This window comes from Dendrobates tinctorius, unplaced genomic scaffold, assembly GCF_039654945.1.
Source record: "Dendrobates tinctorius isolate UK_male_01 unplaced genomic scaffold, ASM3965494v1 ptg000086l, whole genome shotgun sequence".
Lineage (NCBI taxonomy): Eukaryota > Metazoa > Chordata > Amphibia > Anura > Dendrobatidae > Dendrobates > Dendrobates tinctorius.
In genome coordinates this window covers 7,316,407-7,604,764 of record NW_027361754.1, presented here as the reverse complement: position 1 = coordinate 7,604,764, position 288,358 = coordinate 7,316,407, and the positions used below count along the sequence as shown (strand labels likewise).

The following is a 288,358-nucleotide window of genomic DNA, read 5'->3' as shown; positions in this document are numbered from 1 at the left end:
AACGGGTTATGGCGGAAGAACCCGATTTAGGGATGGGTCAGTCTGGAGTACCGACCAGTGTTTCTGCAAGATTTTACACATACAAAACCACTGGTCATTGAAGGTAGAAATAAATCTCAATGTAAAATCCTTTTTAAGACTTTTGCCAGTATGGCCAGATGCACCAAGAAGTTGATTGCGGGGAGTCCTCCGAGCCCGACAGAAGCCTTTCTTAATGCATCAATTACTGTAACCACGCTCGCGGAATCTGGAGCTCAGGTCACTGGCCTGGCTCTCAAAGGCTCCATTGGTTGAGCACACTCTCCTCATTCTCAGGAATTGTCCAATGGGTACTGCCTGCATGATGGAAGGGGTATGGGCAGATGTGGCCTGTAATAATGAGTTAACCGAAGTTTCCTTTCGGAAAACATCTGTCTGTATTCTACCATCCCCATCCACCAATACTTTGACATCCAAAAAGTCAATCTCCCTAGAACTGATCTTATACGTGAGTTTAATGTTTAAATTATTCCTATTCAGCTCACCGATGAAGTCCACGAAACCAGGCTCGCTTCCTTGCCAAATAATAAAAACATCATCGATAAATCTAAACCAGCACTGCACATGGGACGCGGCCTGCACGCCGCCCCCAAAAACATCCCTCTCCCAGTAACCCAGGAAGAGGTTTGCATAAGACGTCGCACAAGCCGCGCCCATCACAGTGCCACATTGCTGCAAAAAAAACGGTCTTTAAAAATAAAATAATTGTGTGTTAAAATAAATTCAAGGAGCTCCAGAATCAGTTAGCATAGTCCAGAATCATAACTGCTCGAGCTCAGAATAAACCCCACCGCCTCCAGGCCGTCCACATGCCCAATACTCGTGTATAATTCCACGTCTACTGTTGCCAAGTACATATCAGGATCAATTGATAGACCATCAATCTTCCTCAGGACGTCCGTAGTGTCTCTGCCATGGGAGGGCAAGGTCTCAACGAAAGGTTGCAAATAATGATCAATAAATTTACACAGTGTCACAAAGCCCCCCCGATGCCAGAGACAATCTGACGTCCCGGGGGTGTAGTTGGATTCTTATGTACTTTAGGCAACAAGTAGAACGTGGGAATAATCGGGTTCTCCACCAGAAGGCCCTTACAAATTTTCCTAGGGATAATCCCCTGTAGAACTGCCTCATCCAAGATTTGAAATAATTGCGCAGAGAATTTCTGGGTTGGGTTCTCAGACAACTGGATATATGCCTCCCTATCCCTCAGCTGATGGAATGCCTCCCTCTCATACATCACAGAAGGCCAAGGAACCATGTTCCCCCCCTTATCCGCCTGTTTAATTACCACATCCTTAAGGTCCCTTAATTCCCTGATAGCATCCCGCTGTATCTTAGTTAAGTTCCTATGATTCACTATATCAGGGAGTTTTTTAAAATCATCTAGGACCAATTTGTTAAAGATGTCAACTTGTGGAGGAAAGGGGGGGAAAAGTGGTTGACCTAGGCATTAAGGAGGTGGGGAAAGTACCTGCATTTGAGGGAAGCATTCCGGTTTCAAGTTCCTCCAGGATATCAATGGCTTCACGTTCCTGAGTGACATTGAGATCATCACTATCCTCTGGTTTCAAGTATATCTTGCGTAAAACAACCTTCCTCAGGAGGAGCTGAAGGTCCTTCATTGCTACAAAGAAGTTAAACCTGTTAGAGGCAGCGAAAGTATGGCTCTTTTCTCAAAACATCCATCTGGGGCTGCGTGAGACTGTAACTAGATAAATTAATTACCTCCAGTTGATTTTTCGATTTCTTTTCTCTAGTTTGGGGAGGAGTGGTTTTTCTCTTCACCTGTGCCTTGCCCTTCTTAGGGCCATATCTATTGGTTCCCAGTCTCTCCCCAAAAGAAGGCGGTAACGAAGAGCCAGAGGCCACATCCTCATCAACTGAGGAAGCAGAAGAGAATGAGTTACGATGGACTCTAGGGGTCGAATGTGATACCCCACGATTTCTCCTCCAACTGTAAACTCTCTTGTTAGCAAAATCAGCCACATCTCTCTGGTATTTTTTGGTCTTAGAGGCGACTATATCTTGCTCCCATTTAATAAAGTCCTCTTCCATCTCCTTATTAATTTTAGCTAGAGCCTGACTTGTTATCTTCTCACGCAGCTCCACCTGGATACGGCCGATTTCACCCTCCAGCTCCTTCAGGGTCGTCTCATTTGATTTTAGAGTTTCATGAACCCCTTAGAACAAATAGAAGAAACCTCCTCCCATTGACTCCTGAAGGTCTCATCACTGACAGTGAATGATGGAAACACTTGGACCTGTAAGCCTCTCGCAATAAGACCCTTGTCCACGTAGCGCTCTAGGAACGACTTGTTCCACCAAATTCTCGTTTTTCTATTACACAAACTTTTTAATTTTACTGTCAAATCCTCAGTTCCTCGTGGAAAAACAGCCACACCTTGTTCTGTCCCCACCAAATACCTCATTCAACTTATTAAGCCACGCTTTCTCGCGTGCTTATTGATCCATAGGGTCAGGCTGATGTGCTGTGAAAAGCCACAGATACAATATTAGTACAACATAGGGTATCAGACCTGCCATTATCAATACATCTTAAAGACTGGGCAACTCCCTATAATGATAAACCTACAAGAGACACTGGAGTCCAAATGCCCCAGAAATATATATACAAAGATCTCTCTCATGAAAATATAGTCCACACGTATCCCTCAGCAATAATATCTGGTTGCCTATACTTATAGGGTTACATATGTGACGTCTAGCAGCCTTTATTTGGGATATTTTGGATGGTCTGTCCAGTAATCTTTGATATATTCTGTAAAATCTACCATTTTGTAATAATGTAACTAATATCTGCTATACTTAAATTCCTGATGCATTCCTCCTGTGTCTTAGCACCTGGGATAATACTCATTTTTTATTGTGTTTGTACTATATTATATGTAATTTCTAATAAAATAGCATTTTCATGAGAAAGAGAGATCTTTGTATATATATTTCTGGGGCATTTGGACTCCAGTGTCTCTGGTAGGTTTTTATTATAGGGAGTTGCCCAGTCTTTAAGATGTATTGATAATGGCAGGTCTGATACCCTATGTTGTACTGAGACTCCATGGATGTAGCTTATGACTGTTATTCAGAAGAAGAGCGGCGATATCACTATATTGCTCAATGAAATTTATTTTTTTTAATCTCAGATATGTATTTTGTACAATTTGAGCTGATTCGTTCTTATTCCCACTATGACAAAAATAAACAATTGAGATTAAAAATTTACATTTTTAATTTAGTTGCATATTAATTGTACACACAGAAATGCATTATCCTAAAGAAACCTGAAATAGCCTTTTTAGTTTCTTAAATATTCAGGATTATTAACCTTTTGGACTGATAACAGCACTGGAGATGTTCAATAATAAAATTAATCTTCAAGTATAAAAAATTTCATAACAATTGTGCATGCAGTTTAGTAGTGGACAGCACCTTTAATTTTAGATTACCTTAGACTCCAACATTCAATAGAGTTGAAAAAAAAATACAATTAAAAAAAAAACACCACGTACTAAAGATAATATGCAGCAAGTAATGAACAGGCCAAGGCAATGACATCTGCTCTAAATATTTGCAAAAATCTAAAGGTGTTTAACGCCTATGATGTTGTTGCATGTGGAGAAGATCATGATAATATAAAATCTTCATCTCTGTTATATTAATATTCCGTGATGAATGGAAGATGACGTCCTCTACTTCCTGTCTGAAACCTGACACAGTCCTGGCAGGGGTGAGTTGTATATCAAAGTGGATGTTTCAGTGGGTTGCTGGAACGATAAAATTGAGTGCCATCTCTGTGGTATTACCGGATAGATATTTGTGTTGCATCCTAAATAAAGCTGTTGTATGCAGTGAACGAGCTCTTTAGAGACCACTGTGTACCCTAGACATTAAAAAGAGCATTATGTCTATACAGTACATGAACTTAAAAGTATTTGGATGCAGGTCTTAATCATTATTTTTTTTTCCTTCAAACTCAATGGCACAGGTATATAAAATTCAACCTTGTGGCTTGCCGCCTGCGTTTTACTAAAATATGTGAGAAAATGGCTTGAGTAAAAGAGCTCACTGAGCATGGTCCTGCAATATTACATCATCGGTGTAACAAAGCATTTCTTGATTCATAAACAGTCCATCATCCATGAGTGGTATGATTGTAAAGTGGACAAGTCTTGGTTTGGTGATTGCCAGGAGGACGTTACCCGTGTGAATACATTGTGCCCGCTGTACAGTTTGGTGGAGAAGGTGTAAGCAGGTGTGAGGATGCAGAAACGCAGGGATTGCAGAACAATGCTTAACAACAAAGTAATTTAATTTGTAACAGAGGTGATGAAACTGATCTCCTCGCAGGGAGTTATTAAACAGTAAAAGTGAAAATTAAGGGTTAGCATAATAGTCTGTTATTTCAACTTCACTTATCGTAATCTTCTCTGGTCCTCAGCCACATACAGTCTGATGGTGGTTGGAGTACTGGACAACGGCCTGCGCGGGGTCCTCAATGAACTCAACAAATCACGGTCCTTTTTCTGGCGGCAATGGGAGGTCACCGGTTCTGCCCGCTGAGCCCCTAGTCCATTAATCTGTGCAGCAGAAGCGGAGAGTGCTGCTGAAGTCTCTGTGCACAGCGTGCTTTGCTGCACGCTTGTCCAAGATGGGGAACGCACCTCAGGACCCTGCACCTGACACCCGCTCCTCAGCACAAGCACTGCACACTGTTTGGTTGTGCGTCCGACGCTCTGCGCGCTCAAGGGCTCCCGGGAGTGCTCACTGAAGTTCTGCTTGTGTACGACTCCGCACTGTCTCTCTCACTGCGGAGCGTGGCCCACACCTGCTTCCTCTCTCACTGCCGGCGTGAACTCTCTGCTCTTTTCTCGGGGTTCCTGCTCCCTTCCTGGCCAGCCACGCCCCCTCTTCACGGGTCATGGGACCTGCCGGTTCCTCATTCTTTCCCCCCGGCAACCTTGGGTGCAGCCTCAGCAGTTCCGGACCCGGCATGGTGCAGGTACCTGCAGCCCGGTCTTCCTCCTTACAAAGTGATAATGCTATGTGCTTGTTATTCATTAGTCGGCCCTTTAATATCAAAGAAGGGAAATGTTACTGCTTCAGCGTAAGACATTTTGGATGCTTTTCCGCCTCCAGCTTTGTGGGAACAGTTGGGCGAATGCACATGACTTTGGCAGGGCTGTAGAGAGGATCTCGAGTGGTTTGAGTCCTGAGGAAATACTGAACTCGTGTTGCTCCAGGGAGGCCAGCTTGCCCCAAGTGTATGAACTGTATTACAACATTTTTTAAATTTTTTTTGTGTTGTTTTACTTTTCCCTTCATGTTGGTTTTTGCCGTTATATAATAAACCAACAGAAGATTTAAAGAGACAGTTTTCCTGTTTTCAACCTCTGCGTACCACTGAGGGAGTTGAACTGCCGCAAGCAGTGTTTCAAATTTGGGCCACATTACAGGAACACTAGTAGCAGCTGTGGATAAAGGGTAAAGGCAGCCATAAGCCAGTAGACAACAAACAAGATGGAAGTCCTGATTAAGCATCTGGTGAATGCACACCAGCAGTAACAGCTGGCACATCAGGAGACGTGTAAGCTGCTTGTCCAGCAGATGCCACAACTGCAGCAATACCAACAGGACCAGTTCAGACAACAGCAGCAGCAGATTGAGTTGCTTACTGTGGGGGTTCGTGGATGACCGGAAACCCATTCCACAAGTCCAGGTGACGACACCTACGTCCGGAAGGCGGTAAGACGAGCGATGCAGAAAATGAAACCGGGTGGTGATGTAGAGGCATTTTTACTGTGTTCAAGCGGATTGCAGAGCAGAAGAAACTGCCACCAGAGCAGTGGGTGGAGGTGCTGACCCCTATTTGCCTGGTGAACCCCAGAAGGCTTATTATGACTTGGCCTGACAAGATACCTGGGAATATACCAAATTAGAGACCGAGATATTGGCACGCTTCAGGGGTCACTATTTCTGTCAGAGCCCGAAGGGTTCATAACTTGGCATATTATGGTGACAAATCCCCTCGCTCTCAGATGTTTGACCTACTGCATCTGGTACAGAAATGGTTGCAGCCAGAATCCTTCCCTCAAGCCCAGATGGTTGAGCCGGGTGGTCATGGACAGATTTATTCTTTCCCTCCCCAGTCCGATGCAGATCTGTGTTGCCCAGGGAAATTCACAGAATGTAGATGACCTGGTGGGCCTCGTAGAAAGGTACCAGGTGGTCGAGAAGTCCCTAAGGAAACCCGGGAGGTGGTGCATCTCCATACTGGGGTACCCAGCGGGAGCCTGAGTCCCAAAAGAGGGGTAGCCGAGCCACCACTGGGAGCAATCTGAGGTCACAAGGGCTGAAGTGTTGCCAAAGGCTGCTGGTAAAGACCTCATCTGCTGGGGGTGCCACGGTCCTGGACACATAGCAGTCTGGTGTCGTGTGCCTTCCGTGCAGATGGATTGTAGCCTAGGCAAGTGCTGCTCGTACTTTGATTATCCTGCTTGAAGTGTGGGCTATCAGCCCGGAGAGGAGCCGCAGACATATCCCTTGGCCATAAATGGGGTGCTGGTGTCAGGACTTTTGGACTCAGGGAGTTTGGTGACACTAACAAGGGCCACCCTCCCCCACCAGTTGATTCCCATTGACAGAGTGTCGATAAAAATGAGTCGGGGTGCTGAATTAGGTCGGGGTTGTTAAAGACTTACTACAGCCCGTGATAATGGTGAGGGACTTCAGCCTGTTTTGTGACTTGTGAGGAAATGCGTGGATAAGTGACTCAGACAGGATCCAGCTCAACCCTGATAAATCCCCATAGCAGTCGGATGTGAATGAGTCCATGACCAGTGGGGGTCTGGGGAAAATTTTGTGACTGCTCACATGTGGGATCTTACCCTAAAAGCCGCATTCGAAAGTGTCTCTGTGATAGATGTGGTTGCTCAAGTGCCGGAGGCTGACATCAGGTTCCCACACTTTGTAGTCAAAGGCGAGTTACTGTATCGGGTGACCACACTGAGATGAGGGGAGATCATGGAGCAGCTGTTGGTTCCAGGTCCCTACCGGTAGATGGTTTTGGACATGGCCCATTCACATGTTTTGGGGGGAAAATCTGGGGGTAGAGAAAACACAGGAGAGAATAATGCAGAGGTTCTATTTTGCCGAGATGTAACTGGGAGATCCTAAATTATTGTAAGTCCTGCCCCACTAACCAGATAACCGCTCCGTCTGCTCACTTCCGAAGACCCCTAGTGCAGTTACCTGTAATAGAGGTCCCATTTAAGAGCATTGCAATGGACCTAGTAGGACCGCTAATTAGGTCTGCACAAGGGCAGCAATACATCCTAGTGGTCATAGATTATGCGACCCTATAACCTGGTGCAGTACCACTAATGAACTCCCAAGAGTATCGTCTGGGAACTTGTCCATATTTTTGCTAGGATGGGCTTGCCAAATTAGATTTTGACAGACCAGGGAACCCATTTCATGAGCAAGGTGATGAGGGAGTTGTGTAAGGTTCTTCAGATTGCCCAGCTGCAAACCTCAGTCTACCATCTGCAGACAGACGGCCTAGTAGAGTTCTTCAATATGACCTTAAAAGCTATGCTCAAGAAAGTCATTGAGAAGTACAGTCGAGACTGGGACTATCTGCTTCCATTTCTGCTCTTCTCAGTCAGAGAAGTTCCTCAAGCCTCCACAGGTTTCTCGCCGTTCGATTTCTTGTATGGTCGACATCCACAATGGCTCCTGGACATCGCCAAGGAAGCCGAGGTTACGCCACACTATAGCGTCATAGAGCATGTCGCCCAGTTACTGTAGAGGATAGCGAAAGTAAGGCCTATCGTAAAGGCGCATCTTCTCCAGGCACAGGCATGGGTATATAACCGACCAGCAAAGCTGAGGCCGTTCCAGCCCGGGGACTGCGTGCTAGTGCTTATTCCCACAGTGGAGAGCAAGTTCCTAGCCAAGTGGCAAGGCTCATATGAGGTGGTGGAAAAACTGGGCGAAGTGAATTACAAGGTACTCAAGCCAGGTCAAAGAAAGTCACACCAAATATTTTGTGAAGTTGCTCAAGCCATGGCGAGATCTGGAATCGCTGGAAACCCCTTGGCTTGGAGCCATTCCCAAAGCATCAGTGGACAATGTCACCATTGCAGAGACTTTACAACTGTCCCAGAGGAAACTGTGTCTGAGCTGTTGCAGCGGAACCGTGACCGGTTCTCGAAGTTGTCAGGGCATACGCAGGTGGTGGAGAATGACCTGTTGACAGAACTGCATTTAAAGGTGAACCTCAAGCCCTATAGAATTCCCTCATTTGAGGTAATTTCAAATGAGGTGAAGAGAATGTTAGATCTCGGGGTGATTGAGGAGTCAAAAAGTGGATGATCGAGTTCCATCGTCCTCATGCCGAAGCCGGATGGTGAGTGGCAGTTTTGTAATGACTACCACAGGCTGAATAAGGTCTCCAAATGTGATGCGTATCCAATGCCCCGCATGGGCAAACTCATTGAGAGATTTGGAACCACGAGGTACAGTACATTACAACCCATGACCTGACGAAGTGCTACTGGTAGATCCCCATATCCCAGAGTGCCAAGGAGAAGACGGCTTTCTCAATGTCTGATGGGTGTTCCCAATACACCAGAATGCCCTTCGGACTGCAAGGGTCCCCAACAACCTTCCAGAGGGCTATGGATCGGATCCTAGGTCCATATAAGAAGTATGCTGCGGCCTACCTAGATGATATTGTGGTCTTCAGCCCTGACTGAGGTAGTCATCTGCCACAGGTACAGGCAATCCTGAATGTGTTGAGAAATGCGGGGTTCACCGTAAACCCCCACAAATGTGCCATGGGGAAGGAAGAGGCCAAGTACTTAGGCTATGTGTTGGGAGGGGCAAAATCAATCCACAAATAAACAAGATTGATGCAATTCAGATGTGACCTCAGCCGCTTTCCAAGAAGCAAGTGAGGGAGTTTCTGGGAATTGTGGGTTATTACCGGTGGTTTATCTCAAGTTTCGCCATAATTGCCACACTGTGGACGGATCTTCTTAAAGTCACAAAATCGATGTTGATTAAATAGTCTGCTGAGACTGAGATGGCTTTCCAGGAGTTGAAGCAGGCTCTGTGTAAACATTCGGTTCTTGTCGTATCAGACTCAGCAAAGAATTCGTGTTCAGACAGATGCGTCAGAAGTCGGCTTGGGAGCCGTGCTGTCTCAAGAAATAGGAAGAACATTCCATCCTGTATCTGAACCGGAAGCTCTTTATGCAAGATAAACTATGCCATCGTCAAGAAGGAGTACTAAGCCATAAAATGGGCCGTAGATACACTGAAATATTAGATGCTAGGTCGTAGGTTTAACCCCTTCCTGACATCCGACGTACTATCCCGTCCACGGTACCCGGGCCCGTATGACCGTGGACGGGATAGTACGTCTACCGCGATCAGCGGCGCCCACGTGGTGAGCGCCGCTGATCGCGGCCGGGTGTCAGCTGATTATCACAGCTGACACCCGGCACTATGTGTCAGGGGCGGTCACGGACTGCCCCCGACACGTTAACCCCTTGCACACCGCGATCAAACATGATCGCGGTGTACCGGGAGTTAAAGGGAAGCATCGGCAGGGAGGGGGCTCCCTCCGTGCTTCCCTGAGCCCCCCACGGCAGCGCAATGTGCAGCGCTGCTGCGGGGGGCTCCTATCCTCCAGGCCCCCGAATCCAAGATGGCGACGGGGGCCTTCGGGGACCTGAGGAAGCTGGCTTCCTCAGTGCCTGCAAAGCGCAGGCAAGAGGAAGTCTGCTTCAATGCCTGTGACAGATTGCTGATATGTCACAGTGATCTGTGATGTGACAGATCAGCGATCTGTCACAGGACAGTGATGTCCCACCTGGGACTATGTAATAAAGTAAAAAAAAAATAAAAAAAAAATGTAAAAATAAATTTAAAAAAATCGCCAAATAAATTAGTAAAAAAAAAAAAAAATATTCCCCAATAAATTCATTTTTTGAAAATAATAAAAAAAAAAAAAACAATAAAAGTACACATATTAGGTATCGCCGCGTCCGTAATGACCCGCCCTATAAAACTGTCCCATTAGTTAACCCTTTTAGCGAACCCCTTAAAAAATAAAAATAAAAAACGAAGCAAAAAATAATGATTTATTATCATACCGCCAAACAAAAAGTGTAATAACGCGCGATCAAAAAGACGCATATAAATATCCATGGTACCGCTGAAAACGTCATCTTGTCCCGCAAAAAACGAGCCACCACACAGCATCATCAGTGAAAAAATAAAAAAGTTATAGCTCACAGAATAAAGCGATGCAAAAATAATTATTTTTTATATAAAATAGTTTTCATTGCATAAAACCGACAAAAACATAAAAAAAGACCTAAATGAGGTATCGCTGTAACTGTACTGACCCGAAGAATAAAACCGCTTTATCAATTTTACCGCACGCGGAACGGTGTAAACGCACCCCCCCAAAAGAAATTCATGAAACGCTGGTTTTTGTTCATTCTGCGTCCCAAAAATAGGAATAAAAAGCGATCAAAAAATGTCACGTGCCCGAAAATGGTACCAATAAAAACGTCAACTCGTCCCGCAAAAAATAAGACCTCACATGACTCAGTGGGCCAAAATACGGAAAAATTATAGCTCTCAAAATGTGGTGATGCAAAAACTATTTTACAATAAAAAGCGTCTTTTAGCGTGTGACAGCTGCCAAAAATAAAAACCGCCATAAATAGTAAATCAAACCCCCCGTTATCACCCCCTTAGTTAGGGAAAAATAATAAAACTAAAAAAAAAGTATTTATCTCCATTTTCCCGTTAGGGTAAGGCTGTGTGCACACGCTGCGGATTAGGTGCGGATTCATCCGCGCGGATTTTGTAAAATCCGCAGGTGAAACCGCAGGTCAAAAGACCTGCGGTTTTACCTGCAGATTGCTCTGCGGTTTTGTCCTGCGGTTTTTCATCTCCTCAATAGAGGAGATGGCAAACCGCAGGAGAATCCACAGAAAGAATTGACATGTCAATTCTTTCTGCGGATTGAAAACCGCAGATAATCCGCGCGGAAAATTCCGCACCGTCTGCACTGCGGTTTTTGATTCCCATAGGGAATCATGGTACTGGGGTCCGCAGCAGCCAAAACCGCTGCGGAACCGCAGCAAAATCCGCAGCGTGTGCACACAGCCTTAGGGTTAGGGCTAGGGTTAGGGCTAGGGTTAGGGCTAGGGTTAGGGCTAGGGCTAGGGTTAGGGCTCAGATTAGGGTTAGGGGTGTGTTGGGGTTAGGGTTGGAGTTATAATTGGGGGTTTCCACTGTTTGGGCACATCAGGGGCTCTCCAAATGCAACATGGCGTCTGATCTCAATTCCAGCCAATTCTGAGTTGAAAAAGTCAAATGGTGCTCCTTCCCTTCCAAGCTCTGCCATGCGCCCAAACAGTGTTTTACCCCCACATGTAGGGTATCAGCCTACTCAGGGCAAATTGCAAAACAATTTTTGGGGTCCAATTTCTCTTGTTACCCTTAGGAAAATAAAAAATTGGGGGCAAAAATATCATTTTTGTGGAAAAAAATGATTTTTTTATTTTCACGTCCGAGTGTTATAAACTTCTGTGAAGCACTTGGGGGTTCAAAGTGCTCACCACACATCTAGATAAGTTCCGTGGGGGGTCTAGTGTCCAAAATGGGGTCACTTGTGGGGAGTTTCAATAGTTTAGGTACATCAGGGGCTCTCCAAACGCACATGACACCCGCAGACCATTCCATCAAAGTCTGCATTCCAAAACGTCACTGCTTCCCTTCCGAGCCCCGACGTGTGTCCATACAGTAGTTTTCTCCCACATATGGGGTGTCAGCGTACTCAGGCCAAATTGGACAACAACTTTTGGGGTCCAATTTCTCCTGTTACCCTTGGGAAAATGAAAAAAATGGGGACTAATTGATCATGTTTCTGGAAAAAATACGATTTTTTTATTTTCATGCCCTGGCATTATAAACTTCTGTGAAGCCCTTGGGGGTTCAAAGTGCTCACCTCACATCTAGATAAGTTCCTTAGTGGGTCTAGTTTTCAAAATGGGGTCATTTGTGGGGGGTTTCCACTGTTTAGGTACATTAGAGGCTCTCCAAAGGCAACATGACACCCGCAGACCATTCCATCAAAGTCTGCATACCAAAACGTCACTACTTCCCTTCCGAGCCCCGACGTGTTCCCATACAGTACTTTTCACCCACATATGGGGTATCAGCATACTCAGGACAAATTGGACAACAACTTTTGGGGTCCAATTTCTCCTTGTACCCTTGGGAAAATAAAAAAATGGTGACTAAAAGATCATGTTTGTGGAAAAAATACGAATTTTTTATTTTCACGCCCGGGCGTTATAAACTTCTGTGAAGCACTGGGGGGTTCAAAGTGCTCACCACACATCTAGATAAGTTCCTTGGGGGGTCTAGTTTACAAAATGGTGTCATTTGTGGGAAGTTTCCACTGTTTAGGTACATTAGGGGCTCTCCAAAGGCAACATGACACCCGCAGACCATTCCATCAAAGTCTGCATTCCAAAACGTCACTACTTCCCTTCCGAGCCCCGACGTGTGCCCATACAGTAGTTTTCTCCCACATATGGGGTATCAGCATACTCAGGACAAATTGGACAACAACTTTTGGGGTCCAATTTCTCCTGGTACCCTTGGGAAAATAAAAAAATGGTGACTAAAAGATCATGTTTGTGGAAAAAATACGAATTATTTATTTTCACGCCCGGGAATTATAAACTTCTGTGAAGCACTGGGGGGGGTCAAAGTGCTCACCACACATCTAGATAAGTTCCTTAGGGGGTCTAGTTTCCAAAATGGTGTCATTTGTGGGGGGTTTCCACTGTTTTGGTACATCAGGAGTTTTCCAAACGCGACATGCTGTCCGATCTCAATTCCAGCCAAAAACGTCAAATGGCGCTGCTTCCCTTCCGAGCTCTGCCATGCGCCCAAATAGTGGTTTACCCCCACATGTGGGGTATCAGCGTACTCAGATCAAATTTCACAATAACTTTTACGGTCCTGTTACCCTTGGAAAAATAAGAATTGAGGGTGAAAAGATCATTTTTGTGGAAAAAATATGATTTTTTAATTGTATGGCTTTATGTTATAAACTTCTGTGAAGCCCATGGGGGTTCAAAGTTCTCACCACACATCTAGATAAGTTCCTTAGGGGGTCTAGTTTCCAAAATGGTGTCATTTGTGGGGGGTTTCCACTGTTTTGGTACATCAGGGGTTTTCCAAACGCGACATGGTGTCCGATCTCAATTCCAGCCAAAAACGTCAAATGGCATTGCTTCCCTTCCGAGCTCTGCCATGCGCCCAAATAGTGGTTTACCCCCACATGTGGGGTATCAGCGCACTCAGGACAAATTGCACAATAACTTTTAGGGTCCTGTTACCCTTGGGAAAATAAAAATTGGGGTGAAAAGATCATTTTTATGGAAAAAATATGATTTTTTAATTGTACCGCTGTACGTTATAAACTTCTGTAAAGCCCTTGTGGGTTCAAAGTTCTCACCACATATCTAGATAAGTTCCTTGGGGGGTCTAGTTTCCAAAATGGGGTCACTTGTAGGGGGTTTCCACTGTTTAGGTACATCAGGGACTCTCCAAACGTGACATGGCGTCCGATCTGAATTCCAGCCAATTTTGCATTGAAAAAGTCAAACGGCGCTCCTTCCATTCTGAGCTCTGCCATGCGCCGAAACAGTCGTTCCCCCCCACAAATCAGGTATCAGCGTACTCAGGACAAATTGCACAATAACTTTTGCAGTCCAATTTCTCCTGTTACCCTTGGTAAAATAAAAAAAATTGAACCTGAAGTATTTTTTTTGTGAAAAAAAGTTAGATGTTCATTTCTTTTTAAATATTCAAAAAAATTCCTGTGACGCACCTAATGGGTTAATAAACTTCTTGAATGTGGTTTTGAGCACCTTAAGGGGTTCAGTTTTTAGAATGGTGTCACTTTTGGGTATTTTCTATCATATAGACCCCTCAAAGTGGCTTCAAATGTGATGTGGTCCTAAAAATAAAATGGTGTTGTAAAAATGAGAAATCGCTGGTCAACTTTTAACCCTTATAACTTCCTAACAAAAAAAAATTTTGGTTCCAAAATTGTGCTGATGTAAAGTAAACATGTGGGAAATGTTACTTATCAAGTTTTTTGTGTGCCGTATCTCTGTGATTTAAGGGCATAAAAATTCAAAGTTGGAAAATTGCGAAATTTTCAAAATTTTTGCCAAATTTCCATTTTTTTCACAAATAAATGCAAGTTATTTGAATGAAATTTTACCACTAACATGAAGTACAATATGTCACGAGAAAACAATGTCAGAATCACTGGGATCAATGGAAGCGTTCCAGAGTTATGACCTCATAAAGGTACAGTGGTCAGAATTGTAAAAATTGGCCCGGTCATGAACGTGCAAACCACCCTTGGGGGTGAAGGGGTTAAGCTAGTGTCAGACCATGCCCTTCTAAGATGGATGAGGGAAAAGAAGGGTAAGAATGCCCGTTTAACTAGATGGTTCTTATGCCTCCAAGATTTAAATTTTCACATGGAGCACATGCCCGGGAAGCTACATGGGAACGCAGATGCCCTGTCCAGACTCCCCTGCTTAGCGAATATATGACATAGTCAAAGTAAAGTGCTGGAGGGGAAATATGTTTTAGTACGCTTAATGGCGTCAGTGATATAAAACCCAAAGTTTTTCCTCCAGTACACTAAGTGCGGTGAGCGGTTAACCTAATTTGTTATAATGGGCTGGCTTTTATGTGGACATCCATAGAGTGGGTGGGAAGATGTCCATCTTATCTCCACCCCAGGATGTGGTCTGGGGCTTAAATAGCTGGACTCCAGAGGCAGTGTTGATTCAGCAGGGCTGGAGAGAGGATCTCCAGTGGTTAGTGTCCTGAGGAGGAAAGAATGAGTTGAAGGTGGGTTGTGGCTGGGTCTTCCAGCATCACAATGACCCGAAACAGAGCCAGGGAAACTAAGGAGTGGCTCCATAAAAAGCATTTCAAGGTCCTGGAGTGGCCTTGCCAGTCTCCAGACCTGAACCCAATAGAAAATCTTTGGAAGGAGCTGAAACTCAATGTCTCCCATTGACAGCCCCAAAACCTGAAAGATCGGGAGAAGATCTGAATGGAGGAGTGGGCCTAAATCACTACTGCAGTGGCTGCAAACTTGCTCAAAAACTACAGGAAACATCTGACCTCTGCAATTGCAAGCAAACTTTCTGTACAAAATATTATGTTGTGTTTTTCTATTGTATCAAATACTTTCTTGTAATAAAATGGAAATTAATTATGTAAAAATCATACAATGTGATTTTCTGGATTTTTTTTTGTTTCTTACACATGAAGTGTACCTACAATAAAGATTACAGACCTCTCCATTCTTTGTAGGTGGGAAAACTTGCACAATCTGCAGTGTAGCAAATACTTATTTTCCCCACTGTATATTAGAAACTTGTACATGATGGTAGGATTTTCCTCACTACCACTACAATGTGTTTCTTGATAAATTATTTAATAGTTCTTCTCCAGAAGCTATAAGGCAAGTGCTCGGAGATGTCATCTGTAATGACTAAGTTTCCATCTTTGATGATCACATCTTCCTGGATAACCAGTTTCCAAACAGCTGATCCCTTTCTCAGCCTCAGCTTGTGGCTAGCAGTATGCTAGAGTCTTTAACGCCATGGGCACCATGCATCCCTGAGTATAGTCTTCCATTTGATCTATAAATGTACTAAGTATATGTAAAAACATGGGAGTCGGGGGGTAGCCTCATCAGCCACTCCAGTACTCACTGTGCTGGAGGCTGCTTCATTCCTGGTACGTTGCTCACTCTTCCTGGTTTTCAAAGAATTGGAGTCAGAGGCCGGAATAAACTTAAACAGTTCAACTTTATTTTCCTCAGGACACAACACATCCACAAAGCCTTTAGGGCTCTCAACACGGTACCAACGATACATCTTCTACAGCTGCACACAACTTCTTCAGTTACACACGGGTGGACCACACAATGACAACGGAACCTGGAATCCAGTGAATACGGCACTTCAACCTCTCTTCCTGCAACCAACTTCAGCCCACGAAGGTACTCGTCTACTAGGTCGTTCACCCCCTTCTGGTAATCCTGTCCATACACTCTCTCCTGTGGCCCACTTGACTACTTGGTCAGCTCCCACACTCTGGCCGTCACTTCCACAGGGACTAACTCACTGACCTCCCTGGCTTGACCGCTTCCAGATACAGGCTGACTTCTTCCAACAGACTGGCTTAAGTGTCACCTCAGCTTCTTGATACAGGCTGACTTGACTCCAGAGGCTCTCCTACTGGCCCCACTAGCACGTTAGCTCCCAGTTTCTAGCTAACGGCTCCCCAGTGACTCTCTCACTGGCTGCTGCTGTAGGCAATACACTCCACTCACTTCTCAGGATGGCTGAGGGACTCTGCTTCACTACTTGTCTCTGTCAGCTAGTCTCATCAGGAATTCTGCATCTGTACAATGAGGCTCCAACCCCCCCCCCATTTGCCTGATCATATTTTTCTCCTTTTGAATCAGAACTCCGATGCAATACCAGAAACAGCCCATGGACAGGAGTGGTGCTGTCTCCAAACCCTTTTCTTATCACATACAACCACTTTAAATTCATCTGATTGTATCTGTGTTGTTTGACTCTTAGTCATCTGAGCTAAGTCACTGTAGGAAGTAATGAATGTTTCTTTTCCTATTCTCTGTAGTTGACATTAGTCATGATTCTGCTCATTGACCTGCTTTTAGAGTTCAGCTCCAATATATGTGGGTGTCCATTCCAGGTATTTTTGCAATTTTAGGATTAAATACTCTTGCTCAGCCTTTTGCTCTAATTGAAGGAAATTATCGGTAGTCTTGCACACTTTTTGTGAAACATGTTCATAGAGTAGGGGCTGCTTCTTGTCCCAAAATAATAAACTGCTTCAGACTGCGCCACCCTGAATTCCCCAGCAAATCCCTGTGCAGCGGTGTAATGTTCACTGTCACTGTGCAACAGAGCCCAAGCAGAGGGTGGCCAGGTGATGACCTCAATATCCCATCACAGGCAGCACAATGACATCATTACTTTGTGCCACCTGCACCAAGAGGGAAAGGAATTAGCTGCTCGTTGTGGAAGAGGGGACCGGGATTTTTTTTTTTTTTATTGCTATGTTAAGAACGCCAGAATGAGGGATATTAATACTAAATCGGGGGGGGGGGGGGGCAGAATGAGGGACATTATTACTAAATCATGGTGCCAAAATGGGGGACGTGATTTCTAAATTAGGAGCCATATTTACTAGTCAGGGGTGGTATATAAAATGGGGTATATTATTATTATTATATTGGGGCTAGAAAGGGAGGTATTATTACTCTATAAGCAGAAAGAGGCAGCACTGGGTGGGGAGTAGAGCTGGAGTGACAGAGGCTTTAGACCTAGCATAGCCCTTCAGCTTCATTTGAATATCATTAAAACACTGATTTCTCAGTAATGGAGCAATGGACTGGCCATGTAAAGTTATTGCTGGACTTGTCTTTGAAAGCGTCACCTGCATATTTAGTTTTGGGGGTGAAATCCTACTTTCTCTCTTTTATAAATACTTTAAAATGTAATCCCTCCCAGTCCTGTGACATACTACATTGCACAGTGAGAGAGATGCCCTTAATGCAAACGACCATAAGACTGTGGTGACCTGTAACCAAAACCCCACCGGCGCGCTCCCAAATCCCCACTCTATTATAACAAAATAAAACTCATAAACAAGGTTGATGGATGAAGGTCGGTCACAGCTTTATTAAATGCTTTAAAAACAACCATTTAAATGGCACTTAACTTTATTAAAACGTACTTGCCCTGCTGCCAATTCACAGGCAAGTCAACCAGCGAGCCGTAACTTTGTGCCTTTTTCTTCCTTTCACTGCTGTGACTTGAATTCTACAAAAAACAAACATATTGAAAAACAATGAACATACTTAACCAAATAAAAGGGAGAGAGGGTGGGACAAGCGCTTCCAGGACCTAGATATCTGGGGGAAAGAGGGCTGGCTGCCCGTGGACCTGTGTTTTATACATACAGGAAGGGGCTGGGATAACCCTTTGCTGGCCCTATTGGTTATTTGACGTGCCAGCAACATTTTAACCCCCGCCCGCAAATTAAGTAAGTGGGCAGGCAAAAGCACGCAGCCAATCATGGGGTAACCTGGGGGGAAGCACCACAGTCAGAGGCACTCTCCTTAACCAGTTCAGTGCCTGCCAGACTGTGGTGACCTGTTACCAAAACCCCACCGGCGCGCTCCCAAATCCCCACTCTATTATAACAAAATAAAACTCATAAACCAGGTTGATGGGTGAAGGTAGGTCACAGCTTTATTAAATGCTTTTAAAACAACCATTTAAATGGCACTTAACTTTATTAAAACGCTCTCGCCGCCTAATGCCCTGCTGCCAATTCACAGGCAAGTCAGCCAGCGAGCCGTAACTTTGTGTCTTTTTCTTCCTTTCACCGCCACGGAGGATCCTGTTTTTCAAACAGGACTCCGACCCCCACCCATCAACAACAACGCTTGCTCAACACCATCCTGAAGCCCAGATAGAAAGATATCGAGCCCAATATCATTCAAATGCACTCCATCTGGCCTTAAAAGACCCACATTATCACCCTCCAGCTGTCTGTGCCGGATGACTACACCAAACCTCTCCCTCACGAACTTCGAGATGCGAGCATTGATTGTCCTCCTGGTCCGTTTGACGGCCATTCCATCTCTGGCTCCTTGCCACACTGCTCTCGGGACAATTTTGGACCACACCAACAGCAACTCCGGAAAAAAGCTAGGAAAACGCTCAATATCTGCCCGCATCATGGTTATGAGTTCCGCCAACTTGTGAGAACAGAGGTCATTTCCCCCCGTATGTATGACCAATATTACGGGCCCAGTAGATCCTCTTGCAATGTTCACCACTTCTGGTAGGACTTGAGGCGACAGCAAACCCCTGATGCCCCGCCACATATCATTCACCTCACGAAATCCCAGGTGCTTCCCACCTGGGTGGCACTCAGCCCGCTGCGCTGCCCAAAAGATATACGAATGTCCTAACAACCAAACCGTTGGCCTAACAGCCTCTGTGGGTAAAACAAAGTGTTAATACAACAAGTCAGGCCAGATATAGCGAGCAAAGCATGCCGAGCGCCACCTCCCTATTCTCTGTACCTCAGCATCCGGCAAACCCGCCTTAGCGGCCTCAGTAGCGGCCCCAATGCGGAATGAGTGAGTACCATAATTCCCGGCCGCCACCCCCGCAGCCACTAAGCATTTAGAGAATACAGACTAAAATTGATACCTAGTTAACGGCGACAAATCTGCATGAGTTAAGAAGAAATTACCTCCTTTCCTGACGGCAGAATATGCCGACAACAAAGCCACCGGGCACGTCGGAGAATCCGCCGCGTGCAGAAGAACCCAAGAACCCCGGCCCAAGGGGTCAGTTTTTGATTTCCAAATCCGAACCCGAACCCCCGATTCCAGAAAAACCACATCTCCAACTAATAAACCACCCGTTACACTGGACTTCGACTGCGGGACCAATTCACTGATCCTTAAGGCCCCAAAAAATGCTAAACCAAAAGCTGCCGATAAAAGAGCAGATTCAAAAGCAGAGCTACAAACAAATTCAGTAACTGCTATGAGACGACCCAGTAGAACTAAAGAAATGGGATGCCTGCACTCATTGCTGGGCTGCAATCTCCTCCACCCTTTCATGGCCTGTCTAATAATAAAAGACTTGGTAACATCCGCCCAACCCAATAACTGAAACTGAAAAGCCAGACCCGACAAACGCTGCTGCGCCGACGTACCGACAGACCTTTAATATTAAGCTGATTAAGATATTCCATCGTGACTTGCAGTCTCACATGATCGCACACTTGAACCGGCCTGGAACCCACCAGGAGGCACCATTAGTCCCAAGCCTTACCGTATGCTTGGCAAGTCGATGAGGACACCGAAGAACAGACAAGGAGCATCAGCTGCTCGCGACCAAATCCCACAGAAGTGGAGGGCAAAGGGAACCCGCCGGGAGGGCATTGGGAAAAGTAACTCAGAAAACCTGCCAATCAGAAGGGATCAAAGGGTTAGATATTGAATTAACAAACTCAGGCACAAGTTGAGCCCGGAGCAAAATATTGAACTTCAAACACAGCAGCGCTAACCGCCGCAGAAGGCTCAACACCGGCAAGGATTTGGACGACATGTGGTTGATACAACGTGAAACACTAAGAGTGGTTGTTTGTAGATGAATTTCATGGTTGCTCAAAAATGCACACCAAAGTTCCGTGGTACTAGCAGGTATACAGGATGCAGTGACGAGTCGCGAGTCGGTTTGGTGCTTTTATAATAACGTTTATAGGCCTAAAGGGGACTTTCCTCAGTCTCAGCCTGTTCAACCAAAGGGGGTAACAAGGGTTGCCCTCGCAGGGGCTCAATACAGTTCACACAAACAGAGAAGAACACGACTACCTCCGGCGAGAGCCGGTCACTATAGGGCGGCGGTATGGCCGACTACGGGTCCTTAACTATATAGTCAACTTAGCCGTACTGATGTCCCTCGGTGTTCTGAACGGTGGTTCATTGGCGGAGCAACCGCTGGGCCCAGCTGCTGAAGAGTTGGCGAAGTCTTCGAGCGTTCCGCCGCTCCTGTGGCGCTGGGGCACCTCCAGCCCCGGAGGAGTCCTTGGACGAGTAGGCCGCAGCCCCTGGATGGGGGCAAACGGCAGTGATGCAGGGTGGTGGGTGACGCGACAGGAACTCCGCGGTGAGCAGAGGCTTGGCCCTGCGGGTGGTACGGTGTAGTCCGAGATTTATCGATACCATAGAGATGATGTAGCTCTTCCATGACTCTTCGTAGGAAGCACGCTCCTTGGTCCAAATGTATTCGTTGCAGACAGCCGTACGCTTGGATGAACTTTTTACAAATCGCAGAGGCGGCCGACTCCGCTGTTTGGTCTCAGGTGGGGGTAGCCCACGGCGAACTTGGTGAAATGGTCCACCATAACGAGACAATGTTCATACCCCTGGTTGGCAGGACCTATGGTCAGATAGTCCACCGTAAGGAGCTCCAGGGGGGCTGATGTTACAATAGTCTGCACCGGGGCTCGTTGCGCAGGGGGTTTAGCGAGCTCGCACAGGCGGCAGGTTCGGCAAACTTCTTCCACAGCAGCGTGCTAGCGTGGATGGTACACTATCTGCTGCAACCATTGTGAAGTCTTTTGAGCACCAAAGTGGGCCCCCTTCTCATGGGCTTCCCGGGCCAGTTGGTTGAGATGGGCTCCGGGCACGATCACCTGCCATATTGTAGCCGACGTTGTTCTTGACACGGCTTTTCGATATAAAAGTCCCTTTTTGATGATTAGCTTTTCCCACTGGCGCAACATCAGCAACATATCCTGGGTCAAAGTCTGCCTCTGTGAGCCAGTGGACAATTTACCGGTGGCCACTCATCGGCGCAGGAGTCCAACTTCTCTATCTTCCTGTTGCTGCTGAATTCATTTGTCGTGTGGTTGTCCCAGTATTCCTCCTAGGAGTCCCGGTTGAGGCACTTCTTGCTCATCGGCTGTAAGCGCGGCAGTGGTGAGGGCGAATGGCGTTTCTTCTGCTTCTAATTCGTCGTCTCGATTCCTCCCTGGGGTGGTGTGTCGGATTCTGGAGAGTGCGTCGGCGTGCATGTTTTCAGCTCCCCGTTTGTAGATCTTATAGTTGAATTTGGCCATCCGAGCCACCCACCGCTGCTCTAGGGCCCCCCCGTTTGGCATTCTCCAAGTGGGCTAACGGGCTGTTATCAGTCCGCACCACTACTTCGGAGCCCGCCAGGTACTCTGCAAATTGCTCCGTCATTGCCCACACTACCGCGAGGAGCTCGAGCTTAAAGGAGCTATAATTGTCTGGGTTGCGTTCTGGGTCGTGCAGCGACCGGCTACCATAGCCGATCACTTTCTCCCGGCCGTCCTGCACCTGTGACAACACAGCTCCTAGTCCCTGGAGGCTCCCGTCGGTATGCAAGATGAGCGGTTGCGAGAAATCCGCATACACCAATACCGGGGCTTCAGAGAGTGCAGCTTTGAGGTCTTGAAATGCATCCTCTTGCGCTAGCTGCCACTGGATCTTCCGTCCATTCGCCCCGGCGGGAGCCCCCTTCAGCAGGTCTTGCAGGGCTCGGCGTGCAAAATCCTTCACGAACCGACGGTAGTAGCCGGCCAACCCCAAGATGGCCGGCACGCCTTTCACCGTCTCGGGGGTAGGCCACCCCTGGATGGCAGCGACCTTTTCCAGGGATGGTCTGACACCTTCCGCCGAGACGGTATGCCCCAGATATTCGATCTGGGTGCGGAACAGGTGACATTTCTGGGGCTTTACCTTTAACCCGTACTTCTGCAGCTGGCTGAGCACCTGCCCCAACCTCCGCAGGTGGTCCTTGAACATGGCAGAATAGATGATAATATCGTCCAGGTATATCAACGTGGCTTCAAAGTTGAGGTCTCCTAGACACCGCTCCATCAACCGCTGGAAGGTTCCTGGGGCGCTGGCCAGCCCAAACGGCATCCGATTAAACTCGAACAATCCCATGAGGGAGGATAAATACCGTCTTGGCACTGTCTTCCTCCGACATCGGCACCTGCCAGTATCCACTGGCCAGGTCTAGAGTTGAAAAGTACGTTGCGTTCCCCAAGGCGGACAGAGACTCTTCTATGCGGGGCAGTGGATACGAATTCTTGATGGTGCAGGCGTTCAACTTCCGATAATCCATGCAAAAACGCAGAGTGCCATCTCTTTTACGAACCAGGACAATGGGGGCCACCCAAGGGCTCTGGCTTTCTCGTATGACCCCCTTCCGAAGCATTTGGGCTAATAGGGTTTTCACTTCCTGGTATAGCTGCGGTGGTATCTGCCGATATCACTCCCGGATGGGGGCCGCTCCCGCCGTGGGAATCCCATGCGTGATGGCCGTGGTACATCAGAAGTTGGTTCCACCTGCACCTCCACGCCCTCCAGTGGCATCGGGGCACGGATCAGCAGAGCCACCACCATCTGTCCTGGAGGAAGCACGAGCAGGGGGGCCGCGGTTGCGATGACCTTGCCCAGCGCCTCACCCTCTTGGCACTCCTGGAGCACTCGCGCCTCCTGCACCAACCGCTGGAAGACCTGCGCTTGGGCCGTGCGTGAACCCCAGTGACTTAGGGTCTCCTGCGTGGGATCGTTGAGGAGTAGATTGCTGAACTCCCGCAGTATGTTCATGCCCAAGATGATTGGATGATGGTCGTTAGTCTCTCCTTGGGTTAGGACCACTCCCCGGCGGCCGAGGGATTTACCACACAATGTCATCTGGAGCCATTCCACTCCGGCGACAGGTACCGGCAGTTGGTTTGCGGCCACTAGTCATATCATGGGCCCGCACTGTGGCCTCGCCGCTTCCGGGAAATGCTGCCAGAAGTAAGCTGCCGGCATGGTCGTTACTTGCGACCCCGTATCCACTAGGCACCGTACAGCACGACCCTCGTCTTTGGCCCATACTATCGGGCACTTAGCGACCAGTTCTTCGGGACTTCCACCACCCCTTATGGCTTCCGGCTCCGAGCGGCAGTCCCCATGCCCAGAGCCCTCTAGTATAATGTCCGCCGGGGTGGGTATCTCCCATGCCGCTGACACTCCCGTGCGAAGTGGCCCAGTTCACCACACTCATAACATCGGGGCGGTGAGGCTTGGCCATCCCGGGTATTGTGAGGCCCCCAGGGCCCTGGATTCTAGCCAGGCCGGCCAGGCATGGGCTCCATTATCTTCTTCACTACCGCCAGCTCGCCCCGGATACTCTTCAGTTCTTGTCTCATTTCCTCAATCCATTGAGGCTCTTCGACAACGCTTACGGAAGCCTCCATGCTCCGGGCCTTCCCCACGGGAGCCGTCATCCCCTGCTCTTGCTCTTGTACCCGGGCCTGGCTCCCCACTTTGGAGAAGGCTATATGTGGGTTCACTCGGACCTGTTCCCGCAGGTCTGATTTGGCCAGCCAAGCCCCTTCACCCGCCTCACGAATCAAAGCAACCGCCCTATCAAATGATGCGTAAGACACCGACGCATCCTCCGGCGAAATCCCATCGTTGACAGAAAACCCCATTGGATGTGATAAATGGTGAATCAGCCGAAATGAACCCGGATCTTTTTTTGGGACGACACCTAACGGTGACACCCTGAAATTTTGAAAAGGCGGACAAGAAAAGTGGCCGGCCATTCTGCCAAACGACACCTCCTTCTGAATTTTTGAAAGAAGAACCTCTGGGTGCTCATGCGCAGATTTCAAATTGCATGGAAAGCTAGGCGAGCTTTGCAATTTAAACGGAATAAAATAACCAAACGAAAAACCAAAACGCAGTTGACCTACTGCCTCTTTGTTAGGATACAGGTCGAGCCACGGTCCCATCGCGACCACGTTCACCGGTGTCCTTCCGATCAGTTTGTTGCGGCTTAACTGGTAGTTTTCCAGCAGGACGGGGACACCTAGCCACCGGGTGGGATCCCCCACACGCCGAGCATTCATGCTTCAATTTGCAGAGGCCGTAATATTGACTGTCCCTCATTAAACAACCAACAGGCACCAGGTCTTCGTACAACCGCTGAATTCGGGCCTGTTGAGCCTTGTCCAGTAGTCGCTGCTGGAAAGGGGTATTGTTCTTGCGTCATCATGAGACGCAACCAGACCGCCGTTGCTTTGACCCCCCCACCCTACAGTATTTCTGAGTGCAGAGCCAAACGCCTCCAGAATTCCTCATCATACAGCCAGCAGGCAGAACCACCATGCGCCTTGTAGGAATAGTAAATCATATCTTGATATATAAACAACTCCGAGCACCGCTCCAGGTGCCTCTGCGCCATGATGCAACCCAGTATGGCAAAAGCCCAGTTATTCATGTTTTTTGCCACCTTTTGCCGAACCCTATCCGAGAACCTCTCAACAGGTCTCTGTTCTTTGTCAACCGTGTGTTGATGTACCAAAATCAACGCCCAAATATCAATGTAATCATTGTTCCAGATCTTAGTCTTCGTATACTCATCTATGTGCGAACCCAGCGCACTAACTACACAAAACATGGCATCCTTATGTACCCCCGCTAGAGAGGAATCGACCCTATTAACTTCCTTCGCCTCGCCAGGTGGGGAGGGCAATTGCCCGATCAACGCCCTCAGTGCAGAAATAATTGCAACGTTATCCACATTCTTAACACCAGCCAATGAACACTCACCCAGATCCACCGGCGGAGGAGGGACTCCCATAGGCGGAGGAATTCCAGCTCCCGGATAAGCCGTGTGTAAATTAATGCCATGACTTGGAGCCTCAGGAGGTGCACTCGGCTCGACTAGGCTGGAAGTCCTTGAATGCGCCCTCGACTCCCTGCGGTCGGAAGGAGGACGATGCACACACTGCTCGGGGCTCTCAGACGCGCTTGACACCGAAGATGACGATGGAGAGCCGCGCCTCGAGGACCGAGATTTGTAACCCCTATGTGATGATGACCTACATCTTGCATGCCTAGATTTCTTCCGACGCCGATCTGGAGCGTGGTGCCTGCGGCGTGAATGGGGAGATGAAGAATACGAGGAAGAGGATCTCCGGCACCTACTTCCTCTCTGTCCTGCTTCCTCTTATGTGACTGCTCTACCTAGCCAGAGGCCACTGACACCTCCCTGCTTGTTCCCGGTCCCGCAGTAGCAGGAACCAAATTTTGGCCCACATGCCCTTGACTCTGGGTTACAGAGTATGGCTGGGGGGCTGAAGCAAACCCCGTATTACCTGGAGCCTGACTATCCAGCAGGGGCAGCGGGGGCTGATTGCCACCTGAAGATTGTGGCTGCCCCTGCGTGGGGCGCATGGGCCTATGTGCCCCATCCGGGGACAAAACTGCACCACCCCCCCAGGCTGTGATGTAACAAGCTTCTCTGCTGATCTGGCAGAGGAACTATTCTGCCTATTCCCCATAGCTAACGCCGCGGGACTGATAGGGTTAAGTACTGCGGAGCACTGCGGTTCAACCTGCCTCGCAAGATGTGCAGCCGCGTTGGGCACCTGCTGGGGCTGGGTGGAGGGGCTGTAACGTCGCCGAGACTGGCCGATGCACGCTGCTCCAGTGAGACGCTGCAGCCTCGTGTGTCTGACTGGCAGGCAGGAAGAAAGGGGGCGGGGACTTCCTTCTAGCTGCCCGCCGACGATAGCCACCAGTGGCCGCCGGTGAAAGCTCCCAGAGACGCGCAGGAGGGCAGGAACGCCGTGCGGACCGCCTACCTCCTTGCTGACCCACCGGCGCCGACTGTATCTCAAGCAGCGACGTGGCAGCGACCGGATCGGCAGGCGGGTGACCGGGGACAGGAACTGACAGCTGGGAGCTGGAAAGGTGAGCGCTGAGCCCCGCGACCAGAGTCTGTAGCCAGTGCTCACCCTCCTGCTCCACTCTCAAACACAGGGCCTCGACCAGAGGGTCTGCCATACCTCCCACCAGACAGCGCTAACAACAAGCGCTTCCAGGACCTAGATATCCGGGGGGAAGAGTGCTCGCTGCCCGTGGACCTGTGTTTTATACATACAGGAAGGGGCTGGGATAACCCCTTGCTGGCCCTATTGGTTATTTGACGTGCCAGCAACATTTTAACCCCGCCCGCCAATTAAGTGAGTGGGCAGGCAAAAGCGCGCAGCCAATCATGGGGGGAACGGGGGGGGGGGAAGCACCACAGTCAGAGGCACTCTCCTTAACCAATTCAGTGCCTGCCATTGTATGTCATGATAATGGTGTGGGCACAGTAGATGTGCTGGAGCCAATTGTATTTTACAGTCAGGGCTCCTCTATCATGGGGATAATTCGTACCATGAAGCTGTAGTGTGGGACCTTAGAGTCATTTCTACTGGTGGGCCCTAAGCACTCCAGCCCTGCACTGGTAATAGGGGCATATAGAGAGCAGTGTATTAGTCTGCAGCGTAATCATCTTCATTCATGTGAAATGATGGGTGATTGATGACATAGAAGACGCCATGATGATAAATGTTCACTCCACCTTTTCCTCGAGCAGCAGATGTTCAGTGTGAGCCTGCACCATTGTCACGAACCTGTAGAAAAGTGACCCTGGAGCTATGAGAAGTCACTGCAGATCCCACTATCGGCTGCAGTGCTGTTATCTGCATACGAGGCGAGTGAGACAGTGCTTTGTGGAGATCAGGAACGCCGCTCACGAATCCCCTCATTGCTGAGCATGCAGTTCCCGAAAGCCTATGATGTGAGCCCTGGATACAGGCGGACACTCATGTGCACAGATGACACCCGGCATTTTTATTTTTGGTACCAAGCGCCAATCATCCGGTTTTAGGTTGTCTCCTGGCATCTATTGATTTCAGTGTAACTAGGCCAGAGGCAGATCTGCATTCCCAGTGCTGGGGACATTGAGTATACAATGCTGAATGTGGCTGGATGAAGTCACAGAGATCATCCAATAGCCGTGCAGCTTTCAGCGAGGTTGAGCAGCTTCTGCAGATGAACTGAGCATCACACAGTGTCAGAATGGGAACAAATCCTTGACAGGCTGTAGTAATAAGTTCCTGGGTTTTGGAGTGAGGCATAAGGTGAGTGTGCTGGATGGGATTTGCATTATTCCAGACTCTGCTTTCTGCTTAAGAATGCATGCCCCCTCCTCTTCCTCTCTCTGCACTGTCCTGTCCAACACTGTAATCTCATTGCCATGATCTCTGCTCTTCTCATACCTCTGCACCAAAATACCCTCAACCAACACCCAGTATTATGCTGCACCTAGATTCTGCCTCCTACTTTATCCCAACACCCAACCACAAATTTTCAAAACCATCGCTGAGAGGCTACATTTATTAGGAGTGGGTCAGACTCCAGCCTCATATAATCCATATTATACCATCCTCAGCCAACCTGGATTTCACTGCCCTGACAGCATCGCTTAGCAATATTTCCTCTTACACATGGCCGACATCCTTGGGCATGTTGTGCTTCACTACTACCATGACATTCATATGGACCATTACCAAAATATTTTTGATAACATCATTTTACATTTATTGAATAACGTCTCATTCACTGTATGGACCGGTTAAGTGAAACTCATCTGTATACGCCAATATTGCCCATCATTGCCAGGTCAGATTCTTTTACAGCAAAAACTTTACTGGATGATGAAACTAGTAATATTCCACAATATAGTCGTTACAAGAAAAGAAACCCACCTAATATTTATAGAGCACCAAATCTCCTGCATAGACATAAAGTTAAAGGGGTGTCTACGACTTGCATATTCACCTATCTAGCTGTTTGCTTGACCCCGGCTGGATGCGTAGTGTTTAGACCTGAGAATACATAATCTGTGCAATATTTTGTGGCCATTATTGTGTATTGCAGCTCGGCTCCGGTAGAAGTAAATAGGAGCTGAACTGCAGTATCTTTGAATGGCCACTACACAGTGAGAGGCGCTGTGCTGTTTACATCCGCCTGTTGTGGGAGCTACACACAGCTGATTGGTGGGTGGTGCCGGGTGTTTGACCCCTACTAATCTGATATTGATTACCTGCCCTGAAGATAGGTCAGCAATATACATGTTCTGGACAATCCCTTTAACATATAACATCCTGCAGCCACTAAGGGGAGTTTAGTAATTTACTGTACAATGTTATATTTTCAGGTTCAATGTGTAACCAGCATGAAATGAACTCCCCCTATTTGTGGATGCAGGTAGGTAGGATTTTCTGTTTATAATCTGTCTGTACATGGGATTTGGAGCTTTGTATTGGAGAAACAGACCTATAGCCACTACATAGATATATTTTAAGAAATCTTCAAAAACTATTTGGACATATAAATGACGCTTTACAAGCTTGACATTTATTTTAAATAGAATGTGACATCAAAACATTATTAATTGTACAAATCAATTGCTACCTTATACATATTTTTGAAGAACTTTTGTTCTCCATGTCAGAATCTATATTAATAAAATACCCTGAAATCTTGCAGTTTTCACTCGGAGCCTCAGAATAAGCTGATACTTACGGTTCTGTATAGGTCACTTCTCCGCAGTTGTCTTCATATCAGCACAGACAAGATCACCATGATATCATCTACATATAGACAACATTCTCTATAGGGGATGGTCACAATTTTGCCCCCTGTACATTCTCCCATAGAAGATAATAGGTCACAGGGCCCACAACACTCCCATAAAAGTCGATGGACATCTGCCGACCAATGACCGTGTGGCCCCTATAAAGCTGCACACGTGGGATGGATGCCCCATAATCATGTACAGAAAATAGAATCTTAAAAAATCCTCTAAAAATTAGATTAGAAAAAGACATTTATTTTTACTTAAATGCATATAGTGTTGACAAAAATATCTTCACTGCTTTATTAAGGCCTGTTTCACACATCCGTCTGTTACCAACAGTCAAAATCCGCCGTTTTGCAAAAAAAAACGGATCCGCCATTTTGCTTGGCGGATCCGTTTTTTTCCCATTGAGTTGCATTACTGGCGGATCTTGACGGATGGTCATCCGTTGGATCCGTTTTTTTGCGGATCCGCCAAAATTTTTGCGTCCGCCGACATGCCTGGACGGACACTGCAATGTTTTTTAGGCCGGCCGGATCCGCATTTATTAACATTGCGCATGCCCGGAGAACTTGCCTCAGCCGCAAATTTAACCCTAAACTCTGTTCTGGCTGCTTAAAAATCTCTCTCTCTCTCTCTCTCCTTCACAGACAGCGGTTCCTTTAAATTTTGTCCTTCGCCGGATCCGTAAAAAAAAAAAAACGGTCCGTACGCAGGCGGATCCGTTTTCCGCCATTTTGGCAGATTACAACTGACAGAAAAAACTGATGTGTGAAACAGGCCTAAGACGGTTCTCCAATATTCAAACAACTCGTTCTTAAATACTATATTCGCAGCAAAAATAAAAATATCAGATACTCCCCTCCAGCAGCGCCACAACTACAGAGATGATGACACCAGGTTTCCCAAGGATCGCATGACATTTCTATGCTATTTGAGCGCTGCAGCCAATCAGCAGTTTCCCCTGACAATCTATAAAAGTGATAGTCTTCATTTTAGGGCAGGTGCAGGCAACCAACCGTGTGTGCTCCATCGGAGAAAAACAAAATACTGTCTGATTATGCTAGGCAGGTGCAGGCAACCAACCGTATGTGCTCCATCAGAGAAAAACAAAATGCTCTCTGATTATGCTAATCGCACTCTAATCAGAATGGGATCCGTTTTTCTTGGATATTCGAGAATTTTAAAAAATAAAATTTCTCCATTTTCTCCATTTAGCCTGTCCGTGAAAATTGAACCATACTCCGATATCATCTGAATAATGTTTTCCAGAGATGAATGGGTGGGTGTCATCTGATTATCCGAGGGAAATAGTGCATGCTTTTTTTTCCTCGGACTGCTTAGAATAACATTTGATCTTAGTGCTATCCCATGTTTTGATGGATCACACTCAGAACGGATCTACGGTCATCTGCATGAACCCAAAGAGATCAGACTAGTCAACCTCCCAGATCCCTACGAGCAAAAACTTTGTGCAAAAACTTCTGACGTATCGCTGTATGTATCACGTGAAAAGTTTATTTGAAAGTGAAGTTGCTCATGAAACTTTTAGACCCTCTCCCCCATCACCCTTCTAATTTATTAGCACAATGCCGCCTTTCATTTATGACAGCCTGTATTCTGCCTCTTGAGCAGCAGACGCCAGGTTCTACTGTACTAATGGGAAAGTTTCAGGAAATTCATTTAGTATCATAATTAAATAAAACAATATAGATTTTACATCAAAATGGGGTTAATTCTCTAATATTTGGATTTGGGTTCACCAAAGATGGGAAAGCAACAAAAGCCACTAAGGCCGAGACTGTAAGTAGATTCGGTTTTCCATATTATACTCGCTCCAATGCTCCTTGTACAGTGGGTACGGAAAGTATTCAGACCCCTTTAAATTTTTCACTCATTGTTTCATTGCAGCCATTTGGTAAATTCAAAAAAGTTCATTTTTTCTTATTAATGTACACTCTGCACCCCATCTTGACTGAAAAAAAAAAGAAATGTAGAATTCTTGCAAATTTATTAAAAAAGAAAAACTGAAATATCACATGGTCATAAGTATTCAGACCCTTTGCTCAGACACTCCTATTTAAGTCACATGCTAGCTATTTCCTTGTGATCCTTCAAATGGTTCTACTCCTTCATTGGAGTCCAGCTGTGTTTAATTAAACTGATAGGACTTGATTTCTAAAGGCATACACCTGTCTGTATAAGACCTCACAGCTCACAGTGCATGTCAGACCAAATGAGAATCATGAGGTCAAAGGAACTGGCCAAGGAGCTCAGAGACAGAATTGTGGCAAGACACAGATCTGACCATGGTTCCAAAAGAATTTCTGCAGTACTCAATGTTCCTAAGAGCAGAGTAGCCTCCATAATCCTTAAATTAAAAAAGTTTGGGACCATCAGAAGTCTTCCTAGACCTGGCAGCTCAGCCAAACTGAGCAATCGTTGGAGAAGAGCCTTGGTGAGAGAGGTAAAGAAGAACCCCAAGATCACTGTGGCTGAGCTCCACAGATGCAGTAGGGAGATGGGAGAAAGTTCCACAAAGTCAACTATCTCTGCAGCATTCCACCAGTCGGGCCTTTATGGCAGAGTGGCCCGACGGAAGCCTCTCCTCAGTGCCAGACATATGAAAGCCCTCATAGAGTTTACTAAAAAACACATGACGGACTCTCAGACTATGAGAAATAAGGTTCTCATGTCTGATGAGGCGAAGATAGAACTTTTTGGTGATAATTCTAAACACAATGTGTGGAGAAAACCAGGCATTGCTCATCACCTGCACAATACAATCCCAACAGTGAAATATGGTGGTGGCAGCATCATGCTATGGGGGGTGTTTTTCAGCTGACGGGACAGGACGACAGGTTGCAATTGAAGGAACCATGAATGCGGCCAAGTACAGAGATATCCTTGACTTGTCCAAAGGTTCACCTTCCAACAAGACACTGACCCTAAGCTCACAGCTAAAATAACAAATGATTGGCTTCAAAACAACTCTGTGACCATTCTTGACTTGCCCAGCCAGTGCCCTGACCTAAACCCAATTAAACATCTCTGGAGAGACCTGAAAATGGCTGTCCACCAACGTTCACCATCCAACCTGACGGAACTGGAGAGGATCTGCAAGGAAGAATGGCAGAGGATCTCCAAATCCAGGTGTGAAAAACTTGTTGCATCATTCCCAAGAAGACTCATGGCTGTACTAGCTCAAAGGGGTGCTTCTTCTCAATACTGAGCAAAGGGTCTGCATTGTTCTTTAATAAAATTTCAAAAATTTCTACATTTCTGTTTTTTTTTTTCATTCAAGATGGGATGCAGAGTGTGAATGAGAAAAAAATGAACTTTTTTGAATTTACCAAATGGCTGCAATGAAACAAAGAGTGAAAAACTTAAAGAGATCTGAATACTTTCCGTACCCACTGTATAGCAAAGCCTGCAGGTTTCTCCAGCATCATTTCTCTGCTCAACTCCACATCTGTGCTCTCTGTTGGCAAGATGCCCTCTAGTGGTAAAATATAAGGTACCTGAGCACATCATCTAATACAGTTTAAATTTGTATTTCTTGTCCTACAAGGCCAAATCAGTGAAGGCAATGTCCGCAGCAAATAATCAGATGACTGCTTAGTATAAACACAAATCATTGTATAATAATAATCTTTATTTTTATATGTTACTGTGTAACATAGTAACATAGTTAGCATGGCCGAAAAAAGACATTTGTCCATCCAGTTCAGCCTATATTCCATCAGTATAAATTCCCAGATCTACGTCCTTCTAAAGAATCTAATAACTGTAAGATACAATATTGTTACGCTCCAGGAAGACATCCAGGCCTCTCTTGAACCCCTCAACTGAGTTCGCCATCACTACTTCCTCAGGCAAGGAATTCCAGATTCTCACTTCCCTTAGGCTACTTTCACACATCCGTTTTTTTTAATCTGGCACGATGCGGCGAAAATTGTGAAAACCGGATCCGGAATTGGATCCGTTTTTTTTTCACATAGAATATAATGATCGCCGCATCGTGCCGGATGGACATGCGGCACCTCCGGGTTTTGCCGGATACGGCAAACATGCGCCGTCCAGCCTCTGCAAATAACGTTCTCGTCTATGTTTTTTTGCAGCGCCGGAACGGCTTTTCAAACAGCGCATGCCCGGGCACTGTGAGTTTTAACCCCACAAGTACCCGGCGCGCATCTCTCTCTCCCTCTCTCTCTCGCTCTCCCCCTCTCTCTCTCCATACGCTCCATACCTTTCTTTGGCTGGCTCTCTTGTCCCCCTCTCTGTCTGGCTGCTCTCTCGTCCCCCGCTCTCTCTCTCTGGCTGCTCTCTCGTCCCCCGCTCTCTCTCCGGCTGCTCTCTCGTCCCCCACTCTCTCTCCGGCTGCTCTCTCGTCCCCCGCTCTCTCTCCGGCTGGCTCTCTCGTCCCCCGGTGCTGCGGCTCCTTTAAATGTTATCCAAGCCGCATCAGGCGCCGCATCTACATCTGGTGTCACCGCTGCAGGCCGGATCCGGCGGCCCGGCTTTTCGTCGCACGCCGCCGGACCCCTGACACCGGATGTGTGAAAGAGGGCTAACAGTAAAGAATCCTCTTCTATGTTGGTGGAAAAACCTTCTCTCGTCCAGATGCAGCGAATGCCCCATAGTGACCGTCACCTTTCTTGGTATAAACAGATCCTCGGTGAGATATTTGTATTGTCCCCTTACATGTTTATTAGATGGCCCCTCAGTCATCTTTTTTCTAGACTAGATCCATTACTAATGATAACGTGGATACTCTCAATCAATGAGGAGCCAAAAAATGGACCTTCATTGGAAGAAATTCCAAGAAGATCAATGAGGTGTGATACAACTCCAATAAGTAAAATCATAAGTTTATTCAGAATAAGTTAAAAACATAGTCAGCAGAAAAAGTAAAAAAGCAACGATACCTCATGAATGTCAAAGCACAGTAGTGTCAGGATAGAATAGTATCCTTAAAAGCATGTACAAATAAACTTGTGTTGCAATGGGAAGTTTACATGTGAGGATAGTTTGTAAGGGACATGCAATAAATTATACTATGTATATACGCAAATTATATGCATACACACGTGGTCAAAATTGTTGGTACCCCTTGTTTAATCACAGAAAAACTTACAATGGTCACAGAAATAACTTGAATCTGACAAAAGTAATAATTAATCAAAAATCTATGGAAATGAATCTTTCACACAATTTTTTTTAAAAATAAACCTCACGAAATAGGCCTGCACAGAAATGATGGTACCCCATAAAATAATGTGACAAAAGGAACATGTTAAATCAAGGTGTGTCCACTAATTAGCATCACAGGTGTATACAATCTTGGAATCAGTGAGTGGGCCTGTATATATGGCTACAGATACTCACTGTGCTGCTTGGTGACAAGGTGTGTATCACACTCAATATGGACCAAAGGAAGAGAAGGAAAGAGTTGTCTCAGGAGATTAGAAAGAAAATTATAGACAAACATGTTAAAGGTAAAAGTTATAAGACCATCTCCAAGCAGCTTGATGTTCCTGTGACTACAGTTGCACATATTATTCAGAAATTTAAGATCCAAGGAACTGTTGCCAACCTCCCTGGCCGCGGGAGGAAAATTGATGACAAATCAAAGAGACGGATAATATGAATGGTAACAAAAGAGCCCAGAAAAACTTCTAAACAGATTAAAGGTGAACTTCAAGCTCAAGGAACATTAGTGTCAGATCTCACCATCCGTCGTTGTATAAGCCAAAGTGGACTTCATGGGAGACGACCAATGAGGACACCATTGTTCAAAAAAAAATGCATAAAAAAGCCAGACTGGAATTTGCCAAACAACATGTTGACAAGCCACAAAGCTTCTGGGAGAATGTCCTATGAACAGATGAGACAAAATGGAACTTTTTGGCAAGGCACATCAGCTCTATGTTCACAGACAGAAATATGAAGTATATCAAGAAAAGAACACTGTCCCTAGTGTAAAACATGGAGGCGGCTTTGTTATGTTCTGGGGCTGCTTTGCTGCATCTGGCACAGGATGTCTAGAATCTGTGCAAGGCACAATGAAATCTCAAGATTATCAATGAATTCTAGAGAGAAATGTTCTGCCCAGTGTCAGAAAGCTTGGTCTCAGTCGCAGGTCATGGGGCTTTCAACAGCATAATGATCCAAAACACACAGCTAAAAACACCCAAGAATGGCTAAGAGGAAAACATTGGACTATTCTGAAGTGGCCTTCTATGAGCCCTGACCTAAATCCTATTGAGCACCTTTGGAAAGAGCTGAAGCACGCCGTCTGGAAAAGGCAACCTTCAAACACAAGACAACTGGAGCAGTGTGCTCTTGAGGAGAGGGCCAAAATACCTGTCGAGAGGTGCAGAAGTCTCAGTGACAGTTACAGGAATCGTTTGATTGCAGCAATTGCCTCAAAAGGTTGTGCAACAAAATATTAAGGGTACCATCATTTCTGTCCAGGCCTATTTCATGAGGTTTATTTTTTTTAAAAAATTCTGGGGAAATATGGTTGGAAAGCAAAGTCTGACTTTCATTTGTTCATTTTCATAGATTTTTGATTTATTATTACTTTTGTCAGATTCAAGTTATTTCTGTGGACATTGTGGGTTTTTCTGTCAGTAAACAAGGGGTACCAACGATTTTTACCACGTGTGCATATGTGTAATAAATATCATATGTACACGTACATGATAGTAGTCAATATACAATTAATTGCCTCAAAATTGTCCCACATTTATCTCAGCATGTCTAAATACATCAATAAATTTGATTATGCATAAATCCTCTAAATACCAATGATACTAGTAATTTCAAAGTATTCTATTGATGAAAAAAATCACAAACTTCGGAAGAGAAAATAAAGCTTTATTAGACAACCTTACATCGCAGTATTGCTTACCCACGTGTGCCGAACCCCTACGCGCGTTTCACCTTCCTTCCTCATGGGGAGTGTGTGAAGGACATGTAAGAGGCTTGTGGTTTTTAGAGTCCCTGGACCATTGGAGCAACACAATGTATATTCCGCGTTGTGTTATGGCATGGGGACATAATGCTAAAAAAATCCAAGATTTGCAAGTTTTATATTTACTATACAAATAGGAACCCTATCCTTTTTTGGAACTAAATACTTCTTCTACACAAACCTAAAACCTTTAGAAACCCTTGAACGATCATAACATTTCTTCATTGTGCGCATTTCTGCCTTGCTTCTCTGTACTATCCTCCTCTTACACTAACCCTACACCGATGGCTGCCCTTACACAGGACTTTTCTCAACTTAAGATCATGACTTGCCCTCCTGATCCACATCTCTCTCAAACGGTTGTTTACTGATAGGCCGAGTACACAGCATGGAGGCGGCTGATGTGGTTACAGCAAAGGTAGGATGGAAATGCTGCTCAGCTCCCTGTGCGTAAGTGACTTCTTCCTCCAGAATGAATCCATGCTTCTGAATGCAAGGCGGAGAGCTGACCCCCTTTAATGTGGCAAATCTTGCTTTTTCTTTCGCCTTTTGCGCTTCTAAGGCAACATTGCATGAAATTAATGGAGCAACAAGCTAAAAAGTCTCTGATCAGACTGCATATGGTTGCATATTCTGCACACAGGTCCTAAACCGGCCATAGAGGTAAAGAATTCCCCCCAGTTCAAAAAATTATAAATAAGTTATGAACGATTAGACCTTTCCATAGTGACCAATTTTCTCCCGTCAGAACTGATTGCATTTACCGTGGATATAACAATTTTCAATAATAAATGTAAATTTGTTCAGATTTGCAACAAAATATGTTTATGGCTGTTGTTAGGCCCCGTGTGGACAGAGATCATCAAAGTTTTCCTTTAATATGTAATTTTGATAAACCCCAAATGATTGCTATAAGTTCCTGACGTTTCATTTTACAATATTCAGCATGTTTAGTTGGTAAAAATAAGTGTAACTCAAAAAGAGTAATTATTATCCACCCACCCAAGTGGGGTCAGGTAATCGAGCATCAAGGCTTATCGGAGAAATGCAGCATGCAGCTTTTCTAGGGATTTAAAGATGAAAGTGAATCGATCAGATGAAGACTGACGCAAATGTTGGGCTAGAATTGAAATGCAGTTATTAAAATAGACCTGTTACTACTTAACCTGCATGTTTTTTTGTGCAAATGTTTTGTCGGTTACATGGAATGTCAGTAACACTTTGCAAATTTGGAAACCGGTATTGGGTGCTTTATTTTGTGTGCCAACATTTTTTTTTCTTCTGTATTTGATTTTTGCAATAGCAATACCTTGTCAGTTATTGCAAAAATTGTTTAATTTCTTCTGGCATTGAATATTGTCTTTTATTTATAGTTTAAATTGTAAGATTACCAACATCTCTGTGCTAAAAAAAAAAAAAAAAAAAAAAAGAGTTCCCAGTAAATAAAGAAAAATCTCTCTCTCTATATATAGATTGTGGGAATAGATAGCTCAGCTGGGATCTTTGCTTTGGCACAAGCGTGTGGCTATGGAGTCACTACAGCAGACTAGCAAGTTCCACATGGATATGGACACGGCATATTTATTGTGCACACTTGTTATTCAATGTTACACATGCCAAACATGAAATAAAACATCTAAGGCCGTCTGGCCACTAACTATCAGTAGCAGGCTAACTACAAAATAAACCTATATAACAGCAAACAAGTCCATGTAATCTTACTGTGTCAGCTCCCAGCTCAGCAGACCAGAGATAGACTGAGAGATCCCAGATCCTCCTGATTATATCAGCTGGACCAGTCAGGAAACCAAAACCTGGATTGAATTAGTGGAGGGGGAACTACCAGTCCTTTCCATGCTGATCACTAAGGAAACCAGGACTGGATTACAGTGAAATAAACTGGCTTCATCATCAGTACAGGGAGACATATGAAATGAAACGGGGAGAAATATACCTGTTTTCTAGTACCTCTCCCCTTGGCACCTCACAAGATAGATAGATTTAGCAAGTTAGCTAATGTACAAGTAAAGTTCTCAAAACTTCCCTGATCTGAAGATCCAGTCACAGGTCTTGACAGGGGCAATTCCAGGTTGGGTTCCACATGGGAGAGCTCTCTGTGAAAGCGGCTGTCTGACCGCTTGTTTAAACTAGCCTCGTGTATTGCCAAGTTTTTAACACTAAGGTTTGGATACGGCTTTAAAGAAGGCTACTACCTGTGATATAACGCAATTTTATTTCAAGGTACAAAATTAAAGAAATAGTATGATTTGATTGTATGATTGCATACATTTTTGTATATTTTAAGATGCAAAGGTTAAGTACATATAAAGATTGAATACATATAATGATTAAGTATATATAAAGATTAAATATATACAGTATACTCACATCATCAATCACCAAGAAGCTTTTAAACATCATCCGTCTGGAATATCAGAGAAGCAACGCCAAGACAGAGAACCCCTGGAAGATTCACTACACTGCATGGGCATCCCCAATTATGCAGGTATCAACACTGTACATGTGTACAGCTATCCAGTTTTGCTTCTGTCTTAGTCATGTTTCTCTGGTCTTATATAGTAAATTACACTTATGTGTAACTTTAGCTTCACCCAGCCCTTCCAGTCGCAGGCTTTCAAGATTGGATGAAACTGAGATATCATGAATCATCAGACAATGGGTCATAAACCCTTAGAATATAAAAGCCACAATGGATTTAGATAATACTACCACAAACAAACCTTAATGTTTTACAATAACAAACATAAAAACTTAGAACTATTTGTGAAACAACAGTTCTCAAGATTGTGTCACTTGTGAGCATTGTCTCTCACATCAGATATGCAGCTGTCTAATGGTCTGATAAACCCACCACAGACAGAGGTTACGTAAACCTTAATGTTTTACAATGACAGACAACAAACATAGATAAACATAGAGCTGTTTGTAACTGTTAATGTCTGACCAGAAATGCAGCTATATAATATACAGAATGCATTCTATATATTTCAATATGGACTCAAAATAGCCATTTTTATATTCGCACTACACCGCACCACCATTCAGTATCTATGTATAGATTATTTTTATTACTAGTTAACAAAAAATACAGTATGGAACATAGTGGATATAGCTTCTGTAGTGAGGGACCTCAATTTAAAGAGAATATGTCATCATGTTTGAAATCTGAGAGCAGCATGATGTAAGGGCAGAGACAGTGATTCCAGAAATGTATCACTTGCCGTACGTTGCTTAGTACAGTTTTGATAAAAATCACTGTTTTAGCTGTTGCAGATCTAGCAGATCACTGAATGCTAAGCTCTGTATAACCCCGCCCCCCACAACTCATTGCAGACCTAGTAGAGCCCGGCATGCTGACCTGTGTATAACCCCACCACTGATTGGCAAATTTCTGTGTACACTATATATTGACAGCTGCCAATTCGTGAAAGGGGCAGAATTACACAAAGCAAGCTGACTAGGAGGCACAAGAAACCTAGTCCTGTCGTAATAATCTCCTGCTGATAAAATACTGATTATATTGAAACAATAATACTCAGCCCAGTAAGTGACACATCACTGGAATCAGGCTCTTAGTCTCTTCTTCATGCTTCTCAAAAGTAATGTACAAAACCTAAGACAGAAACAAAATCAACAAATACCCTGCTGTAATTAACTCCATAATGATCAAGCCAAATTTTACAGTTCTGACCACTATCACTTTATGAGATCTGGAACACTTCAAAGGATCCCACTGATTCTGAGATTTTTTTTAAATAAATATTGCACTTCATGATAGTGATAAAATTTATTCGATATAAGTTAAGTTTATTTGTAAAAAAACACCCGTAAATTTGGCGAAGAATTTGCAATTGTCAAACTTGTAATTCTTATGCCCTTAAAAGCGGAGAGACATGTCGCACAAAATAGTTAATAAATTTCACACATGTCTACTTTGCATCAGCACAATTTTTGAAACATATTTTTTGGAAGGAAGTTGGAAAGGTTAAAAGTTGGCCAGCGATTTCTTCTTTTTGAAACAAAATTTACAAAACCATTTTTTCAGGGACCACATCACATTTGAAGTGACTTTATGGGGCCTATATGACAGAAAGTACCCAAAAGTTACACCATTCTAAAAACTGCACCCCTCAAGGTGTTCAAAACCACATTCAAGAAGTTAATTGACCCTTTCAGGTGCTTCACAGGAACTGAAGAAAAAAATGAGCCTTTAATTTTTTTCACAAAAATTGCAATTTTTTTTATTTTGACAAGGGTAACAGAAGAAAATGGACCCTAAAATTTGTTGTGCTATGTCTCCATTTTGGAAACTAGACCTTTTAAGGAATGTATTTAGATATGTGGTGAGCACCTTGAACCCCCAGATGCTTCACAGAATTTCATAATGTAGAGCTGTGGAAAAAAAAAACATATTTTACCATACAAAAATGTAGGTTTATTCCCAATTTTTCTTATTTTCACAAGGATAGCATGAGATAATAAACCCCAAAATTTGTGATACATTTTCTAATCAGTACGTCGATACCACATATGTGGGGGAATATTACTATTTGGGCTGTGAGGCAGTGACCGGAGATATACGTGAGGGTTGCTATGTGTCCCCCAGCATGCGCTCAGAAGCGTATTAGATCCGCTGGATGCCTGTGAGTCACAAGGCAGAATAAAAGTAAGTTTGAACCTGGTCAAGTTATTTTTGACCAAGGAAAATCCAGTATGGGCTTTTATTTTTTAAATGGACTGCAGGAAGGTAGTGGGGTCCGGTCCGTTTCCTGCAGCCCAGATCTTATATGTGGCCTTTGGCCACAGAGTGGAGTGAAGGAAAAAAAAACCCTGCGGGAAGAGATCGGGTGTGGCAGTTTTGGTCTTGCAAGCAGACAGAGCAGTTGGTCTGCAGAGCACTCCCTGTATGAGGCAACACAGGGCCAAGCAGAGCCAAAGGGTCTGGCACCCTCTGCGTACACGGCAGTGTGGTCGCTCATGTCAATTGATCCCGAACTGTCTTTTGTTTTCCCGGCTGCGATCCAGAGGATACAGCATGCTGTGCACAGTGTGAGTTTTTGGACATTAAACATGTTTTGGTTTGAACTTCCTTGGGTCACTGCCTCATTACCGCACAGCGTGGACACCGCTGCTTTACAGGGCTCACTGCAGCGCTCTGAAGGGAAGGAGCACCATTTGACTTTTTGAACGCAAAAACGGCGCTAATCGAGAGCGGCCGCCACGTCTCGTTTGGAGATCCCTTGATGTGCCTAAACAGTGGAAACCCCCACAAGTAACACCATGTTGGAAACTAGACCCGTTGGGGAACTTATCTAGATGTGTCATGAGCACCTGGAACCTCCAGGTGCTTCACAGAAGTTTATGACATAGATCTGTGAAAATGAAAAAAATCACATTTTACCCACAAAAAATTTATTTTTAGAAAATACCCAAAAGTAACACCATTCTAAAAACTGCATCCCTCAGGGTGCTCAAAACCACATTCAATAAGTTTATTAACCCTTCAGGTGCTTCACAGGAATTTTTGGAATGTTTTAAAAAAATGAACATTTAACTTATTTTCACAAAAAATTTACTTCAGATCCAATTTTTTTTATTTTCGCAAGGGTAACAGGAGAAAATAGACCCCAAAAGTTGTGCAATTTGTCCTGAGTACGTTGATACCCCATATGTGGAGGAAAACCATTGTTTGGCTGCACAGCAGGGATCAGAAATTAAAGAGTGACGTTTTGGAGCGCAGACTTTGATAGAATAGTCTGTGGACGTCATGTCACGTTTGGAGAACCCCTGATGTGCCTAAACAGTGAAAACTCCCAACAAGTGACCCCATTTCGAAATTACTGCCTCAAGTATTTTATCCAGGGGTATAGTAAGTATTTTGAACCCAGAGGTACTACACAGAATTTGATAACATTAGGTCGTCATATTTAAAATTTTAATTTTTTTCCCCGAAAATGATGTTTTAGCTCTAAATTTGTAATTTCACAATGCATAATAAGAGAAAACTGACCCTATGATTTGTTTTGCAATTTGTCCCGAATGCGACTATACCACATATGTGTTAGAGCTAGGAAAGAGCACTATTTGCCTGGGATATATTGTGAATGCTATGTAGCATTTGAAGAGCCCCTGACATGTGAATACAGCAGTGACTCCTTTTTGGAAAAAAGACCCAAGAAATTCATCTACAGTAGAAGTGTATTGAGTATTTTGAACTGATAGGTGCCACAAAGAATTTTATAACATTGAGTAGTAGAAATGACATTTTAGTGGTAAAAATGTAATTTTTGTATTTGCTGCAAATTTGTCAGGTACACAAGGGTTAATAGGTGAAACTTGGCCCCACAATTTATTGCAAAATTTCTCCCGATCGCGGTGCTGCCCCATATGTTATCAGAAATTACTGTTAGGCCACAAGTCAGGGTTGAGAAGGAAGGAGCATATTTGGCATTTGGAGCACAGATTTTGCTAGAATAGTTTGCATTGCGGGCAACATTTGCGGAGCCCCGAAGGTGCCGGAATATCAGAAAACCTCCAAAGTGACCCCATTGTAGAAACTGCACCTCTCAATGAATTCATCTATGACTGCAGTGACTATTTTGTAACATCCACACCAGGCTTTGTTTACTTTATTTTTATGGAAAATTGCAAATCTGCCAGTCTAGTACCTATATATTGTGTCCCCATACAGTGTAGAGCCCCCATATACTTTAGCACCACGAGACATTGTGCCCAGCTTGTGCTTCTGGCAATACGCATCTTTAAATTTAAGTGCTTTCCCTCCATTACAATAATGTCAAATATGTGGCCGCTTACTGTGGTTTAGACACAATGGGGCTCAGAAGGAGAAGGGTAGTTGAATTTGGGAGCAAAAGATTCACTGGATTTTATTTGAGGGGGCGGGAGCCATGTCGCTTTTCCAGAGTCTTTGTTCTAGCAGTAATGTTGGAGCCCCCTATAATTCCACTGACAGATGATGGACCTGAGGGGGATTGGTTTTGTGCGGGATAAATTAGAGTTTTTATAAGTAACATTTTAGGGTACATAAAATGTTTCTATCGCTCCCAAAAAAAAGGTGGGGATCACATTCTTGTGTTCTAAACTGAGGAATTATGTTGGGTTTTTCTGTAAATCACACAAAAATGCAACTCAGACCCACCATAATGAGGCAGATGGAGACACTTCGTAATCCATTTGGTGTCTGCTCTATTGGTATTCATCTTTTTAGGCATGCACAGATCTGTGGTCACCCACATTTGTGTGTGTGTAAGGAGGAAGACCAGGCTGCGGAACTGTTGAGGCTGCGTCCCTTGTTTCCTGAGGTAAGGCAAAAAGGATCGGACTGGTGCTCTGACCCGGAAGCTGGGGGCATGGTTAAAAGTGAAAGTGCGTGCAGCGTCGGAGAGTTTCCCGCCAGCCATGAGAGGGGCAAAGTGCGTGCTCCGCGAGGTGCGCAGACTGGCCAGGACGAAATGCGGCCGACCTTACGCCAGGACGCTGACTGAGCCTGCCGCAGTAACAGTGAGAGAGCCAGGAGCCCTGTTCAGCTGAGCGCCGCACATAAGCTTAAGAGCCAGGGCAGGGTGCAGGACTGTTTGTTGCTGCCCACATTGCCGGACGTTGCTACACAGTTCGACCAGGATCCTGACAGTATTGCGGCCTTGCCTGACATGGCTGCAGCCACTTATGGACTAGGGGCCCACTGGAAGGTACTGGACACCGACCACTGCCACCAGAAGACAGACCACCGTTACCAAGAGGACCTTCTTGGACAAGCACCGCATGTTTCAAACAGTTGGAGGAACTTCTGACACGATAATTGTACAAAAGAACTGACGTTACCTTGTTCATTATCCCTGCATATCCTTTGCAATTGAACTGTGTATTTCTGCGTTTAACCATTCATCTCCCTGCGAGAAGTAAATCCCCTGTTGAATTAAAACTGTTAAAATTGTTAACCCTTGCTCTGCCTCCTGTCTGTTACTGCATCCCGCAACCTGCTCACATGTGCTAAAAAAGCCTACAATTACGAGACACTGCCGGAACACAGACCAGTCCAAAGTGACTACATCTGTAAGTGAGTGGTTCTGTCCAAGGTTTTGTCTGAATCGCGGTTTTGGGGAATTTACACTGAAGCCCCGAAGTAAGGTTCAGTGGAGAGCGCAGGATAAATGTTAACCTAGCCTTATTCTGGTTTTTGGAAGAACCACAACAAGAAAACACAAAATGACAAATTTGCAAAAAATGCTCTGCAGTAAAAACATGACAGTAATCAGCAAGTGCTGTATAACAAATACAGGGTATTTAGTCGATACGTTTTTTGCAAAAAATGTATACCAAGCCGCTTCACCACGTCACGGTAACCCTTCACGAAGCAGTCCCTATCTAATGTATTTAAAACCTGAACATGTGAACAGTGTCTAAATGAACAGGATACAGACAGGCGCCTCCTAGTGTATGGGCTTGTGGTGTAAGACAGCTCATTTATGTGCATGTCACACAAGAGAGGGGTGGGGTCTCCCAAACCATGCTGAGCAAGGAAAAAACGGATTAAAAACATATGTGACATGCACAAGTGTGTTTTTACTGCAGAGTATTTTTTGCAAATTTGTCATTTTGTGTTTTCTTGTGTTTCAGCCATTGGGTGGTGTGAGCATTGTCTGACCGACTTGTTCACACTTGTGCATGTTACATATGTTTTTAATTCGTTTTTTCCTTGCTCAGCATGGTTTGGGAGACCCCACCCCTCTCCTGTGTGACATGCACATAAATGAGCTGTCTTTCACCACAAGCCCATACACTAAGAGGTGCCTGTCTGTATCCTGTTCATTTAGACACTGTTCACATGTTCAGGTTTTAAATACATTAGATAGGGACTGCTTCGTGAACAGTTACCGTGACGTGGTGAAGCAGCTTGGTATACATTTTTTGCAAAAAACGTATCGACTAAATACCCTGTATTTGTTATACAGCACTTGCTGATTACAGTCATGTTTTTACTGCAGAGTATTTTTTGCAAATTTGTCATTTTGTGTTTTCTTGTTGTGTATCAGCCATTGGGTGGTGTGAGCATTGTCTGACCGACTTGTTCACACTTGTGCATGTCACATGTTCTTAATCTGATTTTTGGAAGGTAGAATGAACAGTAGACATCAGTACAAGAGTAGTTCTTATTTTTATTTTTGCATGGTTCAACGTGTGGTATAAGTGATGAGGCGGATTTATTCTTTGGATCGTTGCAATTAGTGATACCAGATTTATAGGTTTTTTTTCTTAAGTTTTGCTGTTATCACACAGTAAAAATGCGTTTTTATAAAAAATGTTTTGTTTTTTTTTGTCGCCACATTCTGAGAGCTATAACTTTTATTTTTTGTTAAACAGAGCTGAAGGAAGGCATTTTGCGGAACGAGTTGCAGATTTTTTTGGTACAATTTTGGGGTACATAACAGTTTGTGATCGCTTTTTATTCAGATTTTTCAGACACAGATTGAACAAAACCCAACAATTCAGTTATTGTTTTTATTTTATATTTTTTGCGCAATTCACAGTGCAGTAAAAGTAATAAGACTGATCTCTTTGTCGGGTCGGTACAATTACAGCAATACCAGATTTATATATTTTTTTATTTTTTTTTTATGCTTTGCTATTTTTACACACTAAAAACAAAGTTTTAGCAAGATGAATTTGTTTTTGCATAATCATATTCGGAGAGCTGTAACTTTTTTATTTTTTTGCCAAATAAGCCATAGTAGGGCTTGTTTTTTGTAGGACGGTTTGGTGTGTTCATTTGTATCATTTTTTTTTTTCTTTTTACATATGACTTTTTGATTCCTTTTCATTCACTGTATTGCGAGTCAGTATGATGAAAAAGTTACTATTTTTTTTTATATACAGTATATACATATTTTTTTTACGGTGTTCGCCAAATGGAATAAATAACATGTTTTAAATGTTTTATTTGACCTTTTTTTCACTTTTTACACTTTCTTTTTTACACTTTTTTTTTTTTTTACTGTGGTACATATCTAATTTTAACTTTGATCACTGGTCTTTTACTTCTGTACTCATGTACAGCAGTGTATGAGACTGTCAGTGTCTCACTGCTTGATCTCACAAGCTTCTGTACCTTGGGGTCATCACATGACCTCAGGGTACCATTGTAACTATTGGGACCCGCAATTCTTATCGTAGAGGTCCAATGGTTACCTTGGGAGTCTTGTGACCCCCTTGTAACAACCTAAATGCCACGATCGCGATTGACAGCGATATTTAAGGCATTAATCGACCCCGATCGATCGCAAAACCAGTCGGGTCCGATACTGCAGGGTGTCAGCTGTCATGTACAGCTGACACCCACGGAAATCGCCGGCCGTTATTTGCACAAAGATTATTTCCATAGGGATGAGCAGCTCTAACACACAATATGTCAGTCGATGTTCCTTTTATATGGACGGAAGTGAACTAGATATCAAAGCTTTATATGATCATCCAGCAGCTGCACCTCACACCCCAGGTGTTTCCAAAGAGAGACGTGCGCTTGGTGAAGCGGACCCTCATGTAACGTTTTGCTAATTACTTAGTGTCGCTCTGCTGGATATGCGTGACTTTAATAAGATGCACGTGCTCCATTTTGATCTGCACGTTAGTCAATTAATTATCCAATGTTTTCTCTGCATAAATAAAACCAGAAACATAATAATAGAAATGGTCATTTCTTTCACAGTAGAAATTATAGTCGTGGTCTGTGTGAGTTCAGGGTCTAATCAGAGCTGAAGTTGCCTGAGTGTAGAACTAATGTAAGTAGTCGTAGTCTGTCGACTTGTGGTGCAGGTATCTAATGAAAGTTGGCTAGCTAATACTGTGTCTGATATTATTGGGACTCCTCATGTAAGTCTATTTATTAATTAGGCAAGGGTTGGACGTCGATTTTGTTATGCAGTTTTAAAGGAAAAAGTGAAATGTGATCGCAATAATCTCCTTAAATTTGGAGATGAGTTGGCTGTAAGCCATAATCATCAACATTAACAGAAATAAACTCTTGAATTAGATCACTGTGTGTGTAATGACTCCATATAATATGAGTTTCACTTTTTGTATTGAAGAACTGAAATAAATTAACTTTTTGATGTTATTCTAATTTTGTGAGAAGCACCTGTATTTGTGTAGTGTAAGTAAGATGCTGATCACCTGGCAAACAGTAATTTGGTGAAATGATCTTATGACTGGAATCAAAAAATATCACAATTCTCGACAGCACATCGTCCTGTGTAAACCGCCTGTGCGGCAGAGAACAACGACAGCCTATGCACACAGCACAATCTTTTACTATTTGTTTGGTGCATATTGTAGCTGCAGTCTGTCTAAACAAACTGCTAACACGACCGCTAATCTGCAAACATGTAGTTCACCGTATACAGAAGTGTAATCCTACCCTTAGGTGTTAAGAGCCGACACGATGAGGATGTCATTAAGGAATATACAGTGGTTTGCGAAGGTATTCACCCCCCTTTGCTTTTACCTATTTTGTTACATGACAACCTGTGTTTAAATATTTTTGTAATCCGATTTGTCTGTGATACATCAGCTATAAATAGTCTAAGCTAGTGAAGTGAGAAAAATATAGGCGTAAATTAAATTTATGGGATGAAATAAGTAAAAATTGGCATGTTAATATGTATTCACCCCTTTTGCTATAAAGCCCCCCAAAATTTCCTAAGTGTCAAGTGTCTTTTAGTATTCTCATCTGGTCTGACATGCGCTGTGAGCTCTTATATAGACAGGTGTGCGCCTTTACAAATCAAGTCCGATCAATTTAATTAAACACAGCTGGACTCCAATGAAGGAGTAGAACCATCTCAAGGAGGATCACAAGGAAATGGACAGCATGTGACTTAAATGAGTGTCTGAGCAAAGGGTCTGAATACTTATGACCATGTGCCATCTGCTGCCCGACTAATCCACCTGTCCCCCCGCTATTCCCCAGCTTCTCCCCTCTGTCAATCCCTTCACTGGCTCCCCATTTCCCAGAGACTCCATTACACAATCCTAACCATGACATACAAAGCCATCCACAACCTATCTCCTCCATACATCTGTGACCTCGTCTCCCGGTACTTTCCCGCACGCAACCTCCGATCCTCACAAGATCTCCTTCTCTACTCCCCTCTTATCTCCTCTTCCCATAATCGCATACAAGATTTCTCTCGCGCATCCCCCCTACTCTGGAACTCTCTACCACAACATATCAGACTCTCACCTACAATCGAAACCTTCAAAAAGAGCCTGAAGACCCACCTCTTCCGACAAGCCTATAACCTGCAGTAACCACCGATCGACCAAACCGCTGCACGACCAGCTCTACCCTCGCCTACTGTATTATCACCCATCCCTTGTAGATTGTGAGCCCTCGCGGGCAGGGTCCTCTCTCCTCCTGTACCAGTTATGACTTGTATTGTTTAAGATTATTGTACTTGTTTTTATGTATACCCCTCCTTACATGTAAAGCGCCATGGAATAAATGGCGCTATAACAATAAATAATAATAATAATAATAATAATGTGATATTTCAGTTTTTCTTTTTTAATAAATTTGCAAGAATTCTACATTTCTGTTTTTTTTCAGTCAAGATGGGGTGCAGAGTGTACATTAATGAGAAAATGAACTTTTTTGAATTGGATGTAATGAAACAGAGTGAAAAATTTAAAGGGGTCTGTATACTTAACGTACCCACTGTAGGGAGGAAGGTGTTGTGGTCAGATGAGACCAAAATTGAACATTTTGGCCACCATGTTAAAGGCTATGTCTGGCACCAAACCAACACAGCTCATCACCCCAAGAACACTGTCCCCACAGTGAAATGTGGTGGCAGCATCATTTTTGGGGATGTTGTTCAGCAGCAGGGACGGTGAAAATGGTCCTAGTCGAGAGGAAGATAGCTGGTGCGAAATACAGGGATGCTCTTGAGCAAAACCTGTTTGTCAGTGATTTGAGACTGGGACAGAGGTTCACCTTCTCACAGGACAATGACCCAAAGCAAACTGCTAAAGCAACACTCAAGTGGTTAAAGGGGGAATGTGTAAATGTTTTAGCGTGGCCTAGTCAAAGCACAAACCTTAATCCAATTGAGAATCTGTGTGCGGAATTGAAAATTGCGGTTCACCAGAGGAAACCTAACCTGAAGGAGCTGGAGCAGTTTTGCTTTGAGGAATGGGTAAAAAATCCCAGTGGCAAGATGTGGAAAGCTCAGAGACATCCAAAATGTCTTGTAGCTGTAATTTTCACAAAAGGAGGCTCTACAAAGTACTGATTTTAGGGGATGTGAATAATTAAGCGCACTGAAGTTTTCAGTTATTTTGTCTTATTAGTTGTTTGCGTCACAAGAAAGCGAAAACCAAATGTTCACAGTTGTAGGCATGTTCTTTATATGAACTAATGCAAACCCTCAAAAGAAAACTGTGAAATTCCAGGTTGTGATGTAGCAAAACACGAAAAATGCCAAGGGGGTGAATACTATCGCAAGTCACTGTAGTTCATCAGCCTCCGGCTCCTTGCTGCTGCAGCCAAAAAAGTGCACTACAACAAAATGGCGCTGTGGCGGCACTTGCGCATTTGCATCTCTCGGTACGGCGGCTCCTTGTTGCTGCAGTAAAAAAAAAAATTACACAACTACAAAATGGCGCCAGAGGCGGTGCATGCGCAGTAGCATCTATCGCGTGCGAGGAGATGCTATGGCGCAAGCACCGCCGCCATTTTGTTGCAGTGTACATTTTTTTGTTGCAGCAACAAGGAGCCGGCGGTGGCGCTTGCAGAGTAGCATTGAAACACGATAGATGCTAATGCACAAGTGCACCCGACGGCGCCATATTGATGATTTTTTTTCTTTGAAACACAGGAAGATAACAGGTACTAACTGATAAGAGTAAGTGTGCAGGGGCCGCCATTTTGATTAAGTGGCTTGCTTTTTTTCAAATACACACATTGATATATTCATTATGCAAACTAGGGGGCGGGTCACTGAGGGATCAGTGACCTGTCTGCATTATGAATAGCTAATCAGAGCACCACATACATGAACCCCGCCTTAGGGCACGAGAATCTCATTAACACAAAACTGAAAATAAAGATTAAAGAACAACCATAAGACGAATTTCATCAACCATGGTATCATTTTTTTTTCAGTATAACGGCGCCGACCTGACACTGTCTGTAGGTTACTATGCATAATCATGCTGATAGGTTCCGTTTAAATCATTTTACCTGACTATCTCTGTTCATCACATATATGTGTTGCCCTGTCTGCTTATCCTTTAATTTGGCATATTGACTGTAAATCGTTTTTATTGCAGGAAATTATCTCCCAGTCACCTCATACCATGCACTGTCCTCCCTCCCCCACTGCATCTAGCTCACTCTCTGACTTTGAACCAGTCACAGAAGAAGTAAGCAGGCTCCTTGCATCTTCCCGCCCAACCACTTGCACCAGTGACCCATTTCCGTCACATCTACTCCAGACCCTTCCCCTGCTGTCACCCCTCACCTAACTAAAATATTTAACCTCTCTCTCTCTTCTGGTATCTTTCCCTCCTCATTTAAGCATGCCATCATACATCCACTACTTAAAAAACTATCCCTCGACCACAACTGTGCCGCTAACTACAGACCTGTCTCTAATCTTCCCTTCATCTCTAAACTCCTGGAACGCCAGGTCCACTCCCGTCTTATCCGCTATCTCTCAGAAAACTCTCTTCTCGACCCTCTCCAGTCCGGTTTCCGCTCTTTACACTCCACTGAAACTGCCCTCACTAAAGTCTCTAATGATCTACTATCAGCTAAATCAAATGGTCATTACTCCATGCTAATTCTCTTGGATCTCTCTGCAGCATTCGACACTGTGGATCATCAGCTCCTCCTCACTATGCTCCATTCCATTGGCCTCAAGGACACCGCTCTCTCCTGGTTCTCCTCCTATCTCTCTGACCACTCCTTTACTGTATCTTTTGCTGGCTCCTCCTCCTCTCATCTTCCCCTTACTGTTGGGGTTCCTCAAGGATCAGTCCTAGGCCCCCTCCTCTTCTCTTTGTATACTGCCCCTATTGGTCAAACAATCAGTAGATTTGGTTTCCAGTACCATCTCTATGCTGACGACACCCAATTATACGCTTCTTCTTCTGACATCACGCCAGCCTTTCTAGAAAACACCGGCAATTGTCTAAACGCTGTGTCTAACATCATGTCCTCACTATATCTGAAACTGAACCTGTCAAAGACTGAACTCCTTGTGTTTCCTCCCGCTACTAATGTACCTATACCCGACATTGCCATTTCCGTGTGTGGTTCTACTATTACTCCCCAGCAACATGCCCGCTGTCTTGGGGTCATACTTGACTCTGAGCTTTCCTTTGTCCCCCACATCCGATCACTGGCTCGCTCTTGTTATCTGCACCTCAAAAACATTTCTAGAAATCGACCTTTTCTTACTTTTGACTCTGCAAAAACTCTGACTGTTTCTCTTATTCATTCTCGTCTCAACTATTGTAACTTCCTTCTAATCTGTCTCCCTCTTACCAAACTCTCCCCCCTCCAATCTGTCTTGAATGCAGCTGCCAAGATCATATTCCTCGCCAATCGTTACACCGATGCCTCTACCTTGTGCCAGTCATTACACTGGCTACCCATCCACTCCAGAATCCAGTACAAACTTACTACCCTCACCCACAAAGCTCTTCATTGCTCAGCACCACCCTACATCTCCTCCCTTGTTTCAGTATACCATCCTACCCGCGCCCTCCGTTCTGCTGATGACCTGAGGTTAGCATCCTCAATAATCAGAACCTCCCACTCCCGTCATCAAGACTATACACGTGCTGCGCCAATTCTTTGGAATGCACTTCCCAGGTCAATACGATTAGTCCCCAATCCCCACAATTTTAAGCGTGCCCTGAAAACTCATTTATTCAGACTGGCCTACCGCCTCAACACATTAACCTAATCTATTCCTATGTGGCACAGCCAAAAGTTTTACCATAACCAGGTTCCCCGCATCATGTTCCCACATGCTTTATACATCCATTAGCCCTCTGCATCCGTACTGTTACACACTTAATATTATGGCTGGTCCATACAATCAGGGCAACTGTTACCACCCACCTTTCGTGTCTCCCCTTTTTTCCTCATAGATTGTAAGCTTGCGAGCAGGGCCCTCATTCCTCTTGGTATCTGTTATAATCTATGTGATTATTGTTATGCTGTAATGTATGTTATCTGTACAAGTCCCATCTGAAATGTAAAGTGCTGCGGAAAATGTCAGCGCTATAGAAATAAAATTTATTATTATTATATTGCTTTTTGCCATGTTGTCGTGTACATACAGTGGCATGTAAAAGTTTGGGCACCCCTATTTAAAATTACTGTTTTTGTGAACAGTTAAGCAAGTTATTGGCTTGCGGTTTTCCCCTGCGGTTTATCACCTCTACAATGGAGGAGATGGTAAACCGCAGCAGAATCCGCAGAAAAGAAGTGACATATCATTTCTTTGTGGGAATTCAAAACCGCAGCTTTTCCGCAGTTAAAAATCCGCAGCATGTGCACTGCACATTGTAACTCACATAGATTTACATGCTACTGTACATGACCGTACATGTACAAAACCGCAGCGGATCCGCAGCAAAAACCTCAGCGTGTGCACATAGCCTAAAGGGTATGTGCACACATATTTTTTGCAGCTGTGGATTTTCCCCCTGCGGATTTGTAAAAATCCGCAGGTAAATTTCAGGTCAAAAGACCTGCGGTTTACCTGCGGATTATCCTGCGGGTTTGCCCTGCGGTTTATCACCTCTACAATGGAGGAGATGATAAACTGCAGCAGAATCCGCAGAAAAGAAGTGACATGTCATTTCTTTCTGCGGATTTGAAACCGCACAAAACCGCGCGGAAAATTCCGCAGCATGTGCACAGCGGTTTCCATTTTACATAGGGTAAAATGGTACTGTACAATGCAGCAGATTCTGCTGCGGACCCGCAGGGCCAGAAACGCTGTGGATCCGCAGCAAATCCGCAACGTGTGCACATAATCAAAAGGCTTAAAGTTAAAGATGACACATTTCCTTTTATGTCTCTGAGCATCAGTCCGATTGGGTGGAACATCTGCCGTTAGCAGAGTTCGCCCTGAACAATCAGTGCCAGGAGTCCATCAAGACTACCCCTTTTTTCTGTAATCATGGGCTGCACCCACGCTTTGGTTCATTTTCTGCTAAGATGTCAGAGCTCCCTGGGGTAGAAAGATCTATACATCAGTTAAAAACAATTTGGGCAGAAGTGAACATAAACTTAAAAGGGGCTCATGCTAGACAAGCTTCGGCTGCTAATGGGTCGCCCTCTCACACCCAGGGCTATGGGGTACTCGGTACTGGGCCGGTGTCAAGGCGGGAATGTGTCACAGCAGCAGTGACCCGGTCCGTGGCCCTGGGCGCCCAATATCAATGGCTGTGATGTTAATGGTGTAATAGTTTATTTGGATAGTTCGTGACGCCACCCGTGGTGTTTGGCAAGTAAGATGTTGAGCCAACGCTGCATGCAGATCCGCTGGGACTGATGGTGTAGTGCAGCAAAGATGGTGTAGCTCCCCACAGGTGGAGCTGTAGTCCCAGGGCAGTGTAGGTGCAATTGATGAGGAGAGGCGCAGAATGGTATAGATGTTGTTACCCAGATGTAGCGATGCTGGAATAACTGGAGGACACCAGAGTATGCGGTTCCAAAGCTATACTCACTGTTTGCAGTTCACACACACGCCTGCCTCTGTACAGTGTTCTCTAGGTCAAGGCTCCAGCCAACCTCCAGGCCAGATAGGGTTCTCCCTTCCACACTCCGCCAACATGTACCTTCACTGAACGACTCCTCCAATGCGCCTTTAGGTGCGAAGCACTCCAGTACTTAGTTACCCTGGAATGCCTCTATCTAGGTGTTCCTAGTCTCTGCTTGTATGACAGACAGCTGTAGCTTGCTTCGGGGACTCCTCACTGCGTCCCGGCTCTCTATTCAGTTGCTGTTGTGTCCCAAGTCTATGATGGGAGCATTTTAGGCAAAAAAAATGTATGTGTGAGTTAGTGTGTGTGTGTGTGTATATATATATATATATATATATATATATATATATATTATACTACCGTTCAAAAGTTTAGGGTCACTTAGAAATTACCTTATTTTTGAAAGAAAAGCACAGTTTTTTTTCCAGTAAAGCTAACTCCATCACTCCAGTGTTCTTATGGTACTTTGTGTTTGCTAACTGTATAAGGCTACTTTCACACTAGCGTTTTTTTTTAGCTGTGTTTGGAGCGCACATGAAACGCATGTCAAAAGCGCATGCAAACGCTGGTAAACGCTGCGTTATTTTGTAGCATTATTGTGCGCATAACAACAAAAAATTGCAGCGTTTTTATGCGTTTGTAAGCGTTTTTCATGCGTTTGCATTTTTTATGCGCAATAAACTGGAGAAAAAATCCTTGAAAAATTCTTGCAACACACTCCACCAATGGGACACCAGTGGGCGTGTCTATGGAAATTCTTTATATAGCCCCTGTTTACACCTGAATTCTTCACATTTGCTTGCATTTGACTTGAGAAACATGGATCTGCGCTGGAAGAGCTTTTACTTTGACTTGGATCTGGACATGAGGACGGCTCAGGCTTATGCCGTTGCTTGCCATGAACAGAGGGAGAGAGAGGCAGCGAAGACGGCAGCAGCGGCGTATGTGGATACATCCCATTATGGAACTCCGGGAGAGCCGTGGAGCGTACCACACCCGCTACAGCGAGCTCCAGGCAAACCCAGAGAAATTTACGGATTATACCCGGATGACCCAAGAAACATTTCACTATTTGCTTGTTCGGGTAAAAGAAGTCATCCGGAGACAGGACACGCATCTCCGGCGTGCGATTACTCCTGAGGAAGGGATCCTGGTCACATTAAGGTATGTAGTTTTGCAAAACCAATGTCTGCTGAATTTTCTTGCTTGTGACATGTACTCTTCCAAATCTGGCAGAATTACAGTTCTGCCATGTCGGTAACTACAAGCTGCGTTAATTTTTTGATGGCATGTATTGAACCAAAGGCTGCAGAATTTTTTTTTTTTTTTAATGTAACGTGTGTAAAAAAATTACATAAATACAAATATTAATTCTTGTTTTCTTTCCTGGCTACTGGAGAGACCCTCTCCTCACTGCACTTCTAGTACTGGATTGGAATCTCCACGTTGTCTGGAATTGTAGCGGACACCTGCTCTCTGGAACGTTCTTTGTCCCGAATTCATGCCCATGCCAACCGCAGAAAAGTGGTTGGACATCGCTGAAAGATTCTGGACTGTATGCAATTTCCCTAACTGTTTGGGAGCGGTGGATGGGAAACATCCGGATTATCAAGCCCAAAAGAACAGGCTCTGAGTTCTTTAACTACAAAAAGTACTTTTTTCTGTACTGTTGGCCATTGCGGATGCAGACTGTACGTTTATTGCAGTGGACATTGGGGCATTTGGCCGTGGTAATGACTCCCAGGCTTTTAAGACATCGGACATGGGCAGGAGGTAGTATGGCAACAACTTCAATTTCCCTATGCCACGGCCTCTTCCCAACACCGAAGGTCCGCCACAGCCATTTGTAATGGTTGGTGATGAAGCGTTCCAGATGTGCCAACACCTCCTCAAACCCTACTCCAGCCGGGACTTGGACCTACGCATTCTTGACAGCTATTAATCTGAAACTGGAAACAGTGGATGAGGTGGTCAAGGCCTGTGTTGTTCTACATAACTTTGTACTTTCTTGAGAGCACCCGAACTTTGATCTTGATGATGTTGATCCTAATCCATTGCCTGAATTTACACAGCAGCCTCTCAGGTCATCTGTTGAAGTTGGCCAAATGAGGGACCAATTTGCGGCATACTTCAACTCAGATGTAGGACGGGTGGAGTGGCAAGAGCAAATGGTTTAAAAAATTTGTCTTGCATGTTGTTTGTATGTTAATAAAAAAAAACGTTTTGATACCTGTACTGAGTGCATTCTCTGTTTTTACACTCCCAATACCATTACCAAGTAGCCAGGTGTATCAGTGAATTTATGATGCTGTGTTTTGTGCATCATTATTTCACTAATACTCCTGAGTTGGTGACTATATAGATTATGTGGTTATTTACAAGGTATATCTATAGTTCCTTGCATTTTTTTAAATGAGAACAATGGATATACCTTGCACTCAACACCATCCTCTGTAGCAATGGTTTTAAAACTTTACTCCTAATGTCAACCAACATATCATGTTTAAAAAATGTTTTTAATTCCAATGTAATTACTAAAAACATGCTATGTTGGTTTGGTTTGAACACTGTAGTTAAGGAAACCAACTCTATTCAGTTTGCAATACACCAGATATCTCGATTACCGACGTTTCTTGTGTCAGTCTTGGAGATATGTTTTGTCAACGAAACCAATCTACATCTTTACTTACTCCACAAAGTTCAACAATAGATCATGTTGTAATGAAATCCATAGTTGCTAAAAAATTTTCAAACAGAGGATTCCATACAACATGATCTTTTGTTGGACCTTGAGGACTGGAGTTGGGGAACCCTGCTGGATGCACTCTGTATTATTCCTAGAATGTAGAGACTGTTCTGGAAAAGGAAAGTCATGTAGATTTGGTTTGTTGACAACACATATCTCCAAGACAGACACAAGAAACAAGTGTCACACAAGAAACAGTAATGGAGATATATGTTTTTGCTAAAACCCTAAGTGTATGGCGCAGTGTGTGTAGTCGGTGATAGACACAGTAAACCAATACCAATTTTTTGAAAGCACAAGTGCACATTTATTTTGAAACCAAAAAGAAACCAGAAAAATGTTATTATGAAAGACGTTTGGGGGAAGATTAGGATACTTGGGTGTGTGGAGAGACGAGGAACGACTGGAGGTAGAGGAAGGGGTTCTAGGAGAAGGGGTGACAAAAGTACTTGGGGAAGGGAGCTCTGGAATGGACATTGAGGCAGGTTGAGACACATTAGGAGGAGACGGTGGATGGACAAAGTTTTTTTTTCTTCTTTTTTGGCACAGGCATATCCTGCCCGACCTACTTGCAGCCTGTGACCGCCTTTCTTTTGTAGACCGCCTGGTGACTGTGGAGTGTGGCGTTGCCCTGTAAAATAGGGAATGCGGATCACCCCTTAGCTGCTCTGTGGTGGTGGTGGCGGTGCTGCTCAAAGTGGCAGTGGCGGTGCTCCTAGAAGGGGAGCATGTTGGGTCGGTGCTACGTGAAGGAGGCTGCGTATCACGTATCTCAGCCAAAGTTCTTGGGGGACTACGAGGAGGAGAATTGGTGGCGGTGCTCTGAAGATGAGGAGTGCTGGTGGTGCTCCTTTGATGAGGAGTGCTGGTGGTGCTCCTTTGATGAAGAGTGCTGGTGGTGCTTCTTTGATGAAGAGTGCTGGCGGTGCTCCTTTGATGAGGAGTGCTGGCGGTGCTCCTTTGAGGATTGCTGGCGGTGCTCTGTTGCTGAGGAGTGCTGGCGGTGCTCTGTTGCTGAGGAGTGCTGGCGGTGCTCCTTTGCTGTTGACTGCTGGTGTCGGTGGCCCAAGCAGGTACTGTGGTGGTTTGGCTCCAGCTTGTGGTGCTGTGGCGGTGGTGGTGCTCCATACAAGAGCAGCACTTGCCATAGTGGTGGTGGCGGAGGAGTGTCCAGCAGCACTAAGACTTGAGGTGGTGTAGTGATGTCTGGCTTCGCTGGTGGCCGTGCAGTGGTATGCAGCAGAAGTCGGTAGTGTGGTTAAGCGAGTCAGCGGTGGAACTGTTGGAAATGACACCACTGACTGCTGAACATACCGATTCTGCTGCATAGCCTGCAAGTAAGCAGTGTTGCAGGCCTGTAACACACTCAGCTGTTGCTCAGGACTAAGGTGTTCCGCCATGCCCTGTTCAATTCTACTGAAAAAATGGTGCACTGGTCTGTTGAGGTCGGCCTCCAGACGGTCAAGGCGCTGGTCGACAGAGTGGAAGCGGTGTTCCATGTGGTTAAAACCACGCTCCATCAGGGAAAAAACGCTTTCCGTTCTGGCGGCCAGCGCCATGAGGCTGGCCTTAAAGGCCTCGCTCAAGTGCATGAACTCGGGCATGACATTCCTGTCCAAGGCCCTCTGCCGCTGGCGGGTAGTGCCCGCATAACCAGTGACAGAGACCTGGGACAGGGGAACACCTGATGGACCAGCTTCCTGGTCAACAGCTGTCTGTGTTGCTGACCTGCAAGCTGCTTCCTGGCTGTCGGATGGCTGGGATGGTCGGAGGTCGATCGATGAAGAACCGCTCCCGGGACAGGGTCAGGTTGCAGGGTGCTGTTCCAAGTGCTGTGGAAAGAAAGGGAAAACATGAGTATCATGCATTTACAAGAAGCATCACCTGTGGAATAGAAAAGCACATAGTAATAACAAACCCCCCCCCCAAAAAAAAACACTTGCGCTCTGCTAGCAAGGACCGGTCTCAGGAAAGCCAACTCGCGATGGTAGTGGTACTTTCTTCTGCACCTTGCCGCAGAACCACTCCGAACCTGTCCCTCAGCACGAACATCAGTGTTGAAGCGGTCCTTCATCGAGCGCCAATGTGTGCAGATTTTTTGCACTGTTGGTAAAAAAAAAAAAAAAATTAAAAATGCACTACTTTAACGTCATTCTCACCACACACACCTGATTGAACTTTGAAAACAGTCACTGCTGCAGCACCAATAAAATTCTAGACACAATGCGTAACCGTTGATACGGAGGACACTGTTATGTTTCCTGCTACAATATATGTATCAGCGAAAACAACAGTATCATCAGGAGCAAGAGTGAAAACAGGATCAAGACAGCAGTTGAAAAATCAATCACAGTTCTCAACAAGGCATTGGTGCTTTTCATGCAAGAATATATCTTGCCAAAAAAACACCACCACCGTCAGGTCCACAAAACAATGCAGCAGTTGAAGACACAAATCAATCACAGTTTTCAACAAGGCATTGGTGCTTTTCATGCAAGAATATATCTTGCCAAAAAAACACCACCACCGTCAGGTCCACAAAACAATGCAGCAGTTGAAGACACAAATCAATCACAGTTTTTAACAATGCATTGGTGCTTTTTATGCAAGAATATATCTTGCCAAAAAAACACCACCACCGTCAGGTCCAAAAAACAATGCAGCAGTTGAAGACACAAATTAATCACCGTTTTCAACAAGGCATTGGTGCTTTTCATGCAAGAATATATCTTGCCAAAAAAACACCACCACCGTCAGGTCCACAAAAGAATGCAGCAGTTGAAGACACAAATCAATCACCTTTTTCTACAATGCATTGGTGCTTTTTATGCAAGAATATATCTTGCCAAAAAAACACCACCACCGTCAGGTCCAAAAAACAATGCAGCAGTTGAAGACACAAATCAATCACCGTTTTCAACAAGGCATTGGTGCTTTTCATGCAAGAATATATCTTGCCAAAAAAACACCACCACCGTCAGGTCCAAAAAACAATGCAGCAGTTGAAGACACAAATCAATCACCGTTTTCAACAAGGCATTGGTGCTTTTCATGCAAGAATATATCTTGCCAAAAAAACACCACCACCGTCAGGTCCACAAAAGAATGCAGCAGTTGAAGACACAAATCAATCACCGTTTTCAACAAGGCATTGGTGCTTTTCATGCAAGAATATATCTTGCCAAAAAAACACCACCACCGTCAGGTCCAGAAAACTATGCAGCAGTTGAAGACACAACTCAATCACAGTTTTCAACAAGGTATTGGTGCTTTTCATGCAATAATATATCTTGCCAAAAAAACACCATCACCATCAGGTCCACAAAACAATGCAGCAGTTGAAGACACAAATCAATCACAGTTTTCCACCAGGCATTGGTGTGTTTAATGCAAGAATATATCTTGCACAAAACACATCCGCACCATCAGGTCCAAAAATAAATGCTGTATCACAGAGCATCTTTATCCTTACTGAACGCCCTTTTTGAAGCTGCAGAGTCGCTGTCCCAGCCATCCATCATCGCTGCGGCCACCTCATTCCAGAGCTGCCGGGTCACCACTGTGTCTTTGTACTGCTGGTCACGGCTGTCCCACAACGGGATGCGCTCCTCAACGAGGTGGATGAGGTGCTCGTTGTCGATGTAGACTTCGTCATCCCGCTGTGGAACCAAGAAAAAAAATATAGAATGTTTAGAAGTATGGAAAAGATACAAAAAGAAACAGAAAAGAAGCAAAAGAAAGAAAGACAGAAAAAAATATATACAGTGGGGAAAAAAAGTATTTAGTCAGTCAGCAATAGTGCAAGTTCCACCACTTAAAAAGATGAGAGGCGTCTGTAATTTACATCATAAGTAGACCTCAACTATGGGAGACAAACTGAGAAAAAAAAATCCAGAAAATCACATTGTCTGTTTTGTTTTCATTTTATTTGCATATTATGGTGGAAAATAAGTATTTGGTCAGAAACAAGCAATCAAGATTTCTGGCTCTCGCAGACCTGTAACTTCTTCTTTAAGAGTCTCCTCTTTCCACCACTCATTACCTGTAGTAATGGCACCTGTTTAAACTTGTTATCAGTATAAAAAGACACCTGTGCACACCCTCAAACAGTCTGACTCCAAACTCCACTATGCTGAAGACCAAAGAGCTGTCAAAGGACACCAGAAACAAAATTGTAGCCCTGCACCAGGCTGGGAAGACTGAATCTGCAATAGCCAACCAGCTTGGAGTGAAGAAATCAACTGTGGGAGCAATAATTAGAAAATGGAAGACATACAAGACCACTGATAATCTCCCTCGATCTGGTGCTCCACGCAAAATCCCACCCCGTGGGGTCAGAATGATCACAAGAACGGTGAGCAAAAATCCCAGAACCACGCGGGGGGACCTAGTGAATGAACTGCAGAGAGCTGGGACCAATGTAACAAGGCCTACCATAAGTAACACACTACGCCACCATGGACTCAGATCCTGCAGTGCCAGACGTGTCCCACTGCTTAAGCCTGTACATGTCCGGGCCCGTCTGAAGTCTGCTAGAGAGCATTTGGATGATCCAGAGGAGTTTTGGGAGAATGTTCTATGGTCTGATGAAACCAAACTGGAACTGTTTGGTAGAAACACAACTTGTCGTGTTTGGAGGAAAAAGAATACTGAGTTGCATCCATCAAACACCATACCTACTGTAAAGCATGGTGGTGGAAACATCATGCTTTGGGGCTGTTTCTCTGCAAAGGGGCCAGGACGACTGATCCGGGTACATGAAAGAATGAATGGGGCCATGTATCGTGAGATTTTGAGTGCAAACCTCCTTCCATCAGCAAGGGCATTGAAGATGAAACGTGGCTGGGTCTTTCAACATGACAATGATCCAAAGCACACCGCCAGGGCAACGAAGGAGTGGCTTCGTAAGAAGCATTTCAAGGTCCTGGAGTGGCCTAGCCAGTCTCCAGATCTCAACCCTATAGAAAACCTTTGGAGGGAGTTGAAAGTCCGTGTTGCCAAGCGAAAAGCCAAAAACATCACTGCTCTAGAGGAGATCTGCATGGAGGAATGGGCCAACATACCAACAACAGTGTGTGGCAACCTTGTGAAGACTTACAGAAAACGTTTGACCTCTGTCATTGCCAACAAAGGATATATCACAAAGTATTGAGATGAAATTTTGTTTCTGACCAAATACTTATTTTCCACCATAATATGCAAATAAAATGAAAACAAAACAGACAATGTGATTTTCTGGATTTTTTTTTTCTCAGTTTGTCTCCCATAGTTGAGATCTACCTATGATGTAAATTACAGACGCCTCTCATCTTTTTAAGTGGTGGAACTTGCACTATTGCTGACTGACTAAATACTTTTTTTCCCCACTGTATATACTCACATTGCGTCTCCTCGCCACGACTTGACTACACTGCTCCCGCTCAGAATCCTCAGACGGCTCCTGCTCAGACTGCTCCCGCTCAGACCGCTGCCACTCAGACCGCTGCCGCACTCCATCTTCGCTGCCCGTGCGCGATGTCTGTAAAGAAAGAAAAAATTAAAACACATTTCTAGAGGAAGCTATACTTACCAAAAGGCAGCAAGATTCTCACCTCACGATCAGCTTGGGCCAGTTCTTGCCGAGATGGCGAATAGACCGATCCGGAAGAAGACATGCTGAAAAGAAAAGAAAAAATACATTAGTACATAATAAATTTTACAGGACACACAGACATTATTTTTAAGAATACTCACATTTTTGGCTCCTGAAGCCTGAATCCACAGGTAGAAGGCTCTTGTAGAATGCTTGTCTGGTCTCTGCAAGGCTGTATGTAGAGTAATTGTCTGACCCTGAAGACACCTTCTTTTATGTACACTCCTCCAAAACAATGTTGCTTGTTTAGGGGGATTTCTAGACAAGTGTCTAGACTTTGTTTACTCAAATCGCGTGCGCGCAAAAGGCGCTGACGTGCGCGGTGCCAAGCGCTCGTCAGCAACCACATAGACTGTAATGCTATTTTTGTGCGCACACCGAGCGAACACGTGCGCGCGCAATTTTTTTTAACGATGCCGCCGGAAAAAAATGCAACATGTAGCGTACGGCGCGTCTGGGTGCACACCTGTAAAATGCACAGCGCATGCTAAACGCTGAAGAGTGCGTACATTCGCAAGACCCTGCGATCGCCATGTTAAAGATAGGGGGACATTGCACGTGCGCCCGATCGCGCACGATGCGCTGCGCGATCGAACGCTAGTGTGAAACCAGCCTAAGAAGGCTAATTGATTGTAAGAATACCCTTGAAAACCCTTGTGCAAGTTTGTTAGCACGGCTGAAAACAGTTTGCCTGATTAGAATAGCTATAAACCTGACTTTCCTTTGAGTTAGTTGAGAATCTGGAGCATTACATTTGTTGGTTCCATTAAACTCTCAAAATGGCCAGAAAAAAAGAACTTTCACATGAAACTCGACAGTCTATTCTTGTTCTTAGAAATGAAGGCTATTCCATGTGAGAAATTGCCAAGAAACTAAAGATTTCCTACACTGGTGTGTACTATTCCCTTCAGAGGAGAGCACAAACAGGCTCTAACCAGAGTAGAAAGAGAAGTGGGAGGCCCCGCTACACAACTGAGATACAAGATACAAGACAAGTACATTATAGTCTGTAGTTTGAGAAATTGACGCCTCACAGGTCCTCAACTGGCAGCTTCATTAAATAGTACACGCAAAATGCCAGTGTCAACGTCTACAGTGAAGAGGCGACTCCAGGGTGCTGGCCTTCAAGGCAGAGTGGCAAAGAAAAAGCCATTTCTGAGACTGGATAATAAAAAGAAAAGATTAATATGGGCAAAAGAACACAGACATTGGACAGAGGAAGATTGGAAAAAAGTGTTATGGACAGACGAATCCAAGTTTGAGGTGTTTGGATCACACAGAAGAACATTTGTGAGACGCAGAACAACTGAAAAGATGCTGGAAGAGTGCCTGACGCCATTTGTCAAGCATGGTGGAGGTAATGTGGGAGATTTGTACAAGGTAAAAGGGATTTTGAATAAAGAAGGCTATCACTCCATTTTGCAACACCATGCCATACTGTGGACAGCGCTTGATTGGAACCAATTTCATCCTACAACAGGACAATGACCCAAAACACACCTCCAAACTATGCAAGAACTATTTAGGGAAGAAGCAGGCAGCTGGTATTCTATCTGTAATGGAGTGGCCAGCGCAGTCAGCAGATCTCAACCCCATTGAGCTGTTGTGGGAGCAGCTTGACCGTATGGTACGCAAAAAGTGCCCATCAAGCCAAACCAACTTGTGGGAGGGGCTTCTGGAAGCATGAGGTGAAATTTCTCCAGATTACCTCAGCAAATTTACTGCTAGAATGCCAAAGGTCTGCAATGCTGTAATTGCTGCAAAGGGAGCATTCTTTGACGAAAGCAAAGTTTGAAGGAGAAAATTATTATTTCAAATTAAAATCTTTTTCTCGAACCTTGTCAATGTCTGGACTAGATTTTAAATTCATTGGGCAACTCATTTGATTAATAAAAGTATGAGTTTTCATGGAAAACACAAAATTGTCTGGGTGACCCCAAACTTTTGAACAGTAGTGTATATATGTACACACGTGGACAAAATTGTTGGTACCCCTTGTTTAATGACAGAAAAGCCCACAATGGTCACAGAATTAACTTGAATCTGACAAAAGTAATAATAAATCAAGAATCTATGTAAATAAACAAATGAATGTCAGACATTTGCTTTTTAACCATGCTTCCACATAATTTTAAAAAAAATAAAACTCATGAAATAGGCCTGGACAGTAATGATGGTACCCCTGAAAATAATGTGACAAAAGGGACAAGGTGTGTCCACTAATTAGAATCACAGGTGTCTACAATCTTGGAATCAGTGAGTGGGCCTGTATAGAGGGCTATAGATACTTGCTGTGTTGTTTGGTGACATGGTGTATATCACACTCAACATGGACCAGAGGAAGTAAAGTACAGTTGTCTCAGAAGATTAGAAATAAAATTATAGACAAACATGTTAAAGGTAAAACTTATAAGACCATCTCCAAGCAGCTTGATGTTCCTGTGACTACAGTTGCATATATTATTCAGAAATTTAAACTCCATGGGACAGTAGCCAAACTCTCTAGACGTGGCCGCAGGGGGAACATTGATGACAAATTAAAGAGATGGATCATACGAATAGTAACAAAAGAGCCCAGAAAAACTTCTAAACAGATTAAATGTGAACTTCAAGCTCAAGGAACATCAGTGTCAGATCGCACCATCTGTCAGTGAATGAGCCAAAGTGGACTTCAATGGAAACAACCAAGGAGGACTCCATTGTTAAAAAAAATCATAAAAAAGCCAGACTGGAATTTGCCAAACTACATGTTGACACGCCACAAAGCTTCTGGGAGAAAGTCCTATGGACAGATGAGACAAAAATGGAACTTTTTGGCAAGGCACATCAGCTCTATGTTCACAGACGGAAAAATGAAGCATATCTAGAAAAGAACACTGTCCCTACTGTGAAACATGGAGGAGGCTCTGTTATGTTCTGGGGCTGCTTTTATGCATCTGGCACAGGGTGTCTAGAATCTGTGCAGGATACAATGACATCTCAAGACTATCAAGGGATTCTAGAGAGAAATGTGCTGCCCAGTGACAGAAGACGTGGTCTCAGATGCAGGTCATGGGTCTTGCAACAAGATAATGACCAAAACACACAGATAAAAACACCCAAGAATGGCTAAGAGGAAAACATTGGACTATTCTGAAGTGGCCTTCTATGAGCCCTGACCTAAATCCTATTGAGCATCTTTGGAAAGAGCTGAAACATGCCGTCTGGAAAAGGCAGCCTTCAAACACAAGACAACTGGAGCAGTTTGCTCTTGAGGAATGGGCCAAAATACCCGTCGAGAGGTGCAGAAGTCTCATTGACTGTTACAGGAATCGTTTCATTGCAGTGATTGCCTCAAAACGTTGTTCAACAAAATATTAAGTTTAGGGTACCATCATTTCTGTCCAGGCCTATTTCATGAGATTTATTTTTTTTTAAATTCTGTGGAAGCATGGTTGAAAAGCAATGTCTGACTTTAATTTGTTCATTTTTCATAGATTTTTTATTTATTATTACTTTTGTCACCATTGTGGGTTTTTCTGTCATTAAACGAGGGGTAGCAACAATTTTGATCACGTGTGTGTGTATATATCTAATATATAAAGCTCAAAGTGTGTGTGTGTGTGTATGTCCGGGATAGGCATCCGCACCGTCGCAGCTACAGCCACAAAATTTGGCACAGTCACACGTCTGGACCCCGAGAGCGTCCTAAGCTATGTTGTGAGGTGAAATTTTAACCCCGCGCGTTCCAATTCACCAAACAATTTTGCCCCTGTCTACATACTGGGGAAAAAGTGTGTGCGCATCAAGCCCCGCCCCTCATTATGATGTCATAATGTACATACTGGGGAAAAAGTGTGTGCGCGTCAAGCCCCGCCCCTCATTATGATGTCACAATGGTTGCCATGGCGACGCTGATGTTATCATAGGTTGCAAACCCCGCCAAAAGACAGCAGCCATGTGTTCTTCTAAGCAGCTGCCTAGCACTCTGAAAATGAAAATTGTCGAGGCCCACAAAGCAGGAGAAGGCTATAACAAGATAGGGCAACTTTAAAACACTTTGTTATCCTCAGTTCAAATTGTAATTAAGAAATGGAAGTTAGCAGGAACAGTGGAGGTCAAGATAAGGTTTGGAAGACCAAGCAAAATTTTATTGACAGCTGCTTGTAGGATTGCTAGATATGCAAATAAGAACCCCTGCTTGACTGCAAAAGACCTTCAGAAACATTTAGCAGACTGTGGAGTTGTGGTACATTGTACTTTTTTCTACTATTTAGAGATATCTGCACAAATGTGGGCTTCATGAAAGAGTCATCAGAAGAAGGAAACCTACAGTATCTTGCGTCCTAACTTTAAGATTCAACGTCCAAACTATGCAAAAGAAAATCTAGATAAGCCTGGTGCGTTTTGGAAACAAGTTCTGTGGACCGATGAGGTTAAAATAGAACTCTTTGGCCACAATGATCAAAGGCATGTGTGGAGAAAAAAGGGCACAGAATTTTAGGAAAATAACAGCTCCCCAACCATTTTGCATGGGTGTGGATCAATCATGCTTTGGGGTTGTATGCAGTCAATGGCACAGGGAGCATTTCACGGGTAGAGGGAAGAATGTATTCGATTAAAATTCAACAAATTCTTGATGCAAACATATCACCCCATCTGTAAAAAAAAGCTGAAGGTGAAAACAAGATGGCTTCTACAAATGGATAATGTTCCTAAACACATGTCAAAATCCACAATAGATTACTTCAAGAGGCGCAAGATGAAGGTTTTGCAATACCTCTCACAGTCCCCTGATCTTAACATCATTGAAAATCTGTGGCTACACCTCAAAATAGCAGGAGATGCAAGATGACCCAGGAATCTCACATAATTTTCCAAGGAAGAGTGGATGAAAATTCCTTAAGCAAGAATTGAAACATTCCTTGCTGCCATAAAAAAAAGTTTACGAGCTGTGATACAGGGTGGCAGAACTTTTGCATTGGCCCATTTTCCGTTTTATAATTTTTCACATGTACAGTTGTAGCCAAAAGTATTGACACCCCTGCAATTTTGTCAGATAATACTCAGTTTCTTCCTGAAAATGATTGCAAACACAAATTCTTTGGTATTATTGTGTTCATTTAATTTGTCTTAAATGAAAAAACACAAAAAGAATTGTCCTAAAGCCAAATTGGATATAATTCCACACCAAACATAAAAAAGAGGGAGGACAAAAGTATTGGCACTGTTCAAAAAATCATGTGATGCTTCTCTAATTTGTGTAATTAACAGCACCTGTAACTTACCTGTGGCACCTAACAGGTGCTGGCAATAACTAAATCACACTTGCAGCCAGTTGACATGGATTAAAGTTGACTCAACCTCTGTCCTGTGTCCTTGTGTGTACCACATTGAGCATGGAGAAAAGAAAGAGGACCAAAGAACTGTCTGAGGACTTGAGAAACCAAATTGTGAGGAAGCATGAGCAATCTCAAGGCTACAAGTCCATCTCCAAAGACCTGAATGTTCCTGTGTCTACCGTGCGCAGTGTCATCAAGAAGTTTAAAGCCCATGGCACTGTGGCTAACCTCCCTAGATGTGGACGGAAAAGAAAAATTGACAAGAGATTTCAACGCAAGATTGTGCGGATGTTGGATAAAGAACCTCGACAAACATCCAAACAAGTTCAAGCTGCCCTGCAGTCCGAGGGTACAACAGTGTCAACCCGTACTATCCGTCGGTGTTGTGAGTTCATTTTCCCCTTCACTACTGAGGCCCGAGGAACTCCCTCTTCTGGTAAAGAAAGGTAGTGAGCCTGATTATCAAACACCTGAGGCTGATGATGATGACTGGCTGAGTGGAGTTACTGACTGGATATAAGGCTGCCGACGCCCTTCTGCCCTGCGGGTGATTTCTCTGTGGGATCCTTGGAGACCAGTCTGAATTCCTGCTCCTCTAAAGCTAAGTTTGCTGCTCGGCTTCTTGCATTGGTGCTTTGACTTTGTTTTGCTTTGTTTTTCTGGATTCTGCCATTCCCTGCTGGGGTGTGCTGAATTCCTTTAGCTCTGTCTCCTGAAAATACCTGAGTGCTGATTTAGTTTTTGAAGCCTAGCTGCTTCAGGGCCTTTTTCATATCAGCTTGTTGGCTTATGTCTTTGATAGGGTTTTGGCAGATTGCAGTCAGCAGCATTCCTGTCCTTTCCTATCTAGGTAGTTTTGGGCCCCGTCTTTGCTCAGTCTATCTTTCTGTCTGTGTTAGTGTTTTCATCTTGCTTCACCGTCATTATATGTTGGGGGCTGCCTATTGCTTTGGGGTCTGCTCTGGGGCAGTTTAGATTTCCCCTTTCTTTCTTTAGGCCTATTTAATTCTCCGGCTGTGATCGAGGGGTCTAGGGCATCGTAGGACCCCCCCACAGCTACTGCTAGTTGTGTTGATAGGTTCAGGGGTCTGCAATCTGATAGTTGCCAACTTCTCTGGTTTTCTGGACTTAGCTTGTATTTCTGTTTTTGCCTCCTACGGTGACTCATTCATAACATGTCGGCGTCTGAATGAAAAGGGACTGTATGGTAGGAGACCCAGGAAGACCCCACTTCTTACCCCGAGACATAAAAAAGCCAGGCTGGAGATTGCCAAAACTTACCTGAAAAAGCCTAAACCATTTTGGAAGAATGTTCTCTGGTCAGATGAGACAAAAGTAGAGCTTTTTGGGCAAACGCATCAACATAGAGTTTACAGGAGAAAAAAAGAGGCATTCAAAGAAAAAAACACGGTCCCTACAGTCAAACATGGTGGAGGTTCCCTGATGTTTTGGGGTTGCTTTGCTGCCTCTGGCACTGGACTGCTTGACCGTGTGCATGGCATTATGAAGTCTGAAGACTACCAACAAATTTTGCAGCATAATGTAGGGCTCAGTGTGAGAAAGCTGGGTCTCCCTCAGAGGTCATGGGTCTTCCAGCAGGACAATGACCCAAAACACACTTCAAAAAGCACTAGAAAATGGTTTGAGAGAAAGCACTGCAGACTTCTAAGGTGGCCAGCAATGAGTCCAGACCTGAATCCCATAGAACACCTGTGGAGAGATCTAAAAATGGCAGTTTGGAGAAGGCACCCTTCTAATATCAGGGACCTGGAGCAGTTTTCCAAAGAAGAATGGTCTAAAATTCCAGCAGAGCATTGTAAGAAACTCATTGTTGGTTACCGGAAGCGGTTAGTCGCAGTTATTTTGGCTAAAGGTTGTGCAACCAAGTATTAGGCTGAGGGTGCCAATACTTTTGTCTGGCCCATTTTTGGAGTTTTGTGTGAAATGATCAATGTTTTGCTTTTTGCTTCATTCTCTTTTGTGTTTTTTTCATTTAAGACAAATTAAATGAAGATAATAATACCAAAGAATTTGCAATCATTTTCAGGAAGAAGCTGAGTATTATCTGACAAAATTGCAGGGGTGTCAATACTTTTGGCCACAACTGTAAAAGATTAAAATAAAAAAAAAAAAGGAAATGTGTAATCTGTAACTTTAGGCCTTTTAGAGAATATTTCATATTCAACTTGCTATTGTTCGCAATAACAGTAATTTTGACCTTTGACCAGGGGTGCCCAAAATTTTACTTGCCACTGTAGGCCATATATCTTATCCATTATTTTCATATTGCCATGGGTGTGGTTTAGTATGTATGGCTCAATACTTATCAATATCAAACAGGAAGCTATGTAGCTTGGGAGATTCAGGGTGCCGGCAGTGGGATTATTTTGTCAAGCCCGTCCCTTATTAATGCTCTGCTGATTGCGACAAAAACAAGCCTTGTTCTGCTAAAGCGGAGTAATGTGACTCTTTTCAATCTGCTAATGTCATCAGAGTTCCCCTCCTGTATACATGTACCGGACAAACAAAGCAATCATTCGCTCCCCATCCTCCTGTTTCTGCCACTAACAAGGGCATTATGACATATGTACCATCCTGAGTATTTGGTAATGTCTATTATGTAAAATAATGGGCTGACCACAAAGCGATTGTGTCACTTACAGGGTTGTGTTGCTCTCAACCACCCCTAGTTTACCCTTCACCTCTTTGGAAAAAAAGTGATCTACTTTAAGTATGCTTGTTTTAATTTTTCTCTCCGAGTGTTGTCTTCTTGTATGTCTATACCAATGCTCTTGCTTTTCCTCTGACTCAAGTACATGATCATATCTTAGATCTGTACTGTATATCTCCGTGATATGTAGTGTACATCTATGGGGCTTTGGTAGCATTTTTTATTTATTTATTTTTTTACAAAATTCCAAATAAAAAGTGTTAAGAACATTATGACGAGACATTGCAAGGTGCATTGTGTACAAGGGCAACATATAGTGGCATATGGAGTGCAACAGTTCTAGAATGCTTAAAATGGGGCTGAAAGGGTCGGTCTGCCCATTTGGCAAGTGCCAGATGATTGACCACAGAAGGACTTTTATGGTTTGCGGCCTGGATTGGAGCTGTGGAGACCGTGCCATGTCACTAAGTTGCAGGGACAGAGCAGGAAGCATTGTATTGTTCTAGTAAAGTTTTCCCATTGAAACAGAACTGAGGACTGTGGTGTTTTCCTGCGAGCTCATCCCCGGTGGCTGAAGTACATGTATGATGGAGGTAACTGACCATACTACAGGACTGGGGCTTCACTTGTCTGTTTGTGTGGAAGGGGCCGGTGTGCTCACTGGCTGTGTCTTAGTGAACTCGGCCATGACTACCACCCCGTGCCACCTTGTTACACATCTACACTGTATATCAAAGGCATGCAAGTTTTCTTTTTCTAATTTGTCAGTTGGTTGACACTCATAAACAAAAACGGCACAAAACAACATTTGTCAATTTGAAAAAAAATTAAAAAAATTAATATATGAAAACAAAAATATTCAGAATTGAGAGTCCTCAGTGGTTGATACCTTTTAATTTCTAACTGAAAAGATGGTAACACATTACAAGCTTTCGAGACTACTCAGGTCTCTTCATCAGGCTAGACTAATACAAAATCTGAAGAGTCACATATTTATGCACAATACAGCATAGAAAAAATGCAATAGATAAGTGACGTGAAGCAGAACTATCAATATGGGAGAGGGAGAAGCATAAATATTGGACCAGTACATAGATAAGGAGTCCGGATGTTTTATAGTCCTCTGATTGGGGTCTCCTAATGTGTTGTGATGCCCCCACAAGGTCTTACAAGCAAATTCCTTAATTGATGTGTAAAAAGACATAAATCCATGCGACACATTCATTCCAGCACTGAGAGTGTCAAAGGTCATCATAAATTTATACTCCCAAACTCTTCTCTCTCTCTGAGACTTGAAATTACCTTTCAATACCAGTAATTTCATATCCATGTTGCTGTGATCAGGGATACAAAAATGTTTTTCCACAGGTAGATCCATTCTTTTTTCTCTTATTGTGTGACGATGAGCATTCTTCCTTTTTCTAAGCTTTTGCCCGGTCTCCCCCACATACAGACCCACAGTTGGACATTTAGTATATGAAAACATGTTTTTCTTTCTCAAATGTTCTCTTAAAGTGAATGTGTCACCAGAAAAATTGTTTAAATCAGGTTTTATGTTAAATAAATTTATTATGTATACCCCCCTCACATGTAAAGCGCCATGGAATAAATGGCGCTATAATAATAATAATAATAAATAGTTTTTAAAATTTTCTTTAATAAATATGTAAAAAAAATACAGTTGTGCTCAAAAGTTTACATACCCCGGCAGAATTTTTGCTTTCTTGGCCTTTTTTCAGAGAATATGAATGATAACAAAAGAACTTTTTCTCCACTCATGGTTAGTGGTTGGGTGAAGCCATTTATTGTCAAACTACTGTGTTTTCTCTTTTTAAATCATAATGACATAATGCTGTGACGGACTGCAGCAGACAAACCCGATGGCCTAGAGAGAGACTTGGGAACAGACAGCGCGCAGCATGGACCAGTGAGTGCTCTGGCCCCGTAGCATCTGCATAGCGCAGGCCCGCACCCAAGCACCGCCACCACTGACAGAGACTGTGAGGAGAGACATGCAGTGTGCCCGTTGGTCACCACGGAGCGAGGTGTTGAACGTTCCAGGCTAGTGAGTACTGTGTGCGTGCTGCCAGAGAGATCGGCTTTAGGACTGCCATCTGTGCCCCGATTCACCAGGGTATATCTGCCGGGCCAGGTCGGCCTCACAATGCTGTGGCCCACGCTCCTCCAGCCACATCAGTATATGGACTAGGGGCCCAGTGGAAGGTACCGGACACCGACCACTGCCGCCAGAAGACAGACCACTGCCGCCAGAAGACAGACCACCGTTACCAGCACGTCCTTCTTGGAGAGGCACTGCGCCAGCTGTTGTCAGCGCTACTGACTTTCAAGGAGCATCTACAGTCGGAGAAACTTCTGACGCGATAAGTGTACAACAGAACTGCCATTACCTTGTTCATTATCTCTGCATATTATTTACACCTGAACTGTTTATTCCTGGGTTTAACCATTTATCTCCCTGTGAGGAGTAAATCCCCTGTTTAATTAAAACTGTTAAAATTGTTAAACCTTGCTCTGCCTCCTGTCTGTCACTGCATCCCGCAACCTGCTCACAAATATGTCACTGCCTTGGCGTCACACTGTGCATGTTCCAGAAGTCTGAGAAACTGAGCACATCCCTATGCGAGCTCTCAGCAGACCTGCTGTGCTACTGTGTAATAGTGCTGATACGGCAAGGTAGAGGAACATAGGTAGAAGTTTACTGCGCATCCCTGAAGTATATGCCACTACCATGCCGCTTCAACGCCATAACACAGAAGTGTGTCTGGTGTGAACTTTATGGCCTGTTTCACACATCAGTTTTTAGCATCAGTTGAAATCCGCCAAAATGGCGGAAAGCGGATCAGTTGCTGTACTGATGACAATGGACGGCACCGCACCGTTTTTTTTATGGATCCGATGAAGGAAGAACTTTAAAGGAACCATAGCCCGGGAAAGGAGAGAGAGAGAGAATTTTTGCGGCCACCAGAAATGATTTCAGGGTTAAATTTACGGCTGACTTCTTTCCCCCGGGCATGCGCACTATAAAATGCGGATCCTGCAGCACAAAAAAACGTTGCATGGTCCGTCCAGGCATGTCGGCGGACGCCAAAAATTTGCAGGATCCGCAAAAAAACGGATCCAATGGATGGCCATCCGTCAAGATCCGCCGGTAATGCAACTCAATGGGGAAATAAACGGATCCACCAAGCAAAATGGCGGATCCGTTTTTTTTGCAAAACGGCGGATTTTGACTGATGGTCACAGACGGATGTGTGAAACAGGCTTAAGAGGGAAGTGCTTGGTCAGGTGCATATGTGGCGCCCCTGAGGCTCAGTCGCCACAGAGGTACTGCACCTTCTCCTAAGGTGTAGTGCCCCTCCATCCAGGTAAGGTGGGAACTCCTTGCCACACTCCAACACCTGCATCCCACACACAGGATAGTTCAGCAGAGGACCAGATTGCAGCTCAATGCTTAAGGGGTAGCAGAGCACCTTTCGTGGATCCTTGCTTCGTAACATGAGATGTGCTGGGATGTGGGTGGAATTAGTATAAAAGAAGGGAAAAGACAGGATCTAGAGTTCAGTCAGTTCAGTCAGTCAGTATGACTGGAGAGTGAGAGAGAAGGCTGACAGGAGGTCAGCCTGCCGGGAGGTCAGGCGGAGGAAAGACAGTCAGTCAGGAGAGGCTGAGGACTGGTCTTAGTGGAGAGCTCCCGAGGAAAGGAATAGAAGAAGGAGTGCTGCAGCTGCCTCAGTGATCTGAGCCAGCTGGCATGGGAAAGGAATGAGAAGGAGAGAGACGAAGAACTGTAACCTGCATTTCCATAAGAGAGAGAGAGACAAGTACGGCACGAAGAAGGAGAGAGAACAGAGAGAAGGAGTGGGTTGGATAGGAACCCTGCCTATTGGTTCTCAGCGCAAGGCCGGGGCCCAGTCCCTGAGGTTGTATGGACACTTATGGTTCTGCAGCAGACACCGGTGGAGTAGTTGGCTGTAAATGCACTACTCCCATCCAAGACTTGGGACACAACAGCAAACGGATAGAGAGCCGGGATCCAGGAGGTCCCTGATCAGGCTACAGCTGTCTGTCATACAGGTGAGAGTTCTAGGAACATCTAGACAGGAGGCATTCCAGGGTAAGTAAGTACTGGAGTGCTTCACCATTAAAGGCGCATTGGCGGAGTCGTTCAGAAAGGCACATGTTGGCGGAGTGTTGGCAGGGAGAGTCCTGTCTTGCCTGGAGGTTGGCTGGGTCTCTGCCCCGGAGGACACGGTACTGAAGCAGGCACCTGTGTGCACTACGAACTGTGAGTAAAGCTTTGAAACTGCAAGCTCTGGTGTCCTCCATTCATTCTCACATCAGCACCGCTACATCTGGGTATCAGCATCCACACCATTCTGTACCTCTCCTCAGCCATTGCACCCACACTGCCCTGGGACTACAGCTCCACCTGTGGGGAGCTACACCATCTTTGCTGCATCACCCCATCAGTCCCAGGTGGCATCACGAACTATTACATTAACCACAAACCACCCTTGATTTGGGCGCCCAGGGCCACGGACCGGGTCACCGCCGCTGTGACACATCCCCTTGACACCACCGGCTTGACATATCAGCGCAGCCTGTTCCTCCTGGACAAGTGGTGTTTACCACGTCCAGGAGGAACAGGCTGCGCTGATATTTTCAACTATTAAGATTATCCTTTCCTTACAGCAGCTTTCTGACCATTTGATTACTGGCGTTAGCAGTGAATAACATAAAAAGCGCCCTCCTTCAAGCTACTTTCAAACATACTAGCACGTAACTGATGAAGGTCTATATCGACCGAAACATTTTCTGGTACTACAATAAACTGCCTCACCAAGCATTAAGTTGAGTGCCAGGTTTTCATTTTATCATTTATGGTTTGGGAACCTAACTTGGCACCACTACAGTAGTGCACACGGTGTTTTCTACTAACTGTAGGTGCGTGTAGAGCATCGCACTGCACTCGAATATCACCCCAGTGCCTGGCAATTCACACGGACGCCAGCACCTGCGCTCTGATTCTCTCATGCAAGAGAATCAGAGCACTGACACTTGGCTCATGTTTGCAGCACAGCTTGAGCCAACTGTTATTAGCATGTTGCATCCGATGCTATTGCATTGGATGCTATACGCTAATATGACTCCGGCCTTATTCACCAAACATCATGAAACGTAGGAACTTTCAACTTATGGCAGAATCTTTTCAAGTTCATGAAACAATATACATTTAGATATAAAGAATTCATAAAGACATAAACATAAGTGGTATTGGGATGTATAACCCTGCACCCACCACTGATTGGCATCTTTTGGTGTACACTGTACATTGACAACAGTAAAGCATCCAGACACCATTCATGTGTGGTCGCTTTTCATCCATGGATAGTGTAACATTTATGCCAGCGCCCCTGCATGGTTCCCCTTCCCCACTCCATATAGTGATGCCGACATACCGCGCCAGCCACGTGGCATGGTCCCCGTCATGTCTCCCTACTTCCTCTGTGCACTTCCCGGCAGCGCACACCTGTTATGATGTCCCCAGCGAATGCTAGGAAGCATCTTGCATAAAAAGCACCTTCCCAATAGAAGGGTCCCTAAGCGACACTGATTCACCAGTTAGTTTGGAACTAGTGAGTTATAGGTTCCTTGGTCCTGAATCCGAACCCCTGGTCAGCGTGTGGTCAGTGCCTGAGCCTGCTGCCCTGGTTTGTGTGTGGCCAGTGCCTCAACCTGCTCCCCTGATCCTTGTGTGGCCAGTACCTGGACCTGAACCCGAAACCCCTGGTCCTTGTGTTGCCAGTTCCTGAACCTGCTTCCCTGGTCTGTATGTGGCCAGTATCTGAATCCGGTGGTAACCAAACTGAAGTCTCACCTTCGAAACCTGAACCTGTTCCTGAAACCCATGTGTATCTATACTAGTACCTTGAGTTGTCTGGACTGTTATACCAGTCTCCAACTCCAGCCCTATCTGTGACTCCTCGAACGCACATGTAAGGGGGTGAGACAGAATAACCTTCTTGCTTCCCTTCTTCTATTTGTCTTTTATCTGTTGATGTTTACATATGTTAATGTTGATAATGTCTATGATAAATGCTTGTGGTACTGCTGCATAGAAATATGTATCATCGCTCATATTTTATGGTACTGCCACATTTATATATGTGTTACCATCCATTGGAGAACTGTATGATGTTGTGTTTCTTAGTGTCAAACTGTATATAATGTAATGTGACTGATGTTCATGTACAGTTTAGGGTCAGTAAAGTGCATCCTTTTGGGGACATTAGAGGATGGCACTTTAGTATATAGTTCTTATAGACCAGGGTAAGTGTAGTTCATTTGTGGACCACTAGATGGGGGCATACTAGTGTGCACTGTTAGGTATAATTGATAGGATGTTCATAGAGGGTTAAATTTAGGAGGGGCTGCCTGGTGGTAAGACAGGAATTTCTAGGAAGTTAGGTCAGACCAGGCCAGGGTGCCCAAGTGTTCACATGGGCTATAGACCCGGACAGCTCGGCAGCCACGTAACATTAAAGCGCTACAGCCAACGTTATCTACAGCCACTGTGCATCATAGCGGTGGGCCAGAACAGGGAAGGAAAGATGTGGTGACTCATTGCCTTTGTGGATGCCTCCAGGGCAGGAGTCGGCTGGAGTGAGGAGATGAAGGAAGTTGGAGCTCTGATGAGATCAGGACAGGCGGGCCGGATGCTTTACCGGAGGCAACCAAACCTGGTGACTGATGATTTCGAGTCTGGGGCGAAACAGGCAGAAGGAATTGTCATCATGGCGAGGTCAGGCCAGGTAGGAACTGGGGAGCAGTCTAGGACGTTCTGGTCCTGGCGTGTACTACACAGAAGCAACAATTAGAAAGGGAAAGATGATGAAACAAGTGAATTCCATGATGTACCAACTGTGGATGTAACGTGTGAAGTATTCATATTACCTTATATGCATAGGTACAAGTTTCTATTAGATGTGCGTTTGTGGACATTACTATTGCAAATATTATAACTTCTTATGTATATATGCAGGCTTGTCCCTGATGTGCAGTTGTGGATTTTGGTATGAGCAACCACTTATTTTATTTTTTGTATTTTATATATATCTATTGTCAAACGATAATATCGATCATTGTGATATCTTATGTATGGATGCAATTATACAATTGATGTGGTGTACAAATGCTCTTTGATTAATGGGATGTGAATCATCTGAATACCATTTGTATAGACAATGTGATATGCATAAAAAATATATGAGGACATTGTATGGAGTGTGAAGCTAATATATTAATTTGAGATAATTTGATCACTATGTAACACATGGTCTTCAAACACTCCACCCGTATGTATATTCGTTATGCATCATGTTATGAAATTATGGTCAAATATAGGAGTTCACAAACAGTGTATTGAGAGATAGCATTGTCCAGCCCCTGTCACCACTTTTTCATTAGTGATTACGTTTTGGAACCTTAATATTTCTTTTCTTTTTAATGAAATAAAATTTATTTTTTTATTGAGCTTTGACTCCTCTTTCTTTTGTTTTTGGAATTATGTGATGGAGTTGTTCAGCTAAATGCTATCAATATTCAAATCTGGCTCTATTTAAAGGCAATGGAGGCCATGTTGCAAGGGAAAAGTGATAAAGAAGTGGCTCGGTGAAAAAAAACACTGACATTTTGGGTTGATGGCAAAGAAAATCTCAATGCCTATGAAAACCTGCGGTAAATCCTCAAACAGCAACAAACAAAACCCAGAAATTGAGATAAACTTCAACCACTGATTAGATGACAATAGGCAGTCATAAGTCAGGATTTGGCCCAGAAGCAGATATCCAGCTGCCTGGGCGACAGGCAGAAGTTCTGAAAAAAATAGGGTCAGCACTGGAAATTGAGTCTTTACAGAAACTTTATGAATTTGTCAGTAGTTTAAAAACGTATGGAATGCTGATAATTTTACGTCAGTAACCATAGAAACAGCCAACTAAGAGATCCAGAAACACTGAAGCAACAAACTGTGAAAACCAACATTAGTGTAAGTTTCAAAACTTTTGGCCACAACTGTACATTTATATTTCAAATTGCTTATATATATTAATTTCTATTGAAAGAGACCAGTGATGATTAGATTTAGAAACGTATTAATATATTGGTTATATCTGTTGGTTACATCCTATAATGCGTAGTTTCCATATGTGTAATCCCTTCCAGACCATTACATTTTCTTTTATCCCTGCTCTTGAAAACCAATTTTTTTTTTTAACTTTTTTTTATTATGTGTCCATTCATTATTGTTAAAATTAAATTTTAACTTTGTTCTTCGGGTCAGTACAAATCTGAAAAACCTGCTTAGAATAAATCAACTTTTGCAAATTACGTGACCCATAACCTTTTTATTTTACCTCCAGTGGAAATGTGTTGGGGTTGTACAAAGTACTAGTTCCACATTACTAATGTACCCATACGTTTAGTGACTCATCTTAATATATTTAACAAAGAGAACTAGAGTCAAAATGTACTAAAAATGTCAGTTTTATTAATACATGAGATTACAGTAAAAAAATATGTAAATGATACATAATTACGGGTACAGATGTGAATTGATTCCTAAGTAAAAAGCAGGCCGGACAATAGGTCAGTACAACTGAATACGTACAAATGAGGATATTGTTTTCAAATCTTACAGCCAGGGCTGTGGAGTCCGACTCCTCAATTTCCATGACTCCGACTCCACCAAAATGGGCTCTGACTCCACGACTCCGACTCCACAGCCCTGCTTACAGCATCATATAAGACATGAGAATAGTCTGGTAACCATATACTAAGTTGATACTCTATATAGCCCAGTAGTGGGAAGGTAGTCTAATGATGGGACAATAGTCCAGTGCCTGTCAAACCGTAACAGCAGACTTGTATTTTACGTATTTACATATTATAAAGGTAACAAGTAAAGCGAGTATTCACCCATTGTATTTGACAGTCCTGCCTGAACTGCAGCCACGTTCAACAACACGCGTTTCGCGTTGAAGTCGCTTCCTAATGGGATATGTGTTGGGGCTTGTGTTTTTCAAGACGAGCTGTAGTTTTTATTATCTTTTTTGGCATTCATTTTGATTGTTTTTTTTTTTGTACATTTTTATGTAAGGTGTTTAAAAAAATGTTCATGCTTTTGAAGAGTGGAACAGCCTAATGTAATATTTTACTTGTTCTGACTTTTATGTACATGATACCTATAGTTTTTCTTTTTTCATATATTCTTTTTTTTTGACTAGTATTGCTTTTGCTATGTCGCTGCATACTATACAGAGAAAGCTGCACGTTTTTAGCAAAATTATGATTTCACTGCAGGTACTCATTAAATTGTAATGCTGCCATAATTATTGATAAACTACTTGCTGTTCTTTCCTACATGCCATGAACTGTGGTACAGCCAGGGGTGTTAGCTACAATAGGTGCAGGGGATGCAATCGCAACTGGGCCCTGGAGCCTAAGGGTGTGTGCACATGCTGCGGATTCTGCTGCGGTTCCGCAGCGGATTTGGCCGCTGCAGATCCGCAGCAGTTTTTGCTGCGGTGTACAGTACCATAATATCCTATGGATATTAAAAACCGCAGTGCAGACGGTGCGGATTTTCCGCGCGGTTTTCCTGCGGTTTCTAAACCGCAGAAAGAATTGACATGTCAATTCTTTCTGCGGATTCCGCTGCGGTTTATCATCTCCTCCATTGTGGAGATGAAAAACCGCAGGGCAAAACCGCAGGCTAATCCGCAGGTCTTTTGACTTTACAAAATCCGCGCGGCCAAATCCGCACTCCAATCCGCAGCGTGAGCACATACCCTAAGGGGCCCAGAAAGACTATTTGGCCTATATGAAAACAAAATTTCACTGTACCTAACACCTGTCATCCCCTGGTATAGGCTAGGACTTGTTACACTGTGGAAACCATACTGTAACAAACGAAATCATATCAGAGTCTGGGATAACCACTTTAAAGGTGTTATCTGATCTCATTATATAGGTAAAATTGTATAGTTGTTTTTTACAATATGCCTCTGAGTAAAAATTCTCTCTATTCTTAATAACAAAGTGCTCTTTCATTTAATTGTTTACTGCCTGCTGCCTTGGTTACTGACTACCACTGTAGTCTACCAGAGGCTTGTTTCCAAGGCAAGGAGTGCAAGGCTTGTAGCCAGCTTAAATTACCCTGCATATCTCCAATGGGAAATATCCAAAGCTTCATCGGAGAGTATACAGTTCAGGCCATTGGCTCAATTGTGCCAACTGCCCAACCTATTAATCAGGAGCCCATTGCCCTCCATCTTTAGGAAGCCAGCAGGCAGGGGAGCCGTGTGTTCCTGAAAATAGGATCCTGAGACAACTCCTTTTATTCCTCCTAGTTCATTAACTAGGCTTGGGGAATGAATATGTTGGCTGTCCTGTTCAGTCTATTTCCAACCTGATCTCCTGCCTATATACAAGTACTCTATACTTATTGGTGCCATGATGGAACCTTCCATCCCAGAAACCTGACAGTTATATGTGAACACAACCTAAGGTGCAGTTTCCACAAATCTGATTCCCGCAGAAAGAGCGTTTATAATGAAGATGCATAGAAAAGCACCATCTTCCTGGCACCTGCTCTGCCCAAATTCTCTGCACTTCCCTGGTGCTTGGAATGAGTCAGCTTTGCCCGAGGCACAGCTCTGTACGCCCAGTTGCGGAGTCTGTGAATAGCTGTGGTGACACATTGCTTCTGTGTTTCAGGCTAGTGTCACCTGTATACAGTTGTGGCCAAAAGTATTGACACCCCTGCAATTCTGTCAGATAATACTCAGTTTCTTCCTGAAAATGATTGCAAACACAAATTCTTTGGTATTATTATCTTCATTTAATTTGTCTTAAATGAAGAAACACAATAAGAATTGTCCTAAGGCCAAATTGGATATAATTCCACACCAAACATAAAAAAAGAGGGTGGACAAAAGTATTGGCACTGTTCGAAAAATCATGTGATGCTTCTCTAATTTGTGTAATTAACAGCACCTGTAACTTACCTGTGGCACCTAACAGGTGTTGGCAATAACTAAATCACACTTGCAGCCAGTTGACATGGATTAAAGTTGACTCAACCTCTGTCCTGTGTCCTTGTGTGTACCACATTGAGCATGGAGAAAAGAAAGAAGACCAAAGAACTGTCTGAGGACTTCAGAAACCAAATTGTGAGGAAGCATGGGCAATCTCAAGGCTACAAGTCCATCTCCAAAGACCTGAATGTTCCTGTGTTTACCGTGAGCAGTGTCATCAAGAAGTTTAAAGCCCATGGTACTGTGGCTAACCTCCCTAAGATGTGGACGGAAAAGAAAAATTGACAAGAGATTTCAACGCAAGATTGTGCGGATGTTGGATAAAGAACCTCGACTAACATCCAAACAAGTTCAAGCTGCCCTGCAGTCCGAGGGTACAACAGTGTCAACCCGTACTATCCGTCGGCATCTGAATGAAAAGGGACTGTATGGTAGGAGACCCAGGAAGACCCCACTTCTTACCCCGAGACATAAAAAAGCCAGGCTGGAGTTTGCCAAATCTTACCTGAAAAAGCTTAAAACGTTTTGGAAGAATGTTCTCTGGTCAGATGAGAGAAAAGTAGAGCTTTTTGGGCAAAGGCATCAACATAGAGTTTACAGGAGAAAAAAAGAGGCATTCAAAGAAAAGAACACGGTCCCTACAGTCAAACATGGTGGAGGTTCCCTGATGTTTTGGGGTTGCTTTGCTGCCTCTGGCACTGGACTGCTTGACCGTGTGCATGGCATTATGAAGTCAGAAGACTACCAACAAATTTTGCAGCATAATGTAGGGCCCAGTGTGAGAAAGCTGGGTCTCCCTCAGAGGTCATGGGTCTTCCAGCAGGACAATGACCCAAAACACACTTCAAAAAGCACTAGAAAATGGTTTGAGAGAAAGCACTGGAGACTTCTAAGGTGGCTAGCAATGAGTCCAGACCTGAATCCCATAGAACACCTGTGGAGAGATCTAAAAATAGCAGTTTGGAGAAGGCACGCTTCAAATATCTGGGACCTGGAGCAGTTTGCCAAAGAAGAATGGTCTAAAATTCCAGCAGAGCATTGTAAGAAACTCATTGATGGTTACCGGAAGCGGTTGGTCGCAGTTATTTTGGCTAAAGGTTGTGCAACCAAGTATTAGGCTGAGGGTGCCAATACTTTTGTCTGGCCCATTTTTGGAGTTTTGTGTGAAATGATCAACGTTTTGCTTTTGGCTGAATTCTCTTTTGTGTTTTTTCATTTAAGACAAATTAAATGAAGATAATAATACCAAAGAATTTGTGTTTGCAATCATTTTCAGGAAGAAACTGAGTATTATCTGACAGAATTGCAGGGGTGTCAATACTTTTGGTCACAACTGTAGATGCTGGCACAAAATGCTCAGAGCCTACAATGCTCAATGCCTATAATACAGATATTTGATTTTAACACACTGCCACCCTGACCCGGCCACTAAACTACATGACCACATAATGCCCCTGGTTCTGCTGTGCCAGGATGCCATCACACAGGTAGATAATATGATGCGTACTAGGAGTGACAGCAGAGCCGTGTCACCTGACTGCGATTGAACAGACTTGATTGGCTGTGATCAGTCATCTGACACAGGGAACACATGCTCAGATGCCCCACGTTCACAGCTCTTGTGTCCTAAATTTATCTTCTTCTCACATATTAGAGGCCAGGTAGCCACGCAGTCAGATACACAGTCATTAGCTTTTTTGGACGCTGCTCTGGGGCTTTTATACAGATGTAGCAGGGCTGATATTATCGTCATAAGACCACCATGGAAGTCACTCGCTGATGGGGGCAACAGATTGTGATGATTTAGAAATGTCCTTGGGTTGGAACTGGTCGTTATAATACATATAATAATGAAGATCTATTACTGATTTATATTCTCCCACACACTGTGCATTATTTATTGGTGTCTAATCTGGGTAACTTTCATGTTCATCTGGTTTGTGGCTGTAAATTGCCAATAATGGAACTAATGAGCATGAGTCTGCATAAATAAGTGAACTTTTTACACTAAAAAGAAAATGTTTTCTTTCCATATGTATTGAAACATAGTAGTCACTCAGTGGAGCTCCGCTCATCAGTCCCTAAAGTAAAGCAGTCGCAGATGTAGCTGTCTAGCTCTTCTCAGTGCACCGCTGAATCCAGAGAACTATTTGCAGAATTAAAAATATTAAAGCGACACGCCTGCAGTTACATTTTTTTAGTTCAGCATCGGTTGGTAGTAAGAATAATGTAGTAGCTTTTGTTAATGTCCAATTTTTCCTTTCCAATGACAATGTTTCCATAAAGCAAGCTACATTTCCTGTGATGTCTCTCACATTGTATTCGTAATGTATACAGCAGTCTCAGTATATCCTATGTTGTGTATACAGCAGTCTGTGTCTCCTATGTGATTTGTACAGCAGTTTTAGTGCATCCAGTGTGATGTATGCAGCCAAGTCTGTGTATCCCATTTGATTTGACAGGTCAGACTTTCTTCCCTGCCTCCTGTTATTACAAACAAGAGACAGGGATGGTAGTGTGAATTGGCATCTCCTAGGAATACAGTGGAGACTCTGTACATGGGACGTTATACCTACTAGAGCTAATCCTTGCATGAACTTTCCTACTACATTGCTGCCCTATTCTGTATGGAGCTCAAATAATCAGCTGTTAGGGAGCACCCATCAAAGCCACAAGTAGGGTGAAGTTAGGTGTTTCAGGGCTTGGGAAATGCTGTAGATAAGCCCTGAAAGGCAGTGGCTATATCTTATAGCGGCAAAAACAGCTGACAGGTTTCCTTTAAGAGTAACTATTATATCTATATATATATATATATATATATAAAGCTGTGTGTATGTGTGTCGACGATGACGTCATAATGGTTGCCATGGCGACGAAGATGTCATAATGTTGACAAGGTGACAATGATGTCATAATAAGTTGCCATTGCACGAGACTATGGGATGGAGGATATGTATGATGGGAATATGGGCAAGCGACTATGGGATGGAGGATATGTATGATGGGTGTATGGGCACGGGACTATGGGATGGATGGTGTGTGATGGGTATATGGGCACCGGACTATGGGATGGAGGATGTGTGATGGGTATATGGGCATGGGACTATGGGATGGAGGATATGTATGCTGGGTATATGGGTACGGGACTATGGGATGGAGGATGTGTGATGGGTATATGGGCACGGGACTATGAGATGGCGAATATGTATGATGGGTATATGGGCACCGGACTATGGGATGGAGGATATGTATGATGGGTATATGGGCACGGGACTATGGGATGGATGATGTTTGATGGGTATATGGGCACCGGACTATGGAATAGAGGATGTGTGATGGGTATATTGGCATGGGACTATGGGATGGCGGATATGTATGTTGGGTATATAGGCATGGGACTATGGGATGGTGGATATGTATGATGGGTATGTGGGCATTGGACTATGGGATGGAGGATAATTATAATTTGTTATAACTAACCACAGTTAGTTACTATGCCCGGGCAACGCCGGGCTCTTCAGCTAGTGTACAATAATTGCCAATTTGTTACTTTGAGGCCACTGTACTTTTAGTAATGGTTTAGCCAATTTGGTTTCGGATCGGTGCTATTTCTATTATGGAGGGGAAATGTCTATCCGTGTCCCTCTTCCATGATATAAACAACAGGAGGTATATCTGTAGATTTAAAGGGGCTCTCTGGGAAGTTTTTTATTTTTAACGCTCAGCTTAGGGAAAGCTTGCTGTGTATGGCACCACCATATTCTACAGTGTGTGTCTCTTAATCTACCCTCATTATACATGTACCATACCATAGGATGCAAATTGCCTCCCTAGATTTCCTACAAATGCCTGTACAATACAAAAAGACTCTTAGATAAGTACACCATGGCGTCAGTTCACACTCATCACTAAAGCCCCCGTCTCACATAGCGAGATCGCTAGTGAGATCGCTGAAGCGTACCGATTTTGTGATGCATCAGCGACCTTGCCAGCAATTTCGCTACATGTGACTCGCAGTGGTGACCGGCCCCCCCCCCCCCGCTGGATATCGCTGATCGTGCTTGAATGTCCCGCTGTCCAGCATGCATCGCTGTGTTTGACGCCGACGACCGACCTCATTGGCGGCGCAGAACTCGGGGATGCAGGCGGGAATCATCAGAAAAGCTGCTGTGTGACAAGGTACCAACGACCGCCAAGGTCGTTATACGGATCGCCGGATCGTTGCTGCGTCACTAAAGAGATCTGCCAGTTTGGCAGCTTACTATTGACCATGTAGCGACGCACCTGTGACCCTTACCAGGTCGTATCGTTGTCGGGATCGCTGGTGCGTCGCTATATGAAACGGGACCCTAAGGCTAGTTTCACACTAGCATTACCAGGCGCAGTGCTAAGCTCCGCCCCGGCTGCGCCCCCTCCGGTCAGCTCCTCCTATGGTCGCATGACGCGCACGACCAGCGTACCCAACGCTAAATATAGGGTACGCTGATCGCATGCAGCGTCATGCGACCATAGGAGGAGCTGACCGGAGGGGGCGCAGCCGGGGCGGAGCTTAGCACTGCGCCTGGTAACGCTATGTTTGAAACTAGCCTTAGGCTATGTGCACACGCTGCAGTTTTTGCTGCGGATCCGCTGCGGTTTTGGCTGCTGCGGATCTGCAGCAGTTCTGCAGTGTACAGTAGCATGTAAATCTATGTGATTTACAATCTGCAGTGCACATGCTGCGGATTTTTAACTGCGGAAAAGCTGCGGTTTTCAATCCGCAGAAAGAAATGACATGTCACTTCTTTTCTGCGGATTCTGCTGCGGTTTACCATCTCCTCCATTGTAGAGGTGATAAACCACAGGGGAAAACCGCAGGTAAAACTGCAGGTCATTTTACCTGCGGTTCTGCAGATACAAATCCGCAGACCAATCCGCAGCGTGTGCACATAGCCTAACACGTCTGATATTAACATGTTGTGTGACATCCTGCCATATAATTAGGTGATTGCTTCAACCCCTCCTCACTGCTCGAAATAAAAATCTTTGTATTGGGGACAATTTATTGGGATATAATTTTGGAGAAATTATTTGGATTTATCCATCCATTTGTTCGCTATCTTGTCCATTAAATATATTCAGAAAGAAGGGTGAAATCCCCTTTATACTTTTAATATAAAAGCCCCTGCAGAACAGGAAAGACCAAAACAGCAGCAGCTCGTTGATTATAGGAGAGAAGGCTAACTATAGGGAGCAGGATGTTATTTTGGAGATCACTCGCTGAACATGTGTCCCGGTCCTAGTAATTACTGCACAGGCGAGTGGTCCAGGGGGGTGCACCATAGAGGGAGCTGTCAGGAGGGGATCGCTCGCACTACTGATCGTCTTGCCCCTACTTTAGAGACCCCCCCTCTATTCTCCCCCCTCCCACTCAGAATCAGTGTGTCTGGCAGGAATGCCAATTCTCTCTGTACTTCCCACATCTTGCTCTATTCTGCACATGCTCAGGCGAGGCTGTCAGCTGCAGAGCTGTGTTCTCCAGCGCTGGTGGGAGAGAGAGGAGAGGACAAGAGGGGACATACACATAACAATCAGGCCCATCATCTCCAATATGTCCCGGAGCACAGACAGCACTGAGTGGGCAGGCTGCCATGTGCCCAAGGATCGCCACCTTCTGCACTCATGAAAGGGTTCCGGCTTGTCTGGTAAGACCCCGGTGCTGCTCCACACCTTCTAGCACTCCCTAGCACTCTTCCCCTGTCCCGACATGTGTTCCCCTATTTTTTTGTCTGGCTATGGTCTCAGGGAAGTTGGCTTGTGGTTGCTCGTTTTCTGCAGCACTTACTGCCAGACTGCAGCTGTCAGGAGCATCATCTCCATGGACTGAAGAGACGCACTGTGCCCAGCTCCTGGAGGACCGCAGGATGGCTTGCAGGTTTTCCATATGCTGCTAGAACTGTTCTGGAGTAGTCATAGTGGCCATAGACCTGATGATGACCTAGAAGCCCCAGTCTGTAGCTAAGCACAGTCTGTGAAACTATTGGATGTCTAGATCGCAGATTCTGTAAACTCCTCTGCGTGTGTCCTCTGTATGATGCAGTGCGTTGCGTTGCGTACCTCTATGTGCCAGTTGTCAGTGTCTTGTAGCCTTATACCTTGCTATTTTAGTAAGGTTGGGACCTCACGGTGCACTTTTTTTTGTCCAAAACTGTGATATCAGAATCGTAGTCTTATATATCTCCTCTAAGCAATATATATGCAAAAACTGCACCGAGACTGCCCGCCGTGTGCCCCTCTATCGCACACAACCCTTACGCACCTCTCCTCCCTTCAGGGGAAACGCTTAACTCCTCTAAAGTAAGGATAAAATCTTGATTTTTAGTATCCTCCTTCCCGCCTCCCCAGAGTATTCGGTTGTAGTTTCCTGTGCTATTCAAGTAAATGCAATGATTGGTTAACCCCTTTTTTTTTGCCACGCTGCTGCCTAAGTAGTTAGGAGTCCAGCTGCTTTTGCTGTGCACCATTTACCCTGGTCTTCACTTTTCACGTGTCTGCCTTGTCGCTTACATGTCTGTTATCACCACTTAATAAAACGCCGCACTCTATTAATACAAAAATGGACACTTGGGCATAAGGTGACGCTGTCCTTAGCTTACTATTTCATTCCGGATGGCCAGCAGCCCCTGTCATTGTGTAATCTGACCTTGAGGTAAGTATGAAGCATGCTAGCTCCTGGCTTTGTGTGAGTATTGTACTGTCACATCCCCTCCGTCACGCCCGTCAGGAGGTTTCTAGGTTGTAGACCCCCTGTGCATTGTGCTTATAGCACCATGATGCCATGTAAAATGTATGGCAAGAAGTGAGAGAGCTGGGAGACTGTCGGATGCCATCTGTAGACGGAGCCCATAATCCTCTTATCATTTATCCTGCTTCCTTTCCTCCCCTCCCTCAGACCTCCAGGATTAATATCTTCTCTCTGCCCCCTATTTTCCTGTTTTTTTTTCCAGTGTTAACTCTGCCTTGCCATTGCTACTGAAGTGACGGTACCCCCAGAACATCAGGTTACATAATTTTCCCTCACTATTAAGGCTTTTAACTCAAATTATTCCTTAGCCAAAAGCAACTTTTACCGAATGGACCGCACTTTATAGATGTTCCCCTTTTTATAACGTAATGTTTACTTCCTTCAACAAATTAGTGCAGGGATTATAGCATTAGTTTGTGTTGGAGATTATGTCCATAGTATCCCCCGGGCAATTAGCAAGCCAGTATTTAACAGTAACCAGGATTGGCACATGAGGTGACTAGTCTTGGTCGGACCTCGTTACGTCATCTCTCCCCATCCGGCGATCCTTTCTGAGCACAATCTGAGCCTGCAGATGCTCTCAGGCTCTTATATCACACGGTGCAGATAAACTGCAGCAAAGTCACATCACAGCTCCCAGAATATACAGGATTTAGGTCTGCCTTGTGTGCATCCATGGTCACACATGTGGCAGACTTAAATTCTTCTGTTAAGTAGTCAGCATTGTGAATCGGAGCTTATTTTATTCATTTCTGTAGCAGCAACATGAAGAGAAGGGAAGAGGGTCCTGAGAGCAACACCCCATCTGATGTGATACTGACGGCCTTTCCTGATAATAGGCCATCAGTGTTCTGATCCTGGAAAACCCCTTTAAGATAATGCAGCACATTACTCTCACCGTGACAATCGCAACTGCTTCATCAGGAATATGATTCGTAGTTTGCTATTTTCATTCTCCCTTATATATGGTCTCTATTAATGTAGCATTTTATTCCTGAGCCTGGTTTGCATGGAGGTTATATGGAAGAGTAATAATGTCAGTCAGTTGTCTTTTTTGCTGTTTTGTCTTGGCTTTGTCTTATAAGGGCTGAGTATCTCTGTAATTCAGCTTCTTGAGGTCAGCGTCATAGCACGGTTTTATATATGCAGTTTTATTCCTCCTTTTGGTGTTATTTTTTTCTCATTCAGCTTGGGTGATAAGTGTGTACAGGCCTCATCGTGTAGAGCCTGACCTGGGCCTGGCACTACTACTTACATTATAGAGCAGTATCTATACATGTGGTTGTCACCTTCAGGCGTTCCTCTGTCTTCTCAGTTTTGGTGGACATGTAGTAGCAAAACAAACTAATTTCATGATAATGTAACATGGGCTTATAATAAAATGTAATATTAACAGAGATTTGCAGATGAGGGAAAAAAGAGGTGGCAAATGTGGAGCGTTCTGCACCAATAAGAGCTGTGTGCCACAGACGCTCCTATGTATTGAAGCCATACTACCACACAATATATAGGTGACCAGAGGCTGATCAATTCCCCATACAAGTCCTGTCTGTGTACTCCTGAGACTTTTCATGCTTCATTTTCATAAAACCTGCAAAAGACAAAATGAGCAAAAACCCTGCTGTCACTTAAATAAGTAAAAGCAAAAGTGCATCTAAATAATAGAGTTTTTAGTAATACTGTTTTTGATCAAAAATAGCATAAAAGCCATTCCACCACGACACGGTAACTCTGTTCGGGATAGTCCTACACTGTCTAATATTAAAAACCTTACCTTGTGTCAAAGTTGACCTCAGTGTGTGAACAAGGGCAGACAAAAGGACTGGGTCCCAAACAGTAGACACCAGTCTGGGGAAGCCTTATATACAATTTCCAGCTCAGGAGAGGGAGGCCACTATCCCGAACAGAGTTACCGTGTCGTGGTGGGATGGTTTTTATGCTATTTTTGATCAAAAGCAGTATTACTAAAAACTCTGTATTATTTAGATGCACTTTTGCTTTTACTTATTTAGTTACAGCAGGGATTTTGCTCATTTTGTCTTTTGCCGGTTTTATGGTTTATGGCCAATGTCAACATGCATTTATACGCTGCATGTGTATCCACTCAAACCAAGCTCAATTTTTGTGTTATGCTTCATTTTCAGTCATTTATCATCACCACTGGGCCCAATGAATGATAAATGAATGATGCAGTGTACTGACGTGCATCACGTTGGCACTAGCAGTGAAGTCGAGGCGTATATAGGACTAATGTTGGGTGTTTGGTACTTGGCAGAGGTTGTCTACTACTGTTGGTGCAGAAATGCCTCCATCAGATTCAAAACGTCTAGCTGGAAGCAAAGCAACATTAGTACGTGAAGATAAGTCAGCGGAGCCATCTGATATGTTTAAGGGTCTCCTAACTCTCCCCAGACATTGTCATACGCATGGGGCAGTTGAAATGTAAACTCCTGTCCCTTTGGAGCCGAATCTTCATGTGTATGGGGAAGGCAGGATAATCAGAAGTCTGAATGATGGCTTTTGGTAAATGTGCAGTGTGGAGTTTCCTTGCTACTTTGCATGCAGGAAATATACAATATAATACCATACCAGTTAAGGTAATGAGCTCTAAAAGTTCTTATCTACATGTTGCATAGATTTTCCTTTTGTTAATTCTCACGCGTTGCACATTTTAAAATCCGCAGCGATTCAATCCATTGTCATCTTCAACCTCTGCATTGCATATGGTAAAATCCACATGTGACACCTGCAGATTTTGCTGCCAATAATCTACATCAACCTGTGCATTTACCTCCAGGAAACCAATGCAACTGTGTTAATCCGGCTGAATAGAGTTTGTTACATTTACAAGTTATCGGGCACCAATTCATACCTGCCCAAGCCTGCCCAGCAATTATTTTCTTATTAATCATTTTCAGTAGAAATGTTTTTTAGTTCGTGACTATATTATGGATCGGAGTTGTACCCAACCTAATGTGGCATCAATTATCTTCTTTCGAGTGTCTCATCTTTCAGGATGTTCACTTCATTATGCTGTGTATTATACTGTATACACTGTTTATCAGAGAACATGGTTTCTGTGTTTCATTGATCCTGGCGATTTATTTAGCAGTTTATTTATCGGAGGGTAGCAGTTGTGGTGAGGAGTCTGCAGTCCATTTGTTGTCCAGCTGGGGAGGTGGTAAGGCTGGAATGCAGATTCTGGGTGGAAATCCACCATCAGGATATGCTTTTAAGCTTCTGGTGTAATATAGGATAGGCCTTGTATGGGACAGATGGTCAGTATTTCACATTATACTGTAAACCTGCTATGTCCCTGTCCTGCACCCCAAGTGGCGGAATGTCCCTGTCCTGCACCCCAAGTGGCGGCATGTCCCTCTCCTGCACCCCAAGTGGTGGCATGTCCCTGTCCTGCACCCCAAGTGGCGGCATGTCCCTGTCCTGCACCCCAGGTGGCGGCATGTCCCTGTCCTGCCCCCCAACTGGCGGCATGTCCTTGTCCTGCACCTCAACTGGCGGCATATGACTGTCCTGCACCCCAACTGGCGGCATGTCCCTGTCCTGCACCCCATGTGGCATCATATCCCTGTTCTGCACCCCATGTGGTGGCATGTCCTTTCCTGTACTCCATGTGGCAGCGTGTCCTGTCCTGCACCCCATGTGGAAGCATGTCCTGTCCTGCACCCCATGTGGCGGTGTGTCCTTTCCTGCACCCCTTGTAGTGGCATGCCCTGTGCTGCCCCATGTGGCAGCGTGTCCTCTCCTGCCCCTTGTGGCGGCAGGCCCTGTCCTGCCCCATGTAGCGGCGTGTCCTGTCCTGTACCACTTGTGGCGGCGTTCCCTGTCTTGCCCCTTGTGGTTGCATGCCCTGTCCTGCCCCCATGTAGCAGTGTGCCCTGTCCTGCCCCATGTGGTGGCGTGTCCTGTCCTGTACCCCATGTGGCAGCGTTTCCTGTCCTGCCCCTTGTGGTGGCATGCCCTGTCCTTCCCTGTTGTGAGTTCATTTTCCCCTTCACTACTGAGGCCCGAGGAACTCCCTTTTCTGGTGAAGAAAGGTAGTGAGCCTGATTGTCAAACACCTGGGGCTGATGATGATGACTGGCTGAGTGGAGTTAATGACTGGATATAAGGCTGCCGACGCCCTTCTGGCCTGCAGGTGATTTCTCTGTGGACTTCTAGGAAACCAGTCTGATTCCTGCTCATCTAAAGCTAAGATTTCTGCTTTGCCTTTTTGCATTGGTGTTTTGTTTTCCTTGCTTTTTTGGATTCTGCCATTCCCTGCTGGGGTTAGCTGAATCTCCTTTTGCCTGTTGCTCTGTCTTCAGAATATTCCTGAGTACTGACATAGCTTTTTTGAAGCCTAGCGTCTTCAGGGCCTTTTTTACTGTCAGTTTGTTGGCTCTTATTTTCATAGGGTTTTTCACGGATTGCAGACAGCAGCCTTCCTGTCCTTTCCTATCTAAGCTAGCGTGGGCCCCATCTTTGCTCAGTCTATCTTTCTGTCTGTGTTTTGTTCTTTCTTCTTGCTTCACCGTCATTATATGTGGGGGGCTGCCTTTTACTTTGGGGTCTGCTCTGGGGCAGTTTAGATTTCCCTTTCTGTCTTTAGGCTATGTATTCCTCCGGCTGTGATCGAGGGGCCTAGGGCATCGTAGGAGCCCCCCACGGCTACTGCTAGTTGTGTTGATAGGTTCAGGGGTCTGCAATCCGATAGCTGCCAACTTCTCTAGTTTTCTGGACTTAGCTAGCATTTCTGTTTTTGCCTCCTACGGTGACTCAATCATAACACTTCCCCATGTAGTAGTGTGCCCTGTCCTGCCCCATGTGGTGGCTTTTCCTGTCTTGCCTCTTGTGGTTGCATGCCCTGTCCTGCCCCCATGTAGCAGTGTGCCCTGTCTTGCCCCCATGTGGTGGCGTGTCCTGTCCTGTACCCCATGTGGCGGCGTTTCCTGTCTTGCCCCTTGTGGTTGCATGCCCTGTCCTGCCCCCATGTAGCAATGTGCCCTGTCCTTCCCCATGTGGCGGGGTGTCCTGTCCTGTACCCCATGTGGCGGCGTTTCCTGTCCTGCCCCTTATGGTTCAATGCCCTGTCCTGCCCCCATGTAGCAGTGTGCCCTGTCTTGCCCCCATGTGGAGGCGTGTCCTGTCCTATACCCCATGTGGCAGCGTTTCTTGTCCTGCCCCTTGTGGTGGCATGCCCTGTCCTGCCCCCATGTAGCAGTGTGCCCTGTCTTGCCCCATGTGGTGGCGTGTTCTGTCCTATACCCCATGTGGCAGCGTTTTCTGTCCTGCCCTTTGTGGTGGCATGCCCTGTCCTGCCCCCATGTAGCAATGTGCCCTGTCTTGCCCCCATGTGGTGGCGTGTCCTGTCCTATACCCCATGTGGCAGCGTTTCCTGTCCTGCCCCTTGTGGTTGCATGCCCTGTCCTGCCCCCATGTAGCAGCGTGCCCTGTCTTGTCCCCATGTGGTGGCGTGTCCTGTCCTATACTCCATGTGGCAGCATTTTCTGTCCTGCCCCATGTGGTGGCGTGTCCTTTCCTGATCGGTACTGTGTCCCTGTCCTGTACTTCTAGGGTCAGCGTTATTGTCCCACATCCATGGGTCGGCATCATTTTCCCGCACCCCTCATGTCTTTAGTAGTTTGCGTTATATAGTGAATTTGTCTCTAGGAGTTTTGTTTGGGGTTCGGATAACATGGCTTATATATTTTCTTGGTGTTTTGGATAGTTGGTGTAATTTTCTTTTTTTTAGTTTTATGACCCAGCACATCTGTATCCATCTCTGACCATGTGTATATATAACACTACAAGTGAGGTCTCCGAACGTGAACATTGGATACATCTACTCACTTGGACCTTTATATGGACAGAAGACTCATTTTATTAAGGCAATGGAATAATGTTTTTCTTATTTTATTTTTTCTGCCAGAACATATTGTGCAGTAATTATGTAGGAATCTGATTGTTATCTTGCACTGAATGACTCTGTCATTATGGTGTCCCCGGTGTATGAGGGCCAGCCAAATGATTAGATGGTGCTGAATGCTGCATCCAGAGTCACTCCTACTCAGGCCGGGTATTATGTTGGTGCAGTTACGTGCACAGGTGTGATGGTCAGGTGACAGCCTGGCATCTCCACGGATGATGGCAGGATTGTGGCACTGCATCCAGGCTGCTGGGACAGGTCTACATCTTCCTGGTGAAGAACAAAATAAGCCAATGTAAAAGGGGGAAGAGTGTAAGTGACAGGCGAGAAGGCAGCGCAGGAGCAGCTGTGAGTCAGGGAGGAGGGGTGGTCCATGAATGACTGTTCCCTCCCACCGTTCAGACTCAGCTGCAGGAGGGTGACAGAGAAACAGCTGAAATAAAAGGCTTTCCCTTCCTTTATCTGAGGAGCCTGTTAAGACCCCCTTGTTTAGGTAAAGGGGGCACTGAGATGGATTTGGAGGTGAGTAGCCCTCCTGCCCGCTCGCTGTCTTCCCTGCCCCCTGCTGTTTTTTCTGCATGAATGAATGGATCAAGCAATGATGCTGGCTCATCCTCTCATGGCTGCCAGGTTAGTGCTGCTGATGCTTCTGTGTGTTTTATGTTGCCCACAGTTTTTGTGCCTGTGACCTTGCAGTGATGTGTATGCACAGTATGGATCTATGTCCTATACACCCCCTCCTTTCATGATGGGGGTGCATTGTGCAATGCTCTGTGCATGCTGTGGGACCATCTCTGCATTGTGACACATTTTTCTGCGGGCTTGATGCTGTCCCCTCTTCATGCTGTGCTAGAAACAGTGCTCTGACAAAAGGCTGCGGCTGCTCCCACCCTGAGAGATGCTTAAATTACCAGTGCGTCATCCCGGGTATCACTGCAGTGTGTATGGAAGTGAACAAGGTGCCCATGTCCAGCACATGTGCCGTGTACTGCAGGTGTGCAAACATGTCCTGTCGCCAGCTGGGACTGGTGAGGCTACGTGTGCCTCTTGCTGTACATTAGGCCGCACGCACAGGGTGTTGCCTCTTTTTGTGTCTAGTTTGCCAGTATGATTGTGAAGTTGTGCTGGCCGATGCTTTCACGCTGGGTAAGTTGCTTACTCCCTGGGGTACGAGCAGGTGGATGGAGCAGCCGGGGGCCTTGTCTCCTGCCCTTTTATTAAAATACCTCCTGAGAATTGGGCTAAAGCTCACCCAGAAGGTGGGTTACCAAACAAGACACCGCAATAGTACAGACAGCAACAGCAGACATCTCTGAAGTGCGTCTGATGCTAACCGAGAAGTCACAGCGATCAGTACTGATATATGGCATTTATGGGGTGCATACATATTTCCACATGAATACTCTCAAAATTGACCAGGAGGGCCTACAAGGAGCAGCGAGGTGTGGGACTGGATTTGTCATTGTCAAAAATGTTAGACAATTAAAAGACAGTCTATTATAATTCATCTCCGCAGTTCTTGGATAATACGGATCACACTGTACCAGACTTGCTGAAGTTTTAACGTCTGTCATTTTTTTCTCCATCCTTTTGGTGCATGTGACTAGCAGTTGTTGAAGTGTCCCATGTGCATGAGAAGCGGCTCTGCTATAGGAGTACGTGTGGACCAAGGAAGGGGGTGATGAACACTGGTGAGAAAACCCACGTTTCACAATATCTCTGTTGTGAAACGTGGATAACGACAGGTGCTTGTCCCATCACAGAAGGTCATTACTTACTTGTGGGCACCTGCCAAGAGGACTGGGTGCTGGATTTCTTTGTATCGCGGCTATAGCTTTGACATATATTAAGGGAGTTGCAGTTGTATCATAGCTGGAGAGCCACATGTTGTAGACCATTACATACATATATTCACATTCTTTTCCTTGACCTGTCTCATTTTCTTTCCTTCTTAGCCCACAATTAAGGAATTAGTATCTCCATGTTGGCACCCGCTGCCCGTGACCTGTGGCTTCCTTTTATCTTGCATGCTGCATCAAGGCCTCCTCCTAAACCCATGGCTTGCAGGATGCTGTGCAGTGTGCACTCCTCCATGCTTGCAGTTCCTTCTGTTTGCTGCTCTGTGGCTTTCTCTGTGTTCATCGTTGCTCATGATTCTTGTCTGTGCAGTGCCCGCTGCTCCCCTTTAGATCCCGCATCATCGGAAGATCTGTTCCTGCACCATTGATAGTCATTTGCCCTGTGATCTGCTCAGGACTCTGGATTCAGTGTCTCTGCTTCTGCTTTCCTACTCTGAGAACTAGAATTGCTCAGCTACTTCTGCACTTTTTAGACACCTTTAACTATAGCCTTTATTTTATAGTATTCTCTAGTTGGCAAAATTTTCAGCTGTATACTTTATGTAAACTTGAAAGAAGATTTGCCATTTTATCTAAGTTAAGCTTTTAATGTTGTATAATGAAGTTTTACAACTTTCTAAATGAATGATGTGTAAATTCCTCACCATTTCCAAGATCTTGCTGTCAGTGAATGGAAAAAATCGACATCCAGATGCTGAAATGTCTTGAGTCCTCTTCATTTGCTGAGAGCTGAGGGTTTTCTCTAACTCTAGTGAGGCAACCCTTATTGCACTACAATCCAGGAAAATATCTTTAAAAAAAATCTAAACTCCCCCAGGGATCCTCCTGCTTCTCTGTAGTTTGTAGTGGTTCCCCTGTCTGAATGATTCCTCTTCTACTGGAGAAAGTGCAGGACCACTGACGTGACCAAAGCATTTAGCAAATCGCTGCAGTGGTCTCGTCCCCATCAACAGATAAAGCAGGGAGGCCACTGGGCCACCTGAACAGTACCACCCAGATGGGTAGGTGAGCAGAGATTTTATCTTTAGTCCTAGGCCTGCTTTTTTTGTGGAAAAAAGGGATGGACAAGACTCTAACCCTTTAATTGTAGCAAACCCTGAATTTGACATTTTTTTTTCTAGATGTGTGTGGTCATAGTATAGTCAAGGCTGGATAAAATTGTAGTAAACCCTATGCTTTGAAGACAGGACTAGGACTTAAATATGGTGAGCTGTTGAAACAAAGTTTATTAGGAAGTTGCAGAACTTTTTATTTCCCATCACAAAGCCTCATATACATAAAACTAGGGAACTAGATGAGGCTGGATATGTTACAGATGAATCGGTTATTGCTGTTTTAACCATGTTTTCTTTTCACCTTAGCACGGCAAGTAACTCGAACCGAAGCTCGCCTGCCTGCTCCCCCATCCTGCGCAAGCGCTCCCGCTCTCCGACACCCCAACAGAGTGAAGGGGAAGTCATGGTGGAGAAAAGCTCAGACCCTTCGTCTGACAAATCACCTCCAACCCCAGAACCAGGAGTGCAGCGGAGTGGATCCTCTCAATCAGGTCGCAGCGGAGGCAAGAACTCCAAGGTACGTGCTGCCTCTGATGATGCCAAAAACACACAGACCAAAGGGTTTCTGGATCTAAGAATGTGCTGTTTGTTATATGGGAAGATCTTGTTGTAGAGAAAGGGTTAATAGTGCTACAGAGACAACAGATATATGTCTAATCCCCCGCCTTATTGGTGTGGTTAGTCGTTTGCTTGGTTTCATGTGAGCAGCACAGCAGAGCTCGGTTTACATCTTGCAATAACAGAATGTATTACTTTTTTAGATTTTTATTTCTTAATTTTTTTTTTTTACATAGGACCGCAAATAAATCTATTTTTGTTTTAGTTATTTAACCCCTTAATGTCCGTCGACACACCTTTTAACAGCAGCAGTTAAGGGTACCGTATATACTCGTGTATAAGCCGACCAGAGTATGAGCCAACCACCTTAAATTTTTCCACAAAAAACTGGGAAAACTTATTGACTCGCATATAAGCCTAGGGTGGAAAATGCAGTAGCTACTGGTAAATTTCAAAAATAAAAATAGATTCCAATAAAAGTAAAATTAATTGAAACATCAGTAGGTTAAATGTTTTTGAATATCCATATTGAATCAGGATCCCCATATAATGCTCCATACAGTTCATGATTGCCCCATAAGATGCTCCATAGAAAATACACCCCATATAATGCTGCACAAAGGTTAATAATGGCTCCATAAGATGCTCCATACAAAATACACCCCATATAATGCTGCACAAAGGTTAATAATGGTGCCATAAGATGCTCCATAGAATAATATGCCCCATATGCTGCTCTATAAAGGTTAATAATGGCCCCATAAGATGCTCCATAGAATAATATACCCCCTTTGCTGCTCCATAATGTATAGTATAAGAAATTCCCGGCACTCAAGATAAGTATATGCAAAAAAAAATTTTATTTGTACAACTGATTCTCCCCAAATCATGTGTGACGTTTCGGTCTACAACTCAGACATTCATCAGACTAGAGGTATGGAGATATGTGTGATCATGGAAAGTCCATGAAAGGCAGCCACAATAAGTAGCAATATTCTTCATTTAGGGGGATCAAGGTCTTGGGACAAAGGGAGAAAGTGCCTGTGGGTGCATAATCAGGTGCTCCGTGTTTAGCCTCTCTGCCAGTGCTGCGTACATGCCTGATTATTGCTACTTATCGTGGCCGTCTTCCATGGACTTGCCATGATCACACATATCTCCATACCTCTAGTCTGGTGAAGGTCTGAGTTGTAGACCGAAACGTCACACATGATTTTGGGAGAATCAGTTGTACAAATAAAAAAAATTTTTCTGCATATATTTCTTTTGAGTGACGTAATTTCTTATTCTATACGTTTTGAGGAGTGGTATCCTTTTCCGTGCACCTTGAAGACGGAGTGACGTGTATTCTATTCATATTTTGCTGCTCCATAAAGGTTATGGCCCCATAAGATGCTTCATAGAATATGCCTCAATAAGATGCTCCATAGAATATGCCACATATGCTGCTCCATAAAGGTTATGGCCCCATAATATGCTCCATAGATTATGCCCCATATGCTGCCCCATAAGATTCTCCAAAGATTATACCCCCATAAGATGCTTCATAGATTATGCCGCCATAAGATGCTCCATAGATTATGCCCCCATATGCTGCTCCATAGATTATACCCCATATGCTGCTGCTGCAAATAAAAAAAAGACATACTCACCTCTCCATCGCTGGCGGACAGGTGCCGGTGTCACCGCTGGCTCAGGACCCGGCACCTGAAATATTCACCTGTCCCCGGTCCATCGCTGCTCGCCGTTGTCTGACGCGTCCTCTGTCAGTGACTGTTCAGGCAGCAGAGGGCACGGCGTGCAATAACCATGTCATCACGCCCTCTGCTGCCTGAATGTCACTGACAGAGGATGCAGCAGACAGTGGCAAGCAGCGATGGATCGGGGAGAGGTGAATATTGCTTTTACTTGCCCCCTCCTGGCGCGGTCTCTGCAGCCCCGCTTCTCCCATGGTCTCCCTTCCTTCCTTCAGCGGTCACGTGGTACCACTCATTAAAGTCATGAATATGCGCATATTCATGACTTTAATGAGCCGTACCACGTGACCGCTGAAGGAAGGAGCCCGAGACCATGGGACAAGCAGGAGGGGTTGCAGAGACGTGCCAGGAGGGGGTAAGTATGATCTGACACCCCCGCTCCCCCTCCGCTGCCGACCCCCTGGCATATATGACTCGCGTATAAGCCGAGAGGGGGACTTTCAGCCCAAAAAATGGGCTGAAAATTTCAGCTTGTACACGAGTATATACGGTACTTATTCCTCAGCGCCGCTTTTTAGCGGTGCTGAAATATGTGTAAAGCACCCCCTAGCTTTGGAAAATCTCTGGGGTGTCGGTGACCTCCGAGTATTTTTGCGTGCTTGTAGATTTAGCTTTTGTCGAAGTTCTGCATGATTTACGGCTAATAGACACAAACTAAATCTCCGAGCCAAAATACTCGGAGGACACACGAGCATGCTCGGGAAAACCCGAGCAACGAGTATACTCGCTCATCACTACTGATCTAGCATATCGGTGAGGAGAGAATTGGGGTCCCCCAGCCGTACCACAGTACCTTAGGTACCGGATCAGTGGTCCTCCAGTCCCCTGGCCACTCTCCTTCCTCCAGCAGAAAGAAAATGGTGGGCGCTTGCCAAGATCTGCCTGCCTGCACCTGGCAACCGAGAATTTTCTCATTGGCTTCTGGCTTTTGATTACTGTGATAGACCCTATCACAGTGATCATAAGTCCCCAATATTAGTAAATATGGCAGCACTTGGGCTGTGCCTCTCTCTTCTCTCCTTGTAGTTGTTCTGGGAGAGAAGAGAGATGCACTATGTCCAAGTGCTGCCCTGTCAGAAGCAAAATAATAATTTCTGTGTCCACAAACCCCTTAAACCTCGAGACCCTGGAGAAAATGATTTGGGTCGGTTTTTACCATCCCCAGTCTCGTGATCACTGTTATTCACCAAATAACAGTGATCACATACAAAAGCTTTCTCATTCATTTCTCTCTCATCTGATATGATCTAGCATCCCAGAGGAGAGAGAAATGAGGTCCCCCGAGCCCCCCCCGGTAGTTCCCACGACCCTGCACGTCATCTTCCCGGAAGAAAATGGCAGGCGCATGCGCAGTGCGCCTGCCGAGATCTGCCGGCCAACACCCGACAACAATAGGAGATTTTTCTTATTGGTTCATTTTGGTCACTGTGATAGACCCTATCACAGTGATCAAAATATAAAATAGAAAATCAAACCCCCCTTTATCACCCCCTTGGTTACGTAAAAATAATAAAATAAAAAAAATGTATTTTTTCCATTCTTTGCAGTTAGGATTAGGGTTGGGGCTAGGGTTTGGGTTAGACCTAGGGGTTAGGGTTGGGGTTAGAGCTAGAGTTAGGGTTGGGCTAGGGTTTGGGTTGGGGTTAGGATTAGAGCTAGGGTTAGGGTTGGTCTAGGATTATGGTTGGGGCTAGGGTTGAGGTTAGAGTTAGAGTTAGGGTTGTTTAGGGTAGTGTTGAGGTTAGGGTGGTGTTGGGATTATGATGGTATTGAAGTTAGAGGTAGGTTGTGTTGGGGTTATGGTTGAGGTTAGGGTTGGGATTAGGGGTGTGTTGGGGATATGGCTGTGTTAGGGTTGGTGTTAGAATTGGGAGGTTTCCATTGTTTAGGTACATCAGGGGGTTCCCAAATGCGACATGGCTCCCGCCATTGATTCCAGCCAATTTTGCGTTCAAAAAGTCAAACGGTTCTCCCTCCCTTCTGAGCCCTGCCATGCGCACAAGCAGTGGCTTTTCCCCATGTACGGGTATGGGCATACTCAGCGGAAATTGCACAAGAAATTTTTTGGTCCATTTTTTTTCCTGATACCATTGTGAAAATAAAAAAATTTGGTTCCAATGTAATTTTTTTGTGAAAAAAGTAAAATGTTTATTTTTTCCTTTCACATTGCTTTAGCTCTCGTGAAGCACCTGAAGGGTCAATAAACTTCTTGAATGTGGTTTTGAGCACCTTAAGGGGTGCAGTTTTTAGAATGGTGTCACTTTTTGGTATTTTCTGTTATATTGATCCCCCAAACTTGCTTCAAATGTGAGGTGGTCCCTAAAAAAAAATCGTTTTGTAAATTTTGTTGTAAAAATGAGAAATCACTGGTCAACTTTTAACCCTTTTAACTTCCTAACAAAAAAAAAAAACTTTGTTTCAAAAATTCTGCTGAGGTAAATTAGATATATGGGAAATGTTATTTGTTAAGTATTTTGTGTGACGTCACTCTGATTTAAGGGCATAAAAATTAAAAGTTTGAAAATTGCAAAATTTTCACATTTTTTGCCAAATTTCCATTTTTTACACAAAAAAGCACAAGTCATATCAAAGAAATTTTACCACTGTCTTGAAGTAAAATGTGTCACTAAACTCAATCTCAGAATCAGTGGAATCCATTAAAACATTCCAGAATTATAACCACATAAAGTGACAGTGGTCAGAATAGTAAAACTTGGCCTGGTCATTAAGTACAAAATTGGCTCTGACGCTAAGGGGTTAATTGAAATTAAACCTTGCTGCATCTTGATTCTCACATATGTGCAAAGATCTGAGCCGGGATCTGAAAACACTTCACTAATTGTTACTAAATCTGACTGTGGACTTCGGTGGTGATAATTTGACGTTTCCACAATTAGTACTGGATTATAGAGGGTGTCGGGCTGTATCCATCTGTCCTGTGAGTTCGGTCTCCTCCATTCCCATTTGCATCAGTCAGCATTAATTCTTCCTATCAGATATTTAGCTTCATTTATGAGGATTTTGATCCCCTTAGTTTTTCTGGAGTAGGCCACGCAGATTCAGTTGGTTTTTTGGGGGGGGCTCTGTCAACACTTTTGTAATGTGTTGTCACCATGTATACTTGTTGACATGGACATGATGCTTTTTATTTGTGGACTTTTTTTAATTTCATGCATTATTACCTATTGGAAACAAAATCAAAGTAAAATGAACTTATTATTCTAATTTTGAAATGATTTTTATCTGTATTTTTTCTTCTCCTATTTCTAAAGCTAAATTTGGGTTTCTATTTTATCAGATTACTCTTTATTTGACCACAATCTGATAAACCACTTTTCTATTAATGTAAGTAGCAATACAAATCACAAGGATGAGCACGTCAGGGCAAAAATGGTCACTGGCCCTGTGCCTATAGACTCGGGATTTTTGCCCACCTGTGGCCAAGGTTGACTTGCTGTTAGTCAGGGTTTCCCTTGCTGTAAATTACATTTCTTTACTAATGGCCACTCGTTCCTTACTTTTAGCAGCATGCCTCTTTCTGTTAGTGCCGGGCACCTAACTTTGGGCCTCTGTGTTCATAAACTTACACATTTCATGCACTAGATGCAGGATAGGAAAAAAAGTGGTCAGACATTCCGCGCTGCGAATCACTATGAACAATTATTATTACAGTGGTCGTTATTCGACGCATTTCGAAGTTTCACAAAACTCCTTCCTCAGGTGGTTTTTTCGTCGGTTCCTCGTGGATCTGTGGTTTCTGCAGCAGCGAATCCTCCATGCTTATTACAAGCTCCATCTGATGAGTGTATTATTTTTAAATTGATATACTTACACTGGATAATGTACTATTGCGCTATTTCTCTTCAATAGTATCCCTAACATTTCATGCACTGTGACTGCTGAATCTGAATGAGAGTTTGGATAGCGACTTTTGAACTATATCTTCTGTCAGACCACCCATGTATGAGAACATATCCAGGAAGCAATATATAAGCAGAATGTGACTACGGACAGTGCTCCAGTGTCCCGTCTGCTCCTGTTTTCGGAGCACCCATCTGTTGAGCACTAGTCATAGCTTCTGTCTCTATAGGGGACGATAAACTTTGCAAATTATTATATTTACTGGAAATAGAGGAGTCAGATCCTCCAACAGTGTGTCTGCAGATAGGCATCACCTCTATTTTAGGGCGAGCTGTCTTTTTCTCAGCATCTATCAGTGAAGGATCTGTCCTCAGAAATATAACTTTTGTGGTCCTTATTTTTAGAGATGAGTGTATTCTCACACTTTACCCACCACCATTTCCTCTCTTGTCCCACAGCTACGGTATATGTTTTTTTTTTACAATTAGGGCTCATACTCAGTTGCGAGAAACTTGGATGAGTCTCACACGTCAATACTCGGCACTGCCGCCGGCAGTCAGGAGTGGAGCGTTCAACTTCATAGAAATACATGCAGCTGAACGTTCCGATCCAAGTGCGAGCTTCTTGCAAGTGAGTATGAGCCCTTAGAAATAGACTACTGTGCAAATTCTGCTGCCTAGTCTCCTGTATGGATAGGCTGTTCATCTATTGATTCACCCTCTATGAGTAGTGAAAGGTTAATGTCACTCCACATCATCATTGTACTGGACAGCAATGCAGCTATGCTGTGCAAAATTGTAAAATTTAGGAGACACAACATTGTGATCGCATGCATGATCATATACAATGCATTTCTGCTGGGGTGAACGGATGCCATGTGTTTGTGAAGCCTAAGCTTAAGAGGAGCAGGAGAGTACGCAATTCATATACATGGGGTTATACACGTATGCTGCAGAGGAACGCTTGGAAGCTCAAGGATTTTTATTTTTTAATTACGACTTTTTAAAGGGGTTGTTCTAAAAAAACAACATTCATCACCTTTCCACAGGTTATGTGGTAGTGGTCTGAGCATTTGGACCACTTCTGCTCAAGGAAACGGTTCTGAAAGTCCCGTGTGTGAGCGGAGCTGTTAGGAATGGCGACCAGTCTACTTGATGTCTATACGAGCAGTAGTCGCACATGTTCACTACTGCTCCATTCTTGGGATTGTCAGGAGCCTCAGTACCCAGATCCCGAGTGATCCTACATTTATCACCTATTCTATGGATAAGTAATAAATGCTGTTTATAGGAGAACCCTCTAAGGTGTTGCTTCCCATGCCACTGGTCATCAGGAGTCTTTTCTGAGCATGGAGGCAATAGACAGAAGCCATCTTTCTACGCAAGGACCACTAAAGTTAATCTCAGGACTGTGATCCCATGTTTCTTACGTTCAGCTTTCCATGATCATAGTAAAATGTCAGAACATGAAGATGCCGATCACAGAGCGCTTTATCCCTCACCGAGCTCTTTTGGATATTACAGAAATGTTTAGGTAGTAATGAAGGGTCCTAGTGTTTTGGTCAGGGCTCAGACTGCTGCCCACTATATAGAATACAGTGAGTCCCAAAAATTAGAGGAGTTAAATATAAATTGTAATTTTACAAATGCTCTTTAGTACCTGTGTTACACTGAATTCAGTTTATGTGAGGTTTTATTCTCCATTCACAAATAAAGCTAAATTCAAAATTCTGATATTTTCTTGTTATCTGAGGAAAGTGCATTGTGGGTGATAGGATGAGCATTGGATCAAAGATCTCCTGTCACATGAGGAGGCAGGAACGGTACAGACACGGTAAAGTGAGAGCGAGAGGAGTAACCACCAAAGCTACACAAGCAGTGGCCAACGTGTCACAAGTGACCAGTGTAGGGAAGCAGTATGGGTACACACAGGCACTTGGTTTTAGTGCAAAACAGTCTTATGTTTATTAACAACTTTAACATGAAAGCAAAATAACCTTTCCCCAGCTCCAAACAAATAACAACAAAGGAAAGGAAAAAAGTTCCTTTTTTGGGTTGGCAAGATATAACACGGACTCTCACCTGTAAGCAATCCACACACTGCTTCTAGCTCAGGTGAGAAAATGTAGCTTGCACGTGTTGCCCAAAACAGCTATTGTCCATAGCAATATTTGCAGTTGGTGCACATGGCCTGTGCAGTCTTTTCTCAGAGAGATTCTTGCCTGTCTCTCTGTAGCTCCAACACAAGCCACTCTGCTCAGCTCTCCCAGCTGACTGCTCAATAGCTGAACACAGGGCCTGGGTCTAGACATAGCTAGCCAGGTGCACATAAATGTGACCGCCATGACCCTGTACTTGGTTTTCCTACATCAACCAAGTGACCTGGGTCTGGTTAATCTGGACATGAACATTTAGTCCCCTCCTCCGCTAATGGACGGACCCTCAGCCATTTATCTGCAATGTTTGGCAATACAGTGGGTACGGAAAGTATTCAGACCCCTTTATATTTTTCACTCTTTGTTTCATTGCAGCCATTTGGTAAATTAAAAAAAGCTCATTTTTTCTCATTAATGTACACTCTGCACCCCATCTTGACTGAAAAAAAAAACCCCAAAAATGTAGAATTTTTTGCAAATTTATTAAAAAAGAAAAACTAAAATATCACATGGTCATAAGTATTCAGACCCTTTGCTCAGACACTCATATTTAAGTCACATGCTGCCCATTTCCTTGTGATCCTCCTTCAGATGGTTCTACTCCTTCATTGGAGTCCAGCTGTGTTTAACTAAACTGATAGGACTTGATTTGTAAAGGTACACACACACCTTTTCACTGAGGAGGTGTATGGGGTCTGTATTATTTCTGTGGCACCCCTTGTGACTATATCAGTAAGGGCACCGTCACACATAGCGACGCACCAGCGATCCCGACAACGATATTACCTTGTCAGGATCGCTGGTGTGTCGCTACATGATCGCTGGTGAGCTGCCAAACAGGCAGCTTCACCAGCGATCACCACCAGCGACACGTGGGTAACAAGCGACGCACGTCGCTTAGTTACCCACTGTGTACCTTAGTTACCAGCACGCTGGTGCAGGGAGCTGGTAACCAAGGTACACATCAGGTTTCTAAGCGGCACGCGGCACTTAGAAACCCTATGTGTACCTTGGTTACCAGCTCCCTGCACCAGCGCGCTGGTAACTAAGGTACACATCGGGTTTCTAAGTGCTGCGCGCCGCTTAGAAACCCGATGTTTACCTTAGTTACCAGCAGCAGCTCGCTGATCACTGGTCTCCCGCCTGTCACACGCAGTGATGCGTGCTGGCCAGCGGGAGACCAGCGATCAAAAAAATGTCCAGGCCATTCCAGGACGATCAGCGATACCCGGCAGGGGGGCCGGTCGCTGAGAAGTGTCACACACAGCGATCTCATTTGTGACTCAGCAGCGGTCTCGCTAGCAAGATCGCTATGTGTGACGGGGGCTTAACTTCTATTCATGATAACTTATTATCTGCACCTAAAAGAAGTAGTTATCACGGTGTACAATCTGTGCTCAATATTAGATAGTATCTGGGACGAGCCCCTAGTGGCCGGTCTGCTGAGAATATAAAGGAATAATTGTGCCCTGCATTAGATGGCGGCATAAAGCAAGCTGTAAAGAAGCCGTCCGGATCTCATATTCTCTGGCGTGTATTAGCCGTGTTCCAGGAAGCCTCACTTTATCTCACAACTACAAGTCAGTGAGCCGCAGTCAAGAGGTTGTCATCACCAGTTGCCACCGAATTACTGCCAATAAACCTGCAACCATCCCCGCGTCTTGTGTGTATGAGCAGAAGCCAGAGACCCGTGCCAAGACTCGACATCCTATCCTGGAACCAAACACTTGTCACATTGTGTCACCTCCCAAGTGGCATAACCGTGCAACGATCCCCAAGGTCACCGCCATTATAACGAAAGATCATCCCAGCCCTGATACCATGGATGAAGCCGAATTGCTGGAAGCTGTAGTTTACAATTTTGGGTTGTAGTTTTGGTCCAGATTTCTGTGCTGAAGCTTGTAGTTTACTGTGAAGAGCAATGTTGCTGAAAAAGCTGAGTGCACCGTGCAGCCGCCTAAGACCGTGTCATTAAAGAGCTTTCCCCTTTAAAATCTCCCAAATCTCCAGTAAATCGAAATCCTTGAGCTGTCCTCTTGTGTCAAGAGGATAAGTGTTATACTCTGCTGTCGCTCTTCTGCTCTTGTCTGAAGGCCAAGTGTATGACTCCTGCTGGGGATCTCACCCAGCTTTCACGTAACCCTGCACGGAAAAGTGGCTCAGTATCAATGCAAGGATAGGTCAATTTACTATATAGTATCCCCAGAAAGCTGAGTCACTCTCTATAGAGGGGAGGATCATGGGCAGAATTATGGTAACATTTAAGAGAAAACAGCACGCAAATATAAAAGTAGCTCAAGAGCTCAGATCTTGGCTCCAATCTCCAGAGATGAGACACAAAATGATCAGCTTTGGGAAAAAAAATATTGTTTGTTGAGCATTGTTTCTGCTATATGTTCTGTGAGCATGGTTCAAGTAAGGTTTGTAAGAAACAAAATTTGCTGAAAACTCGAGCAGGACTTTTATGCTCCCATCTGGGACTTCCTGTTCGGGTACCTTGTTAGTTGTCTTCTAAATTTAAAGCTGATCTGTCACCAGATTTCAGAATATCAACTGCATTCATTATTAAATAGATTTCTCAGACCTGAATTAGACCTAATGAAGCTAATGTACTGACTTTGAAATCTATGCCACAATGGCTGTATAATTATTTTTCAACGTCCCCCCTCCCCCTTCTTTATAGCATTTTAGGAGCCTTCCTCTAAATTCTTATCTCGGTATCAATTTTATATCTCCAGTCTGATATGGATTATCACATGAAAGTACATCAGCCTCATTAGGTCTAAAGCCCCCGTTACACACTGCGATATCGCTGTAATGTCACCGATTTTGTGACGTTGCAGCGATATTGCTAGCGATATCGCTGCATGTGATACTTACCTCCGACCGGCTCCCCCGCTGGTCGCGCGAGAAGCTCCTGGACCATTTCTCGTCGGTCACTTCCTGCGGCACTTCCTGCTGTGACGACGAGCGACGCGTGGAGCCGGGCGGGAGGACGTCAGGATCGCCGCGTCTGACAGGTAAGTAGCGATCCCCGTCCCCAGCGATGTCGCCGGTGAGATCTGCCTGTGTGGCAGCTCACTAGCGACCACTTAGCGATGCACCAGCGATCCTGACCGCGTCATATTGCTAGTCGGGATCGCTGGTGCATCGCTAGGTGTAAATGTGTAACGGTACCCTTAGAGACTGATCTGATAATTATGCAGTTTGTATTGGAAATACCCCTTTAAAGTGGCTTTGTCAGTAGATTTCACATCTCCAAGATCCTATCCCAAAATGTAGTAGGTGTAATTATAATAATATTAGAAAATACCTCCAATTAGAAATTTAATATATTTTTTTATTTGCCATGTTTCTTTCCTCATGTGCAAGCATTGCAGGCCCTTAGGTATGCATGTTTAAGATCACAAGCAACTAGCTGCCACTTCATCAGTGGAGGCAACCATGGATACCTAAGGTCCTGCATTGACTGCACATGAGGAAAGAGACATAGTGAATAAAAAAAAATATACTACATTTCTATTTGGAGTTATTTTCTGCTACCTACTACTACTGGCGATGGGAATACCCCTTTAAATCTAAAGAATTTGGATTCCTCCAACAACTCTGGGACAGAACCACCTGTTATGGCTCCAGCAATTTTTCTACCTAGCACCTAGTGCCTCATGGGACCTTAATAAATATATAATCATCAGGCACCTGGCTCAAAGTTAGACATTTGTGTTGGAGATATATTAATTGTTTTGGTGAACTGAAGTCGCAAATTTTGGTATATGTTGGTCTTTCACAAAAAAAACATTTTTTGCTACTTTTTTTTTCATTCTGATTCTTGTCCACCTTTTTTGGAAAAAAAAACACCTAAACTAACAATCCTGGAGGCTAATATGCATTATAATTAGCAAAAACTCCAAAATAAAGAAAACAATGCAAGCCATATAAAATCATACTGCAATTTATATTTTGTACATACAGACAACATAATTTAAAACCAAATTAAAAAATTAAAAAAATTAAAAAAGAATGGAACAACACAGGTAATGAAAAAGTGGGGGAACATTACTGGGCACATTAATTAGAGGTATAGCAAGAATAATTATTATGGTTTATCAGCATATTTAAAAAAGTATAAAAGGTCATATATATATAGACGTGCTCCAGTGTTATATAATAAGATAGGCAAGGACAATTAAATAGATTGATAAAATAAAACAATCAGTGATCAATTGTAAGTGCATAATATTTTTACAATGAGAAATATTAGTAAATACCGTAATAACAGATTAGTAAATAAGAATTGAAGAACACCAAATAAAATCAAAGGGGTAGTGTATAAATAAATAAGTGATCATCATCTTTTATATGTTATGGGCAAAACCATACTCATACACCCACACGGATATAAATAGTATAATATATATAGATATGCATATACACATATGCATACTGTATATAGATATATATATATATAGCTAGATATACACTCACTGGCCACTTTATTAGGTACACCATGCTAGTAACGGGTTGGACCCCCTTTTGCCTTCAGAACTGCCTCAATTCTTCGTGGCAGAGATTCAACAAGGTGCTGGAAGCATTCCTCAGAGATTTTGGACCATATTGACATGATGGCATCACACAGTTGGCGCAGATTTGTCGGCTGCACATCCCTGATGCGAATCTCCCGTTCCACCACATCCCAAAGATGCTCTATTGGATTGAGATCTGGTGACTGAGGAGGCCATTTGAGTACAGTGAACTCATTGTCATGTTCAAGAAACCAATCTGAGATGATTCGAGCTTTATGACATGGCGCATTATCCTGCTGAAAGTAGCCATCAGATGTTGGGTACATTGTGGTCATAAAGGGATGAACATGGTCAGCAACAATACTCAGGTAGGCTGTGGCGTTGCAACGATGCTCAATTGGTACCAAGGGGCCCAAAGAGTGCCAAGAAAAAATTCCCCACACCATGACACCACCACCACCAGTCTGAACCGTTGATACAAGGCTGGATGGATCCATGCTTTCATGTTGTTTACGCCAAATTCTGACCCTACCATCCGAATGTCGCAGCAGAAATCGAGACTCATCAGACCAGGCAACGTTTTTCCAATCTTCTACTGTCCAATTTCGATGAGCTTGTGCAAATTGTAGCCTCAGTTTCCTGTTCTTAGCTGAGAGGAGTGGTACCCAGTGTGGTCTTCTGCTGCTGTAGCCCATCTTCCTCAAAGTTCGACGCACTGTGCGTTCAGAGATGCTCTTCTGCCTACCTTGGTTGTAACGGGTGGCAATTTGAGTCACTGTTGCCTTTCTATCAGCTCGAACCAGTATGCCCATTCTCCTCTGACCTCTGGCATCAACAAGGCATTTCCGGCCACAGAACTGCCGCTCACTGGATTTTTTTTCTTTTTCGGACCATTCTCTGTAAACCCTAGAGATGGTTGTGCGTGAAAATCCCAGTAGATCAGCAGTTTCTGAAATACTCAGACCAGCCCTTCTGGCACCAACAATCATGCCACGTTCAAAGGCACTCAAATCACCTTTCTTCCCCATACTGATGCTCGGTTTGAACTGCAGGAGATTGTCTTGACCATGTCTACATGCCTAAATGCACTGAGTTGCCGCCATGTGATTGGCTGATTAGAAATTAAGTCTTAACACACAGTTGGACAGGTGTACCTAATAAAGTGGCCAGTGAGTGTATATATAGCTATACAAAAAAACCTGACCAGCATCTTCCAAGTGTGAATAGGTGCAAGCTGCAGTGACTGTAAAACATACCGTATATAAGAAAAGCACAGCAGCACCCTGTGAATGCCAAGACATATAATGTCAATGGAAATAAAAACTTCCAAATGCTCTGTCCCTCAGCAAGATGTACTTACAAAAGCGAAGGTTCTTAGTGCATGATTTGGCCAATTCATGTGTGCCCGTGAACCGCGGCAAGGTGACACTTCTCTGACAGGTCCTATCTGAACCCTACCATATCCTACTTTATATGCCACTTTCAGGTTAAAAAAAACCTATTATAATGAACAAACATGTGTCTCCTGGGCTGCAAGCCTACAAGTGAATGGGCTAGTAGAACTGGCTGAGAACACCTGCAGGTTAACGGGAGGAGTGCAAGGGTCAAGATGCTGGTTAGGTTTTTTGTATAGCTAAATATAGGGGGGTTTGACTCCCTCTGCTTGACCCTGTACGGCGGTCCCTCGGGGCTCCTCCTCCATGTCACGTTTGTGCTTGCGCCCTCCTGTCAGTGCTGTCTCTGGGTCGGTCCTCTCTATGGTAAAGGAGGACCTGACCCAGAAGCTGTAGTGGTCAGGTGCTTCTGGCTAGAGGACCTGACCCGGATCCAGTAGTAGTCATGTGCTATATCAGGCGACCTCCCCCTATGGGAGGTGCCTGATTATTGTTGTGCTTCCTGGCTGGGACATCTGTGTCTCTGCCAGGCTGTTCGCTGTACTCAGGTCCTCTGTTCCGCCTTGTGTTCTTGGTGCTCCAGGGCACCTTTTCTGAACTTCCATTTCGTTCTGTCTTTGCTCAGTCGTGCCCTCTGGCATCCACTCGGATCTTGTGCTCTGTCTCTTGCTCCGCTGTGCCTCCGGGCACTCTCTCTGTCCCTATACTCTAATACTCCTCCTGGCACGACTGCTGCTCCATTCTGTACTCTGTCGTGCTCCTTGCACTCGTCTTGCTTGGTTTACCTCCGGATGTATTACTCGCCACACGCCATACGTGCTCACGTGTACCTGTCTCGCACTTTCCTGTAGTTAGCGCACTTCCGTGTACACACCTGGTGTTCCTAGTATCCAGTACCATCCCTCAGTCATACCCACCCGTGTCTCCTGTGAGCCGCCCCTCTTGGTACCGGCTACCGTGGTACTCGAACCCCTGGGCCTGCTCCTAACGGTCCCTGTATAGGGGTCGGTTCCACCTGGCAGCTCTCCCGGGCCCCTCGGTGCCACAATCCAGAGGGTCCACTCCTGGAGTTCCGGCTCCAGACCATCCACGCTAACAGTATATTCAGGCCATGGACCCCGCTGGTACCACGGCTTCCGTCCAAAAGGAGCTGGCGTTCCTCCGGGAAAACCAGACTAGAATTATGTTATTTCTCAAGTCCATAGAGTCCTGTTTATCTGCCTTACAGTCCTCTGAGCCTGGGAATGCTGCTCAGTTGGTCAGTCTTCAGCAGGAACTTGCGCAGCAACGCGACTCCCAGGCCCAGATCCTCAACTATATGTCGTCGGTAGATAATCGGCTCCTATCTATACAATCCCTTTCTGCCCAGGCCATGGTTCCTCTCTCGCTACCGCGCTTATGTAAGCCACCTCGGTATGGTGGTGACCCTTTGTTGTGTCGTGGGTTTTTGAATCAGTGTCGTTTGCATTTTGAGTTTTTGCCGCAGCATTACCCCACCGATCGTGCTAAAATGGCATTTATAGTTTCTCGCTTAGAGGGGAAGGCCCTTGCTTGGGTTAATCCCCTTTGGGAGCGGGATGACCCACTCGTCTCTCAGCTTTCCGTCTTTTTGGACACTTTCCGTAGGGTGTTCGACGAACCGGGTCGCCTCGCTTCCACCACCGAGTCACTCTTTAATCTCCGTCAAGGTACTCTAACAGTTGGACAATACGCAATATGTTTTTCGCACCTTGTCCTCCGAACTTGGTTGGAATAAATGATGCCCTCGTAGGGTCCTTTTGGCGTGGTCTGTCCAGCCGGATCAAAGATGAACTGGCGGGCCGAGATACTCCTACCATTTTAGAGGACCTCATCTCTCTCGCGACACGCATTGATTTGCGCTACCAGGAGCGCACCCGCGAGTCAGCCAGAGAGAGAGGGGCCTCCCGCCTATTCTCCTCCACGCGCAGTTCTTCCCATCCGTTACCCGAGTTATCTGCAGTAGATCCGGTACCTGAGCCTATGCAGGTGGATCGTCTCCAGATAGCTCAATGGCATCGTGTGAAGAGGCAGGCACGAGGGCTCTGTTTCCATTGTGGGGATGCCTCCCACTTCCTACACTCATGTCCCAAGAGGCCGGGGAAGTTTCTCCACCTGGGACTGGTAAGTGAGCTCTCCTCTAGTGTATGTGATTCCTCTTTACCCCCTACGGTGCCTGTTTCCCTGAATTTTGGTTCCGAGAGTTGCACTGTGAAGGCTATTGTGGACTCTGGTGCAGTGGGTAACTTTATTAGTCTCGAGGCAGTTCAGAAGTTTTGGATTCCTGTCAGATCCCTGGAGACTCCTAGGTCGGTAGTTCCGGTCGACGGTAAGCCCTTGCAGGACACCGTTAACCAGGTCACTGAGGAAGTAGAGTTGCAGATTGGCACATGTCATCGGGAGTGAATCTCCATCCACATATTGCCGACTTCGGCTCATACCCTGCTTCTTGGTCTTCCTTGGTTACGAACTCACGGGCCGACCCTGGACTGGCAAACCGGTGATATACTCCGTTGGGGACCGTCCTGTCAAAAGAGTTGCCTGCTATCCGTTCATCTGAAGAACCCTGCTTGCTCGTCTTCGGTGGTTACAGGTCCGCCGTCCGCTAACCGGTCTGTGACATGTGACATTGTCGAGAAGGGGGCTGAGAGTCAGTCTCCACATCTGTCAAGCAACCGGTCTGTGACGTGTGACATTGTCGAGAAGGGGGCTGAGAGTCAGTCTCCACATCTGTCAAGCAACCGGTCTGTGAATTGTGACATTGTCGAGAAGGGGGCTGAAAGTCAGTCTCCACATCTGTCAAGTAACCGGTCCAAGGTAATTTCCGTGGCTTCCATCAAGTTGACATCCCAGCGTCCGGGGGAGACCTTTGTGGCTAAAGGTAACCGTAAAGGTGTGTTATCCTGGGGACATTCTTCTCCGTTTGCCGGCCATGTTGGTGTCAAGAGGACACTCTCCCGTTTATCCCACTACTACTGGTGGCCGTCTTTTGCTCAGGATGTCAAAGACTTTGTGGCTGCTTGTCCGTCCTGTGCCAAGAAGGAAGTTCCCAAGCAACCATCCTCCGACAGCTCGCCTCCTAAGGCTGAATTGACTTTCAGTAACCGCACCACCGCTTCGGTCTCCAAGCATGTCAGTGTGCCTCTGCCGGTTCGTCCTGTCTTGGGCGCACCTGCCTCCGACTCTCTGTCCGTGGAGTCCTCCAGGGTATGGTAGGAGACCAACTTTTCTTGTATTGAGACTCTGGATCTGATTGGTCCTCATTCAGTTAGGAAGTGTCTGGATCCTGCTCCTAATGTCAAGGTGCTATTTTCCAGTTCAAGAAAGAGGGGGCGTAAAGGAGGGGGTACTGTTATGCCGCACTCACCAGGAGGCGGGGCTTCGGTCCCGACGTCACTCCCTCCGGTACGGCGGTCCCTCAGGGGCTCCCGTCGGGTGCGCACGCGCAGCTCTCGTCCCCGGGGCTCCTCCTCCATTTCACGTTTGCGCTTGCCCCCTCCTGTCAGTGCTGTCTCTGGGTCGGTCCTCTCTATGGTAAAGGAGGACCTGACCCGGAAGCTGTAGTGGTCAGGTGCTTCTGGCTAGAGGACCTGACCCGGATCCAGTAGTAGTCATGTGCTATATCAGGCGACCTCCCCCTATGGGAGGTGCCTGATTATTATTGTGCTTCCTGGCTGGGACGTCTGTGTCTCTGCCAGGCTGTTCGCTGTACTCAGGTGCTCTGTTCCGCCTTGTGTTCTTGGTGCTCCAGGGCACCTTTCTGAACTTCCTATCGTTCTGTCTTTGCTCAGTCGTGCCCTCTGGCATCCACTCGGATCTTGTGCTCTGTCTCTTGCTCTGCTGTGCCTCCCGGCACTCTCTCTGTCCCTATACTCTAATACTCCTCCTGGCACGACTGCTGCTCCATTCTGTACTCTGTCGTGCTCCTTGCACTCATCTTGCTTGGTTTACTTCCGGACGTATTACTCACCACACGCCATACGAGCTCACGTGTACCTGTCTCGCACTTTCCTGTAGTTAGCACACTTCCGTGTACACACCTGGTTTTCCTAGTATCCAGTACCGTCCCTCAGTCATACCCACCCGTGTCTCCTGTGAGCCGCCTCTCTCGGTACCGGCTACCGTGGTACTCGAACCCCTGGGCCTGCTCCTAACGGTCCCTGTATAGGGGTCGGTTCCACCTGGCAGCTCGCCCGGGGCCCCTCGGTGCCACGGTCCAGAGGGTCCACTCCTGGAGTTCTGGCTCCAGACCATCCACTCTAACACCGTCAGAGAAGTGATACCTTGCCGCGGTTGACGGGCACACATGAATTGGCCAAATCATGCACTAAGAACCTTCGCTTTTGTAAGTACATCTTGCTGAGGGACAGAGCGTTTGGAAGTTTTGATTTCCATTGACATTATATGTCTTGGCATTCACAGGGTGCTGCTGTGCTTTTTTTATATATGTTTTGCAGTCACTGCAGCTTGCACCTATTCACACTTGGAACATGCTGGTCAGGTTTTTTTGTATAGCTAAATATAGGGGGGTGTGACTCCCTCTGCTTGACCCTTGCACTCCTCCCGTTAACCTGCAGGTGTTCTCAGCCAGTTCTACTAGCCCATTCACTTGTAGGCTTGCAGCCCAGGAGAGACATGTTTGTTCATTATAATACAGTAGGTCTTTTTTAACCTGAAAGTGGCATATATAGTATATGATAGGGTTCAGACAGGACCCGTCAGAGAAGTGTCACCTTGCCGCGGTTGACGGGCACACGTGAATTGGCCAAATCATCCGCCAAGAACCTTCGCTTATGTAAGTACCTCTTGCTGAGGGACAGAGCGTTTGGAAGTTTTTATTTCCATTGACATTATATGTCTTGGCATTCACAGGGTGCTGCTGTGCTTTTTATATATATATATATATATACACACCTATTCGAGTGTATATACAGGTGCTTCTCGCAGAATTAGAATGTCATCAAAAAGTGAATTTCAGTTCTTCAATACAAAAATGAATCTCATCTAATATATAAAGCTCAATGTGGGTGTGTATGTATGTGTATGTGTGTATGTCCGGGATTGGCATCCGCAGCGTCGCAGCTACAGCCACAAAATTTGGCACAGTCACACGTCTGGACCCCGAGAGCGTCATAGGCTATGTTGTGAGGCGAAATTTTAACCCCGTGCGTTCCAATTCACCAAACAATTTTGCCCCTATTTACATAATGGGGAAAAAGTGTGTGCGTATCAAGTCCCGCCCCTCATTATGATGTCATAATGGTTGCCGTGGCACGCTGATGTCATCATAGGTTGCAGGCCCCGCCCCTCATTATGATGTCATAATGGTTGCCACGGCGATGCTAATGTCATAATAGGTTGCAATGGCAAAGATGCTGTCACCATGGTTGCCATGGTGACAATGTCTTAACAGGTTGCAATGGTGACGGTTATGTCATAACGGTTGCCATGGTGATGATGATGTCATAATGGGTATATGGGGACTGGACTATGGGATGGAGGATATGTATGATGGGTATATGGGCATGGGACTATGGGATGGCAGATTGTTGTGAGTTCATTTTCCCCTCTGTCACTGAGGCCTGGTGAACTCCCTATTCTAGTGAAGGAAGGTAGTGAGCCTGATTATCAGACACCTGGGACTGATGAGGACGATTGGCTGAGTGGAGTAACTGACTGGATTTAAGGCAGCCTACGCCCTTTCTGCCCTGCGGGTGATTTCTCTGTGGACTCTTGGACTCCAGTCTGATTCCTGCTCTCCTAAAGCTAAGTTTTCTGTTTTGCCTTTGCATCTAAGATTTGTTTTTGTTTTTCTTGCTTTTTGGATTTTGCCACTCCCTGCTGGAGTGTGCAGTGTTCCGTGAGCTCTGTCTTCTGAATGTACCTGAGTGCTGATTTAGTTTTTGAAGCTTAGTTGCTTCAGGGCCATTTTTATATCAGCTTGTTGGCTTTTGTCTCTGATAGGGTTTTGGCAGATTGCAGACAGCAGCCTTCCTATCCGTTCCTATCTAGGTAGTTTTTGGGCCCCGTCTTTGCTCAGCCTGTCTTTCTGTCTGTGTAAGTGTTTTCATCTTGTTTCACCGTCATTATATGTGGGGGGCTGCCTATTGCTTTGGGGTCTGCTCTGGGGCAGTTAGATTTCCCCTTTCCTTCTTTAGGCCTATGTATCTCTCCGGCTGTGATCGAGGGGTCTAGGTCATCGTAGGAACCCCCCACGGCTACTGCTAGTTGTGTTGATAGGTTCAGGGGTCTGCAATCTGATAGTTGCCAACTTCTCTGGTTTTCAGGACTTAGCTGGCATTTCTGTTTTTGCCTCCTACGGTGACTCGATCATAATAGAATCACCCGCCCAACCGCAGATCCTGGGGTACTCAATAGCAGGAAAGAATTGTGTTTAAAAAAAAAAAAAAAAAAAGTGTATATTCTTTCCTCTATATCTCTGAGGCCGTAGGGGGAATTTTTTTTTCTCTCAATGGAGATAAAGCAAGTGTCTGATCGTGTGGAGCAGCTCGCTGCTGAAGTGCGAGGAATTTCCGCCTATCTTGCTCGTTCACATGCTGTTGAACCAACGATCCCCACACCTGATGTATTTTTTGGGGATCGATCTAAATTTTTGAGTTTCAAAAATAATTGTAAATTATTTTTTGCTTTGAAGCCTAACTCGTCAGGGAGCCCCGCGCAGCAGGTTAAAATTGTCATCTCTTTGCTGCGCGGCGATCCCCAGGATTGGGCATTTTCTTTGAAACCAGATGACCCTATTCTGACTAATGTGAACGCATTTTTTCAAGCCTTGGGGTTGCTGTACGACGAACCTAATGCTATTGATCAGGCTGAAAAGACCCTGTTAGCATTGAACTAGGGTCGAGAATCTGCAGAGTTGTACTGTCAAAAGTTCCGAAAGTGGGCGGTCCTTACTACCTGGAATGATAGTTCCTTGGCTGCTCTCTTTCGGAAGGGTTTGTCAGAAGCCGTAAAAGATACTATGGTGGGATTTCCTGTTCCCTCTGGTCTGGACGATTCTATGTCTTTAGCCATTCAGGTTGATCGGCGTTTAAGTGAACGCAGGATTACACGAGAGGTGTTGCCACCGGTTGAACAGACGTCTGAACCTATGCAATGTGATAGAGTTTTGTCTAAGGCGCAACGTCAGGAATTCAGAAGGCGTAATAAGCTGTGTTTTTTCTGTGGAGATGCCTCACATGTTATTTCTGTTTGTCCTAAACGTGAGAAACGCTTTGCACACACGTTTTCTGTTGGTGGGGTTCAGTCTAAGTTTCTTTTGGCGATTACTCTGATCTGTTCCCTGTCCACATTTTCCGCCAAGGCTTTTGTGGTTTCTCGAGCAGCGCTAAACCTAATGGACTTGGATTTTGCTAAACGTTGTGGATTTCCGTTGACACCTCTGCAGATGCCTATCCCTTTGAGGGGGATTGATGCTACCCCTCTGGCAAAAAATAAACCTCAGTTTTGGACCCAGTTAGTCATACGGGTCGCCCCAGACCACCAAGAAAATTGCAGATTTTTGGTGTTGCATGGTCTGCATGATGACGTAACTATGATGTGGGGAATCGGGAACTGTTGGCCATGAAATGGGCATTTGAGGAGAGGAGACATTGGTTGGAGGGAGCCAAACATCAAGTTGTAGTCCTCACTGACCACAAAAAATTGATTTACCTAGAGTCGGCTAAACGCTTGAACCCTAGACAGGCTAGGTGGGCCTTGTTTTTTACACGTTTTGATTTTGTGGTCTCTTTCCTTCCTGGAACTAAGAATGTCAAGGCAGACGCCCTCTCTAGGAGTTTCTTTGCTGATTCTCCTGTGGTGACCAAGCCTGCCACCATCTTAAGCGAAGGGGTAGTTCTTTGTGGCTGCTTGTCCGTCCTGTGCCAAGAAGGAAGTTCCCAAGCAACCATCCTCCGACAGCTCGCCTCCTAAGGCTGAATTGACTTTCAGTAACCGCACCACCGCTTCGGTCTCCAAGCATGTCAGTGTGCCTCTGCCGGTTCGTCTTGTCTTGGGCGCACCTGCCTCCGACTCTCTGTCCGTGGAGTCCTCCAGGGTATGGCAGGAGACCAACTTTTCTTGTATTGAGACTCTGGATCTGATTGGTCCTCATTCAGTTAGGAAGTGTCTGGATCCTGCTCCTAGTGTCAAGGTGCTATTTTCCAGTTCAAGAAAGAGGGGGCGTAAAGGAGGGGGTACTGTTATGCCGCACTCACCAGGAGGCGGGGCTTCGGTCCCGACGTCACTCCCTCCGGTACGGCGGTCCCTCAGGGGCTCCCGTCGGGTGCGCACGCGCAGCTCTCGTCCCCGGGGCTCCTCCTCCATTTCACGTTTGCGCTTGCCCCCTCCTGTCAGTGCTGTCTCTGGGTCGGTCCTCTCTATGGTAAAGGAGGACCTGACCCGGAAGCTGTAGTGGTCAGGTGCTTCTGGCTAGAGGACCTGACCCGGATCCAGTAGTAGTCATGTGCTATATCAGGCGACCTCCCCCTATGGGAGGTGCCTGATTATTGTTGTGCTTCCTGGCTGGGACGTCTGTGTCTCTGCCAGGCTGTTCGCTGTACTCAGGTCCTCTGTTCCGCCTTGTGTTCTTGGTGCTCCAGGGCACCTTTCTGAACTTCCTATCGTTCTGTCTTTGCTCAGTCGTGCCCTCTGGCATCCACTCGGATCTTGTGCTCTGTCTCTTGCTCTGCTGTGCCTCCCGGCACTCTCTCTGTCCCTATACTCTAATACTCCTCCTGGCACGACTGCTGCTCCATTCTGTACTCTGTCGTGCTCCTTGCACTCATCTTGCTTGGTTTACTTCCGGACGTATTACTCACCACACGCCATACGTGCTCATGTGTACCTGTCTCGCACTTTCCTGTAGTTAGCACACTTCCGTGTACACACCTGGTTTTCCTAGTATCCAGTACCGTCCCTCAGTCATACCCACCCGTGTCTCCTGTGAGCCGCCTCTCTCGGTACCGGCTACCGTGGTACTCGAACCCCTGGGCCTGCTCCTAACGGTCCCTGTATAGGGGTCGGTTCCACCTGGCAGCTCGCCCGGGGCCCCTCGGTGCCACGGTCCAGAGGGTCCACTCCTGGAGTTCTGGCTCCAGACCATCCACTCTAACACCGTCAGAGAAGTGTCACCTTGCCGCGGTTGACGGGCACACATGAATTGGCCAAATCATGCACTAAGAACCTTCGCTTTTGTAAGTACATCTTGCTGAGGGACAGAGCGTTTGGAAGTTTTGATTTCCATTGACATTATATGTCTTGGCATTCACAGGGTGTTGCTGTGCTTTTTTTATATATGTTTTGCAGTCACTGCAGCTTGCACCTATTCACACTTGGAACATGCTGGTCAGGTTTTTTTGTATAGCTAAATATAGGGGGGTGTGACTCCCTCTGCTTGACCCTTGCACTCCTCCCGTTAACCTGCAGGTGTTCTCAGCCAGTTCTACTAGCCCATTCACTTGTAGGCTTGCAGCCCAGGAGAGACATGTTTGTTCATTATAATACAGTAGGTCTTTTTTAACCTGAAAGTGGCATATATAGTATATGATAGGGTTCAGACAGGACCCGTCAGAGAAGTGTCACCTTGCCGCAGTTGACGGGCACACGTGAATTGGCCAAATCATCCGCTAAGAACCTTCGCTTATGTAAGTACCTCTTGCTGAGGGACAGAGCGTTTGGAAGTTTTTATTTCCATTGACATTATATGTCTTGGCATTCACAGGGTGCTGCTGTGCTTTTTATATATATATATATATATATATATATATATATATATACACACCTATTCGAGTGTATATACAGGTGCTTCTCGCAGAATTAGAATGTCATCAAAAAGTGAATTTCAGTTCTTCAATACAAAAATGAATCTCATCTAATATATAAAGCTCAATGTGGGTGTGTATGTATGTGTATGTGTGTATGTCCGGGATTGGCATCCGCAGCGTCGCAGCTACAGCCACAAAATTTGGCACAGTCACACGTCTGGACCCCGAGAGCGTCATAGGCTATGTTGTGAGGCGAAATTTTAACCCCGTGCGTTCCAATTCACCAAACAATTTTGCCCCTATTTACATAATGGGGAAAAAGTGTGTGCGTATCAAGTCCCGCCCCTCATTATGATGTCATAATGGTTGCCATGGCACGCTGATGTCATCATAGGTTGCAAGCCCCGCCCCTCATTATGATGTCATAATGGTTGCCACGGCGACGCTAATGTCATAATAGGTTGCAATGGCAAAGATGCTGTCACCATGGTTGCCATGGTGACAATGTCTTAATAGGTTGCAATGGTGATGGTTATGTCATAACGGTTGCCATGGTGATGATGATGTCATAATGGGTATATGGGGACTGGACTATGGGATGGAGGATATGTATGATGGGTATATGGGCATGGGACTATGGGATGGCAGATTGTTGTGAGTTCATTTTCCCCTCTGTCACTGAGGCCTGGTGAACTCCCTATTCTAGTGAAGGAAGGTAGTGAGCCTGATTATCAGACACCTGGGACTGATGAGGACGATTGGCTGAGTGGAGTAACTGACTGGATTTAAGGCAGCCTACGCCCTTTCTGCCCTGCGGGTGATTTCTCTGTGGACTCTTGGACTCCAGTCTGATTCCTGCTCTCCTAAAGCTAAGTTTTCTGTTTTGCCTTTGCATCTAAGATTTGTTTTTGTTTTTCTTGCTTTTTGGATTCTGCCACTCCCTGCTGGAGTGTGCAGTGTTCCGTGAGCTCTGTCTTCTGAATGTACCTGAGTGCTGATTTAGTTTTTGAAGCTTAGTTGCTTCAGGGCCATTTTTATATCAGCTTGTTGGCTTTTGTCTCTGATAGGGTTTTGACAGATTGCAGACAGCAGCCTTCCTATCCGTTCCTATCTAGGTAGTTTTTGGGCCCCGTCTTTGCTCAGCCTGTCTTTCTGTCTGTGTAAGTGTTTTCATCTTGTTTCACCGTCATTATATGTGGGGGGCTGCCTATTGCTTTGGGGTCTGCTCTGGGGCAGTTAGATTTCCCCTTTCCTTCTTTAGGCCTATGTATCTCTCCGGCTGTGATCGAGGGGTCTAGGTCATCGTAGGAACCCCCCACGGCTACTGCTAGTTGTGTTGATAGGTTCAGGGGTCTGCAATCTGATAGTTGCCAACTTCTCTGGTTTTCAGGACTTAGCTGGCATTTCTGTTTTTGCCTCCTACGGTGACTCGATCATAATAGAATCACCCGCCCAACCGCAGATCCTGGGGTACTCAATAGCAGGAAAGAATTGTGTTTAAAAAAAAAAAAAAAAAAAAAGTGTATATTCTTTCCTCTATATCTCTGAGGCCGTATGGGGAATTTTTTTTTCTCTCAGTGGAGATAAAGCAAGTGTCTGATCGTGTGGAGCAGCTCGCTGCTGAAGTGCGAGGAATTTCCGCCTATCTTGCTCGTTCACATGCTGTTGAACCAAAGATCCCCACACCTGATGTATTTTTTGGGGATCGATCTAAATTTTTGAGTTTCAAAAATAATTGTAAATTATTTTTTGCTTTGAAGCCTAACTCGTCAGGGAGCCCCGCGCAGCAGGTTAAAATTGTCATCTCTTTGCTGCGCGGCGATCCCCAGGATTGGGCGTTTTCTTTGAAACCAGATGACCCTATTCTGACTAATGTGAACGCATTTTTTCAAGCCTTGGGGTTGCTGTACGACGAACCTAATGCTATTGATCAGGCTGAAAAGACCCTGTTAGCATTGAACCAGGGTCGAGAATCTGCAGAGTTGTACTGTCAAAAGTTCCGAAAGTGGGCGGTCCTTACTACCTGGAATGATAGTTCCTTGGCTGCTCTCTTTCGGAAGGGTTTGTCAGAAGCCGTAAAAGATACTATGGTGGGATTTCCTGTTCCCTCTGGTCTGGACGATTCTATGTCTTTAGCCATTCAGGTTGATCGGCGTTTAAGTGAACGCAGGATTACACGAGAGGTGTTGCCACCGGTTGAACAGACGTCTGAACCTATGCAATGTGATAGAGTTTTGTCTAAGGCGCAACGTCAGGAATTCAGAAGGCGTAATAAGCTGTGTTTTTTCTGTGGAGATGCCTCACATGTTATTTCTGTTTGTCCTAAACGTGAGAAACGCTTTGCACACACGTTTTCTGTTGGTGGGGTTCAGTCTAAGTTTCTTTTGGCGATTACTCTGATCTGTTCCCTGTCCACATTTTCCGCCAAGGCTTTTGTGGTTTCTCGAGCAGCGCTAAACTTAATGGACTTGGATTTTGCTAAACGTTGTGGATTTCCGTTGACACCTCTGCAGATGCCTATCCCTTTGAGGGGGATTGATGCTACCCCTCTGGCAAAAAATAAACCTCAGTTTTGGACCCAGTTAGTCATGCGGGTCGCCCCAGACCACCAAGAAAATTGCAGATTTTTGGTGTTGCATGGTCTGCATGATGCCGTTGTTCTGGGGTTTCCCTGGTTGCAGATTCATAATCCAGTTTTGGATTGGAAGTCTGTGTCTGTGGTGAGTTGGGGTTGCCGGTGTACCTTTAGTGAGGCTCCGTTTTTTTCCACCTCTCCTCAGTCGCATGAGGTGCCTGACTATTTGGCGGACTACTATGATGTATTTAGTGAGAATGAGTCTGCGTCCTTGCCTCCTCATAGGAGTTATGACTGTGCAATTGAACTAAACCCGGGGTGTAAATTTCCTAAGGGTCGGCTCTTCAATTTATCTGTACCCGAGCACGAGGCTATGCGGTCCTATATTAAGGAGGCGTTGGAGAAGGGTCATATTAGACCATCCTCTTCACCCTTAGGTGCCTTTTTTTTTTGTGGCCAAGAAGGATGGTTCTTTAAGGCCTTGTATTGATTATCGTGCCCTCAATAAAATTACTATTAAATATCAGTATCCGTTACCCCTGATTTCGGATCTATTCTCTAGAGTCAGAGGTGCTTGCTGGTTTACCAAGCTTGACCTCAGGGGGGCGTATAATCTTATCCGCATTAAGCAGGGGGATGAATGGAAGACGGCGTTTAATACTCCGGAGGGACATTTTGAGTACCTGGTGATGCCTTTTGGGCTCACTAATGCCCCTTCTGTCTTCCAGTGCTTCATGAACGATATTTTCCGAGACCTTGTCGATAAATTTTTGATTATTTATCTGGATGATATTTTGATCTTCTCCAAGGATTGGGATTCTCATGTGGAACATGTTCGGACTGTGTTCCGGATCTTGAGAGAGAATTCTCTGTATGTCAAAGGATTAAAATGCCTTTTTGGAGTACAGAGAATTTCTTTTTTGGGATTTATTTTGTCTCCGTCAACTATTGAAATGGACCTGGCCAAGGTACAGGCCATTTATGATTGGGTTCAGCCCACTTCTTTGAAGGCCCTCCAGAAGTTTTTGGGTTTTGCTAATTTTTATCGGAAATTTATAGCAAAATTTTCTAGTATTGCCAAACCATTGACTGACTTGACCAGGAAGGCTGCGGATGTGTTGAATTGGTCTCCGGAGGCGGTTGCTTCCTTTCAGGAGCTGAAGCGTAGATTTACCTCCGCCCCGGTTCTGCGGCAACCTGATGTCTCACTCCCGTTCCAGGTAGAGGTGGATGCTTCTCAGATTGGTGCAGGAGCGGTGTTGTCCCAAAAGGATCCGGTAACATCTAAAATGAATCCCTGTGCTTTCTTTTCCCGTAAGTTCTCTTCATCTGAACGTAACTATGATGTGGGGAATCGGGAACTGTTGGCCATGAAATGGGCATTTGAGGAGAGGAGACATTGGTTGGAGGGGGCCAAACATCAAGTTGTAGTCCTCACTGACCACAAAAATTTGATTTACCTAGAGTCGGCTAAACGCTTGAACCCTAGACAGGCTAGGTGGGCCTTGTTTTTTACACGTTTTGATTTTGTGGTCTCTTTCCTTCCTGGAACTAAGAATGTCAAGGAAGACACCCTCTCTAGGAGTTTCTTTGCTGATTCTCCTGTGGTGACCAAGCCTGCCACCATCTTAGGCGAAGGGGTAGTTCTTTCTGCCATCTCGCCCGATTTGAGACTTGCTCTGCAAGAGTTCCAGGAGGACAAACCTGAGCTTTGCCCCAGTGGAAAGTTGTATGTTCCTGACCAGTGGAAGAAGAGAGTGATGTCTGAAGTTCATTGCTCTGCATTGGCTGGTCATCCAGGTATTTTTGGTACTAGAGATCTGGTGAGTCGCTCTTTTTGGTGGCCCGCCTTGTCTCAGGATGTCAGGAATTTTGTGCAGTCCTGTGGGACTTGCTCCCGGTCTAAATCTTGTTCTCGCTCTAGTGGGTTGTTGATGCCTTTGCCGGTCCCCAGGAGGCCATGGACCCATATTTCAATGGATTTCATCTCTGATATGCCGGTCTCTCAAAGAATGACTGTTATTTGGGTGATTTGTAATAGGTTCTCTAAGATAGTTCATCTTGTACCACTCCCTAAGTTGCCATCTTCCTCTGAGATGGTGCCTCTGTTTTTGCAACAGGTGGTTCGCTTGCACGGGATTCCTGAGAACACTGTATCTGACAGAGGAGTTCAATTTGTGTCTAAATTTTGGAGGACGTTCTTTTCCAAGTTGGGAATTCAGTTGTCCTTCTCCTCTGCTTTTCACCCTCAGACCAATGGGCAGACAGAGAGAACAAACCAGACCTTGGAGTCATATTTGAAATGTTTTATTTCCGCTGATCAGGATGATTGGGTTTCATTTTTGCCCTTGGCCGAATTTGCTTTAAATAATAGAGCTAGTTCTGCCACTTTGATGTCACCTTTTTTTTGTAACTTTGGTTTTCACCCTCGATTTTCTTCAGGGCAGGTGGAGCCTTCTGCCTGCCCAGGTGTTGACACTGTGGTGGAGAGAATGCACCAGATCTGGGACCAAGTGGTGGATAAGATATCTCTCTCCCAGGAAAAGGCCCAGCGGTTTTCCAATCGACATAGGACCATTGGTCCCCAGTTTAAGATTGGTGATATGGTGTGGTTATCATCAAAAAATATTGCTATGAAGGTGGCTTCTCCTAAGTTTAAGCCTAGATTTATTGGACCTTACAAGATTTTGGAGATTATTAATCCGGTCTCTTTTCGTTTGGCTCTTCCTGTCACATTTAAGATCCATAATGTGTTCCATAAGTCCTTGTTGAAGAGGTTTGTTGAGCCAGTTGTGCCTGAGGTGGCACCTCCGGACCCTGTATTGGTTGAAGGTAACTTGGAATATGAGGTAGAGAAAATTCTGGATTCCCGTCTGGCTAGACGGAGACTCCAGTATTTGGTTAAGTGGAAGGGTTATGGTCAGGAGGATAATTCCTGGGTCTCTGCCTCTGATATTCATGCCAAAATATTGGTGCGTGCCTTTCATCGGGCTCACCCTGATTGCCCTGGTAGCGTTGTTGAGGGTTCGGTGACCCCTCCTCAAGGGGGGGTACTGTTGTGAGTTCATTTTCCCCTCCGTCACTGAGGCCTGGTGAACTCCCTATTCTAGTGAAGGAAGGTAGTGAGCCTGATTATCAGACACCTGGGACTGATGAGGACGATTGGCTGAGTGGAGTCACTGACTCCACTCAGCCAATTTAAGGCAGCCTACGCCCTTTCTGCCCTGCGGGTGATTTCTCTGTGGACTCTTGGACTCCAGTCTGATTCCTGCTCTCCTAAAGCTAAGTTTTCTGTTTTGCCTTTGCATCTAAGATTTGTTTTTGTTTTTCTTGCTTTTTGGATTCTGCCACTCCCTGCTGGAGTGTGCAGTGTTCCGTGAGCTCTGTCTTCTGAATGTACCTGAGTGCTGATTTAGTTTTTGAAGCTTAGTTGCTTCAGGGCCATTTTTATATCAGCTTGTTGGCTTTTGTCTCTGATAGGGTTTTGACAGATTGCAGACAGCAGCCTTCCTGTCCGTTCCTATCTAGGTAGTTTTTGGGCCCCGTCTTTGCTCAGCCTGTCTTTCTGTCTGTGTAAGTGTTTTCATCTTGCTTCACCGTCATTATATGTGGGGGGCTGCCTATTGCTTTGGGGTCTGCTCTGGGGCAGTTAGATTCCCCTTTCCTTCTTTAGGTCTATGTATCTCTCCGGCTGTGATCAAGGGGTCTAGGTCATCGTAGGAACCCCCCACGGCTACTGCTAGTTGTGTTGATAGGTTCAGGGGTCTGCAATCTGATAGTTGCCAACTTCTCTGGTTTTCAGGACTTAGCTAGCATTTCTGTTTTTGCCTCCTACGGTGACTCGATCATAATAGCGGATATGTATGATGGGTGTATGGGCATGGGACTATGGGATGGAGGATATGTATGATGGGAATGGGACTATGAGATGAAGGATGTGTGATAGGTATATGGGCACTCGGCTATCGGATGGCGAATATGTATGATGGGTATATGGGCATGGGACTATGGCATGGAGAATATGTATGATGGGTATATGGGCATTGGACTATGGGATGGAGGATATGCGATGGGTATATGGGCACTGGACTATGGGATGGAGGATATGTATGATGGGTATATGGGCACGGGACTATGGTATGGAGGATAATTATAATTTGTTATAACTAACCACAGTTAGTTACTATGCCCGGGCAGCGCCGGGCTCTTCAGCTAGTTTTAAATACAGTTATAATAGTACTTTGTGAGTCTCTTGCCATCATCAGTATATGTTTCTGCCCAAAAAAGGCAACTTTGTTATTAAATTAGAGGGGGTCAGTTTGAAATAGCATTCTCTCCCACAGCCCCAGGAATGAGTTGGCATGTGAGGGCGCACAGAACATACCCATAGATGTGCCATGGAATTGTAGATCGAGCACCTCCTTAAACATAAAAAAATTATGGGATAGGACAAATCTTACTGCCTTTATAAAAAATCCATTCAACTTGATGTCGATACTACTGGAATTTAGAAGAAAATTCCAAAGCCCTAATGCAATCTTTATGTCTTATGGAGGTGTACAATGCCTTGACATCATGTTACCAACCACATGCCTGTTTCCAATTGTACACCATCAATATCACGCAGTATGTCGGTGGTATCTTTTAGGTACAACGGAAGTGCTTCCACCAGTGGTTTAAGATAGTGGTCAACTAATTTGCAAAGCAGCTCACACAAGTTGTTAATGCCTGATGTAATTAGCCTACCTGGTGGCGTGTCAAGGTCTTTGTGCATCTTGGGCAAAAGGTAGATTTTTGCCACTGTTCTGGAATCACCAGTCTATTCATCTGTTTTGAGTAAGAATGCCTTCATCGACAGCCTCGGTAAGTATGACCGACAGTTCCTGATTATATTTGGATAGAAGCTTAAATGATATTTTTCTATATCACCCTTATTGTCTTTAATATTTTTCAATTCTTTAAGGACGAATATTTCACTTCTAGTAAAGTTGTTGATAACTATGCATTTTATTGCATGAAATAAGTATTTGATCACCGACCAACCAGCAAGAATTCTGGCTCTCACAGACCTGTTAGTTTTTCTTTAAGAAGTCTCTTACTCTGCACTCATTACCTGGATTAATTGCACCTGTTTAAACTCTTCTGTATAAAAGACATCTGTCCACACAATCACACTCCAACCTCTCCACCATGGCCAAGAACAGAGATCTGTCTAAGGACACCAGGGACAAAATTGCTGACGTGCACAAGGCTCAGATGGGCTACAGCACAATAGGCAAGCAGCTTGGTGAGAACAAAACAACAACTATTCGTACAGTTATTAGAAAATGGAAGAAACACACGGTGACTGTCAATTTTCCTCTTTCGGGGGCTCCATGCAAGATCTTGCATCGTGGGGTAAGAATGATTCTTTGAAAGGTCAGGAATAAGCCCAGAACTGCACTGGAGAACCTGGTCAGTGACCTGAAGAGAGCTGGGACCACAGTCTCAAACATTGCCATTGGTAATACACTATGCTGTCATGGATTAAAATCCTACAGGGCACGAAAGGTCCCCTTGCTCACACCAGCACATGTCCAGGTCCGTTTGAAGTTCGCCAATGACCATCTGGATGAATAAGAGAAAGCATGGGAGAAGGTTATGTGATCAGATGAGACCAAAATAGAACTATTGGTATCAACTCCACTCGCCGTGTTTGGAGGAAGAAGAAGGATGAGTACAACTCCAAGAACACCGTCCCAACCGTGAAGCATGGTGGGGGAAATATCATACTTTGGGGGTGCTTTTCTCCAAAAGGGACAGGACTACTGCACCATATTGAAGGGAGGATGGATGGTGCCATATATCGTGGGATTTTGACCAACAACCTTGTTGACTCAGTAAGATCATTGAAGATGGGTTGTAGCTGGGTCTTCCAACATGACAATGACCTGAAACAGACAGCCAGGGCAACTAAGAAGTGGCTCTGTAAGAAGCATTTCAAGGTCCTGGAGTGGCCAAGCCAGACTCCAGACCTAAACCAAGTAGAAAATCTTTAAAGGAGCTGAAACTCAATGTTGCCCAGCGACAGCCCTGAAACCTGACAGACCTGGAGAAGATCTGTATGGAGGAGTAGGCCAAAACCCTGCTGCAGTATGTGCAAACCTTGTCAAGAACTACAGGAAATGTCTGACCTCTGTAATTGCAAACAAAGATTTCTGTACCAATTATTAAGTTCTGTTTTTCTATTGTATCAAATGCTTATTTAATGCAATAAAATGCAAATTAATTATGTAAAAATCATTCAATGTGATTTTCTGTTTTTAATTTTTAGATCCTGTCTCTCACAGGTGAAGCGATGTCTCTCACAGATGAAGTGTATCTGTGATAAAAATTGCAGACCTCTCCATTCTTTGTAGGAGGAAAGCTTGCAAAGTTGGCAGTGTATCAAATACTTACTTTCCCCACTGTGTATGTGCATATATATATATATATATATATATATATATATATATATATATGGTAATATTTGTTTATTTATTTCCGTGTGTGTATGAGTATGGTCTTGTCCATAGCACATATAGAATCATAGAATGGTAGAGTTGGAAGTTACTTCCTGGGCCATCTGGTCCAACCCCTGCTTAAAGCAGGATTCACTAAATCATCCCAAACAGTTGTCTGTCCAGCCTCTGTTTTGAAGACTTCTATTGAAGGAGAACTCACCACCTCTCGTGGCAGCCTGTTCCACTCATTGATCACCCTAACTGTCAAAAAGGTTTTTCTAATATCTAATCTGTGTCTCCTCCCATTCAGTTTAATCCCATTGCTTCTAGTCTTTCCTTGTGTAAATGAGAATAAAGATGATCCTTGTACAATGTGACAGCCCTTGAGATATTTGTAGACAGCTATTGTCTCCTCTCAGTCTTCTCTTTTGCAAGCTAAACATGCCCAAATTCTGCAACCATTCCTCATAGGACTTGGATTGCAGACTGGTCACCTTTCTGGTCACTCTTCTCTGAACCTGCTCCAGTTTGTTGATGTCTTTTTTAAAATGTGGTGCCCAAAACTGTACACAGTATTTCAGATGAGGTCTGACCAAAGAGGAGTAGAGGGCAATAATGACTTTACGTGATCTAGACTGTATGTTTCTGTTAATAGATCCTAGAATTGTATTTGCCTTTTTTTGCTGCTGCATCACACTGTTGACTCAAGTTCAGTCTGTGATCTATTAGTATACCAAAGTCTTTTTCACATGTGCTGTTGATTAGCCCTATTCCTCCCATTCTGTATATGCTTTTTTCATTTTTATTGCCCAGATATAGTACTTTGCATTTTTCTCTGTTAAAAACCATTCTGTTAGTTGATGCCCACTGCTCCAGTTTATTTATATCTTTTGAATCCTCTTTCTCTCTCTCCTCTAGTATTGGCTATCCCTCCTAGCTTTTTGTCGTCAGCAAATTTAATCAGTTTACCTTTATCTAAATTATTGATAAAGATGTTGAACAATACTGGGCCCAGGACAGAGCCCTGTGGTACCCCACTTGAGACATTCTTCCAACTGGATGTGCAGCCATTTGTGACCACTCTTTGGGTCTGATCACTAAGCTAGTTATGAATCCATCTAACAGTTGCCTTGTCCATTCCATACTTAGTCATTTTTTAATAAGGATTGTGTGAGATACTTTGTCAAATGCTTTGCTGAAGTCAAGATATACTATATCTACAGCATTTCCCTGATCCACCTAGTCAGTGATTCTGTCATAGAAGGAAATTAAGTTAGACTGACATGACTTATTAGTTACAAACTCATGGTGACTCTGTTTAATCACTTCATTCTTATCCAGGTACTTACATGCATGTTTAATAATTTGTTCATAGATATTTCCTGGTATAAAAGACAGACTCACCGGCCTATAGATCCCTGGGTCCACCTTGCCTTTTTTTGAAGATAAGAACAACATTTGCTCTTCTCCAGTCTTCTGGGACCTCTATTCTCCAAGACTTTTCAAATATTATGGAGAGTGGTTCAAAAATTTCTATGTCCTTCAGTAATCTGAGGTGTAATTTGTTGTGAGTTCATTTTCCCCATCACCATTGAGGTCTGATGAACTCCCTCTTCTGGTGAAGGAAGGTAGATAGGCTGATTACCAAGCATCTGGGCAGGATGATGATGACTGGGTGACGGGAATTGCTAACTGGATATAAGGCAGCCGACGCCCTTCTGCCTTGCTGGTGATCTCTCTGAGGGATTCGAGGAGACCAGTCTGATTCCTGCTCCTTAAAAGCTAAGTTTTCTGCTCTGTTTTTGCATTTGTGTTTTGTTTTTGTTTTTCCTTGTTTTTTCTGGATTTCTGCCATTCCCTGCTGGGGTGTGCTGAATTCCTTTTTGCTCTGTCTTCAGAAAATACCTGAGTACTGATATAGTCTTTTTGAAGCCTAGCGTCTTCAGGGCTTTTTTCCCTATCAGCTGTTGGCTCTTGTTTTGATAGGGTTTTGGCGGATTACAGACAGCAGCTTTTCTATCCTGTCCTTTGTAGTTAGCTTGGGCCCCATCGTTTGCTCAGCCTATCTTTATATCTGTGTGAGTGTTTTTTCATCTTGCTTCACCGTCATTATATGTTGGGGGCTGCCTATTGCTTTGGGGTCTGCTCTGGGGCAGTTTAGATTTCCCTTTCTGTCTTTAGGCTATGTAGTTCTCCGGCTGTGATCGAGGGGTCTAGGGCACCGTAGGAACCCCCCACGGCTACTGCTAGTTGTTAATAGGTTCAGGGGTTTGTAATCCGATAGCTGCCAACTTCTCTGGTTTTCTGGACTTAGCTAGTATTTCTGTTTTTGCCTCCTACGGTGACTCATTCATAACAGTAATTCATCTGGACCTGGAGACTCAAATTCATTTAGGTTAGCAAAGTGTGTTTCCTCACTATCTTTCTGTTTATAGATATCCTGGATTCTTCTATTCCCTTAATAGGACAGTGAAGATCATTTGATGCTACATTTCCTATCTGAGAGAAAACATGCAAAATAGGAATTTAAAAGTTCAGCCTTCTCAACATCCTGTCTTACCATTTCATCATTTTCATTCTGTAAAAATCCTATAGCATCTTTGACTTTTCTTTTACTTTTGACATATCCCCAAAATCCTTTTTTATTGCTTTTGACGTCTCTTGCAAGCCTTAATTCATTGTCAGCTTTAATAATCTGATTTGTGCCCTGCAGGTTCTGCAGACATCATTATGTTCTTCTTTAGATATGCCTCCCTCTTTCCATTTGATAAACATTTCTTTCTTCCTTTTTAGCATGTGTTTAAGTTCTGTGTTCATCCATCCTGGTTTTCTTAAATCTTTCCTATTCTTCCCTCTTTTTGGAATTGTTAACGATGTGCTTTGAGATTTTCATTTTTCAAGATTTCCCATCCTTCCTGGACATTTTTGTCCTTAAGGATATCCAGCCATTGGATGCCTCCAATTCTCTTTCCGAGTCCCTTAAAATCTGCCTTTCTGAAATCTAACCTTGACGTTCAAGTCTTCACAGGTCTTCCTCCTCTAGTTATCCAAAATTCTAAAATAGCATGGTCGCTACCTCCTAGGGTCCCAGCAACTCTCACCTCCTCAACCATTTCTTCCCTGTTTATAAGGATTAGATCCAAGGTAGCAGAATTTCCTTGACCTGTTAGTTTTGCCTGAGAGAGATTCCCAACAAATGTCTGGATAGTTGAAATCTTCCATGACCACTATGTCATATTTTTTGGAGAACTTGGCCATTTGATGCATAAAGAGTTCATCCATATCTTCTGCTTGCACAGGTGTCCTTTCCATTGTTCTGTCCTTGTATTTTTACCCAAACAGTTTCCACAGAACTCCCAGTCTCTGAAGCTTCAATCTCTGTGCAAATATACGCTTTTCTAACATACAATGCGACAACTCCTCCTCATTTATCAAGTTTGTTTCTTGCAAATAAGTTGTATCCTTCTAGTCTTGTATTCTAATCATGTGTATCGTCCCACCAAGTTTCAGTGATTCCCATCACATCATATTTCTTTTCCTGCGTTAGTAGTTCCAATTCTCCTTGTTTGTTGCCCATATTTTGTGCATTCGTATAGAAGCATTTTAGTTTGGGATTGGTTTCTCTTTCTCCAATATTTTTATTATTTAGATTTTTTTGTCTTTGTTCTTCCTTTCCACTTCTAATGACAGAATTCTCAATAGCATTTGTCATGTGTATTTCTTTTTCTGGCCTTTTGCTTCCCTTCCCACGTTGTTCTAGTTTAAAGCTCTCCTGATGAGTGTAGCAAGGCGACTTCCAAATACATGTTTTCCAGTCTTCGTAAGGTGCACCCCATCTCTAGCAAGTAGTCCATCGTATAGGTAATTCACTCCGTGATCCAGAAATCCAAATCCTTGCTGACAGCACCATCGACGTAGCCAGTTGTTCACCTGCAGAATCTTATTCCACCTCCTTGTTCCATGGCCATCCACTGGGAGGATTGAAGAGAAGACCACCTGCGCTCCCAGTTCTTTCACTTTCTTGCCTAAGTTTTCAAAGTCTGTGCAGATGGTTTTCAGGTTGTTTCTCGTGGTGTCATTTGTCCCCACATGTATTAGCAGGAATGGGTAGTCATCTGTAGGTCTGAAGAGTCCTGATATCCTGTTAGACACATCTTTATATAGATGAATTTCAATTATTTATACACAAACGTTTTGGTTTTATTTGGTATTATTCAATATTTATTTACTAATTTGTTGTTTATTAATATTTGTTGTTGGAAAAGTACTAATCATTTACAATTACTGATTGTTTATTTTATCAATGTATTTAATTGTCCTTGTCTATCTAAATTAATATTATATATCACAGTAGCACGCCTATATATTACCTATTATACTTTTTTTTTTTTAAACATTTTTATTGGTTTTGTAATGAAGTTACATATTACAAGTTATAACCGTTGCATTGCATTGTTACAAAGAACATATTTAAACATGCTTATCCCCTAAACCTAAATAGAAGCAAAGATAAACTTAACAAACATAAAATTATCAAATCCCCTTACATTCAAATTTTCATAGATTACATTGACTAAAATCCGACACCTTATCTCCAGCTCCACCTTATCCTCCATATAGCTCATACAACAAATTTCAGTTTACCCAAATTGCCACTCAAATCCTCTAATAGATACCACTCCGAATCCACAAAGGCGCTCATTAAGTCTTGAATTTCTCTGGTGGTCAGTGACGTTTCTATAAACATTCTCCATTTTTTTAAAAAAATTTCCCGTCATTTTATCTTTGTTTCTTTCGGTTTCTCTTTTTTTCCAAAAACAAGACCGATGTTAAACCTTCCTTGATCTCTTTTATCCCTGGGAGTGTTTTAGCTAGCCAGTGTTGCAGAATTAGATGTTTTGTCACCATTGCAATGGTGTGAAATAAGTCATGTAGCCGTCCCCCTCTTGTTTTACCCGTCGTAAAGTGAAACAACTAACACAATGGATCTACTTCTACCCATATCCCACATATCTTCAGATACATATCCTGGACTTTTAGCCAGAGTTCTTGTGTCCTGGGACATGACCACAACCCATGTTCTGTGTCTGTTTTGGGCATTGTACATTTTGGGCAACTTGTCTGCCTATCAGGATTCTGCGGAGTCGGAGGTATATTGAAGCCACATATTGTTTTATGCATTATTCTGAACTGACTATCTCTCCATTGTTCATTCATGGTATGCTTTCTTGCCAATTCCCAGCCCCGCAGAATTTTATGCTCAAGCTCTTCATCTTGTATATGTTTTTCCCATTTGTGAAATATTTTGCCCTTCCCTGAAGGGCGTAATCTATCCCTCAGCATCCCATATATTGAGGCGATAGATATTTCTCCAATGTCTTTGGCAACCAAGTCCTCCTATATTTCTGAATCGATTTCCTTCCTCACATCCTGAAGGAGGTCTAATGCATAATGCTTTAATTGACTATATAACATCAAATGAAATCTCGGTAGCTCAAATTTGTCTATCACTTCCAATCCCGTCAACCAGCGGCCTTCTTGTAGATGTAGTAAGTCCCCTAACGTCTGTATACCTTTCTCCAACCACTCTGTGTATAATTTATTTTCTCTTCCTAATCTAAAGGCAGGAAACGCCCAAGGATTCAGGTGTTTCGACACTCTCCACGACATTATTAGTTTTTTTCTTACTTCCTTCTATGTGGCAATGGTATCTTTACATATTACCGAATATTTAATGTGTGGCGGTTTATGTGACAGCGGCGTATGTAGCAGCGCCGTCAGGTCCCACAAACCACAAAATTCCGTTTCCAATTTGTAGTCAGTATATCGGCCCGTTTTTTTAATCCAGTCTATTACATTCCTCATTAAACACGATAAATTATATCCCCTAATATTTGGCAATCCCACTCCCTCTCCCTCCTTTGTGTGCATTAGAGTTCTTATAGGCAATATACTTTTTAAATACGCTGATAAACTATAACAATTATTCTTGATATACTGTTTACTCCATCAATTAATGTGCCCGGTAATGGTCCCCTAAATTACGGTATATACTTTATATATAATTTGGTTGCCTGGTAACCCGACAGCTTCGAGATGCGTTATATGTCTGATCCTGAGCATGTGACATGCTACCTGCGTCAGGCTTACCACATGAACAGAACAATTGAATATCTTGTGGGTCGTGACGCTCGGTTGCCAGATGATTGCAGCCCCGCCGCTTATACTTTTTTTTGTGTGCGTGTCTACCCGGACACTGTTTACGTGTCATATGTATCACTTGCCACCACTCTTGGATGAAGCATCCTCTGTGAAACGTGCGTCAGGGATGGCGGGACCCTGTTAACACATTGCCACTACTATCGGACCCATTTTTGGATATTGTTTATATTAATTGTTTATTGAACTTTAGTTATGCTCAATCTATCATGTAAGAGGCCTACTTAGGCACAGCACTATAGAGCACTTTATTTCTTACCACAATATTACATGTGATTGGGTTGTTATTGTATTCACCCACTTCGGTATAATACTAAATTTATTTCTGTGTTATTCTTATTTTACATAAAAAATGCTGATTTTGACTACCCATGTTCTGTATGGTATCCAGATACTTTCCTTTTGGCAAGTTACCTACTATTACGGCATTTGTCCCCCATTTTTCATTACTTATGTTGTTCCATTCTTTTTAATTTGGATTTAAATTATTTTGTCTGTATGTACAAAATAAAAATTGCAGTATAATTTTTTTTATGGCTCGCATTGTTTACTTTTTTGGTGTTTTCACCTTTTTTGGAAGCCTAGGGAGTCAAGTGAACCTGTTTAGACCCAAATCAGCCAAATCAGCCAAATGTCTTGTACAACTAAGAAAACGACCACTACTAGAACAATAAAAAAAAGTTGTATTTCCTTAACCAAGGTTTGAAGAGCAACTTTCCCCCCCGCAGTAGAAAAGTGCAATAAATAATTTTATTGCATATTGGAAGAAATGTTCACCATTAGATCCCTCATATATTCTGAAGTTAAGGATAAGTTGCCACATCCAAAAATAGTATTTATCAGCAGGTATCAGGGTAATCTGCGTTTAGATCTCGTGCAGCAGCTTACTGGATCAGCAGAAGTGGCACCTCATGTTCTGGGATGCAAATGTCATTTTACTGTATACATGGTGCATTTTTGTACGTTGTATTCAGCACATATTTGTGTGGCGCCCCTGAGGCTCAGTCGCCACAGAGGTACTGCACCTTCTCCTAAGGTGTGGTGCCCCACCATCCAGGTAAGGTGGGAACTCCCTGCCACACTCCAACACCTGCATCCCACACACAGGATAGTTCAGCAGGGACACCTAGCAGCTTCAGGCTGGGGGTAGCAGAGCACCCTTCGTGGAACCCTGCTTCGTAACACGAGATGTGCTGGGAGGAGGGTGGAGTTAGTATAAAGAGAATGGCAAAGATAGAATTACAGGTCAGTTCCTTAGGGGGCCGTGAGAGAGTTAGGTCAGAGGGGAGTCGGAGAGAGTCCCTGAGGGGGACAGGCTGGGAGAAGGTCAACCAGGACGGAAGCCCCTCAGACAGGAGTGAGGGTCCCTGAAAGAGAGAGAGAGAGACGTAGAACTGTAACCTGCATTTCCATAAGTGAGAGAAAGACAAGTACGGAACGAAGTGGAAGGAGAACAGAGAGGAGGAGTGGGTTGGATAGGAACCCTGCCTATAGGTTCTCAGCACACAGCCGGGGCCCGGTCCCCGAGGTTGTATGGACACTTATGGTTCTGCAGCAGACACCGGTGGAGTAGTTGGCTGTAAATGCACTACTCCCATCCAAGACTTGGGGCACAACAGCGAAACGGATAGAGAGCCGGGACTCAGGAGAAGGGAGTCCCCGAAGCAGGCTACAGCTGTCTGTCATACAAGTGAGAGAGTTGTTAGGAACATCTGACAGGAGGAACTTCAGAGAACCACGGTGCTGGAGTTCTTCACACCAATAGGCGCTATAGAGGAGTCGTTCAGCAAAGGCACATGTTGGAGGGGTGCTGGCGGGGAGAGCCCTACCTTGCCTGGAGGTCGGCTGGGCCTCTGTCCCGGAGGACACGGTACCGAAGCGGGCACCGGTGTGCACTACGAACTGTGAGTAAAGCTTTGAAACTGCAAGCCTGAATGTCCTCCATTCATTCCCGTATCAGCACCGCTACATTGGGGGTATCAACATCTACACCATCCTGTGCCCCTACTCCTCCATCGCACCTATACACTGCCCTGGGACTACATCTCCACCTGTGGGGAGCTACACCATCTTAGCTGCATCACACCATCAGTCCCAGTGGATCTGCAAGCAGCGTTGGCTTACCATTTTACTTGCCAAATACCACGGGTGGCGTCACGAACTTTATATTACAACCAAACACCACCGCCATTGATATTGGGGCCCAGGGCCACGGACCGGGTCACCGCTGCTGTGACACATCATCCCCCTGACACCGGCCCAGTACCGAGTACCCCACAGCCCTGGGTGAAGCCAGCGACGGGGCGACCCATTTGTGCCTGTTATCTCCACCATTGGAACTCCAAACCAGCTTTTTAGTCTATGGTTTCGTTTAGTCATTTGGCTGTCATCATCAGCAACTAGCAAGTTTACAAAACAAGCTTTGTGTAGTGGAGGTGGCCACAAGAGGGCGCCGTGCTTGAATCAAAGCTTTTCTATTTCCAGTCATGGACATATATACATATAATTTTTTTTAATTGCAGTCAAAGCCGGATTTGCTCAACCCCAATCGTGAGACTAGGCCCCTACTTCATTTCATTAATTTTATTTAGGAAAAATGAAAACAGATCCCAGAGGGAAGAATATCAGATCCATTTTTCCACATATGAGCCCAGTGTGGGTAGCCATCTTTTGCTACATTTTGCTTATTTGTGTAAATAGATGTCTATAGCAATAAGTGTCCCAGAGATGAGGCCGCTCTGTCTCGGGCATCATCCTCTTGCTGTGTGATAATTCTGCCTTCTGTAAAGTGTATGCCTTTAATTTTCTGTGTTTTCATTTCAGTATGACAGACTTAACCTCATCAAAGTAAGATGTTCTCTTTATCTCGTCACCCGCTCTTCTTCCCCTCCCCTGGTCCTTGCTCAGTAGAGATGACAGCTAGCTAGGGGTGATGATTAGTCATCACCTCGCAGTGTCTTTGCCTCGCTAATCGGATTCCTGTCCCTTCATGTGCCTGCCCCTGTATAGTGTCTGGTTATGACGGAGGTCTGGGACGCTGTGAAATACTCAACTGGTTGTGTTACCATAATGCTACAAAATCACTGACTAGTTCCTGCATAAAATAAAAAAATGTTTAATTAAGATCTTGTATCTGTCAGTCATCCTGATGTTTTCTGGATTCTAAAGGGAAAATCCCCAAAAGCCCAAAAAACTTTCCAGTTGTATTAATTTATGAGCAAATATTTATCAGGGATTATCTGGTTTTATAAAAAAATTTTTTTACCCTATTAGGTAATTTCAGTTACCGTATATACTCGAGTATAAGCCGACCGGAGTTTAAGCCGGCCCCCCCTAATTTTGCCACAAAAAGCTGGGAAAACTTATTGACTCGAGTATAAGCCTAGGGTAGAAAATGCAGCAGCCACTGGTAAATTTAAAAAATAAAAATAGATACCAATAAAAGTAAAATTAATTGAGACATCAGAAGGTTAAATGTTTTTGAATATCCATATTGAATCAGGAGCCTCACATAATGCTCCATACAGTTCATGATAGCCCCATAAGATGCTCCATACAAAATACACCCCATATAATGCTGCACAAAGGTTAGTATTGGCCCTATAAGATGCCCCATAGAATAATATGCCCCATATGCTACTCCATAAAGGTTATGGCCCCATAAGATGTTCCATAGATTATGCCCCCATAAGATGCTCCATAGATTATGCCCCTATATGCTGCCCCCATAAAATGCTCCATAGATTATGCCCCCATATGCTGCCCCCATAAGATGATCCATAGATTATGCCCCTATATGCTGCCGCATTTAAAAATAAAAAAATGACATGCTCACCTCTCCGTCGCTGGGGTCACTACTGGCACCTGAGATATCCACCTGTCCGGGGTCCATCGCTGCTTGCTGCTGTCTGGCACGTCATCCGTCAGTGACGTTCAGACAGCAGGGGGCGTGGCACACACTGCCCTCTGCTGTCTGAACGTCACTGACAGATGACGTGCCAGACAGCAGCAAGCAGTGATGGACCCCGGACAGGTGAATATCGCTATACTTACCCGTCCTGGCGCTGTCTCTGCAGCCCCGTTCTCCCACGATCTCCGTTCCTGCCTTCAGCGGTCACGTGGTACCACTCATTAAACTCATGAATATGCGCATACCATATGACTGCGGTACCATGTGACCACTGAAGGAAGGAAGGGAGATCGCGGAGAAGCTGGGGGCTGCTGAGACAGCGCCAGGATGGGTAAGTATGACCTGACACCCCTCCCCCTCCGACCCCCTGGTGTATATGACTCGAATATAAGCCGAGAGGGGGACTTTCAGCACCAAAAAATGGGCTGAAAATCTTGGCTTATATTCGAGTATATACGGTAATTGATGGATATCTGATTCAGACCTGTGTGTTAATGAGCAGGTACAAGGAGTGAATCTTGCTCCTGTGAACCAAACATGCCCATTTACAGCTTCCTAGTCAGTAACTTTTCCGCTGCTCTCTTTTCTAAGTTGTGGTCTGAATAGTATTCTATAGCAACAGGAGGTCGAGCCGGCGACTGCACACTTTCATAAAGATCCATCTGGTGAACTCTACCAGCTCCTGCCTAATGTACAGGGAATAGATAACCCTAACATTAGGCAGGAGCTGTTAGAGCAGGGTTCCCCAACTCCAGTCCTCAAGGGCCAGGCCCACCAACAGGTCATGTTTTCTGGACTTCCTTAGTATTGCTCAGGTGATAATTGCTTCACCTGGACAGACAAGAATTCAATCACATGGGCAATACTTAGGAAATCCTGAAAACATGACCTGTTGGTGGGCCTGGCCCTTGAGGACTGGAGTTGGGGAACACTGAGTTAGAGTTCACCAGTCCTACTGGTCCAGGCTGACGGAGAGGATAGCTGGATGGTAGACTGCTCAGTACGTCTTCTCTTCCTCCTCAATGTGGAGATACTTTTTTTTTTCTCACATTTAATGCTGTATTAGGTCTCCTCATTGGCTACCAGATTCTGACTTACATCCAATAACTGCATCCGTATCTGACATGTATGGTTTTGTGGTTTCCCTTTTTAATTATCTAACATAACTTAGCTGTAAAGATAGTCATAGCTTTCTAAGCACATGTTCTGGTGTAGATGTATATAAAAAATATAGGAAAAAAAATTTTCTGTTGAAAAAGTGAGCAGTCCTGAAAGCAGGAAATTGGCAAAAAAAAAAACAAAAAAACTGTTGAGAGATGTATTGGATCCAAATTATGAACACCAAACAATTGAACGGAATGAACATGCAATGTATATTTATTAGATACTTAATCCATAAGAGTGTTGCAAAGTATACTTATATAACTATGTAGACATCTATGTTTTTTATGGATACACATGATTGGTTAATGATGGGTTTTAAGTAGGTTACCGTAAGTAGCAAGAATATCTCTGACTAAGGGCGTGGTTAACACCAGAAATGTCAGATATGTTCACATTTGGACAACATGAGTAACATTTTAATGGAATAATCAATAATGAAGACTATGTTTAAATCGTCTGTTAATGGGCCTATAATACCTATACACTAGTAAGGCTATGTGCACATGTTGCTTTTTCCACACAGATTTGATGCGGAAAATACTCAGTGTTTTACAGTATCAGCAAAATATTGAGACTTTTCAAATCTCATGCATTTTGTGCTTATTTTTCTTTGCAGCTAATGAACGGGGGAAAAAAATACAAAGCAAAAAACGTGCTTATTTTCTGCCTTGTTTTTCCTGCCAACACATCACAGTTGTACAGCAGAAATTTCTGCTGCAAATCTTAAACATGTGCACATACCCTAAGAGTATATGCAAATGCAACAGGATTGCTGCAGAAATCCATGTGCATAAGCTTTGTCTAGTGGCAGGACGTATATATTTGTCGGACATACTATTGGTCCAGCTACATCGGGGCCTGGAAGTGGAGGGGGGCCCCTTGCAGGTAGGGGCGTACTGCCCATAGCCGGAGACCACGCAGCCGCTATGGGGCCACTCGGTCAAGATTACGAGCTGGAGTGAGAGGGGGCCGGTGTCAAGCAGCACTTCGCTCTTCTCACTTCCGCCCATAATCATGTGGATGCCCAGAGCCAGGGAGAGAGCAGTGCGCAGAGTGCAGGAATTGAAAAAGGGGGGCATGTTATGCAGGGAGAGATGCTGGCCAATGAACGCTTTCCCCACCAGACTGGTGAGAGCGCTCACTGGCTGCTGTCTCTGTCCTCCTGCATGGCACGTCCCAATAGTGAGTGTTCGCCTGTAGTATGTTCGGAAACTATCACCGAATCCGAATTTGCCATATTTGTGCCTTTTTTTGTACTCTATTCGTGCCGAATTTGTTTGGCGATCAGTTCCAAACATATTCGCTCAACTCTAGTCCCATTGTTTCCAATGACGTTCGGCGAATATTGCAAATACAATATTTATTAGCAACCGTAATCTGAACCAGATTTAGCAAATTTCACTTAACTCTATTCACCTGTACTCAGCACACTGGGTACAACAGTGGAGGAAGAGCAGGACTTATAGTGGGTCTTCTGCTTCCTGCACTGTTCTATTCCCAGCAGCATCTCCTCACAGAGAAGAGGTCGGTGGAGGAAAGCTCACTATGCAGGACAGCTTGATAGCAGCTGTGTCCGCATCCCTCACAATGGTTTCTGCAGCCCTCTCCCACTGATCTCTGAACTATGTGGCTTCCCTCCTGCTCGGCTCAGCTGAACACCTGATATCATTGATGTGCGTGTTTATATATGTAGGTGTTTGTGCTTGTATATGTGTGTGTATCTGTGTATCTATATACGGGGTATGTATATGTGTGTGTCCAGTTGAAACCAGAAGTTTCAATACACTATATAAAAAGACACAAATTCATGTTTTCTCAGTATCTGACATGAAATCAGAATAAACATTTCTCATTTTAGGTCCATTAGGATTACCGTAATTATTAATATTTGCCAAATGTTAGAATAATGAGAGAGAGAGGAGTGACGTACGCCGCAGCAAGGACACCCATCAGACCATACCACTCTTATTTACATACAGCGCAGGAGCATAGCAAATGGTATTTTTGGGGGCATACAGGGGGAGTCAGGAGCTGACAGATACATTTGTGGAATGCAGCACAGGAGCAGTTAAAGGTGGGTGGCATTTGTTCATATGCTCAAAAACTGGTGACAGGTTCCTTTTAATGACCAAGCCAATTTTTACAATTCTGACCACTGTCACTTTATGTGGTTATAACTCTGGAACGTTTTAATGGATCCTGCTGATTCTGAGATTATTTTTTCGCGACATATTATACTTCATGTTAGTGGTAAAATTTATTCGATATGACTTGCATTTTCTTTATGAAAAAAACGGAAATTTGGCAAAAATTGTGAAAATGTAGCAATTTTCAAACTTTGAATATTTATGCTCTTAAATCAGAGAGATATGTCACACAATCTATTCTATTATTTCTAAACACTGTTTTTCGGTGATTGCTTTGTATCTCCGTTCATACTGCACCCACACACACAAATCATACACCATTTGAAAGGTAAACTTGCCCCCATCAGCAAGAAAATAGCCAAACAAACCACACATCCACGATTTGATCACAAAATACAGTTTAAACATTAATTTTCATAAACCTGCAGTAAGGCAGGTGGCACCACAATACCACAAAGCACACTACCACAAAGCTGCTTACAGACATCACAAACAAATCCAAATATTTGGCTTGGGTGCTTTCCAGCTTGCCGAACTTCTTGCCCAGCCTATTTCAGCCAAATTGGAGGATTGCACACTTCACTGCAGGTGAGTCGCATATGCAAACACATTTGTAAACATGCACTGCCTATTGAATTGCACACTTGCACCACTCATACTCCACCCACACAAACAAATGATACACCATTTGAAAGGTCAAATGACCTGCAGGTGGCAGCGCACTACCACAAATCACACTACCACAAAGCTGCTTACAGACATCACAAACAAATCCAAACATTTGCCTTGGGGTCTCTCCAGCTTTCCCAAGTGCTTGCCCAGCCTATTTCAGGCACACTGGAGTGTTGCAAACTTCACTGCATGTGAGTCTCATATGCAATCATTTGTAAACATGCACTGCTTTTTCGGTGATTACTTCGACCCACATATACATATAGTGAGTCCCAAATGCAAACATATTCGTAAACATGCACTGCTTTTTCGCTGATTACTTTGCCCCCCACACACAAATGATACACCATTTGAAAGGTAAACAGCAAGAAAAGAGCCAAACATGCCACACATTCACGATTCTATCACTAATTACAGTTTAAGCATTCATTTTCATAAACCTGCAGAAAGAAACAATGACCTGCAGGTGGCACCTCAACTGGAAGACATTTTTTGGCCTCTACTTATCAAACCAATTTATTGTATTACCAATCTACATATTGTGGCAGGGCTAAGGGTCGTGTAATCGATGGGAGATATGTGTCTCATAAATGGCTTGTCTCTATAATGTAAGGCAGAAGTAAAAGCATAACAGATATTGTTATTGTTTTTGTTTGAAGGACCTGTGGTGAGGTCACAGTCAGGTGACCAGTCAGCTGCTGGGAACGTGGGTGTGGCTACAGCCTTATAATGTGGCCTGCTCCTGAACCAAGGAGTTGTGTGTGGGGAGGACTAAACCTCCCATGTGTGCTGAGACTCCTGCTCTGAGTCTACAACTACGGACATTGTGTTATTTTGCCTGAGCTAAAAGGCTATTTGTTTGCTGTTACGTTGCCTTGTGCGTTTATGCCGTGAATAAACTGCAAGCACTGTGGAAGAACCTGTCTCACATTTGTCTCCCGCTGCACCTAAGCGAGCCACATCCCCACAATTGGTGGAGAATGCGCGCAGCGGTCCCAGCAGAGACTTGAGACAGTTGCTGCATGTCCTGGGTGAAGTTTGCAGCGGGGCAACAAGCATTGCCTGGAATCATGGAGGACCTCATGAAACACCTGGTCCAGTCCCAGGCACTGCAGCAGGAAACCAACAAGCTGTTGTTACAGCAGATCCAGCAAAGCCAGCAGGAGCAGCGGCAGCAGTTCCAGCAAAGCCAGCAGGAACAACGGCAGCAGATGCAGCTTCTGGCAACCGCCATCCAGGAGGGCAGGACGAGCGCCCCAACACCAGGTCGGGCTGATGCCACCGACGTCGAGAAGGCGGTAAGACGCGCATTACAAAAAATGACCCCTGAGGATGATGTGGAGGCCTTCCTGACGGTGTTTGAGAGGGTGGCTGAGAGGGAAAAACTTCAGCCAGAGCGGTGGGCGGAGGTACTGGCCCCTTACCTAACGGGGGAGCCCCAGAAGGCGTACTTTGACCTGACGGTACAAGATGCCAGAGAGTATCCCAAATTAAAAGCGGAAATTCTCGCCCGCTTGGGGGTAACAATGACTACCAGGGCACAGAGAGTGCATCGTTGGGCCTATCACCGGGACAAACCCCCGCGCTCCCAAATGTTTGACCTGTTGCACCTGGTCCAGAAATGGCTGCAGCCAGAGTCGGCTTCCCCTGCACAGATGGTAGAGCGAGTTGTGATGGATCGGTTTGTGCATTCTCTGCCGAGACCTCTACAGACTTGGGTTGCCCAGGGTGATCCCCAAAATGCTGATGAACTGGTTGGGCTGGTCGAGAGATACCAGGGGATGGAAGGTTCCTTGGGGAAGCAGCCCATTCCATATTGGGGGTCCCAGCAGGGGGCGGAGTCACAAAAAGGGGTGGTGCATCCAAGGTCAAAAGGGGCGGGGGAGGCGGTGCCCAAGGTCCCCTCGGGTGTTATTTGCTGGAAGTGTCATGGGCCAGGACATATAGCGGCCCGTTGTCCCCAGACCACCGAGCAGATGGACTGCAGCATGGGACGCCGTAGTTCATACTACGCATATCCAGCTTGCAGTGTGAACTCGCTACCTAACAAGGGGCCACAAGCGTGTCCCGTGAAGGTGAACGGTCGAACAGTAATGGCGCTTCTGGACTCCGGGAGCTTGGTGACACTTGTGAAGGCCAGTTTTCCTCTAAACATACTCCCGGGTAAAAAGATTGGTGTTCGGTGCATACATGGCGATGCAAAGGACTACCCTATGGCTAGGGTGAAGATTGAAACGGCGCATGGCACCGAGTCGCATGAAGTTGGCGTTGTTCGAGACTTGTTGCATCCCATAATTATTGGCCGGGATTTCTGTCTGTTTTGGGATCTGTGGGGGATGGGTTCTGAGTGTGCTAGCAAGAGCAGGGAACCAATCCACCCCACTGAGGTATCGCCACCACCAGAGGCAGACGAGTTCCCTTTATGTGTCCTTGTTGGGGATGAAGAGGAAGGGTCCCCTGTACCTGACATCCCGGAGTTAGGGGTGGCCGGGGAGAATTTTGGGACTGCCCAACATAGGGACCCCACACTAAGGGAAGCCTTTAACAATGTCACCGTCATTAATGGGGTTGCACAAGAGCCGGGAGCAGACACAAGGTTTCCCCATTTTATGTTGAGTGGGGAATTGTTGTACCGGGTCACGAAAATAAGGGAGGAGGTGGCAGAGCAGTTAATAGTACCAGGCCCCTATAGACGAAAAGTGTTGGACATGGCCCATTCACATATCTTGGGGGGACACCTGGGGGTGGAAAAAACCCAGGAACGGATTGTACAGAGGTTCTATTGGCCTGGGTGTCACCGGGAAATAGTAAACTATTGCAGGTCCTGCCCGACATGTCAGTTAACTGCCCCCACATCTCATTTTCGGAACCCTCTTGTGCCACTGCCCATTATTGAGGTGCCATTTGAGAGAATTGCCATGGACTTGGTCGGTCCCTTAGTTAAATCAGCTCGGGGCCATCAGTATATATTAGTCATCCTGGACTATGCCACACGCTATCCTGAGGCCATTCCCCTGAGAAACTCCTCTGCGAAGAGTATAGCCCGTGAGCTGGTCCATGTGTTTTCCCGGACGGGTTTGCCGAAGGAGATCCTGACCGACCAGGGGACACCTTTTATGAGCAAGGTGATGAGAGAATTGTGCAGAGTCTTGCAAATTTCCCAGCTGAGGACTTCAGTGTACCATCCACAGTCAGATGGCCTTGTTGAGAGGTTTAACAAGACCCTGAAGAGCATGCTGAGAAAAGTCATAGAGGAAGATGGTAGAGACTGGGATTGTCTCTTACCGTATTTACTGTTTTCTATCCGTGAAGTTCCCCAGGCCTCCACGGGGTTCTCCCCCTTCGAGCTTCTGTACGGCCGGCATCCGCGAGGTCTCCTAGATATAGCCAAGGAAACCTGGGAAGCCGAAGTCACGCCCCACAGAAGCGTCATTGAGCATGTGGCACTGATGCAGCAGAGGGTTGCAAAGGTGATGCCCATTGTTAAAGAACATCTCCGCCAGGCACAAGAGGCTCAGGCCAGGGTCTACAACCGGTCAGCCAGAGTGAGGCAGTTCAATCCGGGAGACCGAGTTCTCGTGCTAATCCCGACGGTGGAAAGTAAGTTCTTGGCCAAGTGGCAAGGGCCATATGAGGTGGTGGAGAAACTGGGAGACGTAAACTACAAGATCCACCAACCCGGAAGACGGAAGCCATACCAGGTTTACCATGTTAACCTTATCAAGCCGTGGCAAGATAGAGAGCCAGCGGTAACTCCGTGCTTGCTGGGCAACCTAGAAGGGGAGGTTGGAGCCGTTACCATAGCGGAGACTCTATCGAAGGCCCAGAAGCAGCAGTGCCGGGAGTTACTCCAGAAAAACCGGGACCTGTTCTCAGAGTTGCCGGGGTGCACGAAGGTGGTGGAGCACGAAATTCTGACCGAGCCACATGTGCGGGTGAACGTGAAACCATATCGTATTCCTGAGGCCCGGCGAGAGGTAATCTCCAAGGAGGTGCAGCGTATGTTGAAGCTCGGGGTCATTGAGGAATCCAAGAGCGGCTGGTCGAGCCCGATTGTCCTGGTCCCAAAACCTGATGGTGAATGGAGGTTCTGCAACGATTACCGGAAGCTGAATGAGGTCTCCAAGTTCGACGCTTATCCCATGCCACGCGTTGATGAGCTCATCGAGAGACTTGGACCTGCCAGGTACATAACCACTTTGGATCTGACCAAGGGATATTGGCAGATCCCCATGGCACAGGAAGCCAAGGAGAAGACGGCATTCTCCACACCAGACGGGTGCTTCCAGTATGTCCGGATGCCGTTTGGCCTACAGGGAGCTCCAGCAACCTTCCAGAGGGCGATGGATAGAATCCTTGCACCTCATAAGCTATACGCTGCTGCATACCTGGATGATATCGTCATCTTTACCCCGGACTGGGAGACTCACCTGGAAAAGGTCCAAGCAGTGTTTGACGCTCTAAGTGAGGCAGGGTTTACAATAAACCCGAAGAAGTGTGCCTTGGGGAGAGAAGAAGCCAAGTACCTCGGATATGTAGTGGGGCGTGGCGAGATCAAACCCCAAATCAATAAAGTGGAGGCAATTCAAACATGGCCGAGACCTCTGTCAAAGAAGCAAGTTAAAGCCTTCCTGGGGATTGTGGGATATTACAGGAGGTTTATCCCAAACTTCGCCACAATGGCTGCACCTCTAACTGATCTGCTTAAAGGGACAAAGTCAGTGATGGTCAGCTGGTCCGAAGAAGCAGAGTCAGCCTTCCAAGAAATGAAGGGAGCGCTTTGTAAGCAACCCGTTTTGGTGGCCCCAGACTTTAAACGTGAATTTGTCCTCCAGACAGATGCCTCAGATGTCGGGGTAGGAGCTGTCCTTTCCCAAGAGATACGTGGGGAGGAGCATCCTGTTCTCTACTTGAGTAGGAAGTTGACTTCTTGTGAGAGAAATTACTCAGTTGTAGAGAAGGAGTGTTTGGCCATAAAATGGGCAGTGGACACATTACGGTACTACCTGGTGGGACGGAAGTTTAGGTTAATATCCGACCATGCCCCACTCAGGTGGATGAGGGAAACCAAGGGCAAGAATGCTAGGGTCACCCGCTGGTTCTTAGCCCTACAAGACTTCAGCTTCCATGTAGAGCATAGGGCCGGGAAGCTACATGGGAATGCCGATGCCCTCTCCAGAATCCCTTGCCTGGTAGGTGAAAGTACCAAGCCCCACGGCTTTAGGCAGAGGGGGGAGGTATGTGGCAGGGCTAAGGGTCGTGTAATCGATGGGAGATATGTGTCTCATAAATGGCTTGTCTCTATAATGTAAGGCAGAAGTAAAAGCATAACAGATATTGTTATTGTTTTTGTTTGAAGGACCTGTGGTGAGGTCACAGTCAGGTGACCAGTCAGCTGCTGGGAACGTGGGTGTGGCTACAGCCTTATAATGTGGCCTGCTCCTGAACCAAGGAGTTGTGTGTGGGGAGGACTAAACCTCCCATGTGTGCTGAGACTCCTGCTCTGAGTCTACAACTACGGACATTGTGTTATTTTGCCTGAGCTAAAAGGCTATTTGTTTGCTGTTACGTTGCCTTGTGCGTTTATGCCGTGAATAAACTGCAAGCACTGTGGAAGAACCTGTCTCACATTTGTCTCCCGCTGCACCTAAGCGAGCCACATCCCCACAATATATAAATACCTGTCTGTGTTCATCATCTCATGAAATACATTTACCTTTGACCAGCTTGCTTTTTCTGAAATTGCCTGTGCCCCCGACAACCAATGTGCGAAAATTTTACATGGGCCAAGCTACTACTTAATAAGTAAAATTTCCCACATGTCGACTTTACTTCAGCACAATTTTTTGAAAGGAAGCTATAAGGGTTAAAAGTTGACCAATGATTTCTCATTTTTACAACAAAATTTACAAAACCCAAAAGTGACACCATTCTAAAAACTGCACCCCTCAAGGTGCTCAAAACCTCATTCAATAAGTTTATTAACCCTTCAAATCAGAATTCTGATTTGGCTTTTATCCTAAGTCATATTACAAGACTCGTTAAAGGGTTGATTGTGACTTGTAGGATCGCTACTACCAATAGATGGCGCTGTAGAGTAAAAGTCCTCTTTCTTTCTGAAGAGGAAATTTGCATATTATTTTCCCAGAGGAGCATTGCGCGGCGAATAAGCCTCCTTACCTTGACAAGCCAGAGCTGGCATGTCACTCTCCACAAGGAGAAACCTTACCCGGAATTTATTCAGACCCTTTTACATTTTTCACTCTTTGTTTCATTGCAACCATTTGGTAAATTCAAAAAAGATCTTTTTTTCTCGTTATGTATACTCTGCACCCCATCTTGAATGAAAAAAAAACAGAAATGTAGAAATTTTTTCAAATTTATGAAAAAAGAAAAACTGAAATATCACATGGTCAAGTATTCAGACTCTTTCCTCAGTATTGAGAAGCACCCTTTTGAGCTAGTACAGCCATGAGTCGTCTTAGGAATGATGCAACAAGTTTTTCACACCTGGATTTGGGGATTCTCTGCCATTCTTCCTTGCAGAAATGTAAAATTTTTTGCAAATTTATTAAAAAAAGTAAAACTGAAATATCACATGGTCATAAATATTCAGACCCTTTGCTCAGGCACTCATATTTAAGTTCCATGCTCTCCATTTCCTTGTGATCCCCTTGAGATGGTTATTCTCCTTCATTGGAGTCCAGCTGTGTTTAATGAAACTGATAGGACTTAAGTTGTAAAGGCACACACCTGTCTATGTAAGACCTTATAGCTCACAGTGCATGTCAGACCAAATGAGAATCATGAGGTCAAAGGAACTGGCCAAGGAGCTCAGAGACAGAATTGTGGCAAGGCACAGATCTGGCCAAGGTTACAAAAGAATTTCTGCAGTACTCAATGTTCCTAAGAGCACAGTGGCCTCCATAATCCTTAAATGGAAGAAGTTTGGGCCCACCAGAAGTCTTCCTAGACCTGACTGTCCAGCCAAACTGAGCAATTGTGGGAGAGAGAAGAGCCTTGGTGAGAGAGGTAAAGAAAAACCCCAAGATCACTGTGGGTTGAGCTCCACAGATGCAAGTAGGGAGATGGGAGAAAGTTCCACATAGTCAATTATCACTGCAGCCTTCCACAAGTTGGGCTTTTATGGCAGAGTGGCCCGATGGAAGCCTCTCCTCAGAGCCAGACATATGAAAACCCGCATAGTTTGCTAAAAAAACACATGAAGGACTCCCAGACTATGAGAAATAAGATTTTCTGGTCTGATGAGACCAAGATAGAACTTTTTGGTGATCATTCTAAGAGGTATGTGTGGAGAAAACCAGGCACTGCTCATCACCTGCCCAATACAATCCCAACAGTGAAACATGGTGGTGGCAACATCATGCTATGGGAGTGTTTTTCAGCTGCAGGGACAGGAAGACTGGTTGCAATCAAAGGAAACATGTCTGTGGCCAAGTACAGATATATCTAGGATGAAAACCTCTTCCAGAGTGCTCTTGACCTCAGACTTGGCCGAAGGTTCACCTTCCAACAAAACAATGACCCTAAGCACACCGCTAAAATATCAAAGGAGTGGCTTCAGAACAACTCTGTGACCATTCTTGACTGGCCCAGCCAGAGCCCTGACCTAAACCCAATTGAGCATCTCTGGAGAGACCTGAAAATGGCTGTCCACCCACATTCACCATCCAATCTGACAGAACTGGAGAGGATCTACAAGGAAGAATGGCAGAGGATCGCCAAATCCAGGTGTGTTTAGGGTAAAATTTAACAAATTCCAGCTCCCATTCAAAGCTTACAGAGACATTGAGCAAATAAGAAAATCCTTTCAGGAATTATTACTCACAGAGGGAGGCATGCTCCTAAAAACACATTGGCTGATTATAAAACTTGGTCTTGCCAACAAAACAGTTGTCCCGCATTTGCGTATATTGTAGCAGGAAGAATAAGTTTATTGATTGAAGGGCAAAATGTGGAGGAAAATGCAGCCAACTATGTGGCAAAGCTGAGTTTGCTCCAAAGATGACAGAACACCAGCAGCGCTAGAATGGCAAACACTTTCAGAGACTGGTTGTTCAACGTCCATTTAGCTCTATCAATCCCTATATGAGAGACGAATGTGCCAATAGACGTGGTGCACCATAGCAAGCTCCCACCCACCAAGGTAGGAACCGCTCAATGCACAAAACAACCAACTGTCCCACAGGCCCCTGTATTTGCAGCGTGGAGGGATTTGTATAGAGGGATGTTTGTGTAGTAATGGTCAGTGTAGACGTGGTACCCTTGATATAGAAAGGGTGTCATTAGCTCCCAGACAATTTTGCCTGGAATGCCAATTGTCTGGAGGTAGTTTGGGGGGTTAATTTGACGGTCCCTACCTTCATAAATTAGGAAGGTGGAAGTGAACTCTGATGAGCTCTCACATGTTTTATACAGTTTGATGCTGTACGCTTGGTAGGGATAAATTGGCGGAATGACAGACGGCCCTTACAACTCATCAAGAACTCGTCGACTGCCACATTTTGCTCTGGCGTATAGAAATAAATCTTGTAGGATAGTAGGGGTCTAAATTTGTTTAGCTTATCATAGTTGAGGTCAGTTCTTGGGGGGGGGCTTAGGAATTGGTCAACAGCATTTTTGGTGCCAAAGATATTTCATCGAATTTAGGGTATTTTTGGGGTGCTGATTCTGAATATGTCATCAGTTTTGCCAGATTGGCTCAAGTTTTTGAGATTTTTGGTATCTTATTTATAGCACTTGTTGGTAAATGCGACGCATCATCTCATTAATTTCTTTGGATTAGTACTTGAACTGAGCAGTTCTCAATATAGTTTTGTGTTAATTAGTGTTCTAAAAGTTTGTTCATAGCTTGATTTTTGCACTAACTTTATGTTGTTGTCTGTTTTCCAGTGAAAAGCATGAACTCATCAAGAAGAAGTTGTCTTAACGATCCAGACTCATTCTGTTACATTTGTGGTGAATACACACTGCCAAAACATAGAAGAAACATAACAGACTTCGTAAAAAAAGTGTATTTTGCCTATTTTGGGGTTATGCTTGGGGACCAAGACAAGTTTTGGGCACCACACATAGTGTGCAAAGCATGTATCGAATTATTACGAAAATGGAGCAAAGGACAAAGAAAAAGCTTCAAATTTGGTGTTCCAATGGTGTGGAGAGAGCCAAAAAATCATCATGATGACTGTTATTTATGGTAAACACAGGTACAGGCACATCTTCACAATGAGGGACAGGCCTTCTTGCAGATTCCATGTTACTCCCATTTTCGTTTCTTATGCTTATTGAATCCTTGCACTTGCACTGCACAGAAATAACAGTCATCATGATGATTTTTTGGCTCTCTCCACACCATTGGAACACCAAATTTGAAGCTTTTTCTTTGTCCTTTGCTCCATTTTCGTAATAATTCGATACATGCTTTGCACACTATGTGTGGTGCCCAAAACTTGTCTTGGTCCCCAAGCATAACCCCAAAATAGGCAAAATACACTTTTTTTACGAAGTGTGTTATGTTTCTTCTATGTTTTGGCAGTGTATATTCACCACAAATGTAACAGAATGAGTCTGGATCGTTAAGACAACTTCTTCATGATGAGTTCATGCTTTTCACTGGAAAACAGACAACAACATAAAGTTAGTGCAAAAATCAAGCTATGAACAAACTTTTAGAACACTAATTAACACAAAACTATATTGAGAACTGCTCAGTTCAAGTACTAATCCAAAGAAATTAATGAGATGATGCGTCGCATTTACCAACAAGTGCTATAAATAAGATACCAAAAATCTCAAAAACTTGAGCCAATCTGGCAAAACTGATGACATATTCAGAGTCAGCACCCCAAAAATACCCCAAATTCATTAAAATATTTTGGACACCAGAAAAAAAATTTTTTTTCGTTGACCTGTGTTATCACTGAAATGGAGGAATCTCATTAGGGCTTCATAACGGACTCAGGACATGACGGCTGCAAATACACAGGAGTGCTGTGGACAGCTTTTGTTGCCCACTAGGAGTGAAGTGTGTGTTTTTTTTTTTTTTACCAATCCCATATTCAGGGTAAAGACCAAATTTTTTTTTATTTTGGGGACATTTGTGGGGATCCAGGAACTGGAATGAAAGGCAGTGGGTTTTTTGGAGCTATATAGTCAGGCATATAAGTTTTGTTCGGTGGGCGATCAATTGTAGGACGTCTGGGCTAACGAAAATTTTGAAAAAATCAATGGAGGTCAAATTGGTGACATCTATTTTTATTCCAAGGGCAAATAATAATTATGGTAATCCTAATTGACCTAAAACGGGAAGGTTTATTCTGATTTCATATCAGATATTGAGAAAACATGCAGATGTGTCTTTTTATATAGTGGATGGAAACTTCTGGTTTCAACTGTATGTACGACAGATGTGTATGTACGGTATATGTGAATGTGTGTATGTACGATATGTCTATGTACGGAATGTGTATTTATGTGTATGTATGGTATATGTGCGTCTCTTTGTATGTATGTACGGTATATGTATACTGTATGTGTATGTGACCATGTTTGTTTTCGGTTCATGCCACCTTTCTCACACCCCCTGCCCCAGCAGCAAACATGGCGGAGGAGTTGGTTTTCTCCTGTCAGATACCTGCTCCTTCACCCCAATCCCACTGCCACCCTCTGTTACCCTCCCTTCCTTTGAGGTGCACTGTGTGCGCATCTACTCCCCCTCCAACCTCCAACTGGCTGTCATCTACCGCCCCCCAGGGCCAGCCACCACCTTCTTTGACCACTTCACCACCTGGTTACTTAATTTCCTTTCCGCGGACATCCCTACTATCATCATGGGTGACTTCAACATCCCCATTGACACTTCCCTCTCAGCTGCCACCTAAACTTCTATCTCTCACTTCCTCCTTTGGCCTCACTCAATGGTCTTCTACATCCACCCATAAAGATGGCCACACACTGGACCTCATCTTCACCGGCCTCTGCTCCCTATCTAACCTCTCTAACTCACCTCTTCCTCTCTCTGACCACAACCTGCTCACATTCTCTTCCCTCTTCACTCCATGTCTACAGTCCCCACCCCTCAAACTTTCACACCCTCGCAGGAATCTTAAACACCTTGACCTACACTCATTCTCTGAATCCCTCCTCCCTCTCACAGATATAAGTTCCTTACACAATGCAGATGACGCTGCTGCTCTATATAACACCACAATAGCTGTAGCTTTGGAATCCGCTGCTCCACTTACACATACCAAAACTCGCAAAATCAACAGACAGCCCTGGCACACCAGCCTGACCAAAGAGCTGAGGCGAGCTTCCAGGGCTGCTGAGCGCAGATGGAAAAGATCCCACTCCAACGAGCACTTCATCGCATTCAAACAGTCCCTCACTACTTTCAAGACCACACTCGCCACAGCTAAACAAACCTACTTCTCATCTCTCATATCCTCCCTGTCTCACAACCCTAAACAGTTATTCAACACCTTCAATTCTCTCCTCTGCCCCCCAGCACCTCCTCCCTCCCCACTCATCTCAGCTGAAGACTTTGCCTCATTTTTCAAGCAGAAAATTGATAACATCAGGGACAGTTTTGGTCAACAACCCCCAGAGCCCTTCCTCCTGACTTCCCAGCCCTCCACCTTCAAAACCAACTTCTCCACCATTACAGAAGATCGACTCTCCACTCTACTCTCAAGATCACATCTCACCATCTGTGCACTCGACCCGATCCCATCCCACTTCATACCAAACCTCACCACACTCTTCATCCCAACCCTAACCCATCTCTTCAACCTATCACTAACAACTGGTGTTTTCCCCTCAAGCTTTAAACATGCCTCCATCACACCTATCCTCAAAAAGCCCTCTCTTGACCCATCCTCTGTATCTAGCTATCGCCCTATATCACTTCTCCCCTACGCCTCCAAGCTACTGGAACAACACGTCTACCTTGAACTGTCCTCCCATCTCTCTTCTTGCTCCCTCTTCGACCACTTACAATCTGGCTTCCGGTCACACCACTCCACTGAAACTGCCCTTACTAAGGTCACCAATGACCTCTTAACCGCCAAGAGCAAGCGACACTACTCTGTCCTCCTCCTCCTGGACCTGTCGGCTGCCTTTGACACAGTGGACCATTCCCTATTATTACAGACCCTCTCATCCCTCGGCATCACAGACTTGGCCCTATCCTGGATCTCATCATACCTAACAGACCGGACATTCAGCGTCTCCCACTCACACACCACCTCCTCACCTCGCCCCCTATCTGTCGGAGTCCCACAAGGTTCAGTCCTTGGGCCCCTACTGTTCTCTATTTACACCTTTGGCCTGGGACAGCTCATAGAATCTCATGGCTTTCAGTATCATCTTTACGCTGATGACACACAGATCTACATCTCTGGACCAGATATCACCTCCCTACTAAACAGAATCCCTCAATGTCTGTCCACTATTTCATCCTTCTTCTCCGCTAGATTTCTGAAACTCAACATGGACAAAACAGAATTCATCATCTTTCCCCCATCTCACGTGACCCCCCCTACGAACCTATCAATTACAGTAAATGACTGCCCACTCTCCCCAGTCCCACAAGCTCGCTGCCTCGGAGTAATCCTTGACGCTGATCTCTCCTTCAAACCACATATCCAAGCCCTTTCCACTTCCTGCCGACTTCAACTCAAAAATATTTCACGAATCCGTTCATTCCTCACCCAAGAATCTGCAAAAACCCTAGTCCATGCCCTCATCATCTCTCGCCTTGACTACTGCAACCTCATGCCCTGTGACCTCCCCTCAAACACTCTCGCACCCCTCCAATCTATTCTAAACTCTGCTGCCCGACTAATCCACCTGTCCCCCCGCTATTCCCCAGCTTCTCCCCTCTGTCAATCCCTTCACTGGCTCCCAATTGCCCAGAGACTCCATTACAAAACCCTAACCATGACATACAAAGCCATCCACAACTTGTCTCCTCCATACATCTGTGACCTCGTCTCCCGGTACTTTCCCGCACGCAACCTCCGATCCTCACAAGATCTCCTTCTCTACTCCCCTCTTATCTCCTCTTCCCACAATCGTATACAAGATTTCTCTCGCGCATCACCCCTACTCTGGAACTCTCTACCACAACATATCAGACTCTCACCTACCATCGAAACCTTCAAAAAGACCCTGAAGACCCACCACTTCCGACAAGCCTATAACCTGCAGTAACCACCGATCGACCAAACCGCTGCACGACCAGCTCTACCCTCGCCTACTGTATTATCACCCATCCCTTGAAGATTGTGAGCCCTCGCGGGCAGGGTCCTCTCTCCTCCTGTACCAGTTATGACTTGTATTGTTTAAGATTATTGTACTTGTTTTTATGTATACTCCTCCTTACATGTAAAGCGCCATGGAATAAATGGCGCTATAACAATAAATAATAATAATACTATAATTGTAAAGAATAGGAGACTCAATCTGGCTCACCAAACAATCAAGTTACCCCGATCCATCATATTGTGGATATGAGAACAGGGGTTTGCAGTCTCGTCCTGGATGGAACAAAGTTGTGCATGCTCGGCTTCTGCCCTCTCCATTATCTATAGAGCTGATGAGTGCTGTGCTCGGCTATTTCTATCAGTTCCATAGTCAGTGAATAAAGTAGATACCAGATGATACAGATACCAGACATATAATGTAATATAATATATACATGGTTGGGCTCTGCCGGTTCCAGTAGTAATCGCGTAACCACGAGTATTCGCTTAGCATAAATGATAATTGCTGGTATGTGCCAACTAGATAGTCAGCCTCGTCTGCAGTGTTTATTCACTGACATAGCGGGTACACGAGTTGTCACTTGACTGCGCTGGAAACAGAACTGATATCTAAGAGCTATATACTGTATATGTATCTCCATCTCAGTGAAATAAAAATATTTTTTTTTTTCAAGGTGCGGGAGGCCCAAACAGAATTTTGCTATGGGGCCCTGTGATTTCTATTTCTATTTCAGGGTGATAATAATGAGAGCAATCAGGCCTGTTGTTCGCAGCCCGAGACTCCGGGATTCTTATTGCCAGATTGCCCTCATCATAAGCAGTGTGCCAAGCAGAGAGCCCAGACACATTTCTTGCACAGGGTCCCCAAGCTGTCAGTGTCTGCCCTGGTTATCTTTTGCAGATTACAGTACTGTATTGAAAAAAAGAAATATGCCTTTGGGATTAGCGCCCCCTGGTGCTTTTCCTACTATATGTGCAGTGTCTGCTAGTTGTATCTTGTGCAGTTTCCATGGCTGGTGATAGAAATTGCTGCAGCATATATAAAGGTGATATCGCTCAAGTTAACTACAGATTTTGCTGCAATGTTCAAAAGCAAAACTCCTCATTACGTTGTATCTGATATTACAATCTGGAGAGGATCGAATACTCACTCTGGAGTTAGCTGATGAGCCCCCAGCTCCCCTGTACAAGTCTATGCAATGTAGATTAGAGGTCACATTTATGATGGACCCCCTACTAGTCCCCAGGAATTATATTTCTGTGTTTTTGAGCAAGTACTTTCGATCCACTACCGTCAACCCCACCACTTTTTTTCCCTTTTCTTTTATACAGTTTTAATGAGCAAGATTTTGTGGCAACTACAGCCCAACAAATCTATCATTTAAACCAGAAACTGTGAGCTCTGAGCCTGCAGAGATTATATATTGTGGTGCACAGACTGTCCAATATGCACCATTGTCAATTGTCATTTGTTGATATTGGAATGTCTTCCCTTGTGTTTCCTCTATTTGATAATTTACCTAAATCTAATATTTTCATTTCATTGTGTGCTTCACCACCCTACATCTCCTCCTCACCTCTCTCTACTACCCTACCCCTCCATATCTCTACCTATCACCCTACCCGTCCTGTCCACAGTGCTGCACCGCATTACATCTCCTCCTTATCCCTGTCTGCCACCCTACCCGTCCTCTCCACAGTGCTGCACCACATTACATCTCCTCCTTATCCCTGTCTGCCACCCTACCCGTCCTCTCCACAGTACTGCACTGCATTACATCTCCTCCTTATCCCTGTCTGCCACCCTACCCGTCCTCTCCACAGTGCTGCACTGCATTACATCTCCTCCTTATCCCTGTCTGCCACCCTACCCGTCCTCTCCACAGTGCTGCACCGCATTACATCTCCTCCTTATCCCTGTCTGCCACCCTACCCGTCCTCTCCACAGTGCTGCACCACATTACATCTCCTCCTTATCCCTGTCTGCCACCCTACCCGTCCTCTCCACAGTGCTGCACCGCATTACATCTCCTCCTTATCCCTGTCTGCCACCCTACCCATCCTCTCCACAGTACTGCACTGCATTACATCTCCTCCTTATCCCTGTCTGCCACCCTACCCGTCCTCTCCACAGTGCTGCACCGCATTACATCTCCTCCTTATCCCTGTCTGCCACCCTACCCGTCCTTTCCACAGTACTGCACCACATTACATCTCCTCCTTATCCCTGTTTGCCACCCTACCCGTCCTCTCCACAGTGCTGCACCACATTACATTTCCTCCTTATCCCTGTCTGCCACCCTACCCGTCCTCTCCGCAGTACTGCACCGCATTACATCTCCTCCTTATCCCTGTCTACCACCCTACCCGTCCTCTTCACAGTGCTGCACCGCATTACATCTCCTCCTTATCCCTGTCTGCCACCCTACCCGTCCTCTCCACAGTGCTGCACTGCATTACATCTCCTCCTTATCCCTGTCTGCCACCCTACCCGTCCTCTTCACAGTGCTGCACCGCATTGCATCTCCTCCTTATCCCTGTCTGCCACCCTACCCGTCCTCTCCACAGTGCTGCACCGCATTACATCTCCTCCTTATCCTTGTTTGCCACCCTACCTGTCCTCTCCACAGTGCTGCTCCACATTACATCTCCTCCTTATTCCTGTCTGCCACCCTACCGTTCCTCTTCATAGTTCTGTACTGCTCCACAACTCCTCCTTATCCCTGTCTGCCACCCTACCCGTCCTTTTCACAGTGCTGCACCGCATTACATCTCCTCCTTATCCCTGTCTGCCACCCTACCCGTCGTCTCCACAGTGCTGCACCACATTACATCTCCTTATCCCTGTCTGCCACCCTACCCGTCTTCTCCACAGTGCTGCACCGCGTTACATCTCCTCCTTATCCCTGTCTGCCACCCTAACCGTCCTCTCCACAGTGCTGCACCGCATTACATCTCCTCCTTATCCCTGATTGCCACCCTACCTGTCCTCTCCACAGTGCTGCACCGCATTACATCTCCTCCTTATCCCTGTCTGCCACCCTACCTGTCCTCTCCACAGTACTGCACCGCATTACATCTCCTCCTTATCCCTGTCTGCCACCCTACCCGTCCTCTCCACAGTGCTGCACTGCATTACATCTCCTCCTTATCCCTGTCTGCCACCCTACCTGTCCTCTCCACAGTACTGCACCGCATTACATCTCCTCCTTATCCCTGTCTGCCACCCTACCCGTCCTCTCCACAGTGCTGCACTGCATTACATCTCCTCCTTATCCCTGTCTGCCACCCTACCCGTCCTCTCCACAGTGCTGCACTGCATTACATCTCCTCCTTATTCCTGTCTGCCACCCTACCCGTCCTCTCCACAGTGCTGAACCACATTACATCTCCTCCTTATTCCTGTCTGCCACCTTGCCCGTCCTCTCCATAGTTCTGCACTGCTCTACAACTCTTGATCTATGGCACCACCCTACCCGTCCTCTCCACATTGCTGCACCACCCTACATGTCATCCAAATCTCTGTCTACCACGCTACCCATCCTCTGCACAGTGCTGCACTGCCTTACATCTCCTCCTCATCTCTGACTACCATCCCACCTGTCCTCTCCGCAGTGCTGCACTGCCCACCTCCCTCATCTGTCTACCACGCTACAAATGCCCTACATTCTGCCAATGACCCAAGACTAACACAGTCCTTCCTCTAAGTCTTTTCTTGTGCTGCACCAGCTCCCTGGAATATGCTACCTCCACTTTCTCAATATACACAATTTCAGGGCTGTTCCCTTAGCTTAATGCTCCATGTGAGTGCGGAGCATTACAGCTAATGGTCGTTCCTTATAGTAGCCTAACTGATACAAATACATGTAGTGCTGTTTGTCGCCTATGGCAGCTGAGTGAATAGACTGGATTCATCGATTGAGGCGTGCACACTTCTTGCCTTTTTCCTCTCTCACTGTATATACACTGACACCCAGCAGCCTGTCAATCACCTCCCTGAGTCCTTCTTCTGGCGCTGTAGGAGATGGTAGCAGGGCACTGCTGTGAGTACATGCCACAGAAATACACTGGCCAAATGAATAATAAAGTCGTTGTTGTCAACAAATGACCCCTGAACCAAGGCGCCTCCCTATAATGGAAGATGGGTCATATAGGCATTATTGATTTATATTGGGCAGGTAGAAATTACTTAAAGGGAACCTGTCGGCTTATTTTGTAAGTAATAGTATGACTCTTGTCCCACAATAACAATAATATGTTTTTTGTAGAATGCCAGTGTACCAAGTCTTAAAAAGTCTAGTGTAAATGAGACTGGAAGGGCGCTGCGGGATGTCAATGCATTTGAAAGAAGCTATATAAGTGGATTAACATGTCCCCAGTGAATCAGATTTTGGGATTTCATTTCTGTGCTGGGAACAACCTTCAAGACATAGGATGTGAAACTAGAAACACCTCCCTGATGTGTGTGGCATTGAGAGTTTTCATCCACAAGAGGGCGCACTGACACTACAGAGGAGTCAGGACATGAGTGGAGTTGCAGGGATCGGATACCCGTTGCACAGCCGTAATAGCCTTTCATCTCCCTGGTTTGTCCTGCCATTTTATATGATTGATATATTTTGCAATGTTGTAATTATTCTCAATATATATAGATAGTAAAAATCCACTCTTTTTTAATTTTTATTTTTAACATCCTTGAACTTTCATTCCTTTGTTGTGCATGAGCACCATGGTGATTACCGCCTCAGGAACAAGAACCCCATGGTGCAGTGCGTGGTGTTTGGAAATAGCTGCGCTCAGCCATTTTTTATCAGATTGTCTGCATTAAGTAAATGGCTTTCTATTTCTGGATGTATGTCTTCCCACTTCCTGAGATATTATCCCTTCTATAACCATTGGTTGGCTAGTGATTTTCTAGATGTGGCTGAGCTGAGGTTGCCAGTATCACAGCTCATGGTGATTTTTCATTGGGTCTTACATAGGACTGCACTGCAGGTAATCCGTTTTAAGTAAGTTATGATGATGTAAATGGTGTAACCTCAGAGTGTAAATTACCCAAAGGTTGAATTTAGAGGGGTAAGGGTGGTTTTCCCTGTAATCTTCACAACCTTTTACTTTAGTACATAGAGGGTTCAGGAGCAGGAATGCAGAGGTCTGGTGTTGTGGCAGAGCTGAGACTGTTCAGCACACTCACCTGGTGCCCGGTGTAAAACTTCAGCTACAAATTAGGCTATTGTATTGGCTGCAATTTTAATTTAAGATGGCAGATTATTCTGAATCAGTAAGGTTGTTGGCCAATATTAGAAAGTTTCCGAAAATTGTGCATATAGGAGGCGTTCATGTTTGGGTCAGTCCCTGCATCGCGTCCGTCCTCACACCATGACCCACAGATGAGTAAATCCAGCCTAGGGCAACATTCATGGGAAATAGACCATTTTTGTCCTATATCATCCCAGTCGCACTTCTCTTGACTCATCCACTTTTTTTTTTTTTTAATTGAAGACCTGTTTGTTCCCAAGACAATAAGAGACCCCGAGAATTTTTCTAAATTCAAAATATATTCAACATGATCCCTGAGCAATGGATCCATGAGGCACAGAAGCAAAAAGGAGGCATTTGTAAGTCTTCCGACATCAATGTTTCACGGATTCCCATTGACTTGTGTGGCCGAGTTTCACCCACATACACATCTGAGTCTTGAGGGATCTCGCTCTCTGGTTCGTGATTTTAACGGATGTGTGTATAGATCCAAAAAAAAACTTTGGACCGTATAAGTACATTTCACTCGGATCTTGTGTCTGTAGCTTTACGCTTCATTCACAATTTCTTTACCAGCACAATCATATATTCTTGCAAGGAAAAAGCTGTAAGATTAAACGATTGTGCATGAACGCTGTGTGTGAACACAGCTTTAAATTGGAGTCTGACACCGTCATTTTTACTTGAAGCCTTTACTTTCCATTTTTCCTCACAATAACAATAGTAGCTAAAGCAACAATTAGACCCCCAAGAATGACATGATTCCCTCTGCTTGCTGTCACTAGAGAGATTGGTGGAAAGTGAAATGGATGGAAATTCCCACAAGTGAGAAGAACCCTGAATTGCGGCTTCACTAGCTGCAGGACCCTCAAGAATTCTGTGTGTCTAGCCCCCCCCCCCCCGACATCCTTATACATTATTCTAAATGGCACCTATAGAAGACCACAGCTCCTCTTACTGGTGGCACATGTAATTACACCACGCGGCCTGTTACATGGCTGCTTTGACTGATTCTGTGATACGTTACTAATTGCTGATAAATTGTTATATTTCCCTTTGCCCAGAAATAGAAAAAAACCCGAAAACTCTTAAGGTATTACTTGTAGAAACAAATACCACCAAGAACTAGGAGGTGCAGAATAATAAAAATCCTTATTCTTGATGGGTGGCTGATATATGCACATCAGCCAGAAGATTAAAACTATTAACCAGTAATGTAACATTTATTATTAGGTGACAATGGGTAGGACATATCAGGCAGTGACTGGCCAGACAGTTCTGGAGGATAAGAGACGTTTTCTATTTTTGAAGAACCTCTGTGAGCCCATGTCCCTCCCAATTTTTTTTTCAAACTTTACTCACCCTCCCCAGGTTCAGTGCTGAGCCTCCTCAACTACTTCCAATGTCTGTTCTTGTCTGCAGTGCTGACATCATGTCGACAACGCAGTACACGTGAAATCAGCACTGCAGACAATAAAAGCTATGGAGACTCAGTGCCGGCCTGGGGGGTCAGTAAAACACAATTTATTTTTTTAAACCCTTAATGACATATGATGTATACAGTCATATGTTAAAGTTTGGGCACCCCTATTAATGTTAACCTTTTTTCTTTATAACAATTTTGGTTTTTGCAACAGCTATTTCAGTTTCATATGTCTAATAACTGATGGACTCAGTTATATTTCTGGATTCAAATGAGGTTTATTGTACTAACAGAAAATGTGCAATCTGCATTTAAACAAAATTTGACCGGTGCAAAAGAATGGGCACCTCAACATAAAAGTGACATTAATATTTCGTAGATACTCATTTTACTCAGCCTCTAGTCGCTTCCTGTAGCTATTAATGAGTTCCTGGATCCTGGATGAAGGTATTTGTGACCATTCCTGTTTACAAAACAATTCCAGTTCAGTTAAGTTTGATGGTCGCCGAGCATGGACAGCCCGCTTCAAATCATCCCACAGATGTTCAATGATATTCAGGTCTGGGGACTGGGATGGCCATTCCAGAACATTGTAATTGTTCCTCTGCATGAATGCCTGAGTAGATTTGGAGCGGTGTTTTGGATCATTGTCTTGCTGAAATATCCATCCCCTGCGTAACTTCAACTTCGTCACTGATTCTTGCACATTATTGTCAAGAATCTGCTGATACTGAGTTGAACCCATGCGACCCTCAACTTTAACATGATTCCCAGTGCCGGCATTGGCCACACAGCCCCAAAGCATGATGGAACCTCCACCAAATTTTACTGTGGGTAGCAAGTGTTTTTCTTGGAATGCTGTGTTTTTTAGCCTCCATGCATAACGCCTATTTGTATGACCAAACAACTCAATCTTTGTTTCATCAGTCCACAGGACCTTCTTCCAAAATGTAACTGGCTTGTCCAAATGGGCTTTTGCATACCTCAGGCGACTCTGTTTGTGGCGTGCTTGCAGAAACGGCTTCTTTCGCATCACTCTCCCATACAGCTTCTCCTTGTGCAAAGTGCGCTGTATTGTTGACCAATGCACAGTGACACCATCTGCAGCAAGATGATGCTGCAGGTCTTTGGAGGTGGTCTGTGGATTGTCCTTGACTGTTCTCACCATTCTTCTTCTCTGCCTTTCTGATATTTTTCTTGGCCTGCCACTTCTGGGCTTAACAAGAACTGTACCTGTGTTCTTCCATTTCCTTACTATGTTCCTCACAGTGGAAACTGTCAGGTTAAATCTCTGACACAACTTTTTGTATCCTTCCCCTGAAAAGCTATGTTGAATAATCTTTGTTTTCAGATCATTTGAGAGTTGTTTTGAGGAGCCCATGATGCCACTCTTCATAGGAGAATCAAATAGGAGAACTACTTGCAAGTGGCCACCTTAAATACCTTTTCTCATGATTTGATACACCTGGCTATGAAGTTCAAAGCTCAATGAGGTTACAAAACCAATTTAGTGCTTCAGGAAGTCAGTAAAAAGTAGTTAGGAGTGTTCAAATCAAGAAAATGATAAGGGTGCCCATACTTTTGCATCGGTCAAATTTTGTTTAAATGCAGATTGCACATTTTCTGTTAGTACAATAAACCTCATTTGAATCCAGAAATATAACTGAGTCCATCAGTTATTAGATATATGAAACTGAAATAGCTGTTGCAAAAACCACAATTGTTATAAAGAAAAAAGGTTAACATTAATAGGGGTGCCCAAACTTTAACATATGACTGTATATACCTATGTTGTGTCCCTGACCTTGATGCGGGCTCTGGCCCTGAGCCTGCATTTTTCCTCACACATGACAGCTGATTTAATAAGCTGTCATGTGCATTTAACTGTTGCTGCTGTTAACCACTTAAATCCAGCTGTCAAATTCTGACAGCGGGATATAACACGTGCCGGCCGGAAAGTGCATCATTAATCCCGCCCATCGGTGCCCCTGTCACGTGATCAGGGGGCGCTGATGGGTTGTCATGACAGCCGGGGATCTACTGAAGACCCCGTGCCTGTCATTGTGAGTCTCCTGTGAATGCTGTCTTGTGTTCATAGGAGATTGTGATTTCTGCTATACATAGCAGGGCTTGTATGGGTCTAAATGGACAACTATACACTAAATCATTCTGAGGAGCCCTGTCCTCACACACAAGCAGCTCCAAAACTGAAGGTCTCATGTGGCTTTCCTGACAGCATATCCCGAATCATGTAAGGTGTTGTGAAGCGATGATGTCTTATTTTTTCATTATCTGTCTGTTTAAGACTTGTGCCAGCCATACCAATGTGCAATGTTCATATGCATGAGTCTGTTTGTATGCGTGTATGTATATACAGTGGGGAAAAAAAATATTTATTCGGCCACCAATTGTGCAAATTCTCCCACGTATAATGATAAGAGAGTCCTGTAATTGACATCTTTTGAAGACCACAACTATGAGTGTCAAAATGAGAAAACAAATCCACAAAATCACCTTGTCTGATTTGGCAAGTTTTATTTTTCAAATTATGATGGAAAATAAGTATTTGGTCACCTAAAACATGCAAGATTTCTGGCTCTCACAGACCTGTAGCTTCTTCTTTAAGAGGCTCCTCTGTCCTCCACTCATTACCTGTAGTAATGGCACCTGTTTGGACTTGTTATCAGTAAAAAAGACACCAGACGTGTCCTCCTGCTTAAGCCTGTACATGTCCGGGTCTTTCTGAAGTTTGCTAGAGAGCATTTGGATTATCCAGAATATTGGGAGAATGTCATATGGTCTGATGAAACCAAAGTAGAACTGTTTGATAGAAACAAAACTCGTCGAGTTTGGAGGAGACAGAATACTGAGTTGCATCCAAAGAACACCATGCCTACTGTGAAGCATGGAGGTGGCAACATCATGCTTTGGGGCTGTTTCTCTGCAAAGGGACAAGGACAACTACAAAAATGTCCAAAAACATACTACTGCAATTATCAAGAACCCTTCACCATAAAGGACTTCCCAGCATGCATAAAGTATGGGGGTCTATAACTTATATTTACCAAAGGTGGATAAAAAGTATCCTGAGCACACCACTCACAAGAGAAAAGAGGTCTTAAAAAAGTAATAAATTTTATTGAAATAAAATTCATATCAATACATATCATCATTTAGCAATATACATAATAGAGAGGAAAGGAATGCCCGAGTAAAAGTACACACAAACAGGATTCAGGGGATCGATACAGGTTGTGGGCGTGTGTAATATTAGCAAATGCACCAGCATATTAAAAAGTATCTCTGTGGACCTATAGTGGTCATTAAAGAGCAAAAGGTGCCATAAAAAGACCAATGCCCATGACCAAGTAGTATATTAACACATACCCATAGTGTCACCTGTCCATCGAATCTCTGAGGTTCCGACGCGCGTTTCGCGTTTTAGCTTTATCAAGGAAACTGTGTATGTCATGGCTCGCAACCTGTCTGGGTTTTTATGGCAATCAAAATCTGCAAAGGGCCAATCCCCCGTCGCGTACGGCACCACCGTCCCCGAGGCCTCAGGTGCTGGCGCGTTCAGCACTCAAATTCAGCGTGCGGGGGGAAAATCCCCCGTGACGTTACATCCGCACACCGAAAATGATAGAGGCCGTCAGCAGGAAGCAGGAGGCTCGGGCGTGGTGCGCGTCGCCATATTACTGAAGCCCGATCACCATGCTATTGAAGTCCAGTCTAAAGGGGAGGGCTTACCAAATGAAACCGCGTCTGCGAATCGCGATATTAAAGGGACCCTAAGGGATACTGCTGCAGTGTAAGGAGAGGAAACAAATAAATAGCGCTATATAGAATGTTAGTGATAACAATCCTAATATAAACAAGGAAACAAATAGCGTGATTTTATAAAAAATATCAGCCAAAATGCTAAGTGCTCACAAAATTCAAAGGGTTGTATGTATATGGATTATTGGCATTATTAATATCCAAGAAATCAATATTTAGAGCATACTCATATTAGATTGTCAGTATACATATCCATAATGCCAAAAATCCACCATAGTGCCAACATGTCACACAATAATAGCAAATAAGACCACATGATAGAAATATTGACATAAATCACAGGGAAAATTTTTTTTTATACTTACAGCCCATATACTCACATTATAAACATATTTATAACATGAGAAAATCTCAACATTATTTTCACGTTATCATTTAAAGTCATTTTAAGACATACCAGTATTCAAATCTCTGCTTATGTTAACAATATTGAGAATTCCTTGCAGCAAAATATTAAAGATTATTTTCCTTCTTAGTCAACACGTGAAATATCACAAACGGATCACACGAAGCATAGGACCAATAGTATAATGACATAAATGTCCACCGTAGATTGTAGTTGGTCCAATATAGAAGTTATAAGAATGATATGCAGATAAGCTCTGCAGACTTGAAGCAGATCCTTAAAATGAACAGGCTTGGACATCAAGTATTGCCATAAATTCCAAATATTCCTGGAAGGGCACATGAAGCCATAATTCAGACAGGACAGGTACCAAAAATTACTAGAATAAGGAAACAATAGAATAAGAGTAAGAAATTAAAAACAAGACATGACAAAAAAGTTAAAAATGGGCAGAGATTTAGAGAAACAGAGCAAAGCTAAGTGTTTCATTTAATCCCATGGGGGCCATGGTGCCCAATTCCACAATCCACCTCGTCTCTGTTTGGGCTAAGATCTGTTTGGTATTTCCGCCCCTTATGCCCCCATGAATCCTATCAATACCCCTAACCTTGAGGCCACTTGGATCAGAGTCATGATGCACCCTGAAATGTCTAGGGAGAGTTTTTAACAGTGAGAGGTTCTCCGCATCCCTTGCCGCCAAAATATCTCTCACGTGTTCTCTCACTCTGACCCGTAACTCCCTTGAGGTCAGGTCAATATAGATTTTAGAGCAAGGACACTGTGCGAAATAAATCACATATGAAGTGGTACATGAGATATAATGGGTAATTGTATACTCCCGGGTGCCATCGGAAGTTGTAAAGGTTTTTGCTCTTATAATGTTATATAAATTACAGGCCAGGCAGTTCCCACAAGGGAAACAGCCCCACCTCTGTTTCCTAGTTCCAAAGACACCCTTCTGAGGTACAACTTAATGACTCCTGACCAAGTGGTCTTTTCGATTTTTACTTCTTTTCTAGCTGTAATAAGAGGTCTTTCCGAGATTTCTTTACTTAATATAGAGTCAGTTTTGAGAACAGGCTAATGTCTAGTGAGGATCTCACGCATGGTGTCCCACTGGCAATTAAAAGTAGTGATAAACCTAGTATAGGTGTCACGCTTCTTTTTGGGAGTGCCGGAGTTAAATAACAACTTCTGTCGTGGGGTATATTTGACCCGATGGTACCCATATTTAATGTTTCTCTGGCTATACCCTCTTGCCAGAAAGCGTTCTCTTAGATCCTTGGCCTGCTCCTCGAATTTCTCTACCGTGGAGCAAGTGCGTTTCGCCCTCAAAAATTTCTTTACGGTGAATATCAGTATGGACGGACCCGAAGTCATCAATTGACAGCGCAATATCTCATGTACCACTTCATATGTGATTTATTTTGCACAGTGTCCTTGATCTAAAATCTATATTGGCCTGACCTCAAGGGAGTTACGGGTCAGAGTGAGAGAACACGTGAGAGATATTTTGGCGGCAAGGGATGCGGAGAACCTCTCACTGTTAAAAACTCTCCCTAGACATTTCAGGGTGCATCATGACTCTGATCCAAGTGGCCTCAAGGTTAGGGGTATTGATAGGATTCATGGGGGCATAAGGGGCGGAAATACCAAACAGATCTTAGCCCAAACAGAGACGGGGTGGATTGTGGAATTGGGCACCATGTCCCCCATGGGATTAAATGAAACACTTAGCTTTGCTCCGTTTCCCTAAATCTCTGCCCATTTTTAACTTTTTTGTCATGTCTTGTTTTTAATTTCTTACTCTTATTCTATTGTTTCCTTATTCTAGTAATTTTTGGTACCTGTCCTGTCTGAATTATGGCTTCATGTGCCCTTCCAGGAATATTTGGAATTTATGGCAATACTTGATGTCCAAGCCTGTTCATTTTAAGGATCTGCTTCAAGTCTGCAGAGCTTATCTGCATATCATTCTTATAACTTCTATATTGGACCAACTACAATCTACGGTGGACATTTATGTCATTATACTATTGGTTCTATGCTTCGTGTGATCCGTTTGTGATATTTCACGTGTTGACTAAGAAGGAAAATAATCTTTAATATTTTGCTACAAGGAATTCTCAATATTGTTAACATAAGCAGAGATTTGAATACTGATATGTCTTAAAATGACTTTAAATGATAACGTGAAAATAATGTTGAGATTTTCTCCTGTTATAAATATGTTTATATTGTGAGTATATGGGCTGTACGTATAAAAAAAATTTTTTCCTGTGATTTCTGTCAATATTTCTATCATGTGGTCTTATTTGCTATTATTGTGTGACATGTTGGCACTCTGGTGGATTTTTGGCATTATGGATATGTATACTGACAATCTAATATGAGTATGCTCTAAATATTGATTTCTTGGATATTAATAATGCCAATAATCCATATACATACAACCCTTTGAATTTCGTGAGCACTTAGCATTTTGGCTGATATTTTTTATAAAATCACGCTATTTGTTTCCTTGTTTATATTAGGATTGTTATCACTAACATTCTATATAGCGCTATTTATTTGTTTCCTCTCCTTACACTGCAGCGGTATCCCTTAGGGTCCCTTTAATATCACGATTCGCTGGTGCGGTTTCATTTGGTAAGCCCTCCCCTTTAGACTGGACTTCAATAGCATGGTGATCGGGCTTCAGTAATATGGTGACACGCACGTGCACCACGCCCGAGCCTCCAGCTTACTGCTGACGGCCTCTGTCATTTTCGGTGTGCGGATGTGACGTCACGGGGGATTTTCCCCCCCGCACGCTGAATTTGAGTGCTGAACGCGGCAGCACCTGAGGCCCGGGGGCGGTGGTGCCGTACGCGACGGGGGATTGGCCCTTTGCAGATTTTGATTGCCGTAAAAACCAGACAGGTTGCGAGCCATGACACACACAGTTTCCTTGATAAAGCTAAAACGCGAAACGCGCGTCGGAACCTCAGAGATTCGGTGGACAGGTGACACTATGGGTATGTGTTAATATACTACTTAATCATGGGCATTGGTCTTTTTATGGCACCTTTTGCACTTTAATGACTACTATAGGTTCACAGAGATACTTTTTAATATGCTGGTGCATTTGCTTATATTACAAACTCCCACAACCTGTATCGATCCCCTGAAACCTGTTTGTGTGTACTTTTACTCGGACATTCCTTTCCTCTCTATTATGTATATTGCTAAATGATGATATGTATTATATGAATTATATTTCAATAAAATGTATTACTTTTTTAAGACCTCTTTTCTCTTGTGAGTGGTGTGCTCAGGATACTTTGTATCCACCTTTGGTAAAGGGACCAGAAGGACTGATCCGTGTACATGACAGAATGATTGGGGCCATGCATCATGAGATTTTGAGTTCAAACCTCCTTCTATCAGCAAGGGCATTGAAGATGAAATGTGGATGGGTCTTTCAGTATGATAATGATCCCAAGCACACCGCCAGCGCAGCGAAGGAGTGGCTTCGTAAGAAGCATATGAAGGTCCTGGAGTGGCCTAGCCAGTCTCCAGATCTCAACCCCATAGAAAACCTTTGCAGGGATTTGAAAGTCCGTGTTGCCCAGCGACAGGCCCAAAACATCACTGGTCTAGAGGAGATCTGCATGGAGGAATGGGCCAACATACCACCAACAGTGTGTGCCAACCTTGTGAAGACTTCCAGAAAACATTTGACCTCTGTCATTGCCAACAAAGGATATATCACAAAGTATTGAGATGAACTTTTGTTAATGACCAAATACTTATTTTCCACCATAATTTGCAAAGTAAATCTTGACCAATCAAACAAGGTGATTTTCTGGATTTGTCTTCTCATTTTGACTCTCATAGCTGTGTTCTACCTATGATGTCAATTACAGGCCTCTCATCTTTTCAAGTTAGAGAACTTGCATAATTGGTGGCTGACTAAATACTTTTTTTCCCCACTGCGTGTGAGTGTGTATATGTATATATGTATATACATATATACTGTGTGTGTGTGTGTGTGTGTATATATATATATAATGTATTATATATAATTTCAGTACGACTGGTACTGGGTGCCAGGCTGCAGAAGATGGCGGATGCTGCAGATTTCCACAGGGGTACATTCTTCTTGCGCTGATAATATATCATGTGATATCTTTCTATGTGACCTAGTTTTCCTTTAATCCTCGTTTAACCCTTTTTTGCTATGGAGTACTTTCTGTAAACTATCATATAGAAATAATCTCTCTTCTTTCTCCTTGCAGAAGAGCCAGAGCTGGTACAATGTGAGTATCCCTCAATTTTCCATGTCTGATTATTATGTGCATGTAGATATCTGATTTTCCTGGTTTGCTGTGTGAAGTGAATGAGTTGCATGCACATTACTGGTAAGTGCTGCCCTCTACAGGCCATAGTGCAGTATTGCTCCTCTCAGCAGTTGAAACAATCTTGGAACAAATTGACAACATTTATAGAGTTATAGCGAAAGGTTGAGAAATTTGAAAGCTTGTTCAGTACCGCCAAGATTGGAAATATAGAAATGACGCCAATGAGGTGATGATGCAACATGTCTTAATATCACAACTTAGTATATCTGGTGCCAGGAGACTTCTGCTATTTTAAAGAGGAAGCTCCCCGTCCTGACATTTGTATTAATAAATACAGTTGATATCTATGTTATATAGAATTCTGTGTTGTCTTATCACTTTGTATCCCATTTCGATACCCAATTTTTGACTTATTAATATTTTGTAGACTCAAAAATTGCCTGCAGATCATGGGAGTCCGGGGCCTTGAGACTTCCACCGATCACTCAAAAGACCTCTTAGTGGTGTGCAGCTCAGGAAGCAGGAGTGAAGTCTGGAGGAGTATGGATCTCTTAAAAATTCATAGGCTTAATATTGAATCCACACTTTGTTGTATGTGCTCACTCAGCCTCACAAGGTGTGCTCTCCCCACCATGTGTGCTCTTCCCACCTTCTTGCAACCTAGATGTTTGCTCCCCGGCTCTGCCAAATGTTTACTTCCGACCTCTCAAGTGTTTGCGCAGCCAGGTTTTTCCTCCCTCTCATCCCGCCCCCCCCCCATATGTTTGTTCCTCTCCCTCCCGCCCCCCAGATGTTTGCTCTTCCCCATCCCTCCCCCAGGTGTTTGTTCCTCGTCCTTTCTCCCGCCCTCCATGTGTTTGCATACCCACCCTCCCGCCCTCCAGGTGTTTGAAAACCAGGTGTTTGCAAACCAGGTCTTCGCTCCCCACCCTCCCGCCATCGAGGTCTTCGCTCCCCACCCTCCTGCCTTCGAGGTCTTCGCTCCCCACCCTCCCGCCCTCGAGGTCTTCGCCCACCAAGTGTTTGCACCCCACCCTCCCTTCAGGTGTTTGCACCCCACCCTCCCGGTGTTTGCAAGCCAGGTGTTCGCTCAACACGCTCCCGCCCTCTAGGTGTTTGCTCCCCGCCCTTCCGCCCTCCAGGTGTTCGTTCGTCGCCCTTCCGTTTCCAGGTGTTTTGCTCCCGGCACCCAGGTGTTTTGCTCCTGCCCCCCAGGGTTCTGTTCTCACCCCCCAAAAGCTGTGCACTTCCAAGCTGCGCTCTCCCAACCACCGCAAAGTACGCATTCTTGCCCCCTACCCCAAACTACGCACTCTCGCCTCTGAAGCTGTGCACTTCTCAGAGGTCTTTTGCTTCTCACCTACTTTGTGAGTGAGATTAAGCAGCACTAGAACCATCATTTTTAATTTTCTGGATCCCTCACTAATTTTCTGATGTATTGATAGAACATGTGTGAAGAACTCGTGTCTTACTGTCACATACACACCTTCTTAATTCACTTGACTTCACTTTTCACTTCTGGAGCAAATTGACCAAAAGGACACAGTAAACGCTTCCCATATATACAACACAAGTCATTATAAGCTTCTACCAAACCTTGAGCCAGTGCCACAGTGGTTAGCAGTTCATTAGATCAATGAGATGTTTGTGAAGTGACAGTGATGTGATCAGGGGAATATCCACGATTATTATGTAATTGCTCTTTTATCTACCACACTGATTTCTCACATGTTTGTTGTTTCTTTTCGTACCATGTTTTAATTAAGTTTAACTCTACACCTTCAAATCACAAGTTTATAAATCAGAATCCAGTTCATTCACGACTGAGACAAACATTTCTGGCTAAACAGGCTCCTGTCACACTTTAGCCAGCTTTGTTTTAGCTTTGTTTGAAGCCCTGAAAAACAGGATTCAAGAGTATTTATTTATTTAACTCATTTATATAGCGCCATTAATTCCACAGTGCTTTACAGACATTATTGGCACCGTCCCCGATGGGACTCAGAATCTAAATTCCTTATCAGTTTGTCTTTGGAGTGTGGGAGGCCGGAGTACCCGGAGGAAACCCACGCAAACACGGGGAGACCATACAACATACCCAGGACCCCGGCGCTGCAAGGCTGTAGTGCTAACCACTGAGCCACCGTGTTGCCCCATCCCCTAAGAGGGCCATTGATTTTAATGACAGGGCCATTGACTGTTTCAGATGGGCACAAAAACGAAGTCGATCATGATTTTGTGCCTGTTAGAAAAAGACGCAAGTGAGGCCAAGAAGAGCACAAAGTGACTACGTCTGCCTCATCAAAGTCAATGGTCTATTTGGTGGATAAAAAAAAATCCCATTTTTCAGGGCTGCAGGTGGAAAACACGATGAAGCCACTGACCTGGCTAAAACTTGATGTGAACATAGCCTAAGAGTTTATTGCCCTTAATTAGGAAATTGACTCTCTTGTTACCAATTACATTCAGGTGTTTTATCTTTTTCGTTAGTCATCAGTAAATTCACATAGTCTTGAATGTATACAATTAGGTCCAGAAATATTTAGAAAAAGACACAAGTTTTGGCATTTTAGCTGTTTTCCAAAACATATATTCAAGATACAGTTAATTAATCAATATAGGCTTAAAGTGCAGACTCTTATGTTTAATTTGAGGGGATTCACATCATCATTGGAGTAAGGTTTTAGCAATTACACCTCTATAATATGTAGTTGCCTCTTCTTAAAGGGACCAAAAGTAATTGGACAATTATCTCAAAAGCTCTTTAATGGGCTACATGGGCTATTCCCTCATTAATCCATCATCAATCAAGCAAGTCCTCTTACTCTCTGAAAAGGCAATTTCCAAATTTAACTTCACAGAGGAGCACATGTGGCAAATAAGTCTCCTCACTATGGTATGCCAGGCTTGACATGTCACTCTCTACAACGAGAAATGTTAACCCTTAGAATTTTGGAAAACTGTTTTAATTCCTAAACTTTTCACAGGATATTTTTCTTCAACCACTTTAATTAAACCTGAAAGTCTACACTTCAGTTGCATCTCAGTTGTTTCATTATAAATAAAAAATAGTGGCCTGTAGCACTAAAATCACAAACTTTCGGTCACTGTCCAAATATTTCTGGACCTAACTGTACTGTATATCTGCATATCTAGCACACTGATTTGGACCGAAGGCTTCAGTGTATATAGCCTCGATAAACTCTGAGCGCCGGGTCTTTGTTACCTTTGTAACAAGAGATTTCTGATTAGTAGATTCATAATAAAATCTAACAACGGAAATGTAATCAGTTAGTTATAAAAAAGAATGCCTGATAACGAGTGTGGGCGACAGACGATAAATGCTGACAGCACCGACGTCTCTGTGATTATCAGAGAATAGATAAGGATTATATTAGTAGATGACACATTGGGGATATCCCAGGGAAACACACCACCAGCTGAGGTTTCCAGCATTGTCCTTTCTTTATATATTATTGGAAACTAGCCTGATTATCATAAGAAAAAAACTTAAAAAGCCTCTATATAATGTAGGGAACTAGTCTCATATCACACACACACTTCCAGCACGCAAATTCTAAAAGCACAACTGGAAAGTGTACATGTCACACAATAAATAGAGCACCAAATGTAATAAAAACGCTCAAAAAAACATCAACAACAGGGAATAATTGGATGCAGGATTTCCCTTTGAACATACAGGAATTAAAGTGGACATTTCACCAAATTTTTCATGTTGAACTCTACACATGATGTAATAATGAGTGCAGAACAGAATTACACTTTTTTTATTATTATATCACCTCTTTGTTGTGGATATATTAGCAATTAGAGTATTCTGCAGATAACCAGTTATTTTTTTTTTAAGTCCAAGTGAGCCTTACCAGAGAGCTTTCACTGGCTGCATGAAGCACTAAAACACGCCCCACCATAGCTTAGAACATACTCTGTGTGAGACATGAATTCACAGTCCGTGATGATCACTGCAGAGTAATGAGATGTGCTGGAGCACAGCAGACCTGAGAGTGATTAACTAACTGCTGCCATTACAAACGCTGTTAGTAGCTCTCCTATCAAATTCAAATGAGCTTGAGGGCTGATGCAGATGTCCGTGCAAATTAGTCCGATCAGACTGCAATATGTGGACTGGCCGCAACTTTCCCCACCCAAGCGTCATAGCTTCATATATTTCTATGAGATTATCACGCTCTAGTGAGGAGACTGCCAGCCAGTCCGTGCATTACCTCTCTGTACTGAGACCAATTTGCGCAGATGTTTGCATGAGACTTTATTGACAGAACCAAATACACATTTGCACTGCCATAGCAAGTGTACTGCTGCCAAATCTGCTGGACTCCTCCTCTCCCCATACTGACTGATGGAGATGAAAGCTGTTACTCACACTCAGCTCTGCTGTGCTCTGGCATGTCATCACTATGCAGTGAGGAGAGCTGACAGTGCCATTATGTCTCACACCGAGCTTGTCCGAACCTACTGTGGGGCAAGTTCTTTTTCCCCTTGTGTGTGGATGTCTGCTTATGATTGACAGATCTGGCAGAACTAAGAGACGAAAGCGATGTTTGTAATGGGATTTCACTTTAGAAGCACTTCCCCCAACACTGGCTACCAGAGATGAGATCTGAAAGCTGTCAGTTAATCACACTCAGGTGTACTGTTCTCCAGCACATGTCTTCACTGCAGTGAAGAGAGCAGACTGTCAATACAGGTCTCACACTGAGTTTATTTTGGCTATGGTGTGTGGGGGGTGTTCTTCATTCCTCAGTGTGTTACTGCCTGCTTATGATTGGTCAGTATTGGAATAAGGTAGACTGTGATGGTGTGATATGTTATGTGGGTATCATTTTGTGTCTATTTATATTTTATGGATTTCCATAGTGTTGCCCAGTATCATTTCGTGTATTCCCATATTGTCTAGAGTCTCAATTACCTTCCAAAAGTCTGATAGTTGAATTAGCTCACTTACTGTCTGCAGCCTGACTGTATCTATGCCTCTTGATGAACCCCCTGTAGTGCCTTAATCCCCAAGGCACCTTTGTCAGGTATGGGAGGCCTGAAAACCACCCCAACCTGTTTGACTTCCCCTGGACATGAGGAGGGGGCTGGGGAGGACAGGAGCTGTTCAAGTCAGACCCTGTGTGGTGATGATCGTGTGAAGACAGCAAGTCAGAGAGGAGGGGAACCATATGGACCCATTTTATCCTCTGTCTGCTGGATTAGTGGACTCTCATCTCCTTGGACATTCATCCTGTTACTGAACTGCATTCGTGTTCTGGACTATTGCATCCTCAGTGTGGTGGATTGTTTATGGACCTTTCAGTTTTGCCTATAATAAAGGTCTTGGGATTGCTCACACTTCCCTCGCTCTGATGATTGTGTGGTATTGGAGAAGGACCCTGTGACATAGACATACACGCCTCCAGTGAAATCTCTCTGTTAATGCCCACTTGTACTTTAAAAAAAAAAATATATAAATAACTGTTTAAGTGCCAAATACATTGCTAAGGCTGGTTTCACATTAGCGCTTTTTAAGCGCACGCACGGCCGGGGGTAGCTCCGCCCCCGAGCCAGCTCTCTGCCCGGCGCACCCGCCCCTTGCTTGTAGCGCCGCCTCCTAGCGCACAGCGGCGCCTGCGATCGGCGCACCCTATCTTTAGCATAGGGTGCGCAGATCGTGCGCAGGCCGTGCGCTAGTTGCGCTTTGACCTGCGCTGCGCACTTTTGACGGTGCGCCTTGCGCGCCAAAATCAAACTTTTCGGATTTCGGCGTGCTCGGCGCACCGTCAAAAGTGCACAGCGCAGGTCAAAGCGCAACTAGCGCACGGCCTGCGCACGATCTGCGCACCCTATGCTAAAGATAGGGTGCGCAGATCGCAGGCGCCGCTGTGCGCTAGGAGGCGGCGCTACAAGCAAGGGGCGGGCACGCTGGGCAGAGAGCCGGCTCGGGGGCGGAGCTACCCCCGGCCGTGCGTGCGCTTAAAAAGCGCTAATGTGAAACCAGCCTAATATGTACAAGAGCTGAGGTTTTTAAAAAAAAAGTTTTATTCTGAGTTTTTATCCAGAGTTCAACATGAAAAGTTGGTAAAAGGTCTGCTTTAATGTTGGTAATATCAAATAAATCCTCTGTAAAAGTGAATATCACCAATATCAGAGATTAAAGAGCCCCAAATCTATTCCCAACTCCGCCATACGCTGGAGTGCTGGTCTCTGCCATGTGCTCCTATGAACTCTATGCGACAGTTGCTGTTAGACCTCTCGGGTCAGATTATATAAATGTCCCGTCACACCAAACGATGCACCAGCGATCCCGACAACGATACGACCTTGTCAGGATCGCTGGTGCATCATTACATGATCGCTGGTGAGCTGCCAAACAGGCAGACACACCAGCGATCAGGACCAGCAAGGATGCTGGTATCCAAGGTACACAGTGGGTAACTAAGCGCCGCGCGCACTTAGTTACCCGATATTTACCTTGGATACCAGCTCCCAGTGTCTGCTTACAGCGCTGGGAGCTCGCTGATCGTTGGTCTCCCGCTGCCACATGCAGCGATGCATGCTGGCCAGCGGGAGACCAACGATCAAAAAATGGCCCAGGACATCCCTGCACGATCAGCGATACCCAGCAGGGGGGCCGGTCGCTGATGCATGCCACACACAGCGAGATCACTAGCGTGTCACAAAATCAGCCATCTCGCTAGCGATCTGGCTATGTATGACGGGCCCTTTAGTCTAATGTGTATGGGGGTCTATATAGTTCAGTGGTCTGGATCACACATTTAGTGGAAATAAAGCAAAATTTCCATTGTTCATGTAATAAGAAACCACAAAGGCATTATAAAGTGATATCCATAAGGCATATAATATGTAATGCCCCCAGACAATGCAGCCCAAGCCCAGAGGAGATGATACAGGTGGGAATTACAGAGGAGGTCGCACATGGGTCTGTCTCTGTAGCACCCTCCCTCCTATATCAGTCTGTATGATCATCTGCTCTGCATCAGAATTATGCTGGGAGATCAGGGCACACAGGCCAAAGCACTTGTTGACGGATGGGTAGATGTAACATTTCATAAAGCTGAGAGCAGGGATTTTTTTTTTACAGAAGAATGAGTCCTTGCCCTACTAAATGGTGGCATTATTACAGAACAGTTCACTATGAGACAACCAGTGATATTCTTTCTTGTATTCAGCTTCGAGAGATGACAGTATTACAATACATGTGCGACCTGTGATCAGCCTTTAGACCGTGCCTTCAGGAAGCCATTATGTGAGCTCTGTCACAAACACTTCCATACTACTGTCAGGGGCATATATTACATCCATATACACACACGGGTCATGAAAAGACGAGCTCCTCCCAAGTCCACAGAGTATAATCTTTCATGCCTCCTTGGGTGAGTTCCAGGGGTGCAGTCATCACCCCACCCTGCTCTTCTACAAATAAACAGCACGGAGGATGGATCACACAGTTATGTGTCTTAGGAGGGACTCGTTCAATACTAATATACTAATATCTGCGACCTATATAATGAAAAACATGACCCATGGCTCAAATACATCTGAGGGATGGCACAGACCGAAGAGCATATACCATAGGAATAGGTGACGATTTGATATGTGGTTCCGTTGGGTCAGTGGGAATAGAAGCAGCTTTTAATTAGGAGAACCATAAGCTGTGGCATCCATTCACAATGCCATCCAAGATTGTGTAACCCCATCTTTGTATAGTGAAACGCCTTTTCCTTGCTATTTTCAATATCTCTGCTTGCTGTGGAAAAGATTTTTCTATAAATCTAAAACCATATCCCAACTGACATAGATCAGAACGGTTTCTTCCAATCCCTGACAGTAATGTTTCCATCCACTGACATCCTGAGGTTGTCTGGTTAGTCATCCCTATGGACAGCATGTCATTATGGTACATGGGTGCAGCAGGGAAAGGGTGGCATAATTAGATTTTACGCTGCACTGATACCAATTTTCCTATAATGTAAGTACGGTACATAATAGCGGTAATAGTAACTATAATGACTGAGGAAATACAAGACTTTAGAAGCTGATCCTATAAAGGTTCCTATTGCTAGAAATACTTTCCTGTGGTCAGATGTTCTGCATTAATTATGGATGGTATTGATCCCAGTGCACTGTCCAGATTCCCGCACTACTGATGTAGCGGTAACAGATCCAGGCGTCTGGCGCTCCCACAGTGGGGAAAAGGTGAAAATTGGAGTATTGAGAAAAAATATCTTTAGTGTTAAAAAGATTTTTTTTATTTAAACAAAACTAAAAACACAACGCGTTTCGGCTGCTATCAGCCTTCCTGAGGTGCCTGGAGATGAAATGGAGATCCAGACCCACTTATACAGCTCAAATGAAACAGATGGAGATATTAATTAACAAGAAGAGCACACAGTATTTAATAATAACAGTTGTTCTCCACAGTTTACATCCTGAACACATCAATAAATCAATATTTTTTAAATATGGACTCGTGGAAAGGGCAACATCCAAAATTGATATACCATCTGATATGAATAGAGGAGTTACCAGATGTGGGATAAAAAGTGGAGTTGTACAATTATTGATCATGACCGTAAACAAATAACATCTAATAGTACTGGAGAAGTATTTAATGTTACTTATAGTTTACCATGCAACTCTTCCACGATCAATCGCATTTACAGACTTCAATAGTCGGCTACAGAACACAAACATTACGGTCTCATATGAATGGACACAGACATACTTATTGTCATACTAAAAACATTTTTTTGAAGCAAAGTCTCACATCAACTTGGTATTACACATGAAAAGAATTTTAACATTATTAAAGTTACACCCCTTGAACAGATAAGTAGTGAAACGCTAAACAGAAAGAAAACATTAACCCCCAGACCATTTTCCATTTTTTGCATTTTTGTTTTTTGCTCCCCTTATTTCCAGAGTCATAACTTTTTTTTATTTTTCTGTCAATATGGCCATGTGAGGGCTTGTTTTTTGCGGGACGAGTTGTACTTTTGAATGACACTATTGGTTTAAACATATCGTGCACTGGAAAACGGGAAAAAAATCCAAGTGCGGTGAATTTGCAAAAAAAGTGCAAATATTTTTTTTTTTACCATGTTCAATAAAAGCAAAAACTGACCAGCATCTATGATTCTCCAGGTCATTATGAGTTCACAGACACCAAACATGTAAAGCTTCTTTTTTATTTAAGCGGTGAAAAAAAATCCCAAATTTGTTAGGTGATCTGGGGCTAGGTGAGGGCTTATTTTTTGCGCACCAAGGTGACGTTTTTATGGATACAATGTTTTGATCGCCCATTATTGCATTTTATTTCAATGTAGCGGCGATCAAAAAAACGTAATTCTGGCATTTTTAATTTTTTTTTTACGTTACGTCGTTTAGTAATCAGGTTAATTCTTTTTTTATTGATAGATCGGGCTATTCTGAAAGCGCTGCCCGGGCATAGTAACTAACTGTGGTTAGTTATAGCAAATTATAATTATCCTCCATCCCATAGTCCCGTGCCCATATACCCATCATACATATCCACGATCCCATAGGCCTGTGCCCATATACCCATCATACATATCCTCCATCCCATAGTCGAGTGCCGATATACCCATCACATATCCTCCATCCATTAGTCCCATGCCCATATACCCATCACACATCCTCCATCCCATAGTCCCATGCCCATATTCCCGTCATAAATATTCGCCATCCCATAGTCGAGTGCCCATATACCCATCACACATCTTTCATCTCATAGTCCTATGCCCATATACCCATCATACATATCCTCCATCCCATAGTCCCGTGCCCATATACCCATCATACATATCCTCCATCCCATAGTCCCGTGCCCATATACCCGTCATACATATCCTCCATCCCATAGTCCAGTGCCCATATACCCATCACACATCCTCCATCCCATAGTCAACCGTTATGACATCATAGTGAGCTGCGGGGCGTGCAACCTATGATGACATCAGCGTCGCCATGGCAACCATTATGACATCATAATGAGGGGCGGGGCTTGATACACGCACACTTTTTCCCCATTATGTATTCAGGGGCAAAATTGTTTGGTGAATTGGAACGCACAGGGTGTCATGATTTGTAGTTTTGCCCTGTCCTGTATTTTGTATAATATGTCATTTAACTTTTCTCTGGTTCATTTGCTGTAAATTAACCATGTCTCCTTCCCCCAATACTTTGCAATGTCTTGTGATGTACCTGGACCATAATCTAATTTAGGCTTGTGTCAACAGCTAGTGGAACTTTGGCTATTGTTTTCCTAAGCAGAAGATAACCTACAATACACATCCTGTAGACTAAGTGGAGCCCTTACATTTCTAGAATCTTCTGATGGACCAAACCATTGAATAGTAGGTGTGACCCCTACCCCCCTTCAGATGGGCTGATCCCAGGAGCCCTGACAATGCTTTCTTGTTTTAAGATCAGATGTGAGTTGGATGCTAAAAGAGAAGGACGAGGCTGTCTGAGGAAGCTTCGGCCTCTGTGTGATCGTGGTGGATTTCTGGGACTCTTAAAGGACTATGGTTTTGTGATCTGGCACAAGGATTGTCGGGAGGTGCCCCCGAATCAGTTTCCTGTGGACTTATTTTGGGACTCTGCAAATTACCTTCGTGTTGTTCCTGTTTTTTGGTCAATAAATCTGTTGGATCGTTCCCAGGACTGTTGTCCCTCCTTGCTCTGGAGAATACTCCCGTCACAAACTGGTTGGCAGCGCTGGGATCAGAGCAGAAGGAATGGAGGACAACGGCCCATCAACATCTGGAACCAGCACCGCAGAGTACAAGAACTGGACTGCGGTGAACCTACAAACAAAGGCCCGTGAACTGGGAGTCAGCTACAAGGGACTCTCCAAGGAGCAGCTGATTGAGGCTTTGGAAGCAGTTCGCCTGCAAGATGATGCTGAGGAAGGATCCTCACAGCAAAGAGAGGAAAGGCGGCAGTCGGAGGTAAATACCCAAAAAAGTCAGTGGGTTGTGTGGTACGAGGAGGAGATGGCCTTGCTGGGAGAAGAGGCTACCATAGAAGATAAGAGGGAGGTCATGCGCACAGCCAAGGAGAGGCAGCGCAGGATGGAGGAGAGGGCAATGCTGGAGAGGGAGATCACTTTGGAGGCAGCGACAAGCTCCAGACAGACTGTACCCACAGCATCCCCCATGAGGGAACTCCCCAGAGTGTCCCGCAAAGACTTCAAGCCGTTTAATGAGGCTTCCGGTGACATTGAGGGCTTCTTCCTGGACTTTGAGCATCAGTGTCGATTAATGGAAGTCCCGGAAAGGGAGCGCGTCCGACATCTTGTGGGGCTCTTAGAGGGTGGAGCTGCCGCAGCCTATAGAGCTATGGACCCTCGGTTGAACTGTGAGTATGCGGAGATTAAACAGACTATTCTAGAACATTATGCTGTGACCCCAGACACTTACAGGACTCAGTTCCGTACTTTAGCCTGTGATGAGGAAGTGTCCTTCAAGATGTATGCTCACAAACTCAAACATATATGTCATCGCTGGCTGGAGGCAGAGGAGGCCATAACCTGGGAAACGTTCCTGCAGGTCATCCTAAAAGAGCAGTTTTATTTTAAGTGCCCCGCTGAGATCCGGGAATGGGTGCGTGAAAGGAGACCAGCAACAGCGGAGGAAGCTGCAGCTCTAGCTGATGAGGCTCTCACCATCAAGCCTCAGTGGAAAAAATTACTACTCAGGGAGAAAAACACTACCAGCCCCCCAACGCTGGCGGCCCCTGGTCCTTCTGCCTCCAATATTCACCATCCCACCAGACCATCAACTCATGGTGACCTTCGTGTGACTGTGCCTCGCATTACTCCTGCTCCACCTTTGGGACTACGACGTGGAGGAAGAATCCCAGAGCGCAGATGCTATGGATGTGGGCAGCCCGGGCATATGCAATTCCAATGTCCAGGTGTACGGAGGCAGAACACCTACAGACCGCCTTTGCCTGTTCATTATCTACAGACCCCCTCACCTGGAGAAGAGGTGGATTCAGTGCCTGATGACTTGCCAAGTGACTCTGATATCCTGGCTTCCCTACCAGGAGTCTATGGGGTGCGAGCCCCAGCCACCTGTTCTTCTGATCTTCAGCACAAACATCTACAGGAGGTCGTGCTGGATGGTCAAAAAGTTGTTGGCTTCCGTGACACTGGGGCTTTTCTCACCATAGCCGATCCCCGAGTAATTCAACCAGAAGCAATTCAAAAGGGACCAGGAATTGCCATTGAATTGGCTGGAGGTACCCAGAGATATATTCCAAGAGCGAGTGTGACCCTGGATTATGGCTTTGGGGCCAAACAATGCATGGTCGGTGTGATGAGCGGCCTCCCTGCAGACGTTCTTCTAGGAAATGATGTGGGGAATCTTCATTGCCACTTTGTCGGTGCGGTAACCCGAAGTCAAGCCAAGAGAGCAGCAAATGTGGACGTGTACAACCCATCCATGGAAATGAGGCCACCAGAACCGCCGTCACAGCCGGTGAGTGATTCTTCTTGTGGGGATAATATGAATGTTACCTGGGATAAAGTTCAGTTTAGACAAGAAGTGGAGACTGACCCCACCCTAGCTAGTTTTAGAGCTCGAGCTGAAATAGGGCAGCTAGGGGAGAATGGAGAAAGAATTATCAGAGAAAATGGACTTCTGTATCGGGTTACCAATGCTGACTCCCTAGATAAGCCCTGGACTTATAGCAAACAGCTGATTGTTCCTCAGAAATACAGAATTTCCCTATTACACCTTGCTCATGATATTCCTACTGCTGGCCATCAAGGCAAAACCCGCACCGAGAGGCGATTGACTCAATCTTTCTATTGGCCTGGGTTTTCCCAAGCAGTGGCGCATTTCTGCCGAACTTGCGACATATGTCAGCGTAGAGGGCGACCCGGAGATCACCCAAAGGCACCCCGGCAACCGCTCCCTATAATAGAAGAACCCTTTCAAAGAGTAGCTGTTGATATCATTGGACCCCTGGCTAAACCAAGTAAATCTGGAAAGCAGTACATTCTCACTGTTGTGGACTATGCCACCCGATATCCAGAAGCGGTGGCCTTGTCAAGTATTTCTGCAGCCAAGGTGGCTGAGGCCCTGGTTACCATTTTCACCAGAGTAGGATTTCCCAGTGAGATCTTGTCGGACCAAGGCTCCCAGTTCATGTCAGAGCTGGTCCAGTGTCTGTGGCGCACCTGTGGAGTACGAGCGATCCGCACGACCCCGTATCATCCCCAAACAAATGGACTTTGTGAACGATTTAATGGCACTCTGAAGAATATGCTGAGGGCCTTCACTGACAGAGATTCAAACTGGGAGAAGTACCTACCCCATCTCTTGTTTGCCTATCGGGAAGTTCCCCAGGAGTCCACTGGGTTCTCCCCCTTTGAACTACTCTATGGAAGAAAGGTCCGAGGACCCTTAACCCTGCTCAAGGAATACTGGGAGGGGCAAGTTGAAGATACAGGGGCCCCTGTTGTCCCTTATGTCCTAAAGCTGCGAGAAACCCTGGCCCAACTTGCTAGTTTTGCCCAGAGTCATGTGCGGATGGCTCAAACCAGACAAAAGACATGGTATGACCGTAAAGCACGCTACCGGGAGTTTGTAGAAGGACAACAGGTCTTAATGATTGTTCCCCATCGGCAGAATAAACTGCAGACAACATGGGAGGGTCCCTTCCGGGTTCTCAGAAAACTGAATGACACCAATTACCTTCTTGCTTTAGATGATCAGGGGCTAAGACAAAAGACTGTCCATGTGAATATGATTAAGGAGTACCATGACCGGACCCTTCCAATGATAGCAAGCTGTCGGCTAGCTTCAGAGGACGGTCAAGAGGATGAGGACTCCCTACCTGATCTCGTGGAAGCAGCGAGAGCCCCATCCACTGTGGAACAGGTTCCTCTGGGAGATCACCTGGATTCCTTACAGAAAAACCAGATGCTGGGAGTGCTTCAACAGAGACGTGCTGCTTTCTCATCCCAACCAGGTCGAACCACTGTCACCCAACATCATGTGGACACTCAGGGCATCCGTCCCATACAACAGGCTCCTTACCGGGTACCTGAATCAGTTCGAAACACCATGCAGCACGAACTGGAGGAGATGTTACAGCTTGGGGTAATCCAGGCCTCCCATAGCCCTTGGGCCTCTCCTGTGGTGTTAGTACCCAAGAAGGATGGGAGTACTCGATTTTGTGTGGACTATCGACGACTAAACGACCATACCGTCAGTGATCCTTACCCAATGCCTCGTATTGACGAACTTCTAGACCGACTGGCTGGATCCCGATATGTCACTATCTTTGATCTCAGTAAGGGATACTGGCAAATCCCTCTGACGGAGGAGGGGAGAGAACGGTCCGCTTTTATAATCCCCTTTGGTCTGTATGAATTCCTAAATATGCCCTTTGGAATGAAGAATGCCCCAGCCACCTTCCAGAGAATGGTGGACCAGATCCTCCGGGGATGTGGTGACTTTGCTTGTGCCTACTTGGATGATATCGCCATCTTCAGCCAGACGTGGGAGGAACATCTGAACCAAGTAGCCGTTATTCTTGACCTGCTTCTTGCAGCAGGCCTAACCATTCGACCAGATAAATGCCAATTGGGGATGGGTGAAGTCCAGTACCTAGGGCATAGAGTAGGAGGAGGGAAGCTCCGTCCCGAACCTGCCAAAATCCAGGCTATTAGAGACTGGCCTGTACCCCAAACTAAGAAACAAGTTATGGCTTTTTTGGGCACTGCCAGTTATTACCGAAAATTTGTTTCTCATTTCAGCACTGTGGCCAAGCCTCTTACCGACCTGACCAAGAAAACGATGCCCCGGCTGGTGATCTGGACTCCAGCCTGTGATGAGGCTTTTAACCAGCTGAAGGACGCTCTGGTCTGTGACCCTGTTCTGGCTGCTCCAGACTACAAGAGGAGATTCATTGTGCAGACGGACGCCTCTGCTTATGGACTGGGAGCTGTCCTCAGCCAGGTGAATGCAGCTGGGGACGAACACCCCATCGCCTACCTCAGCCGGAAACTGCTGGACCGAGAAGTGGCCTATGCAACTGTTGAAAAAGAATGTCTGGCTGTAGTGTGGGCCCTTAGGAAACTAAGGCCGTATCTGTATGGACGAGAATTCACTGTGGTTACTGATCACAATCCCCTCACCTGGCTGAACAGAGTCTCTGGGGACAATGGACGCTTACTACGATGGAGCCTGGCACTGCAGCCCTATAACTTTACCATACAGTATAGAAGAGGCAGCCAACACCAAAATGCAGATGGACTGTCCAGGCAAGAGGAGCCCTGAGTCCTGTCAGCCATGCCTGTGTGTACTTAACCAGTGACCTGTAGAGGTCCCTAGTACGTACACAAATTGGGAGGGGAAGGGATTGTCATGATTTGTAGTTTTGCCCTGTCCTGTATTTTGTATAATATGTCATTTAACTTTTCTCTGGTTCATTTGCTGTAAATTAACCATGTCTCCTTCCCCCAATACTTTGCAATGTCTTGTGATGTACCTGGACCATAATCTAATTTAGGCTTGTGTCAACAGCTAGTGGAACTTTGGCTATTGTTTTCCTAAGCAGAAGATAACCTACAATACACATCCTGTAGACTAAGTGGAGCCCTTACATTTCTAGAATCTTCTGATGGACCAAACCATTGAATAATAGGTGTGACCCCTACCCCCCTTCAGATGGGCTGATCCCAGGAGCCCTGACAATACTTTCTTGTTTTAAGATCAGATGTGAGTTGGATGCTAAAAGAGAAGGACGAGGCTGTCTGAGGAAGCTTCGGCCTCTGTGTGATCGTGGTGGATTTCTGGGACTCTTAAAGGACTATGGTTTTGTGATCTGGCACAAGGATTGTCGGGAGGTGCCCCCGAATCAGTTTCCTGTGGACTTATTTTGGGACTCTGCAAATTACCTTCATGTTGTTCCTGTTTTTTGGTCAATAAATCTGTTGGATCGTTCCCAGGACTGTTGTCCCTCCTTGCTCTGGAGAATACTCCCGTCACACGGGGTTAAAATTTCGCTTCACAACATAGCTTAGGACACTCTCGGGGTCCAGACGTGTGTCTGTGCCAAATTTTGTGGCTGTAGCTGCGACGGTGCGGATGCCAATCCCGGACATACATGCATACATACATACATACATACATACATACACACACTTGAGCTTTATATATTAGATGGGGCGAAAGGGGGGTGATTTGAACTTTTTATATTTTGTTCATTTTTTTTGTATTTTTAAAAACATCTGTTTTATTTTTTGCATGCTTCAACAGTCTCCATGGGAGACTAGAAGCTACAGTACTTTGATCTCCTCTGCTACACACAGATGATGATCAGATCGCCTGTGTGTAGAAGTTCTCACCTGCTATGAGCACCGACCATGGGGCAGCGCTCATAGCAATCTGGCAATGACAACCACAAAGGTCTGCTGCCGACCTCTGGTTGTTATGCCGACCCATCGGTCACCCACGATCATGTAACAGGGTAACCGATGGGCGGAGCCAGTGACACGCTTCTTGTAAGCGTGAGTTAAATGCCGCTGTCAGAGCAGGTTTTGCGGGCACCTGTCAGCTGTATAGATCACCTGTCATTTGCCTGGAAAGGTGTGGGGGAATCCGACATGTGCATATAATAACGGCACATGTCGGAAAGGGGTTAAAGGGGTTTTCCGGTCTAAAATGAAAAATGAAAGGTCTGAAGTCACTCGTGTGTGACTGTAGACTTACGAATCCCCCCAGAGGTGGACACTGACAGCTTGGGGCCCCTGTGCAAGAAATGTGTCTGGGCTCCCCCCTTTTATAGCCACAAAGCTACAGATATATACAGGATATTACAAAAGTGAATAGACCCCTCACATTTTTGTAAATGGTTAATTATATCTCTTTTTTCATGGCACAACAATGAAGATTTGACACTTTGATACAATGTAAAGTAGTCAGTGTTTTGCTTATATAATGTCAATTTGTTGTGCCCGCTAAATACTGTAACTCGACACACGTTTGATCCACAAGCAAGAAATACGGTGTGTGTGTAGACATTTCGCTTTCTTTTTATTGTGAAGCTAACAACAAATAGGACAAAATAACTGAAAACCTCTATTTGCATACCTATTCACCCCCCTAAAGTCAGTACATTGTAGAGCCTCCTTTTGCTGCAATTACAGCTTTGGATAAGTCTATGAGCTTTCCACATCTTGCCACTGAGATTTTTGACCATTCCTCAAGGCAAAACTGCTCCAGCTCCTTCATATTAGATGGTTTCCTCTGGTGAACAGCATCTCCAAGTCTGTGTGACTGAAGACTCGTGAATCCCCCCAGCACACGCACTGTGCGCTGCAGGGATTTGCCAGTTTCCAACCAGGGACCAGTGTATACAGTCATGGCCAAAAGTATTGACACCCCTGCAATTCTGTCAGATAATATTCAGTTTCTTCCTGAAAATGATTGCAAACACAAATTCTTTGGTATTATTATCTTCATTTAATTTGTCTTAAATGAAAAAACACAAAAGAGAATGAAGCAAAAAGCAAAACATTGATCATTTCACACAAAACTCCAAAAATGGGCCGGACAAAAGTATTGGCACCCTCAGCCTAATACTTGGTTGCACAACCTTTAGCCAAAATAACTGCGACCAACCGCTTCCGGTAACCATCAATGAGTTTCTTACAATGCTCTGCTGGAATTTTAGACCATTATTCTTTGGCAAACTACTCCAGGTCCCTGATATTTGAAGGGTGCCTTCTCCAAACTGCCATTTTTAGATCTCTCCACAGGTGTTCTATGGGATTCAGGTCTGGACTCATTGCTGGCCACCTTAGATGTCTCCAGTGCTTTCTCTCAAACCATTTTCTAGTGCTTTTTGAAGTGTGTTTTGGGTCATTGTCCTGCTGGAAGACCCATGACCTCTGAGGAAGACCCAGCTTTCTCACACTGGGCCCTACATTATGCTGCAAAATTTGTTGGTAGTCTTCAGACTTCATAATGCCATGCACACGGTCAAGCAGTCCAGTGCCAGAGGCAGCAAAGCAACCCCAAAACATCAGGGAACCTCCGCCATGTTTGACTGTAGGGACCGTGTACTTTTCTTTGAATGCCTCTTTTTTCTCCTGTAAACTCTATGTTGATGCTTTTGCCCTAAAAGCTCTACTTTTGTCTCATCTGACCAGAGAACATTCTTCCAAAATGTTTTAGGCTTTTTCAGGTAAGTTTTGGCAAACTCCAGCCTGGCTTTTTTATGTCTCGGGGTAAGAAGTGGAGTCTTCCTGGGTCTCCTACCATACAGTCCCTTTTCATTCAGACGCCGACGGATTGTACGGGTTGACACCGTTGTACCCTCAGACTGCAGGGCAGCTTGAACTTGTTTGGATGTTAGTGGAGGTTCTTTATCCAACATCCGCACAATCTTGCGTTGAAATCTCTTGTCAATTTTTCTTTTCCGGCCACATCTAGGGAGGTTAGCCACAGTGCCATGGGCTTTAAACTTATTGATGACACTGTGCACGGTAGACACAGGAACATTCAGGTCTTTGGAAATGGACTTGTAGCCTTGAAATTGCTTATGCTTCCTCACAATTTGGTTTCTCAAGTTCTCAGACAGTTCTTTGGTCTTCTTTCTTTTCTCCATGCTCAATGTGGTACACACAAGGACACAGGACAGAGGTTGAGTCAACTTTAATCCATGTTAACTGGCTGCAAGTGTGATTTAGTTATTGCCAACACCTGTTAGGTGCCACAGGTAAGTTACAGGTGCTGTTAATTGCATAAATTAGAGAAGCATCACATGATTTTTCAAACAGTGCCAATACTTTTGTCCACCCTCTTTGTTATGTTTGGTGTGGAATTATATCCAATTTGGCTTTAGGACAATTATTTTTGCGTTTTTTCATTTAAGACAAATTAAATGAAGATAATAATACCAAAGAATTTGTGTTTGCAATCATTTTCAGGAAGAAACTGAGTATTATCTGACAGAATTGCAGGGGTGTCAATACTTTTGGCCATGACTGTATGTATGAGTTATACACACTCCCGGCCAGTGGGTGCGGCCTCGCTCTCCATACACTTGTGTAGAGTGAGGCAACGCCCTATTGTCAGACTTGCTCATTGGCCAGCCGCGTTACTGATTGGGGCAGGGACTCGGTTCAATCCAAGTGTATGGAGCGAGGCCAGGCCCAAAGGCCGAGAGTATGTAACTCATACATACCCTAGGGTCCAGGGTCGGAAATCGGTGAATCCCCGCAGCGTACAGTACATGTGCTGGGGGGATTCATAGGTCTGGAGTCACACGGAGTGAGTATAATAAAACTTACTTTTCTTATCTTTCAGGTCGGAACGTGGGCTTATTTACAGCATTATAGAATGCTGTAGATAAGCCCTGAAAGGCAGTGGCCACAACTTATAGCAGCCAAAACAGGTGACACGTGTCCTTTAAAGGGAATCTGTGACCCCCCCCCCCGCAGGCGTTTTTAAGTAAAAGAGCCACCTTGTGCAGCACTAATGCTGCATTCTGTCAAGGTGTCTCTGTTACTTAGCTTCCGTTCCACCGCTGAAATAATCGTTTATATAATTGTTCAAAACTACTTGAAATTCGACAGGGGGGCAGGTTTTTCCTCCTCTGACAGATGCCTCGCATCCATCACTCATTTCGTATTTGGCGCCGCCTCCTGCGTTTTCTTTTGAAATGCTGGCGCCTGTGCTGTACTGTAGTTTAGTGGGCATACGCAGTTAGCGCTGCCCGACGTGCCCGTGCTGTCAGATAACATCCCGGCCTTTCATATCGCGCAGTCGTTTATGATTTATTCACACTGCGGGGCTGGGATTCTCGGGCATGCGCAGTGGTTATCTGCGGCTCTCCGCCTCCCGGAAATCCCTCCGCCTCATTCCTACATTGCATCGTCAGCGTTGGAATCGTCAGCTCCTTCATTATTGACGTGGCATCGCATCCTCCCCTCTGTAAGCTCCTAAAGCTGAACGCTGGTGTGTGGGTCTGCCGAACTACAGGATGGTAGTGGGGAAGTTCGCTCCCTCCAGGCTGGATCTTACAAGGGGCCCATGACCACAGATTCCAGTTAAAAAAAACTGAAGTAAAGGGTTTGGGTGTGTCAGTCTGGTTTTGCAAACTTGCAGAGCAGGTGGCTCTGTAAAACTTAACCAGAGCCAAAAGGCCTGGCACCCCTCAGCGTGACGCGATGTTGCAGTCGTCCACGGCAACCGATCTCGGATGTAGGACCGTTTTGACGCCCGGAGGATTTTCGTGTGCTGTTTCTTTTGTGAGTTTTTGGACATTAAAAATACATTTGCTTTGAACTTTCCTGTGGTCCCTGCCTATCTGTCACACTGCACCAACCCCTCTGCACTACAGTGCACACACAAAAAAAAATAATTATGCCATGCCTCTGTTTTTTTGCATACTATACAGAATAATTACTTCCAGTGACCGCTGACGTCTCGACTGATTAGAGCAATTTTCTTCTCCATCTGGTCAGACATATCCCAGCCACAACTTGCCTTGTCACACTGATCACTGTAGCCCTAAAAATATCAAGGTCATATATGTTGTATACATACATGTGTCTCCACCACACTACTCCCCTGAATATAGATATGTACCCCATCATTAAAACATTAATATGCTATTTGCCACACACCAATCAAAATGTAAAAATCTAATTAACTTTAAGGCTATGTGCACATGCTACGTTTTTGTTGCTGAAAATATGTAAGGTTTTACACTATAAGCAAAGTGAATAAGATCTCTGAAGTCTCATGCACGCGTTGCTTATTTTTTCCATGCATATTTGCAGCATAATAAAATATGCAGCATATCAATTCATGCAGCGTGTGATGTACATATCTGCAAGATATGTTTTCTGTTGCAATGTGCTAACAAATCCTCCATCCTAGGACATTGTAAACTGTCAGTAGTAGGAATTCCTTCCCCCCAGGTTTTACCAACCCTGCCACTTCCTCTGGAAGAGCAGGAATGTTAATTAGCTAGACCATCTTCCTCACACCATTTGGCTTCTCTCAGCTGAAAGAAAAATGCGGGAAAAAGGTCTTTGTTTGAAATAAAACTTTAAGAGCCTGCCCTGCGAAAACCGTACCAAGTAGAGATATGAAAATCATATTTTTGTAACCTGAGCGGTCCCAGCTTCGAGACCGCGTATGTTTCGAAGTTCTACCCTGTCCAGAACATGAGATAGGATTTGCGCCCAAATGGATGGTCATATCGCATAGATGTTTGATGTTTTCTTGATAGGCTCATTACGCTGGGAAACATGATACCACTGATGAGTCCATACCAGCTTCTCCCATAAAGTTATAACTAATCTAAGTTTTGTAGCCAAAACATAACTCGGATGAGAGAGGAGGGATCAACCCAGAATGCATCTCTCCGTGATGTCACAAAGCAAAGCCTATAAGGCCTTCCCTGGGCAAACCAGCTCAGAACAGCTGCAGAGTCCGTGCTGACAAGAACTCAGATGAGCGGAGAAGTGCAGCTCCGCCTCCACCCACCTTAGCCGCATGGTCTGCCTAAGGAACAATATGGAACTGTGAGTGTAATCTCTTTGTTTTCTCCACTTTTATTTTATACCTGTACTGTACATATTTTATGTCTCAATTTTATAGCAACTTTTATCTGTAATCACTGTCCTCTTTCGGAAAATAAATGAAATTATTTAGATCTGTCTCCATGCTCTAAGAATCGAACTATACGCCTTTGATAGATAATCGCTACTAATTCAAGGGGTTTGCCACGGACCCTCTTAATTTAACACTGTGAATTAAGTAACCGTGACTGGTGGCAGCGCGTTGTATACGGCTATAGAGGCTTGCTGGCAGTCTAGAAGGGTCTTATATTGCTGAGTAAGGGGCTTCAGCCACAGCATTGATAATTCCCTTACTGCAGAAGCCTAATTGCCGGTTCACAACAGGCAGCCCGTCCGGCGACTAATTATCCTAGGTGCAGTTCCCTGACTGACCTGAGGGTAAGGGGGGGCGCCGGAGAGCTGCGAGTTCCAAAGTGGAACTGAGAAAGTGGGATATACATAAATCCCCGCAGTACTTGGAAGATTGATAGCAGTGGTGGGGCATCCAAATTAAACTCCCCCTGCGGCAAATTGTAGAGCGAGATTAGCTTGCTGGATATTTTTGTCACATGGTGCCGGTGGTGGGATAACTAAGATAAGCCCCAACGGTGCCTGTGATAGCCGTGTGCCGGCATTGTGTCACGTCCCTCCGTCCGCTGATACACCCGGGTCAGTGGTGGGATTGTGACATAGTGGTGACATAGGGTCCGCTGTCCGTCGCGTTTTGGTGGCAGCGGGACCCCCGTTAGTGTCGCCCGTAAGTAGACGAACGGCGGTGGGCTGTTCGTCACATATTGGTGGCAGAGCGGTGGGATAATCCTAGAGCATTAGTGATTTGGTTTGAGCAATCATTCCTCTCACTAAAAACCTGCACGGTTCCTGCGGGAATCCTGCATCATAGGTTTTGGAGAACAGACTCAGTGGTTACTAGTTCTGAGACATTTGTGTGTACGTACAAGTATTCCCTCCCATTTCTTCGTTTTTCTTTTTCTATCTTTTATTTGGCAACCATGGCGGCAAAAGGAGAACCTTGGTACAACCGGCAGACAAAGGAAGTTCTTGCTGGGTTATGCACGTACCAAGGCCTTGACGCCACGAACAAAAACAGAGCTCAAATGATCGCGGCTCTAGTGCAGCTGGACAACGACCAGAATCCAGCGAGCGCAGAAGTTGGCCCAAGTGGCAATGGGGCTGCAGCAGAGGCTCCACTCCTGAGCGCTGGCCCCACATTCAACCAGGACGGGGTGGACCCCTATCTGCAAATGGCCTTGGACGCACTCCCCGCCGAAGACAGTGATGGGCGGGTGAGGCTGATCCAGCAATATCGTCAGGAGGCCCAAGCCGAGCGTCAAGCCCAGGCTGAGAGAGCTGAGCGCCGAGCGGAGGCTGAGAGAGCAGAGCAGCGAGCCGAGAGGGAGGCGCAGAGGGCCCATGAACTGGAGGTACTCCAGCGGGGTGGGAATGCCCCCACAGCCCGAAGCAGTGAGCCCAGCAGCGTCCAGACTCCTAAACCCCGGCCAGAGCATTTTCCCGTGATGGAAAAGGATGGGGACTTGGACACATTTCTGCGAGCCTTTGAGAAAGCCTGCAGACAGTACCAGCTGCCTAGAGACCAATGGGCAAGGTACTTGACCCCAGGGCTAAAAGGCAAAGCCCTGGAGGCATTTGCTTCTCTTCCGCCAGAAGCCGATGACGACTATGATGCCATAAAGCAGGCGCTGATCGCCAAATACCGGCTGACACCTGAGGTATACCGAAAGAAGTTCCGACACCTCCAACGTGGCCCACACGATAGCTACAGTGATGTGGTGCAAGGACTCAGGACCCACTTTGACCAGTGGATCCATGGACTGTCCGTTGAAACCTTTGAGCAGCTACGGGACCTGATGATCAAAGACCAGTTCCTGCATCTCTGCCCAGCTGAGGTCCGACAGTTCATCCTGGACCGCGAACCAACGAACGCGGACAAAGCGGCGCAGATCGCCGACAACCACGAGGCCAACCGGAAGCCTGAGACGCGGAGGCCAGTCGCCACCAGCTGGAAAGGGGGTAAGCCTGCAACCAACCCCAATGCCCCAGCTGGCCGTCCCTCCGGAGGCCCTGTCCCTGTTGCCAACAACAGGCCAGCTACTGACAGTCGCATGTGTCACCACTGCCAGCGGCCTGGTCACTTCTTTTACGCCTGTCCGAACAGGCCGAAGAACCCCCCAGCCAAGGCCCCCGGGCCCAACGCCTCTGTTCTTTTGGTGGGAGGTGTGGTTGGGAGGGCTGACGACAACGTTCAACCTGTTCAGGTGGGGGCCCGTCTTGCTACAGGCCTCAAGGACACCGGGGCTGAACGAACCCTCATCCGTCCTGGACTGGCGGCCCCTGAAGAGTTTGTTGAGGGGAAAACCCTGACTGTCACCGGGATTGGAGGCACCCGTTGTCCCTTGCCAGTGGCACGAGTTTTTCTTGATTGGGGTGCCGGGAGCGGGTTGAGGGAGGTGGGAGTGTCTGAAAACCTGCCCACTGATGTTTTATTGGGGACTGACTTGGGGCGGATGGTTGCATACTATGTCCCTGACACCCTTCCCCAAACTGATAATAAGGGTAACGTTAACCCTGATGATGATGTTGATGATGGGAAACTGAATGTGTTACCTGCTAATGCCTTGATGAGTAATGATGTCATTAACAACCATTCTTTCCCAAGGTATGATGCTGATGCTGATGTGAATGTACCAAAGCAAACTGATAACCATTCTTTTCCTAGGAATGATGATGTTGATGTATCTGTGCCGACTGAACCCGTTAACCCTTTCTTTGAAGCGGTAGATGTGTCCACAGGTACCGAAGTGCTCAGCCCCGTCACTCTGCGGAGTGAGACGGCTGAGGAACCCCTGGCAGGAGTAAGCAACGGTGCTCAAGGAAATGGGGAGGTGCATGGGGACCATGAGGAAGGTAATGCCATGCAGCTGACCAGTGCCACCGAGGAAGGTAACTGGCCCATAAGTAGCACTGCTCCTGAAGTGTTGGGGGTGGATGGGGAGGTAGAGCCCAGGGCAGCACCAGCTGGTGGGTCTGAAGAAATCCCCAGGGAGACAGCATACATAGCAGCTGTCACACGCAGTCAGAGTGCCCAGATCGCAGGTAACGCACTGTCTTCTGGACCCTCTGCTGCTACAGGAGAGACTGAACCAGAGGTGAACCCAGAGCCGGTTCCAGAGGGTCCCAGTAAAGAGGGGACCCTGACGTCACTTCTGGCAGCCTCCAGCATGGAGTTCCAGGCTGCTCTGCACTCAGATGCCAGCCTGGAGAAATTGAGAGGTCTCGCCGAGACGCCCACCTCCAAGTCTGATAAGGAGAGGGTGTTCTGGGAACGAGGAAGGTTGTACCGGGAGACAGTACCCAGAGATCCTAAAAAGGAGTGGTTGAGGGAAAGACAGCTGGTCGTCCCCTATCAGTTCAGAACTGAGTTGTTGCGGATTGCCCATGAGATTCCACTCGCTGGACACTTGGGGATCAGCAAAACAAAGGCACGGCTGTCTCAACACTTCTATTGGCCCAAGATGGGGACAGATGTAACACACTACTGCCGCTCCTGTGCCACCTGTCAAAAAGTGGGTAAGGCGGGGCCTGCTCTTAAGGCTCCCCTTATTCCTTTGCCGGTGATAGAGGAGCCTTTCCAGAGAATCGCGGTGGACATTGTAGGACCGCTGTCCGTCCCCAGCAGCTCCGGAAAGCGATACATTCTCACTGTGGTAGACTACGCTACCCGGTACCCAGAGGCAGTAGCTCTGTCTTCAACCAGGGCAGATAAGGTGGCTGACGCACTGGTGACCATCTTTTCAAGAGTAGGATTTCCCAGGGAGATGCTTACCGATCAAGGGCCCCAATTCATGTCTCGCCTAATGGAGGCTCTCTGTGAGAAAATGCAGGTGACGCAGCTGGTATCGAGTCCGTATCACCCACAGACTAACGGTTTGTGTGAACGTTTCAACGGTACCCTCAAACAGATGCTCCGCATACTGGTTGAGACCCAAGGGCGCGACTGGGAGCGGTACCTCCCACACCTGCTGTTCGCTTACAGAGAAGTTCCGCAGGCCTCGACCGGGTTCTCCCCCTTCGAGCTCCTGTATGGCAGGCGAGTCCGGGGACCCCTTGGGTTGATAAGAGAATCCTGGGACGATGAGCCAAACCCCACAGAAGTGTCCATCGTGGATTATGTCATGCGCTTCCGTGACAAGATGCAGACCTTGACGCAGTTGGTGCATGACAACCTGACGCAGGCTCAGGCTGACCAGAAGCGCTGGTACGACCAGAACGCCCGGGAGCGGACCTACCAGGTGGGTCAAAAGGTGTGGGTGTTGGTCCCGGTACCAACGGATAAGCTTCAGGCAGCCTGGGAAGGCCCGTACGTCGTCCACCAACAGCTCAACCCGGTCACCTACATGGTCACGCTTGACCATGCTCGGGGTAGGTGCAAGGCCTTTCACGTCAACATGCTGAAGGCGCACTACGAACGTGAAGCTTGCGTCCTACCGGTCTGCAATCTGCCAGAGGATGGGGAGGAAGATTCCCTCCTGGACATGCTGGCCCAGGCCAAGGCCAATGGGTCCATTGAGGACATGGAGATAAGTGGTTCACTCACCGTGTCCCAGCGGTTGCAGTTGATGGCCACCCTGGAACTCTTCCGGCCTGTGTTCACCAACCGTCCTGGGAGGACGGAGTTAGCGGTTCATGAGGTGGACACCGGGAATCATGCCCCATTACGGCGAACACCTTATCGGATCTCTGAAACGGTGCAACAAGTCATGCGCCAAGAGGTCGATGAGATGTTAAGGCTGGGAGTGATTCGACGGTCAAAAGGTGCGTGGGCTTCACCTGTAGTCCTCGTGCCTAAAAAGGATCGAACCACCCGGTTCTGCGTGGACTACAGGGGGCTCAACGCCATCACAACCCCTGATGCCCACCCAATGCCGCGCATCGAGGATCTGCTCGAGCGGTTGACAAACGCCAACTACATATCCATCATGGATTTGAGTCGGGGATACTGGCAGATTCCCCTGAGCCCTGAGGCGCAGGAGAAATCCGCCTTTATCACCCCCTTTGGACTGTACGAGTCCACGGTCATGCCCTTCGGCATGAAGAATGCCCCTGCCACTTTCCAGCGGATGGTCAACCACCTGCTTCGGGGACTGGAGGAGTACGCCGTGGCGTACTTAGACGATATTGCCATCTTCAGTTCCACCTGGGAGGAACACCTTCAGCACCTCCAGGAGGTGCTCAAGCGTCTTCACCAGGCAGGCCTGACCATCAAGCCGGGGAAGTGCCAGATAGGCATGCACAAGGTCCACTACCTGGGGCACCGGGTAGGCGGGGGTTCCATGAGTCTGGAGCCAGGAAAAGTGGACGCAATCGTGTCCTGGCCCACCCCCAGGACCAAGAAACAGGTGAAGTCCTTCTTGGGCACTGCAGGGTACTATAGGCGGTTCGTACAGGACTATAGCGCCCTTGCCAAACCCTTGACTGACCTCACCAAGCAGAGGCTACCCCAAACAGTCAACTGGACAGATGACTGTGAGGCGGCTTTCCAAGCTTTGAAAGCAGCCCTGTGCAACTCTCCAGTGTTGAGAGCAGTCGACAGCAGTCGCCCGTTTCTGGTACAGACCGACGCCAGCGAGTTTGGCCTCGGTGCTGTGCTTAGCCAGGTCGACTCGGGAGACCAAGAACACCCCGTGCTGTACCTAAGCCGGAAACTTTTGCCGAGGGAAGTGGCATACTCGACCATCGAGAAGGAGTGTCTGGCCATGGTGTGGGCACTGCAACGTTTGCAGCCCTACCTGTACGGGCGCGCCTTCACGGTGGTAACTGACCACAACCCTCTGAGCTGGTTGCACACAGTGTCGGGAACCAATGGAAGATTGCTCCGCTGGAGCCTTGCCCTTCAGCAGTATGACTTCACTGTAAAACACAGGAAGGGCAGTGAAAACGGCAATGCCGATGGGTTGTCCCGCCGGGGCGAACCCGCTGAGGTGCGCATGGCCGATTACCGAGAGGTAATGCCTCCTTAGCGCCCTCTTAAGGGGGGAGGTGTGATGTACATATCTGCAAGATATGTTTTCTGTTGCAATGTGCTAACAAATCCTCCATCCTAGGACATTGTAAACTGTCAGTAGTAGGAATTCCTTCCCCCCAGGTTTTACCAACCCTGCCACTTCCTCTGGAAGAGCAGGAATGTTAATTAGCTAGACCATCTTCCTCACACCATTTGGCTTCTCTCAGCTGAAAGAAAAATGCGGGAAAAAGGTCTTTGTTTGAAATAAAACTTTAAGAGCCTGCCCTGCGAAAACCGTACCAAGTAGAGATATGAAAATCATATTTTTGTAACCTGAGCGGTCCCAGCTTCGAGACCGCGTATGTTTCGAAGTTCTACCCTGTCCAGAACATGAGATAGGATTTGCGCCCAAATGGATGGTCATATCGCATAGATGTTTGATGTTTTCTTGATAGGCTCATTACGCTGGGAAACATGATACCACTGATGAGTCCATACCAGCTTCTCCCATAAAGTTATAACTAATCTAAGTTTTGTAGCCAAAACATAACTCGGATGAGAGAGGAGGGATCAACCCAGAATGCATCTCTCCGTGATGTCACAAAGCAAAGCCTATAAGGCCTTCCCTGGGCAAACCAGCTCAGAACAGCTGCAGAGTCCGTGCTGACAAGAACTCAGATGAGCGGAGAAGTGCAGCTCCGCCTCCACCCACCTTAGCCGCATGGTCTGCCTAAGGAACAATATGGAACTGTGAGTGTAATCTCTTTGTTTTCTCCACTTTTATTTTATACCTGTACTGTACATATTTTATGTCTCAATTTTATAGCAACTTTTATCTGTAATCACTGTCCTCTTTCGGAAAATAAATGAAATTATTTAGATCTGTCTCCATGCTCTAAGAATCGAACTATACGCCTTTGATAGATAATCGCTACTAATTCAAGGGGTTTGCCACGGACCCTCTTAATTTAACACTGTGAATTAAGTAACCGTGACTGGTGGCAGCGCGTTGTATACGGCTATAGAGGCTTGCTGGCAGTCTAGAAGGGTCTTATATTGCTGAGTAAGGGGCTTCAGCCACAGCATTGATAATTCCCTTACTGCAGAAGCCTAATTGCCGGTTCACAACAGGCAGCCCGTCCGGCGACTAATTATCCTAGGTGCAGTTCCCTGACTGACCTGAGGGTAAGGGGGGGCGCCGGAGAGCTGCGAGTTCCAAAGTGGAACTGAGAAAGTGGGATATACATAAATCCCCGCAGTACTTGGAAGATTGATAGCAGTGGTGGGGCATCCAAATTAAACTCCCCCTGCGGCAAATTGTAGAGCGAGATTAGCTTGCTGGATATTTTTGTCACATGGTGCCGGTGGTGGGATAACTAAGATAAGCCCCAACGGTGCCTGTGATAGCCGTGTGCCGGCATTGTGTCACGTCCCTCCGTCCGCTGATACACCCGGGTCAGTGGTGGGATTGTGACATAGTGGTGACATAGGGTCCGCTGTCCGTCGCGTTTTGGTGGCAGCGGGACCCCCGTTAGTGTCGCCCGTAAGTAGACGAACGGCGGTGGGCTGTTCGTCACACAGCGTATTTATGTGTGGGGGAAAATGCGCAAAGAGCACATGTAAAAAAAAGTGGCCCAAAAATGTATTTTAAGTAGCGTTCTTCCTGCCAACACATTAGGGTAGTGATGGCGAACCTTTTAGAGACTGAGTTCCCAAACTGCAATGCAAAACCCACTTATTTTTTGCAAACTGCCCTGAATACTGAGGTTGTAGATTAGGATATATCTAAAGGGAATTCGTAGTTATATTCCGCACTGCCGCTGAGACAAATTCCAGGAGAATGTTGTAGGATTGCAGTGGTTTTATTCATAAATGAATAAAACCACTGCAATCCTACAACATTATATCATTTTGTCTGGTCACTAAGGACCTGTGGATCTGCAGCAGCCGCTACCTACATGCTCTTATCGCATCCTAACCAGGTGAGCAAATTTCATGATATACTCTATCCTTGGTAACGTGGATAAGACCCTATTGCGCTTTTTGTCTCCCCCCCTTTTTTTGCAATAGAGGTTGTAGATTAGAAAGACAACTCTTACATTAGCACCCTATACAGGCAATATCAAAGAGCTTATAAGCGTTGTACTCCAAGCTTAAGATGCTAGCCCCCAATTGAAGTGAAGGTCTGTTCTTGAGAATGGAGATGATTTTTAATCAAAAGTAAAATTGCTAAGTTGTTTGTTTTTTACAACCTCTTTGCAATTGTACCCCTTTATCATGATGAGAACAAACCCTTTAAGGCAGGGAAATCAAACTCAAATACACAGTGGGCCAAAGTTAAAAGCTTGAAGAAAGTTGCAAGTCAACCTTGATATTTGTTAAAAAAAATGTCAACAATTGACAAAGTTTTTCCTAATCAAATAAAACGATTACGTTTTGGAATTATAGTGGAATAATATGTTATGTAACAGTAGTAAAAATCATATGGCCCAATGGCCTAATTTAAATGTGTAATAGCAAAGGATACAAAAAACATGAATAAAACAGATACGGTAATAAAGTATGATGCAAACAAAATGTTCTCAAACACAGAATGATACTCCTACAGTGAACTCCTCCACACACACAGTATGGTGACCCCACCACAGTATGATTCTTCAACTGTAATCACCTCCATACTGTATAACGGGCACGTAAAGTCCTCCATACAGTACAATGGCTCCACATAGATTTCCATAAAGTATAATGGCTCCACAAAGTCCTCCATACAGTGTAAATGTCCCCACATAGTCCTACATAAAGTGTAATGAGCTCCACATACTGCTCCATGCAGTATAATGGCCCCACACGATGCTCCATACTATAAAACGGCCCCACATAGTGCTCCATACTGTATAATGGCCCCACATAGTGTTCCATACTGTATAATGGCCCAACATAGGGCTCCATACTGTATAATGGCCCAACATAGGGCTCCATACTGTATAATGGCCTCACATAAAAAAAAAATACCATATACACTAATGTATAAGCTGACCCGAGTATAAGTCGAGGCACCTAATTTTGACACGAAAAACTGTGAAAACTTATTGACTCGAGTATAAGCCCGGTATGCATTGTCCCCGAATCCCTATTCTGATATGCATGGTTATTCATCCCCATCCTTGTCTGCATGGCTCCTTTTCATCATCCTTGTCTACATGAATCCTGGTATGCATGGCTCCTCATCCCTATCGTCTGCATGGCTCCTTATCCTTATCCTTGCATGCATGGTTCTTCATCCCAATCCTTGTATGCATGATTCCTCGTCCCTATCCTTGTATGCATGGTTCCTCATCCCAATCCATGTATGCATGTCTCCTTATCCACATCCTTGTCTGCATGGCTCCTTATCCCAGTCGTTGTCTGCATGACTCCTCATCCCTATCCTTGTATGCATAGTTCTTCATCCCTATCCTGGTATGCTGGCTCCTCATCCCTATCCTTGAATGCATGGCTCCTTATCCCCATCCTTGTCTGCATTGCTCCTTATCCCAGTCCTTGTCTGCATGGCTCCTCATCCCTATCCTTGTATGCAGAGTTCTTCATCCCTATCCTGGTATGCTGACTCTTCATCCCTATCCTTGAATGCATGGCTCCTTATCCCCATCCTTGTATGCATGACTCCTTATCCCCATCCTGGTATGCATGGCTCCTCATCTCTATCATTGTCTGCATGGCTCCTTATCCATATCCTTGCATGCATGGTTCCCTGTCCCTATCCTTGTTTGCATGGCTCCTCATCCCCATCCCTGTGCATGGCTCCTCATCCCTGTCCTGGTATGCATGGTTCCTTATCCCCATCCCTGTCTGCATGGCTCCTCATCCCTGTCGCGGTATGCATGGCTCCTTATCCCCATCATTGTATGCATGGTTTCTCATTCCTATCCTTGCATGCATAGTTCCTCATCCCAATCCTTGTATTCATGGCCCCATGAGAAAAGCATTAAAAAAAATCCTACTTACAGTCCCTGTGCCAGCAACTCCTGCGACCAAGCGATCATGTATCCCCGCTCATTAAGGGAATGAATATTCACCTCTGTCCATGCCTAAGGGAGTGGAGACAGGTGAATATTCATTACTTTAATTAGAGGGCACCCGTGATAGGCAGGCAGCTGCTGGAAGGCGGCGACGGCGGCTAAAACTGTGCGCACTATAAGAGAAATGAATCTTCACTGCCAGTGCAGTGAATATTAATTTCTCTTTAGCAGTGGATACAGGAGTTAGCCTATGACCCTCTGCTCCGCCGCTCACCCTCCCCCGCCATCTTCTAGTCCTGAGGAGATGGCGCTCGTGCCCACCGGGAGGGCTCTGCGTGCCCCAGGTTCGCCGCCACTGCATTAGGGCATGCTGTAGAATTTTCTCCCGCTAATCCTGAACGTTTGCACATATCCTTAGTCCCTGCCCTGTGTCCCCGCATTCATTACAAGTCCTTGATAGTGTCATAGTAAATTTGGGGGTGGGAGGATACATTATCAGGTACTCAACATCTTCTACTTCCCAATTCATTACAAGTCCCTGTCCTGACGGCGTCTTCTCCCACCTTTCAATTCACTAGACAGTGTCCTATACACCTTTACCCACTTGTCTCCAACTCTCCAATAAATTTTAAGTCCCTGATAGTGTCATGATGAATTGTGGGATGGAGGCGGATGCTATCAGGGACTTAGCACACTCCTTCACCACCCAATTAATTTTATATCTTATCCGTTCATAAGTCCATTATAAGTCCCCCTTACTCCCATTCCAATGCCTGACCCCCACCATTGTCCTCTCCCCAACAACCCTCATTATCCTCTCCCCCACATCACTCACTGTCCTCTCCCCGACACCCCTCACTGTCCTCTCCCCCACATCCCTCACTGTCCTCTCCCTCATATACCTCACTGCCCTCTCCCTCACATCCCTCACTGTCCTCTCCCTAACATCCCTCACTGTCGTTTCCCTCATATCCCTCACTGTCGTTTCCCTCACATCCCTCACTGTGGTTTCCCTCACATCCCTCACTGTCCTCTCCCCCACACCCCTCACTGTCCTCTCCCCCACATCCCTCACTGTCCTCTCCCCCACATCCCACACTGTTCTCTCCCTAATATCCCTCATTGTTCTCTCTCCCTACTCCCATCATTTTCCTCCCTCCCCACTCCAATCATTGTCCTCCCTCCCCACTCCAATCATTGTCCTCCCTCCCCACTCCAATCATGGTCGTCTCTCCCCACTTCCATCATGGTCCTCTCTCCCCACTTCCATCATGGTCCTCTCTCCCCACTTCCATCATGGTCCTCTCTCCTCACTCCTATCATGGTCCTCTCTCCTCACTCCCATCATGGTCCTCTCTCCCCACTCTAATCATGATCCTCTCTCCCCACTCCAATCATGATACTCTCTCCCCACTCTCATCATGGTCCTCTCTCCCCACTCCCATCATGGTCCTCTCTCCTCACTCCCATCATGGTCCTCTCTCCTCACTCCCATCATGGTCCTCTCTCCTCACTCCCATCATGGTCATATCTGCTCACTCCCATCATGGTCATCTCTCCTCTCTCCCATCATGATCCTCTCTCCTCACTCCCATCATGGTCCTCTCTCCTCACTTCCATCATAGTCTCCCTCCTCACTCCCATCATGATCCTCACTCCCATCATGGTCCTCTCTCCTCACTTCCATCATAGTCTCCCTCTTCACTCCCATCATGGTCTTCTCTCCTCACTCCCATCATGGTCCTCTCTCCTCACTCCCATCATGGTCCTCTCTCCCCACTCTAATCATGATCCTCTCTCCCCACGCCAATCATGATCCTCTCTCCCCACTCCAATCATGGTCCTCTCTCCCCACTCCCATCATGGTCCTCTCTCCTCACTCCCATCATGGTCCTCTCTCCTCACTCTCATCATGGTCATCTCTGCTCACTCCCATCATGGTCATCTCTCCTCACTCCCATCATGATCCTCTCTCCTCACTCCCATCATGGTCCTCTTTCCTCACTCCCATCATAGTCCTCCCTCTTCACTCCCATCATGGTCCTCTCTCCTCACTCCCATCATGGTCCTCTCTCCTCACTCCCATCATGGTCCTCTCTCCTCACTCCCATCATGGTCCTCTCTCCTCACTCCCATCATGGTCCTCTCTCCTCACTCCCATCATGGTCCTCTCTCCTCACTCCCATCATGGTCCTCTCTCCTCACTCCCCTCATGGTCATCTCTGCTCACTCCCATCATGGTCCTCTCTCCTCACTCCCATCATGGTCCTCTTTCTTCACTCCCATCATAGTCCTCCCTCTTCACTCCCATCATGGTCCTCTCTCCTCACTCCCATCATGGTCCTCTCTCCTCACTCCCATCATGGCCATCTCTGCTCACTCCCATCATGGCCATCTCTGCTCACTCCCATCATGGTCCTCTCTCCTCACTCCCATCATGGTCCTCTCTCCTCACTCCCATCATGGTCATCTCTGCTCACTCCCATCATGATCATCTCTCCTCACTCCCATCATGGTCCTCTTTCCTCACTCCCATCATAGTCCTCCCTCCTCACTCCCATCATGGTCCTCTCTCCTCACTCCCATCATGGTTCTCTCTCCTCACTCCCCTCACTCCCATCATGATCCTCTCTCCTCACTCCCATCATGGTCCTCTCTCCTCACTCCCATCATGGTCCTCCCTCCTCACTTCCATCATGGTCCTCCCTCCTCACTTCCATCATGGTCCTCCCTCCTCACTTCCATCATGGTCCTCGCTCCTCACTTCCATCATGGTCCTCCCTCCTCACTCCCATCATGGTCCTCCCTCCTCACTCTCATCATTGTGCTCTCTCCCCACTCCCATCCATCACTGTCTGCCCCCCCCCCCCCGAAGCTTCGCTTTTTCTTCCTTGCCGGCAACTTTCTAAAGGCCACAGGCACACCCTGCATTCTGACATCATCAAGTCGCTCTCCTGTGTCGCTAAGAAAGAGCCGGGCATGAAGCTGAGAATGTGTTGCTGCAGCACCACTGCCTTTTTCTTTTGAAGGCAGCAGAGCCACAGGAACGATCCTTGCCCAGCTGCACGTGGCAAATCTGGCCTTGGCCTCCAAGCAACAGGCCAGATTGCCATCATTGCCACCCTGCAAGGGCCCCCCCTCTACCTTTGGGTCAACATCCGCCCTTGAATCCCCCACGGGCCATGCACTATGCGCTGCAGGGATTCGCTGCTTTCTGAGCCAGGAATGGTGATGATGTATGCGTTATGCATAATCCTGGCCAAAGCCCTTCTAATGGTCGCGGGCTTGCTCCATACACTTGTACAAATATTCTAAACATTCTTTGGTTATTTTAATATTTTTTTGCTCTTTCCATGAGTTCATTTGTAAAAAAAAAATGATTTATTGATATGCTCAGGATGTAAATTGTTGAGCACAATTGTGGTTATTAAATGCTTTGTGCTCTTCTTGTTAATATCGCCATCTCTTCCAATTGAGGAAGATGTAGAAGTGAGTCTGAATCTCCATTCCATCTCCAGGTACCTGAGGAAGGCTTTTAGCAGCCGAAACGTGTTGTTTTGATTTCTGCTTTTAATAATAAAAATCTTATTAACATTGGAGATATTTTGGCAGTTCTCCAATTTGTATCTTTTCCTCACATGGGAGCCTCAAACGCCTGGATCCCTCACCGCTATCACGCTCTATCAGATCTCCATCAGAGGAACTTCCTGCAGCACATCAGGTCAGCGGAGCCCTATTGGATCTTGAGCATATTGCTCCTAGTGTTGTGCCTCACATTGCACGACCCATTCAGGTGAGCATACACCTTGTTTCTCACCTGATGATTTTACACTAATTTTCTACGCTTGGCTAGTGCCACATTTCTTTCCTTTTACTCATGGGATTTCCATTATTTTTGCACTACTGATGTAGATAGCAGTGTGTGGAGGAACGCTTATTAGTCTGCGGAGTAGCGGTAACATCCATGCTCATTGTGCAGAATTGATTTAGCTGACTTTTCACTTGTAAGAAAATGAGCCCCATTGTACATTGGATCTGCTCACTTATAACCAGTTCATTTATTGGCTCCAGCAGGAATAAATGGCCTGTCCTGTTTTCTCTGTCCCACAACTACACATGGATTGTGCATGTGGTCCCATGACCTGAGCGGCAAGCTCCCCTCCCCCCAACCTCCCATCCCACTAATGTATCCGCTTCTGGTTTTCTCTTCATTTTTCACATTCCCTGTTCTTGAATGAGTTGTCCATCCCTGTGCTACACGGCTTTATAGAGGCACACATCGCTATATGCACGGCTCTTCTCATACTTCAGAGTTCTGTGATCTACCGGTAATCCGCGGTGTCGGACTGGGGAATCTTAAAGCGGTTCACTTTTAGGTAAAATTTCTGAAGTGTGAAACACAGGCTGGCTGCTGTGGTCGTGTACAGAATTTGACTGTGGTGCCGAAGGTCCCCCCAATAACATTGATTCTGAGGGCGCATCTACAGCTTCAAGTAAAATATTACCTGACAATACAATCTCCATATGTTTACATGGAAAGATGGCTGCATATGTGTGCAGCCTCATCTCTACTGACGCATATTGGGGCTGCAGTGGGGGGACCTTGGTGGATCCCCATCCAACTGATAAGTGAGGATCACAGAGTGGCATTTATGGTAGTGATTCATGTTCATATCGCAGCAGCTGGTCTACCTGTAGGCATGAAGTGTACTGTGTCCCAAAAACTGCTAATATAGGGCGTCTGCGGCCGATTCCAGCCTAGAGGTCCACCGAGGGCTTTGTTTGTTTCCCTATGGGTCTGTTCAAGTGTTGGTCGTGTGCTATAACAATGTCTCGTGACTGCACTGAAATGCGTCAGAGACATCAGAGGTGTCTGTCAGGCTGGAAATATTAAGTATGGTTTGTCCAGTACTGTCCAACTTCCTTAAGGAAAGCCACGCTACACCTGAAAGGTACACGCAGACTGCCAGGACTTCTGAAGAATGTACCTTTTCTTACTTTTTTGATATTTCCTTATAGAGCGTACAGCCCTTGCTTGATCCCTATGGGTTTAGGTGGTCATTGGCCCCACCTGCAGCAGATCCGCCACTCCTGGAGCTTGTACTGCTCCTTCCTTAGGATTCATGTGCGGGACTGGACCGCTGGTCGGCCATTATGTCTGCATGTGCTTTATGCAAGTAAAAATGCCCACATTAGTTATAACTAATAAGAGGCCGCTTGTTCCCATGAAAGCCGGCATTGTGCGCAGCTCTTTTCCATCTAATCTGCTGAGGAGGAGCAATCCACCAAATAATGGGGAGGATAGGACGTGTGCCTTCCCCTACGAATGTCTTGATGTCTCTGATTTTCTCTGTTTCTGCATGTTGTCATGTCTCCTGTTTTCTCTTCCTCAGCATGAACGGCAGCACATACGCAGAGTAAGATTCCCCGTATTGCTCTTCCCACCCTCCTCTTCCGCAGGAGCAGTGTAATCAGTATAAGATGGGACACCTATCCTCACTTTCCCATCTTATATGATACTACATTTACCATATGTTAGATGGATTCCACCAGCTTCTCACCCTCCTTTGTACCTTTTATTATCCTGATTACATTGCAAATAGCATTTATTACTCTGCAGTCAGCAGCTCCTCCTCTGATTAGGCCGCAGCCTAACCCCATCTGTCATTTCTGAGGATGCCCCCTGTCCTTCCCTGGCCAGGAGGTACCAGCCTGTCCCAGCCCTGTGTGTTTACCATACAGTTAATGTTCCATCTCTTCCAGGTCCTTATCTCTCCGAAACTGAGTGTGAGCCAGCTATAACCTGAGCTACTGTAGAGCGGAGCGCTGGGCGCACACGTGCAAAGTCAACTTCCACATACCACACTCACTGATCAATCATTAATCAATCATTTCCCTTTGTAAGCAAATTCAAACCATTCATCGATTGGTCGCTCAGTTCATCCGAGAACTCAAATGAAAATGCTAAAGAGGAAAATGGGTAAATTGTAGGTAGAAAAATGTCAGTAATGTCTAAGAATCACCACCATGGATAGCCATTGGCCAGAGTGGAGAACAGTTATAAAGGCCATCTCTGCCTTTTTGGAGGTCTTGACCCATTGATTCGAATGGGCGCTGTTCTTTTTTTTTTTTTCCCTGTGGTGGCGCTGCTGGGAGATTTTAACCATGCTAGGGTTCCTCACAGATGACGGCGATAGCTAGCGGCTCTGGCAGTGGGACCCTTTATAATCTGCTTATTATCAGAGGGCCTTCCTAATAAGCAGAGATTGTTCAGAGTGGACGTCCCCTTTAAGAAGCCGAGTTTTTCAAGTGAAGCCCAATCCCATGGATAATCTTTCCTGACATGTATACAGAAAACCAAGATCATCCCGTGATTTATTGCCTGGTAAATAAGATTAATATGTGTATAGTGCAGCTACACTATATTAATCTTATTTGCCGTGCGATAAATCACTGGCTCATCTCCGTGCCGCTGTAGCCTAATCTGAAGTCTCCAGAGTAACGGGGCTTTACTGGGACGTAACTATAGTAGGTGCAGGGGTTGCAGTCGCACTCCAGCCCTGGAAACTGTGGGGCTCAAAAGGTCCCCTTTCCCCTTATGCCACAAAATGATTTCACACCAAGCACCGCTCTAGGAGACTGAGCCCTAATAAAAAAAAAAATGTCCGTGGTTTCCAAAAATTGTTATTGAATGCAAATTAGGTGTCCGTTGCACCCAGGGCGTGGACAAGTAAATCAGTGCACCTTCTCAATAACTTGTGTTTTTTTTTTATCTATCTCTGCCCCCCCCTCTTCTTTGAGTGATAGCTTTGGGTTTACAGGATCCAGAGATAGATGGGAAAATAGGTATGTGGGGAGGTGCCCTGAAGTGCTCGGCCACGCCTAGGGTGCAATAAGAGCCACATTAGAATATTTGAATAAAGAACAATTGATGGCAAATACAGCCAGATGTTTGGCCAACAAATGTAGAATTAGCAGTCATTTTGTGCTGATAGAATCCTTTTAAGCTTATCAGAAATAAATTCCCCAAATTTTGTGACTTTCACAGTATCTGCTTACCAGCGTTCTTTACAGACCCCCATTATCTGTACCCACCACAGCCGCTGTATAGCCATAGGGTGCATGGAATATGCCACGTATAGTCAGAGTGTACTTGGCATATGCCACTGTATAGCCATAGAGCATCTAGCATATGCTGCTGTATAACCATAGTGAATGTGGCATATGCCGCTGTATAACCATAGTGTACGTGGCATATGCCGCTGTATAACCATAGTGAATGTGGCATATGCCGCTGCATAGCCATAGTGCACATGACATATGCCGACGTATAGTCATAGTGTACTTGGCATATGCCGATGTATAACCATAGGGTGCGAAGCATATGCCACTCTATAGCCATAGTGCACATGACATATGCCGACGTATAGTCATAGTGTACTTGGCATATGCCGATGTATAACCATAGGGTACGAAGCATATGCCACTCTATAGCCATAGTGTACTTGGCATATGCCACTGTATAGCCATCGTGTACATGGCATATGCCGCTGTATACCCATGGGGTAGGTGGAATATGCCACTTTTTACCCATAGTGTATGTGGCATATGCTGCTGTATACTCATAGTGTACTTGGCATATGCCGACGTATAACCATAGTGAATGTGGCATATGCCGCTGTATAACCATAGTGAATGTGGCATATGCCGCTGTATAACCATAGTGAATGTGGCATATGCCGACGTATAACCATAGTGAATGTGGCATATGCCGCTGTATAACCATAGTGAATGTGGCATATGCCGCTGTATAACCATAGTGAATGTGGCATATGCCGACGTATAACCATAGTGAATGTGGCATATGCCGCTGTATAACCATAGTGAATGTGGCATATGCCGCTGTGTACCCATAGTGTACATGGCATATGCAGCTGTATACCCATAGTGTACGTGGCATATGTCACTGTATACCCATAGTGTATGTGGCATATGCTGCTGTATACTCATAGTGTACTTGGCATATGCCGACGTATAACCATAGTGAATGTGGCATATGCCGCTGTATAACCATAGTGAATGTGGCATATGCCGACGTATAACCATAGTGAATGTGGCATATGCCGCTGTATAACCATAGTGAATGTGGCATATGCCGCTGTGTACCCATAGTGTACATGGCATATGCAGCTGTATACCCATAGTGTACGTGGCATATGTCACTGTATACCCATAGTGTACGTGGCATGTTGCTGTATAACCATAGTGAATGTGGCATATACCACTGTATACCCATAGTGTATGTGGCATATGCCGCTATATAGCTATAGTGTACGTGGCATATGCCGCTGTATGTTTAGCTTGCAGAAGAGAAGACTGAGAGGAGACTTAATAGCTATCTACAAATATCTGAAGGCCTGGCACATTGTAGAAGGATCATCTTTATTCTCATTTGCACAAGGAAAGACTAGAAGCAATGGGATGAAACTGAATGGAGACACAGATTAGATATAAGAAAAAACTTTTTGACAGAGTGATCAATGAGTGGAACAGACTGCCACGAGAGGTGGTGAGTTCTCCTTCAACAGAAGTCTTCAAACAGAGACTAGACAGACATCTGTCTGGGATGATTTAGCAAATCCTGCTTTGATCAGGGGGTTGGACCAGATGGCCCAGGAGGTCCCTTCCAACTCTACCATTCTATGATAACCATAGTGAATATGGCATATGCTGACGTATAGTCATAGTGTACATGGCATATGCCTCTGTATACCCATAGTGTACGTGGCATATGCCGCTATAGCCATAGGATATGTGGCATATGCCGCCGTATAGCCAGTGTATGTGTCATATGCCACTGTATACCCATAGTGTATGTGGCATATGCCTCTGTATACTCATAGTGTACGTGGCATATGCTGCTGTATACACATAGTGTAAGTGGTATATGTCGCTGTATACCCATAGTGGCATATGCTGCTGTAAAGCCTTAGTGTACGTGCACATGCAGCTATATACCCATAGTGTACATGGCATATGCCGCTGTATAGCCATAGTGTACGTGGTATATGCCGCTGTATACCCATAGTGTACGTGGCATATGCTGCTGTAAAGCCTTGGTGTACGTGCACATGCAGCTATATACCCATAGTGTACATGGCATATGCCGCTGTATAGCCATAGTGTACGAGGTATATGCCGCTGTATAGCCATAGTGTACGTGGTATATGCCGCTGTATAACCATAGTGTACGTGGCATATGCTGCTGTAAAGCCTTAGTGTACGTGCACATGCAGCTATATACCCATAGTGTACATGGCATATGCCGCTGTATAGCCATAGTGTACGTGGTATATGCCGCTGTATACCCATAGTGTACGTGGCATATGCTGCTGTAAAGCCTTGGTGTACGTGCACATGCAGCTATATACCCATAGTGTACATGGCATATGCCGCTGTATAGCCATAGTGTACGTGGTATATGCCGCTGTATAGCCATAGTGTATGTGGCATATGCCGCTGTATAACCATAGTGTATGTGGCATATGCCACTGTATAACCATAGTGTATGTGGCATATGCCGCTGTATAACCATAGTGTATGTGGCATATGCCACTGTATACCCATAGTGTACGTGGTATATGCCGCTATATAGCTATAGTGTACGTGGCATATGCCGTCGTATAGCCATAGTGTACATGGCATATGCCTCTGTATACCCATAGTGTACATGGCATATGCCGCTGTATAGCCATAGTGTACGTGGTATATGCCGTTGTATACTCATAGTGTACGTGGCATATGCCACTGTATACCCATAGTGTACATGGCATATGCCGCTGTATACCCATAGTGTACGTGACATATGCCGCTGTATACCCATAGTGTACGTGGCATATCCTGCTGTAAAGCCTTAGTGCACATGCAGCTGTATACCCATAGTGTACATGGCATATGCCGCTGTATAGCCATAGTGTACGTGATATATGCCGCTGTATACCCATAGTGTATGTGGCATATGCCGCTGTATACCCATAGTGTATGTGGCATATGCCGCTGTAGGGCACATGGTCAGTATAGATTTTTCTGTGCTGGTATACTATTGAGGTAAATTCATTACCTATAGGGTAATAAGTGGCCTCTGTTGCATGGTAACTATGTGCCAGGAGCTGTGCATAATGTTAAGTAAGATGTGAACAGAGCCTGAGGGTGTGCGCACATGCTGCGGATCGCTGCGGTGTACAGTACCATAATATCCTATGGGAAATGGAAACCGCAGTGCAGACGGTGCGGATTTCTCTGCGCGGATTTGCTGCGGTTTCTAATCCGCAGAAAGAATTGACATGTCAATTCTTTCTGCGGATTCCGCTGCGGTTTGCCATCTCCTCCGTTGTAGAGGTGATAAACCGCAGGGGAAAACCGCAGGCTAATCCGCAGATAAACCGCAGGTCCTTTGACCTGCGGATTTACCTGCGGATTTTGCAAGATCCGTGAGGATCAATCTGCAGCAGAATGCGCAGTGTGTGCACGTACCCTTATAAATCCATGGAGAGCCTCCTCCTGATAAGGATCTGTCTGGGCATGATGGGACTTGTAGTTCCAGCCTTCATTCTGTACTGGGGGTTAATCTTTACATTGGGAGTGCTCTGAGCCACAGGTCAAGTTTCAGGTTTCACAGGACATTGCAGCCAGGTATTGATTTTGACTGAAACCTCGGAGTGACTAATGATCAGGGAAGTTTGCTGCAGGTTTCGGTGGTTGGGCGAGGTGCCCGGTCAGTGACCCTCCTGCAGGCTCTGGGTTGTGGGGTGCCTGGATGAGAAGTGAGGGTCTCTGGACTGCAGAGGCTCCTGGGCTGGGGTGGCCTGTGTTTATCTCCTTTGCTTCCTGCCTGCTGTGTTTTTCTCTGGGTAACATCTGCTGGGAGCTGTACTGACACAGCCAGGGTTACTGTAGGGCACAGGCCCACGTGGTGCTGCTGGAGGAGGGAGTGACTAGTTGTGAGTGTAAGTAAGGGATAGCTGTAGTGTGAGCAGAGCACTGGCAGATACTCTCTTCTCCTATGGACAGTCCTCTGCTTTCTGGGAGGGTCAGCGCATAAGGTTTTTAGGCTGTTTGGAATAATTCCCCCTGGAATAGGGGAGCCCAGGGCAAAGATGAAGGAAGAGGCAGGAGTAGATACACTTGACATGATGGATGAGGAGGACTACATGGAGCAGCAGCAAGTGACGGATACAGAAGACTGCCTTGCTGAGTGGCAGATGGACCCTGTGCCGGAGGAAGCATTGCTGTGGTATATGGACCAGCTGCAGTACCAGGGGCATGATGTCCTCAGCAGCTCAGAACATGAAGAGGTGCCAGCTGTGAGTGTCAGTTTGATGCATGCAACTCATACATGCACTTATATACACACATACATACAACATGCAAAAAAAAAACAACACACCTGCACCATCTGCCCATTGCGCACAGTACAGATGCCCATCATACAATGTCAGATTACTGTGCCGCTATCTGTTTTGCTCAGTATGTGTTTGTGCCTCCGCCTGTGACTCCTTTTACTTATTGTTTGGGGCATCCTCTTCTCGCCTTTGCTCTTGCTGGCTTAAACTGGGGTCCGCCCCACAGCTTAAATTCCTCAGTTAGGGGAGAGAGTATCTGGCTTTCCATGAAAATTGCAGCTTTCACATGACCGATGTTATAACATGACTGTTTTATAGGGCGGCCGTTCAGATGTGCACTCTAGTAACCTTACATAGCTCTGCACACTGATGTAATGCTGCCAAGTCAAGAGGAGGATGAGCGTTTTTTCTAAACCTAATTGTCATTGACCCCTGTATTCATCATTTTGCCTCTATTCACTTGTGAACCTGCTGTAAAACTGTGGGCAGGAGGGCACAGGGACTAGAGACTATGGGCAAGTAGGGCACGGGGACTAGAGATTACGGGTGGGAGGTTTTGTGACTAGAGACTACAGGTAGGGCGCTTGGGGTCTAGAGACTACGGGAAGAGCACAGGGAGTAGAGCCTACAGGCAGGAGGGCACGGGGACTAGAGACTATGGGCGGGAGGGCACAGGGTCTAAAAACATCTGGCAGATAGGCACGGGAACTAGAGACTACGGCAGGAGGGCACGGGGACTAGAGACTATGAGCAGCAGGACACGGGGACTAGAGACTTCGGCAGGAGGGCACAGGGACTAGAGACTATGAGCAGGAGGGCATGGGGACAAGAGACTAGTGGCATGAAAGCAGAGGACTAGAGACCACAGCAGAAGGGCACAAGGACTAGAGACTATGGGCAGGGGACTAGAGACTACTGTCAGGAGGGCAAGGAACTAGAGATTACTGTCAGGAGGGCAGGGGACTAGAGACTATGGGCGGGAGGACACAAGGTCTAAAAACATCTGGCAGATGGGCACGGGAACTAGAGACTATGGCAGGAGGGCACGGGGACTAGAGACTATGAGCAGTAGGACACGGGGAGTAGAGACTACGGCAGGAGGGCACGGGGACTAGAGACTATGAGCAGGAGGGCATGGGGACAAGAGACTAGTGGCATGAAAGCAGAGGACTAGAGACCTCAGAAGGGCACCAGGACTAGAGACTATGGGCAGGGGACTAGAGACTACTGTCAGGAGGGCAAGGAACTAGAGATTACTGTCAGGAGGGCAGGGGACTAGAGACTATGGGCGGGAGGACACAAGGTCTAAAAACATCTGGCAGATGGGCACGGGAACTAGAGACTACGGCAGGAAGGCACGGGGACTAGAAACTATGAGCAGTAGGACACAGGGAGTAGAGACTACGGCAGGAGGGCACGGGGACTAGAGACTATGAGCAGGAGGGCATGGGGACAAGAGACTAGTGGCATGAAAGCAGAGGACTAGAGACCACAGCAGAAGGGCACCAGGACTAGAGACTATGGGCAGGGGACTAGAGACTACTGTCAGGAGGGCAAGGAACTAGAGATTACTGTCAGGAGGACACGGGACTAGAGACTACTGGCAGGAAGGCAGGGGCTAGAGACTACTGTTATCAAGGCAGGGTACTAGAGGCTATGGGCAGGAGAGAACGGCGACTAGAGACTACGGCAGGAAGGCAAGGGGACTAGAGGCTATGGGCAGGGGCGTGGGTACCAAAAACTATGTGCAAGAGGGCACGGGGACTAGCGACTACAGGCAGGAGGGTACGGGGACTAGAGACTATGGGCAGGGGACTAGAGACTTCTGGCAGGAGGGTTGGGGACTAGAGACTACGGGCATGGGGATTAAAGCCATAGAAGATAAAGCCATAATGGCACTGCTGACAACAGTCTAGACCGCAGCAATCTCCAATTAATTGGTACTAAAGCAAAGTTACCTCCGACCCCCTGTGCAAACTCTCTCCTCTTATTACAAACCGGTACATTGTTTTTAGGGGTTTATCTTCTGCTTCCATGGTGCAGGGTTGTGCAGAAGCTTTGGTTGTTTTGTCTGCAGAGGGTGTGGTCCCAGGATATTGGTCCCTAGTCTGGAGGCAAGGGTGAAATGCAGCATCACCCCTATAGGTGCTGTTGTGCTGTCTCAGTAAGTTGCCGTCATGACATATGGAGTCCCTAGGACTCAGTACTTTTGACTTTTGGGCACTGTTTGCTGCCATATTGTGCCTACATAGAGTGCAATATTACAAATATTCTCTTCTCTAGGAGCAATGACTTGGCATACGATGGAGCTGCCATAACTTCCCTCAGTATGCAGTTGGCTCATGATGAGGTGCGGTAGAAATATGTAGATTTTCAGAGGTGTCATATTTTCTACCCAGAACCACTTGAAAAGTTAGTTCTAAAGTAGCATGGGCACACCTGATAAACAAAATGACCAAAATTATTACTAAAAATCTCATATAGTTTCTATTTTAGGATTAGATTTCTGGTATATAAATGTTTTGAGCCTTTTTTCTTTGTAGGAGGGTCTGTAATAGCTTAGGATTCTCTTATGTGCACTTGTATAGTGATCTACGGCACTAGCAGTGTAGAAAGATCTCAAGACATATCACCATTTGTAGCTCTACCCTCTAGAAAACCTACTGTGTGGCAACATTTGGGTAATTTGCTGTGGCATGCAGTGACAGACAACCTCCATGTTCTAGTAGGTAAGATAACTCTACATCTGGAATTCAGACTGAGAAGGGGCTTGGAGTAACCTTACACGACTCTCTGACCTCAAAGGTCAGTCTGTGCCTCCACCATCCACAGGAGACTCCTCAAAGTGATTCCCTTTCAGGGAATGAATATAGATGGGGACTATGAGAAGAATGCAGAGAATCCCCTCCAGTGCGCTATGTATAGGCCACAGCCTTCTCATTGATGACACACTATGACTGTGAATGTGGGGGACATTTTCGGTGCGTAGGATATACAGCTAGTGAAATAAATATTGAACACGTCAACAATTTTCTAAGTAAATATTTTTCTAAAACTTATACACTAGATATCAGTAACAACCCATCGAATCCACACAGGCAAAGAATTCAAACCATACAGTTGTGGCCAAAAGTATTGACACTCCTGCAATTCTGTCAGATAATACTCAGTTTCTTCCTGAAAATGATTGCAAACACAAATTCTTTGGTATTATTATCTTCATTAAATTTGTCTCAAATGAAAAAACACAAAAGAAAATGAAGCAAAAAGCAAAACATTGATCATTTCACACAAAACTCCAAAAATGGGCCAGACAAAAGTATTGGCACCCTCAGCCTAATACTTGGTTGCACAACCTTTAGCCAAAATAACTGCGACCAACCGCTTCCGGTAACCATCAATGAGTTTCTTACAATGCTCTGCTGGAATTTTAGACCATTCTTCTTTGGCTAACTGCTCCAGGTCCCTGATATTTGAAGGATGCCTTCTCCAAACTACCATTTTTAGATCTCTCCACAGGTGTTCTATGGGATTCAGGTCTGGACTCATTGCTGGCCACCTTAGAAGTCTCCAGTGCTTTCTCTCAAACCATTTTCTAGTGCTTTTTGAAGTGTGTTTTGGGTCAATGTCCTGCTGGAAGACCCATGACCTCTGAGGGAGACCCATTTTTCTCACACTGGGCCCTACATTATGCTGCAAAAGTTGTTGGTAGTCTTCAGTAGACTTCATAATGCCATGCACACGGTCAAGCAGTCCAGTCCCAGAGGCAACATAGCAACAGCAAAACATCAGGGAACCTCCGCCATGTTTGACTGTAAGGACCGTGTTCTTTTCTTTGAATGCCTCTTTTTTTCTCCTGTAAACTCTATGTTGATGCCTTTGCCCAAAAAGCTCTACTTTTGTCTCATCTGACCAGAGAACATTCTTCCAAAACGTTTTAGGCTTTTTCAGGTAAGTTTTGGCAAACTCCAGCCTGGCTTTTTTATGTCTCGGGGTAAGAAGTGGGGTCTTCCTGGGTCTCCTACCATACAGTCCCTTTTCATTCAGACGCCGACAGATAGTACGGGTTGACACTGTTGTACCCTCGGACTGCAGGGCAGCTTGAACTTGTTTGGATGTTAGTCGAGGTTCTTTATCCAACATCCGCACAATCTTGCGTTGAAATCTCTTGTCAATTTTTCTTTTCCATCCACGTCTAGGGAGGTTAGCCACAGTGCCATGGGCTTTAAACTTCTTGATGACACTGCGCACGGTAGACACAGGAACATTCAGGTCTTTGGAGATGGACTTGTAGCCTTGAGATTGCTCATGCTTCCTCACAATTTGGTTTCTCAAGTCCTCAGACAGTTCTTTGGTCTTCTTTCTTTTCTCCATGCTCAATGTGGTACACACAAGGACATAGGACAGAGGTTGAGTCAACTTTAATCCATGTCAACTGGCTGCAAGTGTGATTTAGTTATTGCCAACACCTGTATGGTGCCACAGGTAAGTTACAGGTGCTGTTAATTACACAAATTAGAGAAGCATCACATGATTTTTTGAACAGTGCCAATACTTTTGTCCACCCTCTTTTTTATGTTTGGTGTGGAATTATATCCAATTTGGCTTTAGGACAATTCTTTTTGTGTTTTTTTAATTTAAGACAAATTAAATGAAGATAATAATACCAAAGAATTTGTGTTTGCAATCATTTTCAGGAAGAAACTGAGTATTATCTGACAGAATTGCAGGGGTGTCAATACTTTTGGCCACAACTGTAGCTGTCCATAAATGAAGTTGTGTAATAATGAGAAATGACACAGGGAAAAAGTTTTGACCACGCTTATTGAAACTTAAATAATACTTCGTACAAAAGCCTTGTTAGTGATGACAGACTCAAGATGCCTCCTGTCTTGAGAAACTAGTCACAGGCATTGCTCAGGTGTGATTTTGGCCCAATCTTTCACACAAACACACTTCAAATCCTGAAACTTCTTTCAGCTCCTTCTATGAACTTTGAGCTTTACTTCCTTCCATACATTTTCTCTTGGATTCAGGTACAATGATCGGCTTGGCCATTCTTGCAGCATTAATTTCTTTCTCTGGAACCAATCAAGAGTTTATTTGGCTGTGTGTTTGGGATCATTGTCCACCCTCCTTTCATCTTTGTCATCCTGGTAGATGGCTGCAGATTTTTTTCAAGAATGTCTCTGTATTTTTGGATCTTTTCAGTTAGCCATTAAAAGGTATCAACCACTGAGGACTCTCAATTCTAAATATTCTATCTACTGGCTAACACGGTACAAAGATATATATCTTTTCTGTATCTGTATTTTTGTTCAGTCAACCTTCCTTCGATTACATGGAATTTAACAGTGCCCTATACTGATAAACAGGCCCACTCAATGATGTTCCCACCTCGAAACTTCACTATTGTATGGTGTTTTTAGGGTGATATGCAGTGTCTTTTGAATCCAAACATAGTATGTATTATGACGTCCAAAAAGTTCAATTTTGGTCTCAACTGACCAGACTATATTCATCCAGTATTTTACAGGCTTGTCTAAATGTTGTTGTGCAAACTGTAAATGCGCTTGAGCATGCTTTTTGTTCAGCAATGGAGTCTGGTCTAGTGAGCATATACATACAGTACATGCAGGCTGATTGCATTACTTATTGTTTTCTTGGAAACAATTGTACCTGCTAATCCCAGGTGTTTCTGTAGCTGTCCACAGGTCGTTCTTGGCTCTCGGACAACTCTTCTGACATTTCTTTTCACTCCTCTGTCTGAAATCTTGCGGGAAGCACCTGGAACCTTGAGTAGTTTAGAAATTCTTATGTAACCAAAGCCATCACTATGTTTTACCCATCAGGAGATGTTTCTTGTGTGGCATCTAATGAGACCACTTTTTAATGGCCATTAGTTGAACCAGCGGATATTATTGGTCACTAAGTGGCAGGATTATTTTCTAATTACTGATAGATTTCAGCCGGTGTCAGGACTTTCCATGGCTTTTGGCACCTCTCTTCATGTGTTCAATACTTTTTCCTCGAGTTATTATTATAGCGCCATTTATTCCATGGCGCTTTACATGTGAGGAGGGGTGTACATAATACATACAAGTACAGTAATCTTAAACAATACAAGTCACGACTGGTACAGGATGAGAGAGGACCCTGCCTGCGAGGGCTCACAATCTACAAGGGATGAGTGAGGATACAGTAGGCGAGGGTAGAGCTGGTCGTGCAGCGGTTTGTTGGATCGGTGGTTACTGCAGGTTGTAGGCTTGTCGGAAGAGGTAGGTCTTCAGGTTCTTTTTGAAGATTTCCATGGTAGGCGAGAGTCTGATATGTTGCGGTAGAGAGTTCCAGAGTAGGGGGGATGCGCGGGAGAATTCTTGTATGCGATTGTGGGAAGAGGAGATAAGAGGGGAGTACAGGAGGAGATCTTGTGAGGATCGGAGGTTTCGTGCAGGTAAGTACCAGTAGACGAGGTCACAGATGTATGGAGGACTCAGATTGTGGATGGCTTTGTATGTCATGGTTAGGGTTTTGAACTGGAGTCTTTGGGTAATGGGAAGCCAGTGCAGGATCGACAGAGGGGAGAGGCCGGGGAATAGCAGGGGGACAGATGGATTAGTCGGGCAGCAGAGTTTAGAATAGACTGGAGGGGTGCGAGAGTGTTAGAGGGGAGACCACAGAGCAGGAGGTTGCAGTAGTCAAGGCGGGAGATGATGAGGGCATGGACTAGGGTTTTTGCAGATTCTTGGTTGAGGAGTTATTGCTCATTATTACACAACTTAATTTATGGACTTCTATGATTTGATTTATTTGCCTTTGTGGATGGCATGGGTTGTTAGTGACATCTGGCGAGAAATGTATGGCAATAGCACCTTTAAAAATGTATTTACTTAGAAAATTGGTGCCATGCCCAATATTTATTTCACCTGCTTTATGTGTGTGCAGAACATGAGATGCTTGATGTCGTAGGTTCAGAATACCCAGGCTGACAAAGCATCCATTACAGCCACGCGCATGGTAACAACCCCTAGAATAGTCATAACCTATGAAAAATCTGTTGCCAGCCGGATAAATAACCTCCCCAGCAAAAAATCTCTTTCACCAAAAACTTGAAAGAATATAATATATTACTAAATATTAAAATACTAATTAAGATTAATAATGTGCTTAAAATAAGCCACAAAAAGAGAGGTATATATCAACCATAATAATTTTATTGCACATATAACAATTAATAGACAATGCACAGGTATAAAGTGAGGTAGATGACAGAAAAATAGCAACTAAAAGAGCGGCACAATCAAAGCTGGTAAATAAAGTGCCAGACAGAAACAGGCATCTCATGGGCCTAAACGCGCGTCGGGGCTTCAGCGCGTCTCACGGGCATTCCTGCACACCACCAGGACTATGACGCAAGGTAATTCCTGCTTTATTTATGGCTTTTTACTATTATCTATTGCCTTGCATACACTAGCTTAGGGTATTGGACATAATTCTGTCCTCTTGGTGTAGTGCAGTTTAGGCCCATGAAAACCCCCATGTGCTCCTATGACGTTGCTGTCACAGATATGGTGCCTTTTGTTTAGCCCGCTGTGTAATTTGTGGTCTTTCTAGTGATGGGTTGTGCCAAATTGCTGTCTTATAGACTGGCGTTTGCATGTCAAGCACGCAGACTGGGCACACCTAATAATCTCCCTTTTTTCTGTGACCCCTGAAGTTTGCATGGCCGATCCTGCCCCTGCCTATTGGTCATGTCATTTACCGAACTCAGGAGCTAAAAACACAAACAAAACTGAGACAATTGCTCAATCGTTGGGTTCCTTCCCATATGACACATGTGGAAGTAGCCCGAAACTGTCTGTAGCTGGATGCTTTGTGATGAGGCTGTGACTGATGACAGCAAACACATCGTGTGCACCACTTCTCCTTCCCTTCCAATATATGTACTGTAACATCAAGAGATGAGTACGCTGCCCTAACACACCCATACGCTGTTGGCGAAACCTTGAGTGTTTGCAGGGGGTGTCCTTTAACCCTTCATATACAGTTGTTTGCATTGTAACATTAGTGTAGAGATGACTTGGCACTGCTTTTAGGTTTTATTAGACTGGCTTCACTCAATGTCCTACACATCTATTTGCTGCAGTGGCTTCTGTTCCCCTTCCTCGAGCCTCTGGTCTTGCTGCTCTTTTTGTGCATGCTACTTCTATTTTTGTATCTAAATATTTAAAGTTTGTTTTTCCAGGTATTGAGCCCAACATATAAACAGAGAAATGAGGATTTTCGGAAACTCTTTAAGCAGCTGCCAGACTCAGAGCGTCTCATTGTAGGTAAGAGAACTCCTTCCGTGCACAAACAGGAACAGTACTGGTTATTTCAACATGATATTTAACACAACTTGGACCGCTTATGTTTTTCTGTAGTTATATCAAATTATGAAATGCTAAGTAATTTCAATAATCCAACATTTAATGTTACCTTAACTTTGGTCTTAAAATGGTAATCCACTACTGTTTAATTGCCCACATACAGCTCTGTTACCATTTTATATTTGGTATCCTGTACGGTTGCATCTTATATTGTTCTCCAGAGCTGCACTCACTATTCTGCTGGTGGAGTCACTGTGTACATACATTACATTACTGATCCTGTACTGATCCTGAGTTACATCCTGTATTAGACACCAGAGCTGCACTCACTATTCTGCTGGTGCAGTCACTGTGCACATACATTACATTACAGATCCTGAGTTACCTCTTGTATTATTCTCCAGAGCTGCACTCACTATTCTGCTGGTGCAGTCACTGTGCACATACATTACATTACTGATCCTGTACTGATCCTGAGTTACATCCTGTATTATACCCCAGAGCTGCACTCATTATTCTGCTGGTGGAGTCACTGTGTACATACATTACATTACAGATCCTGTACTGATCCTGAGTTACATCCTGTATTATACTCCAGAGCTGCACTCACTATTCTGCTGGTGGAGTCACTGTGTACATACATTACATTACTGATCCTGAGTTACATCCTGTATTATACTCCAGAGCTGCACTCACTATTCTGCTGGTGCAGTCACTGTGCACATACATTACATTACTGAACCTGAGTTACATCCTGTATTATACTCCAGAGCTGCACTCACTATTCTGCTGGTGGAGTCACTGTGTACATACATTACATTACTGATCCTGTACTGATCCTGAGTTACATCCTGTATTTTACTCCAAAGCTGAACTCACTATTCTGCTGGTGCAGTCACTGCGTACTTACATTCCATTACTGATCCTGAGTTACATCCTGTATTATACTCCAGAGCTGCACTCACTATTCTGCTGGTGCAGTCACTGTGTGCATACATTACATTACTGATCCTGTACTGATCCTGAGTTACATCATGTATTATACCCCAGAGCTGCACTCACTATTCTGCTGGTGGAGTCACTGTGTACATACATTACATTACAGATCCTGTACTGATCCTGAGTTACATCCTGTATTATACTCCAGAGCTGCACTCACTATTCTGCTGGTGCAGTCACTGTGTACATACATTACATTACTGATCCTGAGTTACATCCTGTATTATACGCCAAAGCTGCTCTCACTATTCTGCTGGTGCAGTCACTGTGTACATATATTACATTACTGATCCTGAGTTACATCCTGTATTATACTCCAGAGCTGCACTCACTATTCTGCTGCTGCCGTCACTGTGTACATACATTACATTACTGATCCTGAGTTACATCCTATATTATACCCAAGAGCTGCACTCACTATTCTGCTGGTGGAGTCACTGTGTACATACATTACATTACTGATCCTGAGTTTCCTCCTGTATTTTACTCCAGAGCTGCACTCAGCAGCTTGCAGATTATTTTTTTTAACAACTAGATGAATTTTGATTGCTTCTGTTTATCATGTTTGTTATCTAATCTTTCAAAGCTTCTGTATACAGTCATGGCCAAAAGTTTTGAGAATGACACAAATATTAATTTTTACAAAGTGTACTGCTTCATTTTTTCTAATGGCAATTTGCATATACTCCAGAATGTTATAAAGAGTGATCAGCTTAACAGCAATTACTTGCAAAGTCAATATTTGCCTAGAAAATGAACTTTATCCCCCAAAACACATTTCAACATCATTGCAGCCCTGCCTAAAAAGGACCAGCTAACATCGTTTCAGTGATTGCTCCATTAACACAGGTGTGGGTGTTGATGAGGACAGGGCTGGAGATCAATCTGTCATGATTAAGTAAGAATGACACCACTGGACACTTTAAAAGGAGGCTGGTTCTTGGCATCATTGTTTCTCTTCTGTTAACCATGGTTATCTCTAAACAAACACGTGCAGTCATCATTGCACTGCACAAAAATGGCCTAACAGGGAAGAGTATGGCAGCTAGAAAGATTGCACCTCAGTCAACAATCTATCGCATCATCAAGAACTTCAAGGAGAGAGGTTCCCTTGTTGCCAAAAAGGCTCCAGGGCGCCCAAGAAAGACCAGCAAGCGCCAGGACCGTCTCTTAAAAGTGTTTCAGCTGCGGGATCGGGATGCCAGCAGTGCAGAGCTTACTCAGGAATGGCAGCAGGCAGGTGTGAGTGCATCTGCACGCACTGAGGCGGAGACTCTTGGAGCAAGGCCTGTTCTCAAAGAGGGCAGCAAAGAAGCCACTTCTCTCCAGGAAAAACATCATGGACAGACTGATATTCTGCAAGAGGTACAGGGAGTGGACTGCTGAGGACTGGGGTAAAGTCATTTTCTCTGATGAATCCCCTTTTCGATTGTTTGGGACATCTGGAAAACGGCTTATTCGGAGAAGACCAGGTGAGCGCTACCACCAGTCTTGTCTCATGCCAACTGTCAAGCATCCTGAAACCATTCATGTGTGGGGTGGCTTCTCAGCCAAGGGAATGGGCTTTCTCTCAGTCTTGCCTAAAAACACAGCCATGAATAAAGAATGGTACCAGAATGTCCTCCAAGAGCAACTTCTCCCAACCGTCCAAGAGCAGTTTGGTGATCAACAATGCCTTTTTCAACATGATGAAGCACCTTGCCATAAAGCAAAGGTGATAACTAAATGGCTCAGGGAACAAAGCATAGAGATTTTGGGACCATGGCCTGGAAACTCCCCAGATCTTAATCCCATTGAGAACTTGTGGTCAATCATCAAGAGACGGGTGGACAAACAAAAACCTTCAAATTCAGACAAAATAAAAGCATTGATTTTGCAAGAATGGACTTTCATCAGTCAGGATTTGATCCAGAAGTTGATTGAGAGCATGCCAGGGAGAATTGCTGAGGTCCTGAAGAAGAAGGGTCAACACTGCAAATATTGACTTGCTGCATTAACTCATTCTAACTGTCAATATAATCTTTTGTTACTCATAATATGATTGCAATTATATTTCTGTATGTGATAAAAACATCTGACAAACACACATAAAAACCAGAGGGCAGCAGATCATGTGAAAATATAATATTTGTGTCATTCTCTAAACTTTTGGCCATGACTGTACAAACATTAATTATAGTGCACCCCTCATGCATTAGTTCAGTGATGTACATAGGATTATTGGTGTGCTTTTCCTAAATGTTCTCACTTCCTTAGTTCCCCATGTGATTGCACTTGCAGATTATTCCTGTGCGCTACAGAGGGACATCTTACTGCAGGGACGTCTCTACCTGTCTGAGAACTGGATTTGCTTCTATAGTAACATCTTCCGCTGGGAGACTCTGGTTAGTGCGTTACTCATCTTCTGACACATCTAGGTTTGAATTGATTGACAACCAATTACAGAAATATCTGAGAAGTCATCTTTTTCTTCCCCTGGGTAAAGGTTCGCCTGGCCTTGCACTGTTACAGACGTTACACTACACACTGCTTATCGTTCAGCTTTCCCTTCTCATAAGTCAGCATTGCCCGTTAGTGAAAATCTTCTGGCCTCCTCTCTGTGCACCCCAAATAGGTCAACATATACCGTAGAGTAGAAGTCATGGGAAGGAATCAGCTGTGGCTAACAGAAAAATGGGCAATAATTCAGCCTAATAACAGCAATACAAGTTTTATTACTTAGATTCATAAAATATATTTATAAAGTTTAGTTTGAGCTTCACAAACAACTGATGATACCAGCGCTTACATCAAGTTACACAAGTAGAAACTCACTGATAAAATGGTATCATCAGAAGGGCATGTGGTCCTGAGCCTTCCTGTAGCCTTGCTTGTTACTGTAGTTACAAGGCAAAGTTCTTAATAATTAAACCAAATTCTCTTGTTATTCGTGTCGTTTTCACTTAATTTGTAAAACGTGAGACTAAGGACAGTGGATGATTTTTCTACCAGAATCTTTCCTCTGTAACAATAGTAAGAAGCAGGACTGCAGGAAAACTCAGAATCGCACACTTGCCGCCCAGACACGATCTGCCATTATAATGATACAGTATACAGTTGCGCTCAAAAGTTTACATACCCCGGCAGAATTTTTGCTTTCTTGACCTTTTTTCAGAGAATATGAATGATAACCCCAAAACTTTTTCTCCACTCATGGTTAGTGGTTGTGTGAAGCCATTTATTGTCAAACTACTGGGTTTTCTCTTTTTAAGTCATAATGACAACCCAAAACATCCAAATGACCCTGATCAAAAGTTTACATACCCTGGTGATTTTGGCCTGACAACATGCACAGAAGTTGACACAAATGGGTTTGAATGGCTACTAAAGGTAACATCCTTCCTTGTGACCTGTTTGCTTGTATTGTAATCCGTGTGTGCATAAAACCTAAGTGCATTTCTGGGATCCAGACAGACTCTCGCATCTTTCATCCAGCCACTGACTGTTCTGGATTATGAGTCATGGGGAAAGCAAAAGAGTTCTACAGGAAATGGTAGTTGAACTGTATAAAACAGGAAAGGGATACAAAACGATATCCAAGGAATTGATGATGCCAGTCAGTAGTGTTCAAACTATGATTAACAAATGGAAAATCAGGGGCTATATAAAAACAAAACCTCGGTCAGGTAGACCAACAAAACTTTCGTCCACAACTGCCAAGAAAATTGTTTATGATGCAAAGAAAGATCCATAAATAACATCAGCTGAAATACTGGATTCTCTGAAAATAAGCAGTGTGGCTGTTTCAAGATGCACAATAAGGAGGCACTTGAAGAAAAATGGGCTGCATGGTCGAGCCGCCAGAAAAAAGCCATTATTGCGCAAATGCCACAAAGTTTCTCGTCTACAATACACAAAACAGCACTGATAAACGCCTGAAAACTTCTGAAATAAGGTAATTTGGAGTGATGAGACCAAAATTGAACTTTTTGGCCACAACCATAAACGTTAAATTTGGAGAGAGGTTAACAAGGCCTATGATGAAAGGAACACCATTGCTATTGTAATGCACAGAGGTGGATCGCTGATGTTTTGGGGATGTGTGAGCTACAAAGGCACAGGAAACTTGGTCAAAATTGAAGGAAATATGATTGCGGCACGTTATCAGCAAATACTGGAGGCAAATTTTGATTCATCAGCCCGGAAGCTGCGCATGGGATGTACTTGGACGTTGCAGCATAACAACGATCCAGAACACAAGGCCAAGTCAACCTGTCTGTCATGATCCAGGTTGGATTATGACAGATAAATGCACTAGTAACCTTTTTTTTTTCCTTAAGCTGTGTGCTTAAGTTTTGGTTTTGCCCCCGGTGGCCATTAGGGTCATTGCACTGTGGTGGTTTCAGTTCTAGTTTTGCCCCCGGTGGCCGTTAGGGTCATTGCACTCTGGTTACTTTAGTTTAGTGCACGTGATTATGAAGCAGGTGTGATTTCTGGCTCTTACCTATAAAAGAGTTTCAAGTGGTTGCAGTCACTGTTGGTGATATTGCTATTTTCCAAACAAGTCTGGTGGAGAAAGGAACTACAGAGAGGAGTTCCTTGCAGCTCAGACAGAGCTGTGGTGTAGTAGCTTCAGGTGGAAGCTGAATTCTGATGGTGGACTCTGTTGCTGGGAGCAAGAGCAACAGAGCAAAGCTAAGTGGTGTTACCCCTGTTTTGTAACTTTCCGTTTGTGTGTTTCAGTGCAGTGGTGGGATTAGTTTCTGCACCGTCCATTTCACTAGAAAGGGCTAGGTGCAGGGCGAGCTAGGGTTTTTAGGTTCCTGATCGGCGCCCGGTGCGGAACCGGCCTAGGGATCGTTAGGAGTGTAGAGACACTGACTCGGGAGTGCAGGAGGTCTCCACGTCCCCGTCCCCTATCGCAGGGCCCTCCTTTGTATCCGTTTCCCTGGTGTTTTCCTTTATTATTTAAATTCGCCCTGCTGGAGGCGGTGTATCCAGTTATACGTGTAATTCTGATATTCGCCTGCTGGAGGTGGTGTATCCAGGGTCTCATGTGCCATAGAAATTTGCCCTGCTGGAGGCGGTGTGTCCAGTCACACATTGACCATCACATTATCACCATCCATAACATTTTTCTCTGGTGGGCCATGGGCCAAGTGCAGACCGGTGAGCAGTTGTTGCTGGCCCTCACTGAGATTAGTGAGGAGCTGAATGATGCGGTTCAACAGCACCTGCAGCGGAATTATTGGTCTGAGGCCTACCCTCTGCCTCAACTAGAGGGTCCATATACGGCTTTGGCCAGGATGTGCCGTGGAGTCCCTGCTGGGGAGCAGGACTTGCTTATACAGGCGGACGTACCCAGGCAGGTGGGTAGAGTTGATGTCCCCATGGTGCTCCCTGGTGTTCCGCAAGGTGAAGGGGTACATCCCTATAGTGAGCAGACTAATGATTTAGTCCTTGGCACTCACGCCGAAACTTCGGTTATATCAGAGAAGCCATGTCCCCCTGGTCGTGTGGAGGAAGACGACCTGGGAGTGTATATTTCCTCCTCGCCCTCAGAAGGTACTATGTCAGCAGAGGTGATGGTTGGCGAGATACCAGAGGGCATACCGGTGCTTGTTGACAGTGGAGCAGAAGTCAGTCTGGTGGATGCTCAGTTTGTCCAGACTCATGGCCTGAGGTGTGAGACGCCGGAAAAACCCATAAGCGTCCAGGCCATTAACTCTGTCCCACTGAGCCAGGGGGGTTAAACCAAGTCGTAGAAGACATTGTGCTGTGTAGTGAACATCCTGATGAGTCCCAGTCATACTACGCCTTGGATCGAAATCCAGCACCTATCGTTGTGGGCCCCCCTTGGTCTAAAAAACACAACCCGGTTTTAGATTGGCGGAGTAGGGAAGTAGTCAGCTAGGAGAAGTCGTGTGGGAGAGAAGGGGCAAGGCTCAACTCTCGCCATTAGCCAACCCTGAGAGGCGCAGACCTCGTAGTAGGAGGGGTTGGAGGGTGGTGGTTTCCTTGGTGAATTGCGGGGGTGTGAGTGCGGTGACACAGGGGGACGCCTCTGTTGTCAGTTCCAGAAAGAGTTCACCCTATTTTGACAAACGAATGTGTGGCAATAAACGTTCAGATCCGGACCTGTGTGTGAACGAGCATGTATGGGTGCCACCAAAAACATCCAGTGGAAGTGTGTTGCGGGGGTCTGGAATTCTCAGGTGATTGTGCCGTATCTGATGTCGGCTATTCAGGGCCCGGAGTCTTACCAGCTGGAGTTAACCCACATACTTGCCCATACACCTCTCGTTCCCCAGATCGGCGCTTTGGAGATGGGTGGTGCCTCCGGAACATACTTTGCCTATACCAGCGGTGCTCGTTTGTGGTAAACCTGAAGTGCAGGTAGTTGCAGGTGTGAACTCTGGATCTGGGCGTCCCCGCTGTAGTTGGTTCCCTGATGAGGAGCGGTCTTGAGGGTCCAGAGACCCCTCATTGAGGGAGGGTACTGTCATGATCCAGGTTGGATTATGACAGATAAATGCACTAGTAACCTTTTTTTTCTTAAGCTGTGTGCTTAAGTTTGGTTTTGCCCCCGGTGGCCATTAGGGTCATTGCACTGTGGAGGTTTCAGTTCTAGTTTTGCCCCCGGTGGTCGTTAGGGTCATTGCACTCTGGTTACTTTAGTTTAGTGCACGTGATTATGAAGCAGGTGTGATTGCTGGCTCTTACCTATAAAAGAGTTTCAGGTGGTTGCAATCACTGTTGGTGATATTGCTATTTTCCAACCAAGTCTGGTGGAGGAAGAAACTACAGAGAGGCGTTCCCTTCAGCTCAGGCAGAGCTGTGGTGTAGTAGCTTCAGGTGGAAGCTGAATTCTGGTGGTGGACTCTGTTGCTGGGAGCAAGAGCAACAGAGCAAAGCTAAGTGGTGTTACCCCTGTTTTGTAACTTTCCTTTTGTGTGTTTCAGTGCAGTGGTGGGATTAGTTTCTGCACCGTCTATTTCACTAGAAAGGGCTAGGTGCAGGGCAAGCTAGGGTTTTTAGGTTTCTGTTCGGCGCCCGGTGCGGAACCGGCCTAGGGATCGTTGGGAGTGTAGAGACACTGACTCAGGGGAGTGCAGGAGGTCTCCACGTCCCCGTTCCCTATCGCAGGGCCCTCCATTGTATCCGTTTCCCTGGTGTTTCCCTTTATTATTTAAATTTGCCCTGCTGGAGGCGGTGTATCCAGTTATACGTGTAATTCTGATATTCGCCTGCTGGAGGCGGTGTATCCAGGGTCTCGTGTGCCATAAAAATTCGCCCTGCTGGAGGCGGTGTGTCCAGTCACACGTTGACCATCACACTGTCATTGGCAACAGCAGAGCAATGTGAAGGTTGTGGAGTGGCCATCTCAGTCTCCTGACCTCAATATCATTGAGCCACTCAGGGGAGATGTCAAGCTCGCAGTTCATGCTAGACAGCCCAGGAATTTACAGGAACTGGAGGCTTTTTGCCAAGAAGAGTCGCCAGCTTTACCATCTGAGAAAATAAAGAACCACATCCACAACTACCACAAAAGACTTCAAGCTGTCATTGATGTTAGAGGGGGCAATACACGGTATTAAGAAATGGGATATGTAAACTTTTAATCAGGGTCATTTGGATGTTTTGGATTGTAATTATGATTTAAAAAGAGAAAACACAGTAGTTGTACAATAAATGGCTTCACCAAACCACAGCCCATGAGTGGAGAAAAAGTTTTGGTGTTATCTATTTATATAATTACCTTGTAATGTTTTCATTTCCTGTTCTGTCCAGACGTCACCGTATCCCAGAATTTCAAGTGGAGGAAGTTCACCAACCGCCATATTGGGACACCCAAGTGATGGGTGTCTCAATATGGAAACTGCTGCTGGTGCCAACCTATTGCGTGGTACCACCAGCGTAACACCGTCGCACCACACACACACTCTATACGCCGTACGCACCACACACTCACACACACTCAGACTCTCACACACACACACTCACTGTCACACACACACTCAGACTCACGCATTCACACTCACACATTCACACACACTCACATTCACACTCACACACACTCTAATACACTCACATTCACACTCACACTCACTCACACATTCACACTCACACACACTCACATTCAGACTCACACCCTCACGTAGCCTCTTGCGCGCTACCACCAGCGGAACACCGTTGCACTGAGCCTGCGCGAATTCTGCAGTGGCGCAGTGAATCATTCAGCTGATCCCAGCGGCAGATGCGCGACATATCTACAGGCAGAAAAAGACGGTCATGTTAAAGAGGTTTCCCACAAACGAAAGTTCATTTTAAAAATTGTCTGTGTCTGACCGTGTACAGAGCATACCACATCTCCTGGGCAAGGGCGGAAGCAAAAGACAATACTGACATTACAGCAGGGGATCACAGAGGATTCATTTTGTGAGGTAAAATATTTCACTGACTGTTTTTAACCCCTTTACTCCCAAGGGTGGTTTGATGTTAATGACCGGGCCAATTTTTACAATTCTGATCACTGTCCCTTTATAAGGTAATAACTATGGAACGCTTCCATGGATCCCGGTGATTCTGACATTGTTTTTCTCGTGACATATTGTACTTCATGTTAGTGGTAAAACTTAATTCATATAACTTGCATTTATTTGTGAAAAAAATGGAAATTTGGCGAAAATTTTGAAAATTTCGCAATTTTCCAATTTTGAATTTTTATGCCCTTAAATCACAAGATGAGATGTGGCACAAAAAACTTAATAAGTAACATTTCCTACATGTTTACTTTACATCAGCACAATTTTGGAACCAAATTTTTTTTTTGATAGGAAGTTATAAGGGTTAAAAGTTGACCAGCGATTTCTCATTTTTTACAACACCATATTTTTTTTAGGGACCACATCACATTTAAAGTCACTTTGAGGGGTCTATATGATAGAAAATACCCAAAAGTGGCATCATTCTAAAAACTGCACCGCTGACAGAACTCAAAACCACATTCAAGAAGTGTTAGTCGTCGGGTTCCTGCAGCGGTTCAACAGGAATCCAGAGCCTCACATTCTGCGGTCTCTCATTATCTTTCGACTGCAGAGGACATTGCTCAGCAATCCCAGCTTCCCAGACGCTCTGCCCAGACCTGCTCTGTGGGGTTGGCTATTGCTGCCACCTTTGGGTCAGCAATGGCAATGCAGGCTGCTCAGCAGCAAATCACTCCAGAGGCTAAGTCCCTCCGTAGCTCTACTGAGCATGCTCACGAGACGATCTCCCATTGGAGATCGGGAGTCACGTGCTCAGGTCCTTCTCCTGATCTGATTGGTCCATCTCAGAGATCTGGAAGGTCCCGGAAGCGCACGGCTATAAAAGGCCCGCATGGCCGCTCGGCCATGCGCTAGTATAGTCTCTAGTTGCTACTGTGTGAATGATGATGGATGCATGAACCTGCGAATGACTCATTAAGATCCCCTCCCTCTGATATTACGAGTGTGTATAAGGACTTAGCTTAGAGTCAGCGCCAGCCAGTGGCAAGCTATAGCCACAATAAGCATCTACACAGTACTAGCGTCCGACAGTGCGACCCCTCTTGGGCATTGTCGACTAGCGGCAGTGTCTGTCGCCGCGCTGCAGTCTGCAGCTCCTTTTGGCATCCGCAGTTGCAACGCCGCACGCACGGTAGGTCTAGGCTAGACTCTAGACGGACGCTGACCCTCTGCCTAAGGCCCAGCTCCTGTGACCATATACCGTGTGTGCACTCCTCTGAGACCTGTGACGCTAACAAGCTAAGCCCTTTTGTGTTTTGCACTTAAGGCATCTCTGTGAGTAAAACAGATCGCTCAGCGCACCTGGGTGACGTTCAACCCGCGTGCGTTATACCGCCATATTGTACGTCCGCCATCAGCTAGCAGCAGTGTTAACACCTTCTGCATGGTGGACCCCGGGCGGCGAACGCACTTTACGTTATTTTATATTTAGTGTGTTCCGCCGTACCTAACAAGAAGTTCATTAACCCTTCAGGTGCTTCACAGGAATTTTTTGAATGTTTAAAAAAAAATGAACATTAAACTTTTTTTCACAAAAAAATTACTTCAGGTCCAATTTTTTTTTAGTTTACCAAGGGTATCAGGAGAAATTGGACTGCAAAAGTTATGGTGCAATTTGTCCTGAGTACGCTGATACCTGATATGTGGGGGGAAACAACTGTTTCGGCACATGGCAGAGCTCGAAAGGGAAGGAGCGCCGTTTGACTTTTTCAACGCAAAATTGGCTGGAATTTAAATCAGTCACCGTGTCATGTTTGGAGAGCCCCTGATGTGCCTAAACAGTGGAAACCCCCCACAAGTGACCCCATTTTTCAAACTAGACCCCCCATGGAACTTATCTAGATGTGTGGTGAGAACTTTGAACCCCCATGGGCTTCACATAAATTTATAACGTATAGCCGTAAAATTAAAAAATCATATTTTCTCCACAAAAATTATCTTTTCACCCCCAATTGTTATTTTCCCAAGGGAAACAGGACCCCAAAAGTCATTGTGCAATTTGTCCCGAGTATGCTGATACCCCATATGTGGGGGTAAACCACTGTTTAGGCGCATGGCAGAGCTCGGAGCGGAAGGAGCACCGTTTGATGCAAAATTGGCTGGAATTGAGATCGGGTGCCATGTCGCGTTTGGAGAGCCCCTGATGTGCCTGAACAATGGAAACCCCCCACAGCTGACCCCATTTTAGAAACTAGACCTCCCAAGGAACTTATCTAGATGTGTAGTGAGCACTTTGAACCCCCAAGTGCTTTACAGAAGTTTATAACGCTGGGGTGTGAAAATAAAAAAATCATATTTTTTCCACAAACATGAACTTTTAGTCCCCAATTTTTTTATTTTGCCAAGGGTAACAGGAGAAATTAGACCTCAAAAGTTGTTGTCCAATTTGTCCTGAGTACGCTGATACCCCATATGTGGGAGAAAACTACTTTATGGGCACACGTCGGGGCTCGGAAGGGAAGTAGTGACGTTTTGCAGACTTTGATGGAATGGTCTGCAGGTGTCATGTCACGTTTGGAGAGCCCCTGATATGCCTAAACTGTGGAAAATCCCCACAAGTGACCCCATTTTGGAAAATAGACCCCCAAAGGAACTTATCTAGATGTGTGATGAGCACTTTGAACCCCCAAGTGCTTCACAGAAGTTTATAACGTAGAGCCACAAAAATAAAAAAAAGCATATTTTTTTCCACAAAAATGATATTTTTGCCCCCAATTTTTATTTTCCCAAGGGTAACAGAAGAAATTGGACCCCAAAAGTTGTTGTGTAATTTGTCCTGAGTAGGCTGATACCCCATATGTTGGGGTAAACCACTGTTTGGGCGCATGGCAGAGATTGGAAGGGAAGGAGCACCGTTTGACTTTTTCAATGCAGAATTGGCTGGAATTGAGATCAGATGCCATGTTGCGTTTGGACAGCCCCTGATGTGCCTAAACCCCCCAATTCTAACTCCAACCCTAACCCCAACACACCCCTAACCCTAATCTCAGCCCTAACCCTAGCCCTAACCCTAATACATTTTTTTAATTTTATTATTTTTCCCTAACTAAGGGGGTGATAAAGGGGGGTTTGATTTACTATTTATAGCGGGTTTTTTTGTTTGGCAGCTGTCACACGCTAAAAGACGCTTTTTATTGTAAAAATAGTTTTTGCATCACCACATTTTGAGAGCTATAATTTTTCCGTGTTTTGACCCACAGAGTCATGTGAGGTCTTATTTTTTGCGGGACGAGTTGACGTTTTTATTGGTACCATTTTCGGGCACGTGACATTTTTTGATCGCTTTTTATTCCGATTTTTGGGACGCAGAATGAACAAAAAACAGCATTTCATGAATTTCTTTTTTTTAAGGGGTTCACTAAAGGGGTTAACTACTGGGACAGTTTTATAGGGCGGGTCGTTACTGAGGTGGCGAAACTAAATGTGTGTACTTTTATTGTTTGTTTTTTTTATTTACAAAAAAAAAGAATTTATTAGGGAATATATATATTTTTTTAATTTATTTAGGGATTTTTTTTTAAATTATATTCACTCCTGTGTTTTTTTTTAATTTTATTATATTGTCCCAGTGTGGCCCCCGCGGTCATCTTGGATCCGGGGGGCCTGCAGCGAGGAGGCCCTCAGAACGCGAGCACATCGCGCTGCTCCGAGGGTCTCAGGGAAGCACGCAGGGAGCCCCCTCCCTGCGCGATTCTTCCCTATGCCCCCGTACACTGTGATTATGTTTGATTGCAGTGTGCCAGGGGCGGTCCGTGACCGCCCCTGGCACATGGTGCCAAGTGTCAGCTGTGATAATCAGCTGACACCCGGCCGCAATCAACAGCACTCCCACCGTGAGTGCTGCTGATTGCGCTGACGTACTATGCCGTCCCCGGTCATATGGGCACGGGTACCGTGGACGGGATAGTACGTCAGATGGCAGAAAGGAGTTAAACAGTATTTTACCTCACATAATGTGTCCTCTGCGATCTCCTGCTGTAATGTCAGTATTGTCATTTACTTCCTCCCCTGCCCAGGAGCTGTGGTATGTTCTGTACATGGTCAGACCCAGGGGTGAGAGAGACAGAGTACACAGGGAAGACAGCTCAAATGGGACAGCATATGAGGGGAGAACACAGCACAGGAAGGAGAGAGACAGCAGTCAAGGGGGATAGCACATGGGGTAGACAGGTCATAGAAGAGAGCACAGACGGGAGAAGTCAGCACATGGGGAAAGAGAGAGTGGATAGGTAGGTGGGCACATGGGGGGGGAGAAATTCTCAACGCTGCAGAGCCTGCCCCCATAGTGACATTACCGCCTTCCTGATGCAATAGCATCGGACCTCCATCTAGTCACTCATATTCTCTGAAAAAAGGCAAAGAAAGCAAAAATTCTGCCGTGGTATGTAAACTTTTGAGCACAACTGTATCTTGGAATCATGAGGGAAAAAGGTGGGAAATGGTGCAATGAGCCTCTTGCCGACACCCAGGGTCTGCCAAGAGCTCCGACTAGCATATTTGATTACACATCAGATTCTGCAGAATGGAGACAGCAATTATAACATGAGGTAAACTTTCTGTATGCCAGAGGGTTTTGCACTCCCCTTAGAAGAAGCGATATCAGCGAAATGCGCGTCGGGGTCCTCATCTCCGTGCCACCATTTCACAGGTATACATTGTACTTCATTATTTACAGACTTTTGGCTAACCTATTAATAGCAGCCCTCACCCACACATCTTATAAGCACCTTTGTTTGCCACAATTGGGTTTTTTGAGCAGGGATATTTCTGGGCTTTATAGGTTTACCTGAGTACAATAATTCGTTTTAAGCATGATGCACTTTTGTATGATTTTGTGTTTTATGCGATATGGTAATTTATATTTTGGCACTATGCACTTTGCTTGATATATTGTAAATTTTGTGTTTATAAATTATCTTACACGGATCAGTCCATCACTCTCATATCCACATGGATTTATTGTTATGAAATTAGTGGTCTTGGTTCTGGTCCGGTACTAATGTAGTGTTTCTGCTGTTTTGTATACCTTTCACTTGATTCTATTTTTTATGGGTGCATGACGTACACTCTGCCTTGTTAATCTCTTGCGTATGATTCATTTTAATTGTGATTAATAAAAAAATTTCTATACTTTTATCCTGTCTGATACTTCCCTTTTCTTGGGTCTATATAGTCTCGTCATTCATCAGCATTTTTCCTCCTTTAGCTGACGGTACGATTAAAAGATATCTGCTCAATGACTAAGGAGAAGACTGCACGACTCATTCCTAATGCAATCCAACTGTGCACAGACACTGAAAAGGTGAGATGACCGTGTATCCACGGAGTAATGTCATTACACTCCTCTCACCTCTAGAACGGATCTTTCGGAATTATTCAGTGGTCCTGACAATGTGATTTTTTTTCTCAGCACTTTTTTACGTCCTTCGGGGCTCGAGATCGAACGTACATGATGATGTTCCGTCTCTGGCAGAACGCTTTACTTGAGAAGGTAACGATCTTCATGTTCAGCTTGCAGGTAATTCTTCCCTTTCCTCAATGCTGATTTGCTTTCTCTGCTTCTTGCAGCCGTTGTGTCCGAAGGAATTGTGGCATTTTGTCCACCAGTGTTACGGCAATGAGCTGGGCCTGACGAGTGATGATGAGGACTATGTTCCACCAGATGACGATTTCAACACCATGGGGTGAGTGCACAGTATTCTGGATAGGTCCTGTCTATATACACAACATTATCAGCACCTTCAGACTGAGGAGAGTTGTTTTATGATCACCTGTGGTTGCTGATCTGTAGGCTGAATTCTTGCTGAATTTTTAAATCTAAGGAAATTAAGATTTCTTGTCGGCCTGCATAGGTCCTGTCTGCTCTCCGGACATGTGTTTTTCATTTATGGTTCAATATATTTTTATTGAAGTTAAAATTAACAATTGATGTTTCAACATGCCGTACATGAAAATCAAATTCAGGTTGCACAACCGGTACAATCAACAGAATGTAAGTATATTAACCCGCATATACTTATTTGGAAAGGGAACGTATAATGCAGTAATTGGTATTGAAACGTTGTATCATGTTTTGTGAATAAATTGTTGTATTCAAATGCCGAAACATAGGGAAGAATCGGGGGGGAACACAAAGGCCAACACAGAAGGAAGGTATAGGGAGGGGAATTTTGCATATTCTGAGCGTGATATCAATGGCTTAGCATCACTAGAATGGCCATGTTAGCCAAGTGCCAAATTCAGATGAATTTTTGAATGATGTCCAGGGGTAACCAAGCTCTCATATATTCGAGTGAGTCCAAGTTCAGCCAGCTGTCAGAGACTATGAGCTCTTCCATGCGAATAAGGTTATCTACCCACCTCAACCCATTCCAATTTAGAAGGAATGATGATTGATCTCCAATGTCTGGGGATAATCTTGTCTCATTGCAGCTAAAATACTCTAAATAGTCCCTTTTTATTGGTAGAAATGGATATAGGGAATATTGATAGTAAAGCTGTTTCTGGAGAGGTCAGGAAGTTAGTGCAGAATAATTTATTGAAGAAATCAAGTAATACGTGCACAATTTGGATATTTGGGGGTAAAGTCTTTTTTTATTTGATTCTTGTGTTCTACATGAAATATATCTGCAGCATCTTTTCTTAGAATAAACTGATATATGCCATAACCACTACAGTCTATGAGGCTGTTCACACGTCTGTGTTGTCGGGGACCGTGTCTGCACAAAAATAACCCAAAGACAGAGACATGTCTGTTTTAGCTCCGTGTCACAGATCAAACTCACCAATGCAAATATGAAAACATGATCCATGATTGAGATTTCTTTTATTTATTAAACTGGACATGTCTGGATTGATGACTGGTTTTCTTTAAATGAGTTTATCACACGGCTTACATTTATCCGCTGTCCAAAGGATTGGTGGTAAAAGAATGATTATCAAGAGTCTGTCTGCTGGGACCACCTCTGAGCCCAAGAACTAGGGTCCCAAAATCCTGTATATGAATGAATCAGTAGTGCGCCGGTGCGGCCATTCACTTCTATGGGATTGATGGAATAGCAGTCAGTACCCATAGAAGTAAATGGAGCATTGGTCAAATATGCTCACTACTAATCCATTCACAGAGGACACTTTGGTACCCCCATCTTTGAGATTGATGGGATTCCCAACGATCAGACCCCAGTGATCATACATTTATCACTTATTCTGTGGAAAGGTTCTTGTCTTTTGCGGGATAACCCCTTGGAGGAGATCAGTTATAATAATTTATGAATGAATTGTAACTGTTTCAGTTGGTTTATAAAGTAATGCGAGTTTATCACATGTTAAGTATTTTATATGAAAGTATTAATATATTCCATGCCTTCAGGCATAGATGGCTTTTCTGGCTTGTTTTTTTTTAACTATGATTTGCCACTTGTTCTCAGCTATTGTGAAGAAATCCCAGTGGAGGATGTGGAAGTAAATGACAATTCTTCCAAAAGCAGTGGGGATATTAAGCCAGAAGCAAACTGCAACCTGCAGGAACCATCTCTTACAAGCAGTAATGTGCCATCCACCACAAGCAGTGACCCTCCCACGGTATGTTCCACCCATGCAGAGATATGAGGCCACATCCAAATGTAACTTAGCATATGATAGATGGATCTGTTTTCATTGACTTGACATCCTCTATGAGTTTAGTTGTAGTTGATGAATCCCCTCTCTTAATAGTTTGATGGAGGCCTCATTGATGACATTGACAGCTCATTAGAAAGTGAGCTGCTTATTGCAAACCTTGAGGAGCAGAAAGTGGAGCTTCTCCCACCTGTCACATCTCCATCCTTGGACTTTAATGATAACGAAGACTTACCCACTGAGCTCAGCGACTCCTCAGAAACACATGATGAAGGTGATTTCATAGCTTATGTATTCTTTCTCTTTTATGTTAAAACAAAAACTTTGGCATGCGCCTTGAATGTTAGTTAACTAAATTACCGCAATACAAAGTCAATTACATGGCTGTGCTGCCCAGTTTGCACATGCAATACATTAGTATTTTTGGTGCTCGCTACATATGTATTTTTTATTCCGGGGCTACTGCCTGTACTGAAGGTGGTGGGTTCACAAAGCTTTGAGGTTAGGTTTATGTTAAATTTTGCAGTCAGTAAGAATGAATTTATTGTGCAGGTGAAGTTCAAGCGTTTTATGAGGACCTTAATGGCCGGCAGTACATCAATGAAGTTTTCAACTTCAGTGTGGACAAATTGTTCAGTCTCCTGTTCACGGAGTCTCAATTCCAGAGGGATTTCATGGAGCAGAGAAGATTTACAGGTGAACTAATACTTCAATCTATTGAGATGGGTCCCAGGGAATGAGAATTCTTGAAAACATAGTCCTTTGTCATAGGCTGGGACGCTGGTGCTAGAGTTAAGATATCTCTCGATTTAAAAAGGATGTGTTCATGCACAACCATTTCTGCTTTTATTGTTCGTGGGACAGTCAAAGAAAGTCAAGCACAGCACTGCACTATTTTTGAAAGTCCCATACACAATGAATGGAGTGGACCTTGGCTCCATTCAAAACGGGGTTCACTGGGGTTCACAGCAGTCAGACCCCCAGTAATCGTTAAGGTATTCCCAAATCTTAAATTAACCAAGAATCCTAATATACAAATGTTTGTAGGGCAAGAGGAGTCTGATAATTTTGACTATAATTTATTCACAGAAATTATATTTCATCCTTGGAAGAAGGAAGAAAATGGAAACCAGACGCGGGTTATCTTATACACCATCGCCCTGACAAATCCTCTGGCTCCAAAATCGGCAACGGTAACAGAAACGCAGGTATGGATTCATCCCGACCACTTGCATTGATTGGATGCATGGACCCTGATTTTACACTTTTCTCACAACAAACTCAGAGCATTTGGAGAGTGAATTAGACACTTTGGTATAATATCCGGTTTAGGGGGCGAGTGTGTTATTTGTCTAGCTATGTTGGTCTCTGTTCTTAAAGTAATCGTAACAACATTTTTTTCAGACATTATACAAAGCCAGTCAGGAAAGCGAATGTTACGTGATTGATGCAGAAGTACTAACACACGATATCCCTTATCATGATTACTTCTACACCATCAACCGATACACATTGACCCGAGTGGCCCGGAACAAGAGCCGGTTAAGGTACTTGTCTATCGGCCATGTTACAGGGTAAATCTTTAAAGCGAACCTGTCACCAGGTTTGTCCGATATGAGTTATGGCCACCGCCTTTCAGGGCTTATATAAAGCATTCTATAATGCTGTAGATAAGCTCTCGATATGACCTGTAAGAGAAGAAAAATAAGTTTATTATACTCACCCCGATGCGGTCCGGTCCGATGGGTGTCGCAGTTCTTGGTCCGGCGACTCCCATCTTCTTGCGATGCCGCCCTCCTGTTTGTAATAAACAAAAGGGATGGAGGGCACCACTTAATATATTCCAAAAAGACAGGAGGGCTCACTAAGGGCATGGAAAGAACATGGAATCCAAGAACAAGAAAGAGATCACGCCCATAATCAAGGAGCACCCATCTTCTTGCGATGCCGCCCTCCTGTTTGCTTCACAGGCTCCCCGACATCGCGCTCCTGCACTAGCATACTTATCTGCCCTGTTGAGGTCAGAGCAAATTCCTGCAGTGCGCAGGCGCTGGGTCTCTGACCTTTCCCTGCTCCTGTGCATTGCAGTACTTTACTCTGCCCTCAACAGGGCAGATAAGTAGGCCTGTGCAGGAGCGCGATGCCAGGGAGCCATGAAGCAAGCAGGAGGGCGGCATCGCAAGAAGATAGGAGGCGCCGGACCGGGACCTGCGACACCCATCGGCCTGGACCGCCCTGCAGGTGAGTATAATAAAACTTATTTTTCTTCTTTTGCAGGTCGGATTGGGGGCTTATCTACAGCATTATAGAATACTGTAGATAAGCTCTGTAAGGCGGTGGCCGTAGCTTGTATCGGCCAAACCTGGTGACAGGTTCCTTTTAATATGAAATCATTCCATTGGCCACAAGTTTCTCTTTTGAATTGTAGGATCTCTACAGAGCTCCGTTACCGAAAACAGCCGTGGGGGCTTGTCAAGACTTTTATTGAGAAAAACTTCTGGAGCGGTCTCGATGAATATTTTCACCATTTAGGTTAGTTTAATCTCCAAATTGACACAATCTTTGCTTTTCTCAGCAATTCACCACCTCTGCCTCATGTTTACATAGCTTCGATATGCTCTGTGTATCAGATGTAGCTTTATCTGATCAGCGGGTTTATGCTTTCTCACCTAATAATCTACATTAGCACTTGAAGAGCAAATAAATGTTTAAAGACAGAATCAGTATACAAGATATCTGCTTCCTATCAGTGGAAACATTCATTGTTTTGTTGTTGGGCTGGTTTCACATATGCGGCGCCCGCCTAAAATTCCACCATGATGTGTTCTACACGGGTCGCTGCACCGTCAAAACGTCACATGCAGCTGCATGCGCATACTGCGGCACGGCCTGCGTACCCAGTGTTAAAGATTGGGTACACAGGCCGCATGAAGCCACTTGCAGAAATAGGCGGAGCTTACCGGAGGAGGCGCATTGGGGCGGGGCTTCACGGAGGAAGTCCGAAGCCCTCCGTCCGCAAATGTGAAACCAGTCTTAAGAGGTTGAAAGGATCGTGTCCTGTAGATGCAGGGTCATATATCAGAGCACCTCAACATAACTGGGGCAAGTTCTCTGATTTTTGCTCGGTTTTGAAACCGCAGCAAATCCGAGTGGAAAAATCTGCACTGTCTGCACTGCGGTTTTCATTTTCCATTGATTATAATGGTACTGTATACCGCAGCAGAAACTGCTATGGATCCACAGGACCAAAACCGCTGCAGATCCGCAGCAGAATCCGCAGCGTGTGCACACACCCTTAAGCTCCCTTTTCTTTTTCCTTGTCTGATCCCCTCAGCTTTTTACACTACACTTATTGTCAATATCGTCCGTTTTGCCCTGTACTTCTGTAATGGATTCCTTAGAAAGGACTTTAACAACCTGCTTATTACCTGACCATATTACTTGAATATAGCATTTATTAGGCTAGTTTCACACTAGCGTTTTTGAGCGCAGCGACGGCCTGCGCACAGCCGCCGCTAAGCCCCGCCCCCTGCCGCGCCTCCGCCGGTAGCTCCGCCTACCGGCGCATGACGCTGCATGCGCCCTGCGTCCCCTATCTTTATCACTGGGGGCGCAGGCCGTGCGCAGTATGCGTTTGCCGGCGCATGCGTCCTTTTGACGGTGCGCCGACCTGCGCCAAACGCAACCTGCTGCAGTTTGGTTGCGCTGGCGCACCGTGAAAAAGGCGCATGCGCCGCCAAACGCATACTGTGCACGGCCTGCGCCCCCAGTGATAAAGATAGGGGATGCAGGGCGCATGCAGCGTCATGCGCCGGTAGGCGGAGCTACTGGCGGAGGTGCGGCAGGGGCGGGGCTTAGCGGCGGCCGTGCGCAGGCCGTCGCTGCGCTCAAAAACGCTAGTGTGAAACTAGCCTAACACAGTGCACCTTGGACATACAGAGCCTTGGGTGCAGCCTTGCAGAATGGACCTCCAGTCCCTTTATGTGGCCTCTGTGCAGTTGGGGCTGTCAGATTCTGACATAAAACAGCAAATGTAGCATTGAAGCCAATACAAGTCCTCACACAGCTCTGCCAAATTGCAGTCACTGTTGAATTGACCCTTTTCCACTAATAATGTCCTTTTGATTAACTGGAATATCCAGAACTGTCACAAGAGGAATGTGATGGTGGGTTAGGACGTACAGTCTGCTTTCAAGGATACCAGATTACTGTGATGATGCACTGTACCTACAAATATGATACTGAGTGGGTTTTTATGAAGCCCTGGTATGGTATGAACATGGGTTTCTGATTGCAGAATATATTTGCTGAATACTGATTATTGGATTCCTTTTTATTTTTATTTTTTGCAGAGAATGAACTGACCAAAGCAGAGACGGCTTACCTGTCTGACCTACATCGACAGTCCCCCAAAGAGAAGAGCACCAAGATCACCTCTACTCGCCGCAGGAAGCGTCCTCATGCTCACTTGCGAATCCCTCATTTGCAGGAAGTGCTCAGCCCAGTTACCACCCCGACAGATGAGGAGCGACAACATTGCGTCCGACATGTAGCAGGTCAGAAGACGTTACGTTCCCTGTCTACTTTGCTTTGAGTTATGGATTTAAAGATGATTTATGTGCAAAAAAAAACAAAAAAACAATTCTATGGAATATTCAGGTCAATTCTGTGACCTGGGAAAGGAAATTATCTACAAAAATAGCAAGTGACAAATAAATGTTCAGCTCGCTAGTGAACTGCCGCGCTAACTTGATTTGTTGCTTATGTAGTACATTCTATATAAGCTACGCACTACCCAAATAAAATAGGCACGGTGATTAAACCGCATCATGCGACGCTTTGGGTAGGATCATCTATAATTAACCCTCGTAGGTATTGAATAAAACTGCAGGGCGAATTCTGGATCGCCATTCCATTCAAGATCATCCTCAGTATTTAGAGAGCGGCATGGCGGAGATATTACCTTGAGATCCTTGTTCTACTGATTGGGGACTGGGGTCCGAGCAGTGGAGCCACCCATGATCAGACATTTATCGTTAATCATGGTGGATCGGTGATAAGTATCAATTGTGGAAACCCCTTTAATGACCTTCATCACCACTGTCAGGATCTCTGCTTTCCGCCATGACTCCCTTTTACACTCAGGGGCTAAATACCCGTCCTGATCATGTCCAGATGACACAAGTGCAGAGTTCGGTACAAGACAGATGAGAAAGTTCTCTGGCCCCTGAGTGTAAAAGGTAATCGTAGCAGCAAGTAAAGTTCCTGACAGCGGTAATGAATGAAAGCACAAAGTATAATGCAAAGTAACAGAAACTAAAATAGTGAGCTGGAATATTGTAGCGATCTATATGTGATGATAAAGCTTCCTTCAGATTCACCATTACCTCTAGACATTGTCAGGGGTATCAGCCAAGAATAACTACTCACAGATCCATCTAGCCATAAATTTTTAGTAATCCAACAATCTTGAATTTGTCAGATTATCAGACTTTCTTTTTAACAGTCCTGTACTGCATCATTTATGTTTCGGTGAATCAAACTTTCTGTGTGTACAGACAGTGTATGAGAACATGGGAGCGTTTGCATGAGATCTGGTCAGGGCCAAGCAAGGGAAGCGTTCTCTTCTGTTCAGTCCATTACATCTTATTTTTATTCTGACCTGTGTCAGGCCTTCGAGCAGCCTGGTTGATAAGTGCCGTCATTGTTTTTAGTGATGTGTTCTCCTTGTGCCCCATAACAATATGAAAAGTCATCTGAGAAATAGCAAATGAATAGAGGAGTCCATGGAAATGTATAAGTGTAGCTGCAACTGAAATTATCATAGACGCACATGAGAAACAGTATTTGCATCAGTATCTAAGGCATCGGAGCAACTTTGCGAACACTTTTTTTCTTTGATACGCTGCATCTAAAATAAGGGAATTGTCTGCAGCTCCTGTGCAGAACTAAGTGCAACAGGTCGATGCATGCTCTGCACAGTTACAGACATATAATGTGGTCACAAATCAGAAAAGTGATATAGTAAACTTTACCATGGTACATTTGTGTGAGCTTTCCAGTCTTGTGAAACTTTGCATTTTTTATTAGGTTCCACTCAGACTCGACATGTTCCTGAAGAAAAGCATAGTCAGCTGCAGAGCATCTCCAAACTGCTGCTGGTGATCAGCTGCGTGTACGTATATATTATATTATGTGTGTGTGTGTACGGCCATTATTAACAATCCCAGATACAAAGATTCATCTGGACCTGTATGAATCTTGATATTCGAGGGTTTGTCGTGTGACCCGTCAATGGACACCTGTAATTTGCCATGTGCACCTTGAAGGATGCTGATTGGCTGTGTTACTGTCACATGACTTACTTTTATATATTTGTATCTTGGCCTAAATAAATATATCTGTTAGTTCGGTAAGAAGATACCTGGCTCCACATATTCATGTCACCATTTATCTCCTGCAGAAAAAAAAGCAAATCTTCATTTAGAATTGCAGAAAGATTTACCAATGATTTGGATGGCACAGGTGCTTTTAAGATTTAGGCACTGATGCCCCTGTAAAAATGTAGGGTTGCACATATGTCTTCATCTAAAATGGTCTGTATAGAGAAAAACATCAAGAAAGTGTATTCTGGTTAACACTGAAAAAAATGTGATCTTTCTGACCAATGTTGGATGGAGAGGGATAAGAATCCAACCTGCCCTATACTTTTTGGTGGAGCTTTTGACATTAAGGGGGTTGTCCGTTACCCAGACAACCTTTCCTAAATATTGCAGCCAAAAAAAGAAGGATACAGAGTATCCAAAAATCACCACTCAAGGAAATATATAATATTAAAATAGAAAATAAATTTTACCATAAAATATTAAAAAAGACATGAATAAAAAAATAAACCTAAAACATGTTGGAAGAATCAAAGCGGAATTAATTCAAGTGTAAGGAAGTGGCATAAGTGGAGTAGGGTCAGGCGGCGGGTACCAGTAGTATAAGTATATGAAAATCCTGTATCAGAAAAAAATATTAGTTAATCCACATGGAGACAGGTATGGAATAAGATTTACCCATAGTGCAGCTGGTCAACCACCACAGAGTCAGGAACGCCTCAACGCGCGTTTCGCTGAACCGCTTTCTCAAGTGAAGTGACACTCTTATATTTCCTTGAGTGGTGATTTTTGGATACTCTGTATCCTTTTTTTGGCTGCATTGATTAGTTATTCACCCAACTTCTAATTTGTTTATGATGGGGATAGCTATTTTATATCTTTAACCCCTAGATTTATTTTGATAATGTTTTTGGATATTTCTTCGCTTATAACCTTTCTTAAATATTTTATTACCCAATGTAAGATAAAATTTCCCGCACCTCCTCAGCGATGTCAGGACCGGCTCTCCTTAGGATCGCGTGATATTGGCTGTAGTGCTCACGTAGTTTGGCAATTAGCAGTCGCCGATGGACTGCTTCACTCACGCTTCAATTGGACAAAGCTTATAAGTGTGAGAACTGCAGCCCAATAGTAACCACTGATTGGCTGCAATGCTCACATGGCATAATAATAATGTCACGTGAACCTTGGGAGAATCGGTGCTGACATCGCTGAAACGGCACTGATGCAGGAGGGGAGTATCTGTTATTTTTATTTTACACTGGGGAATATAGTATTAAGAAAAGGTTATCTGAGTAGTGGACAACCCCATTAACCTGTCCAGTGTGTATGGCCAGCCATACGGCACCATCACTGACCGCTATACAGTGAGGAGATGAAAACCCCATCAGCATGGCGAAGAGAAGAAAATCAGCACTGCAGGTTGCAAAATCAAGAACAGAGTCTGCATGTAACTCTGTGGATTTGTGGCAAAATCTGCAACCTGATTTTTTTTTTCTACCTATAGACTTATTGAAAGTGTGGGCTTAATATCCAAGGGTTAAGCACATTGTGCTATGGAGCCTTGCTGTAGACAGGGAAAATATAATGTATATTTGAAGCCGATGTACAGGGCGCTCGAAAATTCTCAGTAGAACAATTTTTTAAGGTTTGTAAAAAACTCACTGATGTTTCTGGGATTGTTCTGCAGGCTGGTGCTGTTGGTTATGCTGAACATGATGCTGTTTTACAAGCTGTGGATGTTGGAGTACAGCACGCAAGCACTTACCACGTGGCAGGGCCTCCGAATACAAGAAAGGTGTGTACAGTAGAGACAACGGTGACAACAGCAGAATCTCACAGTATTTCCTGGCTATAACCCTAATTTCTTATATGCAGCGCAATCCCACAGTCGCAAGCTGAATGGACCCAGCTATTAGAGACTCAGCAGAAACACCATGACTCTGAGCTGCAGAAGTGGAGGCAGATCATCAAGTCATCTGTGATGCTGCTGGACCAGGTAAATGAATACGTCCTTCCAAAATAAGTACTAGTATCGCCCTGAACACCTGTGATGAGTGCTTGTACATAACTTACAGTGTATCTCAACTATAGGCTGCTTTTCTCTATAATCAGCCAGGCTGACTGAATACTAGAACATCCTGAAAGGTGCAGAAAACCTCCAGGTGCATTTACACAGCAGCAGATCCTGTTATAACTTAGCTGTGTCTGAGGCATTCTGCCTTTAAGATGGGGAATATAGGAGTTACAGAGCTATGTCAGCACACAGTGACATTCTCTAAACTAATATATCATTATAGCTATATGATAAATTCCAGAATTCTCTTACTTTTTTATTATAAAGGTTATTTCCTAAATTACGTCTGTCACCTTGCAGTCAGACCCCCATTGATCCTAAAGAGTTTTAAAGTCCCATGTAAATAAAGTGGTAGTTCACGTCTGTGACCACCATAGTAATAGACAAAGAATGGAGTTGTGGTCACTCATGCACTGACTTGTCTTAAACGAGACCCCCCTCAATATCATGATTGCTGTTGTCCCAGCTTCCAGATATATAACGTGGGTAAATGATAAATGTTGGTGCTGAATTTCAGATCAGCTGACAGGTTCCCTGAGGTTTCGTGCCTTTGATAGTACACTTGTCCCTTGTGCCACTTTGCTGTGTGAACACTTTGCACTCTGGGTCTCTAATATATGAATGTATTTCCTTCTCCAGATGAAAGACTCCTTGATAAACCTTCAGAATGGAATTGTCTCTCGAGACATTGGCTCCGAGTCTGAGGACAAATCGTATCAATGAAGGTCGTGAGAATGGACAAAAGGAGAATAGTGTGCAATATGTGTATAGAGAAGATTTATATGTAGATATATATATATGTATACTATGAATACAAATTTATATTCTAGAATGAATTTTACAAGCGAGCAGCTGCACAGAGGCGATGTCTTCTCCAGCTGCTGGAGACTATCGGCTCGGAGATGCTGGGAATGGTGTTCTCTGACTTTTATTTTCCCAGCATTGTGAAGAATGATTGGCGCAGCACTTCCTCCATCCGAGGACCTTTCTCCACCCAGTGTACAATTCTGTGCCACTGCTCTACCTCCGACACCTGCAAACTTTGCCGATGTCAGCCTGATGCTGTTCGGCACGGCAGAGGTCTTTGCTGGTGCCCAAGTGGTTAGGTGCTGAGGAGACAAACAGAGGCACCCACCCCCAGATCTAGGAGTAGAAGAGGAGCCAAAGGCACAATCGCTCCAAACGGATGTCTTGTTTCATCACAAACTTTTAAGGACGAATCCGTGAAGACTCCACTGCCACAGAGCACTTGTCCAGTCAACCTCGACAGTGCGCAATCTGAGAAGTGTCCTGTCTCCTGTATGGAGCAATACATGGAAGAAGCAAGTTTTTATAATATTTTTGAGGGTTTTTTTCAGTAATTTAAAGCTTGAATATTAGGGATTTATTTGTCTTACATTTCAATAGTATATGAATTCCTTCTTTGGAATAAGCAGGGGTGCCTACAGCTCTTCTCCACATTGCAGCTGCAGGGTTTTAAGGCTCCGAGGAACCTTGTCACACCAATGTTTGGTGGTTACGACTTGTACCTTATTTATTTTATTTTGTTTTCCTGAGTTTAATCAGTGTCGGTTCTTCCTAAATACAATGAGGGTAAAATATTAGTGTCCATGCAGAATATAAAAGACGCAAGCATCTGGTGAGCTACAAGTTCTAGCTCGCACTGATGGCCAGTGTCCAAAAGACCTGCTAAGACTTTTATCTACCAAGGGTGCCCAACCGTAAGATGGCATCCTCTAGAATATCTGGACAGAATATGATTTCCATCAATGCAATACAAAAACATTTGGTCAATTAGTAAAAAATTCAGATAATTGTAAATTGCCAATTAATTAGGGGGACACATCTCTTGAGTGTCGTCCACACGTCCCGCATTGTATTTAGCGTTTGCCGGTGATGATTAATACCGTCGCCCCGCTCCACTTTATTATATGAATGACTGTTCGGCAAAATATGAATGTGTCCGATTAGATGAAAAAACAAATCAGATTATATAAGGGAATGCTGCTAGAAACTATTGAATATCTAAAGATGATGATGTAGACAAGACGATGGGGCAGGAGGGATCTGGTTTTGTCTCCTGCACCTTTAGGAAGGGCTTTCTGTTGACCAGCAGGCTTTGGTTGACACTGCCATATATCTGCTAAGTGGAGCTGAAGAGGCTCTGTCCGGTAGCTGGCTGCCTGTATATTGGGATCCGGGGTGTTTGCCTCTCTGACAACCACCCTTCCCCTTTCCACGGTTAATCTGCGTCCTGTTGTCTGTAACCCGGGCAAGTTTCTGTGTTCTATTTATTAATGCCAAACCATTACAAGATTTTATTAGGCAAGGTTTATTGCTTCTGTAACCATCTTTTTTATTTTTTTTTTTGGTACATTAAAATAAAATTGTAAAATACTTTGCAAATAGTCAGGATCAAAAAATCTTCTTCCTTCTCCTTCTGTGCAGCTCCTATGCAGACCTGTGAGTCTTCATGGTTACGGTGTGTTCCTGCTCTTCTCTTCCTCTTTATAGTCTGTAGATTGATACGAAGAGAGAATAACGGAAGTGATGTGACACATCACTTGCTCAAGGACATATTTGTATTTGGTCACCATGGAGACACATGTGTTAGCACCAGAGCTGTATATGATATTTTTAATCAAGACCATTTGCAAGACATTGGTTGAAAAGTGCACATATCCTTTAAGTAGGAGCAGACAGGGGTACTGACATGAGCGCTGCTGCTGAACCCAGCTGTAGGGAAAGTCGTCCTTGTGTCACAAAATCATTCTCGTTCTTCCAAGTCCATAGAGCGGTTCTGAGAATCCAAAGATTGCTTAAAGGTCTGCTGCTCGCCCCCTCGCCTGGCTGCTCCTTATGAAAGAACAGACCGAAGGAGTGAGACTTATACAGGGTCATAGACGATAACTACTGCAGATATACCGAACTACTGTATTTATCGTTATTTATTATTATGGTTTTGTATATGATTGTGATTTGACCTCCATCCATTCCCCTTCCCCCGCATCTTGTATTTTGTATTGAGGCTATTAATTTTTATCCCTTTCATATTATGGTGGATCCCTGGGGGATTTCTAAGCCACTTCTCTGATGGCTGTGCACAAAGCTAATCTATTTCTGCTTAGTTAGGGTAGGAACAGTACACAGAATATTTCCATCTTTTATGATGTGTCTAGTGCCCTTTGCATGGATATTAGCTTTTATGTCACCTTAGGTTTGCTGATGATTGTACAGACGTTTCGCTCTTTTCTCTGGGGAATGACATGTTACGTGGGGACACCGCAATCTGACGACTGCATTTCTCCTCCACATCCTAATTAATATTTTCCTCCCGTGCTGGGATATTATCCAGCACCGCAGCTGTGCTAATAGTGCTGATGATAATGGGGAGTATGAATGTAACCCTACGTTAGTCTATCTTTTATATTCATGCTGCTATTTTTGGTTTGCCTTTGTGCTAATGCAATCTTCAGGCTTCCTGTCCTTGGCTGTATCCCCAGATTTTTTTTCCTACATGTTTAGTTTATTTAGGGGGTGAAAAGCACGGTGCTGACACGTCCAGCGATAAGATGTGTTGTGCACAATAGGATGCTGCATGCCAACACATAGCGTCAGATAGGAGCTGGAGCCATTTCTATTGAGATTCTGTAGTCGATGTAGAATGGCTAAAGCCCATAGGGAATGTATGAAGCATTAGTGCATGCCGTGTCCTGTGATAACGCCACCATCTTATTCCCGCAGAGCTACCGTGCTCTACAGAACGGTGAACAGGGTATATCCATTCATTATCCAATTACTATGGCAATTGGATAATTACAGGAGGTGTTCAGGATAAGTAAAGTTTCTTCCAAAAAAAATAGCGCCTCATCTCTCTGCAGGTCACACATGGTGTTACAGCTCAGCTCCGATCACCTTAATGGAGCTGAGTTGTAAATACCAGACACAGCGAATCTGTAATATCTGGACAACCCCTTTAACCTATCGGTGATGTCGATTAATGTTCCCCAATCTCTTGCACGAAGATTTTGCAATATCAGAACTCTAAGCATGCAGTGGCCACATGCACCTGTCGGGGCATGATGAGAGTTGTAGCTGTGTAACAACTGGTGAGCCAGAGTTGGATGCAGATTTTTGTAATGGTTGTTGTGGTTGGTTTTCATTCCTAAATCCCAGTAGCATCTGTAGCCGCAGAGTCCTGACACACGAAACCCTTAATATTCTGGCACTTTATGCACAAAATAACAAGTCTTAACATTTCATTACAGACATAAGGGTATGTGGGGAACTGTCAGAGGTCTCCTGTCATTGACTCTCCAGCTGGGGCAAAACTACAATTTCCAGAATGCTCATTAGAGGGAGTTGTAGTTCAATTTCGTCCAAAAAATGGCCAAAAAAGTGTCTATTTCTGGCTGCATAGTGAGAGCTTTTCACAAAGTTTTATTATAGTCTATGCTCTGTTATTGGACATGGTAGATTTGTTATTCTGGATGCCGTGCACAAAGTTTCCAGCTCTGGAATGGAGCTAATCTGGATATCTGATTGTATGAGGATGTGAACATTGGCTGCTGCTTCTTTCCAAAAGGCGCGATGTGGAAATATGCCCCTGCTTCGCTGTATGTACCGATGACATATCCATGGGCTTCCAACCCAGCATGGCGGCATGTAGCTATAATTTATCCTTATTTTCCACCCTCGTGCCTCCTCGCCTGTCTTATATCCGTACATTTCTCCATTTGCCTTTTAAAGGTGTATTTAAGTTTTACCTAAAATATAATTCTGTTTCTTTTTAGTAGATTTTTTTTTTCCACTACCTTATGTTAAAGATCTGCTTGCGGTCAGTGAATGGAGGCAGGAAACCCATCCTGTTGGTGTCCCGCTGACACGGGTGCATGATTTGATACTATGTGCAATAACATGATCAGGTTGTGGAGAACGATCCCATTCACTGACACTAGATCGGGGAGGAATTGGGATACGACTACATCTGTTGCGTGCCCTATAAACGTTGCAGTGATATGACACAGCGTATGTATGGGAGAAACTGAGTTGCCAGAAGATATCGCCCCGCTGGTCTTCTCTCACAGTCGCTGCAGTATTACGTTTTCCATCTCTGGTCTTGTTCGCCATCTCCTTTACCTGGCATATGTGTGTATGAGCCCTCGACATCAAGATATTGCCATTTCACTGCACCCGCCTGTTTTCTACCTGTATGCCTGGCGTCTGTAAATACAGCAGAGACAAATTTTGCATTTATTGGTCTTATCTGTGTATTGTGATCACTAACTTTACGCGCAGTCCTATGTAAAACCGCATGGTGATGCCACAGTGATGTGTGCCAAATAACAAACCCAGATCTGCTGTATCTGACAGAAGGCCTCACCTCCGATAAGCACATGCCATGTTGTATACATCTTTTTGCAATGTGATATTCTGCTCCTCATACGTGCAGGAGGTCACCGTATACCGAGGTCTGTAACCGAATTTAGGGGTATTTCCCATAATCCTCTGCTTGCAGCGTTTTGTCGTCCGGGGCTCTCCTTCATCTTCATTATTACGGTTGTCTGGTGCTAATATATTGACGAGCTGAGCTAACACTGAGCAGTATGGATGGTGCTTACATATAGTAAGACAATAACTCTGCTTACTGGGACCGGGCATTTATTGTTCTATTTATGTTCTAGAATAATACATTGTACATTTATGACGTTGCTCTATTTATTTTGCTTGCTGCAGAGATGATGTTATATTTTTGTGACATTTGAAGGGATGTTGGCTGGGTATAGTGGGAAGGAAACGACGGCGGACTGTATGGTGTATAAGTCCTGTATACACAGACTATGGCGGGTGCCTGTGACTGGCAAAGCTGCATTTCTATTCTAGGACTGCTTTCTGCCCTCTATAGGTCACCAAGGGAATGACAAGAAGCGTGCTGTGCATCCAGTGGGTGTTATAGGCTCTATGCACCCAGGATCTGAGCATTGAGCACCCATCCCTTGTGTAAAGCTTGACAACAATGGAAACTCTTTTGTACGCAGTAAAATAACGTAGACACCAACCCTTTCACCACCACTAGTCCATTCCTGCAGATATATTGCACTTGTGCCGCCTGTCAGTCAAGAGATCTCTACAATCATCTATGGGGATGTTGGTTGTTCAATGGTGTTATTGAGTTACTGGCCTCTGAACGTCAGGAACTTGAATTGTAAAAATTAATATTTAAGAAAAAAAATCAAAAACATATATTAAAAAAAAACCTTTTGCGCTGTGCGCAGGGGCATTGTGTCCAGGGGGCCTGGTAGCATAGATATATCAATGGCTTTTCAGCCAAAACTCAATGTGAAATAGCTAGGACAACTCAACTATGAATAAAAATAAATATTCCATTGTGTCTCCGAGTCCGTGATTTGCTCTTTGCTGTTCCTGATCGCACTCTGCTCCTTGCTTTACATTGCAGCCCAATAACAAACTCATCTCTGTCTTCATTTCAAAAGAAAACTTCGAAACCACAAGTTTATTTGTCTTAAAAAGTGATTGGCAGGTAACAGCTAAAAGTATCAGGAAGGCATCACCCCCTCGAGAAAAAAAAGACAATTGTGACATCCTCTCCTATAGAAGTAACAGTCTTGGTTGTGTATACTGTTATGCAATAGTGATAGACTTGTGACTATGAATATCAAAGGGATGAGGAGATGGTCGGTGCCATAAATCACAGAAATGTTACAAGATGGGGGCAACGTCCGCCGGCAAGGTCACAAAATAACAAAGCACGTCATCAAAGAGAGATGGGATGAATCCATTGCTTTATATTGTCAGATACTGGATGAGCCAAGTCATTAAAAGCAGATACTTGTCAGATAAGAGACAGTTTCACTAGACCAGACTTCTTGTTCGTAGGCTTAGTTAGGGTGTGTGCACACGCTGCGGATTTGGTTGAATCCGCAGGTAAAATGACTGCAGATTTGGTGTGGATTTCGCCTGCACAAAGAATTGACATGCTGCGGAAAATAAATCGCAGCAAATCTGCGAGGATTTTTCCGTAGCATGTGCACAGCGGATTTGGTTTTCCATGGATTTACTGTGCCAAATCTGCTGCGGATCCGCAACGTGTGCACATACCCTTATAGATGTTTAGGGTTGGCAGTCGTTCCCGTGTCCTTGGGTCACAGGATGGCAGTGTTATACATGGCATAGGCTAGAATGGGGCCTTGCCACAGATTGTACAAGCTTCAAAAGTGTGAAAAAGGCCAGTATGTGATTACACAAAGTCCAGCTATTTATATAGATATATTAGGTCATGCAGATAAAGAGTGTAGCAGAGAACGGTGATATTGGCAAGAGCAACCAAATTTCATTTAAGCACATATGAGCCACAACCCCCCAAAAAGACCTACATCCCGTAGAATATGTGCCTCTGCTGCCTGTGAACTAGTCACTGTTACAGTTTCTACATTGTCGCAGCTTGTGGTTTAGTATTTCCATGATGCACATTTTCCAGCACCAGTAGATGATTCCGATTTACCTAGACAGGTGTCCGCTGAACACACTCATGGCGTCAATAAGCTCCAATGCAGGGAGCCGCGGATCTATAAAATTCTTTTAGGATATTGCATCATTGAAAAAAAAAATAATTAACTACTTTTATACCTTCTTTAGGCTTTTGGTTGCTAAGGAAAATATCACTTGCTTGCATTAGTTTTCTTTTTAGACATGACAGAATATCCAATAAGAATTGTCGTGTTTTTTAAGTTTTCTTTTCCCATTGATCAAGAACTAATCAATAGTTAGGATTCCTGCACTTTCAAGTCCTGGATTTTAATGTTCTTCTATCTTCGGTGAATTCTTCAGGACTCCATACAGCACGTTACATACATGTGTGAGCCGTTGTGAATGCTTACAGAGCAGGTAAGGCATTATAGACAGGGATTTTCTTGTAGAAGCCGGTAAGAGATTGAATATATGGGAGATGAACTTGTATGGCTATCTCCTGTTCACATGTTGATAGGAGACTGAACCGCCACCTAGGAAGTGAAGACATTAATCATGAAAACAGTTCCGTCGCGTTATGTAAACTGAGATGAGCAGGTTCGAAAAGCGAAATGAAATAGGTTTACACAAGAATAGTTTTCTGTATGTTACTCCAGAGCTGTGCTCACTATTCTGCTGGTGCAGTCACTGTGTACATACATTACTGATCCTGAGTCACCTCCTGTATTATACTCCAGAGCTGTGCTCACTATTCTGCTGGTGGTGTCTCTATGCACATACATTACATTACTGATCCTGAGTTACAGTTGTGCTCAAAAGTTTACATACCCCGGCAGAATTTTTGCTTTCTTGACCTTTTTTCAGAGAATATGAATGATAATGCCAAAACTTTTTCTCCACTCTTGGTTAGTGGTTGGGTGAAGCCATTTATTGTCAAGCTACTGTGTTTTCTCTTTTTAAATCATAATGACAACCCAAAACATCCAAATGACCCTGATCAAAAGTTTACATACATACCCTGGTGATTTTGGCCTGATAACATGCACAGAAGTTGACACAAATAGGTTTGAATGGCTACTAAAAGGTAACATCCTCACTTGTGACGTGTTTGCTTGTAATCCCTGTGTGTGCATAAAAGCTGAGTGCGTTTCTGGGATCCAGACAGACTCTCGCATCTTTCATCCAGCCACTGACGGTTCTGGATTGTGTGTCATGGGGAAAGCAAAAGAGTTCTACAGGAAAAGGTAGTTGAACTGTATAAAACAGGAAAGGGATACAAAAAGATATCCAAGGAATTGAAAATTCCAGTTAGCAGCGTTCAAACTGTGATTAACAAATGGAAATTCAGGGGCTTTTTAAAACAAAACCTCGGTCAGGTAGACCAACAAAACGTTCGGGCACAACTGCCAGGAAAATTGTTCTGGATGCAAAGAAAAACCCACAAATAACATCAGCTGAAATACTGGACTCTCTGAAAACTAGCGGTATGGCTGTTTTAAGATGCACAATAAGGAGGAACTTGAAGAAAATTGATCTGCATGGTCGAGTCAACACAAGAAAGCCATTACTGGGCTAATGCCTCAAAGTATCTCACCTACAATACGCAGAACAGCACAGAGACAAGCCTCAAAACTTCTGGAGCAAGGTAATTTGGAGTGATCAGACCAAAATTGAACTTCTTGGCCACAACCATAAACGTTACATTTGGAGAGAGGTCAACAAGCCTATGATGAAAGCAACACCATTCCTAATGTAAAGCACGGAGGTGGATCGCTGATGTTTTGGAGATGTGTGAGCTACGGAGGCACAGGAAACTTGGTCAAAGTTGAAGGAAAGATGAATACAGCACATTATCAGCAAATACTGCTGCGCATGGGACATACTTGGACGTTCCAACATGACAATGATCCAAAACACAAGGCCAAGTTGACCCGTCATTGGCTACAGCAGAACAAAGTGAAGGTTCTGGAGTGGCCATCTCAGTCACTTGATCTCAATATCATTGAGCCACTCTGGGAAGATCTCGAGCGCGCAGTAGTTTGACAATAAATGGCTTCACCCAACCACTAACCATGAGTGGAGGAAAGTTTTGGTGTTATCATTCAAATTCTCTGAAAAAAGGCCAAGAAAGCAAAAATTCTGCTGGGGTATGTAAACTTGAGCATACCTGTGCATCCTGTGTTATATTCCAGAGTTGTGCTCACTATTCTGCTGGTGGACTCTGTGCACATACATTACATTACTGATCCTGAGTTACATCCTGTGTTATACCCCAGAGCTGCACTCACTATTCTGCTGGCACACTCACTGTGTGCATATATTACTGATCCTGAGTTACATCCTGTATTATACACCACAGCTGCACTCACTATTCTGCTGGTGCAGTCACTGTGTGCATACATTACATTACTGATCCTGAGTCACCTCTTGTAATTGTACCCCAGAGCTGCATTCTCTATTCTGCAGGCCATAGAGCAAAAATCTTCCAGTATTTCCTGCTTGTTCAGTGTCTGCATAGGATTTGATCTGGTTGTTTTCAATTTTTGAAGTTTCCTCCTATAACTTATTCACTGTATAAATCAAAAGAAAAAAGAAGCTATGTGCCATAAAGGTATGAAAAGACAAAACTTTATTGGAACAATGATAAAATTACCATAAAAACAGTTTACAGAAGATGTAGACACAATGCACAAAAAAACCAACTAATTAAGGTAAGTAGGCTTTATGCGAGAGAAGCCCATAGGAAAATGTTTAAATGGTCTGTGGGGAAAATAACCTCACTCAAATGTACATACAGCGGGCTCAATCAGCAAGAACATTATATATAATGGCCTTCCATGATATAAATAAGTCCCAAAATAGAAATGCACAGCAGTATAGGCAAAAATAAATATAGCTCAAATGAGGAGCAGTAACCAGAATTAGTCTAGGAAAAAAAACTGCCAAAAAAAGTGTGACAATTGGGAGAACTGAAATACGGTAAATGATGGAGGAGAAGTGTTGTCTACATTACCTCAGACGGTGGCGGTACCCCAACGCGCATTTCTCTAGGAGCTTTTTCAAGGGGAGTGTGAAACGCGCGTTGGGGTACTGCCACTTTCTGAGGTAATGTAGGCAACACTTCATCATTTATTTCAGTTCTCCCAATTGTCACACATTTTTTGACAGTTTTTTTCCTAGACTAATTCTGGTTACTGCTGCTCATTTGAGCTATATTTATTCTAGCCTACAGACCATTTAAACATTTTCCTATGGGCTTCTCGCATGCTTTAGCCTACTTACCTTAATTAGGTGGGGGGGTTTTTGTGCATTGAGTCTCCATCTTCTGTAAACTGTTTTTATGGTAATTTTATTATTATTCCAATAAAATTTTATCTTTTTATACCTTTATGGCACATAGCTACTCTTTAATGTAGACTTGGATACTGAAGCAACGACTTTCTTGAGAGTGATTTTCACTTGGGTGTATGTTGTGAAGGGGTTTTTCTTCATCATGGTAAGGATTCTGTGATCATCCACCAATGTTGTTTTCTGTGGATGTCCAGGTCTTTTTGAGTTCCCAAGATTACCACTGTTGTTTTTTTGCAGAATGTACCAAACAGTTGATATGGCCGCTACCAACATTTCTAGTATCTCGCTGATGAATTTCTTCCTTTTTTAGCCTAATGTTAGTATGTTTCTCTTCCATTGAGAGCTCCTTTGACCGCTTGTTGTGGGTTCACAGCAACAGCATCCAAATGCAAATGCCAGAGCTAGAATCAGCTCCAGATTTTTTTGGATGATGGATTAACAAGCCCATGCATCTCACTAATGAGCTTTTAAAATAATTTTACAATTACTTTTGGTCTCTTTAAAAAAAGGCAGCTACATATTAAAGAACTCTAAACCTTTAATTCAATTAGGATGTGAATAACCCTCAAATTAAAACTGAGGGTCTTCACTTTAAAGAGGTTGTCCACTACTTTAGTAAATTACAACTGAGGGTCTTCACTTTAAAGAGGTTGTCCACTACTTTAGTATTGATGGCCTAGCCTTATGATAGATCATCAATGCCTGATCAGTCGGGGTCCAACACCCGGCACCCCTTCTAATCAGCTATAATCTGTGTATTCAGATCAATGGGAGGTGGATGTGCAGTACCCAGCCACGGCCACTATCAGAAGACTGCCAGCTCCGCAAGTGAGCACTTCCAGCCGGCGGCCACAGCCATCGATAACAATTGATCTGTGGGAGTGCTGGGTATTGGACCCCCACCGTTCAGACATTGATGACCTATCCTAAAGAAAGTTCATCAATGCTAAATTACTGTACAACCTCTTTAAGCCCGCATTGGTTATATAACTGTATCTTGAAATGTTTTGGTAAACAGCTAAAAAGCCAAAACTTGTGTCACTGTCCACATATTTTTGGACCTAACTGTATGTAACTTGAAGCTCCTGCACTTAGGAAAGCCTTTCTAGATGAGACATCCAAGATGGGTTTCCTTACATGCACATATTGATAGATGTAATCATTACATGAAGGTAGAATTGGGACTTGTCTACTAGAAAGTTGCAGCAGAGCAGTGTATGGGACACAACACTATGAATGGGTACAGGAATATACAGATATATTTGCACAGGACGAAGCCCGTGCTTTATAATTTCAGTTTAATATTGACTTTAATCCAGTCTGAAAAATCTGCCCAAGCTCCAGCAAGTGGTGTTATTTTTGTGTGATTATTTCAGTTGTGCATGGAATGAAAGCCGCAGCTGTCAACAGGTCTACGCAACAGTCGACAGCCCCGCGCCCACTCCAGTGACCGCAGAGGCCAGATAACGCCAGATTCCAGAACAACGGGTGAGGCAGGAGCAGTGATTCCAAGCTGCTCCATGATAGAGTTAAACAATTGTAAGTCACAGGAGATTAAAGCCATGTTCCCACATGCAAAACTGCTGCTCCTCCCCCCACTGCATTTTTTTGCAGGTGTCTGCACCAAAATCTACAATAACATTCTGCTTTGATTATTCAATTTTATTTGCAGTTTCCCCCTTTTTATGCATTTTTGGTGAAGACTTGAAGTAGCTTTTATTAATTTTTACAGTGATTTTTTTTCAGATTACCCATAGAAGTCTATTCCGCAATGCTGTGCTAATGCTGCGGATTTTCCCACGGCGGAATCGCATCGCGGAAAGATACGCAGCATGCTCATTAATTTGCGGAATCGCGGCGATTCCGCCCACATAGGAATGCATTGTTCTGCTTACTTTCCGCATGTGTCTGTGCCCACCAAAGTAAAAAGTAGGCAGAACATTTGCGGATGGTACCCACGGGCTAGAGGAGAGGAGACTGTCCTCCGGGCTGTGGGTACCATATCCCTGTAAAAAATAGAATTAGAATAAAAAAATCAGATTATATTCACCTTCCGACGTGCCGCGCAGCGTCCCCAGGCTTCAGCGATACACACAGCAGCTCCTGTTCCCAGTGATGCATTGCGATGACCTTTGCTGACGTCGCGTCTCGCGATCATGTAGCGTTCTCGTGAGACCGCGACGTCATCAAAGGTCATTGCCGCAATGCGTCACTGGGAACGGGACCTGCCAGAGCATCGCGGAGGCCTGGGGACGCTGCTCGGGACGTCGGAAGGCGAATATAACCCGAATTTTTATTATTTTTAACATTAGATCTTTTTACTACTGATGCTGCTTAGGCAGCCTCAATAGTAAAAAGTTGCTTACACTAGTCAAACACTGTTTGACGAGTGTGACTAACCTGTCAATCAGTTTTCCAAGCGATGCTACAGATCACTTGGAAAACGCTAGCATTCTGCAAGCTAATTATGCTTGCAAATCGCTAGTTTGCGGGAATTTAAAATGCGATTTTCCCGCGGGATGGAATTCCAGAATTCTCGCGGTAACTTCCGCGGGGCTTCCGCTATGTGTGAACCCAGCCTAATAGTTATTATTTTTTTGGTGTTCTGATCTGACGGGTGTACAGATTATTCTCCATTGGAAGCATGCCAGGTACAGAATTTCTAGACTAATAGATGGTTATGAAATATATACAGTGTACAGGAGGCAGCATTACAGTGGAAATACTATACATGAGCAGCGCGGTCTTATATGGGAAGAAGTCAGTGACATACATATATTCACCAGGAAATACCTACCACTATGTGTTGATGCCTTCCAGCTTCATTGCTCCTCTACTGGAACAGGACAGCTCTCCTTGTTTTCTGATGGTATTGCTAGATAATCAGTGCTGCAAGACAAAGAGTAGATCAGGGCTATATATTAGAAATGAGCAACTTGACTTGCACTGCCCTAGTCTAGGGTCCAGTCTTCTATGGCAGCAGGTCTTCACTTCTGCACCCAACATCGTGAGCCCCTCTGGCTCTGACTATGCCATGGAGGACTGGACTGGAGGACAGCGCAAACCAAACTGCTCCTCTCTAGTAGAAATGTGAGTCACGGTTAGCTTACATATTAATTACAGATTCTATAAATTCTTACTTCATTATTAGATTTAATTATACAGGTTCTGTCTACTGGATCAGACAGATTCGCCATATGGACTGTTTCCCTTGAGATAAGCGGCATCACCAACATCTGGTGGGTGCTTCTCTGCTTTTTATAAAAATGATATACAAGCTACTAAGTAAGTTGGATTTAGATGTCAGTGTGATGAACGATTAATTACCTAATGTAGGCTAAAATATGGTCATTTTGGCCTGTGTTGGAGTGATAAGGCTTGGTTTACCTCTTTTACTACTTCATAGGAAAAGGCAGCAGACTGCTCTCTCGTACACCTTAGGCCACCTTAAAAATAACGTATTTCACTTGGCATCCTTTTTTTTTTAACCTGGAGTAAATGGGCGATAGATACCATGCCTATATAGTGGCGTGCATCTTCCCAATGTATGCATCTAACTGAAAGCTCAAAAACAGCCCAACAATGCAAATCTCGGATTAGAAAATCTACCGGTTTATGTCTAAATCTACAATGCAGACCTCTCCATGGTTACAGGCTACAAACAAATTCTCTTTAGTCTGATCTCGAGCCTTAAGATTTGCATTCAGATAGAGATAGAGAATATTGTAAAAACGTAACGGGTTGAATCCACTGTAGACTACGATTCCTATTGTGTTCTGTGAGTGTATTGAGGGTATGAAGAGTAAAGAGGGTGCTATTACAGACCACCTTAATTCTGTCTGAAACCTCGAGTATCGATATACGCTTACACGCTCTCCTGCGTCACTTCTTCAGCCTTCGAGATCTTTCTGTAGCAATAAACAACCTCAATCAAAAGCCACAACGTGAGAAAAGCCAGGAGGATGTACATCATGATCTCCGAGAGGACAGAAGTGAAATCTTCTTTCTCTGTGGAAACACAGTCAGACGATCATTAAGACTGAGGTCAGTCACTTCCTACAGTAACGCAAACACATGCATCCTCTCTTTATACGGATCCTCGCAGCGGATATTCTGACATCCACACCGTAAAATAGCTACACTGTGATCTGTGCTCACATTTCTGACGGCTGGGTCAATAACCAGGTAGTACACTATTACTAATCCTGGGTTACTAAAGGATTAAGAATAAGTACATTAAATACATGCTGAGATTGGATACAACTGTCCACACCCTCGGTTGGGAGAAGTATTGGTTTCTATTCATGCAACTGGTATTTTATGTGGAATCCACTTGAAACCTGCAAACATTGCGTCCTGCGTGTGTGAATGGGGTACTTCACCCCCTTTTAAATGTTATGAATATTTTCACTCAGATTTTTCTTTTCTGAGAAAAAAAATCTGCAAAAATAAGTATTTTATTACTTTTTCCCATGGATTAGGCCAAAAAAAAGATGGTGAATTAGCCGCACTGAATAAAGGTAATCCTTATACTGCACCTGCACAGCAGAAACCTGTGTCTGCCTCAGATTTTAGCCGCAGGTGTTGTGGTGAACAGACCCTCCGAGCGACGTTGTGTCGGCCTTTGGATCTAAACAGTATTTCTGTCATGATCCAGTGTTGGATCTGGCGGTATTAAATGCATTAAGTGAACTTTTTTTCCTTTGGTTCCAAAGTGTGTCGTGATTGCCCCCGGTGGCCATTAGAATTATCACGTGGTGTCGTTCATTCTAAGTTGCCCGGTGGTGGGGAATGGTATCGCACCTTAGGTTAGGTTAATGTTCACTTAATTATGGATCAGGTGTGACACCCTATAAAGGTGTGCTCAGGGTGTTCAATCACTGCCTGTGATATTGTGAGATTGCTTTCACTTTGAGTTGGAGAGCCTGGAGGAAGGATGGAGCTGGTGAGGAGTCCTGCGCAGCTTAGCCAGGGGGGACGTGTTGCAGCTATGGTGTCTGGACGAAGGGCTCGCATGGCGTGGTGGGGTCGCAGTGATGGAGTCAGCGGGAAGTGTCTGCATGGTCTGGTGGAGTGGCTACTATGGAGAGTGGCACTCACCATGTGGGACTTGGCCGCTGAGCTGGACTCAAGCATGCTTGACTTCGTGGCAGAAGCTGAACACTTCCTTGGGACTCTGGTACTAAGCAGCTGCAACTGGTGTTGGACTCTGCTCCAAGGTTGCACTAAGGTGAAGGATCCTGGTATGGTGATGGATCCGGGTGGAGGAGAAGATGCACTCAGGTGGAGGGCTCAGTTGCTAGGAGCGCACGCAACAGAGCAAAGCTAAGTGGTGTTTCCCCTGTATTGTCTCTTTCCTCATGTGTGTTATTAGTGCAGTGGTGGGATTAGTCTCCGCACCGACCCATTCCCTAGTGAGGGTTTAGGGTCAGGGTGAGCAAGGGCGTTAAGGTACGCGTGCGGCGATAGGTGCGGAGCCTGTATAGGGAATGTTAGGAGTGCAGGGACACTGGCTCAGGGGAGCTTAGGAGGTCTCCATGTCCCCATTCCCTATCGCAGGGCCCACCATTGTTAAAGTTTCCCAGGTTCCCCCTTTATTAATTGATTATTGTATGTATAACGTGTAATACCTAAATTCGCCGGGTGGAGGCGGCGTATCCACCTGCACGTTTTATTATTTAAATTCGCCCCACTGGAGGCGGTGTATCCAGGGTCACGTGTGTTATGGGTCTGCCTTGCGGTAACATCTGCGACCCGACACACGTGACCATGACAATTTCTGTTTATTGGACTATATTTAGTTGGGATTTTTGGTGCTGAATCTGGACTAGAAGGGGCCACAATCGGAGACTCACATAACACCCTATGAAAGTGTAGCTACATTTGCTGTGCAGAGTCTAGTAGATACTGTATGACGTTTCATCTGACGGAACGGTCTGCTCACCACTGGTGCCATGTTACTTACCAATTTCAGACACAATCAGATCGATTTTCACGTTGCTCGTGATTGAGTGTTGGTGCGCCTCGAAATGCAGTGTGCGATTAACGTTACAGATGTACTGCCCCGAATCGGTGATTGTTGCATTGTGTAATATCAGGGAGACGTCCTGCAGGTCTTTGCTTCCGATCCACTGCAGACGACCCTTCAACGGGCTCAAATGCTCTCGGGGTTTTCCCTCGTTGTACTCAAAGATCTGCACAAGTAGAAGACCAACCATCAAAATATAATCCCGCCTATTCACACACCGTGAAGCAATACACACATCTATAGTAGTAACACTTAATGAGCTAATCGTAGATGAACGTGCTGATAACCAGCACCTAATACCAGAATGCGCGCATCTTCTGTTAATGGACAATTTAAAGTGATTTACAGTTTTCTAAGGTAAATAACCTTGTTTTTAATATCATTTTTTTTGGCTCTATGTATTCCCCTAGTTTTTGAAGTTGTAAGCTCTGGGCAGAATTGTTCATTTTTTATTTATATAATTACAATATTTAAAGGGATTGTCCCATAAAGAAGATTTCTTGGCTTTCCACAGCATTTGTGATGATTGTATGATTGGTGGGATCTGATCATTGGGACCATATGATTGAAGTGGTAGCGTGTGTGCATCCATCAGCTGCGCGCTATTCACTTTTGTGGCAAAGCACATGTATGACCACCATAAATAAGAGCACATGTGCGCTCTACCACTCCATTCACACAGGAACATAGCTGGCCTTCCACCAATTCTACAATTTCCACTTATCCTGATGATACACGTTGTTCATGGCTTAGCTATTTTATTGATAGAACAACATCATTAAGCTCTTTGACCTTCCCCAATGGAGCTATCAGCATGCATGTCCAGCCTATGCTCTTTTCCTCTTCCCGACCTCTGCTTGGTACAGCAAGGTTATAGGGCTCTCGGTTATCCTAATAGGTAGGTGGGACCCCCAACTCTCTTTATATTCTAACTTACAGAGGACTACCAACATGATCATATAACTGTGAAACCTCTGCACAGCATGGTAATATGCTCCCTACTATAGCATAGTACAGGAGCCCTGTAGAGCCTGTTGTGATGATATCAATGACTAGAATCATAGCGTGACAACATATAGATGTGTAATACATACAAGCGATCGGTTTCCATTGCGAGGCTCAAAGTACCACTCCACATTGGTGACTGCGAATACTTCCTCTCTTTGCATGCAGGAGATGCACAGTAAGGTCATATTGTGTCCTTGGACGGCCTCTGTCCCTGAAGGAACCTCAACACACACAGGGGAGCACGGCCCTGCTGCAGAGGGTCACCAGCACAAACACAGGGGTGTACACGAACCAAACGGGGAGCGGGCAGAGGTCAGGAAGGAGCAAAATATAGTAGAACACAGTGAAGGATCAGCCACAACACATTTAATTACAATAGGAAGGGAAAAACAATACAACATGATGGACAAGTATAGGAACAGAGATGGGATAAACAACAACGCCATGAGAGGGACAAACACACCAAAGGAGAGATAGAAAAGAAGATATTCAGGTTAGTGCACATGTCACAAGTTTACCAGCTGCAGATTACATTCTCCACTTTGTCTTTACAGCAATATTTCACAATCATCTGACCACACTGTGGTTTTCTCCAACAGTCTAGCTGGATTCATCTCTTCCCCCCCTTATATAGGCCCCATAGCAGCTGCAAGCTCCACATCAATGGTAAGTGCAACTTGACTGCTTCTAGCACATCCATCTCCTCTCGAAAGCGTACACAAGACCTTTTATTATAACATATTGTATTACCCAGCAAAGAATAGAAGAACCTCGTGCCTCACACGCAAGTCAAGAAGAGGGTCAGTCGAGCAATGTTTGTACTAGAAATGAAGGTTATAAATACAATGTAAATGATACAAGAGCAGAAGCACACATCTGATATGAGAGGATCACATAAACGCTCCAAAGACCACTATGAAGGATCCTGACGAGACACTGATTAGTGAATAGCCACAGTAAGAATTGTAAATGAGCATGGAGAGGACCTCAACCTAGTGCTGTCTTGTGACCAAGACTAGAGTGTAAAAACGTAAGCCCCTTGTGATGCCATCTACAGATCTATCATCCCAACTCTTAAACAAAACATCAACTTATTTTGATGCATGTTTAGTCTTCATTAAGTTGGCTCTTTGTACATTCCACACTCGAAGCAGCCCTGTTTGAAAGGTCAGGCCTGAGACCACCAGCAATCAGCCATTTTTGATTTGCACAATCACACCTTACTTACTTATTTCTACATCCCAATAGTTGTTGTGTGGCCCCAGAGCAAGGAACATGGACTGGACAAGCAGCACATTAATACACATAAATGCAATGAGGTATCAAAAAGAAAGAGTTAAAATGGCGGCCAGAGACTGGAGGAGCATGTCGCTTTCATCACCCTTGCGCATGCACTATTCCAACTCTGTCTAAGGATCTTATAGATGGGCACCCCTAGTCAAATATGTACACTACCATTCAAAAGTTTAGGGTCACTTAGAAATTTCCTTATTTTTGAAAGAAAAGCGCAGTTTTTTCCAATGAAGCTAACATTAAATGATTCAGAAATACACTCTATACATTGTTAATGTTGTAAATGACTATTCTAGCTGCAAACGTCTGGTTTGTAGTGCAATATCTTCATAGGTGTATAGAGGCCCATTTCCGACAACTATCACTCCAGTGTTCTTATGGTACTTTGTGTTTGCTAACTGTGTAAGAAGGATAATGGATGGTTAGAATACCCTTGAAAACCCTTGTGCAAGTATGTTAGCACAGCTGAAAACAGTTTGGCTGATTAGAGAAGCTATAAACCTCACCTTCCTTTGAGCTACTTGAGAATCTGGAGCATTACATTTGTTGGTTCCACTAAACTCTCAAAATAGCCAGAAAAAAAGAACTTTCATGTGAAACTTGACAGTCTATTCTTGTTCTTAGAAATGACGGCTATTCCATGCGAGAAATTGCGAAGAACCTAAAGATTTCCTACAACGGTGTGTACTTCGCCCTTCAGAGGAGAGCACAAACAGGCTCTAACTAGAGTAGAAAGAGAAGTGGGAGGCCCCGCTGCACAACTGAGCAACAAGTACATTAGAGTTTGCAGTTTGAGAAATCAACGCCTCACAGGTCCTCAACTGGCGGCTTCATTAAACAGTACACGCAAAAGGCCAGTGTCAACGTCTACAATAAAGAGGCGACTCCAGGATGCTGGCCTTCAGGGCAGAGTGGCAAAGAAAAAGCCATATATGAGACTGGCTAATAAAAGGAAAAGATTTATATGGGCAAAAGAACACAGACATTGGACAGAGGAAGATTGGAAAAAAGTGTTATGGACAGACGAATCCAAGTTTGAGGTGTTTGGATCACACAGAAGAACATTTGTGAGATGCAGAACAACTGAAAAGATGCTGGAAGAGTGCCTGACGCCATCTGTCAAGCATGGTGGAGGTAATGTGATGCTCTGGGGTTGCTTTGGTGCTGGTAAAGTGGGAGATTTGTACAAGGTAAAAGGGATTTTGAATAAGGAAGGCTATCACTTCATTTTGCAACACCATGCCATACTGTGGACAGCGCTTGATTGGAGCTAATTTCATCCTACAACAGGACAAAGACCCAAAGCACACCTCCAAATTATGCAAGAACTATTTAGTGAGAAGCATGCAGCTGGTATTCTATCTGTAATGGAGTGGCCAGCGCAGTCACCAGATCTCAACCCCATTGAGCTGTTGTGGGAGCCGCTTGACCGTATGGTACGCAAAAAGTGCCCATTAAGCCAAACCAACTTCTGGAAGCATGGGGTGAAATTTATCCAGATTACCTCAGCAAATTAACTGCTAGAATGCCAAAGGTCTGCAATGCTGTAATTGCTGCAAAGGGAGCATTCTTTGACGAAAGCAAAGTTTGAAGGAGAAAATTATTATTTCAATTAAAAATATATTTTTCTCGAACCTTGTCAATATCTGTACTAGATTTTAAATTCATTTGGCAACTCATTTGCTTAATAAAAGTATGAGTTTTCATGGAAAACACAAAATTGTCTGGGTGACCCCAAACTTTTGAACGGTAGTGTATATTTTGGGCACACCTGGTCAAAATCGCTGTTATTGTGAACAGTTAAGCAAGTTGAAGATGAAATGATCTCTAAATAATAATAATAATAATAATAATAATAATAATAATAATCTTTATTTATATAGCGCCAACATATTCCGCAGCGCTTTACAGTTGAACAGTTTCAAACACAACAGTCATAAGTAACAACGTTAACAATACAATAATTAAAGCGAAATAAGACGACCCTGCTTGTGGAGCTTACAATCTACAATGAGGTGGGGGAGATACAAAGCATAGGTTTGTATTTACAATGATGTATTTACAATGACGGTCCAGCCATCTTCAGGGGGTGGGGGTTAGATGGAGATAGTGAATGGGCTACACACACACAAACATAACATGACTTTGATTACTGAATGTGATAGGCCGCTCTGAACAAATGCGTTTTGAGCGAGCGCCTAAAACTATGCAAATTGTGGATGATCCTAATATCTTGGGGTAGAGCATTCCAGAGGATTGGCGCAGCACGGGAGAAGTCTTGGAGTCGGGAGTGGGAAGTACGGATTAGGGCAGAGGTTAGTCGAAAGTCATTTGCAGAGCGCAGCGGTCGGTTAGGCCGATAGACAGAAATGAGGGAGGAGATGTTAGGCTCTAAAAGGCCTAAAGTTAAAGATGACACATTTCCTTTGTATTTTAGGCAAAAATACATATATTGGCTTTTTTATCTTTTTAAAAATTACATAAAGGGAAATGGGCTGATGCAAAAGTTTGGATAGCCTTGGAGATTTGTGTGCTCAAGTAACCTTGACCAAGGTTTCAGACCTCAATTAGCCTGTTAGGGTTACAGCTTGTTCACTATCATCATTAGGAAAGGCTGGGTAATGTAAATTTCTCAACTTTATAAAAACCCGGCCTCCTCTAACCTTGTGACAAAAAAACAGCAGTCATGAGTTCTTCTAAGCAGCTGCCTAGCAATATGAAACTGGTGGACGTCCACAAAGCAGGAGAAGGCTATAAGAAGAGTGCAAAGTGTTTTCAAGTTGCCCTTTCCTCAGTTCGAAATGTAATGACTCAGTAGTTGTGGTACATTGTTTTACTGTTCAGAGACAATTGCACAAATATGGCCTTCATGAAAGTCATCAGAAGAAAACTTCTCCTGTGTCCTCACCATAAAAATCAGCATCCGAAGTATGCAAGATAACATCTAAACATGCCTGAAGCATTTTAGAAACAAGTCCTGTGGACTGATGATGTTAAAATAGAACTCTTTGGCCACAATGATCAAAGGTATGTGAGGAGAAAAAAGGGCCCAGAATTTCAGGAAAAGAGCATCACGTCAACCATTAAGCATGGGGATGGATCAATGATGCTTTGGGGTTGTGGGGTTGTGTGCAACTAATGGCACGGGGAACATTTCACGGGTAGAGGGAAGAATGTATTCAATTAAATTTCAACAGATTCTTGATGGAAACATAACACCATCTGTAAAAAAAAGCTGAAGTGGAAAAGAGGATGGCTTCTACAAATGGATAATGGTCCTAAACACACGTCAGAATCCACAATAGTCCTCAAAAGGCGCAAGCTGAAGGTTTTACAATGGCCCTGATCTGGACATCAATGAAAATCTGTGGCTAGAACTCAAAATACAGAGGATGCAAGACGACCCAGGAATTTCACAGAATTGGAGGAATTCTCCAAAGAAAGAATGGATGAAGATCCTTCAAACAAGAGTTGAAAGATTCTTGGCTGCCTATAAAAAGTGTTTACAAGCCGTGATGCTTTCAAAAGGATGTACTAGTAGGTACTAACCATGCAGAATGCCCAAACGTTTGCATTGGCCCATTTTCCCTTTTGTAATTTTTAAAATGTAAAAGATGAAAATATATTTTTTTTATTTCTTAAAATGCAAAGGAAATTTGTCCTCTTTAACTTTAGGACTTTGGAGATAATTTAATTGTGACCAGGGGTGCCCAAATTTTTACATGCCACTGTACTAGTTGTAGATGCAAAGTGCCCCTTGTCTTGTACAAGGTAACCTTTAAAGCAAGCAAACTATACATTTCTATTCTTGTTACCATCATCCTTTACTGGTGGTATGCTGGTCAATCTACAGGTCTAAATTTACACCAGTGCTTATCCCATTCGGAAGCTAGAGCATAAAATAATCATTTATCAAGGTTTGTGGATCTTCTATGTCATCGCAGTCAGTTGCCCCGCATTAGCTGCTGGCACTACATGCCAGTCCCCTTGCCATATGGGCAGCTGTTCAGGTGCTGATAGCACTCTGAGTAATGTCTGTACTGTACATTAGCAATGCATTATCTGAGGATAGTGTTTCAGCTGTTGGCGTACATTGTATCTGAAGTCAATACAAAGTGTGTTTACTGACCTGCTGCTCGCAGTGCTAGTGACAATGATACACTGATATATTTCTCTTGTGACTTAAGTAAAAATGATATCATTGCCTGCGGTGCTTCATGCTTTAAAATGTACTTGATTCTGTCTCTTGTCTATTTTGTCAAAGTGCCCAGTTCCTACTGCACGACTGTTTACATTCCAAAGCACTGAAGCTTACCAGCACTACATGTTCTAGGACATTCATTTCCTTAGTGACTTCAGTGCTTTTACTATCTAATCAAATTCATGTTCCCAGTAGAAACCCATCTCTCTGTCATGCCTGTGCACTGTTCTGCTACCAAATACCCACACCAGCTTCCTAAAATACGTCTAATTAACTCTTTAATCTACCATAATACCCGGCAGTGAGACCTACAGTAGACACCACTTTGGTAGGATTTTATAGTTTTATGGATGACTTCATATAGTGATTTGCACTTTGGATATTTAGGTCAGTAGCTATCGGATGGCGACAAGTTGTCTGAGAGTACAGTGACCATATACTTAGGATGACTATAAGCCCATCGCAGCAGATGGATAGGTCAGTAATGGAGCCTTTGGGATTAAGATTTGCTTTCCAATATGAAAACTGTGGTCACTCACATTTGTAGCATTTTGTAAACTGTTCAGATGCATCTAAACTAAAAATAAAAAAGAAGCAACTGAACAAAAGGTTTTGATTAGAAATCTCCTACAGTTTTGTGTCTGCAGCTCCTACGCAGACTTATGAGTTATTAGTCGGTTTGTCTGAATCTCTACTTCTTGTATTCTCAGTTCTGCTGTTTAAGATGCAGAGTTCATAAGTTTATACAAGACGTCACTTTTCATAGAACAATTAGGAAACTGGAGCAAAGCTTCATGAAATATTGATGTGTGAGCGTGGGCAGAGTCTCTGTGCCCTACTTTAGGCACATACGTGCAAGACACAGGGAGAAGAGATGTTCCATGTGGTCTGTATATCCCTTATTATTTAGTATTGCCCACCATTCGTAGACGCAGTGTGGATGATGGGGGCGTTGGTTAGGGTGGGTATCATGGCAGTCTGGGCAGGGGGTGCACATATGAACACACTTTCTAGCTGTTGTCTGCCCCCTCCAAATACACAGAATACAGCTATACTGCTGATAAGGCTACATTCACACATCTGGCTTCTCATCAGTGAGTGGTCTGGAAACCTTACTGACCCACACAGCTTAATGGAGCCATTGACACGTTTTGTAAAAAAAAATTCTTGTGTCCATTCCATTAAATTCAGTAAGCGTTCTAACAGTTTTTCAGATCTGATTTGACAATTTAATTCCATGCGCATCTATTAAAAACAGATGAATATCTGAAGATATACATTTAACATCAATTTCCATATGTTTTTCAAATGATCTTTTCTGATCCATTTCCAGGAGACAATGGGAAAAGTACTTCAGACCGTCTACCTCATTTTTTAAGAGAGGATGGAGGCAATATGGAAAATGGAAATGGATGTATAAATGTAGCCTAAAGGTTAGATCTGGAGTGGTTCTTCTGTCTGCCTGGACATAGTTGCTCTATTCAGTGGGAAAACTGGGGTAATCCGGGCTCTCTCCCCAATGGGGCAGATTATATCCAGTGAATGGGCGATAAATGCTTGTGAAGTGAATACCCATTAAAGTGCAACTTGTTTTGACAGTGCTGATAAATGTCTATGGAAGTGGGAGGAGCTAGAGGCAGACACACACAGTCTGTAAGTTCTCCATAGATGTTTATGAGCACTAACTCTCATCTATCTCAGTAATGGGAAAAACTGTGTTCACTGATGACATTTTATCTGTGAATTGAGGATTTTGAGAAAGAAAGATCAGTGCAGGAGAAAAAAAGCAGACTTCCCTGATAAGATATATTACAAAGTTGCCTATTTTCATATGTACTATTGATTTATGAAAATAAATAAGACAGCTACTATTTAAAGGGGTTGCCATCTACTTGGACAATCCCTATGTGATCAAAATCTTTGGCTCCCATAAAATAATAAAGCTTAAACTCACCTCCCATTCCGGCGCCATTCCCACAGTGTCGGCACTTGTGCTCCCTGGGTCTGTGATGCAGTGGAATGACACGTGATTCCTGACACCCAATCAGCGCTGACGTCACTGTCCCCGTCTTCGGACAAATTGAACATGAAGAGGGAGCCCAGGACTGCAGCTGATCTCTGACTTCATACTCAATTCAATAGGAGGCAGGGCCAGTGATGCCAGCACTGATTGGACGCCGACGCCATGTGTCACAATAACCGCACGAGAGCCTCGGGAACGGCGCAGACACTGGAGGTAAGTATTAGGGTTATTTTATGGTGGCATGAGAAGTTATCCAAGTAGTGGAGAACTTCTTTAAGGCTTATGGTAACAAAATAAGATGAGGGCATATTTACTACACTACCTGTGTTTTGCAGGTACAGTGGGGTGTGCACGGTGGCCCGTGTTCTGCAGGTACAGTGGGGTGTGCACGGTGGCCCGTGTTCTGCAGGTACGGTGGGGTGTGCACGGTGGCCCGTGTTTTGCAGGTACAGTGGGGTGTGCACGGTGGCCCGTGTTCTGCAGGTACAGTGGGGTGTGCACGGTGGCCCGTGTTCTGCAGGTACGGTGGGGTGTGCACGGTGGCCCGTGTTTTGCAGGTACGGTGGGGTGTGCACGGTGGCCCGTGTTCTGCAGGTACAGTGGGGTGTGCACGGTGGCCCGTGTTCTGCAGGTACAGTGGGGTGTGCACGGTGGCCCGTGTTTTGCAGGTACAGTGGGGTGTGCACGGTGGCCCGTGTTTTGCAGGTACAGTGGGGTGTGCACGGTGGCCCGTGTTCTGCAGGTACAGTGGGGTGTGCACGGTGGCCCGTGTTTTGCAGGTACAGTGGGGTGTGCACGGTGGACCGTGTTCTGCAGGTACAGTGGGGTGTGCACGGTGGCCCGTGTTTTGCACGTACAGTGGGGTGTGCACGGTGGCCCGTGTTTTGCAGGTACAGTGGGGTGTGCACGGTGGCCCGTGTTTTGCAGGTACAGTGGGGTGTGCACGGTGGCCCGTGTTTTGCAGGTACAGTGGGGTGTGCACGGTGGACCGTGTTCTGCAGGTACAGTGGGGTGTGCACGGTGGCCCGTGTTTTGCAGGTACAGTGGGGTGTGCACGGTGGCCCGTGTTCTGCAGGTACAGTGGCGTGTGCACGGTGGCCCGTGTTCTGCAGGTACAGTGGGCTGTGCAAGGTGGCCCGTGTTCTGCATGTACCCATGCTGCAGTTAGTCGACCATACACAGTACCACAGACACCCTCTCATGTATAGTAGCACCCTTTTTTGAATATATCACTGTTTTTAATAGCTGTTTGTAGCCAGACAAGTGTCTTTCAATTCTTGTTTAATGGATCCACTCTTCCTTGGAAAATTCTTCCAGTTCTTTGCGATTCCTGGGTCATTTTGCATGCACTGCTATTTTGAGGTTTAGCCACCAATTTTCAATGCTGTTCAGATCAGAGAACTGTGAGGGCCAATGTAACACCTTTAGTTTGCGCCTTTTGAGGTTGTCTGTTGTGGACATATTTGTGCAGGTGCCTCTCAACAGCAGAACAACTCCAGAGTCTGCCAAATCTTTTTGAAGGTCTTTTACAGTCAAAAGAGGAGAAGCTCTCATTGAAATTTTGCTTGGTTTTCCAGACTTTATCTTGACCTCCACTGTTCCTGGTAACCATTTCTTAATTATATTTGGAGCTCAGGAAATGGAAACTTGAAAATGCTTTGATGTTATCTTTCTTATAGCCTTCTCTTGCTTTGAGGGTCTTCATCATTTTCAGAGTGCTAGGCAGCTGCTTAGAAAAACCCATGGCTGCTGTTTTTTGCACACGATTAGAGGAGGCTAGGTTTTTATAAAGCTGGGAAATTTCCATCACTTGGCCTATTCTAATGATGAAAGTGAACAAGACATAACCTTAACAGGCTAATTAAGGTCTGAAATCTTGGCCAAAGTTATCTGAGCACACAAATCTATAAGGGTGCCCAAACTTTTGCATCAGCCCATTTTCCTTTCTGAAATTTTTAAAATGGAAAAAATGACAATATATATATATATTTTTGGGCGGGGTGCCCACATTTTTACATGCCTCCATATCCCTGAAGCTGTAGGACCTGGGATATGATGTGACCTACAGTCTAGGCTTGTATCCATATTAGTGGGTGAATTAAAAACTGTGAAATCTCTTAGGTAGTGGCTGTGTATGCAGTGTAGCGTTCTTGTGTTGTTTGGGATATTTGGGTAATGAATTTACATAGGAGCTGATCTATTATTTCACCCATTGTTCTCGTAGATCCCCCAGGAATTTTTCCCATATTTCCATGTGTGAATGCCTGTTATTTTTTTTCCTCCATGGAGGATTAGTTAGTTTATAATCATTCCCTTCTTGCGATAATGGAAATCTGCTCTCCATACACTGTCTGAGCTTGTGTTGGCTGTATACAGAAGCCAGTCTAAACAAGCAGAGCTGCAGTACACAGCATGGTGGATAGACATCATAGATTGTCTGTTGGTGTTACAATATCAGTTGCAGACTGTGAATAATAAATGCCCTAAAGTTCCATGAAATATGCATAGATTACTTCACTCCTTCCATATTGTAATTTATTAGAGCAATGACCAGACAGAGATGAGGTCACCCAAAGCGTCAACCAGCCTGTGCACCGACTACGCTCCCATCATCCCACTCACTGGTGAGGCAGTGTCCACCTCCGCCTTCTGTCCCCTCTGTATCCAGTGTCCATACAGTAAATCTGAAATGCGAGCACATGGTTGCTGGTATATATATGTGCCAAGGACATGAGCCATGCCAGGCTCCAGCCTGGGAGTGCATATGAAGGAATGAGGACAGATGGGTGGGGAGGGAGTGAAGCTGCAAAATGTATCCGGTTGGTATATAATGTTACATAGTGCTTAGTGTATATAATGACATACATTGTCATTCTGATGAATAGAAATATCATCACACTCAGGTATAAGATGGCTAGCTTTCTATTACTATCCCTCTATATTCCTGTTGCACAATTCCCCTGTTCCCCATACATGTGGGGTGACAGTGATCCCCCATTATTATATATGTGGGGTGACAGTGATCCCCCATTATTATACATATGGGGTGACAGTGATCCCCATTATTATATATGTGGGGTGACAGTGATCCCCCATTATTATACATGTGGGGTGACAGTGATCCCCCATTATTATATATGTGGGGTGACAGTGATCCCCCATTATTACACATGTGGGGTAACAGTGATCCCCCCATTATCAGACATGTGGGGTGACACCGATCTCCCTATTATCACACATGTGGGATGACACTGATTCCCCCATTATCAGACATGTGGGGTGACACTGATTCCCCCATTATCAGACATGTGGGGTGACACTGATTCCCCCATTATCAGACATGTGGGGTGACACTGATTCCCCCATTATCAGACATGTGGGGTGACACTGACCCCCCATTATCAGACATGTGGGGTGACACTGACCCCCCATTATCAGACATGTGGGGTGACACTGACCCCCCATTATCAGACATGTGGGGTGACACTGACCCCCATTATCAGACATGTGGGGTGACACTGATTCCCCCATTATCAGACATGTGGGGTGACACTGATTCCCCCATTATCAGACATGTGGGGTGACACTGACCCCCCATTATCAGACATGTGGGGTGACACTGACCCCCATTATCAGACATGTGGGGTGACACTGACCCCCCATTATCAGACATGTGGGGTGACACTGACCCCCCAATATCAGACATGTGGGGTGACACTGACCCCCATTATCACACATGTGGGGTGACACTGACCCCCATTATCACACATGTGGGGTGACACTGACCCCCATTATCAGACATGTGGGGTGACACTGATTCCCCCATTATCAGACATGTGGGGTGACACTGATCCCCCATTATCAGACATGTGGGGTGACACTGATTCCCCCATTATCAGACATGTGGGGTGACACTGATCCCCCATTATCAGACATGTGGGGTGACACTGACCCCCATTATCAGACATGTGGGGTGACACTGATTCCCCCATTATCAGACATGTGGGGTGACACTGACCCCCCATTATCAGACATGTGGGGTGACACTGACCCCCATTATCACACATGTGGGGTGACACTGATTCCCCCATTATCAGACATGTGGGGTGACACTGATCCCCCATTATCAGACATGTGGGGTGACACTGACCCCCATTATCAGACATGTGGGGTGACACTGATTCCCCCATTATCAGACATGTGGGGTGACACTGACCCCCATTATCAGACTTGTGAGGTGCAGGCCCCTTTTCTTAGGCTGTGCTATCTCTTCTCTGCCTCCTCCATTGTTCTACAATTAGTAATATGATCACATACCCAACATCAGCAGCATCAGGGGCAGACTCCAGGACACTTTGTTCCTCCAGGTAGCCATGATGATTTTGATTCCTTCCAATGGTGGTCTGGTTACTGGGATAAGAGGAGAAGGATGATGATGATAATGGATAGACCCTCTCCTCCTACATCTTCAGGGCTGCCATGTTCCCAGGATGGGGACCCTGTAGGAGGTCATCGATGTCTTTCAGCACCTTGGAGAGAGCAGGCAGTGACAGATGCAGCGGAGATTGGATGTATGTGCAGCGGACGCACCGTATAGACGATGTGCAGATGGGCGGCTCACTATCTCATCCTCTCCAGGAGATCAGGGTGTCAGGAAGGAATAATCATGTCCCTTTAAGCATATAGTAGCGTTTTCCCAGAGCAAATCTAATGATCTTGCAAGGTGTCCAGGGAGTACAATGGTTATCTGGAGAGGGAGCCCAGCGACTGGAATAGAAATGAATCCCCTGCAAGCACTAGGTGGCGGTGGAGAGCAGCGTCTACTGGGTGAGTCATCCACTAGACAGCCTAGCCTACAGAAGATGGGAGTGGAGAGATCCCAGGTCACATACAGCAGAGGCTGAGACCCCAGATCACATTTAGCAGGGGCAGAGAGACCCCAGATCACATATAGCAGGGGCAGAGAGACCCCAGATCACATATAGCAGGGGCAGAGAGACCCCAGATCACATCACATATAGCAGGGGCAGAGAGACCCCAGATCACATACAGCAGGGGCAGATAGACCCCAGATCACATACAGCAGGGGCAGATAGACCCCAGATCACATATAGCAGGGGCAGAGAGACCCCAGATCACATACAGCAGGGGCAGAGAGACCCCAGATCACATACAGCAGGGGCAGAGAGACCCCAGATCACATACAGCAGGGGCAGAGAGACCCCAGATCACATACAGCAGGGGCAGAGAGACCCCAGATCACATATAGCAGGGGCAGAGAGACCCCAGATCACATCACATATAGCAGGGGCAGAGAGACCCCAGATCACATACAGCAGGGGCAGATAGACCCCAGATCACATATAGCAGGGGCAGAGAGACCCCAGATCACATACAGCAGGGGCAGAGAGACCCCAGATCACATACAGCAGGGGCAGAGAGACCCCAGATCACATATAGCAGGGGCAGAGAGACCCCAGATCACATCACATATAGCAGGGGCAGAGAGACCCCAGATCACATACAGCAGGGGCAGATAGACCCCAGATCACATACAGCAGGGGCAGATAGACCCCAGATCACATATAGCAGGGGCAGAGAGACCCCAGATCACATACAGCAGGGGCAGATAGACCCCAGATCACATACAGCAGGGGCAGATAGACCCCAGATCACATATAGCAGGGGCAGAGAGACCCCAGATCACATACAGCAGGGGCAGAGAGACCCCAGATCACATACAGCAGGGGCAGAGAGACCCCAGATCACATACAGCAGGAGCAATGATATCCCAGATCATATGTAGCAGGGGCAGAGAGACCCCAGATCGTATATAGCAGGGGCAGAGAGACCCAATATCACATACAGCCGGAGCAAAGAGATCCCAGGTCACATATAGCAGGGGCAGATAGATCTCAAGTCATACATAGTGGGTCGCCCTCCCAGGGCTGTGGGGTACTCGGTACCGGGCCAGTATCAGCGGGATGTGTCACAGCAGCGAGGACCCGGTCCGTGTCCCTGGGCGCCCAAGTAATGGGGGAAAATAATGGGTTGAATGAATAGTTCGTGACGCCACCTGTGGTGCTTGGCAAGGGAGATGTTAAGCCGACGCTGCATGCAGATTCGCTGGAACTGATGGTATGGTGCAGCAAAGATGTAAAAGCTCCCCACAGGTGAAGCTGTAGTCCCAGGGCAGTGTAGATGTAGGGGGAGAGGAGAGGCACAAGCGGTGTAGAAGCTGGTACCCAGATGTAGCGGTACCAGGTGTGTTGGCGCAGGAATAAATGGAGGACACCAGTGCTTGCAGTTCCAAAGCTTTACTCACAGTCTGTAGTACACACAGGTGCCTGCCTCCGTGCTGTGTCCTCCGGGTCAGGGACTCAGTCAACCTCCAGGTCAGATGGAATGCTCCCTTCCAACACTCTGCCAACTTATGTGCCTTTCTGAACGTCTCCTCTATAGCGCCTTTAAGTGTGAAGATCTCCTAGTACTGTGTTACACTGGAGTTCCTCCTGACAGATGTTCCCAAGAACTCTACTTGTACGGCAGACAGCTGTAGCCTGCTTCGGGGACTCCTTACTCCTGAGTCCCAGCTCACTATCAATGTTGCTGTTGTGCCCCCAAGTCTTAGATGGTAGTAGTGCATTTACAGCCCACTACTCCACCGGTGTCTGCTGTAGAACCATTAGTGTCCATACAACCTCGGTGACCGGGCCCCGGCCTTACGCTTAGAACTTCTAGGCAGGGTTCTCTTGTACCCCACGTCCTCTGTTCCCTTTTACTCCTACGTTCCGTACTAGTCTTTCCTTCTTATGGAAGCTCAGGCTTCGGTTCAATGTCTTTCTCCTTCTTTCCTTTCCCGTGCCAGCAGACCCAGGTCACTGAGATCTGCTGCAGCACCTCCTTCCTCCATCCCTCTCCCAGGGATCTTCTCTCCTCACTCCCTTATGAGTGACTGACTGACTGACCTCTAATCATAAAACCCTCCCGCTCTTTTATGTATTCTAACTCCACCCGCCTCCCAGCACGTTTCGTGTTCCAAGCAGGGAGCCACCAAAGGTGCTCTGCTACACTCCAAGCAGGGAGCCGAATGTGGCTTTGCTGAACTACCGTGTTCTGTGGGATGCAGGTGTTGGAGCGTGGTCAGGAGCCTCCAACTTACCTGGATGGTGGGGTACCACACCTCAGGAGGAGGTGCAGTACCTCTGTGGCGACTGAACCCTCAGGGGCGCCACATATAGCAATAGCAGATAGATCCCAGATCACATACAGCAGGAGCAGAGAGACCCCTAATCATCTATAGCTGGGTCAGGGGGACCCAAGATCACATCTAGCAGGCGCAGAGATCCCAGGTCACATATAGCAGGGGCAGATAGAACCCAGGTCACATATAGCAGGGGCAGAGAGATCCCAGGGCACATATAGCAGGGGCAGAGAAACCCCAGATCACATATCAGGGGCAGAGAAACCCCAGATCACATATAGCAGGGGCAGAGAGACCCAAGATTACATCGATTACATCTAGCAGGAGCAGAGATCCCAGGTCACATATAGCAAGGGCAAAGAGACCCAAGATCAAATATAGCAGTGGCACAGAGATCCCAGATCACACATAGCAGGAGCAGAGAGACCCCTAATCACATATAGCTGGGTCAGAGAGACCCAAGATCACATCTTGCAGGAGCAAAGACATCCCAGGTCACATATAGCAGGGGCAGAGAGACCCCAGATCGCATCTAGCAGGAGCAGAGATCCCAGGTCACATATAGCAGGGGCAGAGAGATCCCAGGTCAAAAGAACCAAGGGCAGAGAGACCCAAGATCACATATAGCAGAAGCAGAGAGATCACAGGTCACATACACCAGGGGCAGAGAGACCCAAGATCACGTATAGCAGGAGCAGAGAGATCCAAGGTCACATATAGCAGTGGCAGAGAGACCTCTGATCACATAAAGCCGGGTCAGAGAGACTCAAGATCACATATAACGGGCAGAGAGATCCAAGGTCACATATAGCAGGAACAGAGAGATCCTAGGTCACATATAGCAGGAGCAGGGAGACCCCAGATCACATATAGCAGGCGCAGAGCGATCCCAGGTCACATATAGTAGGGGCAGAGAGATCCCATATCACATATAGCATGGACAGAGAGATCCCCTGATCACATATAGCGGGGCAGTGTTACGCAAGATCATATATAGCAAGAGCAGAGAGATCCCAGGTTACATATAGCAGGGTCAGAGACACTCCTGATCACATATAACAAGAGAAGAGAGACCCAAGATCACATAGTGATTCCAGGTCACACGCAGCGGTACCAGAGTGATTCCAGGTCACTTATAATGGAAACAGAATGATTCTAGGTTAAACGTAGCAGAAACATTGATTCCAGGTTACACATAGTGGGTATTCCACAGAGATTAAAGGTCACACAGCGGGAACAGAATGATTCCATGTCACACGCAGTTGGAAGATAGTGGTTCCAGGTCTCATATAGTGGGAACAGTGTGTTTCCAGGTCACCCGCAGCAGGAGCAGAGTGATTGCAAGTCACACATAGCGAGAACAAAGTGATTCCTGGTCACATGCAGTAGTAACAGAACGATTCCAGGTCACACGCAGTAGGAGCAGAATGATTCTAGGTCACGCAATGATTCTGGTCACATATAGTGGGAATTCCAGATTGAATCCATGTCACATACACTCACTGGCCACTTTATTAGGTACACCTGTCCAACTGTGTGTTAAGACTTAATTTCTAATCAGCCAATCACATGGCGGCAACTCAGTGCATTTAGGCATGTAGACATGGTCAAGACAATCTCCTGCAGTTCAAACCGAGCATCAGTATGGGGAAGAAAGGTGATTTGAGTGCCTTTGAACGTGGCATGATTGTTGGTGCCAGAAGGGCTGGTCTGAGTATTTCAGAAACTGCTGATCTACTGGGATTTTCACGCACAACCATCTCTAGGGTTTACAGAGAATGGTCCGAAAAAGAAAAAAAATCCAGTGAGCGGCAGTTCTGTGGCCGGAAATGCCTTGTTGATGCCAGAGGTCAGAGGAGAATGGGCATACTGGTTCGAGCTGATAGAAAGGCAACAGTGACTCAAATTGCCACCCGTTACAACCAAGGTAGGCAGAAGAGCATCTCTGAACGCACAGTGCGTCGAACTTTGAGGCAGATGGGCTACAGCAGCAGAAGACCACACTGGGTACCACTCCTCTCAGCTAAGAACAGGCATCTGATGGCTACTTTCAGCAGGATAATGCGCCATGTCATAAAGCTCGAATCATCTCAGATTGGTTTCTTGAACATGACAATGAGTTCACTGTACTCAAATGGCCTCCTCAGTCACCAGATCTCAATCCAATAGAGCATCTTTGGGATGTGGTGGAACGGGAGATTCGCATCAGGGATGTGCAGCCGACAAATCTGCGCCAACTGTGTGATGCCATCATGTCAATATGGTCCAAAATCTCTGAGGAATGCTTCCAGCACCTTGTTGAATCTCTGCCACGAAGAATTGAGGCAGTTCTGAAGGCAAAAGGGGGTCCAACCCGTTACTAGCATGGTGTACCTAATAAAGTGGCCAGTGAGTGTATAGTGGGAATTCCAGAATGATTCCAGCTCACACACAGTGGGAACAGAGGGATTCCAGGTCTCATATAGTGGAAACAATGATTCCAGGTCACATGTAGCAGGAACAGACTGATTCCAATTCACACGTAGAGGGAACAGTGGTTCTAGGTCACACGCAGTAGGGAACAGAATGATTCCAGGTCACACGCAGTAGGAACAGAGTGATTCTAGGTCACACACTGTTGGAACAGACTGACTTTAGGTCACATGTAGCAGGAGTAGAGTGATTCCAGATCACATATAGTGGGAATAGAATTATTCCAGGTCACACATAGCAGGAACAGTCTTTCCAGGTCACACGTAGCGGGAGCACAGTGATTCCAGGTCACATGTGGGGGAAACAGAGTGATTCCAGATCACATGCAGTAGGAACAGAGTGATTGCAGGTCACATGCATTGGGAACAGAGTGATTCCAGGTCACACCCAGTGGGAACAAAATGATTCCAGGTCCCACGCAGTTGGAACAGAACAGAGTGATTCCAGGTCTCATGTAGTGGGAACAGTGATTCCAGATCACACGCAGTAGGAACAGAGTGATTCCAGGACACATGTAGCAGAAACATAGTGATTCCTGGTCACATGGAACGGGAACAGTGATTTCAGGTCACACGTAACGGGAACAGAGTGATTTCAAGTCACACGCAGTTGGAACAGAGTGATTCCAGGTCACATGCAGCAGGAAGAGAGTGATTAAAAGTCTCCTAAAGTGGGACCAGAGTAATTCCAGGTCACACGCAGCAGGAACAGTGATTCCAGGTCACAAGCAGTGGGAACAGTGATTCCAGGTCACACATAGCAGGAACAGAGTGATTCCAGGTCACACGTAACGGGAACAGTGATTCCAGGTCACATGTAGCAGAAACAGAGTGGTTCCAGGTCACACGTAGTGGTAACAGTGATTCCAGGTCACATGTAGCAGGAACAGAGTGACTCCAGGTCACATGTAGTGGGAATAAGAGTGTTTCCAGGTCACATGCAGTGGCAACAGTGATTCCATGTCACATGTAGCGGGAACAGTGATTCCAGGTCACACGTAGCGGGAACCGTGATTCCAGGTCACACGTAGTGGGAACAGTGATTCCAGGTCACACGTAGCGGGAACAGAGTGATTTCAGGTCACACGTAGTGGGAACAGAGTTATTGCAGGTCACACGCAGTTGGAACAGAGTGATTCCAGGTCACATGGAGCAGGAAGAGAGTGATTCCAGGTCTCATAAAGTGGGACCAGAGTAATTCCAGGTCACACGCAGTGGGAACAGAGTGATTCCAGGTCACACGTAGCAGGTACAGAGTGATTCCAGTTCACACGTAGCGGGAGCAGTGATTCCAGGTCACACATAGCGGAAACAGAGTGATTCCAGGTCACATGCAGCAGGATGAGAGTGATTCCAGGTCTCATAAAGTGGGACCAGAGTAATTCCAGGTCACAAGTAGCGACAACAGTGATTCCAGGTCACACCTAGCAGGAACAGAGTGATTCCAGGTCAAACGTAGCACGAACAGTTTTTCCAGGTCACCCGTAGTGGGAACAGTTATTCCAGGTCACATGTAGCGGGAACAGTGATTCCAGGTCACAAGCAGCGGGAACAGTGATTCCAGGTCACACATAGCAAGAACAGAGTGATTCCAGGTCACACAGAGTGGGAACAGTGATTTCAGGTCACATGCAGTAAGAACAGAGCGATTCTAGGTCACACGTAGTAGAAACAGTGATTCCAGGTCACAAGCAGCGGGGACAGTGATTCCAGGTCACACATAGCAAGAACAGAGTGATTCCAGGTCACACGTAGTGGGAACAGTGATTCCAGGTCACACGTAGCAGGAACAGAGTGATTCCAGGTCACAAGTAGCGGTAACAGTGATTCCAGGTCACACGTAGAACAGAGTGTGTTATGATTGGGTCACTGAGGAGGAAAGCAAGACCAAGCTAAGCCACAGAAAACCAGAGAGGTTGGTAACTAAGCGGATTACAGACCCCTGATCCTATCCACACAACTAGCATTAGCCGTGGAGCGTACCTACGATGATCCTAGACGCCTCGACACAGCCAGAGAACTAAATAAGCCTAAAGCAAGAAAGGGGAAATCTAAACTGCCCCAGAGCAGACCCCAAAGGAATAGATAGCCCCCAAAGATATATTGTTGGTGAGACAAGATGTTAACACAAACGCAGGTAGGAAAATAGACTGAGCAAACAATGAGGCCCACACTAACTAAACAGGACAGGAAAGGAAAGACTCTGTCTGCAATCATGCAAAAAACCCTGCAAAAAATGCTCAACACGTCTGATAGAAAAATACTGAAGTCCCTAGACTTCGCCCACTATATCAGCACTCTGGTATATTCTGAAAGCAGAGCAAAAAGCGGCCAATCTAATAAGGGACAAAAACAAACTGGCACAAGCAGTAACATAAGGATGGAAATTCAGCACAGCCCCAGCCGGAGCAGGCTGAACACACAAAACTGAAATAGACAAAACCAGATCAAATGTGAACAATAGCAAAAAAAAACCCACTTAGCTGAGCATGCAGGGACTGAGCTGGAAACTAAGATGTCAGGAGGCAGGAAAAAAATCACCAGCAGGTATAGAGGGAGTCGGCTGTCTTAAATCCAGTCAGAAACTCCAGATCTTCAGTCATCCTTCTCGATATCAGGTGGCAGGCCTCTGTTAATTAGATCAGCTCCATTACCTCCAGTAACCACCAGAGGGAGCCCAGAAAGAGAACTCGCGACCCCTCTGTCAATATAACCAGCTCCACTACCTTCACTAGTAACCAGTGGTAGGCCAGAAAGCGAATTCACAACAAGAGTGATTTCAGGTCAAAAGCAGCAGGAAAAGAGTGATTTCAGGTCTTATAAAAATGGACCAGAGTAATTCCAGGTCAAACGTAGCGAGAACAGTGATTCCAGGTCACACGTAGCAGGAACAGAGTGATTCCAGGTCAAACGTAGAGAGAACAGTGATTCCAGGTCACAGGTAGCGGGAACAGTGATTCCAGGTCACATGTAGTGGGAACAGTGATTCCAGATCACGCAGAGTTGTAGCAGAGTGATTACAGGTCAAACATAGCGGCAACAGTTATTCCAGGTCACACATGTCGGGAACAGTGATTCCAGGTCACACGCAGTAGGAACAGAGTGATTCCAGGTCACATATAGTGGGAATTCCAGAGTGATTCTAGGTCACACAGAGCAAGAACAGAGTGATTCTAGGTCACATGTAGCAGGAACATAGTGATTCCAAGTCACACGTAGCGGGAACAGAGTGATTTCAAGTCACATGTGGCAGGAACAGAGTTTCTTCCAGGTCAAACACAGTTGGAACAGGGTGATTCCAGGTCACATGCAGCAGCAAGAGA

At 44.9% G+C, this 288,358-nt stretch overlaps 2 protein-coding genes across 5 annotated transcripts; one reads left to right on the top strand and one right to left on the bottom strand.

Annotated features, from left to right (window-relative positions):
- Positions 1-87,062: 87,062 nt before the first annotated feature.
- GRAMD1B (GRAM domain containing 1B) lies at positions 87,063-256,354 on the top strand. 4 transcript variants are annotated; one of them, XM_073584983.1, is made up of 19 exons: positions 87,063-87,240; positions 97,487-97,697; positions 172,817-172,837; positions 224,244-224,328; positions 227,647-227,750; positions 239,098-239,193; positions 239,302-239,382; positions 239,460-239,575; positions 241,319-241,472; positions 241,605-241,782; positions 242,061-242,204; positions 242,598-242,716; positions 242,913-243,055; positions 243,937-244,040; positions 245,861-246,064; positions 247,599-247,683; positions 249,582-249,689; positions 249,770-249,890; positions 250,608-256,354. In XM_073584983.1, the coding sequence occupies exons 1-19, from the start codon at positions 87,218-87,220 to the stop codon at positions 250,689-250,691; spliced, it is 2,181 nt and encodes a 726-aa protein (XP_073441084.1). In that variant the 5' UTR covers positions 87,063-87,217; the 3' UTR covers positions 250,692-256,354. The 4 variants fall into 4 exon arrangements, with proteins under 4 accessions (XP_073441084.1, XP_073441086.1, XP_073441083.1 ...); XM_073584985.1 differs by lacking the exon at positions 87,063-87,240 and adding an exon at positions 94,641-94,788; XM_073584982.1 differs by lacking the exon at positions 87,063-87,240 and adding an exon at positions 94,641-94,896.
- Positions 256,355-256,449: 95 nt separating this feature from the next.
- SCN3B (sodium voltage-gated channel beta subunit 3) lies at positions 256,450-280,163 on the bottom strand. Its single transcript, XM_073584986.1, has 6 exons — positions 279,678-280,163; positions 267,930-268,093; positions 266,773-267,001; positions 264,677-264,815; positions 263,605-263,696; positions 256,450-257,989 (listed from the first exon to the last, which is right to left on the bottom strand). Exons 1-5 carry the CDS (start codon positions 279,733-279,735, stop codon positions 263,630-263,632), a joined length of 657 nt encoding a protein of 218 aa, XP_073441087.1. The 5' UTR covers positions 279,736-280,163; the 3' UTR covers positions 256,450-257,989; positions 263,605-263,629.
- Positions 280,164-288,358: the final 8,195 nt, after the last annotated feature.

Excerpts from the sequence above, each read along its gene's own strand:
- GRAMD1B (XM_073584982.1), top strand. The coding sequence starts at position 94,853 with ATGGATCAAGCAATGATGCTGGCTCATCCTCTCATGGCTGCCAG. Across the intron at positions 97,698-172,816 it reads GCGGAGGCAAGAACTCCAAG|AAGAGCCAGAGCTGGTACAA; the intron begins GTACGTGCTGCC and ends TTCTCCTTGCAG. Across the intron at positions 244,041-245,860 it reads TGAATATTTTCACCATTTAG|AGAATGAACTGACCAAAGCA; the intron begins GTTAGTTTAATC and ends TATTTTTTGCAG.
- SCN3B (XM_073584986.1), bottom strand. The coding sequence starts at position 279,735 with ATGGCTACCTGGAGGAACAAAGTGTCCTGGAGTCTGCCCCTGATGCTG. Across the intron at positions 267,002-267,929 it reads GCAATGGAAACCGATCGCTT|ATCTTTGAGTACAACGAGGG; the intron begins GTATGTATTACA and ends CTACTTGTGCAG. Across the intron at positions 264,816-266,772 it reads TCTGATTGTGTCTGAAATTG|AGAAAGAAGATTTCACTTCT; the intron begins GTAAGTAACATG and ends GTGTTTCCACAG.